This window comes from Hypanus sabinus, chromosome 4 (assembly GCF_030144855.1).
Source record: "Hypanus sabinus isolate sHypSab1 chromosome 4, sHypSab1.hap1, whole genome shotgun sequence".
Lineage (NCBI taxonomy): Eukaryota > Metazoa > Chordata > Chondrichthyes > Myliobatiformes > Dasyatidae > Hypanus > Hypanus sabinus.
This window is the reverse complement of record NC_082709.1, coordinates 182,091,414-182,344,731: the sequence shown is the minus strand read 5'-3', so window position 1 is coordinate 182,344,731 and position 253,318 is coordinate 182,091,414. Positions and strand designations below refer to the sequence as shown.

Genomic DNA, 253,318 nt, shown 5'->3' with positions numbered 1-253,318 from the left:
ATTCAAAAGGCCCTTATGGCAGGTTTGGGCCCAAAATGTTTACAATACTTCTGCCCCCCACCCCCGCTCACAGATGGCCTGTTGAGTTCCTCATGTAGGTTATTTGGTGCTCCAACAGAGGGTGTTGGCTCTCTCAGAAGGTACTTGGAGCCTTGAAGATTGTGTCTGTTATTTACGGACTCAGGAGTGAACCTCATTTAGAATAGTTATTAGCTGTCTCCATCATCACCCTTACCTTCCTCTTCCTATCTCCATCTCCCTTTATTTTTCCATTTGTCTTCCTCCTCCACCTATCACCTATGTGCCTCTGTTCTGAAACTCCACCCCTTCTCCTCCCCTAAGTGACTCATTTTCCCATCATCCTTCACCCCATCTCAGTCCACCTATCACTTACTGCCCCCCCCCCCCTCTCCTCCTTATACTGGCTTCCTTCCCTCTCCTGATGAAGGATTTCTACCTGAAACATTGATAAATCCACTTCCCCTCCAACAGATGCTGATCGACCTACTGAGTTCCTTCAGCAGATTATTTGTTGTTCTGATTCCAGTGCCTGCAGTCTCTTGCGCATCTGTGTTTAGAATTTGTACTGAGTTGTCTCGGAGTTGGCTCCAGCCCTTGGGAAGACTGACTTGGTACCAAGTGGGGAACCCTTGCTCCTCAGTTCCCATGTCAGATTGAAGGCTTGAAGTTCAAGAATAAATCCAATAGATGGCCTAATCCTGTGGGATTGAGTTGAAGTATCCCACTTGACTTTGCCAACCTGGGAGATGGGGAGATGCTGGTGACAGAATGGTGTAGCAGTTAGTGCTGCTGCCTACAGCTCCAGTGACTGAGGTTCAACTGTGATGATCGACGTGAAGTTTGTACCTCCTCCCTGTGGCCACCTGGGTTTGCCCTTCAGAGAATGTAGAACATTCCAGCACAGTACAGGTTCTTTGTCCCATGATGTTGTGCCAAACTTACAACTTACACTAAGGTCAATCTAACCCTTCCCTCCTACATAACTCTCAATTTTTCTATCATCAATGTGCCTATTTAAGAGTTTCTTAAGTGTCCTGAATATATCTGCCTCTACCACCACCCCGATAGGGGGTTTCACACAACCACCATTCTCTGTGCAAAAAAAAAACCCTCTGACATTCCCTCTCATACTTCTGTTCAATCACCTTAAAATTATGCCCTCTGGTATTAGCCATTTCCTGGGAAAAGTCTCTGGCTACCCATAGACATTATAGCACAGAAACAGGCTTTTTGGCCCTTCTTGGCTCTGCCAAACCATTTTTCTGCCTAGTCCCACTGACCTGAACCTGGATATAATTCAATCTATGCCTCTTATCATCCTGTACATCTCAATCAAGTCACTTCTCATCCTCCTTTGCTCCAAAGAGAAAAGTCCTATCTTGCTCAACCTAAAAAAAGCTTGGGTTCACTATTTCCTCTCACATATGAAAGGTGCTGTGAGTAGGTAAACCGGCAACGGGGAGTTGTCCCTGTTGTTAGTTAAGTAACTGGGAAACTAGGGTGGTGGGCTAAGGAGTTAATGGACATGGGAGGCAGCAGAAACAAGTGGGAGAATAGTCTAATAGTTTATGGAAAAGCAGCCCCACAAATTTGAGTTTATTATCTCGGCCATTTGTTGGAAGTTTTTCCAAATTGGGTTAAAATTACTTCCCTCCAGACCCATAGAAGTGGGCTGAATAGGGCTTTTGTTTTCCACGTGGACAATCTGGGTGCATTGAAGCTGTATGCCAGAGCCAGTGAGGTCAAACTATCCACTTCCCACCTTCCTCACTCACCATCCCACATGTTTGCTGTACAAAACGGTCCAAGCTGGGCTGCTTGTGTTTTCTGTCCTGCTTCCTACCGCAGGCTCAGGGTTCGGGATTGGGCAGGTTCCAGACAGTCTTGGGCTGCAAAGCTTTTGAGCAGAGCAGGCTACAGGTTAAGGTGATGGAAGTGGGGATAATGAAATATTCTCCATGCGTCCCATATGATCTCAGTGTCAAGCTACAGGGGGCTTACTTAACAGCAATTAGAGCAACAATATCTGATTGGCTGCCATTAAGAACCCCTCACTTCCACAACTTCCCTGGTCCACTCTTCCACCCACTGTATTTCCCTCATTAAATCTGTTCCAACCTTGCCAAACAATTGCACAGGACTCTGGTCATTCTGACTGACGCCCTGTCTGGATTTAAGGTGCCCTCTCCAGAAAATGATTAACTGTGGCCTCATGGGATACAGGAGCTCTTCAGTTGGAAGAATGTTGTGAATTCAGACAGTTTCCAGATTTCTCTCTGATCTCAGCCGTATCCTTGATGGTTGTGGAACCAAGATAATTGGATGGAGTGGATTCTCACAGTCAAAACCCATAGCCAGGGTGTACTGCCATAATTTTCTCTCAGCTGCCATGTCTCCTCACATGGAATCTTCTTCAAGAATGTTTACCAGTCGGTAAGATAGAAGCAACGATCAATGCAAACTAAACATTAAATTTGAAACCTACTTTCTGTTAAACAACTATGCTACAGAAATATTCTTTGCCATGTCTCCTCCTTTGAAGAGTGAGGGGAAGGCATTTTTAAGTTATTGTAAATAGTTCAAATAGTACAATTCAACGTACTTGAATCTGTTGCACGCTCCAATGCAGTTGTGAAACATAAACGTAGCATTCTCTTGCAAGGGGTTGGTTACTCATCTTTAGGAGGTGGGGGATGTGGACGGGGGAGTCTACCATCTTTCTTCTTCTGCTGAAAATGTGACTTCAGAACTGACAGTGTGTGGTTGACATCTTCCTTAATAAGGAGCAATAAGGCTTAGACACTAAATAAATATGTTGCAGTGTCAGGTATTTACTGATCTTATCTTTGTCAACGGTTTTCATCTTCTATTGTTTGTTTATGTTTACAGGATATGATCATCACTGATAAAACCAGCATTTGTTCTCATAGAGTCATAGAAACATACAACACAGAAACAGGTTCTTCGGCCCCTCTAGACTATGACAAATCATTTAAACAGCCCACTCTCACCAACGCACTGGGAACATGGGCCTCCGGACCCCTAGCAAATCATGTGTGTATCCAAACTTCCCGTAACCGAGTTTACCTGCACTGCTTGTGCTGGCAGCTCATTCCACACTCTCACTACCCTCATGAAGTTTACCCTCATGTTTCTCTTAACCCATGACCTCCAGTTGTAATGCCATCTGACCTCAGTGGGAAAAGCCTGCTTTCATTTAACCTGTCGATACCCCTCATAATTTTGCATATCTCTATTAAATCTCCTCTTAATATTCAATGTTCTTCTGTCTTTCCCTAAATACCCTTAAACTGAAGAGACAATTATAAGACAATAAGAATATATTCAATAATTTGGCCACCACAACCATTTGTGGCAGTGAATTCCACAAATTTACCACCCTATGCTGAAGAAATTCTATCTCATCTCTGTTCTGAAGGGACACACTTGAATTCTTGGGCTCTGCTCTTTAGTCCTAGAACATATAGCTATTGGATTAGCTGAAGAATCTGATTTCCCAAACCAATGGACCAAGTGACCATAAGACATAGGTGCAGAATGCGGCCATTTGGCTTAATGCAAATAATGGGATTAACACTGGCTGGCATGGACAGGATGGACTGAAAGAATCTGTTATTGTGCTGTATGTTTCTGTGAATCAAAAGACATCAGAGCAGAATTAGATCATTTGGCCCATCAAGACTACTGTGCCATTCCATCATGGCTGATTTATTATCCCTGAAAACCCCATTATCCTTCATTTTCCCTATAACTTTTGACGACCTGACTAATCAAGAATCTGTCAACTTCCACTTTAAATATAGCCGATGACTTGGCCCCCACAGATGTCTGTGGTGATGAATTCCACAGAGAGACCACCTGACTAAAGAAATTCCTCTATCTCTATTCTAAAAAGACATGCTTCTATTCTGAGGCTGTACCCCTTGGTTCTAGACTCTCCCACTGTAGGAAACATCCACTCTAGACTTTTTATTATTCAATAGATTTCAATGAGATCCACCCTCAGTCTTCTGAACTCCAATGAGTACAGGCGCAGAGGCATCAAACGCTCCTCATACATTAACACTTTCATTCCTGTGGACCCTCTCCACGGCCATCACATCCTTTCTTAGATAAGGGGCCCAAAACTGCTCACAATACTGAAAGTCCAGTCTGACCAATGCCTTCGAGAGCCTCATTATCTTTGAGGTCCTTGATGCAATAATTAAACTTCACTTCCTGGACTATCAGGGAGCATTAGCTGTCCCAGTGTGACACATTATCCATGTAGTGTGCACCACATTATTGCTGCCAAATCAGTCCACCGATACTATCACAACGGTAGCTTATTTCTTTGAAAGCTGATGGGTTTACAACTGCATTTGAGAGTTGAACCACCTTCCGCAGCCACAGGCCTTGCACTGAAAATGGGGCAGCATGAACAATATAGAGAGATTATGCTTCCTCCTTTAAATAATAAGCTAGACTTTCAGAAATGTACAGGTGTTCAGAGTTATTTAAAAATTTGCATTGTGTCACCAATCAGCTGGCATCAACCCAGCTACAAATTGCACCCTATTATTAGGCAGTATTTCTGTACAATATAATGTCTTAATGCTCTTTGAGATGTCAGAGTTTTAGTATATTGGTTCACTATGATGAGCCACTCTCAGGTTGGAGGAGCAACACCTCGTATTCGGTTAGGTTAGCCTCCAACTGAATACGTGAGCAATGACTTCTCCAGCTTCCTGTATTTTCTCCCCTTCCTCTTCTCCCCTTTTCCATTCCCCATTCTGGTTCCCCTTTTACCCCTTCTCCTCCCCTACCCATCACCTCCTTCTGGTGCCCACCCTCCTTCCCTTTCTCCCATGGTCCTCTGTCATCTCCTGTTGGATTCTTTCTTCAATTCTTTACTTTTTCCACCTGTCACCTCCCAGGTACTCAGATCACCCTCTAACCACCTATCTTCCCCCTCACTCTGGTGTTGCGAATCACCTTCCAGCTTGTAATCCTGCCCTTGCCCCCTCACCTTCTTACTCTGACTGCTTCCCCCTTCTTTTCCAGGCCTGACGAAGGGTCTCGGCCTAAAATATCGAATGTTTATCCTTTTCCACGGATGCTACCTGACCTGCTGAGTTCCTCCAGCATTTTGTGTGTATTACTGTCAGTATAAAACAGGCTGCTGGGAATGAATGTATGTGCTGATACTGGTCAGTTTTATTTTCTTTGCTTATAATAGGATCAGTTAAATAAAAAATATTTTTAAGAAATTTGTCTTTTTTGTCTTCAGATGGATCATGTATTGGGTGATGTTGTCCTTCATAGTTCAAAGTAAATTTTAAATCTAAGTACATCTATGTTACCATATACTATCCTTGAGATTCATTTCCTTGCAGGCTTTTTCTGGAAAATAAAGAAATACAATAGAATCTATGATATACCATACATAACTAAAGACTGACAAACAACCAATGTGCAAATTAAAAAAAATACTGAGTACATGAGTTGTAAAGAGTCCTTTGAAGGTTGTGGAATCAGTTCAGGTTTGTGCGAATGAAGTTACCCACTCCTGTTCAACAGCCTGATGTTTGTAGATAAGAACTGTTCTTCAGCCTGATGGTGTGGGATCTAAGGCTGCTGTACCTCCTGCCTGATGGTAGTAGCAAGAAGCGAGCATGGTCGGAATGTTCGGGGTCTTTAATGATGGAGCACTGTCACTAGAATGTAATATCCTTTAAATGAACTTGACGGTGGAGAAGACTTTGCCTGTGATGGAGGGGTTGTATTCATTTCTTTCTGGTAGTATTTTCTGTTCCTGGGGATATATGGCCAACATCCAAAACTGTGGCTTTGTTTAATGTTACTGAGGAAAAATTTGATTTTAATCCAGTGAAAGTGGGCACCAGCCATTGATTGTACTTGTCTCAGTAGGTGTTGGCAATTGTTGGCCGTTGATGCACCATCAATAACTCACTCTGAGATGTGAAGGTGAGTTGACTGGAAGAAGGAACAAGCAGTGAGTGACCACCATACTACATCCTGGAGACTGAGAGGCCGGGCTCAGGCCTTGATCGCCTGTATACAGGGGTCTGTGGGAGGAGCCACAGGAGCAGTCAGCAGGGGGGACGTGTCCAGACAGGTATACATAGTTCACCACAGCCGTTACTGTTACCAGTGGAAAAAAAAGAAAGAACACAAGAGACAGTAATAGGCCATTCAGCCCTCTAGGCAGCTTCACATTCAATAAGACCACATCTAGTTATTTACCCACGTGGCTCTTTTCTACAATATCCCTGTACGACTACCTTTAAAATCAATCAGTTAAATAAATTCAGCAGCTGAATCTCCACAGAATCAGAATCAGGTTTATTATTACTGACATATATCGTGAGATTGGTTGTTTTGTGGTCAGCAGTACAGTGCAATACCTAAAAAATTGCTATACGTTGCAAGAAAGAAATAACGCAAAACAAATTTGATGGCAGAGGGGAGGAAGAGGTCCCTGAGTCATTGAGTGTGTATCTTCAGGCTCCTGTACCTTCTCTGTGCTGGAAGTAATAAGAGGAGGACACACTTTGGATGGTGAGGGTCCTTAATGATGGATGCCGCGTTCATGAAGCGTTGTCTTTTGAAGATTATGGCGGGCAGGCTAGTTCCCATGATAGAGCCGGCTGAGTTTACACTTATATGGTGTGGTATCGGCCCTACCAACCCATGTGCCAACCAAATACACTCATGGTACCAATTAACCAACCAGCCTCTACATCTTTGGGATGTAGTAGGAAACCAGAGCACCCAGAGGAAACCCACACAGTCATGGAGAACGCACAAACTCTTTACAGACATCAGGGGAATTGAACCTGGATCACTGGTACTGTAATAGTGTTACACCATGCAACTGTGCCGCCCAGCATTTCTTTGTCTTGTGGCCGTCTGAAAGGAGATGAATCTCAAGGTTGTATTAAGTTTACATACTTTGTTAATAAATGAACTTTGAACTTCTTTTAAGGACCTTTCTATCTTCAAGTGAACTGGACAATTTAAGTTAACGTCAAGTTCATTGCCATCTGCACAAGTACATATTTTATGTATATGCACAGTTGCAATGACAAACTTGCTTGCAGTAGCATCACGGGCACATAGTACTAGATAGACAGCAGTGGTTAACTTCACAATGTTTCCTTATCATATTCTATCAACTGTGTCCCTTCCTTACCAGATTCTCCTGAAGTCTCTCTGCATACTCCTCATGGCTATGTGTCATCAGAGAAAATCCTGCTCTCAACCTTTCCTCCTTACTTTTCCTATTTTTGTTCATATTACACTTGGTCTACCATCTTATTTCACAATTTGTATCTGTGATTTCTGCATGCCACACGAGATTTAAATTTGTTCCTCTTCCAAGTGTTTTATTCAGTGTTATGTGTGACTAATTTGGGAATGTTAGTGCAACAATTGCTGAGCATTACATTGTTGTCTCTCTCACATTTATCCATATCCTTATGCTTTGAGGCCTGGAGTTTGGGGTCTTCATCCAGGGTCTTCATTCATCATCATTGGCAAGTCCTGGGAGCAATACTGAAAATTAAAGCCTGAAATTTAGTCGGAGGCCTAGACCCAATGGTCAGAGCCCTGGCTCTGAAAGTCCATGAGTGTGAAAGTTCACTGTGATAGGAGAAGGCCCAATGTCTGCATATCCACGAGTCCACAGGAAGCTGGAGGCCCAAAGGCAACCTGTCCTGGAGTTGGAGGACTGTCTGTGAATGTGAGAGGGAAGAATAGGGCTTGTTTTGTTGCTGCTGTTTATGTTGTTCTGCTGAACATTGTGGGCATGCAATGTTGGCACCAGAATACGTGGTGTCAGTTGTAGGCTGTTGAGACATTTCACTGTGTTGACATTTGTTAACGCAAGCGACACCTTTCACTGTATTTTCGATGTACGCGTGAAAAATGTTGAATCTAAATATTATCCTGCATCTTCCCGCCTTGAGTGAACTTTCATTTATAGTGGATATATGGGGAAATGGTAGAACCATGGGAGGCATAGATAGAGTGGACAGCCAGCAACTTTTCCCCAGGCTGCAAAGGCTAATACCAGAGGACATCCCATCCCATAAAAAGTAATAGATACTGTGCACCCAGTCCATCCCTGCAATTGAGCACATCTGTCGCAGAAAAGCAGCATCCATCATCAGGGACCCCCACCACCCAGGACATGCTCTCTTCTCGCTGCTACCGTAAGGAAGAACATACAAGAGACTGATAACTCACACCACCAAGTTCAGGATCATTTATACCGCTGAAACATCAGGCTCTTGAACCAAAGGGAATAACTTCACTTGTCCCATTACTGAACTGTTCCCGCAAACTATGAACTCACTTTCAAGAACTCTTAAGTTCTCAATATTTATTCAAAATTCAAAGTAAATTCCCTTGCATGCTATCAAGACAATCAAAGTTCAAAGGACATTTATTATCAAAGTGCAAATATTTCACCATATACCACCCTGAGATTCATTGTCTTGTGGGCATACTCAATAAGTTCACAATGGAATAATAGCCATGATAAATCAGTGAAAGGCTGCATTTGCTCATGCATTCAAGCAATGTAAAAAAGACAACAAACTGTTCAATACAAAAAGAAATAATAATAATAAATAAATAAGCAATAAATTAAAAAAAAACATGAGAAGTTGAATCTTGTGGCAATGCTCCGTGTCATTGTGCTCTATTATTGGGAAGGCTTTACCCGTGATGGGCTGCGCCATATTCACCACCTTTTGTAGGATTTTTCATTCAAGGACGTAGGTGTTTCCATACCAGGCTCTCATGCAGCCAGTCAATATATTCTCCACCAGGCACCTATAGAAGTTTGTCCAAATTTTAGATATCATGCCAAATCTTTGCAAACTTTGCAAAAAGTTGCTGCTGTGCTTTCTTCACAATTGGGGTTCCGAAATGATATCACGAAGGAATTTAAATTTGTTACTTTGCCACCTCTGCTCCCATGATGAGTACTGGCTTATGGATATCTGCTTTTGTCTCCCTGAAGTCAATGATCAGCTCCTTGATCTTGCTGACATCGACTAAGGTGGTTGTCGTGGTACCACTTGGCCAGATTTTCCCATCTATATGCTGATTGGTCATATTGCTTATTTATTTATTTATTTATGTATGTATGTATGTATGTATGTATTTATTTATTTATTTCTCTTCTAGTTGCACAGTTTGTTGTCTTTCGCATTGGTTGGGTTTGGTCCTTCATTGATTCCATTTTGGTTCTTGGATTTACTGAGTTTGCCTGCAAAAAATGAATCTCAGCATTATATATGGTGATATATATGTACTTTGATAATAAATTTGCTTCAAACTTTGAACATCTTTCTAATGCAGGGGTTCACATCTATGGACCTCTCATTTAATGGTAGGGGTACATGGCATAAAAAAGGTTGGGAACCCCTGTTTAATGTGAGTGGGGGAAAGTATACGGAAGATGTCAGAGATAGGTATTTTACACACAGAGCTGGGCACCTGGGATGCACTTTCAGGGGTAGTAGTAGACAGGATACTATCAGGACATTTAGAAGTCTCTTAGATGGGCACATGGGTATGAGAAAATGAAGTGTTCTGGGTTGAGTAGGAAGGAAAGGTGTGGAGAAATTTGTTGATGTTGGTGCAACATTGTGGGCTAAACATTGTCATCAGCCGTGATTGGCAGCTCATCTAGGAGAAGGAAAATTCTGATCTCAACCCTCCGCTGCCTTGCAGCTATACCCACTCATGGGGAAGGCTTCAAGAGTAAACCCCAAGGGAAAAATCTGGAGCTGGAGTCCCTAATGCAGTCCTACATTGAGTTCAATGCTGACAGGCAACTCCTGCGACACTGCAGGTACTAAACTGTATCAGTCTCTGCTGTTCCTTCAGGTTCATCAGATGTGTGGAGAGGGGGAGATTGTTATATGGGCAACAGCTTGCCCTCCATATCATACTGCCCAGGATTGTGAATCTAGACAGCTAGGACGCACGTCCATGGTTGACCCTGACTGAAGGAGGCCTCATTCACTCAAATCTATATGATCATAAGACATTAGAGCAGAATTAGGCCATTCAGCCCATTGAGTCTGCCCCACTATTTAATCATGGCTGATCTATATTTCTCTAAACCCCATTCTTCTGCCTTCTCCCTGTAACCCTTCAAGCCCCGACTAATGAAGAATCTATCAACCTCTGCCTTAAATATACCCAATGACCCGGCCTCCACAGCTGCCTGTGGCAATAAATTCCACAGATTCGTCACCCTCTGGCTAAAGAAATTCCTCCTCTCTGTTCTAAATGGATGTCCCTCATTCCTGAGGCTGGTGGTCTCTGATCCTAGACTCCCCCCACTATAGGAAACAGTCCTCTCCGCATCCACTCTGTCTTGGCCTTTCAACATTCAATAGGTTTCAATGTGATCACCTGCCACCCCTCCCCCCATTCTTCTAAATTCTGGCAAGGAGAGGCCCAAAGCTTAGATTTCATGAAAAGCTTTTGTTTCCATGCTACTCAGACAGGACCTTCTACTAGTAAGTGCATTAAGGTTGCACAAAATGTCAAAGAATCGTTGTGTTACAGTCACAGAGAAAGTGCAATACCAGCAGATAAATAAGGTGTAAAGGGCCTGACAAGTTCAATGGAGAGATCAAGAGTTCATCTCTAGGGTGTCCATTCAACAGTCTTATAATAGATAAGTTGGTAAATTGGTTTATTGTCACATGTACTGAGGTACAATGAATATACAGTGATACTCTTCACACAGATCATTTCATAACAACTGTGCATTGAGGTAATACAAGGTAGATCTGCTGAGGGCAGCCTGCACATCAACACACTCCAGCACCAATTTGCTTACAGGATAGAAGCTGTCCTTGAGCTTGATACTATATGTTGTCAAGCATTTGTACCTTGTTCCCAATGGGAGGGAGAAGAAGAGAGAATGTCCATAATGGGCGGGGTCCTTGATTATGTTGGCTGCCTTACCGAGTTAGCTGGAACACGGAACAGTACAGCACAGGAACAGACCCTTCGGCCCACAATGTTGCGCTGAACCAATTAAATTAGTAATCAAATGGCCTACTAAACTGAATCTCTCTAAATCTTTTTATTATTATTAGTAATATGTACAGAATACAAATGATATATTAATAAAGAAATTACAAACATAAAAATTCCATTACACATGAAAAAAAAACATAAACAATAGTTACAATATAAATGAGTTTACCAAGACAATACATACAATATATGTATGAACATGGTAAGTCTAAATATTTCATAATATATGATATAAAAAAAACAGAAAAAAGAAAGAAAAAAATATATATATAATGCAAAACTAGCTAATCTACTAATCTAACAACTAATAACTAATATAGAAGAAAAAGGAAGCAAAAAAAAAGAGAGAAAATAAAAAAGAAAAAAAAGGGGGCTGTTTATAATATCTCACAAGAATAAATATTCATCAATGCCGTCACCTCCGGTCCTCTCAACATACATAAGCTAAAAGCTGGGAAATCAAATGAACTTGGAACAGGGTCATATTACATCATATGAAAACGTTGAATAAATGGTCTCCATATCTTTTCAAATTTAATAGGTCTCAAAAACACCACTTCTAATTTTTTCTAAATTTAAACATAACATAGTTTGAGAGAACCAATTAAATACAGTGGGAGGATTAATTTCCTTCCAATTCAGCAAAATAGATTGCAAAATGCAATCATTCGACGGGCAGAAGAAGATAAATGCAGTGAGTCTAACATTGGTAAACCAAAAATTGCGGTAATAGGATGAGGTTGTAAATCAATATTCAAAACCGCAGAAATAATATCAAAAATATCTTTCCAATATTTTTCCAAAAATGGACAAGACCAAAACGTATGAGTTAAAGACGCAATTTCAGAATGGCATCTATCACAAATAGGACTAATATGAGAGTAAAAATGAGCTAATTTATCCTTGGACATATGGGCCCTATGTACGACCTTAAATTGTATTAATGAATGTTTGGCACATATTGATGATGTATTAACTAATTGAAGAATTCTATCCCAATTCTCACTAGAAATAATAATGTTAAGCTCTCTTTCCCAATCCTTTTTGGTCTTATAAAGGGGCTCTGAACGTATCTTCATAATTATATTATAAAGTTTTGAAATAAGCCCTTTTTGAAAAGGGTCTAATTCAAATAAACTCTCCAAAATATCTGAAGGCACAAAATTTGGAAACGTAGGGAGTACAGAACTTAAAAAATGTCTAATCTGTAAATATCTAAAAAAATGAAATCTAGGCAAGTTATATTTGTTGGATAATTGCTCAAAAGACATAAAACAATTGTCCAAAAATAAATGAGAAAATCTTAGTAATCCTTTAGTTTTCCAAGCCGAATAAGCTTGATCTATAATGGAAGGGAGGAAAAAACAATTAGACACAATAGGACTATTTAAAATGAATTGAGTCAACCCAAAAAATCTCCAAAATTGAAACCACATACGTAAAGTATGTTTAACTATCAGGTTGTCAATTTGTTTCGGCAATTTAGAAAGAGCAAAAGGGAGAGAAGTCCCTAAAATAGAACCCAAAGCATAAGCTGATACAGATTTAATTTCTAAACTCACCCAATGAGGGCCGAAAGATCCACCCCCATCTTTCAACCAGCATAACAAGTATCTAATATTAACTGCCCAATAATAAAATCTGAAATTAGGTAACGCTAACCCGCCTTCCTTTTTTGTCTTCTGTAAATATATTTTACCTAACCTGGGATTTTTATTCTGCCATATATATGAAGAAATTTTTGAATCAACATTAGTAAAAAAAAGATTTCGGAATAAAAATTGGTATCGCTTGAAAAATATATAAAAACTTAGGTAAAATAACCATCTTAATAGCATTAATCCTACCTATTAGGGATAAAGATAATGGTGACCACTTAGTAAACAAACCTTTAATCTGATCAATTAAGGGTAAAAAATTAAATCTAAATAAATCTTTATGGTTTTTTTGTGATTTTGATCCCTAAATAAATAAAAGAATCATTAACTAATTTAAAAGGTAAATTTCCATAAATTGGGACCTGTTTATTCAAAGGAAAAATTCACTTCTATTAAGATTTAACTTATACCCAGAAAACTCACTAAATTGAGCCAGTAGTGATAAAACTGCTGGGATGGATTTCTCCGGGTTAGAAATGAATAGTAATAAATCATCTGCATACAAAGAAAACTTATGAATGTCTGTCCCACGATTAATACCCAAAATATCCTGTGATTGTCTGATGGCAATTGCCAAAGGTTCTAAGGCAATGTTAAATAGTAATGGACTAAGAGGACATCCTTGTCTAGTGCCCTGAAATAGGTGAAAAAAGGGAGATCTTTGATTATTGGTAAACACTGAGGCTACTGGAGTATGATAAATCAATTTAATCCATGATATAAATATCGGACTAAAATTAAACTTCTGCAACACATTAAATAAATAAGGCCATTCAACTCTATCAAATGCTTTCTCCGCATCTAATGAAATCACACACTGAAGTGTCATGTGAGGGAGTATAAACAATATTCAACAATCTCCTAATGTTAAAAAAAGAATAGCGATTTTTAATAAAACCGGTTTGATCATCTGAAATAATTTGGGGTAATACCTTCTCCAATCTAGATGCCAGTAACTTGGAAAAAATCTTGGAGTCTACATTCAATAAAGATATTGGTCTATAGGAAGCACAGTTAGTAGGGTCTTTATCTTTCTTCAATATTAGAGAAATGGAAGCTCTATAAAAAGATTGTGGCAAATTCCCCAATCTAATAGCTTCCTCAAAAACCTTACATAACCAAGGGGAAAGAGTAGCGGAAAAAAATTTAAAAAATTCAACTGTATAACCATCTGGACCCGGTGCTTTCCCAGAATTCATTGAGGAAATAGCCCCTTTAATTTCTACATCCTTAATAGGAGTATCCAATATTGAAAGATCCTCAGATGATAATCTTGGAAAATTTAATTTCCCAAGAAAATCAGACATGGTATTATGATCTTGAGGAAATTCAGATTGATACAGGGAGGTATAGAAGTCTTGAAATGCCTTATTTATCGCATCATGATTAACTGTCAAATTCCCATTCTGCTGACAAATCTTAGTGATTTGACGTTTAACCAAAGCATTCTTCAATTGGCTAGCTAACAGTTTACCAGATTTATCACTATGTATATAAAAATCAGATCTAGTTTTCATTAATTGATTTTCAATCGAGGATGTAAGTAATAAACTATGTTCCATTTGAAGTTCAACCCTTTGTTTGTAAAGCTCCTTACTAGGAGCAATTGAATATTTCTTATCAATCTCTTTAATTTTATCAACCAATAAAAGAGTTTCTGTCTTAGTACGTTTCCTCAAACCAACAGAATAAGAAATAATCTGTCCATGTATATACGCTTTAAAAGTGTCCCAAAGTGTTCCGCAGGAGATATCATCAATAGAATTAGTTGAAAAGAAGAAGTCGATCTGCTCCTCCATAAATTTTATAAGGTCTGAGTCTTGCAATAAGGTAGAGTTAAACTGAATCCTTTTGTCTACACCATGGCCATATCCTTCCGTTTTCTTCATGTTCAAAGTTTAAAGTTCTGAGTAAATTTTATTATCAAAAGTCACAATATACAACCATGAGATTCACTTTCTTGTGAGCATACTCAATAAATCTATAGAATAATAACCATAACAGAACTGTGTCTGTTTAAACATCTCTTATAAGTCCCTGATATTTCAGCATCTATCACCACCCTAGGCACCCAACTCTTTCTATGGAGAAAAACTTGCCCCTCACCTCTCCTTTGAAATTACCCCCGTCACCTCAAATGCATGCCCTCAGATATTAGACATTTCAACACTAGGAAAAATATACTGCCTGCCTAACTCTAACTATGCCTCTGAAAGTCTTATAAACCTCTATCAGATCTCCCCTCAGCCTCTGCCGCTGCAGAGAAGAAAAACCCAAGTTTGTCCAACCAGGAAGTAGAGACGGAATCAATAGAGAGGGGCTCTGGTTTACTTGATGTACCATGGCAGCTGTATTCATCAAATTTGTATGTTCTTCCTGTGACCGTGTGGATACTGTTTGACTCTCCATTTTTCTCTCACATCCCAACTATTCTCAGGTGTTCGTGCAGGCAAATGGAAGGTGAATCAATGGGGAACTGATGGACATGTCAGGGTCAAGGATCAACTTTATTCACCATATATATTTACATTTTATAGGAATTTGGTGTGGTGTGTTGGTCAGGGCATGACATGTATCAAAAACACATTTCAAAATTATATGAATATAAAAATATATAAAGTAAACTTAGAGGTTAAAGTATGGATATGAAATAAAATGTGCATAAGTACATAAATATCAGCATGTATCTATTACATGTATAAATTACCATCATATATAAGCCCTTTAAGAAAAAGGAACTGAAGGAGTACAGAAGATGAGTTGGTCTGCAGGTATAACTGGGATGCAAAAGCCTTAGATCCCCCACCCCCAACAATCTTGCTGGCTAATGTATAGTCTCTGGAAAATAAAACTGAGTACCTCAGATCATGATTGCTGTATCAGGGGACATCAGTGATTGCTCTGTACTTTGCTTCATGGAAACATGGCTCACCCTCACCATCTTGTATTCTCCACAAAGACAGGGCAACAGCCTTTTAAAGGCAGAGGACGTGTTGTATAAATTATGATTAATTCGTCGTGTTCGACAGATGTGGCAGTTCTAGTTCTGTCTCAGTCCTTCTCACCCTACCTGGAACATCTCACGGCTAAGTTATCATCCTTTTTTTTTCACCACTACCATCACCCTGGTAGCGGTGAAACTTCAATTTAGCCCAATGTCAGACTTGCACTGGAGATGCTGAGCACTGTGATCAGCAGTCATATAACAGTGCTCGGCTTCTTGCAAGAGATTTCAACCAGTCCAGCTTGAAGAAATCTCTGAACAACTAGCACCAACATATCAACTGTGGACCTAGAGGAGCCAACATACTTGACCACCATTAGATCACCATCAAAAATGCTTCCAATGCCATTCCCCATCCACATTTAGAACGTCCAATCACCTGGCTGTGCTTCTACTCCCAATGTATTGGTAGAGACTAAAGACTACAGCAACAGTGATGAAAATGAAGAAGGTTTGGTGAAGGGGGATGGAGGAGTGCTTACAGGACTGCTTTGGTAGACTGGACATTAATCTGGGATTCATCTTCGAATCTGAATGAATTGACCACCATGTTACCGACTTCATCAAGAGTTGTGTGGATGCAGACATACTGGACATACCCAAACTGAAAGTCATGGATAAAACAGTAAATTCATAGTCTGCTGAGGGATAGACTGTGGCATTCAAAACTGGAGATCCAGAACTATACAAGAAGTCCAGGTATTTTAAGAGTGAATAAATAATTCAATTCAAAGTTAGAGATGGAATTGGACACACGTCATCGCTGGCTGGGTTTGCAGCCATTACTTCCTACAGAGGGAGATCTAACATCATGATCGGCAGTGATGCTTCACCCAGATGAGCTCAACTCATTTTATACACGCTTTGAAAGGGAGAATAAAACTGCACCTGTCCAAATCCCTGCAGCATCTGGTGACCCTGCGACCTCAGTCTTGGAGGCCGATGTCAGAACATATTTCAAGAAAGATACACACATTGAGCTAGAGGATCTCAGCAGGTCAGGCAGCATCCATGGATGGGAATAAACAGTCGTCTTTTCAGGCTGAGACCCTTCATCAGGACACCTTGAACCTATCTTTAAAGAGGATGAGTGCTCACAAAGAGTCGGGCCTTGCTGGTGTATTGATAGGGTACTGAATTCCTTGCCAACCACCTGGCAGAAGTGTTTAATGTCATTTTCAATCCCTCATTGCTGCAGTCAAAGGTTTCCACCTCTTCAAAAGGGCAACATTCATACCAGTGCCCAAGAAGAGCAGGGTGAGCTGCCTCCAGGAGTATTACAGACTGGCTCTCACATCTAACATGATGAAGTGCTTTAAGAGGTTGGCCATGGTCAGAATCAATTCCTGTCTAAGCAAGGACCTGGACCCACTGTATTTGCCAATTGCCACAAAAGATCTACAGTGGGTGTGATCTCATGGAATCTTTACTTGGTTATGCTTCATCTGAACAACAGTAAAAACTATGTGAGGCTGCAATTCATTGATTATACCTCAGCATTCAACACAATCATACCCTCAGTTCTAATATACCAGCTCCAAAATCTGGGCCTCTCTACCTCCCTCTGCAACAGTATGTGTGGATGCGCAATAGCATCTCCTCCTCACTGACAATCAACACTGGTGCACATCAATTATGTATGCTTTGCCCACTGCTCCGCTCGCTCAAAACCCACAACTGGGTGGCTCGGCACCGCTCAAATGCCTTCTATAAATTTGCCAATGACACAGATATTGTTGGCAGAATTCAGATGATGATGCGGAGGCGTACAGGTGCAAGGTAGATCAACTGACAATCTTGCAGTCAACATCAGTAAGACCAAGGAATTATTTATGGACTTCAGGAACAGGAAGTCGAGGGAACCCACACCGGTCCTTGTCGAGAGATGAGAAGTGGAAGGGATGAAAAGTTTCAAGTTCGTGGTTGTTAACATCTCTGAAGATCTATCCTGGGCTCAACATACTGATACAATTACTAAGAAGGCATGGCATGTCAGTGGTTATATTTCATTAGGAGTTTGAGAAGAATTGGTATGTCAACAAAGACACTCACGGATGTCTAGATGTTCCGTGTAGAGCATTCCAACTGGTTGCATCACCGTCTGGTATGAAGGGGTCACTACACAGGATCGGAAAAAGCTGCAGAAAGGTGTAAACTCAGCCAGCTTCATCATGCTCACTAGCCTCCCCAGTATCCAGGACATCTTCAAAAGGCGATGCCTCAAAAAGACGACATTTATCATGAAGAACCTCTGTCATCTAGTATATGCCCTCTTCTCATCATGGTGGATGTAGGAGGCTGAAGACACACACTGAACATTTTAGGAACGGATTCTTCCCCTCCACCATCAGATTTCAGAATGGGCATTCAACCCATATACACTACCTCACTCTTTTGTCTCTCTTTGGACTACTTATCTAATTATATATATATATTTCTTATTGTAATTTATAGTTTTTATTATTATGCATTGCAACGTACTGCTGCCTCAAAACAGTAAGTTTAGAGCTTATGCCAGTGATACTAAACCTGATTCTGATTCTGTTTCTGTTTCTGAAGCACATATTTTCAATGTAAACAGCATTTTAAAAAGTAGTTTAAAATGTTTATGGTGCAGTGGAGTAATAGATAGATGGGGTGAGATGGATAACAAAAATGGATGATCAGATTAAATGCCTGGGAGAAGAGAATGAGTTACTCTCTTATAAATAAGTGGCCTCTTTACACCAGTACACCTGCTTATTAATACAAACATTTAATCAGCCAATTGCTTGGCAGCAGCTCAATGCATGAAAGCACACAGACATGGTCAAGAGGCTCATCAGAATGGGGAAAGGACTGTGACTGTGGAATGCCAGATGAATGAGTATCTCAGAAACTGCTGATCTCAAGTGATTTTACATTTAACAGAGAATGATGCAAAACACCCCAAGAACAACAGCCAATAGTTCTGTGCATGTAAAATGCCTTGTTAATGAGAGAGCTCAAAGGAGAATGGCCAGTCTGGTTCAAGCTGACAGGAAGGAGGAAGTAACTCAAATAACTAGGGAGTACAACAGTGGTGTGCAAAAGGGCATCTCAAAATTCAAAGTAAAATTGATTATCAGAGTACATACATGTCACCTGATACATCCCTGAGATTTTTTTCCTGTGGGCATATTCAGCAAATCTATAGAACAGTAACTGTAAACGGGATCAATGAGCAAAAGACTGTGCAAATGCAAAAATAAATAAATGGCAATAAATAACGAGTATGAAATTACAAATAAAGAGTCCTTACTGTGAGATCATTGGTTGTGGGAACGCCATAAATAGAATGAGTGTAGTTATCCCCTTTTATTCAAGAGCCTGATGGTTGAAGAGTAGTAACTGTTCCAGAATCTGGTGGTGAGTCCTGAAGCTCTTGTACTTTCTACCTGATGGCAGCAGTGAGAAAAGAGCATGGCCTGGGTGGTGAGGGTCATTGATGATGAATACTGCTTTTCTACGGCAACGTTTCATGTAGATGTGCTCAGTGGTTGGGAGGGCTTTACCCATGATGTACTGGGCCGAATCCACTACCTTTTGTAGGATTTTCTGCTCAAAGGCTTTGGTGTTCCCATACCAGGCTGTAGTGCAGCCAGTCAGCACATTTTCCACCACACATTGATAGAGGTTTGCTAAGTTTTTGATGACATGCCAAATCTCCACAGACTCCTGAGGAAGCAGAAGCGCTGTGGGCTTTCTTTGCAATTATATTTATATATTAGGTCCAGGACAGGTCCTTTGAGATTGTGACACTCAAGAATTTATGTTACTGGCCCTCTCCACCTTTGATCCTGTGATGATCACTGGCTCATGGACCTCTGGTTTCCCTCTCCCTGAAGTCTACAATCAGTTCCTTGGTCTTATTGACATTGAGTGAGAGGTTGTTGTTATTACACCACTCAGCCAAATTTTCATTCTCCCTCCTGTATGCTGATTCCTCACCACCTTTGATACAGCCCACAACAGTGGTGTCATCAGCAAACTGGTATATGGTGTTGGAGCTGTACCTAGCCTCACAGTCACTGGTATAAAGTGAGTAGAGCAGGGGGCTAAGTACACATCCCTGTGGTGCTTCTGTGCTGATGGAGATTGTGGAGGAGACGCTTTTGCCAATCTGAACTGACTGGGTTCTGCAAGTGAGGAAATCCAGGATCCAATTGCACAAAGGGGTATTGAGACCCAGGTCTTGGAGTTTACTGATTAGTTTTGAGAGGAAGATGGTGTTAAATGTTGAGCTGTAATCGATTAAAAAGCATCCTGATGTTAATGCACAACACATCGAATGTTGAAGTGGATGGGCTACAGCAGCAGAAGATCACAAACATAGACTCAATGACCACTTTATTAGATACAGGAGGTGTCTAATATAATATAATAACTGCAAGAAAGAATTAGTTACCACAGAACATGGAAATACAGGCTGAGATAGAGAGTGAGGGCTCAAAACTAGCATCAATCCAATTGCCTTCATGGCCTCCACTTTTGCCATAATAACATGAATAACATCCTAGTTCTGTGAAATTCAGCACTCTTATTCTTAGTACTGGCCATGGACAAGACAAGCTGTGAACTGAATCATCAGGAGACAGGGAGTACGATATGGTTTAGTTTCAGGATGGATGATACTTTCCTGTTATCTTTAATTTGCATCAAAAGGGAGCTGAGGGGCAGTGACATAGCTCATTAATAACCTTTCCTTCATAAAAATGTATGTGGAACCATTCCACAGGCCGCAAGTGTTAGTCACCGTTAGAGAACATGATGCCCCATCGGGAGGAAGTGTTACTCTATGTAATGTAATGGCCATCTGTTTGTTTACCCAGAGCCACTCTTACAGGTGAAAGGTGGACATCTGGTTTAATGAGGCTGCATTGTGCCCATACAAACAGCCTTCCTCCATTACTAAAGAAAAAGATTAAAGATTAGCTTTATTCGTCAAATGTACATTGAAACATACAATGAACTGTGACATTGTTTGCGTCAATAGCCATTACAGTTCAAGGATGAGCTTCTGTTGCCAACGTAACATTCCCACAATTAACCCTAACCCGCTGTCATTGGAATATGGGATGAAATCTTGAGGGTCTTTATCTGTGGTTTAGCCTGCAGGGTAACAGAGTTGCAGAGGAGTCACCCTGGGCAGGTTCCAAGTGTGAGGCCTGATTGGTTTTGGGAATCAGGCCTCATTTAGTCAATCTGTCAAACTGTGGAATGGCATTTGATCAGACTCATATCCTCTCTGCCACTGAGACGGTTAGCTTGTGCCCCTGTCACACTCTTCCTCCACACCCCTGTGCAGCTGAATCCCCGATTCAGAGCCGAATCTAGGTCAGTGTCATACTGGATGAAAACGGACCCTTCAGCCCAATTGACCTATCCCAACCACAGCATCCTCCCTGCTAGTCCCAGTTGCCCCTGTTCAGCCCCTCCCCTCCAAATGCCTCTTGATCGCTGCAATTGTACTTGTCCTAACTTCCTCTGGCAGATCACTGCAGGTACTCTCTGCCTTCTGTGTAAAAAAATGTATCCTCTTAGATCGCTTTTAAATCTCTCTCCCCTTCCCCGTGCCACTGAGTTTTGGACCACACAAACATGTAGAAAAGACGATGACTGTTCACCTTATCAATAACCCTCTTGATTTTATAAACCTCTGTGAGGTAAACCCTCATCCTCCTGCACTCCAAAGAATAAAGAAACTGTGTAGTCAACTTCTCCCGATAACTCAGGCCCTCTCGTCCAGGCAGCATCCTTGTAAATCCATTCTGCACCCGCTCCATTTTATCCACTTCTTTTCTATAACACCTAGCCTGTTTTCAGAAAATCAGGTAATAAGCATGTGTTATGGACAGTCATTTAATATGACAGACTAAATATAAAACTTGTATATTTTCAGTCAAGATGGCCCCTGCGTACAACCTCCTATGATTGACACCTACTTGTGTAGGCCATGAAACCATATATTTCACTTCTTTTAGGTTCTTTATGTCTGCTTTTCATCTTGAATGTGATTCTGTAACTGTTGGAGCCTGTGAGTTACAATTTGGAGATCATTTGGGTGTTTCAGTGCTCTGAAGTCTCTGCAGTACGAGAGATAGAGGCGTTTTGACCGCTGGTGATATTGCTCTTCTATGGAAAGGGGAGCATAGAAGACTGAGGTGAGATTTGGTAGTATACAAAATTATAAGGGGTATAGAGAGGGTAAATGCAAGTGGGCTTTTTCCAATGAGGTTGGGTGGGACAACTAGAGGTCATGGGTTAAGGGTAAAAGGTGACAAATTTAAGGGGAACATGAGGAGACACTACTTCACTGAGAGGGTCATGAGAGCATGGAATAAGCTGCTAGTGCAAATGGTGCATACAAGTTCGATTTCAGCATTTAAGAGAAGTTTGGATAGCTATATGGATGATAGTGGTATGGAGGGCTATGGTCCTGGTGCAAGTTAACATAGAAAAATAGAAAATCTACAGCACATTACTGGCCATTTAGCCCACAATATTGTGCCAACTATGAAATCTACTCTAGAAGTTGCCTAGAATTTCCCTTCCGCACGTCCTTCTGTTTTTTTTGAGCTCCATGAACCTATCTAAGAGGCTCTTAAAAGACCATATTGTATCCACCTCCACCACCATCGTTGGCAGTGCATTCCACACACCCACCATTCTCTGTGTGAGAAACTTACCCCTAGCATCCCCCCTTGTACCAACTTCGCAGCTCCTTAAAACTATGCCTCCTCCTGTTAGCTATTCCAGCCCTGGAAAAAGCCTCAGGCTATCCACAAGATCAATGCCTCTCATCATTTACACCTCTATCAGGTCACCTCTCATCCTCTGTTAATCCAAGGAGAAATGGCCAAGTTGATTCAACCTATTCTCATGAGGCATGCTCCTCAATCCAGGCAACATCCCTGTAAATCTCCTCTGCACACTCTCTATTGTATCCACATCCTTCCTGTAGTGAGGTGACCAGAACAACACAGTACTCCAAGTGGGGTTTAACTAAGGTCTTATATAGCTGTAACATTACTCAGTCCCATAGCTGATAAAAGCCAACACACCATTCACCTTCTTAACCTGCACAGCAGCTTTGAGTGTCCTATGGACGTGGACCACAAGATCTCACTGATTATCCACACTACCAAGAGTCTTACCATTAATATTCTGTCTTTAGATTTGACCTATTGAATTGAACCACTTCACACTTATCTGGGTTGAACTCCATCTGTCACTTCTCAGCCCAGTTCTGCATCCTATTGATATCCCACTGTAACCTCTGACAACCCTCCAGACTATCCACAACACCCCCAACTTTTGTATCATCAGCAAACTTATTAACCCGCCCTTCCACTTCCTCATCCAAGTCATTTATAAAAATTACAAAGAGGAGGGGTCCCAGAACAGATCCCTGTGGAACACCAGCTGGTCACCGGCCTCCATGCAGAGTACAAAACATCCACAACCTCCCTTTGCCTTCTGTGGGCAAATCGATTCTGGATCCACAAAGCAAGGTCTCCTTGGATCCAATGCCTCATTACTTCCTGAAGGAGCCTGGCATGGGGAACCTTATCAAATGCCTTAATGAAACCCATATACACTACAGGTTGATGAGAGTAGGCAGTTTAAATAGCTCAGCAGTAACTAGATGGGCTGAAGAGGCTGTTACTGTGCTGTTCTATGACTGTATGATACCTCCTTTAAATTTATCTCCCCCCACCCCTACCTACACCTTAAAACTATGTCCTCTAGATCTTGGTAGTTGTACTCTGGGAAAAAGACTCTGACTGTTTATTCATAATTTTATAAACATCTGTCTGATCTCCCCTCAGCTTCCACCGCTCCAGGGAAAACAAGCCAAGATTGTCCAACCTCTCCTCTTTCAACCAGACAACATCCTTGAGAACCTCTTCTGCATTATTTCCAAAGCCTCCACATCCATATTGTGATGGAGTAATTAGAATTCCACTCAATGCTCCAAACGCAGCCAAAACAAATTTTGATAAATACACCTCAAATGCTGGAGGAACTCATCAGCTCAGGTAGATCTAGGGAGGGAAATAGACATTCAATGTTTTATGCTGAGACTCTTAAAAAGGACGGGACTCCAGGCTTCTCACATCATTCCTCCTGCCTCATCCACCCTCCTAGTTCCTCACACACTTGGTCTCACATATAACCTGCCAGCTTGTTCTCCTTTGCAGTCTCCACCCACTGCCTTAATCTGGTTTCTGCCCCCTTCCTAGCCATTCCTGATGAACAGGCTCGGCCTGAAACATTGAGTGTTTATTTCCCTCTGTGAATGCCACCTGACCTGCTGGGTTCCGTCAGCATTTTGTGTGTGTTACTGAAGATTTCCAGCATCTGCAGGATGTCCTGTGTTCAAATTTGGATAAAGCTGTACTATAGGAGCCATCCAAAACTGGATGGTCAACTCTACAAGGGTGCTATGGAGAGGAATGGATAGAGATAGATGAAAGTGGAAGATGGTGCCAGTGAACAATGCAACGTCCTGCAGATAGTTGACAAAACTAGTTATTTTCCTTCATCTTCTTTCAAATGTGATTCTGCTACTAAGTCAAGTGCAATTAAAACCTGTGATTTACATTCTGATGGTGCGCTTTTGGGCCAATTGAGCGCTCTGTCACCTTGCTCTGTCTGAAGGAGTTAAGTGAGTTTTTGAGCATAGCGTGCATCCTGGAGACAAGGCACAAGCCCATTTCGCGCCAATGTTGATTAAAGCGTTGAGTAGGATTGAAATGAAGGAGGACGAGAGTGGAATGCGAGCAGGAGCTCAGCGCTGTCTGCTTGCAGTTGACTGGTCTCTCTCTCTCACAAGCTGCTCCCGAAGGAAGATCTTCGCTTTTGACCAGTCTCTCGCTTGATGCTGCTGGAGGATGGGGCTTGGGTCTTGGACAAGGTTTAATCGATGCAATTTGTGGATTGGACTCAGCAGTTCAGGTTAACTGTGTTTTTGGTTACTCCTGTTTTTATTGCTATTTTGTGCAGTTTAGACGGGCAGGATGGCTCTGCAGCCTGCAGTCAACCAACGACACAGTGCTAAATTGAATTGAGCTGATGCAAACTGAGCATTCCTAGGCTCTTTCAATGACTGTCGCTTGATGTCTTATATTCTGGTTTTTTTTCTGCTCATGTTTTGCCATTTGAGCAACATTTTTTTTCTGTGTTGGATGTTTCATGTTTTATTTGAACAGGTTCCACAGTGTTTCTTTGTTTCATGGCTGTCTGTGGGAAGATGAATCTCAGAGTTGTAGACTGCATACACACTTTGATAATAAAAGTACTTTGAATCTTTGAGAAGTGCAGCCAAGGCCATCTATCAGATCAGTGATTGAGTGGCAAACCAGGAATGAGGAACTGCAGGACCTAATCCTCCTCCTATTTCTTGTCCATGTGAGCTGCTCTAATATAACAATAAGGTGCTTTGAACTCGGTGGGTGATATTGTCAAGGTATAATTGTTTGCCAGAATGCTTTGTTACCATGACAACTTTCCGTTAGACAAAGCTGAAGGGAGAGTGAAGCGACACAATTCTGGGGGAAAGAATTGTGAACTGTGAGATAATGAACACATTTCCAAAGGTGAAGGTTTCTACACAAGTGCCTGATAAAAGCAAAACCATTGCCAATGAGATACATCACTTTAATAAGTAGTATAAATTAAATAAATCTAACAGACTCCTAACATTCATTATTTTTCACATGATTCTCCTGAACAGAAGGTACTTAATAAAGTGGCCACTGAGTGTATGTTTATGGTCTTCTGCTGCTGTAGCCCATCCACTGCAAGGTTTGACATGCTGTGCATTAACAGGGCCACGTCTGTGCAGCACTGTTGCGATGCATGGTTCTTTGAGTTACTGTCATCTTCCTCTCAGCTTGAACCAGTCTGGCCATTCTCCCCTGACCTCCCTCATTAACCAGGCAGTTCTGCCCACAAAACTGCAGCTCGCTGGATGCTTTATGGCTTTTTTGCACCATTCTCTGTAAACCCTAGAGACCACTGTGTGTGAAAATCCCAAGAGATCAGCAGTTTCTGAGATACTCAAACTAACGATCATTCCACGGTCAAAGTCACTTAGATCACGTTTCTTCCCCATTCTACTATTTGGTCTGAAGAACAACTGAACCTCTTGACCATGTCTATATGCTTTTAAGCTGTGTGTTGCAGTCCTGCGATTGGCCAATCTTGATATTTGTATTAATGAGCTGGTGCTCAGGTGTAAACACAATACAGATGGTATTAACTGAAAATCCATGCCAATTATCATATAGAAAGGATGGTTCTGGTATTACTCTGCTTGTCTTAGTCATTACTGCTCTTGTTATCAATTAGTCCTACATTTGTTACAGGACATAGAATAGTACATCACAGGAACAGGCCATTCAGCCCACAATGTTCTGCTGAACCAGCTAAAAAGCAAATCAAAAACACCCAAATACTAATTCCTCCTGCTGACACTATGTTCATATTCCTCCATCTTCCTTACATGCATGTGCCTATCCACACATTTCTTATGAGGCTCTAATATATTCACCTCTACCACCATTCCAGGCATCCACGACTCTCTGAGTAAAAAACTTACCCCTCACACCCCTTTTGAATCTTTCTTGCATACCCTCTGATATTGGACATTTCCAGCTTGGGAAACAGATACTCTGTGTCCACTCTATCAATGCCTATCATAATCTTATAAATCTCTATTAGATCTCATTTGTTCGCTACCACAATGGAAAATTTATTCTGTTCACTCTACATAAACTTACTCCCAGACATCTTATAAAGATAAAGATGAAGATTAGTTTATTTGACATATATACATCAAAACCTACCATGAAGTCCTTCACTATTCCATGTTCTTATGTCCCTCTCACACCTTCCCGATAGGCCACTTCTGGAGTATTGCATACAATTCTGGTCGCCCCGTTACAGAAAGGACATCGAGGCTTTGTTGAGGGTGCAGGTTTACTAGGATGCTGCCTGGCTTAGAGAGCATGCGCTATAGCAAGAGATTGCCAAACTAGGCTTGTTTTATCTGGAGTGGCAGGGGCTGAGGGGAGATCTGATAGAGGTGTATACGAATGTGAGAGGTATAGATAGAGTAGCCAGATACAGTTGGCCTTCCTTATTGCGGGGGATTGTTTCTGGGACCCCGCAGATACCAAAATTTGCGGATGCGCAAGTCCCTTATTTAACATGATTCAGCGCAGTGGTGGTCTTTAGGACCCAGCAGAACCTCGGGCTTTATTTAACATGTTTACTTGCGGTTGACGTTAAGACCTGGCGGCAAGCTCTGAGTCTGCAGTGTTTCTGTTCACGAAAATAATCACGATCGCGATTGAAAATAAGGTGGAAGTAATAAAGCGATCAGAAAGAGGTGAAATGCCATCGGTCATTGGAAAAGCGTTAGGCTAAATTGGTCAACGAGCAGAACAATTTAATGGAGAATGTGAAAGGCTCTGCCCCGATGACAGCTACGATTATTACTAAGCAACGCAGTGGTTAAATTTTTGAAATACGTATGTTTCTTAAGTGTCTTATATGCATAGAAAGGTAAAATATGTACTATACACAAAGAAAAACGTTTGACTAACTGACGCTAAATAATACCGGATGTACCTGTTCCGACTTCAAATCTGACTTAAAGATGGACTCAAGAATGGAACTCATTCATAACCCGGGGACTGCCTGTACTTTTTAGTCATTCCTAGATTACTTATAATACCTAATACAATGTAAGTGCTATGTAAGTAGTTGTTATACTGTTTTGTTTAGGGAATAATGACAAGAAAAAATAGTCTGTACATGCCCGATCTGCGGTTGGTTGAATCTGCGCATACAGAATCCACGGATAAGGAGGGCTGACTGTAGTTGAAATATGAAATACCAAAGGGTATGCAGTTAAAATGAGAGGGTGTGATTTGAAAGGAGATGGGAGGAGCAAGATTTTTCTCAGAGAGTGATGGGTGCCTGGAATGTGCTGCCTGGGGCAGTAGTAGAGGCAGATATATTGAGGACATTTTAGAGACATTTAGATAGGCAGATGAATGTGAGGGAAATAGAAGATTATGGATATTGTGTATGAAGAGGGGATTGGTTTAGCTGGCCATTTGAATACTAATTTATTTGGTTTGGGACGACATTGTGGGCCGAAGGCCCTGTTCTTATGCTGTTCTACGCTCCTGCTACTTCGATCAAGCAGCCAAGGACCCCTGCGGGCTGATGAAATACCTTGGCTGAAAAGTCAACTGTATATTTCCCTCCATAGACCCTAATGCCCTAAAGTAAAGCAGTAAGCATTAGAAGAGGTCAGTATCCTCAAAAGCATCAGTTAGCCAGGGCATCAAAGGGTAGGGGGTAAAAGTAGGGAAGTAGGGATGACTTGAAGTATTGGATCAGCCCATGATTGAATGGTGGAGCAGACTCAACGGGCCGAATGGCCTTCTTTGCTCCTATATCTTATGGTCATTGGACCACAAGACGCTACAGATCATAGTAAAATCCTCCAGGAGGATCACCTGGGTCTTCCAACCCTCCCCCCCCCCCCCCCCCATTCACCGGGAGCATTGTAGACAAAGGACCTAAAGCACTTTTGAAGCACCAGAATCTCTTTGACCCACTACTGTCAAGAAGGACGTCAACGAGACTAGGACTGTCAGACTGGGTAACAGCTTCTTCCCTGAGGCTTTGGGACTAATGAATACCCTGTCACCACAGAAATCTCGTCACCAGGACAGCAAGTTGTTTACTGTTTACCTGTGATGTGTACTGCATGTATTTAAATTATATATTATTTATTTATTTGCGATAATAGTTTGTTCTATGTGCTGTGTGTGATATATGTTTTGTTGATGCACTGTCGTCCGGAGAAATGTTGTCTTGTTTGGTTGTATATATGTACAGGAAGATGACAATATATTTAAACTTCAACAGATGGAGAAGGAGTGAAGTGTATCATTGCTTATGATTGTTCAAACACTCCCCTTTTGTACTATGGGACCACCAGATTTGGAGAATGCAAACTGTTTGTTATCATTCACATCAAGCAATTTCTATTTAGTGTGAAAATCAAAATACTGCAAATTCTAGAGGTTAAAAATGTTGAGAAAATACTTAACTAGTCAGGCAGCATCTTTACATTCATTTCAAATCAAGTGTTCTTATCAAGGATCTTTGATGTGAAACCCTGTCTCTGTTTCCCTTTCCACAGATGCTTCCTGACCGACAGAGTATTTCCTCATTGCAGCTGTATTGACAGCAGCGTTGCAGATTTTAAAATAATTCAATATTACAAATTTACATCTTTACTTTTAATAAGATAAATGAAAACGGCCACAGAATGAACCTATAGAACATTAAACAGTGATTTCGGGGTTCACCTCCATAGATCCCACAAAGCTGCCGCTGAAGCTGATAGAGTTGTTAAGAAAGCACACATTGTGTCGGCCTTTGTTAGTTGGGGGATTGAGTTCAAGAACCACTTGGATGCACTGCCATGGTAGCAGAGGTAGGTAGATTAGCAACATTGAAGAGTCTCTTAGATACTCAAATGTGCTGCGATAGAAAATTTGGTGGGAAGGTATAGTTAGATCTTGGAGCAGATTAAAAGGCTATTTTCTAACTGGAGAGAAAATTCAAAAACCTGGGGTGCAAGGGAACTTGGGAGTCCTTGTGCAGGATTCCGTATACGTAAATTTTCAAGTTGAGTCGTGGTGAGAAAGGTAAGAGCAATTTACTTACTTACTTACTTTACTGTCACCAAACAATTGATACTAGAGCGTACAATCATCACACTGATATTTGATTCTGCGCTCCGTGCTCCCTGGAGTACAAATCAATAGTAACTATAATAAAAATTTAAATTATAAATCATAAATTAAAAAAAGAAAAGGGAATGTAAGGTAGTGCAAGTCAGGTCTGGATATTTGGAAGTTACGGTCCAGATCCGGGTCAGGATCTGTTCAGCAATCTTATCACAGTTAGAAAGAAGCTGTTCCCAAATCTGGCCGTACGAATCTCCAAGCTCCTGAACCTTCTCCCGGAGGGAAGAGGGACAAAAAGTGTGTTAGCTGGGTGGGTCTTGTCCTTGATTATCCTGACAGCACTGTGGTGTAAAGTGAGTCCAAGGATGGAAGATTGGTTTGGGTGATGTGCTGGGCTATGTTCACGATCTTCTGCAGCTTCTTCCGGTCTTGGACAGGACAACTTCCACACCAGGTTGTGATGCACCCTAGAAGAATGCTTTCTATGGTGCACCTATAAAAATTAGTGAGGGTTTTAGGGGACAGGACAAATTTAGCATTCATTTCAACAAGACTAGAATATAAAAGCAAGGATGTAATGTTGAGACTTGGTGAGGATCACATGGAATACTATGAGAAATTTGGGACTCTTATCTAAGAAAGGATGTGCTGACATTGGAGAGAGATCAAAGGAGGTTCATGAAAATGATTCCTGTATTGAACAGCTTGTCATTGAGGGGCGTGTGATGGCTCTGGGTCTCTGCTCTCTGGAATTCAGCAGAATGAAGAGAGACTTCATTGAAACCTATTGAATATTGAAAGGCCTGGACAAAGTGGATGTAGAGAGGATGTTTCCAATGGTGGGAGAGTCTAAGATCAGGGAGTACCACCTCAGGATAGTGGGACACCTATTTTGAACAGAGACCGGATGGAATTTCTATAGCCAAAAAGGACTGTTTCTGTGGAATTCATTGCTACAGACACCTGTGGAGGTCAAGTTATTGGGTATATTTAAGGCAGAGGTTGATAGCTTCTTAGTTAGTTAGGGCATGAATGGATACAGGAGATTGGGGCTGAAAGGGAAATAGATCAGCCATGATGAAATGGTGGAGCGGATGGCCGATGGTCTTAAAAGGCCAGTACAACATGCAGTGGGGTGGTCTCGGGTGTCCAGAGAAGGAGTAACACCTGTGACAGATGGGCATGTAATGTCCATTCTGGGGTAGCTCAGTCACCTATGCTTCCCGCTGGACATTCAGCTCTCACCTGTGGCTCCAAGAAGTTGTTTGCATGTGTCAGCTGCTACACCCTAGTAAACCACTTTGGCAGATGGCCTTAATCAGGTAAGAGTAGCCAGTGGTCTTATACCCCGGTGCAATGAGGACATGACTGTCCTAGCATGCAAAGTCAGCAGCAGCGGGCTGGATGAGTGAGATCTACAGTGAGGTCCAACCACCAGGAAGGTGATATTGCAATGCTATAAGGAGAGCGAAGGACATGAAAAGGCACAGAAGGTGTCGTGGTCATCCACGACAACCAAGGAAGACCACAGTTTGTGACAATTGGTCATACCACTGGACCCAGGCAAGAGAGTGGAACTGCCCCAGTACAACAGCTTTTCCACTTTAAAAACTCTCCCGCACAGGTTTTCTGTCATTGTCGGACATGATGGACAATCACAACAACATGCTGTAATGTTCTACGTTTCACAGTACAGCACAGTGTTGGCCCTCGATCTTAATGCCGATGTTTTGATCTGATTATTTTACCTTTTCATTTGCTCGATGATGAACTCCTGATATACCAGTCCACTCCATTGTGGTCCTCATTTGTCCTAGGGAAGGGCATTAGTATCCATGCAGCTTGGCACCGGTGTCGTCGCAGAGCAATGTGTGGTTAAGTGCCTTGCTCGAGAACACAAACACGCAGCCTCAGCTGAGGCTCGAACCAGTGACCTTCAGATAACTAGACAAACGCCTTAACCACTTGGCCACACGCCAACACTATTTATTGAGTATACTTGCAAGGAAATGAGTCTCAGGTTTGTACTGTATATAGTGATATATATGTAGTTTGATAATAAATTTACTTTAAACAACCAACACACCTACGGGCATGCTGGGAGCAGTCTGCAAGTGTTGCCAAACATCGCAACGCCAACATAGCATGCCCACAATGCCCAGCAGAACCATGGAGAGCAGAGTCAACAAAATAACAACAGCAACACAAGCCCTGATTGGTTTCCTTCAGTGTTTACTTTCTTGTAGAAGATTGGGGGGTGGGTGACCTATTAATTTTTTTGTGTGTGGAGGGTGCAATTGGGGCTTGGTACAAGTAAGAGGGTTGGGAATTGTTATCTGTAGGTGTTGATTATTATTGTTTTTTTTTTGCTGCAGGCGAAGGGGTGATATTGGGGTCTGCGAGTTTTGTTTCTTTTCTTTCCGTGACTTTTGTAAGGGGGAGTTGATGAGTTCTTTCATCAACACACATGGTCCTTCTCTATTTAAAGGCTGCCAGAGAACATGAATATCAGAGTTGCATTGTGCATGCATTTGTTGTTCAGTCGAGTCTGACTCTTCATGACCACGGGGTTTTCAAGGCAAGATACGGAAGTAGATTGCCAGGCAGATACTGCTGCTGCCCAGGTTGGGACCCGGCTGGGCTTGAACTCAGGACCATCTGCCTTGAAGTCCAATGCTGGTGCCACTACACCACCAGATGACAAAGTGTGCATGCATACTTTGACAATAAAATTCATTTTTGAACCTTTTTTTGATCCTCCCTCTCACCCAAACACATACACAGCATTTTAATCCCAAGCCAGGCCTCCAGACTCCAGACTGTAACATCCTTCCACTTTCAAGGACTACTGACTGATATAGAGATGATTCTCAAACACCCCCTTCCCCACCCATCCGCCTTCCCCCTCACCGGGCTTCTCCTATCACCTTGTAGCTTGAACCCCTTCCCCTCCCCCCACTTTATTCTGGTTTCTCCCCCTACCTTTACAGTACTGATGAAGGGTCTCGGCCCAAAATGTTGACTCTTTATTCCTCTCCACTGATGCCACCTGACCTGCTGAGTTCCTCTAAAATTTTCTGTGTGAGATTCTCAGTGTAGAAGTGTACTGAACGTCAGGCTGGCCAGCTGACAGCATGTGAACAGATAGCTAATTCACACCCTTTCTGCAGCGAGAAGCATGTAGAGAGACTAAAATGAAATATTTATACTGAGACATGACTCATTTTATAATTAGGAATAAAACTTGGGCAAGGTTTTATTAAAATATTTTAATCTTATTGTCTTCTGTCACTTGACTCTTCCTTCTGTAAAATAAAAGTACATTAAAATCGTGATTAACTACATTGATAAAGGTACACACGATGATAAAATGCACAGAATGAATGACACCCAGGGAACTTTTCCTGGGTTAGAAATGGCTAATATCAAAGGTTATAATTTTAAGGTGATTAGAGGAAAGTATAGGTGGATATCAAAGGTAAGATTTTTCACTCTAGAGAGTGGTGAGTACATAGAACACACTGCCAGGGGTGGTGGTAGAGACAGATGCATTAGGGAGACTCTTAGATAGTAGATGAATGATAGGAAAATGGAGGGATATGTTGGAGGTGGGGGACAGGGCAGAGATATGTTTCTACCAAAGAGGTGTAAGGTGCGCCTTCCCTCTGCTAGCTTTTAGGTTACCCTTGGGAAAGGTGTAGCACCTGATTTTAATAACTTGGGGTCACTTCAAGCCATGGGAGCAGTCGGTGGATGGTCGTACGAGCAGCTGATGTACATCACAAGTCCTGGTTATGTGACTGCTGACACCAGGCAGACAATCTCTGAAGAGTATTGATAATGGCTGGGGTCACCCCTCTTGTAAAGACACTGCCCAGAAGGCAACGGCAAACCACTTCTGCAGAAAAATTTGCCAAGAGCAATCATGGTCATGGATAAGACCAAGATCGCTCACGTCACACGGCATGGCAAATAATGAAGATGATGATAATGATGCAGGAAAGGAGGGGTAGATTGATCTTACAGTAGGTTAAAAGTTTAGCACAACGTTGTGGGCTGAAGGGTTTGTACTATTCTGTAATGTTCTACTTTCTACAAAGTGAGCTCCAAATCTTTTAGTGCACCAATAAATCTTTACTCAGCACAGAAAGAGAAAAGGTGTTTAACTTCATGAAGATTACCAGAACATTTCAGTCCTAAGTGCTCTCTGATTGTAGGGACTGCCACCATAGAACTAATAATCATAGGTCAGCAGATATACTGTTTCTTAGAAGGGCCAATCTCACCTCTGTGACTTCAATATTTTTCGCCTTGCATTGCACGATGCTGTTTGTGCCTTACTCGACAAGCAAATTCAAAATTATTGAAGGCACAGGATCTTATATTTGATCCTGTGTGTATGAGAGTGTGATATCTGTTGAGATGACACAGAGAGGTTCTGAAGAATGTTAGCCAGTACATATCTGTTACCGATATGACAACAATTCACTGTCACTTGGTGAATGGCCACAATTCACAATCAGCTAAAGCAACTGTTCAAGACTGCTGCAGACTTGTACGTGGGTGTAATGGAACACCTCCCTCCCCCACTGCACACTAAGATTCAAGGCAGCAACTGAGTTAATGGTCAGGAGAAAGGGAGATTAAAGAGATTAGTTTTATTTATCACATGTACATCAAAACATACAGTGAAATGCGTCTTTGTGTTAACAGCTAACACAGTTTGAGGAAGTGCCGGGGGCAGCCTGCAAGGATCGTTATGTTTCCAGCATCAAAACAATATGCCCACACCTTACTCACCCTAACCCACACGTGTTTGGAATGTGGGAGGAAATGCGGAAGAAACCTACACAGTCACAGGAAGAACGTACAAACTCCTTACGGGAATTGAACCTGAGCACTGGCTGTCGCACACCTCTTTCCACACTGTGGGTTCGCGGAGAAGGTGTGGAGGAGGATAGAAGGGACAGTGTCGAGGTTCATCCCCAGCAACTGCGTGACAGAGGACTCTCTGATCTATGGGCTGTTCCTGGGGACGCACACGGAGACCAACATCCGGGGCTGCTGGCAGATCATCAACTCGGTGAAAGACGCTCTTTTTGTCGGCCCGAAACTTGATGGTCTACCAGCACACGGAGATGTCCGTGGGGGAATGCTGCCGGCTGGCACATTCTCAGCTGCAGGAGTCCGTGCTGAGGGACGCACTCAAACTTGGTGCAGCCACCACAAGGGCCCGGTGGGGAAGGACCACAGTCTAGGGTTCTTCTCCCGTGGGAGTTGAGGGGTATTGGGGGGTAGGGTGTATACCTCTCAACAAGTGAATGTAAATATGGAAAAACAGAGTGCCCCCTGGGTGGCAAAATGTGTGGAAATTTAAAGGTCGTAATGGAAGAAGTTGTAAAGGATTGAGAGTCATTGAATAGTTTATTGTATATAATTTTATTTTTGAATAAAGTATATTTTGTTTAATAAAAAATAATAGTGTTACACTAACTGATACAGTATTGTGCTGGCTGAGGCAGAGATCCTCAGCCAGGTCAAGGTCATGAATCCCTGGTGGTGTCATTTCTTGACTGAAGGGACATTCTTGCAAAATACTATAGAGAGAAAAGCTCTATGGCAATAAGATTGTGGATATCTCGGGGACGTGGTTCAATGGGAGAGTACCTGCTTTGTATGCATGGAACCCTGAATATAAGAATTAATCTTTTGTTTCAAAAATGGAGAAAGCAGTAAACATGTACTGTGTCTACAATATATATGTACGACACTTATTGAAGCCCTTGTGCTTGTATTGTTGAATAAAGCTGGTCAGTGTCTTCCCCTCTGCCATCAGGTTCCTGAAATGACCTGAAAAGCCCTCATTCCTCCTCAGACGTGCTTCCTCCAACTTTCACTAATGTCGTCGTTGCGCACACAAACTGCTGGAGGAGCTCTGCAGGCCAGGCAGCACCTATGGAAATGAGTAAACATTCTGTGTTTCCGGCCGAGACCTTTCATTGGGACTTAACTTTCGGTGATTGGAGGATATAAGGGAAGAAGTCCGAAGTAGGAATTTTATACAGAGAGTGGTGGGTGACTGGAATGAACTGCCAGGGAGGTATTAGAGTTAGATACGGGTTAAGGACTTTTGAGAGACTGTGCAAAAGTCTTAAGGTTAACTTGTAGGTTGAGTTGGTGGGGAGGAATTTATGCTCTATGTTCTTCGTTAAGAAGCAGGCCAACCCGATCTGAAAGCAGAACTTGTCACTATGGCTGAGATGGGAAATAGAAAAACAGGGAGGTCATAAGAATATTTATAATGTGGTATCTTTTTGGGCATTTAATAAGATCCTGGCTGCTCCCCTCCCTGGCTGTTGTTGGTGCTAACCCTTCCACTCCTGTCAAACATCTAGTGGACTTTGGCTCAGTGAAGATTTTCAGTCTCACAAAGCCCCAGACGTCCTGGTGGCCGAATCCCACTTAAAGGGGCCCTGCAGTTAAAAATCCGAGTTTCCTGACCCGCAACTCCTCCCCTTGGCACTCCCACCCACTCACCTCTTGGCTTCTATCACAGGGCAAAGACAACGCAAGGCTGGCGTACAGTGGCAGCAGTACCTCCATTTGCTCATGGATCCAGTCCAGGTACTCAGTGACCCTCGCATACACCCCGGGTTTGTTCTGGTTCGCGCAGCCCGCTCCCCAGCTCGTGATGCCGACTAATTGCCATCCATTCTCTTCACTGCAGGCGAGAGGTCCTCCACTGTCTCCCTGTGTGAAAATCTCCAAGGTCAAAGGAAAATCCATGGAACGGGAGCACTGTTACAACCGGCAACTGGCTTAAACACATGCAACCTAAAGCAACACAGACAAAGTGCTGGAGGAACTCAGCAAGTCAGGCTGCATCCACAGGAGTCAGGGTAGCACAGGGGTTAACGTAACACTGTTACTGTTCTAGCGACCCAGGTTCAGTTCCACCCTGAACGTAAGGAGTTTGTACTTTCTCCCTGTGCCCATGTGGGTTTCCTCTGGGTGCTCCGTGCCAGTTTTCCCCAACGTTCCAGATGACGCACGGTTTAGGGTTAGTGAGTTGTGGGCATGCTGTTTTGGTGCAAGAAGCACTGGAGCACTTGTGGGCTGCCCCCAGCACATCTTTGGGCAGTACCAGTCATTGATGCAAACAACACATTTCACTCTATGTTTTGATGTTCTGATGTACATGTGACTAATAAAGCTAATCTTTAATGTATGGTTCTGATGTAGATAGATGGGACTAGTCAGAGCAACAGGTTGGTAATGACTAGATGGGCCAAAAGGCCTGTTTTTGTTCTGTAGGGCAAAGGATGTTCTCAGAGCAGTTGGTAAAATTCCATCTTCCCCATAACATCCCAGTTTAATTCTACCTTGCCATCATAGAGATTATCCTCACATCAACCATTCCTGTCTGGTTTAGTGCAGTTTCTTCTCACTACATACAAAAACTATGGTGAACTGTCAGGACGGAAGAAAAGGTTATTGGCTGCAGGACTCGTATGTATCCAGGACAAAGAATCAGGTAGGAAGAAAGCATTGTGGACATGACCCACCCTGCAAACTGCCTTTTTCCAGCTGTCCCTTCAGGAAAGCACTATAGGGCTATCAAAACAAAAAGTTCACACCATTTTAAAAGATTTTCCCCCGGGCAGTTAATCTGATCAACTATTGTAGTTAGCCTCCCCCATCCAACCCACTATATCCATTACCGCTCTGCTCTGTAAACACTTGAAACCACTTTTTATAATGTTGTTTACATTGTAAATGCATGTTGATATTTATGTACAGTACTGTGCAAAGGGTCTAAGGCACACATGCACAATATAGCTTGGGGGCTAAGACTTTTGCACAGTACTGCATTTGTTAACATGGAGCCGAGAATGAGTTTGTAAATCTGGTGGAAAGAATGGACGTTGGAAATGACGAGGGTGGAGTGCCGTGGGAGAGGTGTGGGACAGGTGGCAGAGAACAAGTTCCAGGGACAGGGAGTGGCATGGGTGCAGACACATCCAGCCCTGAGACAACAGGCAAGGTGAATAAAGTTGATGCTTGATCCTTGATGGTTCCATGACTCTATGATCTTTAAACAGATGCCCTGTGCGGGCTGGGACCTTACCTGACAAGTATCAACACCTCCCTGCAGATAGCCGGCACAGATCATCCGGGAGCTTATTCTCTTGTGGTAAATGTTAGGCCAGCTGCAGATGTGATTGGGAATCAGGGGGACCTTGGCCTCTCTTAGACTGAGAGAAATTTCCTCTGCTGGATGACAAACGCACACTGTTATGATAGTTCACATGATGGAACCCAGCATCAGAGCCATTGTTTTAGATTTTAGTCCTAGAGTTGTATCTGATTCTTTGAGTTTGTCAGTAGCAATTGGCTACTCCCATGTCTTGTAAACTAGCACAAGTAACTCCTGAAGAAGTTTTATAAAGCCGCTGCATTTGGACACTGGCCAATGAAAACGGGGTGGGCAGATAGCGTACCAGTTAGCATAAAATTATTAAAGCATCAGTGAACAACAACCTGGGTTTAATTCCCACCGCTGTCTCCCCATGACCACATGGGTTTCCTCCAGATAGCAGGCAATTGAAATGAGCTGGCAGAGGAAGGTGGTAATGGGTACAAATGCAGTGCTTGAAAGATACCTGGACAGGGACAGGGATGTGAAAAGTTTAGAGGGATACGGGACAAACACAGACAAGTCAGACTAGCTCAGGAAAGCAACTTGGTTCTTATAGGCGAATTGGGCCAAAGTGCTTGGTTCCACATTGTATGGCTCTATAACACCTGTGCACACATACAGTCCTGACTACAGCTAAAAGAATGAAAACTTAAGCACACAGATAGTCTTGTACAGTTGCTTAGAGTGTGTCTTCATCTGCTGTCCCTCATTGGATCACTATTGATCTTCCGGATTGACATAGTGAGTGATCCATTTAGATTTCTGTCCTTTTTAAAAGTCTCTTCCCCCTGGTAATTAATCTGATCAACTATTCTATTTAGCCACCCCACCCCCTCTGTCTTTAATCTCAGTCGCTCCACGACATTGCAAACACTTGAAACCGCTATTTATAATGCTGTTTACATTGGTGCATATCTTATTCCATGTCCATACTGTAACATCAAACTTCATTTTTATATATTTATTTTTTACAATTGGTGAATGTTGTTGTTTCTTGATGACCAACAGCAAATTCCTGATACGTGTAAATCCATACGGTGAATAATGCTTATCCTTGATCTTTGATTCTCCAATTGGTTTCAGGAAGATTGGGAATGCACAGAGGTCACTGCAGCAGAAGGCAGCAGCTCTACAGTGTCAGTCACTGAGCACGTGGAGGGGAGGGTAGGACCATGGATGTTGCAGCCTAGCTGTCACACACAAGCCAGGACAGTAAAACATGGACAAGTTGTGTTCCATGTAGCAGACTCCCCCTCTCCACGCCACAGATAAATCAAAAGGAATGGCAGAGACTGAAACAGTTTGGTGTTGCAGAAATTGCCAGTCAACATTGAATTCTGAAGTCAGAGGTGCAAAGGGACTTGGGAGTCCTTGTGCAGGATTCCCAAAAGGTTAACTTGCAGGTTGAGTTGGTGGTGGAGAAGGCGAATGCAATGTTAGCATTCATTTCAAGTGAACTAGAATATGAGAACAAGGATGTGATGTTGAGGCTTTTTAAGGCATTGGTCAGAATGCATTTTGAGCTTTGTAAGCAGCTTTGGATCCCTTTTCAAAGAAAAGACGTGCTAGCATTGGAGTGTCCAGAGGAGTTCCACAAAAATGATTCTGGGAACGAAAGGGTTAACATATGAGGAGTGTTGCTTGGCTCTGTAGCTATATTCGCTGGAGTTTAGAAGAATGATAGGAGATCTCAATGAAACCTATGGAATATTGAAAGGCCTCGATAGAGTGGATGTGGAGAGGATGTTTGGGGAGTCGAGGATCAGAATAGAGGGAGTTAGCCTCAGTAGAGGAACATCCACTTTAAACAGAGATGAGAAGGAATTTCATTTGCCAGAGAGTGGTGGCTCTGTGAAATTCATTGCAATGGGTGGCTGTGGAGGCCAAATCAATGAGTATATTTAAACTGGAATCAGCCATCAAAAGTTATGGCAAGAAGGCAGAAAAATGGGGTTGAGAGGGATAATAAATCAGCCATGATGAAATGGCGGAGCAAACTCGATGGGGTGAATGACCCAATTCTGCTCTTATGGTCTAATTCAATGTCAGACTGCCTCAGGGACTCCAGCTCCAGACTTTTCCTTGGGGGTTACTCCCAAGCCCTCCACTTGAGTGGGTCTAGCTGCAAGAAGTGTAGGTTTGAGATCAGAGATTTCCTTCTCCTAGGTGAGCTGCCAACCACAGCTGACAAGCCCCACGTGCCCAACCCGAGTGGTCTTAAGGTGCCAGTAAGCTGCCTTCACCCCTTCTCCTGTCTGTAGAAATGGTTCCTCCAGCCTTAGTTACTAAGCCACACGTGAAGGCCAGGAGCTGGACTTGGTTGTCAGAGGCTACTGGAGATGCACAACATTAGGAACATTTAATAGGTCGTGGGAACTCATCCCCACTTCCTCCCCATCCCTAACAATGACAACCTTAGCGGAATGATTGTATTGCTATGTTCAGCAGACAGAAACCAGCTGACCTTTCTCCTATGACCCCAAGACCACTGGTTTTGACACATACCCACCTCCATAACTCTCCTTACCTCCTTCATTGGTCAGACCCCAGCCCGAGATCCAGCAGGCTTTGCCATCCGGAAATTCCTGCCCAGAATTTGGGAGACAGATGGGCTGGATCCAATCTGAAACAAGACGTGGAGATCATTTTCCGGGGAGCTGGAGTCTCACAGCACAATGAGACAGCTGGAGAAGAGAGACATTGGATCAGTTGAGGGTAAAATTGCCAATGGTGGAGGCATGGGAATTGGCACTGAAGGATGCCAGAGAGATGCCAGTTCTGAGATGGATGAGGACTTTGCTCGGTGTATTGTATATAGCCTTTACGGGAAAGGTTTGGAGGCTCTGGAGAGGGCTCAGAAGAGGTTCGCCCAGATGGTCCCTGGAGTAGAGGGTGTTAACTATAAGGAGAGACTGGACAAACTCTGGTTGTTCTTCTGGAGCACTGGTGGCTGAGGGAAGCTCTAATAGAACCCAGCACCGAGTCATAGGGTAAAGAGAGTCCTTTTCTCAGGATAGAAATGTTAAATGTTAGAGGGCAGTGATTTAAAGTGGGAGAGGGGTTCAGCCACAGAATAACAGATCGGCACAGACTAGGTGGGCCAAAGGTTTCTGTGCTGTAGTGCTCTTTGACTCTTGGAATGCACAGTGCAATTTTTCTATTTAGAGAGAGAGTGATATATGCTTGGAGCATGTTGTTAAGGTAGTGGTGGAAGTCTTATTCTCTTCCCCCCTCTCCCATCAGCCAGAAGATACAAAAACCCAGGACCACGTACTGCTACACTCAAGGACAACTTCTATGCTGCTGTTATCAAATTCTTGAATGGACCTCTCACTACGAGAGACTCTTGATCTCCCAATCCACCTCTTTGTGACCACTGAATGTTGTTTGCCTGCCCTGCACTCTTTCTCTAACAAGACTGTGTGGTCATTTTAATACTTACTGCCTGTACCTAATAAAGTGACCACTGAGTGTGTGTTTGTGGTCATCTGCTGCTATCGCCCATCCACTTCCGGGTTCAACACAGCCCTTCTGCACACCACTATTGCAAAGCATGGTGAGTGTGTTTCCGTCAATTTCCTGTCAGCTTGAACCAGTCTGGCCACTCTCCTCTGACCTCCCTCATTAACAAGGAGTTTTCACCCACAGAGCTGCCACTCACTGGATGTTTATTTTTGTTTTTCACACCGTTCTCTGTAAGCTCCAAAGATTGTTGTGCATGAAAATAAGATGTTTTTTCCCCATTGAACTGGCTGTTTTTTTTTTGCACCTTTCTCTGTAAAGGCTAGAGACTGTGCTGTGTGAAAATACCGGAAGATCGGTAGCTTCTAAAATACTCAAACCACCGGATCTGGCACCAACAATCATTCCACAGTCAAATCACACTTCATCCCCATTCTGATATTTGGTCTGAACAACAACTGAACCTCTTGATCACGTCTGCTTGCTTTTCTGCATTGAGTTGCTGTCACGTGATTGGTTGATTGGATATTTGGTTAATGATCAGCTGTACACACGCCGCTAATAAAATGAAAACTGAGTGTATATTCTGCATTCTGTTTTACATTTTTACTTCCTTGATTCACCTCTCTATGCAATTACCTGCCTAGACAGTACACAAACATTTTTTTTTCACTTGATCTTGGTATATATGACAATAATAAACCATTACTAATTAACAGCGTTATATTTCATGAAGAGAGTACAGTCAATAACCACTTCTCTCAAATAATACAAAGAATGCTGGAAGTATATGGAGGAATTTAAAGTGGGGGGTTATATGGGAGGCAGGGTTTAAGGGTTGGCACATCATTGTGGGCTGAAGGGCCTGTACTGCACTGTACTATTCTATGTTCTATATGTGAATCATATATAGGCCTCCAACAGTAGCCAAGATGTGGGGCTGAGATTGCAAAGTAAGCTGGAAAAGGCATGTCATAAGGGTAATGTTACAATTGTAATGGGGGACTTCAATATTCAGAAAAACAGGCTGGTGTCAGATGGCAAGGGAGGGAATTTGTTGAATGCCTGCGAGATGGATTGTTAGGTGGCTTTCTGGAGCAGCTTGTGCTTGAGCCTCCTCAAGGAAAAGCTATCTAAGATTGGGTGTTGTGTAATAACCTAGATCTCATTAGGGAGCTTAATGTAAAGGAACCCTTAGGAAGCAGTGATCACAATGTGATTGAATTCATACTGCAATTTGAGAGGGAGAAGCAGAGATCAGATGTATCAATATCACAATGAAATAAAGGGAATTACAGAGGCATGAGAGAGGAGCTTGACCAGGTGGACTGGAGGAGGATACTTGATTCTGGCAAGGTCCCAAAGGACTGGAAAACTGCAAATGTCACTCCACTCTTTAAGAAGGGAGGAAGGCAGAAGAAAGGAAATTATAGGCCAGTTTATCTAACCTCCATGGCTGGGAAAGTGTCAGAGTCTATTATTAAGGATGAGGTTTTGGGGTACTTGGAGACTGATGATAAAATAAGTCAAAGTCAACTTGGTTTCTGTAAAGGGAAATCTTGCCTGACAAATCTGTTAGAGTTTTCCAAGGAAGTAACAAGCAGGGTGAACAAAGGAGAGGCAGTTCATGTCACTTATTTGGATTTTCAGAAGGCATTTGATAAGGTGCCACACATGAGGCTGCTTAACGTGATACAATCCTATGGTGTTGCAGGGAAGATTCTGGCAGAGCCTCAAAATTGAGGAGTGATCTTTTAGAACAGAGAGTAGTGAATCTGTGGAATGCTCTGCCACAGACTTTGGTGGAGGTCAAGCCTGTGGGTATATCTAAGGTGAAAGTTGAGAGTTTCCTGATCAGTCAGGACATGAAAGGAAATGGTGAGAAGGCAGGTGTACAGGGTTGAGTGAGATGTGGGATCAGCCATGCTGGAATAGCGGAGAAGACTCGATGGGTTGAATGGCCTAATCCTGCTTTTACAGACTTATGGTCTAAGTACTCCCCAGTCAGGCAGCATCTGTGGAGGGAGAAGTACATTTACTGTTCAGATAAAATACCTTCAGCCTGTAATGTTGACTCTTGCTTCTTGCTCTGCACATGCTGCTTGACCTATCTCTAATCCTGGCATATTCCTTTTTAATTTTGAATTTCTAGTATCAGCTGTATTTTAGTTTTGTTCCAAAACACTTAAAAACTTGGCTCTGGTTATCAAATCAGTTTTAGAACATGGAACGTTACAGCACAGCACATGCCCTTCTGCCCACAATGCTGTGCCAACTTTCTAACCAACTCTAAAATCTATCTAACCCTTCCCTCCTACATAACAGTCCATTTATCTATCATCCTCCTGCCTATCTAAGAGTTTCTTAAATGCCTCTAATGTATTGGCCACTATCATTTCCATTGACAAAACTCAACACCCTGTGTGTAAAATACCGACCTCTGACATTCACCTGTACTTTCCTCCAATCACCTTAAAATTATCTCCCCTCATATTAGCCATTTCTGTCTTGGGGAGAAAGTCTCTGGCTGTCCACTCGATCTATGTCTCTTATCATTTTGTACACCTTTATCAAGTCATCGCTCATCCTTTTTCACTCCTTGATCCAGACTACCAATGAGAAATATACAGATTGCTAATGCACTCCATGATATAATTGGGTTTTAGGTATAAATTTCAGAAAGAATCCAACAAAGTTACAACTACTTTTCACAAATGGGATAAATTACTGTTCAGTTGCTGGTCCAGACTGCCAAATCCCCAATCCAGATGACCAAATCCCCAAATGAAATGGACAAATCCCTGTTTGAGACTACCAATCCCTGATCCAGGTGGTTAAACCAACGATCCAGAAGAGTAAATCTCTACTCCAGATGGCTAAATCTCTGATGCAGACCTCTAAATCCCTGATCTAGATTACTAATGAGAAAAAAAAATTGCTGGCACACTCCATAACATTCTCATTGGGAAATGTCACTGCCCAAAGTAGCAATTGTTTATTCATAGATGCTGCCTGACTTGCAGAGTTTCCCTGGCACTTTGCACATGTTGTTCCATAACATAATTGTGCTTTGGATATAAATTTAGGAAGGAACCCAGTGAAGCTCAAGGTACTTTCCACGTGTGTAAAATTACCATTAAACGTCAGTGCTGTTTCCAGCTTTATGAGTGCAATGTCGTAATCGTAAGTGTGGCCTTTGTACTTCTTGTGGTGCACGATCCTTTCCACAGCGTATGATGAGCTTTCCGTCAGAGGCTGTTCTATGATGCCCACATATACTTTCCACGAGGAGAGAAATAAAAACCTGAAAGCAACAGGCAGAATTTAAATAAAGCTTTTAAATAAAGTTCAGCAGGGGTTTCTCTTGAATTCAGGGAAAATATCAAGCCCATAGAAGTCAATGTATAAAAACATGCAGGCATGGTTGAGCAGTTCAGTTGTTGTTCAGACCAAACATCAGAATGGGGAAGAAATGTAATTTAAGCAACTTTTACTGTGGGATTATTACTGGTGCCAGATGGGGTGACTTGAGTATTTGAAAAATTAGTGAATTCAATGATTTCAGTCCTGATGCAGGATCTATTATATTCCTTCGTCTTTAGCCCTTTACTTCTTTCAGCTTCTCACTTCATCTACCCTCCACCACCCACACTTCTCCTTCACCTGGTCTCTCCCATCAGTTGTAAGTGTGCACTCCTTCTCCTCCCCCTCCCCCAGAGTTAGGCTTCCAATCCCTTCCTTTCTAGTCCTGATGAGGGGACTAGTCCTGAACTGTTGACTCTTTATTCTCTTCATAGAGGCTGCCTGAACTGCTAAGTTAGATCCTCTAGAATTTTGTACATGTTGCTCTGGATTTCCAGTAACTGCAGAAACTCTTGAGTCACCGGTGCAGGGCCTCGACCTGAATAGATAACTATCCGTTTGATCCAAGAGACTGCTCAGTCCACTGAGTTCCCACAAACTCAGTTAATTTTTGCTGCAGATCCCAGCATCAGTGGTCTCTGTGGGAACCCAATGATTCTGTTGTTCATACATGCATCACCCTTAACATCAGGGAAACCTGCCTCCCATCCATAGACTCAGTCTGCGCTTCTCACTGCCTCAGTAAAGCAGCCAACATAATCAAAGACCCCACCCATAAAACCATGACTATAGGACACAGGAGCAGAATTAGGCCATTCAGCCCTTCAAGCCTGCTCCACCATTCCATCATGGCTGATTTGTTATTCCTCTTAATCCTTTTCTCCTGCCTTTTTCCCCCCACAACCTTTAATATGCTGACTAATCAAAAACCTAACAACCTCCACTTTAAATATACTCAATAACTTGGCCTGCAGGGCAATGAATTCCACAGATTCTCCACCCTCTGTCTAAAGAACTTCCTCCTCATCTCTGTTCTAAATGGATGATCCTCTAGATATGAGACTGTGCTCTCTGGTCCTAGACTCCCCCACTATAGGAAATCTCCTCCCCACATCTACTCTCTAGGCCATTCAATAATTGATAGGTCTTAATGAGATCCCCCTCATAATTCTAAACTTCAGTGGGTACAGGCCTAGAGCCATCAAACACAACTCATGCGTTAACTATTTAATTCCTGGAAAAAAACTACTAGACATTCTCTCTTCTCCATAGGGCATAAGATACAAAAGCTTGAATTCACCTACAAGCAAGCTCAAGGACGGCTTCCAGCTTTTGTTCTAGGACTATTGAACATAACCCTAGTATAATAAGATGGACTCCTGACCTCACAGTCGACCTCGTTAAGGCCTTGCAGAGCACTTTCTCTTAACCCTACCATTTTATTGAGCATTCTGCTACCTCAGTGTACTGATGTGATGATTTCTTTATGCACAGCATACAAAAAAAAAACTATTTAATTGTATCTCAGTGTATGTGGCAATACCGATGACTAGTAGAGTTCTGCAGGGGTTGGAATCGAGACAGCAATGACTGTGGAGCTGTTTGAGTCGATTATTAAAGATGCTGTTCTGGGTTATTTGGAGGCACATGACAAAGTAGGCCAAAGTCACCATGGTTTTGAGGGAAAATCTTGCCTGACACATTGGTTGGAATTCCTTGGGGAATTAACAAGCAGGGTCGACAAAGGAGAATCAGTGGATGTTGTTTATTTGGGTTTTCAGAAGGCATTTTGACACCTGGGGCTGCTCAATAAAATAAGACCCCATGGTATTGCAAGAAAGATATTAGCATGACTGATTAGCAGGAGGCAAAGAGTGGGAGTAAAAGGGGGCCTTTTCTGGTTGGCTGCTGGTGATTAGTGGTGTGCTGCAGGGGTCAGTGTTGGGACCACTTCTTCTAAACGTTATAGGTCAATGATTTGGATGGTGGAATTAATAGCTTTGTGATCAAGCTTGTGGATGATATGAAGGCAAGTAGTGTTGTGGAACCAGGGAGGCTGTACAAGGATTTAGACAGATGAAGAGAATGGACAGATGGAATACAGTGTAGGGAAATGTGTGGCCATGCACTTTGGTAGCAGGAATAAAGGAGTAGATAATTTTATAAATGGAGAGAAAATTCAAAACTCTGAGCTGCAAAGGGACTTTGTGTAGGATTCCCTAAAGGTTAACTTCCAGGTTGAGTCTGTGATGAGGAAGGCAAATGCAATGTTAGCATGAATTTCAAGAGGACTAGAATATAAAAATATCGTGTAATACTGCGGCTTTATGAGCCACTTGGAGTACTATGAGCAGTTCTGGGTCCCTTATCAGATTCAGAATCACTTTATTGCCAGTGTGTGAAACATAGCAGAACTGATTGTGGTTCGGCACCAATTATAAAACAAAGGACAATACCATTACAGGAAGCACAATAGGAACAAACAATTTACAAGACAACAGTACAAACAGCCATGAGCGATCAACAATTAGCAGAATAGTCAAATATGGGATGTCAGCAATCAAATTTAAATATATGTTAACATATGAACAGACTCAATAATTATCAACAGGACAAGGAAAGCAGGAAAGATAGTTTAACAGATATTGTGCAGGGACAGTTACGGTATTACACCTGAATAAATTTTGTTGAGAAGTATGATAGCTACAGGAAAAAAACTTCAGATATTATGTGTAGTCTTGGTGAAGGCAGATTTGTGGAGTCTCCCTGGTGGCAATTTGTTGAATAGGTGACCGCTCGAGTAGGTGGAGTCAGTAGTAATTTTTTTTCAGCCGAGTGTCAGCACATCTAAGATGAGCAGGCATTGGCAATGGTACAGATGAGGTTCACAAGAATGATTCCAGAAGGAATGTTTGGGCCCTGAATGGAAGTGAGAGAGGAGGTGAATGGGCAGGGGCAGCACGTGGGCTGCTTGCAGGGATAAGCACCTGGAGGGAGATTAGTAGGGAGGGGTGAACGGACAAAGGAAGTAAGGAGTCAACCCTGTGGAAAGCAGAGAGGGAGGGAGGTAAAGGTATGTTTGGCAGTCGGATCCCTTTGAGGAAGGTAGAAGTTGCAGAGAATTAGAGGGCTTGTCCTCAAGGAGAGATTGGACATTCTTGGGTTGTCTTCTGAGGGGAGACCTGACAGCTTTGATAAAATTATGGACGCATAGCTAGGGTAGGCCAGGGCTTCCCAACCTTTCAAACACCAGAAAAGAAGCATTTATGCTGAAAGAGGGAAGCTGCAAACATGTATTTCACTCTATGTTTCAGTGTTCATGTGATAAACCCAAATCTGAAGGAGATGTGCTGGGCAACTTTTTTTAAACACACAGAATGATGGGTGAGTGCCAGGAACAGACTGTCGGTGGGGGCAGTGTGAGAGGGAAATACTATGGTGGTGTTTAAGAAGCTTTTAGAATAACGTGTGAAAATGCAGGAAATGGCGGAAGAGATTTAGTTTAATCTGGTATTGTGTTCAGCATAGGCATTGTGGGCTTTTCCTGTTCTGTTCGATGTTCTATGAATGAGCAGAATTGCCAGTCATGACCTCTGCTTTGTACTTTGAAAGATACAGTGAAATGTGTCAGTTGAGTCCTTTGTACTTGCTGTCTCTCACCTTAAATGCCTTCCTTCTTGAATTTGAAATTTCTACCCTTGGGAAAAGACTGACCATCTACCCTATATCCATTTGTCCAAAACTTCATAAATTGCATCAGGGCTCCCCTCAGCTTCTGATATTCCAAATGAAACAGCACAAGTTTGTCCAAACTCTCATTATAATACATAATCTCTAATACAGGCATCAGGAAGATTGAAATAATCCAAGCGTTTGTGGAAGGCGAGCGAGGTTTTGGCACCTTCTATCAGACTCTCTCTCGCTGCTGCCGGAGGAAGGAGTCAGCATGAGGTAGTCTCTCGCTCCTGGCTCCTGAGGGAATGTCCTTGTGTTTGAGTGACCTCTTTCTCCCTCGTTGCGGCCGGTGGATGGTGCCGGAGCAAGATTCAATTACAGATTTAGAGTCTAATTCAGGGTTATAATGTGTTTAGTTTCCAGTTCTGGTTCTTGTCACTCTTTTTTTATTACGGCTTTTGGGTGATTTTTCAATCAAGGTGGCATGAACACTGAGTTGCTGTGAATTGAAATATGACTTTTGATTTTGTGTTTTATATTCTGTGGCTTTTTCTTGCTGTTTATGCAATTTTTTTGCACATGGGTGGCAGGTTTGATGTTTTTCTTTGAACGGGTTGGTTCTTTGTTTCTTCTTGGTTTCATGGCTGTCTGTGCAGAAGACGAATTTCAGGGTCGTATGCTGTGTGCATACTTTGATAATAAATGTACTTTAAATCTTTGAATTCTGGTGAAACTCTCCAAGGCCGTGTAATGGGGATACCAGAACTGCACACAATCCAGGTGTGGTCCAACTGGCGTTTTATATAGCTGCAACTTAACGTTTTGACTTTTATACTCAATACACTAATCATTGAAGGCCCCTGCTCTAAATATCACAAAAGCCACTGGTCCCACGCTCATACACCAGATCACGTCCCTGTCCGTTAGGCTGGATTTGCGAGGCAGAGACTTACTCAACAACACAGTGCGCAGCAGTTGCGATCCACACTGGGGATATGATGGATCCTCCGCACAGGTGTTGCCCGTCCAAGTGGAGGCTTACCTGCCAAGGCCACTGACCGGCCACCGAGACATTCCCACCCACAATCCGAGGTGAGTATCTGGGTCTGGAGCCACACTCTGCACAAGGGAAGACAAAAAATGATTTAGGACAAAGTCTTCCCTTCAATTCTCCTCTTCTCTCCCTTCCTCAGTCCATTTGCTTTGGTTCTCCCCGCTCCCTAGTCTGACATCTATTTCCCCCACATCCCAGTAGACAGCACTTATGTTCCACCATTGTCAAAAGTCTCAACAGCGCCACTCAGAGTCAATAAGTGGTACTGAATCCAGGTTCATTCAATAGAATAAACATTAATATACTTGGACATACAGCACTGAACAGGCCCATCTGGTCCAAAGAGCCGTATGACCCAGCAACCCATCTATTTAATCCTAGCTTAATGTCAGGACAATTTCCAATGACCAATTAACCTATTAACCGGTACGTCTTTGGTAGGAAACCAGAACATCTGGAGGAAACCCATACATTCACGGAGAGGAAGTGCAAACTCCTTACAGGAGATGCCGTGATTGAACTCTGAACTCCAGATAACCCAAACTGTAATAGCGCCATGCTAACTGCTAGGCTACCATTCAAAGCAGTTTGACAAAAAAGATTCTGGGATTAAAAGGCTTGTCATATGTTAGCACTGGGCCTGTACTCACTGGATCTCATTGCAACCTATGGAATGTTGAAAGACCTCAGTAGATTGGATGTAGAGCGGATGTTTCCTATAGTGGGGGAGTCTAAGACCAGAGAACACAGCCTCAGGGATAGAGGGTTGTCCATTTAGAATGGAGATGAAGAGGAATTTCTTTTGCCAGAGAGTGACGAATCTGTGTAATTTGTTGCCACAGGCGGCTGTAGAGGCCAAGTTATTGATTAGTCAGGGCATGAAGGGATGTGAGGAGAAGGCAGAAGATTGGGGCTTAGAGGGAAAGCGGATCAGTCATGATGAAATGGTGAAGCAAACTCAATGAACTAAATGGTCTAATTCTGCCCCTATATCTTATGGATTTATTGTCCTGTACTTTAGGGAATTAAAATCCAGTGTGGCCAACCTCTCCATAAACTCAGGCTCTCTAGCCTAGGCAGCATACCTGTAAATCTCTTTTGCACCCTTTGCAGCTTGACAATGTCTTTCCTATAACAGGGTGACAAATACTGTCCAGAATACTCCAAATGTGGTCTCACAACAATGTCTCTACCCTGACCTCGATGTTGTGACTAATGATGGCCAGCACGCTAAACGCCTCTCACTACCCTGTCTGCTTGCACAGATGCTTCCAGTGATCTGTGAACTTGTACACCATCTGTTCCACAAGGCTTGTCAGTGCCCTGCCACTCACTGTGTAAATCCTACCCCCGTGTGACCAAAATGCATCTCACTCTTACCTGTTAAAATCCAGCTGCCGTGTATCAGCCCGTCTCCCTAACTACCTCGTTATGATCTTGCGCTTTATTGTCACCATCACTGCACTCTTTCAGCAGCTTTCACACTTTAATCTGCATTGTTATTGTTTTACCGTCTTCTACCTCAGTGCACTGTAAGAGCAGTAGTAGGCCTCCGCTAGTCTCGATAGACCATGGATTTGCGCCTTGGAAAGTTTTCCAGAGCGTAAGCCTGGGCAAGGTTTTTTTTTATGGAAGACCGGCAGTTGCCCAAGCTGCAAGTCTCCCCTCTCCATGCAATCGATGTTGTCCAAGAGAAGGGCATTAGGTAAGAACAGTATACTGCACAGGAAAAGCTCTTCACTGGATCTTGGTACATGTGTCAATAATAAACCAAGACCAGTAATAATGGATCTTAATTCTTCTGAATGTTCAGCTGCAAATTCATCTTCCAGTATCACAGGCATGTCTGCCCTACCAACTCCTCTCTACATTTTCAGTGAGCCTAATCTAATCTCTATTTTTCCAGTCTGGTTTGACCATACATTTGACTTTTAGTATATGAACAGTATGCAAGACAATCTTTTCACTTCTATTTCAACACACACAAAATGCTGCAGAAACTCAGCAGGCCAGGCAGCATCTAAGGAAAAAAGTACAGTCGAGGTTTTGAGCCAAAAACCTTCAGCAGGACTCAACCCGAAACGTCAACTGTAGTTTTGTCCATAAACGCTGCCTGGCCTGCAGAGTTCCTCCAGCATTTTGTGTGTGTTGCTCAGATTTCCAGCATCTGCAGACCTTCTCTTGGTTTTCACCTTATCTATCTATTTATTAATTGATTAATTAATGCCCTTCTGGTCCTTAGAGCTGCACCACTCAGCAGCCCCAGTTTAACCCTACTCTCATCACCAGACAATTTACAATGACCAATTAACCTATCAACTGGTATGTCTCTGGACGGAAGGAAACCCAGGCGGTTGTAGGGAAAATATATAAAACTCCTTACAGACAGTGGCGGGAATTGGACTCAGGTTGCTGGTCCTGTAAAGTGTGCTAACCAGTATGCTGCTGTGCCACCCTAACTTGTTAAATGTAACAATAATAAACCAATACCGTCAAAGCTGGTCCCATTTGACAGCACTTGGTCCTTAACCTTCTCAGCCTTTCTAAAGTGAGATGAAATGCTCAGCAGCCTCTAGTCAGGGCAGATCTTACCTCTGTGAAGAAAGCTCACCTGCCCGTGGAAAAACTCAGTCCAAGAAACTGCAGATTCATAATGATAGGTCAATCATACACCAATAATAAATCTATGATAAACCAATCATTAATCAATAATAACTAATAATCATTGATCAAGACATGTCAGAGGGCCATTCATCATGCCCTTGTACTAAGTTGCCATTTTCCTCTTTGAATAATTTATTACCCTTAGGCTCTTGAACAATTGGTGTATCAATGTAAATATATCATAAGGACATACAAAATAATAGTCTCATTGTGTAAATATGATGCAAGCACTATCTGTTGTTTTTGTTGTGGTCTGTCCATTGTTAAGTTGACCCTGTGAGAACTGGGGTTCTCAATGTCACAGTGGTTACATGAAGTAGGACTACACTTCCAGAACTTTATACTGCATTTCCTTCACCATCACTTCTCAACTTCTCTACTGTTTGGTACTATCTACAGGAGGCATTGTCTCAAGAAGGCAGAGATGAACATCAAAGATCCCTACCATCTCTAGGCCACGCCTCTTCTTGCAGCTACCATTGGGCAGAAGATACAAAAGCCCCAGTTCTCTTGCCACCAGGTTCAAGGGCAACTACATCTCTTCAACCACTTGGTTCTTGAACCGGCTGCCAAATCCTGCAAGTATTGCCACGTTTCCAGTGCCAACATAGTATGCCCACAACTTACTAACCCTAAACTATATGCCTTTGCAATGTGGGAGGAGACCAGAGCACTCGGAAGAAACCCACGTGATTACAAAGAGAACATACAAGATCCATACAGACAGCAGGAAAACCTGAAGCCTATTCGCCGATGTTGTAAAGTGTTATGCCACAGTGCTACCGGAGGAAAAGCCACACGGGAAGAACATGCTGACTCCACAAAGACAGCACTGGAAAGCAGAATTAAAATTGAATCACTGGAACAGTGAGGCAGCAGCTCCACTAACTGTGCCACTCTGAGACCCTGTCTCTTGATTTCAGTTATCCATGGCCCACTGGCTATTTAGTGTGGGGTGGGGGCATTTTTCTGTTCAATGTTAAAAGCACCATGTCAATGCAAATCGTTCTTAGTGATAAGACACCCCTTAAAATGAAAATGACTTACCCAAACATTTCAGTGAAGTCACCCTCCCCGAGTTACAGTCACTGCAGGGAGATTAAAAGAACAGAAAATATACTAAGACATCAAGATTAGAAATAACACCACAGTCAAAAATAATTGAGTTTCTCCGAAGTTTCTATTATCCCAAAGGAAATGAACATTGAGGAGTTTTGCAGAAATTCGAGGCTACCTAAGCACGTCCATATCTAAAATAACATTAAGATGAGCTTTATTTATCACATGTGTATCAGAACATTGCAATATACAGTGAAATGCATTGTTTGCGTCAATGACCAACACAGCCAGAGGTTGTGCAGGGGTGGGGGCAACCCATAATATTGCCATGCTTCCGGCACCAACTTACAATTTATTAACCCTATCTCATCTGTCTTTAGAAGGTCCAAAGCACAAAGTAAATTTATTATCAAAGTAGATATACATCACCACATACAACCCTGAGATTTAGTTTCTTGCAGGCATGCTCTACAAATCTGTAGAATAATAACAACAATAGGATCAATGAATGACCACAACAACTTGGGTATTCAACCAGTGTGCAAAAGACAACAAACTATCTCTTTAATTTCTCTTAAGTCTTGAAATAAAACCTGCATTGTCCAGTTCTGCAGACAGCTCGTTCCACCCTCTGAGTGAAGATGATGCCTCTCACGTTCCCCTTAAACATTTCACCTTTCACCCTTAACCTACAATTTGCTGATCCAGTTAACCACAATATCATCCAGACTGTTCAAATAGATGACAAACAAGAATGGGCCCAGCACCAATTCCTGCGACACTCCATTAGTCACAGGTCTCCAGTCAGAGAGCAACCATCTGTACCACAGTCTTGTTTTCTACCATGAAGCCAATGTCTATTCCCATTTACTGCCTCATCCTGAATGTCAAGCAACTGAGCCCTTGTGACAATCCTCCTATGTGGGACATCATTAAAGGCCTTGCTAAAGTCCTTGTGGATACGTCCACTGCCTTTTCTTCTGGTAACCTTCTTGAAAAACTCAATAAGATTGGTTTGACATGATCTAACATGTACATCGACTAACCCTAATCAGTTCCTGATTTGATTGTTTGAGTCCTGATGAAGGATCTCAGCCTGAAACGTCGGCTACACTCTTTTCCATAGATGGTGCCTGGCCTTCTCAGTTCCTCCAGTATTCTGTGTGTGCTGCTCTGGATTTCCAACAGCTGCAGATTTTCTTGTGTTATTTAGAATACCTTCCAATAACGTACCCACCTCTGACTTCAGGCTCCCTGGCCTATAATTTCTCAGTTCATTCTTAGAGCCTTTTGTAAACAAAACAATATTAACTATGATCCAATCCTCCAGCACCTCAGGAGGGAACAGGATATTATGTGTGAGGAAAGATTTGCAAAGCTGTGGAGTGGGACTGATTAAGTTGTTGTGGTAGCTTATTGATATGGAGGCTGTGATCCAAGTGATTTCCTTGTTATACAATTTGAAGCAACTCATACAAATGTTATGAAATAAAGACACACTGCAAATCCAACTGAACGTGAAAATGTACCTGAGGGAGACCACCATTTGGACTCGGATAACACGTCGGCTGAAATTTACTTCCACAAAGTTGTGCCTCAGTGTTTCCTCGATGGATGCGACAGGAAGCTCTGTGGATCTTATGTAGCTGGGAAGACAAAGGGAGAGGGCAGGAAAGTTAACGGCAATTTACTACAGCCCAAACAAACGATCATAGAGTCATAGAGTCAAACTGCATAGAAACAGGCCCCTTGGCCCAAATGGTCAATTCCCATCAAACTCGTTTACTTAGGGCTATGGGCCACAAACAGTAGCTTGCCAGTATCCTCTATCCAGGGCCAATCTTTCATGTTATCCCAGATGTAGCCCATCTCTCCCAGGAATAAGGTCTTTGGAGTTTCTGTTGGAGTTCCTATAGCTCTGGGTTTTTATGGGAAGAGGTTGCCAACCCTCCTCCTTTTGAAGCCAAATTTGGGACCATCCATGGTGGAGTTATTCACATCTCAGCTGGTCCCATCAACCTGCATTTGGCCCATTTCCCTCTAAACCAGGGGTTCCCGACCTTTTTTTTAATGCCATGGATCCCTGCCATTAACTAAGGAGTCCATAGACCTCTGGTTGGCAACTCCTGCTCTAAACGATTCCTGCTCATGTACATTTAAATGTTGTTAGTGTACTTGTCTCAACATTTCCTCTGGGGAGTAAATACTTGATGTTTCAGGCTCAGACCCTTCATCAGCCCCATAGTCCTCTGTTTTTCAATCATCCATCTGCTTATCTAATGTCCCTGATGTATCAGCCTCTACCGCCACACCCTGCAGTGCATTACAGAGTCTTACTATTCTCTGTGTAAAAGACCTACCTCTGAAGCCTTGTGTGAAAGGATGGGTACTACATTCTGATCAAGGGTCTCGGCCCCAAATGTCAACTGTTTACTCCCCTTCATAGATGCTGCTGGACCTGCTGAGTTCCTCCAGCATTTTGTGCATTTTTTTTCGAGATTTCCAGCATCTGCAGAAGCTCTTTTGTTTCTGGGTGTAAGTGGGTGGTTCATCTTTGGAGTGGATTCAGTGATTCCAAGGGCCCAAGTACCTCTCAATGACCCTCTCCAAGATGCTGTCACCTCTCACAAGCTTGGGGCAGAGTTAAAGGCGCTAAGTTTTGAGAAGCAGTATTCACCAATAAATCACCTCCCCTCTAAACAGTGATCCAAATTATTATTATATCAAGGTAGGAGAGAAAGAAAACAGAATGCAGAATAAAGTGTTACAGTCACAAATCAAGTACAGAACAGGCAGAAAAAAATAAAGCATAAACATAAGAAGTTCTGCAGATGCTGGAAATCTTGAGCAACATGCACAAAGTACTGGATGAACACAGCAAGTCAGTCAGCATCTATGGAGGGGAGTAAAGAGTTGACATCTCAACCTGAATCACTGATTCTTTATGTGAGACGTCGTTTCAAGAGTCTGGTATAGCAGGGCGAAAGCTGTAGACTAACCGGGCAGAGGATGGTTAGGGCTGAAAGATGGTTGTGATTTAAGATTACCTGCTGTATCCCAGCTGTTTACAGGCTGCAGTCCCGTGCAGGGAGTTCCATCCCTCCCAGCACACTGTCCTCCACACACCACCTGCATAGATCTGCACCACAGAATTCTTCCCGCTCACTCGCACTGACGTGGGACAAGATTGTTAGACAGAGAGTTTGTTTTTGGCTATAAGTTATTATATACACCAGGATATAATGAAATTCTTTGACTACATGAAGCTCACAGAATAAACATTACATGTACTACTATTAAACTCAGCAACAGACAAAAGACAACATGTTTCAATCGATTTTTTTAATAAAAACGTATCCATTTCTTTTATAAAGAAATAGGAGCAGGAGTGGGCCATTGGGCCTGTCAAGCCTGCTCCGCCATTCAATAAGATCAAGGCTGATCTGGCCATGGACTCATCCCCACCTGCCTTTTCCCCATAATCCTTAATTCCCCTACTATACAAAAATCTCTCCAACCTTGTCTCAAATATATTTAATGAAGTAGCCTTCACTGCTTCATTGGGCAGAGAATTCCACAGATTCACCACTCTCTGGGGAAACAGTTTCTCCTTAGTCTTGCTAGAAACCTTATTAATTCAACTAATACCTTATTAAAAGCATAATAAAATTGTAGTAACCAACATTTTTAACTTGTATATTTTCACGCTATGTGGCGTTTGTCTCCACCTACAGGTGGTAAAGCAATATAACACTCACACGACCTTCTCATTTTGCATTGGCTCAGGACACGTGCTGGGACTGTAAATCTTTTACTTTGCCCTTTATTTATCTTAGGAATTTGCCTTAGTTCTGTACAAATTGTCAGACTCTGCAAAAATCACCATCATTTCTTTGTCTTTGCTTTGGGTTTCTTCTCTCAGTTTCATATGCCCTGACTCTGTTCCTTTCTTTAAACTTCAAATAAACGATCATGAAGCAACAAGTTTTCACTCATTCACGGACTCCTAAAAGAACCTGGGAATTGAAAAATCACCAGGTCCCACAATGTGCAATGGTGAATAGAATGTACTGCAATCTGAAATAATTCAAAAAGAAACGATAAAGTAATAACTTGTGATCACAGATTTAAGATTTTTTTTACACAAAAAGAAACAAGAAGATTGGGTTGGCATGGTAACATAGCAGCATAATGCTATTACAGTGCCAACAGCCCGAGTTTGATCCCCAGCATTGTCTGTAAGGAACTTGCCCATTTTCCCCATGACCACATGGGTTTCCTCTAGGTGCTCTGGTTTCCTCCCACATTCCCAGATGTACTGGTAAATAGGTAATTGGTAACACATGGGTGTATTTGGGTGGTGTGGGCTCATTGGACAGGAAGGGCCTGTTAATGTGCTGTATCTGCAAATATGAAGTTTAAAAAACAGACAGTGGAATGCATTGCCAGAGGTGATAGAGGGAGATACACAAGGGAATTTTTAAGAAACTTTTAGATATTTGTATGGATAGGCACCTGGATGATAGGAAAATGGAGGGCTTTGTAGGAGGGAAAGGGTAGATTGATCTTAGAGTCAGTTCAAAGGTCCATCGGGCCTGCACTGTGTTGTAATGTTCCAGGCTCCATGGTTTGAGTTCTAACTTGGCTCCAGGATCTCCCTGGATGGAAGAACATCTACTTCAGAATCAGATTTAATATCATTGGTATATGTCATGAAATTTGTCAACTTTTTGCCAGCAGTACAATGAAATACATGATAAATAACTATAGAGGAAAAAAACCAGAGTTGCATTAAGTTTATATATATATATAGTCTATTAAATAGTTAACTTAAAATAAGTAGTTCAAAATAACAAATAAAGAAGTAATGAGGTAGAGTTCATGGGTTCAACGTCCATTTAGGAATCGGATGGCAGAGGGGAAGAAGCTGTTCCTGATTCGCTGAGTGTGTGTCTTCAGGCTTCTGTAATTCCTTCCTGACTTCTCTTAAATGTTGACTAATAGTTATTCTATTCCCAATAAAACTACTGAAGACATATTATCTAAAGCACAGATATTTAATGCTGCCATGAAAGGTAGAATTGGATGTATGTGTTTAGTCAATAGTGAAAGGAAGAATTAGGTGCCTGAGAACGTGGCAGCACTATTAGGAACAGGATGTGAAAAGTGGCTGGTTCAGAATTCTGATAGCAATAGCGAAGAAGCTGTTCTTGACTCTGGTTGTCAGGGCTTTCAAGCTCCTGTATCTCCTCCTATAAAGAAGAATTGAGAATAGGGACTGGCCAGGGTGGCAGGAATCCTTGATAATACTGCTTGTCTTCCTGAAACAGTGTACCATGAAGATGGACTGGGTGGAAGGAATGATGTGTCTGTGATAGACGAGGAAGCGTTTACTACACTCTGCGGGTTCCCTCAGTGCAGAGCAGAGTAGTTGCCATACCAACTTGAGATGCCATCCATTGGGATATTTTCTGTAGCGGATTTCAAGAGAATCCTTGTGGATATGTGTAATCTTCTTAGTTGAAGAGAAAGTGTTTATGGTATTTGAACCAGATGTAACACCATCATATCACAGAAAACAGACAACCCATTAACACATAAAGGCTGCTGGTTTTAGTCATGTTAAAATAATAGTTTAAAATACACTCAGTGCCAACTTTATTAGCTACTTCCTGCAGCTAATGAAGTGGCCACTGATTGTATGTTCATGCTTTCGGCTGCTGTAGCCCATCCACTTCAAGGTTTAACTTGTTCTGTGTTCAGAGAAGCTCTTCTGCACACCACTGCTGTAACGTGTAATTATTTGAGTTACTGTACCCTTCCTGTCAGCTTGAAACAGTCTGGCCATTCTCTTCTGACATCTCTCATTAACAAGACATTTTCAACCACAGAACTACTGCTTACAGGATGACTTTTGTTTTTCGCACTCTCTGTCAACTCGAGACACTTATGTGTGAAAATCCCAAAAGATGAGCAATTTCTGAGATACTCAAACCTCCCCATCTGGCACCACCAATCATTTCACAGTCAACGTCACTTAGATCACATTTCTCCCCATTCTGCTGTTTGGTTTGAACAACAGCTGATCCTTTTGACCATGTCTGCATGCTTTTATACATTGCGTGATTAACTGACTAGATATTTGGATTAACAATCAGGTGTACAGGTATACCTAATAAGGTGACTACAGGGAGTAATAAAGTAACCCAAAAGAAAATTGATTGGAAAAATCAAACTGGATAGAAGTGATGCTGTTAATAAGATAGACTTTGTCAAAAGTTTAAAGGGATATACAAGGCAAGTCTTTTTACATAGACAGTTAAGACTATAAAACATAGGAGAAGAATTAGGCCATTTGGCCCATTAAGTCTGTTCTACCATTCCATCAGGGCTGACTTATTATCCTCTCAAGCCCATTCTTCTACTTTTCTCGGTAACTTCTGACACCCTGACTAAACAAGAGCCAGTCAATCTCCTTTTTATATAGACCGGATGACTATGCCTCCAGAGCCATCTGTGGCAATGAATTCCATAGATTCACTACCCTTTGGCTAAAGACTTTGCTCCTCATCATCTCTGTTCTAAATGGACATCCCTCTATACTGAGGCTGTGCCCTCTGGTCCTAGACTACACCCACTTTAAGAAACATCCTTTCCACATCCACTCTATCTAGATATTTGATAGATTTCAATGAGATTCCCCACTCATTATTTTAGACTCCAGCAAGTACAGACCCAGAAACATCAAACTCTGATCATACATCATGTTAACCCTTTCATTCTTGGCAGTCCATCTGGTACAGGAGCCTCAGGACTTGCACCACCAGGTTCAGGATCAGTTACTACCCCTAAAACAGTAAGTTCTTGAACCAAGTGTTCAGTGTGCATCATGATTAACTCAAACTGTGTGGATCAAAGGGTATATGTTGTTCTCTGCCAAGTTCCATGGGAATGATATTCAAATAAATAAACACAACAAAGCTTTCAGAGGTGCTTAAACTAACAAAGCTGAGGTTTGGAAAAAGTTGACATTTCAAGCCGAGACCCTTCATCAGGACGGGAAAGGAAGGGGAAGGAAGCCAGAATAGGAAGGCAGGGGAAGAGGGGAAGGAGTACAAGGTGGCTGGGGATAGGTGAGACCAGGGGAGTGGAGGTAAAGTGAGAACATGGGATGGGATAGGTAAAGGGCTGAGATAGGAACGATACCAGAGGGAGGGGATTGGAAGCTGCAGAGAAAGGAACGGATAAGCAAGGAGTTAGAATGTGGAATGGAAAAAAAAGAGCAGGGGAGGGAGAAGAAAGTCAACAGAAGTTCAAGAAATCAATGTTTATGCCATCAGGTAGAATGCCATCATGCTACCCAGGTGGTATATGGGTTGTTGGTCCTGTAGGGTAATGTAATAGGAAATGTACAGAATTCACAATCACCAACATTGAGTTGGGGTTTCACTTCAAGAGTCTGGTCTGACGTGATGATGTAATTACGTTAAGGACTTTTTGCGCGCTTTGCATTCAGTTTTTTGGTGTTCAATGAATGAGTTGTTATGGCTTTTCTGAAACATAAAATAACTCCGCTGTTTTATTTGTGCAAAGCTACACTCCTCTGTCCCGAGAATAGCCTCATCGCGGCAGTAGAGTTGGCCATGGACCGACATGTTGGAACGGGAAGTAGAAATAAAATTAGTAGTCAGCGGGAAATCACACCTACTGTGGCAGATGGGCATGGGAACAGAATTAGGCCATTCCGCCCAATGAGTTTGTGCCAATATTTGATCATGGCTGACTTATTTTCCACCTAGATGGAAGTACTGTAGCTACTGTCTTCCATCAAGCTGCTGTAAACAGTCTTGTTTCGAAAGATGAATGGTGATCTCACTGAAGTACACAGAATTCATAAGGGTTAAAGAGCCTAGATACATGGGCAGTGCTGTCCAAACCAGGGGTCATGAATCACAGGGTCAAGACCAGTAAAGCAGTAAAACGAAAGAGCATAAGGTGACTAAGATTTCTGCTTTTTACTGTAGTAATTTTATGCACTGTACTGCTGCTGCAGCAAAAACAAACAAATTTCATGGCAAATGTAGGTGATGATAAACCTGATTCTGATATGGGTCTCTATTGTGGACTGAGAGTGGGAAGGGGGCAGGGTGAGGGGAATCATGGTTGGAAAATGGGAAGGGAGAGGGGAGGGAGCAGGAAGCACCAGAGAGACAACCTGTAATGATCAATGAAACATTTGTTTGGAATCAAATGACCTTGCCTGATTCTCAGACCTGAGTGTGTCTGCACTCGCACCACTCTCCTTCTCTATCACCTATCCCATACCCCTCCCGTGATGCTCCACCCTCACCATACCCACCAGATTTACAAACTCACACTCTGTTCCATGTTGTAAATATACAGTACTGTGCAAAAGTCTTAGGCACAATTTTTTATATCTATACATAGTACTGTACTAGTAATTTAATCCAATTAATTTACAAATAGAGCAATTAACTTAAATAAAAGGGAGACTGAGGACAAAATGCAATTTTCATGAACCAACAGTGAAGTAGAATGAACCACCTAAAAGTTTCTGATGAATTTGGTGGCAACTTGTGTATTAATCACACACCATATTTTCTTCCCTAGGAAACTAATTAGGTCAGCACAATGTTGTGGGCTGAAGGGCCTGCTCCAGTGTTGCACTATTCTATGGTCAAAGTGCTGTTTATATGGTTGGCATATAAAAATGAAGTTTTTCACCATACTTCATTAGATGTGACAATGATAAATCTAATTATAAATTTATTAATTTATATTCACTAATAATAGAGAATAGAAATAATAGGTGTGGCACGATGGTGTAGTGTTTAGCACACGTTTCGCAGTACCAGCGACCTGGGTTCAGTTCCCACTGCTGCCTGTAAGGAGTTTGTATGTTCTCCCGGTGATCGCATGGGTTTCCTCCGGGTGCTCTGGTTTCCTTCCATAGTCCGAAGACATACTGGATGGCAGTTTAATTGTCACTGTAAATTTTTCTGTGATTAGGCTGATTTAATTGGGGGTCACTGGGCAGTGCAGCTCGAAGGGCTAGAAGAGCCTGTTCTGTGCTGTATCTCAGTAAAATAAAGAAATAAAGTAAGTATTAAAATAGAACAATGATTTAAGTTTATCTTCGCAATTGTTCTGGCCAGTGGATTTTGTAGCTCATATACTGTATATGTGGCGAACCGATGAGGCAATTTGTGTAATGACCATTTAATGTCATAGAGTCTTAGAAAAATACAGCAGAGAAACAGGCCCTTTGGCCCATCTAGTCCATGCCAAACCATTTAAGCTACATAATCTCATCAACCGGCATCTGGGCCATAGCCCTCAACCACCCTGCCACCCAGGTGTCTATCCAATCTTCTCTTAAACGCTGAAATTGAGCTCGTGTGCACCACTTGCACTGGCAACTTGGTTCTACACTCTCACGACCCTCTGAATGAAGAAGTTTCCCTCATGTTCCCCTTAAATTTCTCACCTTTCACCCTTCACCCATGACCTCTGGTTGTACTCCCACCCAACTTCAGAGGAAAAAGCCTGCATGCCTTCAGCCTGTCTGTACCTCTCATAATTTTGCATACCTGTCTCAAGTCTCCTCTCAATCTTCTACATTTCAAGGAATAAGGTCCTAACCTATTCAATCTTTCCTTATGACTCAGCATTAGACCCAGTCCCAGCACATCTAGTTATACAATAGGTGTGGTGTTTCCCTTATTGAAGAATTGTTATTTTATTTTGGAAGATACCATATGTAAGGAAGTTAATTCACTACTTTACCACATCCCAGCTCGTCTTCCCCTGAAGGACAGTCTTTGACACCGTCACACCGGGCTGAGTACCAGAGACACAGAGAAGATGCCGAGCAGTGGAATTTACCGATGCAGCTGTAGGTGACTGAAAAGATTTTAAATGGTGGGATATTCATTAGAGTGTTTAATTTTCTATGCTCTTACAGAGAAATAACATCTAAAAAATAGCATGAACTAAGATACTGTAAGTGTCAACTTTGCATTCCATCCTCTGAAAGTGAAGAATTGAGTCACATTTGTACATGACAGACAGAGCATCAACCATCAAACATTCACTGCCAACTTCTCACAGCTCCTATCAGTCAGGAGATAGAGAAGCTTGAAGTCACACACCACCAGGTTCAGGAACAGTTCTTCCCTTCAACCCTTTGGTCCTCGAACCAACCAGAAAACCCAATACAGCCACGCTGTGACAACTTATACAAAAGGGGATTTTATCCCTTTCTTGTTCTGATTGTGTCCTTTCTTGTAGAAATGTGAATGCTGCTGATATAATGCTATGTGTCTATGATTCTGCTGTAAGTAAGTTTTTCATTGCAATAATCCAAACATGCACTTGTGTGTATGACAACAAACTCAACAAACTCCCCTAAGTCTGAACATGGAGAAGACCAAGGAAGTCATTGTGTACATCAGGAAGATGCAGGTGAACCATCCCTCTCAGTGGATACGTGGCTCCTCTGTAGAAAGTACACTACGTTCCTGGGAGCTCACATCAAGGATGACCTCGCCTGGTCCCTCAATATCACCTCCCTGAACAAGAAGGCACAACAGTATCTCAACTTTACAGGGAGATTAAGGAAAGCGAAGCTCCCCCACCCCCATATGAACTGCATTTTACAGAAGCACCATTGAGAGCACCCTGACAAGTTGCCTCTGAATCTGGTATGGGTGCAGCCGAGCATCGGACATGACGTCCCTACAAAGGCTGAGAGGATCGCAAGGATCTCCCCAGCAGCAATTGGGGCCATTTATCAAGAGTGCTGTGTACGCAGGGCCTTTAGAATTATCAAGGATCCCACCCATCCATCCAGCATCTTCTCTGACTTTCCACCATCAACCAGGAGGCTCCGATGCATAAAAACAAGAACAGATAGGAGGGGAAACAGTTTCTTCCCTCAGGCCATTAGACTTCTGAACTCCCTGCCACATCGCATTCAAAGTATCATCAGTTAATCTGTTCTGTACCCTACAATATTTAATTTATTCACTTTAGTTAGGTTATTTATGTGTATCTGCAGATTTCATCTTTACTTTCATATGTTGTTATGTGTACTACCGTGCTTTACACCCTGGTTCATTGTCTCATTTGATGGTATACATGTATATAGTTAAATGACAATAAGCTTAACTTGACTTGACCTTTGACGTTTTTGTATGCAGTATTGATGAATGGTCTGATCGGAGATGTCCAAACTTGAGTAGGCAGCTTATAGGCCAAATATATGTTCAAGTTTGATTTAATTAGAGATTTATACTCTGTGTTGACTTTATAAGGTACCTAATAAAGTTGCCACTGAGTTCAAAGTATGTTCAGAGATCAAAACTCAAAGTAACTTTATTCTCAATGCATATATGCCACCATATACTACACCGAGACTCTTGTGGGCACTCACATTAAACGTAATAAAAACAATGAAAGACTATAACCAAAAGGATGAACAAACAACCAATGTGCAAAAACAGAAAGAAAAAAACTAGGTTAAAATAATAATAAATAAATAAGCAATAAATATCATGAAAGTGAGATGACAAGTCTTTAAAACTGAGACCATAGGTTGTGGGTTGTCAGGATGCTCTCAATGGTGCTCATTGGTGGTGGTGGAGGGGCTTTACCCATGATGTTTAGGGCCATATCCACTATTTTGAGGACTTTTTTGTTGAAGAACATTGGAGTTTCCATTTCAGGCTGTGATGCAACCAACTAATCCATGTACTCTCCCCCATACATCAATCGATGATGTCGGTAGTCTCCAGCTGATGTAATCATTCTACTTCAAGGTTCAACGTGTTGTGCTTTCAGATATGCTCTTCTGTTGTAACAAACAATTGCTTGTTTGTGCTACTGGTGCCTTCCTGTCAGTTAGGACCAGTCTGACCATTCTCCTTTGACCTCTCTCATTAACAAAGCACGTTCACCCATAGAACTGCTACTCACCGAATGTTGTTTTCTTGCACTACTCTCTGTAATCCAGACATTGCCGTGCATGTCCCAGGGGATCAGCATTTTCAGAAATACTTAAACCACCCTGTTTCTGGGACCAACAATCATTCCATTGCCAAAGTCACTTAGATCACATTTGATCCCCGTTCTGATGTTTGACCTGAACCTCTTGACCATGTCTGCGTGCTTTTATGCATTGAGTTGCTGCCACATGATTGGCTGATTAGATATTTGCATAAACGAGGTGTACAGATATACCTAATAAAATAACCACTGAGTGTATGGAATAGAGGTTGCTAGGCTTTGTTTTCCATGGTGGGATGAATCGAAAACTAGAGGCCACAGGTTTAAGGTGAGAGGGAGAAGGTTTCAAGGCGATCTAAGAGAAAAGCATGGTGGAAGCAAGAACAATAACTATATTTTAAGAGGTATCCTGGCAGGTACTTGAATGAGGAGAGAATAGATCAGGGGTTCTCAACCCATACCATTAACAGAGGGCTCGGTGGATCCCAGGTTGGGAACCCCTAGTTTAGAAGGATGTGGAATTAATGCAGATGAGTGGGATTAGTATAGATAGGCACGGTGGTTGGAGTTAGCTGTTAAAATGAATGAATTCATTGAAAGTATCAAACATATAAAGTACAACAAATAACTAAATCTGCAGCTGTGGCCTGTAGCCATTGGCATTTACCTCAGCACAGAACTGGCTCTGTGACTATGACCTGTAACCATTTTGTTCCTGGATCACTTTAACCACCTCTGCACTAAACCTGGCTCCGTGGGTGGTATGACCTGCAGCCATCAGCTCCTGGATCATTTTAACTCGCCTCAGCACAGAACTGGCTCCCATGACTATGGCTCAGAGCCATCAGCTCCTGGATCACTTTAACTCGCCTCAGCGCAGAACTGGCTCCATGACTATGGCCTGCAGCCATCAGCTCCTGGATCAGCTTCACTCACGTCAGCTCTGAACTGTCTCCGTGGCTGCGGACTCACTTTCGGGAACTCTGTGGTTAACATTCTGTACGCTATTTGTTTACGTTTTTATCATTTGCACAATTTGCTCTTTTTAATCGCACATTGGGTGCTTGACAGTCTTTGCTGTGTGAGTTTTTTTAATGAGTTCTATTGCATTTCTTTGTGGCTGTCTGCAAGAAGAAGAATCTCGAGGCTGTATACAGTATACTTTGATAATTGATGCATTTTGAACTTTGAAATAATAACTAATATATTTTACAAATCCCATAAATGCCTTGAATGTAAGCCAATGGAGCTTTTCTTGAAACATGAGTGACAGAGAGTGAGTAATACTAGCCAGGATAATACTATATACAACGGCTAGTTGATTAGCTCCTCCAGTGAGATAAACAGATCAAGTTTACCTTTTCATTATAAAGCAACCTAATATCAAGCAAAGGGCTCATTTTGAAATTCAACTAACATATGCTTTGTTCTTCTTCTTTGTAGCATTCCTAATCCTATCTAGTATCTGACTGAACTTGACATTCATGCATCCTAATCACAGACATATTCTGCAGGAAGACCACCACATATCTGCTCAGAATCAGACTCAAGTTTATTATCACTGATGCAGGTCATGAAATTTGCTGTTACACAACAGTAGTGTAGTGCAATACAGTACATTACAAAATACTGTAACGAGAGGGCTATGGATGGTGGTAAATCCAAGTGGAGAGAAAGGTTTAGAATTAACTCAGACTCAGAAATAACAAGACCACACTCATGAAAATGATGGTGAAATCACAAACAGTATTACTAGGAATGGAACTCTTATGATTGAGTACTGAGTGCTCAGCACGAGGCCTTTAAGTACAAACTTTTCATGAAGGAATGTGGCAGTCCAAGTTTTAAAGGGACAGCAACAGCTAAACATACTCCAGGGAACTGGAGCACCAAAACTTGGATGCCTATTGCTGTTCAATTGCAACCACGACAAATACCGTAAGTTACAATAAGAAATATATTAAATATAGATAAATAGGGCAAAAAAGAGTGAAAAGTAAGGTAGCGTTCATTGTCCATTCAGAAATCTGATGACTGAGGGGAAGAAGCTCCTAAAACATTGGGTGTGTGTCTTCGGGCTCCTGTACTTCCTCCTTGAAGATAGTAATGAGGAGAAGACATGTCCTGGAGGTGAGAGTTTTTAGTGATGGCTGCTGCCTTCTTTAGGATGAAGATGGTCTTAGGATGTTGGGAGGCTAGTACCAATAATGGAGCTGACTTTTTCTGATTCAATGCACTAGATCTCATTACAATGATGTAACCAATCAGAATGGTCTCCGCTCATAAATGGGGGTAATGGTCACCCAGCCTCCTGTATTTTACAGGTGGGGTGGGTAACCATTACCCTAGCTTATGAGCAGAGAGCATTCTGAGTGGAAATTAATTTAGCTACTTGTATTTCCCAATACAGTTTAATTTGCAACAACACTAATTATCATCACCTCCAGGTAGTTATAGGAGACAGTTCTACCTTCCCCATCCCATGTCCAACCCTGGTAAGACTGAAAATGTTAAACAGGGATTTGAAACCAACAAAAGGGATAAGGATTTCAAATAGAGTCGAGCACGTATACTTTTTTCCAGGTTGGAGTACAGGGAGTGTACTTACCGCCCACAGTAATGGCTATTATAACTAATACAGAGGTGACTACCACTCCAGCCATAACTACGATCAGGAACTTCTTGGAGGTGAAAATGTGGCACTTTGAAGTGGTTCTGTCATGTTTTCCTAAAAAAAGTTGGAAAAAGATTCCTTCAGAGGTATTGACACAGATCCTTTATTCCACATCAAACTGTTGCACCACATAGTTCCATCGGCCCACATTTGGACCTCATCTGTCTCATACAAGTACCTATCCGAATTTCACTTAAATGATGTAATCAAACTAGCTTCCACCATTTTAGCTGTTTTACTTGATTAGAATGGCTCAAGTACTGGGAGGGCTAGTAGAGACCTATCTCCCCAATGGACAGCAACTCCAGGGTTTCCACCATAACATGGGAGTCTTACAATGAAGCTGGGTGAACCTCCGTATATTTCTAGAATTTGCTTTGACATTGGATTCCACCCATTGGATTCCCAGTGGATTCCACCAATAGAAGGTGAAATGGTCAGCTTCCTAGGCTGTCCCAGCCTAATAATGAGCCTGCATTGGCTTGGCACAGGTGGACTCAGCTGATTATTTGAATGAAGAATAGTTCTGAATCAGAATCAGATTTATTATCACCGACATGTGACATGAAATTTGTTAACTTAGAAGCAGCAGTTCAATGCTGTACACAATATGCAAGAGAGAAAAAAATAAAATAAAATAAGAATAATAATAAGTAAATCGATTACAGTATACGTTTATTGAATAGATTAAACAACGTGCAAAAAACAGAAATAATGTATATTAAAAAAGTGAGGTAGTGATCATGGGTTCAATGTCCACTTAGGAATTGGATGGCAGATTGGAAGAAGCTGTTCCTGAATCGCTGAGTGTGTGCCTTCAGGCTTCTGTACCTCCTACCTGATGGTAACAATGAGAAAAGGGCATGCCCTGGGTGCTGGAGGTCCTTAATAATGAACACTGCCTTTCTGAGACACCACACTCTGCAAATGTCCTGGGTACTTTGTTGGCTAGTACCCAAGATGGAGCTGACTAGATTTGCAACCCTCTGCCGCTTCTTCCGGTCATGTGCAGTAACCACCCCCCCCCCCCCATACCAGGCAGTGATGGAGCCTATCAGAATGCTCTCCATGGAATAACTATAGAAGTTTTTGAGTGTATTTGTTGACATGCCAAATCCCTGCAAAATCCTAATGAAATATAGCCACTGCCTTGCCTTCTTTATAGTTGTTTAACAAACTGGTTATTTTTAGTCAATGCACGTCCTCAGCTATTTTAAATTTTCAGTGACTTTTCCCATGACTACAAGAAACTGCAGAGAGTTGTTGACACAATTCAACACATCATGGTAATCATTCTCCCCTCCATGGACTCCGGTTACACTTCTCGCTGGCTCAGTAAAGCAGTCAGCCATATTCAAAGATCCCACCCAGCATGGACACTCTCTCTTCTTCCATTCCCATTAGGCAGAAGATACAAAAGCCTTATCACCAGGCTCAAGGACATCCTCAACCTTCTGTTAATAAACTACTGAATGGCTCAATATTTGAATTGACAAAAACGATGCATTTTATTGTCTGTTGCGATGTTTTATTTTAATGTACATATGGCAATAAAGCTAAAGTTTTAAAAGCTTTAAAACCCATTTCATGATTGATCTAGCCATTCCCTCCTACACTGCCTAACGCTCCAATTTTCTTTCATCCACATGTCTGTGTATTAGTAATGCTAGGACCCAAGACAGACTCAGAGCAGACCACCGAGATGGTGAGTAGTTGAAAACTCAGGGAGGTCTCTAGTAAGACTGAAGTGCTGGGCCCAAAGGCTCTCCACTATCTCCCTCTCCAACATCCTCATGACTAATGTGTAGTCATTAGAAAACACAACTGACAACCTCAGAGCAAGTTTGCTTTATCAGAGAGACATGAAGAACTGTGGTGTTCTTTTATTTCCACAAAGACACGGCTCATTCCCAATGCTACTAACATAGTGCTCTAGCATGAGGGCTTCATGATTCACCACATGGACTAGACAACAAAGTTACATAAGGGATGACCAGAGGTAACACAAGCCAATCTGCAGATGCTGTGAATAAAAACACAATATGCTGGCAGAACTCAGTAGGCCAAACAGCATCTATGGGAGGAGGTAGTGACGACATTTTGGGCCAAAACCCTTCATCAGGAGGTGGCTGCTTTATGATAAACATACACAAAATGCCAGAGGAACTCATCAAGTCTGGCAGCATCAATGGAGGGGAATAACCAGTCCATGCTCTGGATTGAACTCTTCATCAGAACTTCAAAGGAAGTGCGGAGAAGCCAGAATAAGAAAGTGGGAGTAGAGGGAAAGAAGTACCTGCTAGCAGTTGTTAGGTGAGACCAGATGAGGGGCAGGTGGGTGGGTGAGTGAAGGAGAGGATGAAATAGGAAGGTGGGAAGTGATGGTAGAAGTTGTAAAGAGTTGGAGTAGAGGGAATTCATTAAGAGAGGTCAGTGGGAGGGACGTAGAGAAACAGATGGAGGTGGTGGAGGGATCATGAATGTGAGGGAGCAGAAGGAAAGGAATAAGAAGCTGGGAGATGATACATGGAAAAGGTAAAGGGCTGAAGAAGAAGGAACCAAATAGGAGAGGAGAGTGGACCATGGGAGAAAGGGAAGGAGGAGAAGCACCAGAGGTGATGGGCAGGTGAGGAAAAATAGAAGAGGTAAGTTAGAATGGGGAATGGAAATAGAGAGAAGGTGGGGGGAAGGGGAGAATTTATCAGAACTCATCGTGGTGCTTGGACTTGGCAGTTTTGACCCATCCTCCTTCTCCAAGCTGGAATATTAGACAGCGGAAATCAAAATTCAAAGTAAATTTATTATCAAAGTACATATATGTCATCATATACTACTTTGAGATTAATTTTCTTGTGGACATTCACAGTAAATCCAAGAAACACAATAGAATCAATAAAAAGCCATACCCAACAAGATGGATAACCAACCAGTGTGCAAAAGAAAACAAACAGTGCAAGTACAAAAAATAAGAAAAAGGAAATAACAGCAATATTAATAAATAAGCAATAAACATCAAGAACATGAGATGAAGAGTCCTTGAAAGTGAGAGTCCAGGGGTTGTGAGATTAGCTCAGTAATGGGTTGAGTGAAGTTACACCCTCCGGTTCAGGAGCCTGATGGCTGAGGGGTAATAACTGTTCCTGAACCTGACGGTGTGGGTCCTGAGGTTCCTGAACTTTTTGTCTGATGGTAGCTGTGAAAAGAGAGCATGGCCTGGGTGTGGATTGATGGCAAGTTTCAACCAATCCCCTTGCTGAAGGAATTCTCCATCATCATCCTGACTATAGTCTATTTCTTACCCTGGGCAGACAATGAGCTAGCACTTGAACCAAATGCTGCGATCAATAAGAATGAAGGAGTGAACCCCGGCACGTGTCACTTGGAGGTGCGAGATATTATTGAACCTAGCTTGAAGAGATCTCTGCCCGATGGCCAAAGCTCTGAGACTACAATGGAAGTCAGATGTCCAATGTCTATGAGCGTGCCGGAGGCTCAGGGTGACCTGTCTTGTCGTTGGATATCTGTTTATCTGAGTGGGTGGGTAGTGGGCAAAAGGGGCTTGTTCTGTAGTTGTAGTTCCTTCCATTGTTGTTGCTGCCTGTGTTGTTCAGCTGGACGTTGTGGACATGTTACGTTGGTCCGGACTGTGTGGTAACACTTGTACGCACATCCTTAGGTTGTGTTGGTTGTTAATGCAAATGACATATTTCCCCGTGTGTTTTAATATGCATGTGATAAACAAATAAAATCAGAGCTACATCACTTGCAGTACCAGAGGACCCAACACACTTCACCACTACCATATCACCATCAAGAAAACACACTGCTCCGTCTCTCATCCACTTTAGTAAATCCCAGCCTAGCTGTGTCCTATGTCCTATTTCCTATTTGCTCACCCCAACTCCTCCTCATCTGGTTCTGGTTCAATTTGTCCATCACCTCTCTGTTAAATCTGCCTCCAGTAAAGGTGGCCTTTTGTGTATCTGCTCAATTCCCTCCACCAATTATCTCCACCCTCGGCACCCGTCCCCTCTCCAGCATCGAGCTTGCCTCTCTCTCACCAGCTGCTGTCTCCCAGTTTCACCTGCCTCTCTCCCCTACCTCGATCCATCTGCCCGGCATCCTTCATCACTTACTCCACCAGTTATATCTATGCCCTATCTTACCACTCTCCACCCCACTTTATACTGGCTCTCTCACTTCTCCACTTAGTCCCGATACAGCATTTTGACTTGCAAGAGTGATAGTTCCTCCTTCCAGTGCTCAACCGGCTGGTTTCCTCCAGCAGATTGTTTGTTGTTCCAGATTCCAACTGCTGCCGTCTTTTGTGTCTCCATTCGCTGTGACAGTCTGTGTTCTCATAAGGTGATAAGACAAAAGAGCAGAATGAGGCCATTCGACCCATTGAGCCTGCTACACCTGCCTGAATTTTTCCCCTTTAAACACCATTCCCCTGCCTTTCCCCCACAAACTTTGACGCCCTGCTAATAAAGAATTTATCTACCAGCACCTTAAACGTATCAAAGATCAGGCTTCTACAGCACTGGATTCCACAGATTCACCATCCTTTGGCTAAAGGAATTCTTCCTCACCTCAGTTCTAAAGGGATATCCTTGTATTCTGATGCTGTGGCCTCTGGTCCTAGACTCCCCCACTATAGGAAATATTCTCTCCACATCCACCCTATTTAGGCCTTTCAATTTTTGATTGGTTTCAACAAGAACCCCCCTCATTCTTCTATACTCCAGGGAGTACAAAAGCTCCTCATACATTAGTCCCTTCATTCCCAGAATCATTCTCGGGAGAGAGTTTCCCTTCTGAGAACACACCATACGTTTAGTTCGGACCTCAAACAGCAGAGCAGTAAACAGAGAAATGCAATTACCTGCCTCAACAGGCAACACTTTTGCTTCAAGGATGTTGGGGACCCTCCGTGTGGAGCTGGACAGTTCGATGGTGGGCAGTTCATCTTCCGTCACTGACACGATTTCAATTCTTGCACCATCATCTGCTTTCTTTTTTGGCTCAGCCTGTGCCTGACAGAAAAAATAATGATTGATATTGCCACAGCAGTACTGCCAACAGGGAGTGGGAATGTAGTGACCTGTACTGGGAGCATATCGGCAATGTTGACCAGTGATCCTGAGACACCGTTTCATATCCACTGTGGATGTCAGAAGTTCAAACTTAAGTAGCTAAATCTCATTGAAACCTGTTGAATATTGAAAGGACAGAAAGTGATAGAGTTGACATGGAGAGGATGTTTCTTATAGTGCGGAAGTCTAGGACAAAAGGGCACAAACTCAGGGTAGAAGGACATCCCTTAGAAAGGAGATCAAGCGGAATGTATTTAGCCAGAGGCTGGTGAATCAGTGGAATTTATTGCCACAGATAGCTACAGAGGCCAAGTCATTAAGTATATTTAAAGCAGAGGTTGAAGGTTCTTAATAAGTAAGGATTTCAAAGTTTACAGGGTTGTTTGATGGTCCGTTTGGACATGATGGTCCAAAAGGCCTGTTATGGGGTTGGGAGGGATAATAACTCAGCCATGATGGAATGGTGGAATAGACTCAATAGGGCGAATGGCCTAATTCTGCTCCTATGTCTTATGGTGGGTGGCAGGGTGGAGATGCATCTCTACCGAAGGAGGAGAATGGTGCTGCTTCCCTCCACTAGCCTACTGGTCACCATTCGCAAGGTTTAACACCTGCTTAGCTCCCTTCCCGATCAGGGTCACATGAAGTCATGGGAGCAGGTGGTGCATATCACGAGTCCTGGTTACGTGACCACTGATGCCAGGCAGGCATATTGATAATGGCTGGGGTCTCATGTCTAGTAAAGGTACTACCCTGAAGAAGACAATGACAAACCACTTCTGTAGAAAAATTTACAAGAACAATCATGCTCATGGATAGACCATGATCGCCCAAGTCATACGACACAGCACGTAATGATGATAATAATGATTATGTGTTATGTTCCTGTGGTCTAAGGAAATTCAGAATAGATGTTTACTGAAGGTATTATCGTTAATGGAATCAGAAAGAACATCAAACAATCTATATGATCTCAGCAGATTGAGCAACATTTGTGGAAGCAAATGAATTGTTGAAATTTGCATCAGAACTTATGTTTTGCTACCATTAAAGACCCTTACCATCTCGGACATACCCGCTCTGCATTACTTTGCTTTGCCTGGGGGCTTCATCGTCTGGTATGGAGCTGCCACTGCACAGAATCGGAAAAAGCTGCGGGGTTTGTAAACTCCAGCCAGCTCTACCATGGGCTCCAGCCTCCCCTCCATCAAGGACATCTTCAAAATGCAATGTTTCAAGAGGAGGACATCCATCATGAAGGACTGCCATCACTCAGGGCATCCCTCCTTTTCATTGTTACCATCAGGAAGGAGGTAGAGGAGTCTGAGAATGCACACTCAATGTTTCAGCAACAGCTTCTTCCCCTCTGCCATCAGATTTCCAAACAATTCATGAACCCATGAAAACACACTATCTCACTCTATTTTTGTACTACTTGCTTATTTTTAGAAATCTTTTATTGTAATTTATAGTAGTTTTTTTTTATTGTACAGCTGCCCCAAAGCAATAATCTTCACAACGCATGTCTATGATATTAAACCTGACACTGCTACCACTGGGAAGGAACTACAGGAGGCTCAGATTTTCAAGAACAGCTTCTTTCCCTCCACTATCAGATTTCTGAATGGTTCATGAAACCATAAACCCTATCCCACTATTTATCTTTAGCAATATTTGGTTATTTTGTAACTTATAGTAATGTTTAATGTTTATACTCTACTGCCGCTAGAATGTAACAAATTTCCTGATAGTAAACCTGATTCCCATTCTTATTAATGGAAGAGAGGGGGAAACGGCATCTACTTATGACTTTGGCCTGTCAAGTGGCCTCTCATCTAGGATTTAACATTTCACAAGTCTTCAGTGAGTACTGTGCTTGAAGGTCAAGATCAAGACCATAAGACCATAAAACATTGGAGTAGAATTCAGCCATTCAGCCCATTGATAGGTAGAGTTGACGTGAATAGGCTGTTTCCATTGAGAGTAGGGGAGATTCAAACGAGAGGACATGATTTGAGAGTTAGGGGACAGAAGTTTAAGGGAAACATGAGGGGGTATTTCTTTACTCAGAGAGTGATAGCTGTGTGGAATGAGCTTCCTGTAGAAGTAGTAGAGGCCAGTTCAGTTGCGTCATTTAAGGTAAAATTGGATAGGTATATGGACAGGAAAGGAGTGGAGGGTTATGGGCTGAGTGCGGGTAGGTGGGACTAGGTGAGATTAAGAGTTCGGCACGGACTAGGAGGGCCGAGATGGCCTGTTTCCGTGCTGTGATTGTTATATGGTTATTGAGTCTGCTCCATCATTCTATCCCACTCAACCCCATACACCTGCCTTCTCCCCGTATCCTTTGATGCCCTGACTGATCAGGAAATGATCAACTTCTGCTTTAACTATGCACACTGACTTGTCCTCCACCACATTCTGTGACAGAGCATTTCACAGCTTCACTACTCTCTGGCTAAAAAAAAATCCTCCTTAAATCTGTTCTAAATGGTTGCCCCTCAATTTTGTTTCCCTTATTTCTGGATAGCCCCACCATAGGAAACATCTTCTCCACAATAACCTTATCTAGTCCTTTCAATATTTGGTAGGTTTCAATGAGATCCCCCTGCATTCTTCTAAATTCCAGCGAGTACAGATCCAAAGCTGCCAAACGCTCCTCACATGTTAACCCCTTCATTCCTGAAGACATCCTCATGAACCTCCTCTGGACTCTCTCCAATGACAGCACATCTTTTCAGAGATAGGGGGCCCAAAACTGTTGACAATACTCCAAGTACAGCCTGATTAATATCTTATAAAGCTTCAGTATCAGCTCCTTGCTTTTATTTTCTATTCCCCTTGAAATAAATGCCAACATTGCATTCTCCTTCTTTACCACAGACTCAACCTCTGAATTAACCTTCTGAAAGTCTTGCACAAGGACTCCCAATTCCCTTTGCAACTCAGCCGTTTAATTTTTCACCTCATTTAGATAATAGTCTGCACTATTGTTCCTTCTACCAAAATGCATTATTATATATTTCCCAAAACCGTATTCCATCTGCCACTTTTTTGCCCATTCTTCCAACTTGTCTAAGTCCTACTGCAATCTCATTGCTTCCTCATCACTACCTACCCATCCACCTATCTTCGTATCATCCACAAACTTTGATGTTCATGCCAACATGATGGAGGCTACCCAGAAGGAATATGAGGTGTTGCTCCTCCAACCTGAGTGTGGCCTCATAATGACAGTCAAGGAGGCCACGGACTGACATGTGGGAATGGGAATAGGAAGTAGAATTGAAATGGGTGGCCACCAGGAGATCTCACTTTTTCTGGAGCATGGAGTGAAGGTGCTTGGAAAAGTGGTCTCCCAGTCTAATCTCACCGATATACAGGAGGCCACACCAGGAACACCAGATACAGTATATAAACCCAATACACTCACATGTGATGTGTCACCTCACTTGGAAGGACTATTTGGGGTCTTGAATGGTAGTGAGGAAGAAGGTGTAGGGGCCGGTGTGGTACTTGTTCGGCTTGTGAGGATAAGTACCAGGAGTGAGATCAGTGAGGAGAGACGAATGGATAAGTGAGTTGCATTGGGAGCGATCCCTGCAGAAAGCAGTAAGTGGGGTGGGGAAGAGTAAGAAGAAAGATGTACTTGGTGGTGGAATTCCGTTGGAGGTGGTGGAGATTCTGGAGAATTGGACGTGGAGGCTAGTAGGATGGCAGGAGGATGGGGTGAGGGCAGATGTGCATGAAATGGAAGAAATGTTTGGTGAGAGCAGCATTGTTTGTAGAGGAAGGAAAGCCCCTTTCTTTGAAGAAAGGGAGTCTCATTAATTCTGGAATCAAAAGCTTCATCCTGAGAGCAGATGTGACGGAGACGGAAGAATTGAGAGAAGGTGATGACATTTTTTACTAGTGACAGGTGTCTTCAGAAATAGAGACAGAGAAATTGAGAAAGGGGAGGGCGGTGTTGGAAATGGACCAGTTAAATTTGAGGGCAGGGTAGAAGTCAGAGGCAAGGTTGATTTCCAGCATATGCAGATTTTCTCTTGATTGTGACAATATTCTGCATCAAATTCCCAAAAGATACACTCTATTCCAATTTCTGTTAAGGATGTGGCTCAAAGTCTTCTGCGATTCCCACATTGGGTTTATCAGCCACCTCAGAAGGCACAAGGACAGCAAATCGCCCTTAATCACAAAGGATTGCCTCAGGCAAAGGTACTCTGGTGAGTTTCTCAGTTCATATTGGCGACTGGGTTTCCCCACAGTAATACTACAACTATGCTTTAGAAATTCTTTAACAATTAGAAAGCACAAGGAATTCTTGGTTTTCAGTGCATAGAAACACCTTTCTTCATCCTTGCAGCAGTCTGAATTAAAAATCATGAAGAATTTGACCAATCTAAAAGCACACACATGGCACAAAACGTTTTCAAAAGAAGCTCCTTTTTATAGTCCTAATCACAAAATGTTCCCTCACCTCTGTGGAAGACATTTCTTAATGAACAGGTTCAGGATCAATGCATGACTTTATCCAGCAGGGAATCGTAAGGACAGCTACAATCGCCTGGTAGTCTCTGTGACAGGAGCTATGACAGTCAAGAGCCGGCAGACGATCGGGTTCATTCAGTGCGTATCGGGTTTCTCCCCTGCTGAACAGGTGGCTATAGAAACCAGGCAATCGCCACAGGACTCCTCGCTAGGAGAAGAATCATGTGGTAAGCCAACACCACTTTGCAGTTGGCACATGAATATAACGGAAGGTGCAGACTGAAATGCTTTGTCATTGTGTCAATGGGTCACGATACACACTTATACTGCTTCCAATCAGTGGAAACTTTTCTGGAAATGCCAAGTCAATTCGAGTTTATTGTACAGTGAAAAATCTGCTTGCAGTTGCAGTGCAGGTATGTGGGTGCATACAACACACAGAGAATATAAAGTTGTACAAAGCAGTGAAAAAAAAGACTGTGGAAGACATTGGTGCAAAAAGACACAGAGGCATCTGCTCATCTACATGGCCCAGTTGAGGCTAGATGCAGAAGAAGAAGGAATCTAATAGGAGAGGGTAATGGACTATGGAAGAAAAGGAAGGAGGAGAGGAATCAAAAGGAGGGGACGGGCAGGTGAGGCGAAGGACTGGCAGCTCAATATTCCAGGATACAGATGCTACAGGCGTACCAGAGGTGCGGGTAAGAGAGGAGGGTAAATTGTCTTCATTATAGAGGATATTACTGGGGATCATCCAGTGAAGGTACTTGTATAGGAATGGGAAGAGGATGGTCACTCTGGATTGTACTGTAGGCCCCCCCCCCCCCCCATGAGCTATTGGGAATCAGAGGAGCAGGTATGTAGAATGATTGCAACTACTTGTAAACATAATAGGATAGTATTAGTGAGAGATTTAAAATTCTATAATACTGCTTTGGTGGAGCGGACAGAGTGGAATATGTGAACTGTACTTTCTTTATAAACATATTAAGCATAGAGATAGGTTCCCAACCTTTTTTATGCTATGGAGCCTTACCATTAACCGAAGGGTCCGTGCATCCCAGGTTGGGAACCCCTGAGATAGGGAGGTTAGTTTCATTTGTCACGTGTATATCGAAACATACAGTGAGAGGCACCATTTTTGTGTCAATGACCAACACTGTCTGAGCATGTGCTGAGGGCAGCTCGCATCTGGTACCAGCAGAGCATTCCTGCAACTTACTAACTCTAACTTATACGTCTTTGGAATGTCGGAGGAAATAGGAACACTCAGCAGGAACCCACATATATTGGGGGAACTACCATAGGGGGAGTTACTAATATTCTGTATGTGCTTGTAATGCACACTAGACCTCAAAAGCTGTGGTGGCTCCAGCTAGCGTATGGGGGGAGGGAATTATCAGATGATACTGGTGGGGCGGGGGCTCTGAATTACAAACACAGCATGCATTTTGTATGCATATTCTGAGATGTTGCTCCTCAGAGACCATGTTAGGGATCTGGAGCTGCAGCTTGATGACCTACTGCTTGTTAGGGAAAGTGAAGAGGTGATAGACAGGAGCTACAGGGAGGTAGTCATCCCTAGGCTACAGGGGTCAGAAAACTGGGTGACTGTCAGGAGAGGGAAGGGAAATGCCCAGATAGTGGAAAGCACCCCTGTGGCTGCCCCCCTCAGCAACAAGTATATCGTTTTGGATGCTGTTGAGGGGGATGACCTGACAGGGGACGGCCAAGGTGACCGGGTCTCTGGCACTGAGCCTGGCGCTGTTGTGCAGGAGGGAAGGAGGGAGAAGAGGAATGCTGTAGTCATAGGGGATTCCATAGTCAGGGGAACAGACAGGAGATTCTGTGAGCCTGATAGAGATACCCGCATGGTGTGTTGCCTCCCAGGTGCCAGGTTACGGGATGTCTCGGATCGGGTCCAGAATATTCTGAAAGGAGAGAGCGAGCAGCCAGCTGTCTTGCTACATGTTGGTACCAATGACATAGAGAGGAAAAGGGAGGAGGTCCTGAAGAGAGATTTCCGGGAGTTAGGAAGGAAGCTGAGAAGCAGGACCTCCAGGGTGGTAATCTCAGGATTGCTACCTGTGCCACATGCTAGCAAGGGTAGGAATAGTGGGATCAGGCAGACGGATGTGTGGCTGAGAGACTGGTGCAGGGAGCAGAGATTCAGATTCTTGGATCATTGAGATCTCTTCTGGGGAAGTATGACCTGTTCAGAAAGGATGGGTTACACCTGAACCCGAAGGGGACCAGTATCCTGGTGGGAAGGTTTAATAGAGCTGTTAAGGAGGGTTTAAACTAATTTGGCAGGGGGGTGGGAACTGGAATGATAGATCAGAAGAGGGGGAAAACAGAAATAAATCTAAGATAATGAGCAGTAAAGATGTCAGGAAGGACAGGCAGATGATGGGGCAAATTTGCAACCATTGGAGTGACTTGCAGTGCAATCAAAGCAAAAAGTACCAAATACTGGTCTTAAGGTGTTACACTGAAATGCACGCAGCATAAGGAATAAGATGGATGATCTTTTCGTACAGTTACAGATTGGCAGGTATGATGTTGTGGCTAAAGGATGCATGTCTCTGGGAGCTGAACGTCCAAGGATACACAGTGTATCAGAAGGATAGGCAGGTAGGCAGAGGGGGTGGCGTGGCTTTATTGATAAGAAATGATATTAAATCATTAGAAAGAAGTTACATAGGATTGGAAGGTGCAGAATCTTTATGGGTTGAGCTAAGAAATCGCAGGGGTAAAAGGACCCTGATGGCAGTTATCTACAGGCCTCCTAACAGCTGCAGTGAGGTGGACTACAAATTACAACAGGAAATAGAGAAGGCTTGCCAGAAGGGCAGTGTTATGATAATTGTAGGGGATTTTAACATGCGAGTGGATTGGGAAAATCAGGTCGGCACTGGATCTCAAGAGAGAGAATTTGTAGAACGTCTACGAGATGGCTTTCTAGAACAGCTTGTTGTTGAGCCCACTAGGGGATCGGCTGTACTGGATTGGGTATTGTGTAATGAACCAGTGGTTCATTAGCCACTTTCGGATCACTTGAGTCCCTGTACTATATCACTTCTCTGGCTCTTGTTACTTTGAATTCCTCCTCCAGGGATTTGAAGGGTTTCAAAATATATGTTAGAGAATAATATTATTTGACCTTCTAACTCGAATTGGAGTTCACCTTGTGTTATGGTGCCAAAACCAGACAGTAGTATTAGGTTTTGTACGGACTACAGGAAGGTGAATGCTGTGACGAAAACAGATGCATATCCAATTCCTAGAGTAGATGATTGTGTAGATAAAGTTGGAAAAGCAAAATTCCTTACAAAGATTGATTTATTGAAAGGGTATTGGTGTGTTCCATTAACGGATAGAGGTAGAGAGATTTCTGCATTTGTAACTCCATCTGGATTATATGAACATAGTGTTCTTCCATTTGGGATGAAGAATGTTCCAGGTACTTTGCAGCACATGATTAACTCTGTGATTCAGGGATTAAAGATACAGATGCTTATATTGACGATTTGGTGACAGGAAATGATACTTGGGAAGCACACATTACTGCAGTGGAGGAATTATTTGAAAGGCTTTCAAAAGCTAACTTAACTATTAACTTAGCTAACAGTGAATTTGGACATGTCACTGTGACTTACCTTGGTTATGTTGTGGGTCAAGGTAAGGTAGCTCCTGTTCAGGCAAAAGTTCAAGTAATTTTAGAGATCCCCACTCCAACTGGAAAAAAGACTCTCAGAAGATTCCTGGGAATGGTAGGATACTACCGATAATTTTGTAAGAATTTTGCTAATGTTGCCCTTCCATTAACTAACCTCTTGAAGAAGAATGAGAAGTTTGTGTGGGCAGTGGCTTGTCAAGAAGCATTTGAAAAATTGAAAACTATGATTAGTCAACAACCTGTGCTCTGGGCACCTGACTTTGAAAAACCTTTTTCATTACTGTAGATGCTAGTGATGAGGCTGCAGGAGCAGTATTATTGCAAAGGAATGAGGGCAATGAGGTTGATCATCCAGTAGCTTACTTTTCTAAGAAATCTAATAAGCATCAAAGAAACTATTCCGCAATAGAAAAGCAATTATTATCTCTTGTTATGGTCTTAGAACATTTTGATGTGTGTGTTGGTACAACTCAAAAGCCGCTCATCGTCTACACCAACCATAATCCCTTAGTGTTTCTGAGTAAGATGAAAAACAAAAATAGAAGGTTATTAAATTGGAGTTTAATGTTACAGGAGTACAATATTTTGATAACTCATATTAAAGGTAAAGATAATGTGATTGCTGATTTGTTTGACAAACCTTATTGAATTTTTTGAATAACTTACGAGGAATGTTGATGAGGGTAAGGCAGTGGATGTAGTCTATATAGCCTTTGACAAAGTTCCACATGGAAGGTTAGTTAAGAAGGTTCAGTCGTTAGGTATTAATGATGGAGTAATAAAATGGATTCAACAGTGGCTAGATGGGAGATGCCAGAGAGTAGTGGTGGATAATTGTTTATCGGGATGGAGGCCGGTGACTAGCGGGGTGCTTCAGGGATCTGTTTTGGGCCCAATGTTGTTTGTAATATACATAAATGATCTGGATGATGGGGTGGTAAATTGGATTAGTAAGTATGCCGATGATACTAAGGTAGGAGGTATTGTGGATAATGAGGTGGGTTTTCAAAGCTTGCAGGGAGATTTATGCCAGTTAGAAGAATGGGCTGAACGTTGGCAGATGGAGTTTAATGCTGAGAAGTGTGAGGTTCTACATTTTGGCAGGAATAATCCAAATAGAACATACAGGGTAAATGGTAGGGCATTGAGGAATGCAGAGGAACAGAGAGATCTAGGAATAACAGTGCATAGTTCCCTGAAGGTGGAGTCTCATGTAGATAGGGTGGTGAAGAAGGTTTTGGAACGCTGACTATAAATCAAAGCATTGAGTACAGAAGTTGGGATGTAATGTTAAAATTGTACAAGGCATTGGTAAGGCCAAATTTAGAATATTGTGTGCAGTTCTGGTCACCGAATTATAGGAAAGATATCAATAAATTAGAGAGAGTGCAGAGACGATTTACTAGGATGTTACCTGGGTTTCAGCACTTAAGTTACAGAGAAAGGTTGAACAAGTTAGGTCCCTATTCATTGGAGCATAGAAGGTTGAGGGGAGATTTGATGGAGGTATTTAAAATTTTGAGAGGGATAGATAGAGTTGATGTGAATAGGCTGTTTCCATTGAGAGTAGGGGAGATTCAAACAAAAGGACATGATTTGAGAGTTAGGGGGCAGAAGTTTAAGGGAAACACGAGGGGGTATTTCTTTACTCAGAGAGTGATAGCTGTGTGGAATGAGCTTCCTGTAGAAGTAGTAGAGGCCAGTTCAGTTGTGTCATTTAAGGTAAAATTGGATAGGTGTATGGACAGGAAAGGAATGGAGGGTTATGGGCTGAGTGTGGGTAGGTGGGACTAGGTGAGAGTAAGAGTTTGGCACAGACTAGGAGGGCCGAGATGGCCTGTTACCGTGCTGTGATTGTTATATGGTTATATGGTTATATGATTGTTTATCTCGATGTTGAATGTATAATGTAATTTTTTTTATGGAGTGATATTTTAACATTTGTAACACTCCTGCGTAATAATTTGGAAGGTGATGTATGATAATACTATGTATACTGTGTATGTTGTAAATTTTATACATTTGTATTATTTTCTTTTTGTGAATAATTAATTGTTAAAATTTTGTTCTTGACAGATCAAAAAATTTTTTTGTAGGGAGGTGTCACGTACCTGTGGGTATCTTGGGCCTGTCACATGACCATGATGTAATTGAGGCTATGCTGGGCATGATGTAATGGTCTTGTGATGGTGGAGTGACGTAATTTTCCAGCCAGTGAGAGGTCATGTGATAGTTTTTTTTCAACAGGGTATAAAAGGAGAACTGCTCCCTGTGATGCAGGGTGGTTTGTGGTTGAATTTGCCAGTGACTCCGTTCTGCTGTGTATTCGATGTTATGATGCAGTTTTGTTCTAAAGTGGAGCGTTACTTCCTGCCTTAAGTCTCAAAGGTTATTGCCGGCAATTTTGCTACAATATTGCCAGTTCAGTCCAGTGGAGAGTGAAGGTTTATTGAAGTTTGGGAAGCTGGAAGAATTGAGGAAAGTTGGTGTTGTCGGCCGTAAAGCAGGGTTGACCTTATTTAATCTTCGTACAAGGAGTTAGTAATCTGTGTCCATGATAACTCCTGCATTTCTGAAAGCAGAAAGAGTTGGATGCAGGGTTTCTCCAAGGGAAGGTCAGTGCCTTTAAACCATTTTATTTCCTTCGTCGTAAATCCTTTGAGCAAGGTATACGTCGGTTGGGATCAGCAGTAACGCCAGGAAAGAGAATTTATTACCTCAAGGAAAGTCTCTCCTAAGCGACTGTGTAAAACATTTGGACTTTCACGGTACTACTTCTAAGAACTGTTATCGCATTATCGCTTTAAGAACTGTTAGAACTGCCGGATCGCAGCTGATTTCCGGTTAAGTTAGTCGTTTATAAAAACACAAAATACTGGCAGAATTCAGCAGGCCAGACAGCATTTATGGGAGGAGGTAGTGATGACGTTTCGGGTCGAAACCCTTCATCAGGAGGGTTAAGTCACTAAGTTAGTCGTTTGTTTGGGTTTTTGCCCACCAGTGAGTGTGTGCATTTGTCTCTACTTGTCTATTTTGCCCATGCGTTTGGTGTGTGTGTGTGAGGATCAGAATAACAAATAGCGCGTGGGACCCTTGGATGCTACGTGTGTGAACACACATAATATGATTTTTGTATCCCCACCCTCTCCTCTGATCAACTGTGATACTGTCCATTCCTGGAAACTTTGTTTTTTTAATATTTACTCATAGCAAGTTAGCATAGTTAAAAAAAAGACGTTAATGTTTCTACACATCAACAGACAGATCTGAACTCCACACTTCACCCCTACAGTCCAAAGTGCTTCCAGTCTGTGCTGAACCAGGAGAGGCTTTGCAATGTCAGAACTTAAGATTTATCTCTACTACACCGGTGGAACTATCGGCATGGGATCTTCTGAGAGTGGTGAGGATTGCATCGAAATCTCCAAAATAGGGGAACTCAGGGCCTATGATTTGAGCTCGCAGCAGAAGACGACCAGTTTACTTTTAATTAACACTCATTCAGGAGTGTTTCTGCTCAAAGCAGAATCACTTTTGAGTTAAACATTTACTACTAAATAATTTTTAAGCTTTCCACTGAGGTGCTGTTTCTATTTTATTAGAATGTCATACTCCTTATTGTTCAGCACTAGAATATACATTTCGGTCTATCACGTTTATGCCACCGTTTTTGCCCATCTACACACATCCTATTTGTTCACACTAGTACTATATCTTCCTGTGCCCTGCCTTTTTAAGTGTATTAATTTTGTGGAAATATTTAACTTTGTAGACTGGCTGCCACAGTAGTGTACAGTTAGTGCAATGCTGTTAGAGCTAGGGGTGGCATATTTCAGTTTTTGCACTGTCTATATGTTCTCTGAATGACCACGTGGGTTTCCTCTGGGCATTCCGGTTTCCTCCCTCAGTCTAAAGATGTACCAGTTAGTTGGTTAATTGGTCATTATAAATTGTACTGAGGTTAGGCTGGTGTTAAATTGGTGGTTTGCTAGGCGACTCAGCTTTTTGGGCCAGAAGGGCCTGGTCTGTGCTGTATCTCTCAATAAAATAAAATGTTCCTTCTGTAACAGAGGGATAATATTGTAAAGTCTGTCATCTTTTGCTGAACAGGAGATACTGATTATAAGGCAGTACTTTAAATCTAATCAAACACCTCAGCTCAGCTACCTGGTTGCCATACTTTATAATTCTGATTCCGATTCCTGTTCCAACATGTTGGTTCACAGCCTCCTCTTGTGCCAAAATGAGGACACCCTCAGGGTGGAGGCGCAACACCTTATATTCTTTTTGGGTAGCCTCCAATCAGATGGCATGAATATTGATTTCTACTTAGGTTAAAAACAAATTTCCTTCTCCCTCCCCTTTTCTCGATTGCCCACTCTGGCCTCTTGCCTCTTCTCACTTGCCTATCACCTCCTCCTTTCCTTTCTCCTATGGTCCACTCTCCTCTCCTATCAGATTCCTTCCTCCCAAGCCCTACAACCCCCCCCCCCCCACCTTTTAATTTTGGCGTCTTCACCCTGCCTGATTAAATATTTGCATCAACGAGCAGGTGTACAGGTGTACCTAATAAAGTGGTCATGGTCTATTTTTGAGAATTTTTCTTGAATTCACATATAGTCTTTCAATAATTTGGTATAATACATTCATATTGCAGATGACAATGGATCTCATTTAAATGTAGTGGCTGTCTCTTAAATGTTTTAAATGAATGTCTCTTAATTGTAGTAACTGCATCTGGTTCCAGGAGCTCCTCTGGTAGGATGTTCAAAAATGCATCAACCCCTTCTTTTCATGCTAAAGTTAAGCCCCCTTATTTACAATGCCCTTACCAGGGGGAAAATATTGTGAACATCCAACTTATCAATGACTTGGATAATGTTTTACTTTTCAGTCAAGTCACCTCTGAGCCCCCTACACTCCAGGGAAAGAAACCCAGCTGATTCAGCATGATTTTGAGTGTGGGTTGCCTCCAACCTAATGAACATCAATTTCTCTAACTTCTTATCATTTCTCCTCCCACCTCCCTTTTACCGCTCCTCATTCAGGGTCCCCTCTAACTCCTTCTCCTCATCAGCCCATCACCTCTCAGCTTCTTGCTACTTTCCCTCCTCCCCCACCCACCTAACTTCCCCTCACCTGCCAACTTGTACTCTTCCCACCCCCCCCCCCCAGCATTTTACTTGAGGTAAAATGCTTCACTGGTCCCGATGAAGGGTTTCGGCCCAAAACATTGACTGTACTCTTTTCCATAGATGCTGTCTGGCCAGCTGAGTTCCTCCAGCATTTTGTGTTGTGTTGCTCTGGATTTTCCAGCATCTGCAGAATCTCTTGTGTGTATAATTTGTGTTGCAATTGAACTCCAATCAATTATCATAGGTAATCAGCAAATCTTCAGAAGCAGAACTTCTTGTGTTTGGGTCTGTGCTTTTTGGCTGATATTACGAACTACCAAATACTTACCACTAGGATGTTTGACCTTTTCCAGTTCAGGTGCAAATTGTCCCTTCTGTACGTATCCCACTTTCCCTGGAAGAGAGCCCAAGATCCACAAATCTTATGCACTCCTTCCTACACCAACTTCTGAGGTACCTATTAAACCATTAAACCATATAATCTTCCTAGTTCATGGCATGGGTAGCAATCCTGAGATTACAACCCTGGAGGTCCTGCTCTTTAACTTGGCACCTAACTCCCTGTGCAGAACCCCATCACTTGTCCTACCTATGTCATTGGTACCTACATGGACCACAGCTTATAACCATATAACAATTACAGCACGGAAACATCTCATCCCTTCTAGTCCATGCCAAATGCTTACTCTCACCTAGTCCCACTGGCCCGCACTGAGCCCATAACCCTCCATTCCTTTCCTATCCATATAACTATCCAATTTTACTTTAAATGACAATACCAAACCTGCCTCTACCACTTCTACTGGAAGCTTGTTCCACATAGCTACCACTCTGAGTAAAGAAATTCCCACTCGTGTTACCCTTAAACTTTTGCCCCCAACTCTCAACTCATGTCCTCTTGTTTGAATCTCCACTACTCTCAATGGAAAAAGCCTATCAACGTCAACTCTATCTATCCCCCTCATAATTTTAAATACCTCTATCAAGTCCCCCCTCAACCTTCTATGCTCCAAAGAATAAAGACCTAACTTGTTCAACCTTTCCCTGTAACTTGGGTGCTAAAACACAGGTAAAATTCTAGTAAATCTTCTCTTTACTGTCTCTATTTTGTTGATAACTTTCCTATAATTTGGTGACCAGAACTGTACACAATACTCCAAATTGGGCCTTACCAATGCCTTGTACAATTTTAAAATTACATCCCAACTCCTATACTCAATGGTCTGATTTATAAAGGCCAACATACCAAAAGTTTTCTTCACCACCCCAACCACATGAGATTCCACCTTCAGGGAACTATGCACAATTATTCCTAGATCACTCTGTTCTACTGCATTCTTCAATGCCCTACCATTTACCATGTATGTCCTATTTGGACTATTCCTACCAAAATGTAGCACCTCACACTTATCAGCATTAAACTCTATCTGCCATCATTCAGCCCATTCTTCTAACTGGCCTAATTCTTGCTGCAAACATTGAAAACCTACTTCCTTATCCACAACGCCACCTACCTTAGTATCATCTGCATACTTACTAATCCAATTTACCACCCCATCATCCAGATCATTAATGTATATGACAAACAACATTGGACCTACTACAGATCCCTGAGGCACACCACTAGTCATCGGCCTCCAACCTGACAAACAGTTATCCACCAGTACTCTCTGGCATCTCCCAACCAGCCATTGTTGAATCCATTTTACTACTTCAATATTAATACCTAACGATTGAACCTTCCTAACTAACTTTCCGTGCGGAACCTTGTCAAAGGCCTTACTGAAGTCCATATAGACAACATCCACTGCTTTACCCTCATCAACTTTACTTGTAATCTCTTCAAAAGATTCAATAAGATTCATCAAACATGACCTTCCATGCACAAATCCATGTTGACTGTTCCTAATCAGACATTTGTCTATCCAGATAATTATATATACCGTCTCTAAGAATACTTTCCATTAACTTACCCACCACTGACCTCAAACTGACAGGCCTATAATTGCTAGGTTTACTGTTAGAACCCTTTTTTAAACAATGGATCCACATGAGTAATACGCCAATCCTCCGGCACCATCCCCGTTTCTAATGACATTTGAAATATTTCTGTCAGAGCCCCTGCTATTTCTACACTAACCTCTCTCAAGGTCCTAGGGAATATGCTGTCCAGACCTGCAGATTTATCCACTTTTATATTCCTTAAAAGCGCCAGTACTTCCTCCTCTTTAATCATCATAGTTTCCATAACTTCCCTACTTGTTTCCCTTACCTTACACAATTCAATATCCTTCTCCTTAGTGAATTCCGAAAAAAAGAAATTGCTCCCCATCTATTTCGGCTCCACACATAGCTGTCCACTCTGATTCTCTAAGGGACCAGTTTTATCCCTCGCTATCCTTTTGCTATTTATAAACTGTAGAAACCCTTTGGATCTATTTTCACCTTACTTGCCAACACAACCTCGTATCTTTTAGCTTTTCTAATTTATTTCTTAAGATTCTTCTTACATTCTTTATATTCCTCGAGCACCTCATTTACTCCATGCTGCCTATATTTATAGCTGATATCTCTATTTTCCTAACCCAAGTTTCCAATATCCCTTGAAAATAATGGCTCTCTCAAACTTTTAACCTTTCCTTTCAACCTAACAGGAACATAAAGATTCTGTACCCTCAAAATTTCACTTTTAAATGATCTCCATTTCTCTATTACATCCTTCCCATAAAACAAATTGTCCCAATCCACTCCTTCTAAATCCTTTCACATCTCCTCAAAGGTAGCCTTTCTCCAATCAAAAATCTCAACCCTGGGTCCAGTACTATCCTTTTCCATAATTAGATTGAAACTAATGGCATTGTGATCACTGGACCCGAAGTGCTCCCCAACACATACCTCTGTCACCTGACCTATTTCATTCCCTAACTGAAGATCCAACACTGCCCATTCTCTAGTTGGTATCTTTATGTATTGCTGCAAAAAACTATTCTGCACATGTTTTACAAACTCCAAACCATCTATTCCTTTTATAGTATCGGCTTCCCAGTCTATGTGTGGAAAATTAAAATCTCCCACAATCACAACCTTGTGCTTACTACAAATATCTGCTATCTCCTTACAAATTTGTTGCTCCAATTCTCGCTCCCCATTAGGTGGTCTATAATACACCCCTATAAATGTTACTACACCTTTCCCATTCCTCAATTCCACCCAAATAGCCTCTCTAGATGAGCTCTCTAATCTATTCTGCCAGAGCACCGCTGTAATATTTTCTCTGACAAGCAACACAACACCTTCCCCTCTTGTCCATCCAATTCTATCACACCTGAAGCAACGAAATCCAGGAATATTTAGTTGCCAATCACACCCCTCTTGCAACCACGTTTCACTAATAGCTACAACATCATATTTCCAGGTGTCAATCCATGCTCTAAGTTCATCCACCTTTCTCACAATGCTCCTAGCATTAAAATAAGCATTTAAGAAATTCTCCACCTCTTCCTCTCTGTTTATCTCTAACAGTATAAAGAACTTTACTGTCTTCTTTTTCTTCCTTCTCCCATACATCTGTTCCTACACTCTGGTTCCCCTCCCCCCTCATCTAGTTTAAATTCACTGGAGCCTCTCTAGCAAACCTACCTGCAAGAATATTTGTCCCCCTCCAGTTCAGATGCAAACTGAAGTAAACACAAAGTGCACTGCTGATGCTGTGGTCAAATCAAGACGTACAAACAAGCTGGATGAACTCAGCAGGTCGGGCACCATCCGTTGAAAGGAGCAGTCAATGTTTCAGGTTGAGACCCTTCGTCAGGACTAAAGAAGGAGGGGCAGGGGCCCTATAAGGAAGGTAGAGGGAGGGTGGAAAACCAATCAGAGGAAAGATCAAGGGGTGGGCGAGGGGAAGCAGGGAGGGGATAGGCAGGAGAGGTGAAGAAAGAATCTAAAGGGAAAGCACTATGGGTAGTAGTAGAAGGCAGAGTCATGAGAGGTGATAGGCAGCTAGAAGTGGAGACAGAGTGAAGGTGGGATGGGGAAGGGAGAGGGAGGGAATTACCAGAAGTTGGAGAATTCGATGTTCATACCAAGGGGCTGGAGACTACCCAGACGGTAGATGAGATGTTATTCCTCCAACCAAAGTTTGGCCTCATCATGGCAGTAGAGGAGGCCATGTATGGACATATAACAACACTTCACTTGTGAGCCTGTTGGGGTAATCTGTTGCATTCAGTGCTCTCGGTGCTGCCTCCTCTACATCGGTGAGACCTGACGCAGATTGGGGGACCGCTTCGTCGAGCACCTCCGCTCCATCTGCCACAACAGACAGGATCACCCGGTTGCCACCCACTTCAGCTCTCCTTCACATTCCCATTCGGAAATGTCCATGCATGGCCTCCTCTACTGCCATGTTGAGGCCAAACTCCGTGAGTTGACTGCTCCTTTCAACGGATGCTGCCCGACCTGCTGAGTTCATCCAGCTTTTTTGTACATACAGATGTAAACCATCCCACTGGAACAGGTCCCACCTTCCCTGGAAAACTGCCCAATTATCTATAAATCTGAAGCCCTCCCTCCAGCACCACATGTTGATCTGCACTATCTTACTATTTCTAAACCCACCTGCAAATGCACTGGTAGCAATCCTGAGATTGCTATCCTGGAGGTCCTGCCCTTTAACTTTGCATCTTGCTCCCTAAACTCAACTTTCAGGACCTCCTCACTCTTCCTGCCCATGTCATTGATCCTTACATGGACCACGACATCCGGCTGCTCACCCTCCCTCTTGAGAATACTGAGAACTCAATCCGAGATATCGCGGACCCTGGCACCAGGGAGGCAGCAGACCATCCAGGATTCTCAGTCTCTTCCACAGAACCTCCTATCTGTCCCCCTAACTATCGAATCCCCTATGACGACTGCTCTCCTCTTTTCCCTCCTTCCTTTCTGAGCTGAGGGTCCAGTCTCGGTGCCAGAGACGCAACCACTGCAAATTGTCTCTTGTAGGTCCTCCCCACCAACGGTATCCAAAACGGTATACTTACTGTTGATGGGAACGGCCACAGGGGTGCTCTGCTCTTCCTGTCTATTCCCCTTCCCTCTCCTGACAGTCACCCAACTACCTGTCTCCTGACTCCTAGGGGTGACTGTCTCCCTGTAACTCCTGTCTGTTTCTGCCTCACAAATGATCCGAAGTTCATCCAGCTCCAGCTCCAGTTCCCTAACACGGTTTGTCAGGAGCTGCAGCTGGATGCACCTTTTACAGGTGTAGTCATCAGGGACAACATTGCTCGCCCTGACTTCCCACATACTGCAAACGGAGCACTCAACTGCCCTAACTGCTGCCTCCATTACCTACTCCTAATCTAATTAGATTAACTAAAAGAGCTTACCCAGCCTTACCTCACCTGGGGTGAAGCTCGTACTCAGCCCCTGCTCACTTTTAAAATTCTCCTGCTGCCTCACGGGCCGACTTTCATACGCTTGTGCAGTCATGCCCCATTCAAACCTCCCCTCTGCGTGTTCTCACTGAAGCCTGGTTGAGCCAAAGCCAACCCACTCTGCCTCAGTCTGACGATGGCTGCTACAATGACCACAAACTTCTTGCTGTTCACCCTCCCATTTCAGAATGCTGAGGACTCGATCTGAGATATCCTGGACCCTGGCACTCGGGAGGCAATGTAACATCTGGGAACCTAGTTCTTGCCCACAGTACCGTCCTGTCCATTCCCCTAACTAATGAATTCCCTATCACCACAGCATGCTTCTTCTTCCCACTTCCTGCCTGAGTCTCAGAGGCAGAGAGTGCCAGAAAGCTAACCACTGTGACTTTTCTGTTAGATAATCTTTCCCAACAGTATCCAAAATGCTATACTTGTTTTTGTTGGGGGATGGCAACAGGGGTGTTCTGCACTAGCTACTTAACCCCTTTCCCCTTCCTGACTGTCATCCTCTTTCCTGTGTCCTGCACCTTGGGTGTAACTACCTCTCTGTATGTCCTAAATATCATCCCATCAGTCTCCATAGTGGTCTGGAGTTCATCCAGCTCCAGCTCCAAATTCACAGTGCTGTTTGTTAGAAGCTGCAGCTGGATGCACTTCTTGCAGTTGCAGGATCGGGAATACTGGCGGCTTCCCTGCCTTCCCGTATCTTGCAAGAGGAAGATTTCACTAACCTGCCTGGCATTCCTACTGTCCTAGCTGAGCAACTATGAAGAAGAGATGGAAAAACTTGAGCTTTTCTTTGCTTTCTCTGCCTAAAGCTTCTCTTTGCAGAAGCCTCAAAAAACTAAAGCCTCAAGATCACCATTCTGACTATGTCCTCTCAGATGATGGCCACTGCACTTGCCCCTGCCTTCCTTTAATTTGCTCTTACTAATCAATCGCAACTAACAATACTAACTAATCATGCCAATTTTGGCTGCTTGTCAACGCTCTATTACACCGTGGCGACCCGCTGTTGCCTTTTATCCGTGGGCAGTCATTCAAATTGAAGTCCCCTCCTCTCCAGACTTCCAACATCCCGATTGGCCACTGGTCAAAGGTCTATTACATGGCCATGGCCACTGTTGCCTTTAATCCTCGGGCAGTCAACCTGATTGAATTCCCGTCCTCTCTAAACTTCCAACATCCTGATTGGCCTCTGGTCAAAGTTCCATTTGTGGAACATTTTCAAAGAATTCCAACACATTCCTCAGGCAAGATTTTCACTTGAGGAAACCATGCTGTCTGCAGCCTATTTTATCATGTGCCTCCAAGTACTTTGAGATCTCATCCTTCATAATCAGCTCCAGCATTTTCCTAACTACTGAGGTCAAACTAACTGGCCTATGGTTTCCTTTCTTCTGCCTCTGTTCCTTTTTGAAGAGTGAAGTAACATTTGCAACTTTCCAATGTTAAGGAACCATTCCAGAATCTAGTGATTCTTGAAAGATCATTACTAATGTATCCACAATCTCTTCAGCCACCCCATACAGAACCATGGGATGTTTACCATCTGGTCCAGGTGACCTGCCTACCTTCAGACCTTTCAGTTTCCCAAGACCCTTTTCTCTGGTTATGGTAACTTCACACTCTTCATGACCCCAATACCTGGAACTTCCACCATACTGCTCGTGTCTTCCACAGTGAAGACTGATGCAAAATACTTGTTCAATTCATCTGCCATTTCCTTGTCCCCCATTATTACCTCTCCAGCATCATTTTTAGTGGTCCAATATCCAATCTCACCTCTCTTTAACACTTTATGAATTTGAAGAAACTTTTGGTGTCATCTTTAATATTATTGGCTAACTTACTTTCATATTCTATCTCTACCTTCTTAGTGACTTTTTTTACTTGCCTTCTGTTATTTTTTTAAAAGTTTCCCAATCCTCTCACTCTCATGAATTTTTGCTCTATTATATGCCCTCCCTTTGACTTTTATGTTGGCTTTGAATTGCCTTGTTAGCCAAAGCTGTGTCTTCTTTCCTTTAAAATACTTCCTTCTCTTTAGGATGTATATATCCCGTGCCTCTGAACCACTTCCAGAAATTCCAGCCAGTGCCACTCTGCTGTCATCCCTGCCAGTGTTCTTTTCCAATTAATTCTGACCAACTCCTCTCTCATGCCTCTGTAATTCCATCTACTGTACTACTGATATTACTGACTTCTCCTTCAGCTTCTCCTTCTCAGACTTCAGGGTGAATTCAATCATATTATGATCATTTTCCCTCAAGGGTTCTTTTATTTTAAGCTCTCTAATCAATTCAGTGAAATAAAGTAAAATATGTAAAATAAAGAGTGATGAAGGAGTAAACGTGAATGTGTACTGAATCCAGTTATCGCTGAGGGCAGTGGGAGTGGTTGATATCTGAAATGCACAGCTAGAAGAGACGGCAGAATCATATTTAATTACCATTTAAGAGAAAGTTAAAAAGGAACTTTAATCACTAAAGCACAACAGTATATGGTATTAGTATGGGCAAACAGTTTAGTGTCAACGTGGCCAAACTGTTCAGAATGGGCACTGAGTGCACAGGGGCTCTTCAGTGTTCATTCCAAAGACGTACAGGTGTATTGTTTAACTGGTTACTTGGGTGTATTTGGGGGGAAAAGGGTTCGCTAGCCTGGAGGGGGCTGTTACGCACTGTATCTCTAAATAAATATGATTAACACTGTAACTCTTCACTTTTGGGTTAGTTTCCCAAGGCCTTAAATTTCCTGATGTATCAATGTTCAAAGAAAAATTTATTCTCTGTATACGTACATGTCACCACATACAAACCTGAAATTCTTTCTCCTGTAGGTGTTCTCAGCAAATCTATAGAATGGTAAATGTAAACAGGATCAATGAAAGACCAAGAACATAGAAGACAACAAACTGTGCAAATAGAAACCAAAATGGCAATAATTAACAAAAGCATGAAATAACAAAATAAAGAGTCCTTAAAGTGAGATCATTGGTTGTGGAAACATCTCAATTGATGAGTGTAATTATGCTCCTTTGTTCAAGACCCTGATGGTTGAGGGGTAGTAACAGTTCTTGAAGCTGGTTGTGTGAGTCCTGAGGCACTTGCATCTTCTAACTGATGGCAGCAGCGAGAAAAGAGCATGGCCTGGGTGGTGAGGTTCTTTGAGGATAGATGCTGCTTTTCTACGACAGTGCTTTAAGTAGATGTGCTCGATGCTTGGGAGGTCTTTACCTGTGAAGCACTGGGCCAAATCCACTACTTTCTGCAGGATTTTCTGCTCAAAGGCATTAGTGATCCTATACCAGGCGTTAATGTAGCCAGTTAGCACACTTTCCATCACACACTATAGAAGTTTGCCAAGGTTTTTGATGACGTACCGAATCTCCACAGACTCCTAAGGAAGTAGAGGCTTTCTTCGCAATTACATTTATATGATGGGTCCAGGACAGGTCCTCTGAGATAGTGACAATCAGGAATTTAAAGTTGCTGACCCTGTCCACCTCCAATCCCTGACAAGGAATGGTTCATAGACCTCTGGTTTTCCCTCTCCTGAAGTCTACTATTGGCTCATTGGTCTTGCTGACATTGGGAAAGGTTGTTGTTATGACACTACTCAGCTAAATTTTCAATCTCCCTCCTGTAAGCTGATTTATCAGCACAACAAATGGTCCACAACAGCGGTGTTATCAGCAAACTTGTATATGGTGTTGGAGCTGTACTTAGACACAGTCATAGGTTTAAAGTGAGTGGAGCAGGGGATAATCACAGTCTTATGGTGCACCTGTGCTGAAGGAGATTGTGGAGAAGATGCTTTTTACCAAACTGAACTGACTGGGATCAAAATTTTTGGATGTGCAAAATAAAACTTGCATGCAGTTGATTTTGTTCAGATTCACTATTAACATCCCCCATGTCAAAATTGGTCTTGATGAAAGGTCTTGGATTGAAAAGTTGACTGTTTATTTCATCTCCATAGATACTCCCTGACCTGTTGAGTTCCTCCAGCATTTTGTGTCTGTTGCTCTGGATTTCCAGCATCTGTAGAACCTCTTTTGTTATTGGTTGCATTCTTTCTTCTTTCAGAAAGTCCTGCCAAATTGGAAGCATTTATTAAACAGCTTAAACTCTATCCTCAGCTACATACAAAGTCTGATGACAAAGGTTGGATTTATCTCCCGTGAGTCGTCTTCATATTTCATCTGGGTTTTTAATGGTGACTGAGTTTCGGATTGCAAACTAACATCCATATCTTGTGAATAACTGCAATGCAGGGGTTTCCAAACTTTTTTTTTAATGCTATTTATCCCTACAATTAACCAAGGGGTCCATGGACCCCAGGTTGGGAGCTCCTGATCGAGTGTATGTATAAACTTGCGTATTGAAAGAGGCATCTAGTATTCCCAGGTTATTTACCTCTACTGGCCTTGAGACCAAAAGATATACGGGGGAATGGGTCCATTTGGGTCCAAATCTGCTCTGTCATTCCATCATGACTTATCTATTATCTCCTTCAACTCCATACTTCTGCCTTCTTCCCATAACCTTTGAAATCCTGATTAATCAAGAACCTATCAACCTCTGCTTTAAATATTCCAAATAACTTGGCATCCAGGCTAAAGAAATTAATCCTCATCTCTGTTCTAAATGGATACCCTTGTATTCTGAGTCTGTGCCCTCTGGTCCAGAGTCTCCCAGGGAACTACATCTGCATGAAGTGCATCCAGCTGCAGCTCCTTGAAGACCGTATTAGGGATCTGGAGCAGGAGTTGTATGAACTTTGGCGTGTTAGGGGACAGTGAGGAGATAATCAGTCAGAGTTAGAGAAGTAGTTACCCCTAAGTTGCAGGAAGTGAATAGCTGGGTGATTGTCAGGAGAAATGGAAACGTGAATAAACAGTTAGCACCTCTGTGGCCATTCCTCTCAATAATAAATATACCACTTTGGATAGTATTGTGTGGGATGACGTCCCAGGGGAATGCCACAGAGGCAAGGTGCCATATATGAGGCTGCTTACAGAGTTAAGAGCCCATGGCATTACAGGAAAGTTATTGGCATGTTTAGAGCATTGGCTGATTGATAGGAGGGTGTGATTGGGAATAAAAGGATCTTTTTCTGGTTGGCTGCCAGTGACTAAGTAGAAGGATGAGGGGGGATCTTATTAAAACCTTTCAAATGTTGAAAGGCCTAAATAGAGTAGATGTGGAAAGGATGTTTCCCATAGTGGGGGAGTTTCAGATAAGAGGGAACAGGTCCAGGCGTCCATTTAATACAGAGAGGCAGAGAAATTTCTTTCACCAGAGGGAGGTGAATTTGTGGAATTTATTACCACGGGCAGCTGTGGAGGCCAGGCCATTGGGCAAATTTAAGGCAGAGGTTTAAAGATTCTTGATTGGATAGGCATCAAAGGTTACGGGGAGATGACTGGGGAGTGGGGCTGAGGAGGGGAGAAAAAAGATCAGCCATAAATAAATGGTGGAGCAGGCTCTGTGTCACATGTCCTAATTCTACTCCTTTGTCTTATGCCCTTATGGAGTCCTCTACTATAGGAAACTTCCTCTCCACATCCACTCTATCTGGATCCTTAAATATTTGATATGGTTCAATGAGATTCCCCTCTCCTACACTCCAAAGAGAACAGGCCCAGAACCATCAATTGCACTTCATTTGCTAACCCTTTCATTCCTGGGATAACTCTCATGAATCTCCACTGGACCCTCTCCAATGCCTGCACATCCTTTCTTAGATAAGGAGTGTTTATGCAGAAATCAGCTTTGTCGTTGTATCTATTTTCATATCCAAGAATGTGGGTCAGGATGTAAAGTTCAGACCTGCTTTTCCCTTAGAAGTATTTTTTAGTTAGTTTAGACATTCTCTTTTCTTCCCCTTCCCTTTGGGTAAAAAGATTCTAAAACCTGAAAGCACATACCATGAGGCTGGAGGACATTCAATCCCGCTGCTATAAGACTATTGATCCATTCCTTAGTACAGTAAGATAGACTCTTGACCTCACAGTCTACCCTGTTATGGCCTTGCATCTTACTGTCTTCCTGCACTGCACTTTCTCTGTTACTGCCACACTTTATTTTGCAATCTTATTTTTTTTATTTGTTTACCGAGATACAGTGTGGAACAGACCTTTCCAGCCCTTCAAGCCACACCGCCCGGCAACCCCCCGATCTTTAATCTTAGTCTAATCGTGGGACAATTTACAATGACCAATTAACCTCTAAATAGTACAGCTTTGGACTGTGGGAGGAAACCAGGAATATCTGGGAATATGGCTCTGAATTTCCAGCTCCTAATACAGGTGTGTGTACATATCATAGATTGACAGTATTCACTTCTTCCACCCATGATGCCTCCGAACTGCAGTCTATCTGTCATGGTCCCAATCTTTAATTCCCTATCTTGCTCCTAATTTTCTTTGATTTTGCCATGGTCCGGGTTGTTGATTTCCCAAATTGTTTCCAATTCTCTTTAATGATGGCATACCTAGTTTCCATCAAAGACTCAGTATAAAAACCCCTACATCACAAGCACTAGTCACTAGTTTGTTGGTCTATTCCCATGTGATAACTGTTTCTCGACTGCTTAGAACCATTAGCACTAAGTTCCGCTCCAGTTTCAAGATATTCCATGAAAACCCTGTCTCCGTGTCAAGACTCCATAGCAGAGCTCCATGTCCAGCTTCCTCCTGTTTGCTGTTCAATGCTCATGTCTGCGCCAGCATCCCCAACTCAATCTCCGTGCCTGTGTCCTGCAATTGGGTTCTCCTCAGTTGCTCCATTCAATACTATTGTGAAATCTTAACTGGTTGCCTGGAGTATGTGGAAAAAACTTGGGTTTACACAACATCATATATGGGCATTTGCTCCCATTGAAGGTGATGATTACATCTTCTACTCTCACCCAGTTGATCAAAAGATCCCCAAACCTCAAAGGTTGCAGGAATGGTATAAGAAAGCGCAGGGTGAAGCGTTTGCTAAGCAAATCCTTCTGTTACTGCTTTCCCTTATGCTACCTCGATGCACTGTTTTATTGACATGATCTGTATGGTGGCATGTATAACAATATTTTTCACTTTACCTCAATACATATGGCAGTAATGCGTATATGCTGGATAATGACTGAACCGTACTGAGAAACAAACATTAATTTAAAAATGAACTTCTAAGTTCAAATTGAATTTATTATCAAAGTATGCTTATGTCATTTTCATTTTCCTGCCACATTGACAGTAGAATAAGGAGAGAGAATCAATGAGAAACCACACACAAGGATGGACAATGTGCAGAAGAAGACAAACTGCATATACAAAGGGCTGGCATGGTAGTGTAGTGGTTAGCACAATGCTTTATGGTACAGGCAACCCAGGTTCAATTTCTACCGCTGTCTATATGGAGTTTGTACATTCTCCCCCGACTGTGTGTGTTTCCTCTGGGTGCTGTGGTTTCCTCCCACATTCCAAAGACATACCAGTTGGCAGGTTCATTGGTCATTGTAAATTGTTCTGTGATTAGACTCAGATGAAATCATGAGATTGCCGGGTGGTGAGGGGGCCTATCCAGCATTGCATCTCAATAAATAAGTACATGCAGGTGATGATTATAATAAGTTAGGTGGCGAGGTGGAGATACGTCTCTACCATAGGAAGGTTAAGGCACCCCATTCCTCTGTTACCCTGCAGGTCACCCTTGGGCAAGATGTGCCAAGGGAGCAGCTGGTGCATATCATAAGTCCTGGTTATGCATTCACTGACACCAGGCGGACAATATCTGAAGAGTATTGATGATAGCTGAGGTTACATATCTTGTGAAGAAGGCAATGGTAAACCACATTTGTAGAAAACGCCAGGAACAATCATGGTCAGGTAGACCATGATCACCCATGTCATATGACATGGCACATGACAATGAATAATAACTATTATTGACAGTAAATAATGAACATGATTATTAGAGCCCTCGAAAGTGAGTCCATAGGTTGTGGAATCTCATCCTGTTACATTTAACATTGACTCCCTCTTTGCTGTGTATCTGACTATTTCTCCCTAAACAGGTCAGGTTCAGCAAGAGGATTCCCTGAGCCTCAACGAGCCTTGAAGTACATGATTGATGGCACAAAGGATCCAATTGAATCCTGCAACATGAAACCTCAAGACTGGCAGGATTTGGCTAGAACGATATACGTATGGGAATTCTTAAAATCTTCAACTTGATGTGTGCAATGGATTTGACGTGATTATTCAATGCATGGCATTATTGTTTGGTTATGAAGAAGAAAGAGGGGATGGACAGTATTGGATTAGCTTCTCTGGTGTTTTAGAGGCTGCAGTATGACCTGATCAAAGTTTATAGAACTATGAGAGCTATAGATACTTCAGAGGCATTTTAGAGACTCATGGGTGAGAATCTATGCTTTTCAAAGACCTTTCTTGTCTGCTGACTGCACATTAACATATTTTAACCCTTTCCTTGCCACAACTACCACATCTCTGAAGGTATAAGTTAAATCATAGTGTTATTGAAAAGATATAGAAGTTCTTTGGCTAGTACCCATCACTCTTGGACCTTTGCTTTAGTTGGACATTATAATAGTGATTCCACTCCAGGAGCATCTCAATTGTTTTATAACACTTGAGAAGGTTGAATTTATTGTCAAGTCAACTAGTATGTGTAGGAAAAACTTAATTGCAGCATCACAGGCACATGACATTAGAGAGACAGTGTTCACAAGAATAGCTTAAATTAAACATCAATTATACACAATTTTTCCAAGAAGGAACATAATTTGGACAATAAAATAAAGTCCAGTGTAGTGCAAGGTGTTCATAGAGATGCTGTGACATCCTTCCCTAGAATCAGAATTGGGTTTATTATCACTGACACGTGTCATGAAATTTGTTGTTTTGCAGCAGCAGTACAGTACACAACATAACAATTGCTATAAGTTACAAAATATTTACATCAGAGGGCAAATAAGGATGAATAATGAGATGGTGTTTATGAACCATTCAGAAACCTGATGGCAGAGGTAGGAGGAGGAGCTGTTGTCAGGCTCCTGCTCCTCCTCGTGCGAGAGCCCCGAGGTTCCTGAACCTCCTTCCTGATGGGCAACAGTGAGAAGAGAGCATGACCTGGATGGTGGGAATCCTTGCTGCCTTCCTGCAATAGATCCTGTTTAGCTTCTGCTCAATTGTGGGAAGGGCTTTACCAGTGATGGGCAATAAACTTGACTTCAACTTTGAGCAGTTGACAATCCATTGAATGTGTAACCTGTTTCATCCATTTGCAGGATTGCTATGATGATTATGATGGCTTTGTTATCCTCCATGGAACGGACACCATGGCATTCACGTCCTCTGCGTTATCCTTCTTGCTTCAAGGATTGAAGAAGCCAGTTATTGTTACAGGATCTAAGGTGCAGCGTGAACACCTCCATTGATACGGTTCTTTGTCTGTCTTTGTATATAACATGCGTATATAATGGGCAGATGGAACAGTATATGGACTGAATCTCCTCTTGGAGATCAACACACTTCACTCAGGAGTTTGGATCCCGAGACACTTTCATTCAACTTTACTAAATTGGATGATCTTGGATTGTTCTCCAAGAACAAGAGATATGCAGGGCAATTTGATGGAGGTATTTCAAATAGAATAGACAGAGAATCTTTTCCTGTTTGAGGTGACATGGTAGTGTAGTGAATGGACATAGTCAGAGTGGTGATCTTCAGGCTTTAGCTCTTTGAGGTTTCACTCAATGTTTTTTTTCTTTCTCTTCTTTATATCTGCTCAGCCAGGACAGTAGGAATGACAGACGGCATAATGCAATGCTCCTCATGCAGGATGTGGGAAGTGCATCCAGCTGCAGCTTCTAACAAACCATGTTACGGAGCTGGAGCTGGAACCGGATGAACTCCAGATCATTTGGAAACCTGAAAGGTGATAGATAGGACATACAGAGAGGTAGTGACACCCAAAGTGTAGGATGTGGGAAAGTGTTTGACAGTCAGGGAGGGGAAAGGGGTTAAGGAGCCACTTTCAGGGTACCCCTGTGGCCATCCTCCTCAACAAGAGGTAAATCATTTTGGTTACAGTTGGGGGGGGGGAGAGGTGCAGAAATAATTGAACCGAGGAAAGTCACAGTGATCGGGTCTCTGGCACTGAATCTGCCTCTGTGACACACAGGAAAGGGGACAAAGAGGCACGCTGTGGTGATAGGAGATTCATTAGTCAGGGGAACAGGCAGCAGGATCTGTGGGCAAGAACAAGATTCCTAGATGGTATGTTGCCTCCCAGGTGCCAGGGTCTGGGATACCAATAGGTTCAATGGGTTCACTTAATGTCAGAAATTTATACAATATATGTCCTGAAATTATTCTTCTTCACAAACATCCATGAAAAAAGAGGAGTGAATGAATGACAGTTAAACATTAGAATCTCAAAGCACCCCCTAGCTCTCCCTCCCCCACATTAAGCAGCAGCAAAGTGACAAACACCTCCTCACTCAGCAGCAAAAAAGCATCAGCACCTCCCACCGAGCACCCAAGCATGCAACAAAGCATCAGTAAAGGCACAGACTTGCTGTATCCCAAAGACTACTCGTTTACCCAGTATTTGACATGCCACAGGCTCTCTCTCTCCCTAACAGGGGAAAAAGAAATGTCTCCACTTCACAGAGAGAGGGGAGATATAACAAAGCAATTCACTGATTTATGGTTTTAAAGGCCTGCTGCGTCACTTTTTCCAAGCTCTGTGTCCAAAGAACTCGGGTCTCTGGTCAGGCAGCCAGCTCACTGCTTTCAATCGTTCATCTCCCACGATGCATCAGGCAGCGGTGACACCGGCCTTAATTCCGCCCACCTCCAGAGTCACGAAAATCTGACACAGTAAAGATACTCCAGTCTTCCAGGCCGCATCCTCGGCATATCAAAAAAAAAGACCGGTCCTGAGGCCCCGAGAGCGGGTCCCATTTCCGCAAAGAACCGAAGTCAGCGTGTAACTCCAGGTCAGGGTCTTCAAAAGAACCTGAAATGGGGAAAAAAAAGAGACGTCAAAGACAGAAATGGAGAAATAGATCAAGTCCACAGAATTTTTAAGTGGGAGGGTAAGCAGCCAGAAGTTGTGGTCTATTTAGGTACCAATGGCATGGGTGGGATGAGTGATGAGGTTCTGCACGGGGAGATCAGGAAGTTGGATTCTAAGTTAAAGGGCAGGACCTCCAGGATTGTGATCTCAGGATTGCTACTCATGCCATGTGCTAGTGAGGCCAGAACTAGGAAGATTACACAGTTTAACATGTGGCTAAGGAGTTGGTGTAGGAGGGAGGGCAGAAGATTTTTGAATCATTGGTCTCTCTTTTGGGGAAGGTGGGACCTGTACAGAAGGGACAGTTCGCACCTGAACTGGAAGGGGCTAATATCCTAATGGGAAGGTTTGTTAATGTTGCACGGTGGAGTTTAAACTAGAGTTGCAAGGAGATGGAAACCAGAGTGCCAGAACAGTTAGTGGAGAGGTTATAGAGGCAGATGTTGATAAAACCTCAGACAGAGCAGAGAATAAAAAGGTTGAGCATCAAAAGGGTGGAGTCAGGACTGAAGGTGTTGTATCTGAATGTGCACTGTATACAGAACAAGGTAGATGTATTTGCAACATCACAGATGTTGTAGGCTAAAAGGTTATAGCTGGGAGCATAATGTCCAAGGATACACACTGTACCAAAAGGACAGGTGGGAAGGCAAAGGGGGTAGCATTGCTTTGTTCGTTTAAAATAAATAAATAAATAAATAAAATGAAATCATTAGAACTAGGTGACACAGGTTGGGAGGTGTTGAATCATTATGGTTAGAACTAAGGAACTCCAAGGGTAAAAAGACCCTGATGGGAGTTGTATTCGTACTCATTCGTAAGGCCAGTGATGTTGTGGGGGTGGAACTGGACTCTCTGACGGTGGTGTCTAAAAAAAGGATGCTGTCCAAGTTGATTGCCATCTTGGACAATGACTCCCATCCACTCCATAATGTACTGGTTGGGCACAGGGGTACATTCAGCCAGAGACTCATTCCACCGAGATGCAACGCTGAGCGTCATAGGAAGTCATTCCTACCTGTGGCCATCAAACTTTACAACTTCTCCCTCGGAGTGTCAGACACCCTGAGACAATAGGCTGGTCCTGGACTTATTTCCACTTGGCATGATTAACTTATTATTATTTAATTATTTATAGTTTTATATTGCTATATTTCTTCACTATTCTTGGTTGGTGTGACTGTAACAAAACCCAATTTCCCTCGGGATCAATAAAGTATGTCTGTCTGTCTGTATACACACTTCAAAGCAGTAGTAAAGATGTTGCCTACAAATTGCAATGGGAAATAGAAAATGTATGCCAACAGGACAATGTTACAATAGTCAAAAGGGACTTCAATATGCAGGTAGTTTGGGAAAATCAGATTGGTGCTGGATTACAGGAGGGGGATTTCTAGAGTGCCTATGAGATGGCTTTTTAGAGCAGTTTGTGGTTGAACCCACTGGGGGATCAGTTATTCTGGACTGGGCGTTGTGCAATGAACCAGAACTGATGAGAGAGCTTGATGTAAAAGAACCCTTAGAGGTATGTGATCATAATGTGATTGAATTCACCCTGAAATTTGAGAAGAAGCTGAAGTCATGTATATTAGTATTACAGTGAAGTAAAGCAAATTACAGAGGCATGAGAGAGGAGTTGGCCAGAATTGATCAGAAAAGAACACTGGCATGGATGACAGCAGAGCAGCAATGGCTGGAATTTCTGGATGTGATTTGGAAGGCGCAGGATATATACATCCCAAAGACAAGAAGTATTCTAAAGGAAAGATGACACAACCATGGCAACAAGAGAAGGCATATAATAGAGCAAAAATTAATGGAAAGTTAGAGGATTGGGACACATTTAAAAGCCAGCAGAAAGTAACTAAAAAAAAGCCATTAAGAAGGTAAAAATGGAACATGAAAGTAAACTAGTCAGTAATATTAAAGAGGATACCAAAAGTTCCTTCAGATTCATAAAGTTTAAAAGAGGTGAGAGAAGGATATGGGGAAAAGTCAGGAGATTGGGGCTGAGAGGAAAATTGGATCGGCCATGATGAGATGGCAGAGCAAACTCGATGGGCCAAGTGGCCTCTATATCTTGTGGACTAATCACAGGACGGGCTGCAATGATACATCTTTGGACTGCGGGAGGAAACCGGAGCATCTGGAGGAAACCCCTGCGGTCACAGGGAGAATCTACTGTTACGTATTCAGGCAACAATAAATATATGAGATCGGCAAGGGTTTCTTATAACAAACAACACATTTATTAAACACCGAAAACAAACCCCCCAAAAGTAAACAAACACTACCGTAACCGGAAACAGCTGCTGAGCGGCTGTTCATACAGTTCGTAAAGTGGTATTGCCAAAAACAGTTCTTTAAAGTGGTATTGCCAGAAGTTCAATATGCTCACAGTCCATTTAAAAGGAGAGACTTTATAGGACGATTTAGGTTCTCTTTCACGTCACTTGCTTCGATCCCCGACGTCGAACTTCCCACGAAGAATTCACGAAACAGAACGGCTTAAAGGCACTGACCTTTCCTTCTCCACTACCTTCAATCCTTTCTAGGTAAACCCAGGGATTAACACGAAGATAGTCAACGAAATCCTTCCAAATAAGGATCAAACAAAGGTCGCCCCCGTTTCACCGTAGAAAGCGATTCTCCTCGATCTTTAACTTCCAACTTTGAATCTTCACTCTCCTCTAATTGCGAAATAACAGAATCATAAAGAACCTGCTGGCAATGACCTTTTAAACTTTAGACATTAAATAAAAACTTCATCCTTCAACTAAACTGCGTCATCACTTAAAACACGCAGTGGCATGAAGTCAACCTGGCAAATCCAGCCACGAACTGCCCCTCCTCACAGGGTGGGGTCTACCTTTTATAACCTGTAAAAAAAACCTGTCACATGATCTCTACTGGCGGGAAAATGACGTCATTCCAACATCACAAGACCATCACCTCAAGTCCAGTACAGCTTCAACCCCAGTCACATGGCAAGGGCTCCACTGTCATGTGTCACGAGTACGTAACACTACAAACTCCTTACAGACAGCGGTGGGAATTGAACCTGGGTCGTCTGTACTGTAGAGCAATGTGCTAGCCACTACACTGCCTTGCTGCACCAATTTAATCAACAACTCTCACAGAATTTCAAACAACTCAGTGGCAATGGCATATGTGGACGTGAACTTCCCTCCATTGAGGACACTTAGAGCTGCAAGTGCAGAAAGAAGGCCTGAAAGATCATCGCGGGACACGTCACCCCAACCATAAACTGTTTCAGCTGCGTCCGTCTTGCAAACGGCACCACAGCATTAAAGTCAGGACCAACAGGCTATAGGAAAGCTGCTTTCTACAAGCCATTAGACTTTTAAATTCATAACACAAATATTTTTACTCCCTCATGTTGAGGGATAGATATAAGATTTAAATAAATTCTAAATTCCAAAAAGTTCTTCATGCAAACTGTGGTGCATATTCAGAATGAGCTGCCAGAAATAGTTGGGCACATAAGCAACACTTAAAATGAATCTAGATATGGACACGGGTAGAAAGGGTTCAGAGAGCTCTGGACCAAATGTGGGTAGATGGGACTAGCTCGCTGGGTGAGTCAGCTTGGATGAGTTGGGCCAAAGGGCTTGTTTCCATTTCTATGATTCTATATGGCAACTTAGGAAGGTCAAGTTATTTTGAATATCCATGGGTTAGTTGAGAATCTTCAACTTTGTTTATTAAGGTGCTCCTTGTTTAAAACAGCTGGTTCCATTATTGAGTGGTTTCTCGACTGTTGAGGATCTTCAATCCTGTTTGTCATGCCTGCGTCACGCAAAGCTACTTCTGCCCCAAGCAATTATTGGAAAGCAGTTTAATATTTCAAGAAAAAAATAAGGAAACCAATGTTCAATTGCAAATTTAATTTGTATATGTTTAATTTATGAAACAGATACCACTCTTCCACTCCAGAAGTGATGCAGTTGACCACATCCTCGGATCTCTGTTGATTGCAGGCTACCTGTCCCATGTTGCCAGTATCCAGCAGGTAAGGTGGTTAGAGAAGAGTCTTGCACTCTAACCTCTTACATCATCACACCTGGTGTTTGTTTGTTTGTTTATTTCTTTGTTGATTGATTGAGATACAATGCTTAGTTGGCCTTTTCGGCACTTCAAACTGCCTGCCCAGTAACCCCTGATTTAACCCTGGCCTAACCATGGGGCAAATTACAATGACAAATTAACTTACCAACCAGTAGTGGGAGGAAACCAGAGCACCCGGAGGAAACCCACACAGTCACAGGGTAAACTTACAAACTCCTTACAGGTATTGGTGAAAATTGAACCCTGGTTTCTAGTGTTGGAAAGCATTGTGCTAACCACTACACTACCATGTCACCCTAAAAAATATTGAGAGGCTGGGGTTCTTCTTGTTTATGCTATCTGAATCTCCCTTTTGTTCTTCAGTGAACAGTCCTAGGTTCTCCATTTTTATCAACTTGAAGGAAGAGTTCTCAGGAACCAAACCTTGTGCTTGATGGTTTTTGTCTGCAACAATAACATCCCTTGATTGCAATGTTCAACTGTGAAGAATCCTGACAGATAATGGGCAAAAAAACAGGGAGCACAGGGTGGAGAGGGGACATCACGAAGAACTTCTTAGGCAGTCTGAAACAAACTGCCTGAAAGAGCAGTGGAAAGCAGATGTAATAGAGTCATAGGAAAGTACAGTGCAGAAACAGGCCTTTCAGCCCATCTAGTCTATGGCAAAACCATTTAACCTGCTTTCTCCCATGAACCTGCATCAGAACAATATCAGTCCTTACCCCTACCGTCCTTGTACCTATTCAAATTTCACTTGTATGTTAAAATCGAGTTTGCATGCACTTGTGCCAGCAGCTCATTCCATACTCTTACAACCCTCTGAGTGAAGAAGTTTCCCCACACATTCCCCTGAAACTTTTCACCTTTCACCCTTAACCCATGACCTGCAAGTATAGTCCCACCCAATCTCAGTGAAAAAAGCCTGCTTGCATTTACCCTATCTATACCCCTTATAATTTTGTATACCTGTATCAAATCTCCTCTCAATGTTCTACATCCTAACCTATTCAATGGAAACTTTTAAAAGGGATTTGAATTGAACCAGTATCCAATTTGGAAAAATTTGCAGGGACACTGAGGAGAGAAATAATAGTCAACACTTTCAAGGAACTAACAGAGTATATGGACAGAATGATCTTTTCCTTCACCCATTGCCTATTTTCCTCTCCTATCAGGTTCCTTCTTCAGCCCTGTTCACCTATTGCATCCTGGCTTCTCACTTCATCCCCCTTCCCCCACCCACCTATATTCCCCTCACTTGGCTTTACCTACCTACTTCTAGTTTGTACCCCTTCCCCTCCCTCTACCTTCCAATTCTGGCTTCTTCTCCCCTTCCTTTCCAGTCATGATGAAGGGTCTCAGCCTGAAACATCAACAGTTTATTCCTTTCTATAGAGCTGCCTGACCTGCTGAATTCCTTCAGCATTTTGTATGTTTTACTCCAATTAGAATGGCACCTCCTGGGCTCTATAATTCTGTGGTTAATCATTAACAATGTTTGTCTTTGTTTAGTACACAGTTCAGCAGAAGAATAGGCCGTTTGTCCCATCGTGTCAATCTGATTTAATGTCTGGTTAGATTTCACTTTGTGTTGTGTTCAGTTCAGTTTGTATTATTATGGGAAAGATGAGGGAGCAGAGGAGGTTTACTAGGACGGTACAAGGATTAGAAAGCATGTCTTATGAGGATAGACTGAGCAAGCTAGGGCTTTTCTCTTTGGAGTGAAGGAAGGTGAGAGGTAACTTGACAGAGGTATTACCATTATCATCATTATATGGGGTGTCGCGTGACTTAGGCGATCATGGTTTATTCGTGACCATGATTGTTCTTGGCAAATTTTCCTACAGAAGTGGTTTCTCATTGTCTTCTTCTGGGCAGTGTCTTTATAAGATGGTTGATCCCAGACATTATCAATACTCTTCAGAAATTTTCTGCCTGGCGTTAGTGGTCGCATGCACTTCCTTTGGTACAGATGTAGCTCCATCCCACCACCCAAGATAGAGTCTAAAGTGATAAGAGACATGATGAACTGGGCAGCCAGAATCCTTTTCTCAGGGTGGAAATGGGTATTAGATGGGACCATAACATTAAGCTGATTGGAGAGAAGTTTAGGGGAAGTTGTCCAAAGTAGGATTTTTTTACACAGAGTAGTGAGTGCGGGGAACGCACTGCTGGGGGAACTGATACAGGCAGATACATTACAAATATTTAAAAGCCTCTTGGGCAAATGAGTGATAGAAGAATTGAGGGCTATGTCTGAGGGATGGGTTAGAATGATCTTGGAGTAGCTTAAAAGTTTGGCACAACATTATGGAATGAAGGGCCTGTACTGTGCCGTAACATTCTGTGCTCTCATCCCATCTGCTTTATTCTGTTAAATAGTGAGGCTGTTTGGCCTGTCAGATCCATACTGGCTTGCAGTGGAACAATTCTATCAGCTCCATTCCCCCTCTGAATTCCCTGTGGCCCTGTGCTGTCTCAAGTGTCCATTAACTCCCCTTTGATCCCTTTGCCAGTTGCCTATGCTACAGAAGAATCTAAAGCAGCTAATTAAACTACAGCACACCCAAAAATGATTGAATACTGATGCATGGAGTGGTGAGGCAACAGCTCCAACCGTGGTGGTCCTTGTACAGTGAAGAGCATGCTAAATGATTGCATCACCATCTGCACAGCATCGGAAAAAAGCTGAAGGAAATTACAACCTCTGACAGCTCCATCATGGGCATCCCCAGCATCGAAGACATCTTCATAAGGTGATGCCTCTATCATTAAGGACCCCCATCACTCTGGACTTTTTTCTTATTAATGCTACCAGAGAAGAGAAGCAGAAACTTGAAGACACACACTCAACGTTTTAGAATCTGCTTCTTCCCCTCCTCCATCATATTTCTGGAAGGACAATGAGCCCATGAACACAACTCCAGAATTTTGTTTTCGCTTTCTCTGCTCTAATTTCATTTCCTGTTTATGTCAAAAATGTCAAGTGCCAGTTAATGTGCTGCTATTACAGTTCAGGGCATTCCAGAATAAGGCGTTCAATTCTAGCGCTAACTGTAAGGAGCTTGTATGACTTCTCCATGAACCATGTGGGCTTCCTCCCAAAAGGTCTACAGCAGATGCAATCTCACTGGCTCTCCACTCACCTGGACAGTAGTAATATCAATGTTGGACTGCTGTTTATTGACTTCAGCACGGAATTCAACATGATCATAGCCTCAGTTATAATCAACAAGCTTCAAAACTTGCGATCACAAGCAAGATTAATTTTGCAGACGCTGGAAATCCAAGCAACACACACAGAACGCTGGAGGAACTCAGCAGGTCAGGTAAAGTCTGCGGAAAAAAGTACAGTCGATGTTGAGGGCTGAAATGTTGACTGTACTTTTTTCCATGGATGCTGCCAGGCCTGCATATTTCCTCCAGCATTTGGTGTGTGTTGTTCAAAACTTGGGCCTCTCTACCTACCTCTGCAACTAGATCCTTGACTTTCTCACTGGGAGACCACATGTCCTCCTTGCTGACAATCAACATTGGCATATCTCAAGAATGTGTGCTTAGCCCACTGCTCTATGCTCTCCATCCACAACTGTGTGGCTAGGCACAGCTCAAATGCCATCCATGAATTTGCTAATGCCACATCTGTAGTTGGCAGAACTTCAGGAGCAAGATAGGCCAGCTGGTTGAGTGGTGTTGCAACAACCTTGCACCTAACATCAGTAAGACCAAGAAACTGATTATAGACTTCAGGAAGGGGAAGTCAAGGGGACACACCAGTCCTCATTGTGGGACTAGCAGGGACTTCTACAGATGCACCATCATCGAGGACATTTTTAATCGAGGACATTGGATGGAAAATGGAGTTCAGGAGGAATTCCTCAGTCAGTGAGTGGTGAATCTGTGGAATTCTTTGCCACAGGCAGCTGTGGAGGTCAAGTCTTTATGTATATTTAAGGCAGAGGTGGAGAGATTCTTTACCAGTCAGGACATGAAGGGATATGGGGAGAAGGCAAGAGACTAGGGTGAGAGGGAAAATGATGAAATGGTAGGAACAGACTTGATGGGCCAAATTACCTAATTCTGCTCCTATAGCTTATGGTCATATGTCCATACTGGTTACGTGACCACTAATGCTAGCAAAGAATCTCTGAAGGGTATTAATAATGGCTGGGCCACCTATCTTGTATATGCACAGTCCAGAAGATGGAAGTAGCAAACCACTACTGTACTGTAGAAGTACTTGCCAGGAACAGTCATGGTGAAGACCATGATCACTCACATCATACAACATGGCACTTAACGATGATGATTTTAATTTATCTTTTTCAGATATACCTATTATTGTAATTTATAATTTTTTAAATGTATTTTACTATAATGCTGATGTAAGATAACAAATTTCACAACCTATCCCAATGATATTGCACCTGATTCTGGTTCTGATTCTGCACTGTATCTTTAAAAAAAAATAAGTAATCTTGATTGGTGAAGGTTCTTGAAATTAGTTTGCAAGTACTTTCTGGTAAGATTGTGTGGTAAGAGAAAATGATTGCCTTATATGTGATGGTTTCCTGTTACACTTCGGCTTGCAGGTTTGTGTGTTTTTCAACTCTAAGCTCTTCCAGGGAAACCGTGTGGTTCAGCAGAGTTGTGAAGATATGGATGCTTTTGGCTCACCCAGTAATCTCCCTCTGTTGGAACTGAATGTGCAGGTTAAAGGTAAGTCACGTGAGTAGGGACCCAACCTTTCCTGGGCCAGTGATGTAAAACACGAGGGATTGTGCAGTTTATGGAAATCCAGAGGAACACACACAAATTGCTGAAGGATCTGTGGAGAGGAATAAAAAGTCGAGGCCCTTCAACACACACAAAATACTGAGGTCCTCCAGCTTCTGGAGGCAACTCTGTAATATCTGATCATCAACTCTAGCTCCAGCTCATTCATCGACGTCCTTCACAGGCTAAGGACATCTCTGGCAAGGTCAGAATTTATTTCCCACTATTACTTGTCTGTAAGCTGCTCACACTGTTATAGAAAGATGTACTTAAACTACAAGGTGTGCAGAAAAAATTGACAAAGATGTTGCCAAGACAAGAGGGCCTGAGGTATAGGGAGGGGTTGTCCATGCTACGTCTTTATTCCTTGGAACAGGAGAATGCGGAGAAACCTTATATAAATGTTTAAAATTATGGGAGACAGACAGATAAACAGACATACTTTATTGATCCCGAGGGAAATTGGGTTTCGTTACAGCCGCACCAACTAAGAATAGTGTAGAAATATAGCAATATAAAACCACAAATAATTAAATAATAATAAGTTAATCATGCCAAGTGGAACTAAGTCCAGGACCAGCCTATTGGCTCAGGGTGTCTGACACTCCGAGGGAGGAGTTGTAAAGTTTGATGGCCACAGGTAGGAATGACTTCCTATGACGCTCAGTGTTACATCTTGGTGTAATGAGTCTCTGGCTGAATGTACTTTTGTGCCTAACCTGTACATTGTGGAGTGGATGGGAGACATTGTCCAAGATGGCATGCAACTTGGATAGCATCCTCTTTTCAGACACCACCGTCGGAGAGCCCAGTTCCACCCCCACAACATCACTGATCAGCTGGATGGTGGCAGTCTTTTTCCCCAAAGTAGGGGAGTCCAAAACTAGAGGGCAAAGGTTTAGGGTGGGAGGGGAAGAATTAAAAGGATCTTGAAGAGTAAGTTTTTCACACAGAGGGTGGTGAGTAAGTGGAGCGAGCTGCCAGAGGAAGTGGTTGAGGCAGGTACAATGGTACCAGTTAAGCCATATATGTCAAACTCAAGGCCCGCGGGCCAAATCCGGCCCGCGGTGGAATTATCTTTGGCCCACGAGATAATATCTAATTACTATTAAAGCTGGCCCCAGTAATCGAAGCGCCTATGGCGTATGATATGGCTAATGCTGAGTTTATTCAGGTACCAGGTTTTCAGGGTTATTAGTGTTTATTTGGCAGTCTTGCTCGGCAGTCTTCTTCATAAGAAACGGAATTTGTAAAGTGAAACACTTTGTAGTTATAGCAGAGACTGAGACACATGAGAGCAGGCTGAAAAAACGGAGGCAACGAAAGCTGCGTTCGCACGCATCCGACTGATCCGGCCCGCATGAAGCTGCATTTTGCTCAATCCGGCCCGTGACCTAAAATGAGTTTGACACCCCTGAATTAAGTCATACTTTGATAGGTGCATGGAGTGGAAGGGGTTCAGAGAGATCAGAACAATGAGTCCTGATGAGATTTTTTGGCGGGGGGGGGACACTGCATAGGATAAAAACAAGCTGCAGAAAGTTGTAAGTTCAGTCAACTCTATCATGGCCACCAGTCCCCCAGCACCCAGGACATCTTCAAGGAGTGATCCCTCAAAAAGGTGGCATGCATAATTGCGGACCCCCATCTCCCAGGACTTCCCCTCTTCTCAATGGGGAGGAGGCACTGAGGACTTAAGACACACACTCAATGATTCAGAAACAGCTTCTTCTGCTCTACCATCAGATTTCTGAATTGATATTGAACCCAAGTGCAGAACCTTACTACTTTTTTCTCATTTTGCACTACTTATTTGATTTAAATTTTTAAATATATATCTATATATTTGCTATAACTTACAATCTTTACTATTATCTATTGTAATTCACCACAGTTGCGTAACAACAAATGTCACAACACATGCCATTGATTTTAAACCTGATTCTGATGAAGAGTCTTAAACCAAAGCAACAATTGTTTATTCCTCTCCAGCTTGATCAATTGGGTTCCTCCAGCATTTTATACATGTTACTAGGGGTTAGGGCAGAGGTTCCCAACCTTTTTTATAACATGGACTAATACCATTAAGCAAGGGGTCCATGGCCCCGGGGTTGAAAACCTTTCTGTTAGAGGGATGTGTTGAATACATGAAATTGGGACTAGCTGTGTGGGCCCTGTGTTGGCATGGACTGTTTGGGATGAAGGGCCTGTATCTATATATTTGCTATAACTTACAATCTTTACTATTATCTATTGTAATTCACCACAGTTGCGTAACAACAAATGTCACAACACATGCCATTGATTTTAAACCTGATTCTGATGAAGAGTCTTAAACCAAAGCAACAATTGTTTATTCCTCTCCAGCTTGATCAATTGGGTTCCTCCAGCATTTTATACATGTTACTAGGGGTTAGGGCAGAGGTTCCCAACCTTTTTTATAACATGGACTAATACCATTAAGCAAGGGGTCCATGGCCCCGGGGTTGAAAACCTTTCTGTTAGAGGGATGTGTTGAATACATGAAATTGGGACTAGCTGTGTGGGCCCTGTGTTGGCATGGACTGTTTGGGATGAAGGGCCTGTATCTATGCTATATTGCTGTATGACTTCATAACACTTTGGCTTGCTTGACCTTTTCAGAGGGCAGTTGAAATTTGACTGTACTGTTATGGGTCTGGAGTTATGTGCACTCAGTGGCCACTTTATTAGGTACACCTGCACACCTGCTCATTAATGCAAATATCTAATCGGCAATTATGTTCCAGCAACTCAGTGCATAAAAGTCAAGGTGTCCAGTTGTTGTTCCCTCAGAATGAAGGAACAACACCTTGGTTTTCATCCTGGTAGCCTCCAACCTGATGGCATGAATATCAATTTCTCCAGTAAAATAAATTTTCCTCCTCTCTTCTTCTATTCCCCATCCTAGCCTCTTACCTCTTCTCTACCTGCCTATAACCTCACCCTGGTGCCTCTTTCTTACCTTTTTCCTATGGATCACTCAATCAGATTCCTTCAATTCTAGTCATTTACCTTTCACCTGGTTTCACCTATCACCTTTTAGCTATCTCCTTCCCCTCCTCCCCACCTTTTTATTCGGGCATTCTCCCCCTACCTTTCCAGTCCTGAGAAAGGGACTCAGCCCAAAATATTGGCTGGTTGGTTATTTCCATAGATCCTGCTTGACTTGCTGAGTTCCTCCATCATGTTGTGCGTGTTACTCTAGATCTCCAGCATCTGCAGAATTCCTTGCCCTTGAGATCTACCTTTCTCTAGATTGGAGTGTATGTCTTGTGAGGATAGGTTGAGTGAGGTAGGGCTTTTATCTTCTCAGCGAAGGAGGATGGGAGGTGGCATAATGGATGGGTATAGAATGATAAGAGGAATAGAAAGAGTGGACAGCCAAAGGCTTTTTCTTAGGATGGAAGTGGATAATGTGACAAGGCATGATTTTAAGGTGATGTGAGGGAAGTGGGGGGCCTGTCAAAGGCAAGTATTTTTTACACGGAATAGTGAGTGTGTGGAATGGTGGTACAGGGGGATCCATTGGGGACAGTTAAGAGAGTTTCTGGTACATGCAGGATGGAAATTTGAAGGGCTATGTGGGAGGGAAGGGTTAGGTTGATATTGGAGAAGGTTGAAAGTTTGGAGCATCATTGTGCAGCCTCTACTGTACTGTTCTATGTTCACATACACTCATTCCTAGAAACAGCAGATCTGGTTTCCTCTTTCTTCTTCCTAATCCATCTTAAGTGCATTTTGATGCCATTTATTACCATTCTGTGATGTGCAGTTAACCTATTGAGTGGTTTTTGTGCATTTTCCAACTTGCAGCCAAGATCGGCTTTTTAGACGTCTTAAAGAACTAAACATCCAAGAATGATCTGTAATTAACATTTCTCTTCTTTTTATTTCTCCAAATGCATACTTTAGTAAACAGCGATACAAAGAAGGCAAATGAGGGTGACTTGCAGATTTTCACTTTGAATCGCACACCAGACATTGGAATTCTTCAGCTCTTTCCTGGAATTGATGAAAGATATGTAAGTGTACCTCAGTGATTTCCAGCACATATGCCGTAAGAGCAGCAAATGGTAGAAACATTCAGCAGTTCATGCAGCATCTATGGAGAGACATTTTCCCAGACTGGTAATGCCACTCTTCCCCTTTAATCCATCCCGCCCTATTGAGTTAATGCAGCGGAAAGCTGGAACATTGAGCTGCCAGTCCTGCCTCTACTACAACCAAGTCTCACTAATGGCTACAATGTCATAATTCCACATGCTGACCCATCCCCTCTCATCCACCTTTCCTACAATACTCCTTGCATTGAAATATACACAACTCAGAACATTATTCCCACCATGATCAATCTTTCAATCCCTGATTTTGTATGTAGGCTTAAAAACATCTTTCCCCACAACCACTCCACTATCTGCTCTGACAGCTTGCTGCACATTCCCCTGCAACGCTAGTTTAAACTCCTCACCTTGCGGAACCAGCAAACCTTCCCACAAGGATATTAGTCCCTCTCCAGTTCAGGTGCAAACTGTCTCTACTGTACAGGTTCCTCTTTCACTGGAAGAGAGCCCAGCGATCAAGCCCCCTCTCCTGTATCATCTCCTCAGCCAGCGGTTGAGCTGCATGATCTACCTATTTCTGGCCTCACTAGCATGTGGCACAGATAGCAATCCTGAAATCACAGCACTGGAGGTCCTGTCCTTTAATGTTAACACCTAACTCCCTGAACTCACCATACAGGAACTTGTCACCATTCCTACCCATGTCATTGGTACCACTGGCTGCTTACTTAAAAAAGCTGTGGACTTAATCCAAGATGTCCCTGACCCTGGCACCCAGGAGGCAACATACAGTACAGCACAAAATTTTTAGGCACATATATAGCTAAGGAGTCTAAGACTTTTGTGTTGTATTGTAGTAATTGTGTGTATTACACTGTACTAATGCAAAGAAAAACAAACCTTATGTCATACGTGAGTGATGATAAACCTGTTCCAGATATAAGCCTTTACCGTGGACTGAGAGTGGGAAAGGGGCAAGGAGAGAGGAGGGAATAGAAAACACCAGAGAGACATTCTAGAATGATTAATTAACCAAATGTTTGGAATCAAATGATCTTGCCTGGCGTCTGAAGGCTAGGTGTGTCTATACCTGCACCACCCCCCTCACCTTGGTACTCCTCTGCCACCTGTCCCACATACTTCCCACAGCATTCCATCCTTATCATATACACTGTAATACCATCAAGGACTGTATGTCCCTAACAACAAACCATGGGTCACCAGTGGATGAGAAGAGCCTTTAGATCAGGAGAGAGGGAGGAATTGGAACGTGCAGAGGGAGCTAAAGGAGAAGATCAAGGTGGCTAAAGAAAATACAGGAGAGAGCTGGAGAACAAGCTTGGGCAGAGTAGCGCATTGAGAGGCATGAAGAACATTGGAATGCAGCTGTGAATGGGTTAATGAGTTAAACCATTTCTTCAATTGGTTTGACAATTGCCCTCCTGTTCACATTCCCCCCAGCACACCATTCTAAGTGCTGAGGCACTCAATGGTCCCTCAGCACCAATGCCTCCCCTCCTCCCTTCTCCCCCTTCCAGTTCAACAAGTGGATAAACAACACAGGATACCACCTTGCCTTGCACCTACCGTTCACACCTCCACATACCAACTGCTATCGTCCTGATCTCCACCTCCCTCAGTCCTCACCTTCCACCATCTCACCAGTCATCATGGAATTACCATCGCTACTGAGCAGGTGACAGGGGCTCTGGGGAAACTCAGACATGGCAAGGCATCGGGACCAGTTGGTGTGAACCCCAAGTTCCTGAAGGAGTGTGCTGAGCAGCTGTGTGGAGTTCTCCAGCGCATTTTCAATCTGAGTCTCAGCCTGGAAAGGGTCCTGACTGTGTGGAAAACATCATGGGTCCCAGTACCCAAGAAAGGCCGATCGAAAGTCTGGGATGACTACCGTCCAGTGGCCTTGACTTAACACATCATGAAGTCCCTGCAGAGGTTGGTCCTAGCTCACCTCTGACCCCTGCCCGGATGAGCCTTCAATCCCTGGCAATTCACCTACCAGGAGCACATTGGAGTCATCTACCTGCTGAGCAGAGCCTACTGTCATTTTGATAAGCAGCAGAGCACTGTGAGGATCATATTTTTATGATTTCTCAAGTGCCTTCAATACCACACAGTCCTCACTGCTGGAGGACGACAACCGTTCAATGCAGGCTGGCACTTCCATTGCATCCTGGGTAGTGGACTACCTGACTGGCAGACCACAGTATGTGCAGCTTCAGAGCTGTGTGTCAGACATGGCTATAAGCAGCACTGAGGCCCCACAGGGGACTGTATTGTCTCCCTTCCTGTTTACCCTGTATACCTCGGACTTTAGATACAACACTGAGTCATGGCCTCTGCAGAAGTTCTCTGATGACTCGGCAATAGCTGGGTGTATAAAGTGAGGACAGGAGGATGAACACAGGGCCCTGGTGGAGGACTTTGTCAAACGGTTCAAGCTGAATCATCTGCAGCTCAACATCAGTAAGACAAAGGAGATGGCGATGGACTTTAGGAAGACTAAGCCTGCGCTGCTCCCTGTTACTGGTGATGGTGAGGATGTGGATGTGGTGAGGACCTACAAGTAGCTGGGGGTGCACCCGGATGACAGACTTGAGGGGAGCACCAACACAGAGGCTGTGTACAAGAAGGGCCACAGTCGCCTCTACTTCCTGAGGAGTCTGAGCTCCTTTGGAGCATGCAGCCTCTCCTTCACATGTTCCACCAGTCTGTTGTTGCCGGTACAATCTTCTATGTGCTCGGGCAATGGCATCAACACAGGTGATGCCAACAGGGTGAATAAGCAGTCGGAAGGCTAGCTCTGTCATAGGAGTCAAACTGAACGTACCCAAGGCTGTGGTAGAACAAAGGACCCTCCTGAAAACCCTGGTGATTCTGGATAATGTTTCTCACCCTCTGCCATTTTGGCTGAACGGAGGAGCACTTTTAGTAATAGACTAAGACAACTGTGCTACTCCAAAGAGTGCTATGTGAGGTGATTCTTACCTTTGGCCATTAGGCTCTATAATGAGTCAACCTGATGACCCTCCTGTTAGACTGTTATTCACCTTGGCTCACCAGAGCTCTGCTTAAACTGTTTTATCTTTAAGGTAACTTATTTTCTATTCCTCTTGTTTCTCTTCTAATATTTGTATATCTGTGCACTTGTAATGCTACTGTGACACTGTAATTTCCTTTGGAATCAATAAAGTGTTTACCTATTGATCTATTCCCAACATTCTTTGGTCCCGCTGGATTTACAGACTCGCTCGCCACTCCACATTGACAAATACAGTACTTCGCAAAGGTCTTGGGCACCCTAGCTGCATATACCTCCCTAAGGATTTTTCACAGTACTGTATCATAAGGGAATCTTGTTCTTGTCCAAAGAACCTCTTTTCTGTTTCCCAGACTAACAAATCCCCTTTCACTACAGCTCACCTCTGCTCTCCCCTTCCTTTCAGGGCCACCAAGCCAGACTTGGTGCCAGAGGCCTGACCATTGTTGCTTTCCTCGACTAGGCCATCAGCATCTTCCCTGCCCCCGATGGTATCCAAAGTGGAATAACCATTTCTGAGGGGAATGGCCACTGGGATACTCTGCACTAGCTGCCTAACCCCTTTCTTTCTCCCTCCTGATGGTCACCTGTGCCCTGCACCTTTGGTGTAACTACAGTACCTCTTGGTAAGTTGCGTTGATTGCCCCCTTAGCCTCTAGAATAATCGAGAGTTCATCCAATTCAAGCTCCAACTCTTTAACGTGGAATGTTAGAAGCTGCAGCTGGATGTACTTCTCCCAGTTGTAGGGACACTGGATGTCTCACATCCCACAAGAGGAGCATTCACCTATCCTGCAAGGCTTCCCCACTGCTCTAACTGTGCAATAAGAAAGAAATATTAAATGAAAAGAATCTGCCTACAGTTTTTGTCTCTCCTCTAATTTGCAAATAATAACAATAAAAATTATGAATATTTTATATACTGTATTTATATACATTGAATATAATTATAAATCACAATTACATGTCACGTAATTATATATTATATTTTCACAATATATAAAATGGCAAAGAATAGATGCCTGCGGAACATCACATCACTTGTCACTGGTTATATCACAGTCTCGAATGACAGTCTGAATACACAGGATGGTAAGAAGCTGTGCAGGATAGTGGACTCTGACCATCACATCACAAGTACATCTCTCTCCACGTGGAAACGCTAAGAACACCAGAGTGGCTTCAAGTTTCATTTAAGAGTTTTAACATAATATCATGGGGAGTCTGCAGCAGTCTCCACCTCCGCCAGAACTCTGATTTTTAGATTATACAGAACTCATATTTATACAGCAAGACAAACAACTTCACATAACATCCCACAGTCAGAACATGATCAGTGGCTTAAAAGACATGTTAATTGTCTCTCAGCACGAGTGCAGCAGTCCTTTTTGTTCCTGTTATCAGGGCTCATAATTTACCCCCAGACACATCCTCCATCCTGGTTCCAGGGGCCTGGTATCTTATTAATTGGAGTTTCTGGTACTGCGCTTGACATCCAAGGTTATTCTCGACATACATCAGCAGTCTAAAGCCCAGCTGCTCCAGAATGGTCAAATATCCCGTCATACTCTAGTCTTAACCATTTCTGCCACAAGTAGTATCTACAGAAGGCAAGAATTATTATCATAGATCTCCACTACCTGGGCCATGCCACCTTTTTGCAGCTACCATTAGCAGGAGATAGAGAACTCCCACATTTATAGCTTCAAGAACAGCTACTTCCCTTCAACCATTTGGTTCTTGAACTGGCAAGACTCTAATCATTACAGTTTAGAAACAGCATGACCATTACGTGCTAAAGCGTTTTTTAGTTCTTGTTGTGTCTTTTTCTTTTAAAAATTGTCTTCAAGTGAAATTTATATTTTTCTTGTGACTGCTACTTATCTGATGCCATGTCCCTGTGATGCTGCTGTTAAGTTTCCCATTGCACCCATGCATATACGTACTTGTGCATATGCCAGTAAACTCAGCTTTTGTATTGCGTTCATCAAATGGATGTTAGCACTATACCACTTGTATAACCACACAAGGTCATAAACAGTATGTTGGTGGCACTAAAGGGTTAATATCCAGTTTCAAGTTGATTATTGGCGTACGTCAAATTGTATAAGGACTGCACCAGAGACCACGATGTGTACATCACAATTTCCCCTCTGCCTAATTGTCAGTGTGGTTTAACCGCACCCTGCACCCGCCACAGTCCATGCTGTATGAGGCTATTAATGCCCTGTCATTATCTTGCATTGATCATTTCTGGGGGACAGTCTCCTGGGGCTGTTGGAGAGAGAGACTGCCACTGGATTGAGAGCTGGTCGCCTATATGTCTGGGGAAAGTCTTTCAGAGAGTGAGCGGAAAATATTACGAGGGAAGTAAAGAATGCATTCAACTTCTGCTCCTGTGAAGTGATTCACTTTGAAAGTAGAATTTAAAGGCAGAACACTAGGTCAATAGCAGGATTTTTAGCAGTGTGGGGGAACAGAGGGATCTTGGGTTCATGTCCACAGATCTGTCAAAATTGTTACCAAAGTTGATGGGGTTGGTAAGAAGGCTTATGGGGCATCAGTCTTCAGTTGTCAGGGGATTCATTTCAAGAGCCATGAGCTAATGTTGCAGCTCTGATTAGATCATACTTGTGTGATACCCTGCTTTAAGACCATGCTTTATTGTATTAATAAAGTTATGCTGTACACTTTTTTATTTTCTGCAGACCTTTTCAAAATGTAATATGTACCTTTTATTACATTATACAATTGAATATTTAATGTTTTTTGCTGTTTAAAATGATAATTCAGTTCATTAAGTTAGGATATTGTAATAACAGCCAATAGGATTTGTTTTGTTAAAATTTTATCTAATGAAATGCGCCAGAATATTCTGGAGGGCTTGGGGGAAGCCATTTTTGGGGGGAGAGTGCAGGAGTTTTGGAGGAAAAAGGAGAAAGGAAATGGGGAACAAACATAGCACAAGAACATGAACTCACTTGGAAGGGTAGATACTGCTGTTGGAAAATCCTTGTGCAGACAGTGGTCTCATGGAGAAATTTTTAATTAGCTAGTTATCACACGACAAATGGGATTGATTACGCAACAATGAACTCCCATGGTTATGTGCACACTATAGGCTAATATATGTGTAATGGGCCTTTTATTTTGTTTGTTATAGTTTAAGATATTTTGTCACTATATGTATTGTTGAGTTGTGTTGTTGTTAGCTTGTATTTACAGTAATAGTTAACTCATTACAAGCCTATGGTGAGAGGATTGCATTTGGAGTGTTGTTCAGTTCTGATTGCCAAGTTGCAGGAAGGGTGTGGAAGCTTTAGAGAGGGTGCAGAGGAGATTTACCAGGAGGCTGCCTGGATTAGAAAACATATCTTGTGTGGAAAGACTGAGCGAGTTGGGGCTTTTCTCTTTGAAGTGAAGGAGGATGAGAAATTGATAGATGTACAAGAAGCATAGATTGTGTAGAATTTTCCCCCAGGGCATAAATAGTTTATACCAGAGGGCATAATTTTAAGATGACTGGAGGGGAAATATAGGGGTAAATCAGTGGTAAGGTTTTTGAAAACCGTGTGGTGGGTGTATGGAACACACTGTCAGGGGGTAATGGTAAAGGCAGATTCATCAGGAGCATTTAAGAAACTTTTACATGGATGATAGAAAAATAGAGGGCTATATAGGAGGGAAGGGTTATATTCTTGGTTCGTCAGGGCATGTAGAGATATGAGAAGAAGGCAGGAGATTGGGGCTGAGAGAGAAAGTGGATTGGCCATGATGAAATGGCAGAGCAGACTCAATGGGCTGAATGGCCTAATTCTGCTCTTCTGTATATCTTATGGTCTTGTATTGATCTTGGAGTAGGTTAAAGGACCAGCACAACTTCGTGGGCCAAATGGCTTCCATGTGCTATGGTGTTTTATATTTTAGTATTTACCAGATCCAATAAACTCTCCTAACTCAAGGTGAATCACTAAGGAAATCACAGGCAGTGGGTGACACACTACTGTGTATTACTGTGATTGTAAGCATGTCAAAATTTCAGTTCATTGTCATTTGCACTTTTTTATTCAAATTGTGCTCTTTTGTATAAAAATGTTTATAACTTGAATCTATGTACAAGTGTGAGGAAAACTTACTTGTAGCAGCATCACAGGCATTGCATAAGCAACAGTTGTTGTGGCTAACACTCTAGATTGTTGGACTACCTTCTCTAAAGCAACATGGGAGCACCTCTATTAGAGGAAATATGGTAGTTCTCAAAGGTGACTTCCCAACAACCTCTCAAAGTTGATTTGGGATGGACAATAAATGGTGGCCTTGCCTGCGATGGCTTCATCCTAACTGGAGCAGCTTGAAGCAAAAGAAAAACAAAGTAAACCATCTGAACATAAACAGAACCAATTCTAGCTTCGCTTTCAGTGTTAATGTTCTGAAAAATTCCTGGTCAGGGCCCAGTAACATCCATATTCCCTACTGATGACAGCATCAATGGCACGGTTATCCCTTCAGCCATCAGGTTCCTGAACCAGCATGGATAACTTCACTCTCCTCCACACTTGAGCTGATTCTACAGCCTATAGACTCGCTTACAAGGACTCTATAACTTATTTCTCAATATCATTTATTATTATTTGATTTTTTTGTATTTGCAGAGTTTGTTTTTCCATACATTGTTGTCAGTCTCTGTAGAATGTCATTGATTCCCTTGTATTTCTCTGTTTCTACTGTGAATGTCATGGTGACATTTACCTGAGATAATAAATTTACTTTGAACGTTGATGTGAGGAAGCTTGTATAAACAGGCCGTCCTGCAGTGGTGAGCTCATCTTTTTTTGCTGAAACAGGTTGCAAGATCCTTGGAAGGAGCAGAAGCGGTGATCCTACTAACCTACGGCCTTGGTAACGTTCCTGACGACGACTGGTTCTTCAAACTACTGCGCAAAGCCGTGACCTCTGGGGCGTTGATTGTTTGCAGCACCCAGTGCTATCGGGGTGCTGTGTGTAAAGTTGCCCAGGTTAGTCCTGAGGTTCGCCAAGTTCATCGGGCGTATGAGGTGAGAGGCATAGATAGAACGAGTGCTTCCCAGGTCACAAGTGGCTCAAACGAGCACATTGCAGCTGGCGTGGAGAAGTGCTCCACTGCCCGTTCATGACCTTGGTGGGATGTCCTTTCAGACTTCTGTGCCTTCTGCCCAGTGCAAGAGGGGGGAAGAGAAAATGTCTGGGCTGAGTGGAGTCTTTGATGATGTAGGCTGCTTTATCAAACCAGCAAGATGGGTGGCACAGTAGTGTAGCGGTTTACGGTACCAGTGACACGGGTTCAATACCTGCTGCTGCCTGTAAGGACTTTGTATGTTGTTTCTGTGACCATGTGGGTTTCCTCCGGGTGCTCCGTTTTCCTCCCACAGTCCAAAGATCTGCTGGGTGGCAGGTTAATTGGTTATTTTTGAATTGTCCTGTGATTAGACTAGGGTTAAAATTGGGATTGCTGGGCAGCACAGCTTGAAGGGCCGGAAGGGTCTATTCCACACAGTATCTCAGTAAATAAGCAAATAAACATATAAAGTGTCGACAGAGTTCATGAAGGGTTAGGTTGGTTTCTGTGATGGACTGGGCTGTATCATGGCAACTTCACCAGAAAGACTACAGCGGTTCAAGGAGGTTGCTGCACACCACCTTCTCTGGGGTAATTAGTGATGGGAAAAAAACACTGGGCTTGAGGCACAGCTCGATCTCTAGGCTTTTTGAGGAGCCCGATGTGCGCTGGGCTTCCCAGCCCAGTTCTTCCAGCTTTTCACAGGAGCACCTTCGAGAGGGTCCCGTCTGGCCGCATCATTGTGTGGGATGGAAGCTGCAAGGCATCGAACTGCAAGACCCTGTAGAGGACAGTAAGAAACACTGAGAAAATCACTGGGGTCTCCCCAGCCCCCAAGGAGGGACATTTAGCATAAGCATTGTATATGAAGGGCCCGAGGCATTGTTACCACCCATTCCACAGTCTCTTTGACCCACCACTATCACTAAAGAGGTACTGAAGTATCAGGACAAGAACTGTCAGACTGGGGAACAGTTTCTTCCCTCAAGGTGTGAGACTAATGAATCCCCTGTCACCACCGAGGCTTTGTCACTAGGACGGTGAGCTGTTTACTGTTTATCTGTGCAGTGTGCTTCACATGCATTTTGAATTATATTTTATTAACTTATATGTGGTAATATTTTGATTGGTGTGCTGTGTGTGACATATGTTTTGTTGGTGCATAGTTTGAAAGTTTGAAGTTAATAACTCATCTCCTTTTACCTTAGGCCACAAACTTATCAATCACCCCTGATGAGTTATAACTTCAAACTTTCTGCATAATCACTCAAAGAGTTGAACTGCAAGTGCACGTAACGAGAGCTGTATAACTCATCTTCTACCTTAGGCCACAAACTTATCAATCATCCATACTCTGGACACTTTCTGGCAGTCCAAGATCCATATGCTCCACGACCGCTGGACTAAGTGTGTAAATGTAGGAGGGGACTATGTTGAAAAGTAAATGTGCTAAGTTTTCTAAGACTGACTGCTTCTAGCTTAGGCCACAAACTTATCAATCACCCCTCAAATGCTCAGTCAGATGACAATAAACTTGAACTTGAGGCCCATAATCCCAAAATTACATTCAAAAAGCTACAAATTACAAAACGTTGCATCCCAAAATTTACAATTAAATAAACCTCAGAACAGCTATCCATTGAGGAGTATAGAAAGGGTAAACGCAGGCTTTTTCCGCTACTCTTTCCGCTGGGTGAGCCTACAACTGTAAGTCATGGGTGAAGGGTGATAGGTGAAAAGTTTAAGGGGACCATGAGGGAGAACCTCTTCACTCAGAGGTTTTGAGAGTGTGGAATGAGCTGCCAGAACAAATGGTACATGCAAGCTTCATTTCAACATTTAAGAGAAGTTTGGATAGGTACATGGATGGTAGGGGTAGTGCGGCCTATGGTTCTGGTAAAGTTTGATGGGAGAGGACAGTTTAAGTGGTCTCAGCATAGACTAGATGGGCTGAAGGGCCTGTTTCTGTGCTGTACTTTTCTATGACTCTGACTTTAACTATCTTCATTAACACTCTCAGCCTGAGGTGGTTTGCAATATCTTCACTTAGTCTCCCATCTCCCTTGACATATCCTGCTCTGTAATAAGACTTTTAAATAGTTTCCTAGTCAAATAAGATGGACTCTTGACCTTGCAATCTACCACATTATGACCCTGCACCTTTTTGTTTACCTGCACTGCACTTTCACTGTAGTTGTCATATTTATTGTGCCTTGTTACTGCTTTACCTATTTCTACACAATGCACTGTCTTGAATGGACCTCTTGTACAATAAGATAGACTCTTGGGCTAGCCACTACTTCATTATGATCTTGCACTTTACTGTTTGCCTGCTCTGCACTCTGTCAGTAGTTTTTAACACTCTTATCAGCACTGTTATCGTTTTGCCTTATACTGGCTCCATGCACTGTGTAATGATTCGATCTGTATGAACAGTAGGTTACACAGGCGTTTCACTGTATACATGTGATGATAATAAACTAATATCAATAGTGTCTGCATGAAACATCGAGTATTTACTCTTTTCCATAGATGCTGCCTGGTCTGCTGATTTCCTCTAGCATTTTGTGTGTGGTGCTTTGAACTTCCAGCAGCTGCAGGTTTGATGGTGTTTGTGATAGCAAATATAATTTGATCTGTATGAACAGTATACAAGAGAAGTTTTTCACTGTTTCTTGGTATATGTGAAAATAATAAACCAATTCCAGTACCAATTTTACATTCACCCAGAAGCTGGTCGCAGCCGGAGTCATCCCCGGACATGACTTAACAATGGAAGCAGCCATTGCCAAGCTGGTGTGGGTCCTGAATCAATCAGAGGACAGTGGACGGAGACGAGAGGTTTGTGCATGGCCTTGTTATCCTTGGTATCGTGCATATAGCTTCTTCTGAGGTACAGCTGCTACATGAGGTCAATAAACAGTGGCTAAAGCTAAAGGAATGATCATTGTGTACAGCTTGAAGGTGGGAAGGGAGAACAGTTTAAAAGAGACGTGTACCTGGAACGGGTTATCAGTGGTGGAAACAGATACTACAGTGGCATTATGATGTTTTTAGTCAGCAGATGAATACTCAGAATAGAGGGATACGGATCATGTGCAGACAGATCGAATTAGGTTTTCTAACATAATGATCACCCGAAGGCCTCGTCCTGTGCTGACCTCTTTTAAGTTCTATCTATATTCCAGCCACCAGAATAGTTCTATTGTAAATAGTTTCAGCTCAGTTCCAAAGCTTCATCCTTTGTCATAGAGACATAGAACACTACAGCACCAAAGGGCCTTTCAGTTAATCTAGTCTGTGCAAAGCCACTTTATTAGGTACAAAGTGGCCACAGAGTGTATTTCTGTGTGTTTGTGGTCGTCATCTGCTGTAGCCCGTCCACTTCAAGATTCAATGCATTGTGCATTCAGAGATGCTCTTCTGCACACCACTGTTGTAACGTTTGGTTAATGGCGTTACTGTCACCTTCCTGTCAGCTTGAACTAGTTTTGCCATTCTCTTCTGATCTCTCTCCATAATTGGATGTTTTATTTTTGTTTATCACAACAGCTTCTGTAAGCTCTAGAGATTGCTGTATGTGAAAATCCCAGGAGATCAACAGTCTCAGATACTCAGACCATTCTGACTGACACCAACAATCATTCCACGATCAAATTCACTTAAATCGCATTTTTTCCCTATTCTGATGTTTGGTCTGAATAAAAGCTGAACCTCTTGACCATGCCTGCATGCTCTTGTACATTGAGTTGCTGTCACAGGATTGGCTGATTAGATATTTGCATTGACGAGCAGGTGTACAGGTGTAACTAATAAAGTGGCCACTGAATGTTCCATGGTATGTAATTGTGTGATGGAGCAAAGAAAATTTAATCAGCATCGGGTTTAATGTCACTGGCGGGTGTCGCGAAATTTGTTAACTTTGTGGCAGCTGTACAATGCAATACATATTAAATATAGAAAAAATAAATAGTTGAATTACAGTAAGTATATATGTATATTAAGTAGTTAAATTAAAAATAGTAGCGAAAAGGCAGAAATAAAAACTAGTGAGGTAGTGTCCATAGGTTCATTGTCCATTTGATGTCAAAGCTCTCGAGGAGATGTTAGGTCAAAGTTCAGCACCTTTACTAGGAAAAGGAAGTGCAGGGTGGAAGTGGCGACATTTGCAGAGGTGTATTTCCCAGAGTTCAGAGCCCAGGCCTGCCTCCAGTTAGTGGAGGCGTTAAATCAGGGGTCTGAGCTGGATGAGACAAATAACACTGAGGGTATTTGTTGAAGGGAAAGTGGCGCGTGTGCGTCCACTTACTGCTGTTTGTTTTGCAGCTGATGGAGCAGAACATCTGTGGGGAAATGACAGTCTGTCCGTAGGTCTGGAAACTGCTACAGGGTAATCATTCTGACCAGAACCAGAAGGCAACTCTTTGTACTCCACCGGCCAACGAACGTTTTCGGAAGTGTTGCTTTCTCAGAGTTTTTGTTTGTTTATTATAGACCACTTGAAGCTCAACACAAATATAATTTCAGACTACTTGTATCACATGGGAATTCATGGAAAAAAGAAATTAATTATTGATTATATTGCATAATGGTGCTGATGCTTTGCAATAGTTCAACTAAGCTAAAAACGTTTTTGTTAATGATTTTTGTTTGTACTCATTCTCTGGGGCTTCTTGCTTAAATGTCCAACAATAATCAGCCACCAAAGATGGATTCCTGATACCATTTCTCCATGACCGCAAAGTCCTGGTGAAACCTTTCACCGTGCACCTCGCTGACAGCACCAAGATTTTCAGGGAAGCAGTCTAAAAGGGAATGCAAAAAATGAATCTTTCCTGACATGTTGTACTTCATGGTTGTTCTGTATACTTGAAGCATGCTGTCAACCAGATGTACATAACTTGATGCTCCACAGTTGCCAAAATAATTTGGGACAACATCCTTTAAATGCTTTCCATGCAATTTTTCTCTGGACCCTCTCGAAGTTCTTCGAATTGCCTGTCATTGATGACCTGTTTGATTCATGGGCCAGCAAAAATGCCTTCCTTACTCTTGGCATCAGTTATTCTAACTTGAATTATAAATTGAAATAACAAATAAAGGGCGATTTCAAAACAATGTTGCATGATGGGAAAATAGCATGGTGATTTTCACGATCAGCAGCAAAAAATCCATAAGATACAACCAAAGGTATTCAGAAAGTAAAATCTTTGTTGTCCAGTGGTTTTCCCTGCCTCTTTTCCCTCTGAAGGCCTTGATCTGGCCAAGGAGACTGTAGGTGTGCTGTGCTTCTGATCTTAGCAGGGATCACAGTGATCTTTCCTCCCCAGTGCATAAACAATTCTGACTTTCTCCTCCCTCCCTCTCTTATACTTCTTAAGTAGAGATAACCCTCAAAGTTTTGAAGCGATTGGACCTACATTTCACGTGACTGGATTAAACTTAAATACATTCACTGTAAGTAAATACAAATTGGTGGATGAACTTAGCAGGTCAGGCAGCATCTGTGGAAGGAAATCGACATTTCAGATACAGATGAAGGGTCTCAAACTGAAAAGCTGATTGACCAGCAGCTCACTGCTTTGTTCCAGATTCCAGCATCTGCAGTCTCTTCAAAGTTCAAAATAAATTTATTGACTCAGTATGTAGATCATATACAACCTTGAGATCCATCTTCTTGCAGGCAATTACAAAACAAAGAAAAGCAATAGAACCCATGAAAAACCACACTCACATGCACACACACACTCACTCACACATGCATACACGCACACACACACACACTCACACACACCTTGTGCCTTTTACCAAAAAAATCAGTAACTCAACAGTAAGACTTTTTGGATCAAAACTAAAGAAGCTCGGCATTGCTAATCTTGGTTGGAAAGAGCTAGTTGGGCCAAAGAGCCTGCTTCCATTCTGTATATCTCTGTTACTACAGTTCAAAGTAGATTTTATTATCAACGAACATGTATGTCACCATACACAGCCACAAGATTAATTTTCTTGTGGGCATCCTCGAAAAATCAATAGAATATTAAACATAATCATGAATCAATGAAAGAAGCCCAAACTGGGGCATTCAACCAGAGTGCAGAAGACAACAAACTGCAACCACAAAAAGTAATAATAATAAATAATAAATAAATAACTATCAAGAACATAAGATGGGGAGTCCTTGAAATTGAGTCCTTTGGTCGTGGCAACGTTTCAGTGATGGGCCAGGTGAAACTGATTGAAGTTATCTCCTTTGGTTCAGGAGCCTGATGGTTGGAGGTAACAGCTGTTCCTGAACCTGGTGGTGTGAGTCCTGAGGCTCTTGTAACTTCCTCCTGTTGACAGCAGTGAGAAGAGAGCATGTCCTGGGTGGTGGGGGTTCCCAATAATGGATGCTGCAACAGCATTTCATGTAGGCGTGCTCAATACTTGCGGCAGCTTTCTCGTGATGGACTGGGACACTTTGCTGAACAGTTAACTGCCGGCTAACTATTACTTGGATTGCACTACTTGTATGTATAACCTATATTTTCATTTATATTTGTGATTATTATTGTTATGAGCAGAGAGACAACATCTGCCGGAAGTAAATTCCTTGTATGTGCACAGGTACTTGGCGATTAAAGTCTGATTCTGATTCTGACATACCCACTGCTTTGAATATACGATGGGCACTCAGGGAGCGTTATGATTGACTTTATCACTGATTTTCCAAAAATGAGAAAATCCTAACTAAATAAAAACACTGACAAGAGTAAGTTGTGAGTCCTGGATATGATCGGAGGTTAGGAGATCCTGAACTTTCTTATCCAAGGATTTCTGCAAGAAATATCCCATCCCAGGGACTCTCCACCCACCCTTTTAACTCTTTTAACATCAATGTAAACATTTGTGCAAATGCTGATATTCTTATTTGGGACTTCTGCAAATATTGGCAAGAATATGCCGCTTCTATTTTTGCCAGAGTGAAACATGTCTCTAATTGGTTTACAAGATTATGAGAGGCATAGATAAATGAGATAGACCATAATTTTTTTCCCCAGGGTTGACAAGTCTATTACCAGAGAACATACATTTAAGGTGATAGGGGGTAATTTCAAAGGAGATGTGAGGGGCAAGTTTTTTTACAGAGAGTGTTGGGCGGCTGGAATGTGCTGCCAAGAGTGGTGGTAGAGGCAGAAGCATTAGGGACTGTTAGATAGCCCCATACATGTGAGGAAAATGGAAGTATGGAGGCAGAAGAGATCAGTTGGTCATTTGATTACTAATTTAATTGGATCAGCACAAGGGCTGAAAGGCCTGTTCCTGTGCTGTACCGTTTCATGTGTGGGACCAGGCTGCGCAGAATACACAGGTCATGCTACTAGACATGGTCCCCCCCCCGGATCACCACTCGTGGTCCCCAGCTGAGAGGTTCATCTGAGGCCCAACAGGCTCTGTGCAGCTGCCGGTTCTCGGGTAGCATATCACTAAATCCCCTCCCTGAGGTGGCTGTCAAAGGTCTTTAGAATCATATTCATAGTGTCATTCAGCACAGAACCTGACTCCTCATTCCAACTTGTCAATGATGACCAAAATCCCCATCTGAGATATCCTGTGTTTGACAAATACAAGAACATAAGAAATAGGATTGGGAATCGTCCATTTTGCCTGTCGAGCTGGCTCCACATGGTCAATAAGACCATGGCTGATTTGGTGATGGACTCAGCTCCACTGACCTCCCTCTAAACCTTTCCCATTTATGTTTTTCAACTATATTTAAATGCCTCAGATAGGCAGAAATATTTAAAATATTCTAGTTGATTGATAAATAGAGTTAAATGGTGCCACAATGCAGTACAGGAACTCCTCTCCCTCAGCCCGTCTAGTGCTTGCCGAACTGTTAGTCTGCCTCCTCCCATCGCCCCACACCTGGACAATTGCCCTCCATACCCTTTCCGTCCATGTGCTTGTCTCTTAACCGCTGCTAACAAACACACATCCCCCACTCCTGCTGGCAGCTCGCTCCATACTGCATAGACAGAAGCAGAATTAGACCAATGGGACAATCACATCTGCTCCGCCATTCTATCGTGGCTGAACTATTACCTCTCTCAACCCCATTCTCCTGACTTCTCCCTGTAACCTTTGATGCCCTGACTAATCAAGAATCTATCAACTTCCACTCACACCTCCCTCTGAGTGAAGAAGTCACCCCCCTCTGATTCCCCTTAAATATTTCACCTTTCATCCTTAATCTATGACCTCTAATTCTAGTTTTGCCAAACCTTAGTGGAAAAAGCCTGCATGCATTAACCCTATCTATATCTCTTACGATTATGTATACATGCTAAAAACATATTAAAAATAATACATATTAACATACAATACTATGCAAAAGCTTTAGGCACATTGATATAGCTAGGGCACCTAAGATTTTTGTACAGTATTGTAGTAATCTTGTGTAGTAGTAGTAGGCCTCGGTTAGTCTCAATAGACCACGGAGTTGCGCCTTGGAAAGTTTCCAGGGTGCAAGCCTGGGCAAGGTTTTTTTTGTGGAAGACGGGCAGTTGCCCAAGCTGCAAGTCTCCCCTCTCCACGCCACTGATGTTGTCTAAGGGAAGGGCATTAGGACCCATACAGCTTGGCACTGGCGTCGTGGCAGAGCAATGTGTGTCAAGGACATATACGCAAGCCTCAGCCAAGACTCGAACTAGCAAACTTCAGATAACTAGACGAACACCTTAACCACTTGGCCACGCACCAACACAATTCACAATCTTATGTATTGCACCGTAATGATGCAAAAAAACCCAAATTTCATGACATATGTGAGTGATGATAAACCTGATACTGTTTTGGGTCTCTTGCGGAATGAGTAGGAAAGGGGCAAGGAGAAGGGAATCATGGTTGGGAAAAGGGGAAGGGAGGGGTAGGGAATAGGAAGCACCAGAGAGACATTCTATAATGATCAATAAACAAATTGTTTTGTATCACATGACCTTACCTTTTGCCTCAGAGCTGGGTATGTCTGCATCAGTGTCTACCCCCCCCCCCACCCTGGCAGTCCTGTCCCAAACCCCTCTATCAACCATTTCCAACATCCTTTGCTCCCGCCAGATTTACAAACTCACTCTCTGCTCCACATTGACAATTACAGTATCATGCACAAGCCTTAGGCACCCCAGCAATATATATGTGCCTAAGACTTTTACACAGTACTGTAAAGCACAATATGATGCTGAGTGGTAATCTAACAAAGGTTGTACAATTATGAGGAACATAGATAAGATTGATGGTCTCAGTTTCTTTCCCCCAGGGTAGGGAAGGTCAGAAAGTCTAAAAGGCAGAGGTTTATGGTGAGGGTTAAGAGGGAATCTGAGGGCTACATTTTTCCACACCATTAAAGGTAGGTACAATAGTTAAATAAATAGTGCAAAAATAAAAATAAAAATGTAGTGAGATAGTGTTCATGGGTTCAATGTCTATTTACAAATTGGATGGCAGAGGGGAAGAAGTTACTCCTGAATTGTTGAGTGTGTGCTTGTGGTCTCCTGTAATGAGATTACTTTTCCCAAAGATATTTCTTTTTCTCACTGGTGACTGTTCAGACACTTTACTGAAGGTAGTACATCTCTGGCCTGAAGCCACAGGTTAAATGAAGTACAGATTTGCAAGGGTTTTCCCCGCACTGACCAAAGGAAATGATCATTGGCATGTGCAGAGTAATGTTTAAAAGTTGCAGTTACTACATTGGGCCACGAGATGGCAGGAAGGCTCCATGCCTGATCTGTCCATTGAACACACTGAGTACATTCCTTCTCCTGCTGTGAATGAGAGTTAGTAATAAATTGGTTCATGGATTATTTTTCCAAAAAGGCCTTTAATTCATAAAAAAAATGACTATTCAAGATAAGGAGCATTTGCTAGCTCAGGGCCTGTACTCACTAGAGTTTTGAAAAATGGGGAAGGGAAAATCTCATTGAAACCTATTGAATATTGAAAGGCCTAGATAGTGTGGATGTGGAGAATATGTTTCCTACAGTGGAGAAATCTGGGACCAGAGGACACAGCCTCAGAATTGAAGGATGTCCCTTTAAACAGAGGTGAAGAAAAATTTCTTTAGCCGTCGTGTTGCACTCAGCTCAATAATAAGTAAATGTTTTGTGAGGCTGATCAAGGACTACATCTGCAGTTTGCTGCCACCGACACTGGACCTCCTACAATTTGCCTACCCACACAACCGATTGGCATATGATACAGTAGCCAGAGCTCTACACACCATCCTTACACACCTAGAAAAGAGCGATGCTAACGTGAGAATGCTGTCTCGGACTACAGATCAGCATTCAACACCATAATCACCTCCAGGCTCAACAAGAAGCTCAGAGACCTCGGCCTTCACTCTGTCTTGCCCAGCTGGGTCCTGGACTTCCTGTCAGATCACTAAAGGTGGTAAGAGTGGACTCCCTCACCTCTGCCCTTCTGCAGAGAGTGGTGCGGACAACCCAGCACATCTGTAGATGTGAACTTCCCACTATTCAGGACATTTACAGCATTAGATGTGTACAAAGGGCCCAAAGGTTCATTGGGGACCCAAGTCACCCCAACCACAAACTGTTCCAGCTGCTACCATCAGGGAATTGGTACCACAGCATAAAAGCCAGAACCAACAGGCTCTGGGACAGCTTCTTCCACCAGGCTGTCTGACTGATTAACTCACACTGACACAATTGTAGTTCTATGTTTTGTTGACTGTTCCATTGTATATCTTACCGCACCTGCTATTTATTACAAATTACTATGATTTGCACATTCAGATGGAGATGTAACATAAAGATTTTTACTCCTCATGTATGTGAAGGATGTAAGAAAGACAGTCAATTCAATTTAGGAAGTTTCCTTAATTGATACATAGAAGTCCTAATGAGAGAGCATGTGATAGGGATTGAGACAGGGCAGGTGACAGAAGTTTACGTGGGGAAACATTTTGCAGCCTGTTGGATAACAGGTTGGGGAACTTTGGTTTTGAGAGATATTTAGATCGTGGTTAAGAAACAAAGAGGAAGTATCTAGCAGGGTTGGAACAAATGAGGTACTTGAGGACACTTGAGAAAAAATTCAGGAGGTGAAAGGAAGGCATGAGGTGAAGGAGAATCTTAAGGGCTTCTACAGATATACTAAGAGCAAAAGGATTGCAAGGGACAAAATTGGTCCTCTGGAAAATCAGAGTAGAGCCAAAAGAGATGGGGAGGATTTTCAATTTTTGCATCTGTAGTTAAACCATAAGAGCATAAGATATAGGAGCAGAATTAGGCCATTTGGCCCATCGAGTCTGCTCCACCATTTCATCACGGCTAATCCAATTTTTTTCCTCAGTCCCAATCTCCTGCCTTCTCCCTGTATCCCTTCATGCCATGACCAGCCAAGAACCTATCAACCTCTGCCTTAAACATACATTAAGACTTGGCCTCCACAGCTGCCTGTGGCAACAAATTCCACAGATTCACCACTCTTTAGTATAGTGGTCGCCAACCAGTCGATCTTTGAGCCTTTCCCAGTAGATCCTGAAAAAAAAAGTAAAATAACTACACAAGTACATTATGCCTGATAAACCTTTCGATGCAAAAGCAGATTTTACCCCTAGAGTGCACACATGAGTCGTTTTTAACCCACATTGAGTTGCTTTCCCTGGTTACTGTGTTTCTCTTTTTTCCGCTGCCCAGCCTCATGCGTCACATGTGTGCTGACATCATGTGACTGTGGCCACTGTCCGTCAAATTCCCATGGAGCGTGGGAGGGGTTCGTTTATTCTAAACATAAACAAACAAACGGGCAAACTGTCCAATGGTGAAAGAAAACAACACGAGTGGGTAAAAATGACTCATTTATGCATTCATGACTTAACTAAAATTTGATCAACTTTCATCGGTTTTGACTCAGTTATCCTGCTATTTATATTACGTCAGTTATGCAAAAGTTTGATCAGTTGTACTGCTCTCTCTTCCTTTTGAATTTTTTGCCTTTGATAGAGTGAATTCATGTTTAGCATTTCAGATAGTGCGCTAGTAATTAGCATTAATTTTAGTTTTTAATGAAAAGTTAGCGCCTCTCTCTCCCTCTTTTTATTTAGCTGTTGCATTTTGTTCCGCATAGCTTGTGCTGCATCAAAGTGACCAATTAGATTCGATAAGAGTACAGACTATCACAAACATCAATAAATGGCACTCGCTGGTCATATCCTGCAAGGTAGCTTGCTAGCACGGCGGAGGCTCCACGAAAGGAGGCGGAAGTTAAGGAGCTGAAATCGGGAATGAAGGCCCAGCAATCATTTTTCACAAAACATGCTGCTCAAAATAAGGCTGCTGTTGAAGCGTCATTTCATGTAAGTCACCTTTTGGCTAAACACAAGAAGTCTTTTACAGATGGCGATTTATTCAAGGAAGCAATGGCCATTACCACACAGACTATTTTTAAAAGCAAAAACCACATCAAAACTGCAATATGTAATCTACAGCTTGGCCCTGATACAGTGACAAGGAGGGTGGAGTCACTGTCAGAGGACATTGATCGACAAGTGTTAAAGGACTTGTCACTCTGTGAATACTTCCCACTACGGTTTGTTGAATCCATGGATGTAATGCAAACAGCTCAGCTTGTTGTATTTGTCAGAATAGCTTTCCAGGATTTTACAACAAAGGAGGACTTCCTCACTCTTTTGCACTTAAAGCAGAGAACGAGAGGTGAGGATAGTTACAATGAGTTTAAAAATGTCTGTGAAAATGACATCTCCGTTCATAAACTGTTAGCGATTACTACTGATGGGACCCCAGCAATGTGCAGTGTGCGCGTTGGTTTGTATAGCACTGTGTCGTAATGACCCTGTTTCTCCCAACTTACTGGATTATCACTCTGTGATTCATCAGCAGGCCTCGGCTGTGGAGGTCGTGGACTCTGCTCACACTGGTGGTCAAACTGATAAAACTTGATTCGAGCAAAAGCGCTTCAGCACCACTTATTCAAGGCGTTATTGAACGAGCTCGATGCTGCTTACGGAGACATAATTCTTCATGCTGATGTTCGGTGGTTGAGTCGCTGCAAAGTGCTGCAACGATTTGTTGACTTGCTGCCTGAGGTAAAGACTTTTCTGTTGACAAGAAACAAGGAGCACGAGGAATTGTCAGATGATGGGTGGCTACTGGATTTAGGGTTTCTGACAGACTTAACAGCTAAATTAAACGCACTTAACAACGAGCTCGTGGGAAAAGACCGACACCTGCCCCACATGATAAGGGCAGTAAATGCGTTTAAGGCCAAGCTCGGTGTTTGGATTTCAAATTTAAAGAACAGGAGGCTGACACACTTCCCCAACTTGAGAAGGTGTTACAGGCCATCAAGGAAAAAATGCTTTTCGCCCTGAGCAGTACTGTGCTTACCTAGACAAACTGGCAACAGAGTTTGATCGGCGTTTTGGGGAGTTAAATGACATGAAAGCTATTGCTGCATTTATTTCACACCCATTTCTGCCGATTGATATAGAACAGATAGCAGCCAAATTCCAGCAAGTACTTGGTGTGCTAAGTGATATTGAAATGGAAATAATTGATTTGCAAAGTGACTTCAAGCTTAAAGCAAGATCAAGGGATGGTGACTTCTGGGGGCTTGTCAGCAGGGACGAGTTTCCTCATCTCACTACATGTGCACTAAAAGTCAGTGCCTATTTCGGATCAACTTATCTGTGTGAAATTGCATTTTCACAGTTGAAAATTATTAAATCTAAGTACAGGAGCTGCCTTACTGACAGACACCTCACAGACTGTCTCAGACTGGCTGTCTGTAGTTATGAGCCAAATTTCAGGGAACTAGCAGAAAGTATTCAGCCCCAGTCATCACACTGAGTGCAACAGTCAATTTTTATTCATTTATTTTTTGTGTTGAAATAAAATTAAATAATGAAATTTAGAATTAAAGGTATGAAGTATTGTAATATTCTTAAAGGAAGACAGCTATGGCCTGTTTGATATGTTAGTTACAGTGTTTTCTTGGTTGAATTAATTTGAAGGCTTGACAAAAGCATTTTATGTAATTCAGATACAATTAACCCAAATAAAAGGCCTCAAGTTGGAAGCGCAATGTGAGCTGTTTTTTCTCTAAATGATTTAGTAGTCAATCATGCCTTTCACTAAGGCCGAGGTAGGGGATCTTGGGCTTAAAAAGGTTGGCGACCACTGCTTTACCAGACAGACACAGTCTATAGAAGTGAGGCAAAGCAACAGCGAGGTCATGGACCGATACAGATTACAGAGAAAATGTTGGGTGTCTTGAGGCAAATCAGGGTGGACAAATCCCCAGGGCCTGACCCTGCGGGAGGCAAGTGCAGAAATTGCAGGGGTCCGCGCAGACTTATTGAAATCATCCTTAGCGATGGGAAACGTACCGGAGGATTAGAGGATAGCTAATGTTCTTCCACTGTTAAAGAAAGCTCTAAAAATAAACTAGGAAATTAAAGATTAATGAGTCTAACATCAGTAGTGGGAAAGTTATTGGAAGGTGTCCTGAGAGACCACATTAAGCGTATTTAGAAATACTGGGATAGATTAGGGATAGTCAGCATGGCTTTGTGTGTGGTAGGTCGTGCCAAATCAATCTTATAGAGTGTTTTGAGGAAGTTACCAAGAGAGTTGACAAAGGCAAGGCAGTGGATGTTGGTGACATGGACTTTAGCAAGGCCTTTGACAAGGTTCTGCATGGGAGAAGTAAATTGGATTGGACATTGGCTTTGCAGGAGAAGCCAGAGAGTGGTAGTCGATGGTTGCTTCTCTGAGCAGAGGCCTGTGACCGGTGCTGGCTCCATTGTTTGCCATCAATCTGGATGATAATGTGGGTATAAAGTTTTATTTAACTGTAGCATGACTCCTTGTGTTTACGCTCAGCAGCTCCACCAATGAACCATATACCTTCTTTACCACTGCATAGTGCTGTTCAGTGAACAATCAACCTGGACCCCGATCACTCTGTAGCTCAAAGGTATGAAGTGAACTTCACGGTATTCCTCAGCATGTACTTCTACACCCTGGAATGTGCCTCAGCCTAAAACATCGACTTTATTCCTCTCCACAGTTGCTGCCTGATCTGCTGAGTTCCTCTACTATTTTTTTATGTGTTACTCTGGATTTCCAGCATCTGCAAATCTCTTGTGTGCAGAATAAGATGTTACAGTTACTGAGAAAGTGCAGTGCAGGTGAACAATAAGGTGCAAGATCATGATGAAGTACTGTAGGTTGTAAGGTGAAGAGATGGTCTCATTGTACTAGGGAATCATCTAATACTCCTACATCAATAAGTTAAAAGAAGTCCGTGATCCTGGTGGTGTGTGTTTTCAGGCTTATCTACTCAATGGAAGGGGGGAGAAAAGAGAGATTGTTTGGGGTATGTGGGGTCATTGATTATGTTGGCCGCTTCACAAGGGCAGCGAGAAGTCCATAGTCCATAGGTCCACAGCGGGAATGCTGGTTTCTGTGATGTGTTGAGTTCTGTCTGAGGGTTTTTGCTATCATTTGCAGAGTAGATGTCATACCAAGCTATGGTGCATCCAGATAGGACACTTTCTGTGGTGGCCAGTGCTATCATGTTTGCTGTTGCGTCCTGGGGCAGCAGGCTGAGGGTAGCAGACACCAACAGAATCAACAAACTCATTCATAAGGCCAGTGATGTTGTGGGGTGGAACTGGACTCTCCGACGGTGGTGTCTGAAAAGAGGATGCTGTCCAAGTTGCATGCCATCTTGGACAATGTCTCCCATTCACTCCATAATGTACTGGTTAGGCACGGGAGTACATTCAGCCAGAGACTCATTCCACCGAGATGTAACACTGAGCGTCATAGGAAGTCATTCCTGCCTGTGGCCATCAAACTTTACAACTCCTCCCTCGGAGTGTCAGACACCCTGAGCCAATAGGCTGGTCCTGGACTTATTTCCACTTGGTATGATTAACTTATTGTTGTTTGATTATTTATGGTTTTATATTGCTATATTTCTTCACTACTCTTGGTGTGGCTGTAATGAAACCCAATTTCCCGCGGGATCAATAACGTATGTCTGTCTGTCTAGCTATGGTGCATCAATAAAAATTCATCAGTCAGATCGGATTCAATCAGGTTCAAGTCCATGTTCGTGCAAGAGGCAGTTGTAGTGTTCTGTGTCTGAGATAGAGTAAGGGTTGTGCCAACCGGTGCATGAACCCGGTGGCTGTAGCTTTCTCTGAGCCTGGTGGTGTGGGTCTTCAGGCTTGTGTACCTTCTGCCCAAGGGTAGATGTGGATAGATGTCCTGGATGGCAGTGGTCCATAATGAAGTATGTCTTCTTTTTGTGCCATCGCCTTTTGAAGATGTCCCTGGAGGCGGGGAGTCTAGTCCCTGTGATGGAGCTGTGGAGTTTACAATCCTCTGCAGTTTTTTCTGATCCTGTGCAGTGGCCCCTCCATACCAGACAGTGAATCAACTGGTTAGAATTCTCTCTGCATTACATCTGTAGAAATTCAGGCAAGTCATTGGTGAAATACCAAATCTCCTGCAATTCCTAATAAAGTATAGCCGCTGTCCCGCCTTCTTCGCAACTGCATTGGCCCAGGATAGATCTTCACAGATGTTGACACTGCTGTCCCTTTTCACTGGAAACCTGTTGACGAGGACTTGAGTTCCCCTTCCAGAAGTCTACGATCCCTGGACCTACTGACCTTGACATAGATGGGCCAAGCTGCATCCACTGCTCTCTGCCGCATCTTTCTCTAGTTGAAATTGCCAAAGAAAACCATGATGCAACTTGCCAGGGTTTTGGCCGTGTATCTGTGGAAGCTTGTTGGGAGTATTTGGTGACATGCCAAATTATCTGAAGCTTCGAGGGAAGCAGAGGTGGTAATTTACACTCCAGGTTAACTCCTGTACCTAATAAAGTGGGTTTCTGCTGCTGCAGCCCGTCCACTTCAAGGTTTGAGTGTTGTATATTCAGAACGCTCTTCCGCACACCACTGTTGTAACATGTGGCTATTTGAGTTACTGTCAGCTTGAACCAGTCTGGCCATTCTCCCCTGACCTCTCACATTAACGTTTTCGCCCACAGAACTGCTGTTCACTGGATTTTTTCTTTTGCGTTTTTCACACCATCCCTGTAAACTCTAGAGACTGTTGTGTGTGAAAATCCCAGGAGATCAGCAGTTTCTGAGATACTCAAACCGCTCTGTCTGGCACCAACAATCATCCCATAGTCAAAGTCACTTAGATTACAATTCTTCCCCATTCTTATATTCGGTCCGAGTAACAACATAACCTCTTGACTATGCCTGCATGTTTCATGCTTTGAGTTGCTACCACATGATTGGCTGAGTAGATATTTGCATTAATGAGCAGGTGTTCAGCTGCAATAAATAATTTAAATGACCAGTGAGTGTATATATAATTAATGTTCAGTGTTTTGTCTGTATCTATGTGCCTGTGAGGCTGCTGAAGCAAGTTTTTTTATTATACCCACAACCAATGAACTCAATTTCAAAGATTCTTCATCTCATGCTCTCAATATTTATTGTTTATTTACTTATATTATTGTTACTGCTTTTTTGAATTTGCAGAGTTTACTGTTTTCTGTACTCTGGTTGAAAGCCCTACCTAGTTTGACAGTTGTTCATTGATTCTGTTATGGTTTTTATTCTATAAATTTACTGAGTATGCCCACAAGAAAATGAATCTCAGATTTGTAGTTGGTGACGTACCTGCACCTTGACTTTGAACTTTACCTGCACCTCCCTGTACTGGTGCTACTTAACAATAAACTCCACCTGACTTGCCTTGCTGAGAATTTGGTAACTGGGTGACGCTTTACGCTGGGACCAAATCCTGTCCGACTGTAAAATCCTCCAAGCAGAGAGTAAGTTGTTTAGTATCTACTTCTGGGATGGAATCACGATGACGAATAAAGTTAGGTCTGGGTCAAGCGACTGTGTATTTGCGCTGTAAATAAATAGTCTGGAATAATGGCATGAGAGGAGCAAACAGGAAAGAGAAGAGGGCTGCTGCACAAGTGATTGTGACAGGGATAAGTGCTCCATAAGTCATTCATCAGCAGGATGGGCAGTAACGGGGCACATGCTTTTCAACACAGAAAAAATATATTCTCAACATAAACAAGGGAAGTAAACAGTGGTTTAACCAACTGGTAAAAGTTCAGATTTATTTATCACATGTACATTGAAACATACAGTAAAATGCGTTGGTACATTAACAACCAACACACCCAAGGATGTGCTGAGTTCGCTGTTCTGTCTAAGCTATATGCGTGCGTGTAACCAAAACGATCCTGTGTACATAGCCTCTGTTGCCACACAGCTGGGATAAAGAAAAAACGAGAAAGAGTTTATGAGACATGAAAGATTTTCTTTTGTTGTGTTGTATTCCACTATACTTTTCAATTAATAGTTAAAATCAAAATTATATGATTTTTCAATTTTCACTCTAAATGTTCATAGTATGCATATTTACAATAAAAAGTGCTGTCCAGTTTTCAGGCCATGTAAAACTTCCCTGCTCGGACCAATGGTTGGTCCACACAGTTGTAAAAAAGTTTAGGGGGAACATTTCTGGGGGCAGCTTGCAGGTGTCGCCATACGTTCCGATGCCAACAGAGCATGTTCAAAGTGCTCAGCAGAATAAGACAGATCACAGCAAAACAGAACATACGAAGTGTCAAAGCAAGAACAGTGAAACAAACCCTGCAGCCTCAATTAAATCGGAACCACGACCACAACTTGGCACCACCTTGAGCAGAAGATTAAACCTCACGGCGGTGTCACTGTTGAGTTTGTACATTTTCTCTGTGACTGTAGATTTCTCAGAGTGTTCCTGATTTCTTCTGTAAACTCTCCACGTATGAGAGGTGTTTGATGGTTTGATGGGGTGGGTAGGATCTCATTGAAGCTTATCAAATACTGAAAGGCCTTGGCAGAGGGAATGTGGGGAAGATGTTTCCTATAGTGATGGAGTCTAGGACCAGCAGTCACGGCCTCAGAATAGAAGGACATCTCTTTTGAACAGAGAAAAGAAGGGATTTCTTTCGCTAGAGGGCGGAGAATCTGTGAAACACATTGCCATATGTTTAAAGTGTAAGTTCAGAGGTTCTTCGTTAGTTGGGGCGTCAAAAGTTATGGGGAGAAGGGGCTTTGAGTGGGATGATAATTCAGCCATGATGGAATGGTGGAGGAGACTGGATGGGCTGTATGGCCTAATTCTGGTCCAATGTCTTATCGTCTTATGATCACATCCCAAAGGAGTATGTATCAGTGGATTAATTGGCCATTGTCGATTGCTTGTAAAATGTTTGAGTAGTAGAATCTGGGAGTGTTGATGGGAATGTCGGGATGAGAGCAGGATTAGTATAAGTGGGCATTCAGCTGTCAGCATGGAGTTTTGGCCAAAGGATCTGTTTCCATGTCATACCACCCTGCAACGTCTCATCTGGGAAAGGTTTTCAACAGAATAGGTGAACACTAACGACCTTGGTGAGTGTATGAAAGGTAGTGAATCTTAGGTCCCAAAAGATCTAGATCTAGACACAGGCCAATAAAGCTGACAGGTCCCTCATGTTGATACTGTGCTAGCCAATGGCCAGAGTGAGATTCTTCCTCAAAATCTGCTTTGGAGCGGTCACTGACCTGAGACCTTACATCCGACCACTGGAGGGCAGCAGAGTACCACACAAGGCAATATTCATTTGCTTCGAGCTGCTGGGCAGAGCCTTCCCAGCAAGCCGCACTGCTCAGCGACCCAGCTACTTAAGCCTGGCCTATTCACAGGACAGTTTACGGTCCGTCTTTGGAATGTGGGAGGAAGCCCTTGCATTCATGGCTAAGATGTACAATCTCTGGCGTCGGAACTGAACTCCAAGCCCGAGCTGGAGTAGTGTCGAGCTAACCACTATGCTACCAATGCCCAGTCTCTAAGATGGTAAGATACCGGGGCAGAATGACGCCAATCAGCCCATTGAGCCTGCTCCACCGTTTGATCACGACTGAATATTTTCAACTGCACTTTCCTAGGGAGGAGGTACAGGATCCTGAAGAGCCACAGTCAAACGTTCAGGAAGGTTCTTCCCCTCTACCACTGTGTTTTGAATGATCCATGAAACCAGGAGCATTACTTCACTAATCCTCTTTTGCACTATTTATTTACTGTATCTTGTAGTAACATGTTACACCTGCACTGTACTGCTGCCACAGAACGCCAAATGTCATGACTTATGTCATTGATAATAACCCAATTCTGATTCTGAATCTCTCCTTTAAATCCACTCAATGACTTGCCTCCTCAGCCCTCTGTGATTATTAATTCCACAGATACACCACCCTCTGGCTGAAGATGTTCCTGCTCACCACAGATCAGTAAACGCCACCGTTTCAGAAGCTCAGAGCATTAGCAGAATTTGTGTTTTCGGGTGAGAAGGCAGATGACTTTTCACCCAGGGAGCATAGCGCATTCAGCAGGCTTTTCAGCTTGCTCTGGAAGAGATGGTCAGGGGGAAATCCCATTAAACAGGTCCCTGCAGGAAGTTGTGGAAAGTTCAGCCCATCAAGAACACCAGCCTCCCCAAACTTCTCACTGCCTCAGTAAAACAGCTAACATAATCAAAAACCTCTACCCTGACCAGACTTACCCTCTTCTACCCCATCCTTTCAGATAGAAGATACAAAAGCCTGAAAGTGCATGCCACTAGGCTGAATGACAGCTTCTATCCCATTGTTATGAGTTTCTAGTACAATAAGACAGACTCCTGACCTCATGATCTGTCTCATTATGGCCTTGCACCTCGTTGTCTCCCTGCATTGCACTTTCTCTGTAACTGTTGTTGTAACTGTGACAAAGTCACGGGACAGACACTGAAACTAGTGGATATAGAAGTGTTTTATTCAGCAATAGCAAGCAAGGGCATCATACTGAGAAGCTCTAGGAGGAAGAGGCCTCCTAACCCAATACTACATGACATTTTATATGCTAAAGATCAAAGTTAACAGCAGGGCAATTCTACAGGTAAAAAGCATCTACAATACTTCCTTGAACCTTGAACTTTGACATATAGTTTTCATGCACCTCCTTCTTCGCACCCACACACCCGACACTGAAAACGAATGTAAATCTCCACTGACTCTAGGCTGCGTTTGTGCATATGCAGGCATTTGAGGTCTAATTGTTCTGAGCTGTGTTTTAAATCAAATCTACAATCCACATTCAAATCTGAAGATTTGTTGCTGGTGAAGTTAATATTTGCTACATAACCTAACTCCAGAATACGCCCTAACACTGCCATAGGCATAGAAAAATACAACACACAAGCAGGCCCTTCAGCCCATCTAGTACATGTTGAACCCATTTAATCTGCCTACTCCCATCGACCTGCACCAGATTGCAACCATCCATAACCCTACCATTCATGTACCGATCCAAACTTTCCTTAAACATTGAAATAGAGCTTGCATCCAGACCCTCACAACCCTCTGAGTGAAGAAATTTCTCCTCATGTTCCTCTTAAATTTTTCACCTTTCACCCTGTTTGCATTTATCCTATCTATATCCCTCATAATGTTGTATACCTCTATCACATCTCCTCTCAATCTTGTGTGATCCAAAATAAAGTTCTTAACTATTCAATCTTTCTATCTAATTCAGCCCATCCAGTCCTGCGACATCCTTGTAAGCTTTCTCTGTAGTCTCTCAGTATTTATTGTAGGTAGTGATCAAACCTGCACACAGTATTCCGGATTTGGCCTCACCAATGTCTCACACAACTTTAACATAACATCCCAACTCCTGTACTCAATATTTTGTTTATGGAGGCCAAAGAGGCAAAGGTTTTCCTTACAACCTTCACACGCTCTAGACCACCTGGACAACACAATCACCCATGTCAGGATGCTGTTCATCGACTATAGCTCAGCATTAAATACAATCATTTTCACAACCCTGATTGACAAGTTGCTGAACCTGGGCCTCTGTACCTCCCTCTGCAATTGAATCCTTGACTTCCTAACCAGAAGACCACAGTCTGTGTGGATTGGTGATAACATATCCTCCTCGCTGATGATCAACACTGGGGCATCTCAGGGGTGTGTGCTTAGCCCACTGCTCTGCTCTCTGTATATACATGACTGTATGGCTAGGCATAGCTCAAATACCATCTATAAGTTTGCTGACAATCAGCCATTGTTGGTGGTATCTCAGGTGGTGAGGAGAGGGCGTACAGGAGTGAGATATGCCAACTAGTGGAGTGGTGCCACAGCAAAAACCTGGCACTCAACATCAGTAACATGAATGAGCTGATTGTGGACTTCAGGAAGGGTAAGATGAAGGAACACATACCAATCCTCACAGAGGGATCAGAAGTGGAGAGAGTGAGCAGCTTCAAGTTCCTGGGTGTCAAGATCTCTGAGAATCTAACCTGGTCCTAACAAATCAATGCAGTTATAAAGAAGGCAAGACAACAGATATACTTCAATAGGAGTTTGAAGAGATTTGGTATGTCAACAAATACACTCAAAAACTGCTATAGATGTACCATGGAGAGCATTCTGACAGGCTGCATCAGGGGGCGGCTACTGCACAGAACTGAAAGAAACTGCAGAGGGCTGTAAATTTAGTTGGCTCAGTCTTGGCTACTAGCCTACAAAGTACCCAGGACATCTACAAGGAGTGATGTCTCAGAAAGGCAATGTCCATTATTAAGGACCCCCAGCAACCAGGGCATGCCCTTTGCTCACTGTTATAATCAGGTAGGAGGTACAGAAGCCTGAAGGCACACACTCAGTGATTCAGGAACAGCTTCTCCCCCTCTGCCATCCGATTCCTAAATGGACATTGAACCCTTGGACACTACCTCACTTTTTCAATATATAGTGTTACCGGTTTTTGCACAATTTTTAATCTATTCAATTTATGCACCAGTGATTTATTATTATTATTATTATTATTATTGTTGTTGTTGTTGTTGTTGTTTTATTTTGTATTTTTTCTTCTATATTGTGTATTGTATTGTACTACCACTGCTAAGTTAATTTCACATCACATGCCAGTGATAATAAACCTGATTCTGATGACCTGTGCCCCAACATTCAATGAATTATGGTTCTGTGTTCCCAGATCCTTTGGTTCTACCACACTTCCTCAGGGCCCAGTCATTCACTGTGTAAGACCTACCTTGGTTGGTGCAAAACTTCACACATGTCTGTATTAAATTCCATCTGCTATTTCCCAGCCGCTTCAGATCCCGCTGCAAGCTCTGATAGTCTTCCTTGCTGTCTACTACACACACAATCATGGCGTCTTCCACAAACTTGCTGTTCCAGTTAGCCACGTTATCATCCAGATCATTGATACAGATGCCAAACAGTGCACATAACACTGATTCCTGTGGCACACACTAGACATAGGTCTGCAGTCAGAGAGGCAGCTATCCACTACCACTCCTTGGCTTCTCCCACAAAGTCGATGTCTAATGCAGTTTACTACCTCATCCTGAATGTCGAGCGACTGAATATTTGACCAACCTCCAAAACAGGACCTTGTCAAATGCCTTGCTGAAGTCTATGTAGACAACATCCACTGCCTTACCTTCGCCAACTTTCCTGGTAACATCCTCAAAAAACTCAATAAAATTGGTTAAACACGAGCTGACTATCCTTAATCATTTATATCTACAATAACTTTCCCATAACTGATGCCAGGCTCACCAGCCTATAGTTTCCTGGTTTATTTTTAGATCCTTTCTTGTACAGTGGAACAACATTGGCTATCCTCCGATCCTCTGGTACCTCACCTGCCACTATGGATGATTGAAGTATGTCAGACCCTGGGGATTTGTCCACCCTGATTTGCCTCGAGACAGCGAACACCTCATCCTCTGTGATCTGTCTGCGTCCAAGACCTTGCTATTGCTTTTCTTCACTTCTGTAGACTCTATGTTCATCTTCCAAGTAAATACAGAGGAATCCCCCCCCCCCCCATCTCTTTTGGCTCCACACATAGACTACCATTCTGTAGCAACAAATTTCACAGATTCACCACTCTCTGGCTAAAGAAATACCTCCTCATTACCATTCTAAATGGACATCACCCAATTCTGAGTCTGTGTTCTCTGGTCCTAGACTCTCCCATCGTAGGAAAAATCCTCTCTATATCCACTCCATCAAGGCTTTTCAACATTTGAGAAGCTTCAGTGAGAATCCCCTCATTCTTCTGAGTCCAGTGAGTTCAGGCCCAGAGCCATCTGTTAATCCTCACATGGTAGCCCTTTCATTCCCAGAATCACTCTTGTGAACTACCTCTGAACTCTCTCCAATGACAGCATATCGTTTCTCAGACAAGGGGCCCAAAACTGCTCACAATACTCCAAGTGAGGCCTCACCAGTGCTTTACGAAGCTTCAAAATAACATCTTTGTCCTCTTGAAATGACTGCCAACGTCACATTTGCCTCCTCGTCCCAGACTCCACTTGCAAATTAACCCACACAAGGACTCCAAAGTCCCTTTGCTGGATTTTAGAATTTTCTCTCCACTTAGAAAACAGTTTGCACTTTTATTTCTTCTACAATCAAAATCAGAATCAGAATCAGGTTTACTATCACCGGCATGTAACGTGAAATTTGTTAATTTAGCAGCAACAGTTCAATGCAATGCATAATATAGAAAAATATAAAATAAATGAAATAAAATAATAATAAATTTCAATACATATGTATATTGAATAGATTAAAAAATGTGCAAAAACCATTTGGGAACCGGATGGCAGAGGGAAAGAAGCTGTTCCTGGATCACTGAATGTGTGCCTTCAGGCTTCTGTACCTCCTACCTGATGGTAACAGCGAGAAAGGGGCATGCCCTGGGTGCTGGAGGTCCTTAATAATGGACGCTGCCTTACTGAGACACCGCTCTTTAAAGATGTCCTGGGTACTTTGTAGGTTATTTTCCAAGATGGAGCCGACTAAATTTACAATCTTCTGCAGCTTCTTTCGGTCCTGTGCAGTAGCCCCTCCATACCAGACAGTGATGCAGCCTGTCAGAATGCTCTCCACAGTACAGCTATAGAAGTTTTTGAGTGTATTTGTTGACATGCCAAATCTCTTCAAACTCCTGGTGCGGGTCTTTCATAATGGATACTGCTTTCTTATGGGAGCACTCCTTATAGATGTGGGGAGGGCTTTGCCTGTGACGGACTGGGCTATGTCCATCACTTTTTGTAGGCTCTCCATTCATTTGCATTAAAATATCTATACTAGCCTGTGATGCAATCAGTCAGGACACTCCTACTGTGCATCTATAGAACTTCGTCAAAGTTTCAGATGACATGCGAAATCTGCTCAAATTTCTAAGACTGTAGAGGAACTCCAGTTCTTTCTTTGAAACAGCACTCATGTGCTGAACCCTGGGCAGATCTTCTGATATGTAAAATTAAGGACAGATGTTTCCATGTAAGTTCCTTTAGTGAATATTGCTGCATCTCACCAGGAAATGGATGGTGTCCAGGCGGCCTGCACCGAAATCAACCGCCAACCTACGTTAATCTAAAGGAGATTTTTTTCTTTCTTTTTCTCTTTTCGGTCAGTGTGAGCTGAGCTTGGAATGGTATGAACAGCCAGATGGTTGTTGCTTTGCTGTAGAGTGGGTTTCACCCTCAGTGCCAGTGATGCACAGATGAGTGCGCAGAACACATGTTGTTGAATCATCAAGTGTCACTGCCAACAGTACTGTGGTGCGAGCAGAAGGAACAATGACACATTGTTTGGGATCTTGCTCCAGAATAATTTTCATCTGCATTCTGGCTCCCTGCTCCCTTCCCAGGAAAGTTCCCTAAGTCATAGGATCAGAATTAGGCAATTCAGTCCACTGAGTCTTCTCTGCTATTCCTTCATGATTGATTTATTATCCCTTTCAACCCCATTCTCCCTGCCTTCTCCCTGTAACCTTGATGTTCTTACTAATCAAGTACCTTTGAACCTGTGCTCTAATTTTTCCCAATGACTTAGCTTCCACAGCCATCTGTGGCAATGAAATCCACAGATTCACAGCCCTTTGGCTGAAGAGTTTCCTCCTCATCTCCTCATCTCTGTTCTATACCAAGGCTGCGGCCTTTGGTCCGAGACTTCCCTCATTATAGGAAATATTATCTCCATGTCCACCCTATCTTATTTCCTCTTCATCCTGTTAGTGATGGTTAACAGCTCTCCCAGTGCTGATAGAGGTAACATTATGTAACGTGAAAGCTATGGATGGTGGTGAATCGAAGTTCAGCAGATGCACTCAGATTCAGACTTTGGATAAATAAGGCAGCACAAACAAAATCCAAAGCTGATGTCACAAACAGTAGTACTTGAAATGGAACTCCTCTGATTGAGCACAGAATGCTCAGCACGAGACCTTTAAGTACCGTACAGACTTCCCATGAGGTATGTGGTGGGCAATAATTGGCAGACTGAGTCTTAAAGGAACAATGGCAGCCTACCGTACTCGAGGGAATTGGAGTGTCTGTTGCTGCTCTGTTGGAACCATGACACATTATTCTGTGCTTCTTTGGGGAGGAATTAAGGAACTGAGCAATACTTCAATCTGGGTAGACACTAGTTGGAGTGTGAAGTCTATTTATATTTATTTTCCACCTGTTCTACTGTATTTCTTTACACCTGCTCTGTTGCAGTAACCTGCAAAATTCCTTTTTATCAAGAAAGCAATCATAGGCTTATAGAGTCAAGCAACATTTCAGCCCAACTGATCCATGTCGACTGAGATTCCCACCTAAGCTAGTCCCATTTGCTCTCTTTGACCCATATCCCTCTAAACCAGGGGTTTCCAACCTTTTTTATTCCACAGACCTCTACCATTAAGCAAGAGGTCCATGAACCCCAGGTTGGGAATCCTTTCTCTAAATCTTTCCTATCCATGTATCTGTCTGATTGTCTTTTAAATGTTGTTAATGTACCTTGTCAATCACATTCTCAGCAGCTCATTCCATGTATGGTCCACTCTTTGTGAGGAAAGGTTATGCCTCAAGTTCCTGTTAAATCTCTCTCATCCCACCCAAAACATACAGTAGGTCACCTAGTTCCTTAACCCTGTGAACAAGACTGTATGTGTTTACCCTGTTATTCCATTCATGATGTTATTTACCTCTTGAATATATTTAATGACTTTGCCTCCTCTACCTCCTCTTCTTAGCTAATGCCCTCTAATCTGGGCAGCATCCTGGTACATCTCTTCCACACCATTTTCAAAGTCTCTACATCTTTTCTATCATGGGGCGACTGGTAAAGAATGCAATATTCCAAAAGTGACCTAACCAGTGCTTTACAAAGCTGCAACATAAAGTGTGCAGTCAGCATGCATATTCACTCGTGTAATGCTGTTACATCATCAGCGATCTGCGATCGGGTTTAATTCCCATCGCAGTCTGTAAGGAGTTTATGGCTTCTCCCCTTGACCGTGTGGGTTTCCTCCTGGCGCTCCAGTCTCCTGCCACAGTGCAAAGACGGAGTAAGTAAGTTGTGAACGTGGCGACACTTGCAGGCAGCCCCCAACACATATTTGGACTGTGTTGGTTGTTGATGTAAACAAAGCATTTCACTGTGTGCTTCAATGTACATGTAACAAATAAAGCCAATATCTTAGTCTTAAGCACAAGAGATTTTGCAGATGCTGGAAATCCAGAGCAACACATGTAAAAATTACTGGAGAAACTCAACGGATCAGGGAGTACCTATGGAGCAAAATTATCTCATGGGATTCAGGTGGGGTTAAGGCAAATTAGTGGGAGATGGTCAGCATGGGCTTGATGGGCTGAAGGGCCTGTTTCTGTGCTGTGTCTATATGGTTCTAAGAAATTAGGTTTGATTGAGGAAGCAAGACTTGCTACAATCTACAGTATATTGTCTCTGTACTCCCAAAGAAAAACGGACTACCAAGGCAGGGCGGGACGAGAAGGCTAACGCATGCCAAGATTTACAGGATGTCGTGGGTAATTTCGAAATCTCACAGATGGCATTCGGCACATTAAGGGAAGAGAACCACACAACCTTATGAAATAAGACACGGGTCCCAAAGGGACTTCTTCCTGATGACAAAGGGCAGGGTTGGTGCGGCCAGAATGTTTTAGTACAGCTCTGGATATTTTGGATGAGCTGAACATTCACTTGTGGCTTTTCGGAAGCAAATTAAAGAAATCTGCACATTATTTTCTGTGATGTTTCACTGCAATCATCTGGACTTCATCATAATTTATTAATTTGCTGATATCAAGAGTAGCTCTCCCTTCAGTTTTTTATGACACCATTTCCAATGTCTTTGGCATCTGTGAACAATTTTTATGCAACAAGTTCTCTGAAGTAGTTGTTAAAAGGGAAAGTTGCATTTATTGGCATCTACGTTAGAGTTATAGTCATAGAAAAGTACAGGACAGAAGCAGGACTTTCGCCCCATCAAGTCCATGCCAAGCCATTTAAACTGCTTACTCCCATTGACGTGTACTGGGACCAAGCCCTCCATATCCCTTCCATCCTTGTACTTAGCCAAATTTCTCTTAAACCTTGAAAATCGAGCTCCTATGAACCACTTGCATTGGCAGCTTGCTCCACACTCTCACCACTCTCTGAGCGAGGAAATTTCCTCTCAGGCTCTCCTTAGACCTTTCACCTTTCAACTTTAATCCATGACCTCTTGTAGTCCCACTCAAACTCAGTGGAGAAAGCACTGCTGTTTACATGTGACAATGAACTTGACTTTAACTTTAAAATAAAAATGCATGCATATGGAGTTCTTTGTTTGACCGCCTGTAAAATGCCAGCAATGTATGTGAGACTGTCCTGGCGTGACCCTTCACACACGTGCACCTTCCAGCAGTGAGTAACATGAGAACAGTTGACAATCAGAGTATTGGATGGTCTCTCTCTCTCTCTCTGTGTCTCTCCCCTCCCCCCCCCCCCGCCTCCAAGTGACGGTGGCCAAGTGTAGAAGTTACTTTAGCCAGCTACACTGGTCATTACACTGAGTATGTCTTTTCTCTGCGTGGCATGCATTTACCCAACAGAACTTGAAAAATAATCATATCTATTTGGTATAAGCTTGTAATTTAAGACGGTAATATAAGGTTGGTGAATTAAAGTTGCAGATAACATCATTAGATAATGACGTGCAGCCAGTAAAAGAAACTTAGCTCTAAAAGAGACTTGTCCATGTATAAAATATTATTTCTTACTTAACCCATGACCCCACCAACTATAGCTCACCAGAGTCCTCCGTCCTCGGCCAGTCTTTCAAGTTGCCCTCAGGTGCAGCCCATCTTCTTGGTGTATCCTCCCTCTCCCAGGGATAAGGTCTTTGGAGCTTCTCTTGATGTTTCTGTAGCTCTGTGTTTTTCTGGGATGGGTTACTAGGCTCATGCCCAACACTCTTTCTTTTGCATCCAGGCTTGGGACCATGCGTGGCGGAATTATGAAATATTCCTGGATTCTAATATGTAAGAATCATAGGAAAAAATAAGGAATAGTAGCAATATTGATTCAAGGGAACATTACAGTACCTGAGAGAGAAGATGCTTAGAGCAATGGAATGGAAGAGAGAAGACTGGTCCAACTTTGTAGACACTACAGCCAAGAAAGTTCACCAGCACCTCCGGTTTGTAGATCTTGGTGCTTTAGTGACCCTGAGGTACGGAAGTTAGGAATGAGGCATAGAATTTGTTCCCTACAGATGTTTTATTGAGTATTACAAGAGCAGAGAATGGACAAAGGGAAGTATAGAAGAACAAAGAAGTCCTGGAACCTGAGCGACAGAGTGGAGATGCGTCTCTACCAAAGGACGTGTGAGATACTCCTTCCTTCCACTTCGGCAAGGTGTAGTGGCTGCTTACCCCCGATCAGGGTAACATGAAGCCCTGGGAGCAGCTGGTGGATGGCCGTATGAGCAGCCAGTGCATATCACAAGTCCTGGTTATGCAACCACTGACACCAGGCAGCCAATCTCTGAACAGTATTGAGAACCGAAGAGGTCACCCGTCTTTGTAAGGACACTTCCCAGAAGAAGACAATGGCAAACCACTTCTGTAGAAAAACTTGCCGAGAACAATTACAGTCATGGAAAGACGATGATCACCCATGCCATACGGCACAACACATAACAAACAAAGAGGTAAGAGCATACCAATGTTAACAATTAACCAATAAAATAGCCAAATTCAAGAATCATGACACCTACTACAGAGAAACTAAGAAACTTCTGGAAAAATACAGAAGCAACTGTAATACTGAAAAGAAAAGTACAAGACTAATAACAATTCTATACCCTAATCCAACAGCTTCCTTAGAAGACTAAAGGAATTCCCCATATCCCCATGATCCTCACCAACTTTATCTGGATACATCGCATATACTCATACATCCAAATATATCACAGTTTGGTTATGGCAACTGCTTCGACCAAGGCCGCAAGAAATTGCAGAGAGTTGTGAACACAGCCCAGTCCATCACGCAAGACAGCCTCTCCTCCATTGACTGAGTCATTCAAGCTGACAAGACTAAACCAATTACCAATTACCATCAGCTTTCCAATTTTATAATAGTAAATAATAAAACCATTAATTACCAGTTACCAGACTGCTGTTGCTGATATCTGGGTGCTGTTTGTTGTAGTTGGTGTGGTCCAATGAGAAGAAGAACACAGAGTTCAAAGTTCAAAGTAAATTTATTAACAAAGTGTGGCGACCCACTTCCTAGCGCACTCGAACCGGCTCACAAATAGCCAGCGTGCCATCACAAAGGCCAGGTCCGCAACAAAGGGAAAAAGCCTGCGGGGGTTTGTGAGTACGTGTCCCTTACAGCATCCGCGCCCGGGGAGGGCGGGATGAGGGAGGCTTTAAAGCAAGGCTGTGAAGTTCGAATAAAATCATCTTTAATTGCAGTTTACCGACACCGTGTCGTTATTTTAGTGCTGCGTGTAGCACACCGCTACAATTGGTGACCCCCGACGGTCCAAATGATTTTTGGACCGGAGGTGACCGACGCCGCATCTGTTCATGCGGTTTCATTGAAACTGCCAAGCTTCTGGACGCTGCGACCTCACCTCTGGTTCCAGCAAGCAGAAGCCCAATTCCCCGTTTGGCAGATAACCTCAGAGGACACACGTTACTACTACGTGGTGAGCTCCCTCAACCAGGACACAGCGGCCCAGGTCGCGGAGTTCATACAGTCGCCCCCGGCAGACGGCAAGTACACAGAATTCAAAGCCCTGCTCCTAAGGACTTGCGGACTCTCACGGCGTGAGCGGGCTGCCTGCTTACTGCACCTGGATGGCTTGGGAGACAGACCTCCATCGGCTTTAATGAATGAGGTGCTGTCTCTGGCCGGCGGACACAAACCCTGCCTCATGTTTGAGCAGGCATTCCTGGAGCAGCTGCCCGAGGACATACACCTGCTGCTGTCCAATGCGGATTTCAGTGACCCCCAGAAGGTGGCAACCCGGGCGGACTTGCTGTGGAACGCCAAGAAGGTGAGTGGGGCGTCCATCGCCCAGATCACCAGGCCATGCTCCCAGCAGCAAACCAGACCAGGCCCAGTCACAGAGCCCGCTAACCCCAGAGGCAGGGGTGGGAAGCCCAACGAACATTGGTGTTTCTACCACCAGCGGTGGGGCGCAGAAGCCTGCCGTTGTCGCCCGCCTTGCCTGTTCCCAGGAAACGCCAGGGCCAGCCCCCGCTGATGGCTACGGCGGCTGGCCATCGGGATAACCTCCTGTATGTGTGGGACAAGAGGTTGGGACGCCGTTTTTTTGGTCGACACCGGTGCCGAGATCAGCGTCTTACCTCCGACGAGTTACGACACCCGCAACAGGGCACCGGGTCCCCCCGAAGGGCCGTGAATGGTAGCACGGTAAGGACCTACGGCACCCGTATGGTGCAGCTACAGTTCGGCTCCAGCCAGTTCACGTGGGACATCGCACTGGCCGCCGTAGCCCAACCGCTTCTGGGTGCGGATTTTTTGCGGGCTCACAGCCTGCTGGTCGACCTGCCGAGGCAGAGGCTGGTCCACACCGAGACCTTTCAGACGTTCTCCCTGGGAGAAGCCCAGTTGCCAGCCCCACACCCCGACTCCAACACGCTGTCTGACAATGACTTCACCAGAGTCCTGGCAGATTTCCCGTCGGTTCTGGCACCGCAGTTCACGGCAGCCATGCCCCGACACGGCGTACAGCACCACATTCCGACCCAGGGACCACCCCTCTATGCCCGCGCTCGGCGGCTTCCCCCGGACAAGCTCTGACTGGCGAAGGAGGAATTCAAGAGGATGGAGGAATTGGGGATCATCCGGCGGTCCGACAGCCCATGGGCCTCCCCCCTGCACATGGTGCCCAAAGCGACAGGGGGCTGGAGATCAGGCTGAACAAGGCTGCACATTCAGGACTTTGCAGCAAACCTGCATGGCGCACGGATCTTCTCCAAGGTAGACCTCGTCCGAGGATACCATCAACTCCCGAAGCATCCGGACAACGTCCCCAAAACGGCTCTCATCACCCTGTTCGGCCTTTTCGAGTTCCTCCGCATGCCGTTCGACCTGAAGAATGCCGCACAGATGTTCCAGCGGTTAATGGACGCAGTGGGACGCAACCTGGACTTCGCATTCATCTATTTGGACGACATCCTCATAGCCAGCAGCAGTCGTCAGGAGCATCTGTCCCACCTCCGTCAACTCTGCGCCCGACTGAGTGAGTACGGTCTAACAATCAACCCGGCCAAATTCCAGTTCAGGCTTGACACCATTGACTTCCTGGGTCACAGGATTACTAAAGGTGGGGCAACCCCTCTGCCCGCTAAGGTAGATGCGGTCCGCCATTTCCCCCGACCCACCACGATCAAAGGCCTTCAGGAGTTCATAGGCACGGTCAATTTCTACCACTGCTTCCTCCCTTCAGCTGCCTGGATCATGCGCCCCCTGTTCGCCCTGCTGTTGGGTCCGAGCAAGGACATTACCTGGGACGAGGAGTCCGCCGCCGCTTTCGTTCAAACAAAGGAAGCTTTGGCGAACACCGCAATGCTAGTACATCCCAGAATGGACGCCCCTACCGCCCTCACAGTGGACGCATCTAACACGGCAGTCGGTGGGGTGCTGGAACAACTCATCGCAGGTCGCTGACAACCCCTGGCGTTTTTCAGCAAACTCCTGTGGTCACCCGAGCTCAAATAAAGTGCTTTTGACTGGGAACTGTTGGCACTAAATCTGGCAATCCGGCATTTCAGGTACTTCTTAGAAGTTCGGCCCTTCACCGCGTTCATGGACCACAAGCCGCTTACCTTTGCGTTTACGAAAGCGTCCGACCCCTGGTCGTCCCGCCAGCAGCGCCATCTGTCCTACATCTCTGAATACACGATGGATGTCCGGCACGTCTCGGGTAAGGACAATGTCGTGGCGGACGCGCTCTCTCGCCCTAACATTCATGCCCTTACCCAAGGGGCAGACTTTGAGGCGCTGGCAGAGGCGCAGCAGGCAGACGAGGAGATCCCGAGTTACAGAACCGCAGTCTCCAGTCTCTAGGACCTCCCCGTAGGCCCAGGTGAGAGGACCCTACTCTGTGATGCCACCACCGGCCAGCCCCGTCCCGTTGTCCTGACAAACTGGCGATGCCGTGTTTTTGACTCCATTCATAACTTAGCGCACCCCTCCATCAGGACAACTGTCCAGATAGCAGCCAACAGGTTTGTTTGGCACAGACTCCGCAAGCAGGTCAGTGAATGGGCCAGAACGTGCATGCACTGCCAGACGGCCAAGGTGCAGCAGCACACCAAAGCTCTGCTGTAGCAGTTCTACCCCACCCACCGGCATTTCGACCACATTCATGTGGATATCATGGGCCCCCTGCCAGTGTCGTGGGCCGGTTCACAAGATGGCCAGAGGCGATCCCGCTCAAGGACACCACCTCCGAATCTTGCGCCCGGGCACTGATCGCCACCTGGGTGTCCTGCTTTGGTGTACCGGCCCACATTACCTCCGACAGAGGCGCCCAGTTCACCTCCAACCTGTTAGCCATGGCCAGCCTTTTGGGGACTCAGCTGCACCACACCACTGCCTACCACCCACAGTCAAACGGCCTGGTGGAGTGTTTCCCCCGTCACCTGAAGTTGGCTCTCATGGCCCGCCTGAGAGGGGCTGAATGGGTGGGCAAGCTTCCCTGGGTCCTACTCGGCATCCGCACGGCGCCCAAAGACGATCTGCACGCCTCGTCGGCCGAGTTGGTGTACGGCGCACCCCTGGTCATCCCCGGGGAGTTCATACCAGCCCCGAGGGGGCAAGAGGAAGAACCCGCAGCAGTCCTGGGCAGACTACGCGAGAGGCTCGGTGTCCTGGCCCCCATACCCACTTCACAGCACGGGCGGCACCCGACCTGCGTACCCAAAGACCTGCAGAACTGTAAGTTTGTGTTTGTACGACGGGGCGGGCATTGGCCACCGCTGCAACAGCCCTACGAGGGGCCATTTACGGTGCTCAGGAACAATGGGTCCATGTTCGTGCTGGATGTTGGGGGGAAAGAGGAGGTTTTCACGGTGGACTGACTCAAACCGGCCCATGTGGACCTGGCGCAACCGGTCGAGTTCCTGGCACTGCGGCGCAGAGGCCGACCTCCCAAACAGGGTCCGGCCCAGACTGTGAACATTGGGGGGTGTATCGCCAGTTCTGGGGGGGGAGGCTTTAAAGCAAGACTGAAGTTCGAAAAAAATCATCTTTAATTGCAGTTTACTGACTCCGTGTCATTATTTTAGCGCTGCGTGTAGCACACCGCTACAAAAGCATATATATGTCACAATACATCGTGCATTCAGAGATGCTCTTCTACACACCACCATTGTAACGTGTGGTTATCTGATTTACTGACGCCTTCCTGCCAACTTGAACCGGTCTGGCCATTCTCCTTTGACCTCTCTCATTAACAAGGAGTTTTCACGCACAGAACTGTCACTCACTGAATGCTTTTACGTTTCTCACACCGGTAACTGTGAACTCTCGAGATGGTTAGCGTGGAAATCCCAGGAGAGCTTCAGTTTCTGAGATAGTCAAACCGCACATCTGAATGCACAACGTGCCAAGCCTTGAAGTGGATGGGCGACAGCAGCAGAAGACCACAACTGGTCCCACCGACTATACCTGAATAGAAGTGGTTAAGGCAGGGGTATGTAACTTCTGGAGATTGAGTGCTAAGCGGAATAGTCACAGAAGAAGAGCAAAGGCCAACATAGAGAAGTCCGAATGAGGTTGAATGGGAGGGACAGCTTGGGCTACCTGGTGACCTCCTCCAGCCCCTATTTGCTTGTGATCTTTCAACTCTGTTTTGTGAAGTTAATCCCACATGTGGGCATACCTTGTCATCAGATCCTCAGAATCACAGAGCACGGCAGCACAAAAACCAGTTCTTTGGCCCAGTTAGTCTGTGTAGGCCTGGTTTTCTGACTAATGCTGTTGACCTGCACTGAGACCGTAACCCGCCACACCCCTTCCATTCACGTGCCTATGCAGACCTCTTATAAATGTTACAGTTGAACCTGCATGCATCACTTCTGCTGGCAGCTCGTTCACACTCATGCCACACTCTAAGTGAAGCTGCTCATAGAGTCACTGAGTGATGAAGCATGAAAACAGCCCCTTTAACCCAACTGGTTCACGGAGACCACAGCATCCGTCCGGCTGATCCCTGTTCTCCACCTTAACCCACCAAGACCCTCCCCTCCATGTACTGATCCAAATACCTCTCAAATGTTGCAACTGTACCAGTCTCGAGCACTTCCTCTGGCAGCTCAGTCCAGGTTCTTGTTACCCTCTTATGTTTAATTCTCAAATTCCCCTTAAAAATTTCACATTTCCCCCTAAACCTATGACCTCTAATTTTAGTCTCACCGAAACTGAGGGGAAGAAGCCTTCAAGTAATCACCTTATCTGTACCCCTCATAGATTGATGCACCATCAATAACTCTGAGACGTGGTATACGTAGTTCACCACATAGATTTGGAATCATCAATTCCCTCATGATTTTGTACTCTTGTGTAAGATACCATGTCACCCTCCTGCGCACAAGTCTTAACCTATTCAACCTATCCCGATAACCCAGGTCTTCAAGATCCAGCAGCATAGAGCACTACAGCGTAGGAAAAGGTCCATCAGCCAAAACAGTCCATTCCATACTATTAACCTGACAAGTCCCTACACCCGGGTCATAGCCTTCTGTACCCCTACCATCATGTACCTGTCCAAATTTCTCTGAAATGTTGAAAGCAAACCTGCATCCGCCAGTTCCACTGGCAGCTTGTTCCACACTCTCACCACCCTCTGAGTGAAGAACTTGTCCCTCAGCCACACATACAAAATGCTTGGAGAAATCAGCAGGTCTGGCGGCATCCATGGAGATGAATAAGTAGTCGACGTTTCAGGCAGAGGCACTTCTTCAGGACTGGAAAGGAAGGCAGCAGAATAAAAAGTTGGGGAAAAAGGAAGGAGGACGGCTAGAAGTTCCCTCGATGTTTCTCTTAAACATTTCACCTTTCATCCTTAACCCTTGACCTCTAGTTCTGTATCATGTGTAAATTGTACTCTGTCAAGCTTATCGTTGCCTCTGGAGCCACTGAAGACTGTTTGTTGTAATTCAGCATCCTAGCCATGACTGTATCTTACACCGCTTACATAAACCTCAGGCTAACCTTGAACTGTGCCTAATCATCCCTTGAGGTATATTGCACCATATGAGATATCCATACATTTCACATCTCGGGCACTGCAACATGATATCAAAAAGGCAAATGAAAGCAGGGCATGTTGAGGGCCAAATTCTGTTCCAGCACTTAAGTGAATTTTAAAAGCAAATAAAGTTCAAAGCTTTGAGTTTGGCTGTTTCTTTTTTTTCCCCTTAAATAATACCTTTTTTTTAAAGGTTGATGAGGATGTCAGGCCCATTAATGGAAAACTTGGCGACACAAGCACTGGCTTCAAGCAGAGCTGAGAATAATGTGAGCTCTCCCACTCCATCCTGTAGTCGTTCAAACACTTTAGCTTCAGTGATCGAAGGCCACACCCTGAACAAAATTACAACAACCTATCTGCAGGGCAACAGGCAACCTAGCTCCGCAGCGCCCCCTTTTGATATGGTGCAGTGTTGCCTCACTGCATCAGAGACCTTGGTTCAATCCTGGCCTTGGGGACCATCTGGGTGGAGTTGGGAGATCAACAGCAGCTAGCATGATGCTTTACAGCACTATTTTCCCAGGTTCAATTCTGGACATAGTCGTAAACGTGTTGTATGTTCTCCCTGTGACTGCATGGGAGAAAGTGAAACAGGAGCGGGAACAGCGTGGATGTGATAGACAGTTCAAGAGAAGAGATGGGGGGAGGGTCGGACTGGGGAATGAAAGAAGAGAGAAAGGGGACTGGGAAAAATTTCCTCTGGGTGCTCTGGTTTCCCCCCACTTTCCAAAAGGTGAACAGTTTAGTAGCTTAATTGATTAATGGTGCACCAGAGGGAGGTGATTGGCAGGTGAAAGATCAGAATCAATTCTGGTCATTTTTTCCAGTCCCCCTTCCCTCTTCTTTCATTCACCACTCCATGCCTTTATCTCCTCTCTTCAATTATTGCCTCCACCCTGTTTCCCCTCCTCTTTCCCTTTCTCCCATGATCCACTCTCCTGTCCTATCAGATCCCTTCTTCTTCAGCTCTTTACCTTTTACGCCTATCAATTCCCAGCTTCTCAATTCAACCCCCTCACCTGGTTCACCTATCACATTCTAGCTTATATCCCTTGTCCTCCCTCCACCTTCTTATTCTGTCTTCTTCCCTCTTCCTTTCCAGTCCTGATGAAAAGTCTTGGCCTGAAACATTGTCTGTTTCATGCTTAAGTTCAAGTTCAAGGTTATTGTCATTCAACCATGCACATATACACCACCAAACAAACAATGTTCCTATGTGCAACACAGTACATATAACACACACACACACCTCTTAAAATAATATTACAACAAATAAATTAACAAATACTAAAGTGCATTTACAACACAAGTTATAGAATAAACAGCATATGCTTCTGCAACACACACAAAATGCTGGAGGAACTCAGCAGCCCAGGCAGCTCTATGGTCTTGATAGTCCTGATGAAGGGTCTTGGCCTGAAACGTCAGCTGTTTGATCTTTTCCATTGATGCTGCCTGATCTGCTGAGTTCCTCCAGCATTTTGTGTGTGTTGCTTGGATTTCCGGCATCTGCAGATTTCCTCCTGTTCTTGAGTATTTGCTACTGGCACTTCATAAGTTTTGAGACCAGGGAGTACAGTAATCTCATAGCCTGGGGGAAGAAGCTGTTCCCCATCCTAACAGCCTTGGTCCTGATGCTGTAGTACCTCCTGCCTGATGGTAAGAGGACAAAGAGATTGTTGGATGGATAGGAGGGACCATTGACAATGCTAAGGGCCCTGCATATGCAGTGGTCCTGATAGATATCCCAGTTGGGAGTTTATACCTCTCCATAGGTGCTGCCTGGCATGTTGAGTTTCTCCAGCATTTTGTGTGTATAGCAAGGGAACCTGTTGTGGTGGGTGTTTCCCTAAGCTTGCTATCCATGGCTTTCTGCCTGGTGGAAGTTACAGTTTGGGAGGAGTTTTGGCAAGTGAATGGACATAGATTGATTTGAGGCACAAAGTCAGAATCAGAATCAGGTTTATTATCACCGGCATGTGAAGTGAAATTTGTTAACTTAGCAACAGCAGTTCAATGCAAAACATAATCTAGCGGAGATAAAGTAATAACTAATATAAAAATAATAATAATATTAAATAAACAGGTAAATCAATTATGTAAATTGAATAGATTAAAAAACATGCAAAAACAGAAATACTGTACTGTATATTAAAAAAAAGTGAGATAGTGTCCAAACATTCAATGTCTATTTAGGAATCAGATGGCAGAGGGGAAGAAGCCGTTCCTGAATCGCTGAGAGTGTGCCTTCAGGCTTCTGTATCTTCTACCTGATGGTAACAGTGAGAAAAGGGCATGCCCTCAGTGCTGGAGGTCCTCAATAATGGATGCTGCTTTTCTGAGACACCGCTCCCTAAAGATGTCCTGGGTACTTTATAGGCTAGCACCCAAGATGGAGCTGACTAGATTTACAAACTTCTGCAGCTTCTTTCGGTCCTGTACAGTAGCCCCTCCCACCAGACAGTGATGCAGCCTGTCAGAATGCTCTTCATGGTATAACGATAGAAGTTTTTGAGTGTATTTGTTGACATGCCAAATCTCTTCAAACTCCTAATGAAGTATAGCTACTGGCTTGCCTTCCTTATGACTACATCAATAAGTTGGGACCAGGTTAGATCCTCAGAGATCTTGACAGCCAGGAACTTGAAACTGAAAAGTAATGAAGTAATGATTTGTGTGGAAGGGACGCTAAGCTGTCTCCCAGCAGTAGTAAACCAACTTACCAACTACCATTACTGAAAACAAAATATCCAGTCTTAAGTTACAGACAGTTTGGACCTGCCTCTAAATTGCTTCATTTTTGCTACAAGAATATTATTCCTACAATAGTTCTGAATGCTTCTGATTCATTTGTTCATTATGTACCATCTCGTGTAATGTGGGCAATCGCGGTCTTTTCCATGATTGTTCTTGGCAAATATTTCTACAGAAGTGGCTTGCCGTCACCTTCTTCTGGGCAGTGTCTTTACAAGGTGGGTGACCCAGCCATTATCAATACTCTTCAGAGATTGTCTGCCTGCCTAGCTAATGGCATCCATGGTACTTAAGCAAGACTGGTGACGTGCACCAGTGACTCATACGACCATACACCACCTGCTCCCAAGGCTTCACATGATCCTGATTGGGGGGGGGGGGGGGCGTGACCTGCAGGCTAGCAGAGGGAAGAAATGCCTTACACCTCCTTTGGTAGAGATGTATCTCCACTCCGCACCCAAAATCCCTGACTAGGATATGAGTAAAGTACTTGAAATTCCATAACAGCTTCGGGAGGCACACAGCCATTATAATTGTAGGGAACACAGCATCCACTTTGTGAAACTCCCATGAACAATAACTGGCACTGGGATTGGTTTATTATTGTCATATGTACCAGGGGACAGAGAAACGCTTGTGTGCAATATTAAGCTAGAATAAGGTAAAACAATTGCAGAATAAAGTGTAAAAGCCTCCAAAAGGGTGCAGTACAAAATCATAATGCAATAGCTTATAAGGTAAAGAGTTAATCTTACTCTCCAAGAGGTCTGGTCAAGAGTCTGATAACAGTGGGACAGAATCTGTGTCTGGTCACCTTCAAGGGAAAACATGCTTCCAGTGCCAACAGCTTCCTAAGCCAGACCCGCAAGCCTTCAGAATGTGGGCATAAATTGAAGCACCGGGAGGCAGCCCACGGGTTTGTGGTGAGGACCGTACCAATGCCTGACAAACGGCATCAGTAATTGAACCTGGGTCACTGGTGCTGTAAAGCACTGTGCGAACTGCTACGCTGCAATGCGGCTTTGATGTTTGAGAGGGAGAGGGATTTGACTGTGCTGTGTCCAGCTTCAAGGAGAGAGAGTTCCTGCCGGATGTGGCAAACTAGAGTCCACGTCAGGGCCACCAAACACAAAAACAATTACTTTCTCCAAGCAGTAAGGTGGACCACACCTCCAGCCACTCACCCACTCCTCCCACACTACTTTATCGTTTCCTGTCAGAGTCACCCTACATGCAGACTCTACTGTGCCCAGTGCCACTTTATGGACATACAATCAATCTATGTGCATAATCTATCTTATATTTATATATAGCTTTTTTTATTATTGTGTTATTTATCTTTATTATGCCATTTTGTGCTGCAACAGATCAGGAGTAACAATTTTTTTTGTTTTCCTTTACACGTGTATTGGAAATGAGATTAAACAATCTTCTTAATGTTAGGGGTGCCACATTAGCGTAGCAGTTAGCGTTGTTGCTTTTACCACTTGGAGCATTCCAGAATTCGGAGTTCAATTCCAATGCTGTCAGTAGGGAGTTTATACATTCTCCCCGTGGCCACATGTCTCCAAAGACACAGTAGTTAGTAGGTTAACTGGTCATTGTAAATTATCCTGCGATTAGGCTAGGCCGGGTTATGTAAATAGGTAGGTTGCTGACTGGCGCAGCTTGTTGGGCCACAAGGGCCTGTTCCACGCTGTATCTCTAAATAAAAAATAAAATAATCTTGAATTTTGAGCAGAATTTGAAGAAAATCAACGATCTATTGCTGCTTAATGGAAAGGAATAAATCTCAGTTACACCCAAAAGGTTCCTCATAGCAGCGTGGGGAGGTGTAAGAACTGCAGAAGAAAGTGCAGGCTCTGAGCCAAGTTATTTCCTTTCTCCAGCCCACGAGGAATTTAACAATTACCGTGACATTGCTGCTATGAGGCGAGGATACTGTGGTCGCTGTTATTAGTCAGATGATTTGTGGGGAGATGTGGAGGTGTAACACTGGAAGCTCTCTATGCCCCTGAGCCCATGTTCAGGAAATCAGATTTACAGCATGGAGCTGTTCGGATTTCCTTTGGAAGTATCGGTGTGTTCAATTGTCAGATATCCAGCAGTCATTCAGAGGATCACACTGTGTGTGTGTGTGTGTGTGTGTGTCTCAATATGCATGAATATGTGTCTGTATTAATGTGCGTTTGTGTTTGTGATCACGTTTGTGAGTCTGTGTGTATGTCTGTGTCTGTCATAGAGTCATAAAGCACAGAAACAGGCCCTTCAGCCCATTTAGTCCATGCCAAACTGTTATTCTACCTTGTCTCATCAGCACACACGGACCATCGTTCTCTATATTCCTCCCAAACGTATACCTTTTCAAACTACCCTTAAATGTTCCAATTGAACCCATGACCACCACTTCCGCCTGTGGCTCATTCTACACTTGTTTCCCCCGATTCCCCTTAGACGTGTATGCATGTATGATTGTATCAATGAGTGCGTGTGTGTGTGTCCTTGAAAAGAACGCATTACCAAAAATTGAAATTCTTGTAAATTCCAAAAAGTCTTTGTTAATCCCAATATCTTTATACCCTACTCTGCCTCTAGAATCAGCAGTTCGGGCTTGATCCTGGCCTCAGGTGCAGCCTATGTGGTTCTCCCTTTGACTGAATCGACCTCCTCCAGATGGTCTAGTTTCCACCCACGTTCCAAAATCGCACGGATTGATTGGTGAAATGGATGCTGGAAATTGTCCCAAGTATATAGGTGAGTGGTAGAATCTGGAAAGAATCGATGGGAATGTGTGGAGAAAGAAAATATGTTGGTAAGGGATTAGCTGAAAGTTCAAAGTAAATTTATTATCCAAGTACATATATGCCACCTTATAAAACCCTGAGATCCATTTTCTTGCAAGCAATCACAGTAAATACAAGAAACACGATTGACTCAATGAAAGGTTGTATCCAAAAATATGCAAGGAAAAACTAACAAACTATGCAAATACAATAATAATAATATAACTAAGCAATATATACTGAGAATGGGAGATGAAGAGCCCTCAAAAGTGAATCCATAGGTTGTGGGAACAGTTCAGTGATGGAACGAGTGAAGTTAAGTGAAGTTATCCCTTTTGGTTCAAAAGCCTGACAGTTAAGGAGTAATAACTGTTCCTGAACCTGGTAGCATTGGTCCTGAGGCTGCTAAACCTTCTTCCTCATAGCAACAGTGAGAAGAGAGCATGTCCTGGATGGTGAGGTCCTTAACAATGGATGCTGCTTTCCTACAACAGCGCTCCTTCCAGATGTGCTCAATGGCTGGGAGGGCTTTATCCATGATGGACTGGGCTGCGTCCACTGCTTTTTGTTGGCATTGATGTACAAGGGGATTGGTATTTCCATATAAGGGCATGACACAACCAGTCAATATACTCTCCACCATACATCGATAGAAGTTTGTTTAAGTTTCAGGTGGCATGCTGAACCTTCAAAAACTTCTAAGAAAGTAGAGGCACTGCCATGCTTTCTTCATAATGGCACTTACATGCTGGACCCAGGACAGATCCCCTGGAATGATAACACCGAGGAATTTAAAGCTGCTCATCCTCTCCACCTCTGATCCCCTGATGAGAACCAGCTCACAGCCTTCTGGTCTCCATTCCAGAAGTCAATAAACACCATCTTGGTTTTGTTGATAATGAGGGAGATGTTGTTCTGGAACCATTCAGCCAGATTTTCAATCTCCTTCTTATATCTTGATTTGTTACCACCTTTATTTTGGCCAGCAAAAAGGGCGAAGTCAGCAAATTCAAATATGGCATTGGAGCTGTCTGTGCTTAGCCTCAGTCATTTGTATAAAGCAAGTACACAGCTGTGTGATGTATCTGTACTGATGGAGATTGTGAAGGAGATGTTGCCAGTCCGAAATGACGGGGGTCTGCAAGTGAGGAAATCAAGGACCTAGTTACACAGCTATATTGAGACCTAGGTCTTGAATCTTATTGATTAGTTTTGAGCTAATGAGAGCACTGAATACTGATCTGAAGTTAATGAAGAGCATCCTGATGTATGAAGCTTTGTCATCCAGAGGTTGTAACATTGAATGAAGAGCCAATGAAATGGTATCTGCTGTTGATCTGTTGTGACGATAGGCAAATTGGAGTGGATCCAAGTCACTTCTCAGGCAGGAGTTGATATATTTTATCACCAATGTCTCAAAGCATATCATCAGAATAAATAGAAGTGCTACTGGGTGATCATCATTGAGGCAGGCTGCCATGTTCTTCTTGGCCACTGGTATGATTGAAGGCTGACTGTAGCAGGGGTGTACTTCATACTGCCAAAGTGAGTGGTTAAAGACACTAGTGAACACTCCAGCTCGTTGATCAGTACAGATCTTTAATACGTGGCCAGGTACTCTGTCCAGGTTAGATGTTTTCCATTGGTTCACCCTCTGTAGAATGCTCTCACATCAGCCTCAGAGACTGAAGTCACAGGGTCATTGGGGGCTGTGGAAGTTCATGATGGCTCCTCCATCTTTTGATGCCCAAAGCAAAGCAAAGCCTTGTTGTCAACAATATTACTTTAGTTTCACTTTGATAGCATTCAATCCTTTCCACAGCTGTGGAGCATCCTTCAGTGATTCAACTTTGGTCCAGATATCCACTTTACATGTGGGATGGTTTTCAGGAGATCATACCTGGACCACTTGGTTGCCAGACCTGAATGCCACTGATTTGGCCCTCAGCAGTTTGTGAACCTTATGATTCATCTGGGGCCTCTGCTTGAAAAACACTCTGAATGATTTTGTGGGGACTCGCTTGTCTATGATTGCTTTAATAAAGTCCATGATACCTGTGGTGTATTCGTTCAGTCCTTGAACACAGCTCAGTCTACCAACTTGAAGCAATCCCATAGCCACTCCTCAATCTCCCACAACCACCTCTTTTTTGTCCTTATCTCTGGAATCATGCTCTTTACCCTTTGCCTGCATGCAGGTAGGAGAAAGACAGCTACATGATCAAATTTCCTAAAAAATGGTCCAGCCATGGAATGGCAGGCATTCTTTATCTTAGTGTAACAGTGGTCAAATGTGTTGGGACCTTGGTGCTGCAGGTAATATGTTGATGATAATTGAGGAAGAGATTTCTTCAGACAAGTCTAATTGAAGACCTTGACAATGATTTAAAAGACATTAGGGAAGGTTATTTCTTGTATGTTAATCACAGCACTCTATACATAGAGTGCTTTCTTAACATCTGCCCTTGGGGGTATGTAAACTCTGGTAAGGCGCACAGAGAAGAATTCTCTTGGTTAGTAGAATGGTCAGCACTTAGTCATCAGATGTTTCAGGTCAGAGAAACAAGAGTGTGATAAGACTGCTGCCTCCCAGCACTGCAAATGATAAACACAAGAGATTCCACAGATGCTGGAAACCCAGAGCAACACACACCAAGTGACAGAGGAATTCAGCACGTCAGGTAGCATCTATGGAGATGAATAAACCGACAATATTTCAGGCAGAGAACCTTCTTCAGGACTGGAAAGGAAGAGAGAAGATGCCGGAATAAAAAGTGAGAGAAGGGGAAGTATAAGGTGCTTTATGGTTGACATGTATTCAGTCGACTGAAGGGCCTGTAAGCTCTGACTATCTATGATATTAAAATTTATAAGGGTGTTCAAACAAAAGTTACATGCATAAATTAATTCAAATCAATGCTAATTCTATTTAGCTGTTACTTCTCTGTTGGAGTTTAGAAGAAAAAAGAGGGAGCTCATTGAAGCCTACCAAATTTTAAAAGGCCTAGATGCAGTGGATGTGGGGAGAATATTTCCTATAGTGGGGGAATCTAGGACCAGAGGGCACAAGCTCAGAATACAAGGACATCCCTTTAGAACAAAGATAATGAGGGATTTCTTTAACCAGAGAGTGATGAATCTCTGGAATTTATTGCCACGGATGGCTGTGGAAGCCACCTTATTGAATATTTCAAAGTGGAAATTGATAGATTAATAAGGAGGTCAAAGGTTATGGGCAGAAGGCATGAGAATTAGTTGAGAGGAATAACAAATCAGCTACAATGAAATGGTTGAGCAGACTCAATGGGCCAAATGGCCTAATTGGCTCCTATGTCTTATGATCATATCCTCCTGAAGAACAATTTGACTGGAATTGGATCATCCAAACTGAGAACAATTTAGTGGAAAGGTTTCTATAAATGTCGGGAAATCTGCGGATGTTCTGGAACATGGAGTCTGCTCCAATGGCCACCAGAGATTAGCTGTGCGGAAGTTCAGGAGTTTGGCACGGAAGGTAGACTCTCTATGGGAAATATTAAAGTCTGTTTCCTTTAATTGAATACACCTCAGAAGTTAAAACGTGAAATGAAACAAATGGCATCATTGTCAGGCTGTGACAACCACCCATGTCATCTATGAAGCATAATAGAGGTGTGTGTCTGGAGACAGGCTAACCTTTGAGAATATGTTTTGTTACTTATACATCTGTCAAGATTTTTAAGATTCTATATCTAAGATTGGTTGATATCATTTCTAATACACAAGTGTAAAGGAGAATGAAATAATTATTACTCTGGATCCAATGTGGCATAAAATAACACAATAAGATAAAGAACACAATAATAAAAAGCACAATAAATATTAATACATAAAATAGCTTATGTACATAGATTGATTGTATGCCCATAAAGCAACACTAGGCACAGGACGGTCTGTACATAATGTGCCTCTGACAGGAAATGATTTAGTCATGGTGGATGGGGGTGCAGAGGGGTAATAGAGTCACTGTGGAAGGAACCTTTAAAGAAGGAAATCCTAGCAGACTGTGGTGGTCTAATCCTAGAAGGACAGGTTGACACATGCTTGCTTCCTGCTCTGTGGTAGGGGTATTTTCAAAACCACCAGCAGTCATTTCCCCCTCAGTGGTGGGCGGATGGATGTGTGGCCCTGAGATTGCCACACAGATGGTTAAAGTGTGTGGTGCCGTGCGTTGGAAAAGGGATGCAGGAAGTCACAGCCGGGAATTGAGAGAGGATGGCAAAGTTGTCCTGGATTACTAATTGGGAGTGTCAAATATCTCACCGGGGATTCAAATTGTGCGTAGATCTTTCTTTCATTCAAATCTACAGGAAATCCTGAACAATCAAGTTTGCAAGTTGGAATGAATATTTCAGCTCTTGGTTTATTTTTTGTAAATTTTTAAGTTTGTTACAGTTTTCTACACTATTTTCTCTATAACACTGACTGAATCAACTGCACTAGCTCCATCAAGATTCAAGACTCAAGAATGTCATTGGCATTCTTTAGTACACAAGACTAAAAGAGAACAAAGTTATTGTTAATCTGAATCTCATGCAGCACAAAAAAACACAATAAGCATAATTTAAAAAAAACATTTTAAATAAAGTACCCAAAGGAATGCCAGTCAGTCATAGGGGGGGGATGTGCAAACTCCTTACAGATAGTGCAGAGTTGAAGCTGGGTCACTTCTTAAGCCCTATAGGGGCACAAGCTGCCAACAGTTTTGCGAATTGTCACCTGGCATGGCCTCTCTTCTTGGTATCTTTCCTCCCATAGGGATAGGGTCTTTAGAGTTTCTGTTGGCATTTCTGTAGCTCTGGGTTTTTACAGGATGAGGTTGCTATCCGCAAGGCTAACCCTCCTCCTTTTGTTGCCGAGCTTGGACTATCCATGACAGAATTTACTGAGGTCGTTGGTGTGGTAATTATATTGCGAAGGTACATGCTACAATGCTGGTTAGGCCAATGCTTATAGAAAATTTTCTTTTCCATCTTAGATTGTCCCTTCAGTGCAGAGACATGTTAACCATATAACAATTACAGCATGGAAACAGGCCATCTCGGCCCTTCTAGTCCATGCCGAACACTTACTCTCACCTAGTCTCACTGACCCGCACTCAGCCCATAACCCTCCATTCCTTTCCTGTCCATATACCTATCCAATTTTGCTTTAAATGACAATACCGACCCTGCCTCTACCACTTCTACTGGAAGCTCGTTCCACACAGCTACCACTCTCTGAGTAAAGAAATTCCCCCCTCATGTTACCATTAAACTTTTGCCCCCTAAGTCTCAACTCATGTCCTTTTGTTTGAATCTCCCCTTCTCTCAATGGAAAAAGCCTATCCATGTCAACTCTATCTATCCCCCTCATAATTTTAAATACCTCTATCAAGTCCCCCCTCTACCTTCTACGCTCCAAAGAATAAAGACCTAACTTGTTCAACCTTTCCCTGTAACTTAGGTGCTGAAACCCAGGTAACATTCTGGTAAATCTTCTCTGTACTCTCTCTATTTTGTTGATATCTTTCCTATAATTCGGTGACCAGAACTGTACACAATACTCAAAATTCGGCCTTACCTATGCCTTGTACAATTTTAACATTACATCCCAACTCCTATACTCAATGCTTTGATTTATAAAGGCCAACATACCAAAAGCTTTCTTCACCACCCTATCCACATGAGATTCCACCTTCAGGGAACTATTCACCATTATTCCCAGATCACTCTGTTCTACTGCATTCTTCAATGCCCTACCATTTACCATGTATGTCCTATTTGGATTATTCCTACCAAAATGTAGCACCTCACACTTCTCAGCATTAAACTCCATCTGCCATCGTTCAGCCCACTCTTCTAACTGGCCTAAATCTCTCTGCAAACTTTGAAAACCTACTTCATTTGGGGTAAATCAGAGGGACGCTATGAATCTGGAATAAAAGGCAAAGTTAGGAGGTCAAAGTTAATGTCAAGTTTATTGTCAAAGTTCAAAGCAAATTTATTATTAAAGTACATATACAGTATATCACCATATACAACCCTGAAATTTATTTAGTTGCAGCCATTCTCAATAAAGCCTATCATAATATAATTTTAAAGATGCACCAACTAGACATACAACGAGTGTGCAAAAGGCAACAAACTGTGAAAATTCAAACAGAAAGAAATAACAACAAAGTTTGACTTAAGAGTAGGGGGGCATTATATGCTGCACATTGCTGTGGGAGTAATTCAGAACAGGTATATTTAGAAATATTGCACGTAGTCTGCAGAACGTCACTATGGTTCACCGCTGCTATTGTGCATAAGTACATGTAAAAACTCAGTTGCAGTTAAAAAAACTTACTGCAGCAGCATCAATTAGCTTCAGATAGGTAGCATTCACAAGAAAGACACAAGAGATTCTTCAGGTGATGGAAATCCAGAGTGAAAATTATGTTTAATTTATGAATTTGATTAAGAAGTCAATGTTTTGAGCTGCAACTCTTCATTAGGACTGGAAAGGAAGGAGGCAGAAGCCAGAATGAGAAGATGAGGGGAGGTGAAGCTGGCAGGTGATAGGTGAGATCAGGTGGGAGATGGGGAAGGTGGGTGTGTGGGGGGGAAGAGCTGGGAGTAAGAAGCTGGGAGGTGATTGGTAGAAGGGGTAAAGGGCTAGAGAAGGAGAAATCTGATAGTACAGGAGAGTAGACCATGGCAGAAAGGGAAGGAGGAGGGGCACCAAAAGGAGGTGATGGGCAGGTGTGGAGAGGGAAGGCACAAGAGGAGCCAGAATGGAGGATGGATAAAGAGATTACTGGAAATTAGAGAGATCAGTATGCCCTTAAACATGCTGGTACGTGTCATGATGTGTGCTGGCAATATCAGAACCCAAGTGCAGAGGAAAGACAGACTGATGTAGACACGGTGACAAGAGTTTATTCATAATAATTCTGAAAGAACATCTGTGGCTTGGCTGAACGACACCACAAGAAGTAACCTTCTCTAAACTAGGACCTTATGCTTCATGTTAATCAGGCATCCACTTAAATAATGCAAGTAACATGGAACCCCTGAGCCTATCAAATTAATTTAGCATGTTTAAACAGAAAGCACTAGGAGATCCTGTTACACAAAACGAAAGAACACAAAGAACTCTAAATGATCAACAACTCTCGTTAAACAGCAATTAACTAGTTCAGGTGCTCAGGCTCCAGCACTCTGCACAGGATCAAAGAGCGCATTACAATGTGCCCTTAAGCTTTTCTATCTTCTACCCAATGGAAGGGGGCTGAGAAGAGAGCATGAGTGTAACGTGCATTATTATTATGACATTAGGCTTTTCCTTCCACTAAACTCACTTAACCTGTGAAATCTTTCTATGCAAGTAACATGCACTCCTAGCAAAGTGATCAGAATACACTAGACAGTGCAGTAAGTGCAGATGTGACTGAAGAAGTTTATGGGATATCCGGGGGTGGGAGCGGGGACACGGTAAGTACAATCTTGAGGGTGTTTGCTTTGGTCAATACTTTACAGCAAACCCCTGTGTAATTCTTGTTCCTTCATTGCTGAATCTGCAGTGGAAGCCTTCATGATACAATAATACGAATGAAAACCTCGGCACAACTCTGACGCAGAAATGGAAAATCCTCTCACCCGCAGCTCTAACAACTCCTGCCATCATGAGAGAGAAAAACAAAATCCCACAATTAATTTTCCAACCTGATAAAGGGATTTTTTAGCTTCAAAGGACCAAAATGAAAACTTGTTAGGATTGTTCCTTTTGCAAGCCTAATATTAACAAGGTTAATTTTGACAGAATGTTTCTACCCCATTGATTTCCATTTGGATTTAATTCCTGGTTCTGGTCGAAGGTGGCTTTCATTAGGAGTGGCACATGGTGCAAATTAAAAAAAGCTTGTGAGCTTTGCTCAGACAGGCCACATCTCATGAATAACCGGATGAGGCAGCACTGCTAACGTCTATTTGCTCATGCTTTCAGAACTTCCATGGTGTTTAATGTAGAAACGGGAACATTTCCCACACTGGAGTGGTTTCTGTGTTTTCTGTGATGGTTTGGCTGGGCGAAGTGTATAATAAGACCATCAGATTTCAGATCGGTCGTCAAGAAAAAAATCCCAAGCTGCAGTCACAGACTGTGATGTAACCAAGGTATCAAACCCATAAACTACACAGTGCATATTATATTTTCCTTCTCTTTCAAAATTAATAAGACCATGAGACATAGGAGCAGAACTAGGCCATTCAGCCCTTTCAGTTTTCTCCTCCATTCCATTATGGCTGACTTATTATCCCTCTCAACCTAATTCTCCTGCCTTCTTCCCGTTATCTTTCTAATTAAGGTGAGTGATTGCAGTCTTTTTCCCCAGGACAGGGGAATCCAAACTTAGGAGGTATAGGTTTAGATTGTGAGGCAACAAATTTAAAGGAGGTAACTCGTTCATGCTAATAGTGGTGAATATATGGAATGAGCTGCTAGAAGCAGTGGCTGAGGCACATACAGCTGTGTCATTTAAGAAGCACTTGGTTGGGTACATGGAGGAGTGGGGCTCTGTGGAATATGGGCTGCGTGAAAGAAATAGGACAGCTCTGTGGCTGGCATGGATTTGTTGGGCCAAATGGCCTGTATCCATGCTGCTTGATACTCTGACTCTGTGAAGGACTACCACAACCCCACAGGTGCAGGTAATGTCTGCATCTCGTTCCCCAGATTATTGTCACATTACGCTGTTTCTGGCATCTCCACTGAGATTAGTGCGGGTGCAAATTGGAAGAGACCATAGAGGTAGAGGTGTGCAAGAGATAAAGAGATATAGATAGAGTGGATCTTCAGAGACTTTTGCCCAGGGCATCAATGGTTAATACAGGAGGGTTAATACGGAAGCTGCACTGCAGCAGACCGGAAGGCTCGACAATGGACAGTTAAAACTGCCTCATGCGTTACCGGCATCAAGGACATTTATACAGAAGGGTGCCAGAAAAAGGCCACTAACATCATGTAGGATCTCACCCACCCTGCTCATGACGGTTTGTCCCACTCCCATCAGGGAGGAGGCCTCGTAGCATCTACGCCAGGACCTCCAGACTCAGAAACAATTACTTTACCCAAACAGTCAGGCTGATCAACACCTCCACCCACTAATCCAATCCACCACACACCCTCACCACCCTTACTTAATAATTTCCTGTCAGAGTCACCTTATGTATAGCCACTCTTGTACCTAGTGTCGTTTTATGGACATAAAATCAATCTATGTATATAAACTAATCTTATGTGTTAATATTTATTGTTTTTTTATTTTTTTGTGCTCTTTATTTTACTCATTTTTTGTGCTGCATCAGATAGAGAGTAGTAATTATTTTGTCTCCCTTTACACTCGTGTACTGGAAATGAATTTTAACAATATTGAATTATCTTGAATTGAATTCTCATAATTTTAAGATGATTGGAGTAATATATAGGTGGCTGTCAGAGGTAGGTTTTCAACAGGGAGTGGTGAATATGTGGAATGTGCTGCCGAGGTGGAGGTAGAGATGGATACATTAAAGACTTTTAGTAAACTCTTAGATAGGCACATGGACAATAGAAAAATAGAGGGTTATGTAAGAGGGAAGGGTTAGACGGATCTTAAAGTAAATTGTAAGGTCGGCACAATACTGTGGGCTGAAGGACCTGTATTGTGTTCTAATGTTCTGTATTGTATGTTCTATCACATAGCTGAAGTGTGAACATGGTAATTCCGTGCAAGCAAGCATTGAACCTGGGCCACTGGATCTGTGAGGCAGCAGTGTTACCCGATGCACCACTGCACTGTTCCAATTTGGAAATAAGGTAACTTCCAGGACATTGGCTGATAGGATTATTAGACCATAAGATCTAAGAGCTCAGATAAGCCATTTTACCCATTGAGACTGCTCTATCATACCATCATGGCTGACTTATTATCCCTCTTAACCCCATTCTCCTGCCTTCACCCCATAAGTATTGACACCCTGACTAATCAAGAACCTATCAACCGGTGCTTTAAACCTAACAACTTGGCCTGTACAACCATCTGTGGCAAATACTTTCACAGATTTGCTACCCACTGACTAAAGAAATTTTTCTTCATCTCTGTTCTAAATGGGCATCCCCCTGTTCTGAGTCTGTGTCCTCTGGTCCGAGGCACCTCACTATAGGAAACATGATCTCCACGTCCACTCTGTCCAATCCTTTCAACATTGAATAGATTTCAATGAGATCCCCCCCCCCCCCATTCTTCTAAACCCCAGCGAGTACAGGCCAGGAGCCATCAAATGCTCCTCATATGTTAACCCTTTCATTCCTGGGATCATTCTCATGAGCATCCTCTTGATATTATTGTTGTAGGGGAAAGAATTGTGAGTGCTAATATTTAGAAAATAGTGCTGTGGACTGTTGCTAATGTGGTAACAGAGAGCCACCAGACAAAACCAGAAACATGGAATGAAGTAGCCACAACACACAAGTTTCAGGAACTTCACTAATTATAATGTGCACTTATCTTGTAATAGAGCATTGGATTTGCTGTTGAATCTGTGGATAATCATTTTATTCTGTAATCAGTACCTGGTCTGTTACTTAGATAAGTCTTCCTGTAGCCACCATTCTGTTAGAAAAATGTAGTTCTACTAGTAATCTCATCGGATTACTAGTAATCCGGATTAGGAGCAGCATCTCCAACACCATCACACTGAGCACGTGGTCTCCCCAGGGCTGTGTGCTCACTCCACTGCTGTTCACTCTGCTGACCCACGACTGTGCTGCAACACACAGCTCGAACCATATCATCAAGTTTGCCGATGACACAACCATGGTGGGTCTCATCAGCAAGAACAACGAGCCATCTTACAGAGAGGAGGTGCAGCGGCTAACGGACTGGTACAGAGCCAACAACCTGTCTCTTAATGTGAACAAAACAAAAGAGATGGTTGTTGACTTCAGGAGGGCACGGAGTGACCACTCCCCGCTGAACATCGATGGCTCCTCGGTAGAGATCGTTAAGAGCACCAAATTTCTTGGTGTTCACCTGGCGAAGAATCTCATATGGTCCCTCAACACCAGCTCCATAGCAAAGAAAGCCCAGCAGCATCTCTACTTTTTGCGAAGGCTGAGGGAAGTCTATCTCCCACCCCCCATCTTCATCACATTCTACAGGGGTTGTATTGAGAGCATCCTGAGCAACTGCATCACTGCCTGATTCGGAAATTGCATCATCTTGGATCGCAAGACCCTGCAGCGGATAGTGATGTCAGCTGAGAAGATCATCGGGGTCTCTCTTCCTGCCATTACACTACACGCTGCACTACACTACCCGAAGCCTGGACTGACACCTTGCCCTACTGTCCTGTTTATTATTTATTGTAATGCCTGCACTGTTTTTGTGCACTTTATGCAGTCCAGTGTAGGTCTGTAGTCTAGTGGAGCTTTCTTTGTGTTATTTTTATTACGTAGTTCAGTCTAGTTTTTTGTACTGTGTCATGTAACACCATGGTCCTGAAAAACGTTGTCTCATTTTTACTATGCACTATACCAGCAGTTATGGTCGAAATGACAATAAAAGTTGACTTGACTTGACTTGGCTTGAATTGATATTGTGAAAGCTCTACCAAATTCTGCTCAGGTACTGGCGATCAGCGTTGGCTGGTTTCATCGTGCGTAGCAGATTTTAATAAATTGCCTGCTATGTCAAACACCAACTCCATTTGACCTTTCCGTTTGCTCCTACAATAATCCATAGAGAGAACCCCTTTTCTACTGCCATCTCCACACCTTCTTTGCTTTCACATCATTGTCCTCCAATCATGCAACAATAATTCCAACCCATCGTTACCATCAATCACCACTGTCCCCAAACTGACACATCCACCAACAGTATGTGGCCTTGAAACTCTGATACTGTTAAACATCGCAAGAAAGAATCCATGAATAAAAGTCCATAAGACCAAAAGATAAAGGTGTGGAATTAGGCCATTCAGCCCTTTGAGTCTGCTCCACTGTTTCTTATTCCTTACATCCCCACTTTCCCCGTAATCTTTGACACAATACTAGTAATAAACCTATCCAACTCTGCTTTAAATATACCCAATGACTTGGCCTCCATAGCTGCCTGTGGCAATAAATTCTACAGTTTCACCATCCTCCGGATAAAGAAATTTCTCTCAATTTCTGCTGAAGAGGAATAATCCATTGTTTGGACGATTTAAGCACCAGGCCAGATTGAAGGTGTTAGGTATGGAATAAAAACGAGCAGGGCTCAGGCCAGAGAGCATATCAAAGAGGTGGGGCCCAGGTCGAAGAATGAGAAATGACACAAGGCTTGGTCAATTTATGTGCCGGGCCATATTGAAAATATCAGGGTGTCGGGGACAGAGACAAGGGACAGGCTGGCGCTGAGCTCGCTGCTCCATGGGGTTTACTCGTCTCTGCGCTGAACTGAGGCTGTGGCCTGCAACTAATGGCATTCCGGATCAGCTGCAGTAATGACTGGCTTTAGCCATGGACACCCTCATGAATTTCAGTTCTGAATGCTATTTGCTTACTTCTATTGTTTGCACAATTTGTTTTTTTCTTCTGCACATGGGATGTATGACAGACTACTTTTTAATGGTTTCTATTGCATCTCTTTGTTTGGGGCTGCCTGTAAGGAGGCAAATCTTAAGGTTGTATATAGTATACGTACTTTGATAATAAACGTACTTTGAACATTGATCTTTGATGCACATTGTATCTCCATTAAATGATATGGCAGCTTCGGTGAAGATCTGTCCTGGGATGAGCACATAAGTATCAATGCTGAGTAGGCATGACAGCACCACTACTTCCTTAAAAATTTGCGCAGATTTGGCATGTCCCCTAAAACTTTAACAAACTTCTATAGAAGCACAGCGGAAAGTACCCTAACTGGTTTCATCATGTCCTGGTATAGAGACACCAATACCCAGAATTTTAAAAAAGGCTGCAGAAAAAGATAGATTACAATCCATTCCATCAAAGGGAATCCCTCCCTACCACCAAGCACATTTTCAAGGAGTGTTGCCACAAGAAAGCAGCATCATCAAGGTACCCCTCCATCTAGGTCATGCTCTCTTCTCAATACTTGGGCAGAAACCTTAGAAGCCACGCCACCATGTTCAGGAACACTTATTACTCTACAACCGTCAGGCTCCTGAATCAGCGTGAACAATTTCACTCACCTCAACAGTGAACTGATTCCACAAAATACAGACTCACTTTTAAGGACTCTACAAGTCATGTTTTCAATATTATTTATTAATTCATTTTTATTTGCATGATATGCCTTCTTTTGAACATTGGTTATTTTTGTCAGCCTTTATTTATGTGTAGATTTTCATAAATTCTCTTCTATTTCTTTATTTTTCTGTAAGTACCTGCAAGAAAATGAATCTTAAAGTAGTATATGGTAATGTATACATACTTTGATAATAAATTTACCTTAGGATCATATTTAATATCATTGGTATATGTGGTACAGCAGTACATAGTAATAAAACAATAAATTATCATGAGAATTATAAATAAAAAAGTAAATTAATTTAAATAAGTAGTTCAAAAAGAGAGGGGAGATTACTGTGGATGGGTTTATTGTCCATTCAGAAACCTGATGGCAGAGGGGTAGATTTTGACTCTGAAACATTGAGTGTGTGCCTGCTCCCTGATGGTAGCAATGAGAAGAGGGCACGTCCTGGGTGATGAGGGCAGTAGTGATTGATGCCGCCTTTTTGAGGCATCACCTTTTGAAGGTGTTTTGAATGCTGGGGAAGTCGGTGCCCATGATGGGGCTGACTGAATTTACAACTTTCTTCAGCTTTTTCTGATCCTTTGCAGTGTCCCCCTCCATAATAGATAGTGATAGAACCAGTTAGAATGCTTTTCATGGTTTATCTGTAGAAACTTGCAAGTGTCTTCGGTGAAACCCTAAATAACTCCTAATGATATCCAGCCACGGTTGTGCCTTCTTTGTGATTGCATCAATATGTCAGGCCCAGGACAGATCGTCAGATGTGGACACTCAGGAACTTTGACTTTGGCTTTGAATTTGAGAGTCTTAAAGATATCCACCAGGCTAATTCCTGGTCTGACAAGTGGCTAAAGAAGACTGGGGCTGATAGGAGAGGACAGTGGACAATGGAATGAAGGGAACGATGTACGGATGAGAACAGGAGGATCAAGAGAAAGGGGGAGGGGAAGAGGGATATTTGGGATACAAAAAAAATGGGAGACGGAGAAGAGTGGTTACCAGAAGTTAGAAAAACTGATGTACATGGCATCAGGTTGGAGACAACCAGGGCGGAATATCGGTACTCCTCCTATGTGTCAAGAATCAACTTCAGCATGACAATTCTGAATTAGGAATCAGGATCAGATTTATTATGATTCTTGTGCCCGTAAAATGAGTACAACCCCTTGGGAGCTTTCATGTTTTATTATTTTACAGCATTGAATCACAGTGGATTTAATTTGGCTTTGACACTCATCAACAGAAAAAGACGCTCGTGTCAAAGTGAAAACAGATCTCTACAAAGTGATCTAAATGAATTACAAACATAAGACACAAAATAATTGATTACGTTAAGTATTCTCCCCCTTTAATATGACACACCAAGTCATTACTGGTGCAGCCAACTGGTTTCAGAAATCACATAATTCGTTAAATGGAGCAAACACGAGGAAACCTGCAGATGCAGGAAATTCAAACAACACACACAAAATGCTGGTGGAATGCAGCAGGCCAGGCAGTATCTATAGGAGAAGCACTGTCGAGGTTTCGGGCCAAGACCCTTCGTCAGGACTAACTGAAAGGAGAGATACTAAGAGATTTGAAAGTAGTGGGGGTAGGGGGAAATGCGAAATGATAGGATAAGACTGGAGGGGGTGGGATGAAGCTAAGAGCTGGAAAGGTGATTGACGAAAGTGATATAGAGCCGAAGAAGGGAAAGGATCATGGGACGGGATGCTTTGGGAGAAAGAAAGGGGGAGGAGGGGAGCACCAGAGGGGGATGGAGAACAGGCAGGGTGATGGGCAGAGAGAGAGGTAAAAACAAACAACTATATATGTCAGGGATGGGGTATGAAGGGGAGGAAGGGCATTAGCGGAAGTTAGAGAAGTCAATGTTCATGCCATCAGGTTGGAGGCTACCCAGTCAGTATATAAGGTGTTGTTCCTCCAACGTGAGTGTGGATTCATTTTGACAATAGAGGAGGCAATGGATAGACATATCAGAATGGGAATGGGACGTGGAATTAAAATGTGTGGCCACTGGGAGATCCTACTTTCTCTGGCGGACCGAGCGTAGGTGTTCAATGAAACGGTCTCCCAGACTGCGTCGGGTCTCACCAATATATAAAAGGCCACACGGGGAGCACCGGACGCAGTATACCATACCAGCCGACTCACAGGTGAAGTGTCGCCTCACCTGGAATGGCTGTCTGGGGCTATGTCTATGTCTATCCATGGCCTCCTCTACTGTCAAAATGAATCCACATTCAGGTTGGAGGAACAACACCTTATATACTGGCTGGGTAGCCTCTAACCTGATGGCATGAACATTGACTTCTCTAACTTCCGCTTATGCCCTTCCTCCCCTTCTTACCCCATCCCTGACATATATAGTTGTTTGTTTTTTCCTCTCTCTCTGCCCATCACCCTGCCTGTTCTCCATCCCCCTCTGGTGCTCCCCTTCTCCCCCTTTCTTTCTCCCAAAGCCTCCCGTCCCTTGATCCTTTCCCTTCTTCGGCTCTGTATCACTTTCGTCAATCACCTTTCCAGCTCTTAGCTTCATCCCACCCCTCCAGTCTTATCCTATCATTTTGCATTTCCCCCTACCCCCACTACTTTCAAATCTCTTAGTATCTCTCCTTTCAGTTAGTCCTGACGAAGGGTCTCAGCCCAAAACGTCGACAGTGCTTTTCCTTATAGATGCTGCCTGGCCTGCTGCATTCCACCAACATTTTGTGTGTGTTATTAGTTAAATGGAGATCTGTTTTTGGTGCTTCAACTGATTGTAGTAAAAGTCACCTTTCTCTGGAAGGTCCAACTGCTGGTGAGTCAGTATCCTAACGAAAGTTACCCCATGAAGACAAAAGAACACTCCAAGCAGTTCTGCAGAAAGAAAGGGGGCAAAAGTTTAAGGGTAACATGAGGGGGCATTTCTTTACTCAGTGAGTGGTAGCTGTGTGGAATGAGCTTCCAGTAGAAGTGGTAGAGGCAGGTTCAGTATTGTCATTTAAAGTAAAATTGGATAGGTATATGGACAGGAAAGGAATGGAGGGTTATGGGCTGAGTGTGGGCCAGTGGGACAAGGTGAGTGTAAGCATCGGCACGGACTAGAAGGGCCAAGATGGCCTGTTTCCGTGCTGTAATTGTCATATGGTTATATATGGTTATATGGTTGTTGAAAAACACAAGTCAGGAGATGGATAAAAGAAAATTTCCAAGTTACTGATTATCCCTTGGTACTCAGTTAAGTCAATCATCAAGAAATGGAAAGAATATAGCACAGTTGTAAGTCTGCCTAGAGTAGGCCGCCTTCAAAAACTGAGTGATTGTGCAAGAGGGGAACTAGTGAGGGAGGCCACCAAGAAACCTATGACAACTCTGGAGGAGTTTCAAGCTTCAGTGGCTGAGGTGGGAGAGACTGCACATACAACAACTGTTACCCCAGTGTCTCACCAGCTGCAGCTTTATGGGGGCAGTGGCAAAGAGAAAGCCATTGTTGAAAAAAATTCACATAAAATCTCAGCTATAAAGTTTGTGGGAGAGTCTGAAGTCAACTGCTGAAAGGAGGTTCTATGGTCCGAAGAAACCAAAATTCAGCTTTTAGGTCCATCAGACTAAATGCTATGTTTGGCGTAACCAAACACTGCACATCTTCAAAAACACAACATCCCTACCGTGAAACATGGTGCTTGTTGCATCATGTTGTGGGGATGCTTCAGTGCAGCAGTCCTTGAAAGGTTTGTGAAGGTAGAAGGTAAAAAGAATGCAACAAAATACAGGGAAGTCCTGGAGGAAAACCTGAAGCAGTCTGCAAGAGAAATACGGCCTGGGTGAAGATTTGTTTTCGTGCAAGACAATGATCCCAAGCAGAAAGCCAAAGCTACACAAGAATGGCTTAAAAACAACTAAGTTAATGTCCTGAAGTGGCCAAGTCAGAGTCCAGAGCTTAATCCAATTGAGTATTTGTGGCTGGAGTTGAAAAGGGCTGTTTACTCACGATCACCATGCAATCTGTCAGAGCTTGAGCAGTTTTGCAAAGAAGAATGGGGAAAATTTCAGGGTCCAGATGTGCAAAGCTGTTTGAGACCTATTTACATCCACACAGACTCAAGGCTGTAATTGCTGCCAAAGGCGCATCTACTAAATACTGACTTGAAGGGGGTGAATACTTATGCAATCAATTATTTTGTGCTTTATATTTGAAATTAATTTAGATCACTTTGTACAGATCTGTTTTCGCTTTGACATGAAAGTCTTTTTTTGTTGATCAGTGTCAAAAATAGCCAAATTAAATCCATTGTGATTCAATGTTGTAAAACTATAAAACATGAATACTTTCAAGGGGGCTGTATGTTTTTATTAGCACTTTATATGGCATGAAATTTGTTACCTTGTAGAGTGCAAGTTCATAAAATTACCAAAAATTATAGAATTTATAGAACTATAGAATAGTGCAGAAGAATTGAATAATGAGGTGGTGTTCATGCATTCTCAGACCGTTCAGAAACCTGGTGGTGGAGGAGAAGAAGCTCTATTGTAATTTCAACTCTGGGTCTTCAGGTTCCAGGCCTTCTGGTCTGTTCCTTTCCCTGATGGTAGTAACAAGGAGGTGGCATCTTCCTGTTGGTGAGAGTTCTTCGTGATGGAAACTGGCTTCTTGAGGTAGTGTCTCTTGAAGATGTTCTCAGTGGTGGGAAGGTTTGGCTTATAATGTAGTCTACAACCCTCTGCAGCCTCTGGTAATTCTGAGCCACCATGCTAGGGGTGAAGCAATTTTGCCGTAAAGGATACAGACACATCAAAGTGGGAATGGGATATGTGAGATCCTAGACGGAATAATAGATGGTGAGAAGGTGCTCGGCAAAGTAATTTCCTAATTATGTCAGATCTCACCAATGTAAAGGAGGCTGTGGTAGGAATAACAGATGTAATAAATGATTTACAGGTGGAGTACTTCCTCTACCGGTAGGACTGTTCCGAACTCTGAATGGTGGTGAGGGACAAAGTGTAAGGGCAGATGTAATGCTGAGCACAGTTGCTAAGTGGAGGCTGTTCAGTAGGGAGGGATGAGGAAGAATGGAAGTCATGGAGGGAGTGAACGCAGTGAAAAGCTGAGGGGAGAGGAATTGTGCCTGATGGTGGAATCCCACTGGAGATGGAAGAAGATACAGAAAGTGCTATGTTGGATAAATAGATTAGTGGGTGGTAGGCAAGAACAAGGGAAACCCTGTCCCTGCTATCAGTGTGTGTGTGGGTGTCGGGGGGGTGGTGCAGGGGTGTGGATATGGTAAAGGCAGAAATAGAGGAGATATGTGTGAAGGCTTCATCAAAATCAGTGTGGGGGGAGGGGGCGGGTGCCACATTTCCCAAAAGATGGAGGATATCTCAGATGTCCTGAAGTGGAAAGCCTCATCATGACTTGGGATCTCAGGAACTTGCAAGCCTGTCCACCTTGACAAGGTGATGGTCCGCATGTGTGCTGATGAAAGGCAATAAAGCAGTCTTTGCAGGGAGGCAGAGGGATGGGCAGCAGAGTTCCAGAACAGACAGTGGCGAGGTGTGGAGACCTCAGACTAAGTCAGGAATCAAAAGGCTGAGCATGCTGGAACTAAGGTTCTGAGCTGTGTATATTTCAAAGCTAGAAGTATCATAGGAAAGGCAAATGATCTCAGGGCAGGGGTCAACACATAGAATTATGATATTGTAACCATCAGTGAGACTTAATTTTAGGAGAGGCAGGACTGGCAGCTCAATATCACCAAGTTCTGTGGTTTTAGATGTGATACAGCAGGAAGGATTGAAGAGGATGGCAGTGTTACTAGTCAGGGAAAATGTCATGGCAGTGCTCAGTCAGGACAGACTAAAGAAATCATCTATTGAGACTTAATGGGTGGAACTGAGAAATAGAAAGATATGACTATATTAATGGGCTGTGTTATAGTCCACTGGGATTTAGAGGAACAAATTTGTGGAGAGATTGCAGATTGGCAAGAAACGTAAGATTGTGATAGAGTCATAGAAGAGTACAACACAGAAACAGGCCCTTCTGCCTATCAAGTTTGTGCCGAACCATTTAAACTGCTTATTCCCATTAATGTGCACCAGGAGTACAGCCCTCCATAGCCCTATCATCCATGTACCCATCCAAATTTCTGTTAAACATCGAAATAAAGCTACCATATCAATACCCCTCATAATTTTGTATACCTCAGTCAAATCTCCCCTCAATCTTATATATTCCAAGGTATAAAGTCCTAAGCTACTCAATTTTTCATTTTAACTCAGGCCTTCAGTCCTGGCAACATCCTTTCAAATTTCCTCTGTACTCTTTCAAACTTATTTACACCTTTCTTATAGATAGGTGAATAATAAAGCACTCAATACTCCAACTTAGGCAGTTTATACAAATAAATCATAAAATCCCATCTCCTGTGCTTAATACTTTGATTTATGAAGGCAAACGTACCAAAATGACCCTATCTACCTTCAATTATTTATGAACCTGTACTCCCAGATCCTTTTGATAAAAAGTGATTTGAATTTTCCAAAGGATTCCCATACTGTGAAAGGACTAGATAAGATAGAGCTTGTCAAATGTGCTCAGGGAAGTTTCTGTAATCAGTACATAGAAGTCCCAACAAGACAGTATGCGATACTTGAACTCTTATTAAGGAATGTTACAGGGCAGGTGACAGAGGTTGGAGAAGGCAAATATTTTGTATCTAGTGATCATAATAGCATTAGTTTCAAGGTAATTATAGAAAAGTATAAATCTGGTCCTCCGGCTACATTCTAAATTGGAGAAAAGCCAATTTTGATGGTGTCAGAAAGAATCTGCCAAGTGTGGATTGCGACAGGCTGTTTCCTGGAAAAAGTGTACTTGGTAAGCAGGAGGCATTCAAAAGTGAAATTTTGACAATACAGATCTTGTAAGTGTCTGTCATAATAAAAGGCAAGGATAACAGGTTTGGGGAACTTTGGATTTCAAGAAATATTGAGGCCCTAGTTATGAAATAAAGGAGGTGCTTCGCAGGTATAGGCAAGTAGGAACAAATGAGTTATTTGAGGAGTATAAGAAACGTAAGAGAATCCTTAAGACAGAAGTCAGGAAGGTTAAAAGAAGGCATGAAATTATTTAGTTTATTTATTTAAAAATAGGAGCAGGAGTAGGCCATCTGGCCCATCAAGCCTGCTTCACCATCCAATAAGGTCATGGCTGATCTGTCCGTGGATTCAACTCCACCTACCTGCCTTTTCCCCATAACTCTTAATTCCCCTACTATGCAAAAATCTATCCAGACTTGTTTTAAATATATTTACTGAGGTAGCCTACACTGCTTCATTAGGCAGAGAATTCCACAGATTCACCATTCTCTGGAAAAAGCGGTTCCTCCTCATCTCCATCCTAAATCTACTCACCTGAATCTTGAGGCATTGTCTCATAGTTCTAGTCTCACCTACCAGTGGAAACAACTTTCCTGCCTCTATCTTATCTATCCCTTTCATGATTTTATATGTTACGATAAGATCTCCTCTCATTCTTCTGAATCCAGCGAGTATAGTCCCAGGCGACTCAATCTCTCCTCATTATCTAACCCCATCAGCTCTGGAATCATCCTGGTGAACTCCTCTTAACTAGATCTCTTGCATTCAGGAGATAGGCAGAGAGTCTATAGAAATGAGGGAAAGCAGCAGCAAGGTCATGGAATCTTTGAAGATCACCGAGGAGGAGGTGTTTGCTGACTTGAAGTAAACTCGGGTGGACAAATCACCAGGGCCTGATAGGCTGTTTACTCAGACCATACGGGAGGCAAGTGCAGAAATTTCCGCAGCCCTAGCAGAGATGTTTAAATCATCTTTAGTGATAAGAGAAGCTCCAGATCATTGGAGAATAGCTAATGGTGTTCTGCTGTTTAAGAAAGGCTCTAAGAATAAAGCAGAAAATTATAGGCCTGTGAGCCTGACTTCAGTAGTGAGAAAGTTATAGGAAGGTGTTCTAAGGGAACTATTTGGATAGACAGGGACCGATTAGGGATAGTCAGCATGGCATTATGTGTAGCAGCTCATGCCAAACCAATCTTAAAGAATTTTTCAAGGAAGTTACCAGGAAAGATATACATAATATTGAAAGAGCACAGATAAAATTTACAAGAATCTTGCCAGGACTGGAGGACCTGAGTTATATGGAAAGATTGAATAGGTTTGAACTTTATTTCCTCAAACTTAGAAGATTGAGGGTGATTTGATACAAATTATGAGGGGTATAGGTAGGGTAAGTGCAAGCTAGCTTTTTCCACTAAGGTTGGGTGAGACTACAACCACAGGCCATAGGCTTAAGGGTGAAAGGTGAAACACTTAAGGGCATCAAGATAGGAAACTTCTTCACTCAGTGGGTGGAACGAGCTACCAGAGCAAGTGAAGGATGTAAGCTTGATTTCAACGTTTAAAAGAAGTTTGAGTGGGCACATTGGTGGGAGGATTATGGAGGGCTTTCATCTGGATGCAGGTTAACAGGGCTAGGCAGTTTAAATGGTACAGCCCATAATAGATGGGCTGAAGTGCCTGTTTCTGTGCTGTAGATTTTTTTTGACTCTATGACCCTAATCTTGAATTGTGAATCTTGAATTGTGGGTGGCAATGCCAACATTGTCAACAGTGTGGGGCCAAAGCAAGTCTATACTCTGATATGCAGCCCGCACTTGAAGTGAGATCATTGATAGAATCAAAGAAGCTGTGAAGAATTAAATGCAATGCAGCTCTCTTGATATCCTGACAAGTTAATCTGATTCGATTAGGGAAACAGAGAGCGTGTTTATGCTCTGGGAACTTGAAGCCTGCCACATGTTCAGGCTGGTGGTCATTGTGAAATCCTGCCGGGAATTTATAATGCCTTCGCCTAGATGCTGAAAAAACTTGGTGAAAAAGAAGAGGCTCTGATAACTGAATTGCATCACTTTGTTTATATTTTCAATGTTATGCAATGGGACATTGTTTTATTTAGGAGTAAGCTACAATAAAAATTACTTTCAGGTCACTTTGTGAAACATAGGGTATTCACAGGGTATTAACTGGTGTGAGTCAGGGGATTAGAACAGATTATAGAATCATACAACACAGAACCTGGCCCCAATCTGTCACAGACCACCTGTCCACGAGGCTCCCCATGTTAAACAATGTCATGTACAGACATTCTCATTAAGAGAATCCACCCTAACATCCCATTTATGTGGATCCCAGATCAACTTCTACAGCCACCTGGGGACTTACCAAGAGACCAGCTCTTAGGAGAACATCTTGCTCCATTTGAGTAACTGCACTGTATGACTACAGCACAGAACCAGGTCCTCTGGCGCAACTGGTTCAAGCAAACCAATATTACCATGCCATCCACATTAGGTTCATTTAAGATGTTGTGTAGGTAGAAGGAATTAAGTTAGTTAGGCATTTAATTACCAGTTCAGCACAACACCAAAGGAACTGTGTTGTTTTATGTTCTGTGGCAAGTCCTGCAGTGACCAGAAGACTGAAGCCAGTGACCTTTTCTGCTGACCTAACAGTTTGCTGTTGATTTTGTATATTGTGAGAGGATATTGCACCCTTTCAGACAGTAATGGCTGATGTGAGGATGTTCTCTGTGATGCCAGTGTGGAATTGCACCAATGTGTTCTGGGGAAGATGGGGTTTTACCAACTGCCACAAGAAGTACATCCTCTGTCAAGCCTTTTTGTTAATGAAGGAGATATGGTTTTCCCACATGGGGTCCTTTGAAATCTTGATTGCCCAGGAACATAAATGTTGAAAGGATGCTAACTGTAGAGATGTTGATAATGTGTGGAGATGGTCCATCTTCCGCAGAAAACTCTGTAGCGCCAGTCTGAACGGATACACTGAATACCCTCTAACATTACCAAGTGGAATAATGAAGTAGTGTTCAGCAGGCTAGGCAGCATCTAAGAAAAAAAAGTACAATCAACATTTCGGGCCGAAACCCTTCAGCAGGACTGGAGAGAAAAAAAAAGGCTGTGAAGTAGATTTAAAAGGTGGGGGGAGGGGAGAGAAAAACACAAGATGAAAGGTGAAACCTGGAGGAGGAGGGATGAAGTAAGGAGCTGGGAAGTTGATTGGTGAAAGAGACAGAAGGCCATGGAAGGAAGAAAAAGGGGAAGGAGCACCAGAGGGAGGCGATGGGTGGGCAAGGGATGGGAAATGGTGAAGGGGGGGGGGCTGAAATGTCAACTCTACTCTTTTCCATAGACGCTGCCTGGCCTGCTGAGTTCCTCCAAGCATTTTGTGTGTGTTGCTTGATTTCCAGCATCTGCAGGTTTTCTCTTGTTAATGAGTTAGTATCCATGGGTTCATGGAGCATTCAGAAATCTAATGATGGGGAGGAAGCAGCTGACCCTAAAACGTTGAGTGTGGGCCTTCAGGCTCGGTACCTCTTCTCTGATGGTGGTGATGAAAAGAGGGCGGGTCCAGGGTCTTTAGTGGTGGATGCTGCTTTCTTGAGACACAGCATGTCTCAATGATGTCCTCAAAGTGGGGGGAGATTGTGCCCATGAAGGAGGAGGCTGAGTCTGCAAACCTCTTGTGATCTTGTGTATTGGAGCCTCCATGTAAAGCAGTGATGCAGCCTATCAGAAAGCTCTCTAATGTACAGTACATGCATAAGTTTTAGGCACATGTAGTTCTATATTTACTTATAATGTACTGCATTGAACTGTTAACAGATTTCCTGACATATGCCAATGATATAAAGCATGATTCTGATTCTGATATTTAGTATATAGCTAGGATGCCTAAACATGTTGCACAGTACTGTATTTGTCAATGTGGAGCAGAGAATGGCTCTCTAAATCTGACTGGAGCAAAGGATGTTCAGAAGGGCAAGGGTGGAGCACCATGGGAGGGGTGTGGGACAGGTAGCAGAGAAGGAGAGCTGGGGTGAGGGTCAATACAAGTACAGACACACCCAGCCCTGAGACCCCAGGCGAGGTCTTTTGATTCCAAACAATTGGTTTATTGCTCATTACATAATTTCTTGATGCAGGCTCTAACTTCATTCAGCACTCCTGCAATGTGGTAAAGAGAGCAGAGGTTTACATGGATGGTTGGATGTGTCTGCTGCACTTCCTGTTGTGATCAGATTTATCATCAGAATTTAACTCTTGGAGCACATGAAACTTGCCGAAGGGTTAAAAGGCTCAGTTTCTTTAAATTGACCATGAAGAGCATTCTAACTGGTTGCATCACCATCTAATATGGTGATGCCACTGCACGGGATTGGAAAAACCTGCCAAAAGTTGTAAACTCAACTGGCTCCAATATGTGCTCTAGCCTCTCCAGCATTGAGGACAACTTCAAAGGGTGATGCCTCAGTAAAGCAACATCCAACACTAAGGACTCCCATCACCCAGGACATGGCCTCTTCTCCTTGCTACTATCAGGTACAGGAGCCTGAAGACAAACACTCAACAGTTCAGGAATAGCTTCTTCCCATCACCCATCAGATTTATGAATGGACAGTGGACCCATGTCACACTGATTTTTCATACCTCACTATTTTTCTCCTCTTTTTGTACCACATATTTATTTTTATATATACTTCTTACTGTAATTTATAGTTTTTATTGCTATGTATTACTGCCGTAAAACAACAAAATTCATGACATATGTTGGTGATAATAAACCTGGTTCTGAACCAATGAAATATCTTTGGAAATTGCTAAATTGAATTGGTGAGTTGGTTTGGTATTACTGTGTGTCAAGGTACAGTGAAAAACGCGTCCTGCAGACTGTTCAGTCAGACCAATTCATAACATCAGTGCATTGAGGGAGTACAAGGGAGAACAGTTACACAATACAGAATGAAGTGTTACAGTCCCAGAGAAGGTACAGTGCAGGTGGACAATAAGGGGCAAAACTATAATGAGGTAGATTGTGAGGTCAAGAATCCATCTTATCGGAATAGGGAACCATTGAATTGTCTTATATGAGCTAGTTAGAAACTATCATTGGACATCTGGATTGCTGCCTGTGCCACACACCAGTGAGGGTAGAAGCACGATGATTTGGCAGATTGATGTGTGGCTAAGAAGCTGGTGCTGGGGGCAGGGTTTCAGGCTCTTGGATCATTGGGATCTCTTCTGGGGGAGGTATGACCTGTTCAAAAATGACCGGTTGCACCTGAACCCATGGGGACCAATATTCTTGTGGGCAGGTTTGTTAGAGCTGTTGGGGAGGGTTTAAACTGATTTTGCAGGGGGTTAGGAACCGGAGTGATGGGACTCAGGATAGGATGGATGGTAAAAAAGCAAGGATAGTGTGCAGTCAGACCGTCAGGAAAGGCAGGCAGATGATAGGACATAATTATAGCCAGCAGGGTGAGCGTCAGTGCATTAGTGATTTTATTTTGTGTGCGCCATATTCTGCCAGAGCCTCAGCGACCACTTTTTTTCTCAAGTGGTTGTCTTGGAGGAAAAATTCAGTGAGTGGTCCCCCGCATGCTTCTCACAGCACAGTGTTTTTTTTTCATGAGGTCTAAGTTGCGAGCTTGACACTCAAGCCGGCATGAATGGGAAGCGTGTCCGGGAGCGGCCCAACTGGATTCAAACTTGGGAACCTTTGCTCTGTAGGCCGGCACTGATGTCACTGCGCCACCAGCCAGTCATACAGAATCAAAAAGAGTAGCAAATACAGACCTCAAAGTGTTATATCTCAATGCACGGAGTATAGGAAATAAGGTGGGTAATCTTGTTGCACTATTCAAGAATCGTGGCTGAAGGATGGTTGTAGTTGGGAGCTACATGTCTAAGGTTGCATGTTGTATCAGAGGGATAGGAAGGTAGGCAGAGGAGGTGGCAGGCTCTGCTGGTAAAGAGTCAGCAGAAAGATGTCACATAGGATCGGAAGATGTTGAACCCTTGTGGGTTGAGTTAAGAAACTGCAAGGACCCTAATGACAGTTATATACAGGCCTCCCAACATTAGTTGGGATGTGGACCACAAAAGGTTACAAAAGGAAGTAGAAAAGGCATGTCCAAAGGGCAATGTAATGATAGTAATGGAAGATTTCAACATGCAAGTCAATTGGGAAAATCAGGTTGGAAATGGATTTCAAAAGAGTGAGTTTGTTGAATGCCTGTGAGATGGCTTTTTAGAGCAGTTTGTTGTCGAGCTTACCAGGGGATCAGTTATACTGGACTGGGTGTTATGCCATGAGCCGGAGGAGATTAGGAAGCTTAAAGTAAAAGAGTTCATAGAAGGCAGTGATTACGATATGATTGAGTTCAACTTGGAATTTGATAGGGAGAAAGTGAAGTCTGACGTAGCAGAGTTTCAGTGGAGTAGAGGAAATTAGACTGGTATGAGAGAGGAGATGGCCAAAGTAAACTGGGAGGAGATGCTGGCAGTGATGACAGCACAGAAGCAATGGCATGAGTTTCTGGGAAAAATGAGGAAAGAGTAGGATAGATGTAGTCCAAAAATGAAGAAATACTCAAATGGCAAATTATTACAACATGGCTGATAAGGGAAGTCAAAGCTAATGTAAAAACAAAAAAGAGGGCATACAACAAAGCAAAAAATAGTGGGAAAGCAGAGGATTGGGAAGCTTTTAGAACCCTACAGAGAGCAACTAAAAGAATCATTCAGAGGGAAAAGATAAAATATGAAAACAATGTAGCAAGCGATATCAAACTGGGTAGTAAAAGCTTTTTCAAGGATGTAAAAAATAAAAGACAGATGAGCGTGGAGATAGGACTATTAGAAAATGAGGCCAGAGAAATAATAAAAGTGGCCAAGGTTTGGCAAATAAACTAAGTGAGTATTTTGCATTAATCTTCACTGTGGAAGACACTAGCAGTGTGCCAGATGTTGAAGGGTGTGAGGGAAGAGAAGTGATTACATTTACTATTACAAAGGAGAAGGTGCTCAAAGAGCTAAAAGACCTAAAGGTACATAAGTCACAAGGATGAGATGAACTGCACCCTAGGATTCTGAAAGAGGTATTGGTAGAAATTGTGGAGGCAGCAGTAATGATCTTTCAAAATTCATTGGACTCTGGCATGGTGCCAGAGGACTGGAAAATTAAAAATGTCATTCCAGTATTTAAGAAAGGAGAAAGGCAGCAGAAAGGAAATTATAGACCAGTTAGCCTGAAGATGTTGGAGTGAATTGATAAGGATGAGCTTATGGGGTACTTGGTGACTCAGGACAAGATAGGACAAAGTCAGCATGGTTTCCTTAAGGGAAAATCTTGCCTAGCAGATATATTGAAATTCTTTGAGGAATTTACACATAGGATAGATTAAGGGGATGCAGTGGATGTTGTATATTTGGACTTTCAGAAAGCCTTTGACGAGGTGCCACACATGAGGCTGTTTACCAAGATAAGAGTCCATGGTATTACAGGAGAGGTACTGGCATGATTAGAGCACTGGCTGATATATTGGAGGCAGCAAATGGGAATAAAAGGATCTTTTTCTGCCAGTGACTAATGGTTTTCTGTAGGGGTCAATCTTGTGCCTACTTCTTTTTATGCAGGGTATCAATGATTTAGATAACGAAATAGGTGGCTTTGTTGCCAAGTTTGCAGATGAAACAAAAATTGGTGGAGAAGCAGGTAGTGCTGAGGAAACAGGCTGCAGGACTTAGATAGATTAGGAGAATGGGCAAGAGATTGGCAAATGAAATACAATGTTGGAAAATGCATATCCGTGGACTTTGGTAGTAGAAATAAATGTGCAGACTGTTTTCTAAATGGGGAGAAATTCCAAAAATTTGAGTTGCAAAGGGACTTGGGACCCTGTGTGCAGAACACCCATAAGGTTAATTTGCAGGTAGAGTCAGTGGTGAGGGAAGCAAATACAATGTCAGCATTCATTTCAAGAGGTCTAGAATACAAAAGCAGGGATGTGATGTTAACATTTTATAAGGCACTGGTGAGGCCTCACCTTGAGTATTGTGAACAGTTTTGGGATACTCATCTAGGAAAAGATCTGCTGGCATTGGAGAGGGTTCAGAGGAGGTTCACAAGGATGATGCTGGGAATGAAAGGGTTATCATATGAGGAAAGTTTGATGGCTCTGGTCTGTACTCACTGGAATTTAGAGTGATGAGGGGGGAATCTCATTGAAGCCTTTCAAATGGTTAAATGCTTATGTTACGAATGAGAAGCAAACCTGAAGGGCAGAAGGGTACAGAATCGCCAATGCCTGCCCCCCCCCCCCCACCCTTTTTGAGAATCGCAACATCGTTATTATTTCGGGTCTGATACCCAGGAAATGAGAGAGATACATAGCATGTCAGGAAATGAGAGAGATACACACACACAGAATACACAACAAGGTGGAATGTCTCCTAACAGAAGCGGAACGGAACCACTGGTTACTGCTACTGTGTCTTGGAGAAGGAATTGTGTACTGAGTACTGTACTATTCATTGAAACCCCTCAGGGACGACCAGAGTGGTCTGGTTGAGGGATTGCATCATCCCAACCTGATTGACATCCGAGACCCTGTGAGTGAGGATAAAAGTAGGGTCTGGGGAAACACCCCTCAGACGCACCAGGAGAAACGCTAGAAATCCAGTGACAGCGTTTTATAGCGAAAGCCGGTGAGAGCTCGTGTGCGTCCTCCCTTGCCTGGGTGGTGGATTCATCATGGAAGAACAGTTTAGGTAAAGGAGAGGCCATACTTGAACGTCCACAACAATGAGACACCGACGGATCGAAATCATAAAGGAAGGTTGGCAAAAACAATAGCAGTAACTGTTCCCATTCTTCTATCTTTCTCTCTCTCCAACAATTGCAACACAGCGACAAACAAACACTGGAGCCTATGTGAACTGAAACGAACTTTATATTTCCATCAGACAATTCATTATCCCCTAGACAACGATAGAGCTTATTTCTTATTGATGATTATTATACCCGCACTTTCACGTTTCGTATTGATGACGTATATTATCTGTATATTTGCATTGATATTATTTTTGTGTATTTTTACTAATAAATACTGTTAAAAATAGTATCATCAGACTTCAACGGCTCCTCCTATCTTTGCTGGTAAGACACTCAGTTACGGGGTTCATAACAACTTGGGACCTCGTCTTGGGATTTGATACCAAATTGAAGGGCCAGTGAATCGGGCTTTTAAGTCCAAACTTGGATCTGGTTGCGTGGATAGCCAGATGGGAACCAGCAAAGATGGACGTAGACGAATTTACACAAAACCCGACTTTGAAGGCGCTAGAGGGGGCCACAAAGTTGGACTTGGTAAATATTGCGAAAGGACTAAATCTCGCAGAGATGAGGTCATCAATGAAAAAGTGGGAGAGGCAGAGGGCCATAACTCAGTATTATATTGAGAAGAATGTGTTTTCAGCTGAGGTATTGGAAAATATCCCTGAAAAGGTACCAGTTATTGGGACGGCTCAGTTAGAGTTGGAAAACTTAAGTTTGGAACATGAAATTAAGTTAAAACAGCTGGAAGCAGCTGAAAAGGAGAAGGAAAGAGCTGAAAAGCAGAGAGAGTATGAGGAGAAGGAGAAACAGAGGCAACATGAGCGGGACATGGAGAAGTTAAGGCAAGAGCGAAGAGCTCAAGGGTCAGACCGAGAGGAGCGGTTTAACGTTAGTCGGGAGTTTAGGTTAGTACCTCTGTTCAAGGAGGCGGATGTTGATAGTTATTTCTTGCATTTTGAAAAGGTGGCAGTGAATCAGAAGTGGCCCAGAGATCAGTGGGTGACATTGTTACAAAGCGTGTTAAAAGGGAAGGCACAACAGGCATATGTGGCGTTGTCTGTGGAGGAGGAGGAGTATGAGGATTACGAGGAAGTAAAACAGGCCATTCTTCAGGCCTACGAATTGGTATCTGAGACCTATAGACAAAAGTTCAGAAATTTAAAGAAAGTGTGGAGTCAGACATATGCAGAGTTTGCCTATGAGAAGGGTGTGCTCTTGGATCGTTGGAGTGCGGCAGAAAGGGTGGAAGAGGATTTTCGGCATTTCAGGGAGTTGATTCTGATTGAGGAATTTAAAGGTTGTGTTTCGGATGATATCCAGATGTATTTGAATGAGAAGCCGAATAAGTCCATATCCGAATTTGCCAGGTTCGCAGATGAATATGTCCTAACCCACAAGACAAAGTTTTCCTCGAATAAGAGTTACCAGAAAGACTGTAGGAATGGTAGAGAAAGCCCGCCGGCTGAGGTAGAAATTCAGCTGGGAGCTAGTGGTAAAAATAAGGAGGAAGAAAGGTAAGATGGCAGGAGGGTTCCTGGCTTGACCTGTTTTAATTGTGGAAAGGTGGGTCATATTGCATCTAAGTGCTTTGCTCCGAGGAAGGAAACAGGAAAAGGGAAAGCAGCAGTCCCTACAGGGTGTATTGTGTTGATCAGTAAATCAACAAGAAAGCCCTAGGTAGATTGAATACAAGAGGGGCGTGAGAAATTTATTTCAGAAGGGACCGTGTCTGTGAAAGAGGGAGAAACACCAGTTCCATTGCAGATCTGGAGAGATACTGGAGCTGAGCAGTCATTGATTCTCAGTAAGGTACTAAATTTTGGTTCTGAGACGGGAGAGGTAGCTTTGAGAGTCATAGGAAAAGGGACAGAAGCTGTGCCTTTGCGTAGGATCATTATAAATTGTGAGCTGGTATCTGGACCAGTTGAAATAGGGGTGCGATCAGAATTTCCGAGAACTGACGTGGACGTCCTTCTGGGTAACGATTTAGCTGGTGGTGAGGTTTGGTCAGTAATGAAGCTGACGAGCCAGCCTGTAAGTGTTGAGGACCCGCCCCTAGATTCCAAGATCTATCCCGCATATGCAATCACTCACAGTATGTCAAGAAAGGCAGCTGAGAAAGGGACCAGTTTAACTGAGTCCTGTGTGGATTTGGCTGAGACATTTTTACCGACCCTGTACCAAGAGGGGTTGGGGGATGGTAAAACGGAGAGCAGGGAGGTGAAAGAGAGTAAAGGAGAGGAGATAAACCTACCCTTAGCCAGGAGAAAATTTATAGAGGCACGGAGTAAAAATGAGAAACAGATAAGGCTGTTAGGAGGTCCAGGGTTGGACATGGATGATCTGTCTTGCTTGACAGAACTACTTGAAGAAGTTGAAAATTCTAAATGTGTTCCTGATAATGAAATGAGGGCAGTCCTAGATGAAAAGGATGCTGTTATGTTGAAGAAGTCTGCTGGGATAGCAGATGAGGTTGTTTCAGCCCGTAGGGTCGAGTTTACTTCGGAAGGGAGTTGCCCAGAGAGTAACTGGGATGATCAGGGGAACTTAGAATTTGAAAAGGGGATGGGTATTGAAAGCCTGGAAGAGGCAGAAGTCCCGTTTGAGTGTGTTCAAGATGTGGATGCACGTGGTACTGAACCTAGTAATGAAATTCAGGAAAAGTCTGAGGTATCTGATTCAGTTAAAAAGGAATGCAGTCCTTGTGGGTCAGATGGACTTGGTTCAGTGAAGAAAGGGTTAACCTTGGTACTAGTGGGAAGTGAGAATTCCCAGTTGTTTGTGTTCGAAGGTGTGTTAAAAGTTAGTGAGGAGATAAAAGGTGGTGATGTGGATATTATTATTGAAGGGAGAGGGAAGAGTGTAGTTCCTAAAGTGAATGAAGAAAATTTAAAGTCTGGATTGGAGTCAGAAGCAGTAACCAGGCTGAATGAACAATGGCTTGTTACCAAGATGCCTGCGAATCAATTACAGGTTGATTTGGAATGTAAAGGTGCTAATGTTATTCAAGGGTGTGCTGTGAAGAGGCAGAATTTGAAATGTTGTTTGGACAAAGAGGGACCGATTGCAGATATTAAACTGAAAACTAATAGAATGAAGGGTCCTGAAGGTAAAACTAATGACTTGCTTAAAAATAAAGAATTGTGTGGAAGTTCAGAAGATGGGCTAAGTTTGGAAAACATTGTTGATAAAATAACTCCTATGAAAGGAGCATGCGAAAGCTTATTTCACACTGGTAAGCAAGCTGACCATGTGGGAGCTAAGTGGAAAACAGGCGAAGGTAAAAAAAAATGCCACTTTAAATAGCAGGATCTGGTTTTAAGGGATTTCGACAAAGCATGTAAGTAATAAAGTCAACACCATGGAAGATTGACTGTTAAGTTTAAAAGTAAAATAAAGATTAGTATTTGCATAAACTTTTGTAATGTACTACAGAATAATCACACATGTATTGGTTAACCTTTTGTAACATATACGTAAGCTAAGATCACAACTCTTCTGTTTTGTTTTGCTGAAGAAAAGGATTAAAAAGTGAATGGGTATTGAATTGGAGTCTGATGTTACAGGAATTTTATTAGGTACAAGATATTAAGATATTAAAGGAAGTGACAATGTAATCGCTAAATGTTTAAATGCTGAATTGAATGTATAACTGTATTACTCTGTAGTGAAAAAAAACTCTTTTGTATTGTGTTAGATTCTGAAATTCTGCAAGACTCTGTAGTAGTTAATTTTTCCCTGTGGTAAAAATCCTTAGAAGGATGGGGGTGTTACGAATGAGGAGCAAACCTGATGAGCAGAAGGATACAGAAACGCCAATGCCCACCTCACCCCCTTTTTGAGAATCGCAAGATGGTTATTATTTTGGGTCTGATACCTAGGAAATGAGAGAGATACACAGCATGTCAGGAAATGGGAGAGAGACACACACACAGAATACACAACAAGGTGGAATGTCTCCTAACAGAAGTGGAACGGAACCACTGATTACTGCTATTGTCTCTTGGAGAAGGAATTGTGTAGTGAGTACTGTACTATTCATTGAAACCCCTCAGGGACAACCAGAGTGGTCTGGTTGAGGGATTGCATCATCCCAACCTGATTGACATCTGAGACCCCGTGAGTGAGGATAAAAGTAGGGTCTGGGGAAACACCCCTCAGATGCACCAGGAGATCCAGTGACAGCATTTTATAGCGAAAGCCGGTGAAAGCTCGTGTGATTCTTCCCTTGCCTGGGTGGCGGGCTCATCACGGAAGAACGGTTTAACTAAAGGAGAGGTCAATACTTGAACGGCCACAACAATGAGACACCGACGGATCGAAATCATAAAGGAAGGTTGGCAAAAACAATAGCAGTAACTGTTCCCATTCTTCTATCTCTCTCTCTCTCTCTCCAACAATTGCAACACAACGACAAACAAACACTGGAGCCTGTGTGAACTGAAACAAACTTTATACTTCCATTGGACAGTTCATTGTCCCCTAGACAACGATAGAGCTTATTTCTTATTGATGATTATTATACCCGCACTTCTAGGTTTAGTATTGACGACATATATTATCTGTATATTTGCATTGATATTATTATTGTGTATTTTTAATAATAAATACTGTTAAAATAGTATCATCAGACTCCAACGGACGCCTCTATCTTTGCTGGTAAGACACCCAGTTACGGGGTTCGTAACACCTAGAATGAGTAGATGTGGAAAGGATGTTTCCCATGGTGGGGCAGTCTAGGACAGGAGAGCACAGCATCAGGATAGAGGGGAGTCCATTTCAAACAGAGATGAGGAGAAATTTCTTTAGCCAGTGGGTGGTGAATTTGTGGAATTTATTACCACAGCCAGCTATTCAGGCCAGGTCATCGCGTGTATTTAAGTCAGAGCTTGATAGGTTCTTGGTTGGACACAACATCAAGGTTACAGGGAGAAGCCCGGGGAGTGGGGCTTAGGAGGGGTGAAAAGCTTGCTATGCCTGAATGGCAGAGCAGAGTTGATAGCCTAATTCTGCTCCTATGTCTTATGGTCTTATGGATATCAAACTTTTCAGAATTGGACAATTCATATTGCCTTGGTAGGGTATCATAGTGGTGCAACAAAAGATAAAGTTTCATCAGATTGTAGATTATAAAATAAGGAGCATTCAGGACAATCTTTGGCAATTTGTAAGGTAATTACTAATTGGTTTATTGTCACATATACTACAATAAGCTAAAAAACATACAGATCATTCCATACATGAGTACATCAACAGCAATCATCAAGCAACCATCTGCTCAAATTCCTTTCACATCCTCCCTTAATTTGACCTCCCTATACAAAGCTTTGTATTTCCTGTCACCCACAACAGAGTTAATCTGACAACAGGCAGCATGTATGGGAAGAAACCAGAGCACTTGAGGGGCACACGTATAGTCCAAAGAACATAAAGATAAGGATTAGCTTTATTTGTCACATGTACATCCAAATAGATGGATAGGATCAGCAACTTTCAATTCCTCAGTGTTATCTTTTCGGACGATCTGTCCTAGGTCCAGTGCCATTATGATGGAAGCACGGCAGCATCTCTACTTCCTTAGATGTTAGTGAAGGTTCAGCAAGACATCTAAAACTTTGACAAAGTTCTGACTGGTTGCATCATGGACTAGTATGGAAACACCAATGCCCTTGAAGAGGAAATGCTACAAAAAGTAGTGAATACAGGCTAATCCATCATCGGTAAATCCCTTCCTACCATTAAGCTCATCTACATGCTCACAAGAAAGTAGCATCCATTGTCAGGTACCCTTAACATCCTGACCTTGGCTTTTTCTCACTGCTGCCATCAGAAAGGAGATACAGGAGTCTCAAGACCCACACCATCAGATTTAGAAACAGTATTATCCCTTAACCATCAGGCCCTTAAACTAGAGGGGATAACTTCACTCAACTTCAACTCGCCCCATCACTGAACTGGTCCCGTAACCTATCGACTCATCTTCATAGACTATTCACCTCATGTTCTCGGTATTTATTGTGCATTTATGTATTTATTTATTATCAACATTATCATTTTCTGTCTTTTTGTTTTTGCACAATGATTGTCCTTTTGGGTATGGGCTTTCAATGATTCTAATGTGTTTCTAGTATTTACTATGAATACTTGCAAGAAAATTAATCTCAAGTTTGTAATATATGTACTCTGATAATAAATTTAATTTGACTTTTGAACTTACTTTTAACTTTAAAGCACCAAAGCATACAGTGATATATATTGTCTATGTCTCAGGCACACCTCCTGAGATGTGCTGGGAGCAGCCTGCAAATGTTGCCATGGTTCCAGTATCAACATGCCCACAACTCACTAACTAATTTGTAAGACTTGAATGTGGGAGAAAACCGGAGGACCTGGATGAAAACCATGAGATCATGAGGAGAACGCGCAGTCTCCTTACAGACAGCAGCAGGAGTTGAACCCCATCACTGATTCCCACTGTTGTACAGCAATTGTGTTAACAGCCCCACTACTGAGCCTTCCCCTTTCGGTCATATGTGCTCTATAAGAGACCATAAGGTATAGGAGCAGAATGAGGCCATTTGGCCCATCACATTTCATCATACCCATGACTATTAGGCTTTGATGTTAAAATTTAGCATTAATTTATCAAATTTAAGTTCATGTTTATTCTCATTCTACTGCCAAACGAAACAACGTTCTTCCAGACCAAGGTGCACAACACAGTACATACAGCTCACAAACACAGCACATAAAGTAATATTACTGCAAATAAAGTAATAAATAATAAAATGTATTTTAAAGATTAGTAATGTCTGCCTGATACTGCTACCTTGCAGAGGTATTAGTTCAATATTTAGTCATGCTTGTCGGCAGTGGATTGAGGGGTTAAACAGGCCATGTGAACAATTAGATTAACAATGTTGTTCTAAAGCAAAGAAAAATTCTTCACAGTCAGTCAACTACATTGTTTTCTCTTTGGTGAATGGACAGTGTGGTGACTTCATACACTGACCTCTCTGCCGTGGGACCCGGGCATAAATCCAGCTTCAGCTGACAAAAGCATTCCTTTCGATCTCTCTGAGTTCAGCCTGAAGGGAAATGGCATTTGACCTTTATGAACTTTCCTCATTTTGCAACCAGAGCTGCGCCAAGAGGTGGGAATGCACCAGTATTGCTACTTCAAAAGTGTGGAATGTCACAAACAATTTACTGTTGTGAGAAACATGATTAGAAAGCACTTTAGGGGGACAATCCTTAAATCCAGTAACACTGCAGAGAGTCATAGAGCATAACACAGAAACAGATCCTTCAGCCCATCTAGTTGTGCCAAACTGTTATTCTGCCAAGCCCAACTGACCCATACCTGGACCATATCCCTCCATAGCCCTCCCATCCATGTACTTATCCAAATTTCTCTTAAATGTTACAATCAAACCTGCATCTACTGTTTCTGTTCATACTCACACCAACCTCTGAATGACAAAGTTCACCCTCAGATTTCCCTTAAATATTTCAACATTCACCCTTAGCCTATAATATCTAGTTCTAGTCTCACTCAATCTTAAATTTACCCTTTATATACCCATCATAATTTTGTACAAACTCATTCGTAAGGCCAGTGATGTTGTAGGGGTGGAACTGGACTCTCTGACGGTGGTGTCTGAAAAGAGGTTGCTGTCCAACTTGCATGCCATTTTGGACAATGTCTCCCATCCACTCCATAATGTACTGGTTAGGCACAGGAGTACATTCAGCCAGAGACTCATTCCACTGAGATGCAACACAGAGCGTCATAGGAAGTCATTCCTGCTTGTGGCCATCAAACTTTACAACTCCTCCCTTGGAGTGTCAGACATCCTGAGCCAACAGGCTGGTCCTGGACTAATTTCCACTTGGCATTATTAACTTATTACTATTTAATTATTTATGGTTTTTTATTGCTATATTTCTACACTATTCTTGGTTGGTGTGACTGTAACGAAACCCAGTTTCCCTCGGGATCAATAAAGTATGTCTGTCTGTCTGTCTGTATAACACTATCAAATCTCCATTGTTGTCCTACACTCTTGGGAAAAATCTATTCAACCTTTTCCATCAAATTGGGGCATCAAGTTCTGGCAACATCCTTGCAAATTTGCACTTTACACTTTCAGTCTTCTTGACATCTTTCCTGAAGGTTACTGACCAAAACTGCACACAAAGCTCCAAGTTTGACCTCACCAACATCTTATACAAATTCAACATAACATTCCAACTCCTGTACTCAATACTCAATTTATCAAGGCCAATGAGACAAAAAGCTTTCTTTACAAGCCTATCTACCATTCAAAAAATTCTCTCTCCAACTTAGTGGCACCCCTGTGTTTGTACTTAGCTGGTGTGAAGACAAATTGTTTCTATCTCTGCTATATGTCCTTTGGCTCACGGGAATGGGATATTCTCAAACTGCCCTGGAAGTACCAAACTCTCAGTGTGGTTCTGAAGCTCCAACACTGACCAACAGTGAACAACGCTGGACAGAACAGTAGACTGTCAATAGTTTGGGCTGAGACCCTTCATTGTGACTGGACTGCAGTCCTGCCAAAGAACCTCAGCCAGAAATGTCATCTCTGTTTTCCCCTCCATTGATGCTGCCTAACCTGCTGAGTTATTCCAACATGTTCTATGTGTTGCTCTGGAATGAGAATCCGAATTAGAATCAGATTTATTATCATTGGCATATGTCGTGAAATTTGTTAACTGTGCTGCAGCAGTACAATACAATACACGATAAGACAGCACAGTGTTAATATATGTGTGTGTGTATGTATAATAGTTAATTTAAATAAGTAGTGCAAAACAGAAACAAATAAGTAATGAGGTCGTGTTCATAGGCTCTGTGCTCATTCAGAAATCAGAATTGCTGAGTGTATGCCTTCAGGCTTCTGCACCTCCTTCCTGGTGGTAGCAATAAGAAGAAGGTATGTCCTAGGTGGTGGGAGTCCTTAATGATGGATGCCTCTTTTTTGAGACACCGCTCCTTGAAGATATCCTGGATACTATGGAGGTTGGTGCTCATGATGGAGCTGACTAATATTTCAACTCTCTGAAGCTTACATTGATCCTGTGCAGTAGCCCCTGCCCCATGCCAGATCGTGATGTGGCCAGTCAGAATGCTCTCCATGGTACATCTGCAGAAATTTCCAAGTGACACACCAAATCTTCCCAAATGTCTAATGAAGTAATGCTGCTGTCTTCCCTTCTTTGTAGCTGATCAATATGTTGGGTAGCTAATCAATATGTTGGGTCCTTGTAGCTAATCAATATGTTGGGTCTTTGTAGCTAATCAATATGTTGGGTCTTTGTAACTAATCAATATGTTGGGTCCTTGTTAGGTCTTCAGAGATATTAACATCTAGGAACTTGAGACTGCTTCACTCTCTCCACTTCTGATCGCTCTGTGAGTACCAGGGTATGTTCCCTCGTTTTACCCTTTCAGAAGACCACAATCAGTTCTTTACAGAATCTGCAGAAACTCTTGTGTTTATCTTCTCTACTTGTCTCAGTTGCCTGTGGTCAGCCCTTAAATCCTTCCCCAAATATCTCATTGTTGAATCCAGACTGCACCTGGAGTGAATACTTCCACCCCCCCCCCCCCAAGTCTGTAAGGGTTTCCACAATGTGCTCTGGTTTCCTCCCAAATCCCAAAGATGTTGGTAGGTGAATTGACCATAGTAAGCAGGTGACTTCTGAATCGTGAAACATAGAAAATTGAAGAGTACAGCATAGGATTAGGCCCTTCCAATTAATTTAGTAATCAAATGGCTAACTTATCTCTTCAGTCTGTACAATGTCCATATCCTTCCATTTTCCTCACTTTCATGTGTATATCTAAACGTCTTTTAAAAGTCCCTAATGTATCTGCTTGTTCCATCATTCCAAGCACTCTCCACTCTGTGTATAAAGGCTTTATGATTCACATTTATATATCACATGTGCATACAGTGAAATTTTATTTTTATGTTGTTGAGATATAGAGCACAATAGGCCCTTCTGGTCCTTTGAGCTGTGCCACCCAGCAATCCCTTGATTTAATCCTAGCCTAATCACCAGGGCAATTTACAATGACCATTTAACCAACCAACTGGCATGTGTTTGGACTGTGGGAGGAAACCAGAACACCCAGAGGAAACCCCCATGGTCATGGGGAGAACAATGCAAACTCCTTAGAGGCACTGGTGGGAATTGAGCCCGGGCCACCTGTATTGTAAAGTGTTGTGCTTACCACTACACTACCATGCTGCTAACCACCAACCAAGGCTGTGCAGGAGCAGCCTGTAGGTGGCGCCACATATTCTGGCGCCAACATAGCAAAAGGATCAGCGAGAGTTTGATGAGACCGTGGAAACAATGAAAGTGGGATGATTGTAGGACTGGAGCAGGGATTCCCAACCTTTTATAAGTTATTGACCCTTACCATTAACCGAAGGGTTTGTGGCCCTTAGGTTGGGATCCCCTGCAATAGAACAAGCGGGTTCATGATGACCAGGGTGAATTTGGTGGGTTGAAGGGCCTTTTTCCTTGCTGTATAACTCTATGATGGAAGAGTACAATAACGAGCTAAGCTTAATGATGTCGTCATTTGCCTGCCAAGTTTAAGAAACATTACGTTTGATTAAGGGATCGGAAATGCCAACTTAATTTTTAGCACACTTGATTCAGTTTAGTAAATTTCCCATGCTAGATGCTTGTAACGGAACAATGTGTTGCGTGCCCATGGGAAGTGATCTCACCCTTGCCTCTTCTTGGCCTTGGTCTCAAGTGTCACATGCAGCTCTCAACAATGACACTGCCTTGAGAACAGTCTGTCACTGCTAGGAAATGATGCACGAACTAGCTGCAACCAGCCTGGTCACACTGATTTCTGTTTGTGTCAGGTCCTCTTGTTACCTGAGTCCCAGAGATTTCAGGAAAAAGTCATATGCATACATTCTGTTGATGGTATAATAATTGTTAGATTACAACAGACTGGATTATTCAGTTCTGTAGTGACCTGCTGTCGATTTATACTTGCGTAACACATGTCCTGTGCAAAACCAAAATGAAACCTAGTAGCTTGTTTTGCAGCTCAAGTCGTGCCAAATTCTTTCTACATGTTTTATTGCTTGTGGTGTGGAAGCATATACAAGCAGCTTGGCAACAGAGTATAATGCTGCAACTGGAGAAATCAGTGGTTCTTCCTTCATCAGGACTCAGTTAATGTCTGCCGGAGTGACTGATAGGATTTATATTTCAACCAGTTGCTTTGTGATTAAAGGTTGGTATTTGTGTCACATTTTTTTCAAACTCCGGATGCCCTGAAGTCATTGATGTTACCTTGTTGAAATGCGGGAAGAATGGCAGCAACCTCAATTTGTCAGGAGTCTTCACTCTGCCCACCAGAGAGGATTTCTCAGGGCCAACCTCTTTAATTCCATTCACCACTCCTATTCCACCATGTCAGTTCATGGCCTCCTTTACTGCTACAATGGGACCACTCTCAGATTGGAGGAACAACACATCATATTCCACCTAGGCAGCCTCTAACCTGATGGTATGAACATCGATTTCTCCAACTTCAGGTAGTTTCTCACCCCTTCTTCCTTCTTCTCTTTTTCTATTCCCCATTCTAGTTACCCTCTTCCCCTTTCCTTCTTTTACCTCCATCCAGCTTCTCTTCTCCTTCACTTTCTCCCATGGTCCACTCTGCTTTCCTATCAGACTCCTTCTTCTTCAGCCCTATACCGCTTCTGCCTACCACATCCCCCCCCCCCAGCTTCTCACTTGATCGCCCACCCACTTTCCCCCTCTTCTGGTCCCACCCGCCAGCTTGTACTTTTTCTCCTCTTTCCACCTCTTACTCTGGCTCATTCCCCTATCTTTTCCAACTCCAATGAAGGGTTCAACCTGAAATTCAAGTTGTTTATTCCCCTCCATAGATGTTGCTTGTTGAGTTTCTTCTGCTTTTTGTATGCGTTGCAACAGCTTTATATTCCTGAGCATTAATGTATCAGATGACCTCTCCTGGGCTCAGTACATAGATGCACCATTTAAACTGCCTTGACTGGTTGCATCTTTCTCTGGTCCAACAATTCAAATGCACTGGAACATACTGTAAGAAGCTGCAGGGAGTAGTGGACTCTGCCCAAAACATCATGGGCACATCCCTCCCAAAAGATCGATAGAATCTGCAGGGAGCACTGCCTCAAGAAGGCAAGGTCCATCAAAGATCCCCACCATCCAGGTCATGCCATCTTCTTACAGCTGCCATTGAGCAGGAGATACAGAAACCTGAAGTCCAACACCACTAGATTCAGGAACAGCTATTCGCTTTCAACCATTTGTTTCTTGGACCAACTGGCAAAACTTTAATCACTACAGTTTACATCCACAGCTCTACAATTTCTTGCAGTCACATCCAGAGCAGTTGCCATACCAAGTCATTACCCATTCAGAAAGGATGCTTTCTGTGGTGCATTGATAAAAATTGGTAAAGGTTGATAAGGTCATACCAGTTTTATTTAGCCTCCTGAGAAAGTGGAGACTTTGGCGAGTTTTCTAGCATCCTGAATCACATTGTGGCAAGAGAGCATTTTCTGCTGAGATCCTCCTGATGAAGTGTCTCATCCTGAACCAGTGATTCTTCATTTCTTTCCATAGATGCAGCCTGACCTGCAGAGTTCCTCCAGCATTTTGTGTGTGTTACTCCAGATTTCTAGTCTCTTGCTGTTCCATGGTGTCCGTGTTCTCCAGAGGATTCATATGATATATTTTTTATTTATTCAGATTCAATAAAAAACTTACTTGAATGGACAACTTATGCAGTAACAGAAACCAATTATGTATATATAGTTAAATTAAATACTGTTAGGAAGGCAAAAAAAAGCAGTGAGGTAGTGTTCATGAGTTCATTGTTCATTCCAAAATCAGAAGACTGAGGGGAAGAAGCTGTTCCTGAATCATTGAATGTGTGTCTTCTGGTTTCTGTACCTCCACCCTGATGGTAGCAATGAGAGGAGGGTATGTCGTGGTTATGCAGAAAGTTTCAAGTTAATAACTCATTGGGGTGATTGATAAGGTTGTGGCCTAGGGTAGAAAGAGATGAGTTATTAACTTCAAACTTTCTGCATAATCACTCAAAGAGTTGACCTGCATGTGTTTGTAATGAGAGCTGTATAACTCATCTCCTTCTACCTTAGGCCACGAACTTATCAATCACCCAAGCTGTGGCCACTTTCTGGAGGTCCAAGATCTGTATGCTCCACGACCGCTGGACTAAGTGTGTAAATGTAGGAGGGAACTATGTTGAAAGATAAACATGCTAGGTTTTATAAAATTGACTCCTTCTACCTTAGGCAACAAACTTATCAATCACCCCTCATAGGAAAGAGCTTGCTTCATAGGTCAAAGAGTCTGCTCACGTATTGTACTTTTCTTATGTCCTGAGTTCCAAGAAGAGAAATAATTTCCCAAGAATAGCAAAACAAACTGAAACAATAGCTGCTGGAATGATCTGCTTACTACTTTCAGTCAGTTTAATTTCATTAGAAATACCAGGACGAAACATTTCCTATCAGCATATTATATCGACATACATTCCATGGATTCTGAACTACAAAATAACTCAGACTTTTGCCCTTCAGCGCTCAGTCCCTTCTCACAAAAACTCCAAATTAATCACATTCACAGCCCAAACAAACACAGTCTATGCTTAGCGGCCACTTTACAAGGCACCTTCTGTACCTAGTATAGTGGCCCCAGTATGCATGTTCGCGGTCTTCTGCTGCTGTAGCCCATCTGCTTTAAGGTTCAATGTGTTGTGTGTTCAGAGATGCTCTTCTGCACATCATTGTTGTAATGTGTGGTTACTTGAGTTACTGTCGCCTTCCTGTCAACTTGAACCAGTCTGACCATTCTCTTCTGACCTCTCTCATTAACAAGGCATTTACACCAACAGAACTGTCATTCACTGGATGTACTTTTGGTTTTTGCACCATTCTCTGTGCACTCTAGAGATTATGTCTGTGAAAACCCCAGGAGATCTGCAGTTTCTGAGATACTCAAACCACCCTATCTGGCACCAGAATGGTCAGTGTCACTTCGATCATATTTCTTCCCCATTCTGAAGTTTGCTCTGAATATCAACTGAGCCTCTTGACCATGACTGCATGCTTTTTATGAATTGAGTTGCTGCCACACAATAGACGGAATAGATATTTGAATTAATAAGCAGTCGTACAGATGTACCTGATAAAGTGGCCACTGAATGTGTAATGGAAACAAACTGTAATACATAACCTGGTCTAAAATGCAGATCCTTTTTTCTTCACAACTGAAAGACCAGTTGGTATATTTACATGCAAACACATAATATTCTGTAAATGCTGGAACTCTTGAGCAACTCTCATAGAATGCTGTCTGTCCGTGGTTTCTTCTGCTGCACTGATGTGGCGGAATTCAGGTTGGAGGAACAACTCCTCATATACCTCTGGGTAGCCTCCAACCTGATGCATGGACATCAATTTCTCTGACTTTCCCTTCCTTTCCCTTTGCTCTTTCTGCAGCTCCCATTGTGGTTCCCCTCTCATTCCTTCTCTTCTCACTTGCCCACTACCTCCCTTTGGTACCCCTCCTCCTTCCCTTTCTTCCAGGTCCACTGTCCACTTCTATCAGATCTCTTCTTCTTCAGCCATTTACCTCTTTTACCTATTCTCTCTCAGCATCTTAATTCATCCCCTTCCCCCAACCACTTGCTGTATGTCCCCCTCATCCTGCCCCACCTATCACCTGCCAGCTTGGACTCCTTCTCTTCCCCCAAAGTTCTTATTCTGACCAGCTTCCTTTCCTTTCCAGTCCTGATGATGTGGCTCAACCTAAAATTCCTTTCCTATCCATAGGTGCTGCCTGACATGCAGAATTCCGCCAGCATTTTGTGTGTGCTGTTCAAGATTTCCAGCAACTGTAAAAACTATTGTGTTTAGATCAGGGGTTCCCAAATTTTTTATGCCATGGACCCCTACCATTAACCAAGGGGTCCAGGGCCCCTACGTGGGAACCCCTGGTTTAGATTGATTACTATGAAAGGTAGCACAATAACAATGAGACTCAATAACAATGAGTTGGAGTACAGCAGAGAAATAGAGAGTCTAGTGGCCTGGCATCATGACAAAAGCCTCTCCCTCAATGTCAGCAAAACAAAAGAGTTGGCAGGAGGTACATACACTCCTGTTTACATCAATAGTGTTGAGGTTCAGAGGGTAGAGAATTTCAGATTCCTAGGAGTGACATCACCTGTCCTGGTCCAACCACATTGATGTCATGTTCAAGAAAACTAACCAGCGCCTGTACTTCCTTAGGAGGCTAGGAAAATGTGACTTGTCCCTGTTAACCTTAATCGATTTTAATGCAGTAGATAACCCATGAAAAGCATAACGCCGGTTATACCACGGCTTGGAATGACAACTGCTCTGCCCAAGACTACAAGAAACTGCAGAGAGTTGTGAACACCGTTCAGTAGGTCAAGGAAACCAGACCAACTTCCATGGACTATGTGTATGCTTCTTGTAGCCGACAGAGTCAAAGACCTCATCCACCCAATATTTGCTCTCCTCTTCCTCTTCCCGTGGCAGTAGATATAAAAGTCTAAACGTGCATGCCATTAGGCTCATGGACAGCTTATATCCTACTGTTATAAGCTTATTAAAGAGTGTTCTTGTACTGGGAAATGGACTCTTGACCTTACAATCAAGCTTGTTGTGATCTTGCATCTTATTTTCTGTCTGCACTGCACTTTGTCTAGAACTGTAATTCTATTTTCTTCATTGTGTTATTGTTTCCCTTCCAGTTAACTAATAATTTAATTTAGAAATATCCACTATGTTAGTAAGAATTCCTTAATTTCAGTGAAACAGGAATGACCACTGGCCATCATGTTTTGAAATATTATTTCCTTCTTTATCAGCTAATCAATTACATCCAGACATTAGTTTTGATTTCCAGAACATCTGATGGTCTCCTGCTTAACTTAAGTGTAACTTTCAAATCCCAAGGTTCATTCTAAAATGTTGATCATGGGAGTCAATACGTCATACTTGGGCTTTTTTCCTTGGAGCGATGGAGGATGAGAGGTGACCTGATAGAGGTGTATAAGGTGATAGGAGGCATTGATCGTGTGGATAGTCAGAGGCTTTTCCCCAGGGCTAAAATGGCTAGCACTAGAGGGCACAGTTTTAAGATGCTTGGAAGCAGGTACAGAGGAAATGTTAGGGGTAAGTTTTCTACGCAGAGAGAGGTGTGCTTGGAATGGGCTGACGTCGATAGTGGTGGAGGCAGATACGATAGGGTCTTTTAAGAGACTCCTGGACAGGTATATGGAGCTCAGAAAAATAGAGGGCTATGGGTAACCCTAGGTAATTTCTAAGATAAGGACATGTTTGGCACAGCTTTGTGGGCCAAAGGGCCTACATTGTGCTGTGGATTTTCAATGTTTCTATACTTATTTATCCTGCTAATTACTATGATAAATCACTATAAGTTTCTGTAACTGAGCTGTCTTTAAGTACCAGTTGGGGTACCAGGAAGTTGATGAAACTTCAGCTTAATGTAATCAGATTATTCCAGGCAATGTACAAGGGGTGATTGATATGTTTGTGGCCTATGGTAGAAGGAGTTGAGTTATTAACTTCAAACTTTCTGCATAATTACTCAGAGTTGACCTGCATGTGCTTGTAACAAGAGCTGCATAACTCATCGCTTTCTGCCTCAGGCCATGAATTTATCAATCACCCGTGCTGTGGCCACTTTCTGGAGGTCCAAGATCTGTATGCTCCACAATCGCTGGACTAAGAGTTTAAATGTAGGAGGGGACTATGTTGAAAGATAAATGTGCTAGTTTTTTCTAAAATTTACCTTAGGCCACAAACTTATCAATCACCCCTCTTATTTGTTATGATCTTCTGCCGAGGTGAAATGAGTTTACTGTAAGGCAACTGGGGTTCTTATAGCTGACCACAGCACACAAACACACATATCCATATAATGGCAAGATCCCCATTCACAAGTAAAACCAGATGGACTAAATTGGAGCACTTGAGAACAGCACATTCCATTAACCACTTGATGACGTCTACACATCCATGGCGGTAATAGTATAGCCCAGTTATTAATGCAAGTGCACTTCCGAAAGAAATTATTAAATACCTTTCTTAATCGAAAAGTCTGGAATATATTGAAATAACAACAGCTTTAATTAACATTTTTTAATTTTAATCCAACTTTTAATGCATGTCTGTTCATGGTTTGGGACAAATTCTTGGGCAATACTTGGTTTTGAAAGAAAATGAATCTTGACATGATCGTCACTATGAGGGACTTGTTGGGAAACTAATACCATTTCCAGTACAAATACTATACAAGCATTAGGAGTTTCCAAGTGAGATTCACCATAAGCCCAAAACTAGGTGGAGAGCAGGACACAAGCACACTACCCTGAGGAACTCTTGCAGAGGTATTCTGTGGTCGAGATGACTCAACTCCAACTACGCAATCATCTTTCTTTTGTTGCCCTCCGATTTATCAAGGAACCCTCTTATCTGTCTCAAAATCTTTTTGACCTTATGCCATCAGGCAAAAGATACCACAATTTTAGAACAAGAGCTGTTAGGCTGGGTAACAGCTTCTTCTCCCAGGCCATGAGATTTTTGAGCACTCTGCTATCACCCAGTACACATTATTTATGACAGCACTAGTAGCAATATACTGTTGTATATTTTTAAATACGTATATGTCATATATGCACTTTATGTCAACTTGTACATCGACAGATTTTAAAACTATTTGTTAGTATCGTTGATAATTTTATTTTATGTGTTGTTAGCAATGTATTGAGTTTTGCACCTTGATCCCAGAGGCATGTTGATTCATTTAGTTGTATACAGTACTGTATAAAAATTTTAGGCACACATATATATACCTAGGGAGCCCAAGACCTTTGCACAGTACTGTAGTAATTTTATATATTGCACTGTACTGCCATCACAATAAAAAACAAGTTTTGCGACATATGTGAATGATTCTGATATGGGTCCCTATTGTGTACTGAGAGTGGGAAGCCGGCAGGGAGAGTGAAGTGAGCAGGAAGCACCAGAGAGACATTCTACAGTGATCAACAAGCCAATTATTTGGAATCAAATGACCTTGCCTGGTGTCTCAGGCAACCTCCCCCCCACCCCCCACCGTCCCTAGCACTCCTTCTCTGCCACCTCTCCCACACTGCTCCACCCTTGCCATTCCCAGCATCCTTTGCTCCTGGCAGATTTACAAATTTACTCCCACAATGTATGTGTAGGCCTCTGTTAGCCTCTATAGACCATGGATTTGTGACTTGGAAATTTTCCAGGGCGCAAGCCTGGGCAAGGTTTTTTTTTAATGGAAGACCGGCAGTTGCCCAAACTGCAAGTCTCCCTTCTCCACACCACCAATGTTATTTAAGGGAAGGGCATTAGGACCCATACAGCTAGGCACCAGTGTCATCGCAGAGCAACGTGTGGACACACACGCAGCCTCAGCCAAGGCTCAAACTAGTGACCTTCAGATCATTAGGCGGATGCCTTAACCACTTGGCCACGCGCCAACACATTCCCACAATACGGTACTATTGAATGACAAGAACTTGAACTCAAAGTTGTTCATGGTGTCTGTTCTAAGCAACAGAAGGTATTTGCTCTTGATTGCCATGGACTACTGTTTAACCAAGGCTTCTTGATCAAATCAAACTTCTGTGTCAAGGCCAGTTTTACTCACTTCCATCACTGCTGATTGAGAATAGACGGATGGGCAGTAATTGGTCAGGTTGGATTTGAGTTAATATGAAATTGGACTACTGTTACCAGTAATGTCAGGGTAACTCCATGTAACTGGTCCAAATTTAAGTTCAAGTATATTGCAATAATAATCTAGTGTATAAATGGCATGAAAATTACTCTTTGCAACAACAACACAGTATGCTACAAACATGACATGAACATAAATTAACATAAATTATACATAACTTATAATTTTATGGCAGCAGTGCAGTGCAAGACATGAAAATATTGCAATAAAATAAATAAATAGAATAGATAGATAAATACATAAATGAATACATAATAATGCAAAAGAGGAATGGTGAGGTAGTCTTCATGGGTTCATGGACATCTGAGAAATCTGAGAGCAGAGGGGAAGAAACTGTTTCAAAAACACTGAGTGTGTGTGTCTGCAAGCTCCTGTACCTCCATCCTGATGGTAGTAATGAGAAGAGGGCATGTCCTGGGTGGTGAGGGTCCTTAGTGATCCATGCTGCCTTTCTGAGGGAATTCCTCTTGAAGATATCCTCAATGCTGGGAAGGCCCATGATGGAACTGCAGGTTTTGTTTCAATCCTGTGTATTGGAGCCCAATACCAGATGGTGATACAAGTCAGAAAGCTCTGTATGTTACACCTGTATACATTTGCAATCTTTGTTGACATACTTAATCTCCTCAAACCCCTAATGTAGTATAGCCACTGGTGTGTCTTCCTTGCACAGCCTAATTATCAAGATGCTTGTTGAGATAAGGTGTACAAGGTGTCAGTTAGTCCTGACGAAGGGTCTTGGCCAGAAAAGTCAACAGCGCTTCTCCCTATAGATGCTGCCTGGCCTGCTGAGTTCCACTGAGTATTGCGGTAGTTCTGGTTCCCATATCAAAGAAGATGCGCTGACATTGGAATGGGTGCAGAGGAGGTTTAGCAGAATGATTCTGGGAATAAAAAGACTAATGTATGAGGAGAATTTGATAGCTCTAGGACTGTACTCACTGGAGTTTAGAAGAATGAGGGGAATCTCATTGTTGGCTATTGTATACTGAAAGGCTCAGATAGAGCGGACATGGAGATCACGTTTCCTATAGTGGGGGAGTCTAAAAGTAGAGGACACAGCCTCAAAATACAATGACATCTTTTTAGAACAGCATTGAGGGGAAATTTCCTTAGTTAGAGTGTGCTGAATCTGTGGAATTCATTGCCATACATGGCTGTGAAGGTCAAGTCACTGGGTATATTTAAAGTGGATGTTGATCATTAAGGGGTCAAAGATTGTGAGAGGCCAGGAGAATGGATTTGAAGGGGAAAATCAATCAAGGATATAACAGCACAGTACAGGCTCTTCACCTCACCACGTTGTGCTGACATTTTAACCTACTCTAAGATCAATCTAACCCTTTCTTGTTTCACAGCCAAATGGCCTATTTCTGCGCTTCTGTTTGATGGTCTTATGGAAGGGAAGCTGTTGCTGAAGTTTGGAGCCTCTAGTCAGTGTTAGGGAGTACTCTGGACTTTCATGAATCTAGCAGATATTAATTCTTATTGTAAATGTAAATAAGTTCAGGAAGCTTGCAATTAGTCTTCAGTTTTTACTGTAAATAGTGAACATAAAATCTCAGATGTGGATTGCAAAATGGTGACCATGAGTTGTTTGCATGTGCATCAGAAAAATTTTAAGACAATGGGACTGTTTTAATTGGCCGGCAGCAATCAGATAAACATGGGCTAACTTATTTACAACATTATGACTTGAGTTCAAGCTGGCAGACAAGATGGATGTTGGTCACTTAGCATATCAAACATGATCACAGGTATAGACAATCAATAGTTTTGTGTGCTTATCATATTTGTGTACTTAGTGACAGCCCTGACTACATTAATTTTGGGTGCCTGGGATTTCTATCCCCAGAAGCTTTTAGAATATTTGTGTGACTTACTTTGTGATGAAGTTGTTTTGAATATCCAGATTCATCTGTCACTGTTGATGCAACACTGTCTCAAAGTCTTAGGCACATATGTTTAGCTCGGGTGCTTAAGACTTTTGCACAGTACTGTAGTAATTTTATGCATTGCACTGTACTGCTGCAAAAAAACTAACTTCATGACATATATGAGTGATGATAAACTTAATTCTGATATGGGTCTCTATTGTGGACTGAGAGTGGGAAGGTGGCAGGGAAAGGAGTACCATGTTTGGGAAAAGGAGAAGAGAGAGGGGAGGAAGCAGGAAGCACTACAGTGACATTCTGTAATGATCAATAAACCAATTGTTTGGAATCAAATGACCTTGTCTCAGGGCTGGATGTGTCTGCACTCATGCCAAATCCCTACCCATGGCACACTTTCCCTGCCATCTGTCCCACACCCCTCCTGTGGCACTCCACCCTTGCCATTCCAAAATGCTTCGCTCTGTGCTCCACATTGATGAATAGAGTATTGTGCAAAAGTCTTGAGCATTCCTGCTATGTATATATGTACCTACGATGTTTGCACAGTACTGTATGTAATCCAATGGAAGCATTGTCAACCTAAAATATTGCAGAAAATAATGTCATTTTAACTATTGAAATTGTATTGAATCAGCTGCTGTTACCTTTGATCTTAAGGATATAAAAATGTGATGTACCTTTGGGTTTGTGAGCCTCTACTGAGAGTGTCTCCAGAATGATATCAGCTCATTATGATGAATAAAGACTTCTATATCAGCAGTTTCAGTGTCTCTCCTGTAACTTCAATCACAGTCACACCAGCCAACATAACACCTAGTACATTTTGCTTCCAACTTGGCTGATGCATGATTCTGTTCAGTATTACTCAAGGGCTGCATGGTGCTCTAAAGCTGGAGACTGGGGTCTGAGATCTGGAACTGGGGAAGAGTCTCCCTCCTCCCTTTCTTCATCCCTACCCCCATCCCGTAACTTCCGCTGCTCCAGCAATGTGGTCAAGGTTAAGTGTTGGGGTGTTAAAGGTTTCAGGGTGAGGAAATAACACACTTGATGGAGGTCCGCCATGGGGTTTTCATGCCTACTTAAACTGGAATCTATTCATGTGATGCATTCCAGACTCAGGAACCAGCTGAGTTCCATCTACCTGAGCATAAGCCACTATTGAACTCAATAGAAAAGCTCTGTAAAATCGTTCTGAAGCCTTTGGGATGTCAGCATTGTTTTCTTAAGGGGAAATCTTGCCTAACTAAGTAGTTGAAATTGTTTGTAGAATTAACAAGCAGGAAAGACAAACAAGAGTCAGTGGATGTTGTTAACTTGGATTTTCAGAAGGCTTTGAACAAGGCACTGCATTTTTAACATTAACTATTTATTCATTGATTTATTGATATACAATATGGAATAAGCACTTTCAGCCTTTCAGCCCTTCGAACCACGCTGCCCAGCAACCCCAGATTTAGCCCCAGACTAATCATGGGACAGTTTACAATGACCAATTAGCTTATCAACGTGTACGTCTTTGGACTGTGGAAGGAAATTGGAGCACCTGGAGGAAACCCATGCATCATGGGAAGAATGTACAAACTCCTTACAGACAGCAGCAGGAATTGAACCCAGGTCACCTGTACTGTAAAACATTGTGCTATCCACTACTCTACCATGCTAAGGCTGCTAAACAAGATAAAAGCCCTTGAATAGTAAGGGTGTCAAAGGTGACAGGAAATGGGGTTGAGAGGGATAATAAATCAACCATGATGGAATGATGGAGAGGATTTGATTGGCCAAATGGCCTAATTCTGCTCCTATGTTTTATGGTTCAAAGAAGAGTAGCAAATTATTACTTTACATGATGTTTCTGGCTGCTGAATAACTGGCAACAGATCATAATGGAAAAATAAATATTAACTTACTGTAGACTTCTCCTTTCCCACTACCTCCCCACACCCTAACCACATGTGGTTGCTCTGTGAAAATTCAGCTGGCATTGGCATAATATCTGTTTGACCATCAGTCTGCTGTACTGACTTTCTTTCCAGCCCAACCCTGACTTTTTAACGTGCATGAGACTCTTGATAAAGGTTCAGATTTGCAAGATCACACAAACACAAGCTGATCTTATTCTGACAAGAAATAAATCTTGGCCAAGGATGTTTTGCAACTCTGATATGAATCGTATCATGAGGTGCACAACATTCACCTGAAAAGATACCTAGTTTTTTTATAAAGTCCTACTGGAAGCTCATATTTGATAGCTCAGCAACTTGAACGCAGGATATTTGAAACACAAACAGTAAGTTCTGGAAATAGTCGATGTGATAAATTCCAGTGGAGCTCAAAGTAAGCACCTTACCTTCCAATTGGACACAATGCGGTCCTCAAGACCCAACACAGAGTTCAATTGGAGATGGTGAACATTTCTGGCATTTTTATTCCAGATCGCCTGAATTCCTTTCATATTCCTCCCATAATTTTAGATAAATTTTCTGAACTTGCACTTTTGTGAGACTTTTGCTACCCTGTACATGAGTAATTCTTTCATTAATCTCTTCTGTCCCACAACCTGAAACTATTAAGGAACTTCCTTTATGTTCTCTTCTTCGCTCCCACTTTATTTTCTTCTGCTTCATTTACCAGCATAGGGCTTTTCTCCTTGGAGAGAAAGAAGATTAGAAGTGGCTTGATATAAGTGTAGAACAGGGACTCCCAACTCTTTTTGTGCCATAGACCCCCAAGTTGAGAACCCCTGGAGGCATAGATCAAGTGGACACCCAAAGATTATTTTTTTGCCAGGCTGGAAAATGGCTAACACAAGGAGGCATAAATTCTAGTTGTTTAGAGGAAACTATAAGAGGGATGTCAACTGTAGGGTTTTTTTTTTCCACAGAGCGGTGGGTGCAAGGGACATGCTGCCAGTTGTTGTGATAGAGGCAGATACATTAGGAACACTTGAGAGGCTCTTAGATGGGCACATGGATGATAGAAAAGTGAAGGGCTAAGTGGGACAAAATAGTTAAATCAATCTTAGAATCCGGTTAAAAGATCAACACAACATAAACACAAGAAAGTCTGTAGATGTTGGGAAATCCAAAACAACATGCATAAAATGCTAAAGGAACACAGGCACCATTTACAGAAAAGAGTAAATAGACGACATATCAGAACAAGACGCTTCTTCAGGACTGAGCGAGAAGGGGGAAGATGCAAGAATAAAAAAAGTGGGAGGACGGAAAGGAGACTAATAGGACAGAGATAAGTGAAGCCAGTTGGGTGGGAAATGTAATGGGCTAGAGAAGAAGTAATCTGATAGGACAGGAGAATGGACCATGGGAGAAAGGGAAGGAGGAGGGGATCGAGGGGAAGTAATAGGCAGGTGTGAAGAGGTAAAAGGCCAGATTGGGGAATAGAGGAAGTATACAACTTAACTGGTTTAGATAAATTGTGTCAAAGAGCCTGTTTCTGAACATAGAACTTAGAACATAAAACAGTACTGCACAATACAGACCTTTGACCCATGATGTTGTGTTGATAAAGAATAAGATTTCTCTTCCTCTACCATTTAATTTAAAATATGTTTATTTATTACCGTTCACAGTTTTGATAAAAGGTTGGAGAGTTGAATTGCTGACAGGTTTTCTCTCTTTTTGCCAGTCTGACCAGCTGAATATTTCCTGCAATAACACACACAACATGCTGAAGGAACTCAGTAAGTCAACCTGTATCTATGGAAACAACAGATACAGTAGATGATCCTAATAGATTTGCAGGTGAAGGGTAGCTTTACCCAAAAGCTGTCTGGGGCCCAGAATGAAGATGAGGGAGAAGGTGAATGGGCAGGTGTAGCACTTCTTCCACTTTCTGGGATCCATGTCAGGAGAGAGATTAGAGAGAAAAGATGAATGGACAAGGGAATCACAGAGGGAGCATCCCTGTGGAAAGTGAAGAGTTGGAGTGGGGGGGGGGGGGGGTGCTGGTTGAGCTGAAGATGTGTTTTGTGGTAGGATTTCTTTGAAGATTGCGTAAGTTGTTGAGAATGATTTATTGGAAGGAGAAGTACATTTGAATTGAATTGACTTAATTACTTACATCCTTCATATACCTTTTCCCAGATGATAGCAGCTGGAACTGTTTGTGGTTGGGGGGACTCTTGTCCCCAATGATCTTACAGGCCCTTTTTACACACCTGTCTTTGTGAATGTCCTGAATCATGGGAAGTTCACAACTACAGATGCACTGGGCTGTCCGCACCACTGTCTGCAGAATGCTGCTATTAAGGGAAATCGAGTTCCGATACCAGGCAGTGATGCAGACAGTCAGGATGCTCTCAATTGTGCCCCTATAGGAAGTTCTTAGGATTTGAGGGCTCATACCAAACTTGCTCAACCGTCCGAGGTGAACGAGGGGCTTTTGTGCCCTTTTCACCACACAGCTGGTGCGTACAGACCACGTGAGGTCATCAGTGATGTGATTGCTGAGGAACTTAAAGCTCGGGTGGTAAGTGTGGTGGTAGATAAGGACAGGAGGAACTCTACACCTGGTAGGGTGGTGGGAAGATGGGATGAGGGCAGGTGTCCAAGAAATGGAGGAGATTCAAGTGAGGGCAGCACCAATGGTGGAGGAAGGGAAACCCTGTTTTTGAACGAGGAGGACATGTCTGAAAAGGAAAGCCTCATCCTGGGAACAGATGCAGCAGTGATAAAGGAACGGAGAAAAAGGAATAGCATTTTTACAGGTGACAGGGTAGGAAATAAGTTTGGTCAAGATATCTGTGATAGTTGATAAGTCTATAAAAGTTATGAGTAAGCAGTGTGTTACTGGAGTTGGAGACAGAGAGATTGAGAATGGGGAGAGAAGTGTCAGAAATGAACCAAGTGAATTTAAAAGAAGGGTAGAAGTTGGAGGCAAAGTTGATGAAATTAACAAGTTTCGCACAGGTGTGTGAAGCAGCTCCAAAGTAGTTGTCAATGTAGCGCAGAAAGAGCTCGGAATCACTACCAGAAAAGGCTTGGAAAAGGACTGTTCAACATCATCTTCAAAAAGGCAAGCACAGCTGGGGCCCATGCGTGTGCCCATGGCTACACCTTGGGTTTTCTATGGAATCAGCTGTTTTTAGCCTTACCAGATTTCAACCCTCTATCCCTCACAACAATCACAGACACAATATAGTCTTCATCCCATGTGCAACTGTGATCTCTTCGTGATAAACAAACACTTGAAAAAAACTGATAAAAAGTTTTAACCGAATTAAACCATATGGAAAATTAACCTTATACAACTTCCGTGAATCTACTTGAATGTTAAAATGCATCAGTGAGTATAAAAACAGTTTTCTGAAGGAGCTTTCACATCTGTTTCTGCAGTTCTCATCTCTCAATTAAGCTTTCTCAATCTCATTTTCTGGCGCCGTAACTCCCTCCCCCACAGTCTCTCACACTCTTGCACTTTCCATATGTTTTCTCTCTCTCTGCCTTCCAGAGATACACAGATCTTCACTGCTTCATAAACAGGCACTGAACAGCCTTACACTAAGGTTCATCACTCAACAATAATAGGCACCATTTTGCACTCTTCAAGGGCACAGTACACACTCTGCGGAAAGCTTGGCTTTATTTGTCACATGTATATTGAAACTTCGAAACATATGGTAAAATACACCACTTGCTTCAATGGAAATGTGCTGGGGGCAGCCCGCAAGTGTCAACAATCCTTCAGCACAACATAGCATGCCCACAACTTACTAACCCTAACACGGACATCCTTGGAACATGGGAGGGAAAGGAGCACACAGTCTTAAACACCTAACTCCATTAATACCTTTTGCCTACCAAAGATCCACATCTCTCTGTAGCAACTACTTGAAAACTAACTAACAGTTGTTGAGAGACGATGTGTGAGGGAGTATCACACTGTATGACACTCTTCCAACTAACTGAATTCCGAGTCAAAAAAGTACATTTAATCCTTTATTACAAACCAACAGCAAAATCATTCAACTCTTCTGCAATTCATGTGAAACTAAAATGAGCAGGATGAGTGCAATTGGGTCAAGTTCAAAGACAAGCAGTTAACAAAAAATATGCACTCCCTGCTCATCCCTTCTCAATGTTACCAAGCCGTTGAACAAATACAATATAGACAGACAATAACTAGATATGTGGCTCCTAGACGCTCCATTCTCTGCACATCCTTGTACCTATCAAGGGCCTCTTGAAGAGAAGGATCAACTTTATTCACCATATATATTTATATGTATTAGGAATTTGCTGTGATGTGTTGGTCAGGATACGATATGCAACAGAAAAACAATATACCACAAATACAAAAAAAAATAAAGGTACAGAATAAAATGTGCATAAATACATAAGAACCATCATGTATCTCAAACACTTTTATGGTGCTTGCTTCCACCAGCACCTCTGGCAACACTTTCTGTGTAGTCTTCAAAACCCAATTACACCCATGTTACCAATCAACCTACTAACCTGCATGTCTTTGGAATCTGGGAGGAAACCAGATCACCTAGAGAATGTAGAAATGCCTTATAGACAGCAGCAGGAATTGAACCTGGATCACTGTGCTGTAAAGTGTAACGCTAACTGCTGTGCTACGATGTCGCCCTGTGTTAAACTCCTCTGGCATAGGTTTAGTAACCTTAGCCATTGCACATTTGATCCCTCACAGCCTTCCACTCTTTCATGATAGTCTCATATAATCTCAGCTAGTTTCTAACTATTTGCAGTGGGAAGCCATATTTAACCATCTGTGACAAAATTACACAGCATTTCCAACACTACAGCAGTGAACACACATCACAAAAAACCTAATTAGCTTTAAAGCATCTTATGCTATATTCTAGATTTTCTTGCAACCTAGAAGGAGACCATTTTGTCCTATAAAATCTGTGATAGTTCACACAGCAATCTCATTCCTTGCAACTTCTCCCTGCATTCCCATGAATTCCAAGGTCCAGCAGTTAAATTGGAAGTCCAGAAGTCAAGGGCAGCTGACCATAACCAAGTCTGCAAAATACTGTGAGTCCTCTGGGGAAGTCAAGGCCTAATTTTTGCAGGCCCAAGTCCGAGTCTGAGTCTGCTGGAGGCTGAAGACTGAAGAAGCCAGGTGATTCCGCGATTAAACATAGAAAACCTACAGCACAATACAGGCCCCTTGGCCCACAAAGTTGCGCGCGCGCACACACACACACACACACACACACACACACACACACACACACACACACACACACACGATCAGGATTCAATTATTGGTTTTAACCCAAGATTGGCCATGCAAGGTCTTTATTCCCTGGAGCCTTGGATACCGAGTGGTGACCATACAGAAATAGGAAAGATGGATACAATCAGATTTTTCTCCAGGGTAGAAGAGTCCAGAACTAGGGGACTTAGGTTGAGGGTGAGATGGGAACGATTTAAAAAGCGCACAAGGGCCAACATTCTCACACAGAAGTTGCTGGGTATATAGAATGAGCTACTGGATGAAGCAGTGGAGGAGATACTGTAGAACTTGGATAAGCACATGAGGCAGTTGGATTTAGGACAAATGCAGAAAAAAGCAACTAGTTGGATAGGATTATGATTGGTATAGATTCAAAGGGTTGGAAGACCTGTATCTGTGCTGTATTTCTCAATGGCTTTATGATTCTATCCAGTCAGAATGAAACAAATTTATAACACATAGCATTGTTGTATTCTTAGGCCGCTGGAAAAGAAAATACATTGCTGAAGTTACTGGGTAGTAGCCAGAGATCTGGAAGTTTTTAAAGAACTTTTTAAAGATATACATTTAGCATGATAACTGGGCCTTCTGGCCCACCGAGCCTGTGCTGCCCAATTACACCCATCCGACCAATTAACCTAGTAATCATTAAGTCTTTGGAGTGCGGGAAGAAACTGAAGTGTAACGGGGAGAACATACAAACTCCTTACAGACAGCAGCAGAAATTGAAGCCGGATTGCAGGCACTGTGAGCTGCTTCGCTAATCACTATGCTACTATGCCACCTTTTCTGCTAAGGATTTTAAAAGTCACATAATTAAATAAATCTGCAATGAAAAAATAAACTCATTTCTAGAAACCACAAAACAACAAGATTGCCATAAAATTCACCTCATTCACCAAAGCCCTTGACTTCAGATCCACCAAGTGGCTGATTATTTGCCATCTCCTTGGTTCCTGATGCGTACTGCGCCAGCTGTAAATTCGGGGTTCAATGTGGAACAGTAGGAATTAAGCCTGTGTTACTGACACTGTCAGACTTGGGCAGCAAAGAAGTGTAACCGGTTAGCAGAATGCTTTTACAGTTCGGGCCACCAGAGCTTTGAGTTCAATTTCGACATTATCTGAAAGGAGTCTATATGTCTCCCCTGTGGATTGTGTGTGTTTTCTTCAGGAGCTCCAGTTTTGTCCCACAGTCCAAAGACGTACTATTTGGTAGGTTAACTAGTCATTGGTAAATGCCCCGTGCTAAGGTTGGGATTAAATTGGGGGTTGCTGGACGCTGCGGCTTAAAGGGCCAGAAGGGCTTATCTGTGTTGTACCTCATTCAATAAATAAATCAATAAATATGCACAAGCAAACTGCTGGAGGAACGCCGCAGGTCAGGCAGCATCTGTGGAGGTAAAAGAATAGTCAGCATTTGAGGTTGAGACCCTGCATCAGTCCTGACCACCCACACCCCCCAGGTCCCCAACAGCTACCTGACCCTCTGAGTTCTTCCTCCTTCTTTTTCTTAAGCATGTCACCCCTACTGGGGCACAGGCTGCTGACAACAGCTTCCCAGACTCCTCTGTCTTGGGTCAGTTTCTCAGCCTTTCAAAGTGTAGCCCATCAAAAGAATCTTCCTCTCCCCAGGATGACGACTCCAGCTCTTCTGCTGGCGTTTCTGTGGCACTGGGTTTTTACAGGATGGGGGTAGCAAAGCCCTATGGCCAACCCTTCTCCTTTCAGAGCAGGGCATGGAGCTGTCCAAAGTGGAGCTACCGAGCTCCTCTAGCAATCTGCTTGTTTGCTTCAGGTCCCAGCGCCTGAGGTCCCTCATTCTTCCTGGAAAATTTCTGCAGATGAAACTGAGCACAGCAGGCTTTACACTCAGGTGCTGAGGAGATGTTTTGCTGTGAAGGTAGAGGGTAGAATAAGGGAATCTATGGTAAAACAAGGGGTCATGCATTTAAGCATGGGGGTGGCACAATAATGTAGTTATTAGCTTGACCCTATAACAGTGTCAGTAACACAGGTTTAAATCCTACTATTCTGCATTGAACCCTGAACTTATAGCTGGTGTGTTAAGCATTGCACCAATTACCGTGCTACTGCCCTGCCTTCTCTGCACTAACATGATGGCCCTCCACACTCTCATGCCACCCCCCATAGTTTGGCTGATATCCCTCTAAATCTTCCCTAATCCTTCTGTTCTTTGTAAGAAATTTGTATGTTCTCCTCGTGACCGCATGGGTTTTCTCTGGGTGTTCTGGTTTCCTCTCACAGTCCAAAGACATATGGGTCAGTAGGTTAATTGGTCCCACGGATGTATTTGGGCAGTGAAGGCTCATTGGGCCGGCAGGGCCTGTTACAATTCTGTATCTCTAAATAAATCAATACAAGTATTCACCCCAGTCGTGGATACAAGCTTTTTAAGCCCAAACCCATCCAGGCCAAATATGGTATCCACTGTTCCGTCGCACTTTCTTGTGTTTGGTACATATTTGGAGAGAGCAGAGGAGCATCAGACATGCAGAAGCCCTAGCTAAGTTGGGGGCAGGCTGTTCCCTGCAGCGCAGTCCTTACTATTCACCCAGTGGAAGACATGCTGGATTATGTTCATTGTTTGTTGCACTGGTGAATGATAAGGAACTTCTGCGGGCTGGTTCTTGCAGAAACGTGGCTCCAGGACAACATTCCATGCACCATAAATCTACAGGCCGTGGTACTCAGAGACTTGGGATATATTATTTTTTGTAACTGTTGTGATTTTCTGCTATCGTAATTATATGTTGCTGTATGTGCCTTTTGCTGTATTTTGCACCTTAGCCCCAGAGGAACGCTGTTTCATTTGAGTTTTCATGTGTATGGTTGAATGACAATTAACTGTGAGATTGAGATTGAACATATTCCTCTAAACCCCTCCTACCCACATACTTATCCAAACATCTTTTAAGTCTTTTAACTCCTTAGCAATCAAGGTGGAATTCAAACTGGCGTCTCCAATTCCAGTCAACATTCCAGGAGGGAGGAATTAACATTCCAGCAGGGAGGAATTACTCTCTCAGTGGGTTATGAATCTCTACAGTTCTTTTCCCAAGGGAGATGTGGAGACTAAGTTAATGGGATGAAATATTCTTGCCATTTGTTGATAGTCTGGAAGAGAATCACTGGCAAACTGCTCTTAAACATTTGTAGCTGTACTTGAGTACAAACAGGTTTTGGAGCAACCTTCCTCCAAAACACTCACACCTTTGTTCCCCATTGCAAGAACACTGTATGAAATTGGTGACTGCTGACAAAATGTTGCATCTGTGGAAATGAAAGGGGGCAATAGGCCTACTCCATCTCAAAATGGGGAGGAACATTATGCCCCTAACATCTGGGGTCTGACTTCCAGAAGTAAGGAATGTCTGTGGGGCAGATACCAAATCATCTGATCTCCTGCTCCACCATTAGGCTCAACTCAGGAACCAACTCCGATTGTACTAAGAAACCATTTAATAGTCTAATAACAGTTGGGTAGAAACTGACCTTGAGCCTTGTATTGCATGCTTTCAGGCTCTTGAATCTCCTGATGAATGGAAGGGGGAGAGTGAGAACGTTCAGGGTGGGCGGGGTCTTTGCACGTGTTGGCTGCTTTACGGAGGCAATGAGAAGTACAGACAAAGTTTTGACAAGGCAATGCCTTTGACAAAGTTCCACATGGAAGGTTAGTTAAGAAGGTTCAGTTAGGTATTAATGCTGGAGTAATAAAATGGATTCAACAGTGGCTAGATGGGAGATGCCAGACAGTAGTGGTGGATAATTGTTTATCGGGATGGAGGCCGGTGACTAGCAGAGTGCCTCAGGGATCTGTTTTGGGCCCAATGTTGTTTGTAATATACATAAATGATCTGGATGATGGGGTGGTAAATTGGATTAGTAAGTATGCCAATGATACTAAGGTAGCAGGTGTTGTGGATAATGAGGTGGGTTTTCAAAGCTTGCAGGGAGATTTATGCTGGTTAGAAGAATGGGCTGAACGTTGGCAGATGGAGTTTAATGCGGAGAAGCGTGAGGTTCTACATTTTGGCAGGAATAATCCAAATAGAACATACACGGTAAATGGTAGGGCATTGAGGAATGCAGAGGAACAGAGAGATCTAGGAATGACAGTGCATAGTTCCCTGAAGGTGGAGTCTCATGTAGATAGGGTGGTGAAGAAGGCTTTTGGAACGCTGGCTTTTATAAATCAAAGCATTGAGTACAGAAGATGGGATGTAATGTTAAAATTGTACAAGGCATTGGTAAGGCCAAATTTGGAATATTGTGTGCAGTTCTGGTCACCGAATTATAGGAAAGATATCAATAAATTAGAGAGAGTGCAGAGACGATTTACTAGGATGTTACCTGGGTTTCAGCACTTAAGTTACAGAGAAAAGTTGAACAAGTTAGGTCTCTATTCATTGGAGTGTAGAAGGTTGAGGGGGGATTTGATCGAGGTATTTAAAATTTTGAGAGGGATAGATAGAGTTGACGTGAATAGGCTGTTTCCATTGAGAGTAGGGGAGATTCAAACGAGAGGACATGATTTGAGAGTTAGGGGCCAGAAGTTTAAGGGAAACATGAGGGGGTATTTCTTTACTCAGAGAGTGATAGCTGTGTGGAATGAGCTTCCTGTAGAAGTAGTAGAGGCCAGTTCAATTGTGTCATTTAAGGTAAAATTGGATAGGTATATGGACAGGAAAGGAGTGGAGGGTTATGGGCTGAGTGCGGGTAGGTGGGACTAGGTGAGATTAAGAGTTCGGCATGGACTAGGAGGGCCGAGATGGCCTGTTTCCATGCTGTGATTGTTACATGGTTATATATGGTTATAAGTTCACAGAGGGGATTTCTGTGATGCTCGGAGCCATGTGCATGAATCGCTGCTTCCATTCTGGTTTCAGCTACAGAGAAAAATTCACTATATTCAGTCTAACAAGCCTTTTCAGCACCATTTCCTCTGGGGGAAACTAAATCAGCCAATCCTGTCCCAATTAAGATGCATATTGTCCCAAACAAACAAAGGGAATCCTGGCTATTTTCTCAATTATTTGTTGTTCTTTAAGAGTTGCCCCAATTAAGCAGATGTCCTGATTAACAGATAACCAAAAAAAAACAAGATCCATTTTACCTCCCTAAACTAGTCTCAGCTGCCTGTATTTTTTTAAGATTAGCTTTGTCAAAGCATCACAACAGATAGTGAAATGCAAAATTTGCATCAAAGACGTGTTGGGGTCAGCCTGCTAGTGTTGCAATGCTTCCAGCACCAGTGTAGCATGCCCACAACTTGCTAAGCCAAACCAGGAGGGTTTTCGAATGTGGGTGAAAACTGGAAAACCTGGATGGGGCCCACACAGTCGTGGGGAGAACTCTTTACAGACAACAGAGGTAGCTGAACCCCAACCTAGTGCTAACATTGCGTCACTTGCACTACTGTGTCACCCATGCTACTATACTGCACCACTTACCCCCAACCCAAGGTTTGGCCCATACCCCTCTGAACCTTTCCTATTCCCGAAATTGAACAAGGAATTTGTGTGTTCCCCCTGTGATGCGTGGGTTTCCTCCCACATTCCCAAGGTGTACAAGTTTGTAGGTTAATCGCATAACTGAGCAGCACGAGGTTGTTGAGCAAGAAGATAGGTATCTGTCCTGATGTCTTTAAATGTTCTTATTGGACCCATGTCAACACTTCACCATGAATTCCTCCAATAAATGATTTAGTGTAATATTGAACATTGGACATGTAACACAGACAGAGGTATTCATTCTACTGTGAATTGCCTTTTGTAAACAACCCATTTAGACCCCATTCCCTGCCTTTGAATCAACCTTCCCTTACCTGGATGGGCGCATAGAGGGTTGGGGTTTGGACAAAGATAGCCTGAACAAAGGAAATTGGGACGAGCTAGGTGGGCATCAAAGTCAACAGCCAAAGTAAATTTATTATTAAAGTATGTTTTTGTCACCATATTCTACCTCAGATTCATTTTCTTGTGGGCATTCACAGAAAAATAAAGAAATCCAATACAATTTATGTAAAACCATATGTAAAAGAAAGCAGTCAAACAGCCAATGGGCAAAAGACTAATTGCGTAATAAATAAATAAATAAATAAAACTAAGAACGTGAGTTGGAGAGTCCTTGTCAATGAGTCTGTGGGTTGTATAAAACAGTTCAGATTTGAGGTGAAGGAATCTATCCAAGCCAGTTCAGAAACCTGATGGTTGGAGGATGATAACTGTTCCTGAACCCAGAGGTGTGAGACCTAAGGGTTCTGTATCTCCTTCCCAATGGTGGTAGGGAGAAGAAAGAGTGGTCTGACTGGTGGAGTGGCATGGATTCTTTGGGCTGAGTGGCTGGTATCTTAACTGTGTTGCTCTGTGACTCTGACACTGCATACATCCTAGCTTTACAAGTTACTCTTGAATACTTTGCAGTACCTCTTTCAGGAAGGGCCTCCACATCACAACATCCCATTGCACAAGTCAATTGTTCCTTTTATCTTCCTTAGGATATTTCTCTGTTATCAGAAATATTTGTCCATTCTGGAGAAACAGCCTTTTACTTCCTGCTCTTATCTACTGTGGGATTGTCATTTCCATCAGTTGTCTTGGATCACGTTTTTGATCATTGGGCTTTCTTCCAGGAAAGGCTGCACTTGTACAGAAGGGACTGTTGCACCTGAACGGGGGGCGGGTGGGGCTAATATCCTTGCAGGAAGGTTTGCTTGTGCTGTACTGGGCAGGCGTGGGGTTAAACTAGAGTTGCAGGAGGATAGGAACCAGAGTGCCAGGGCAGATAGTGAAGTGACACATACAAAATGCTGGAAGAGCTCAGCAGATCCATGGAAATGAATGAGCTGTTGACATTTTGGACTGGAAAGGAAGGGGAAAGATGTCAGAATAAGGTAGGTGGGAGGGAAAGGAGGCTAACGAGTGATAGGTGAAGCCAAGTGGGTGGGAAAGGTAAAGGACAGGGAAAAAGATTGTGGGAAAGATGTTGTTGAGTCTACGTACAAAGAATTGAAGGGTTGTGCATGCTGATAATAATACTCTAGGTTGCGTTTATGAGCGTCTATGAACACTGAGCATCACAGGAGGTCATTCCTGCTTGTGGCCATCAAACTTTACAACTCCTCCCTCGGAGTGCCAGACACTCTAAGCCAATAGGCTGGTCCTGGACTTACTTCCACTTGGAATAATTAACTTATTATTATTTAATTATTTGTGGTTTTATATTGCTATATTTCTACACTATCCTTAGTTGGTGAGACTGTAACGAAACCCAATTTCCCTCGGGATCAATAAAGTCTGTCTGTCTGTCAATGAAAGAGGTATTGTAGGAAAGGTATTGTAGGATAAGCTTCGAGTATGGATCAGCATGTGAAATTACATAAACAGCATTGTCTTTCTGGAAAATCTGTAGAGAAGAACAATTCGAATCTTAGGCTCATCTCCACTGTTTGTATTCAGTGGTGTTCAACTCAGAGTAATCAGAAGTGGTGTTGGACTTCACAGCAATACCCTGGAACCCTCTGCCGCTGATGTTTGCATGTTGGGATTGATCCTCCCTAATGTTGTGGCCAGGTGTGTGGTGATGCATGTTACATGCGGTGAAATGACTTGGCCCTAATGAAAACAGTGCTGCCACAGGAAGAATGATACGTAAAGTTCTGACCCCCTAACCCATTCCACCCCATTCAGCAACGAGGGCTCCTCCTTCCCCCAAACCCATTCTTTGCCCCACTAATGCAAAACCGATTACAGAGAATAAGCAGTTTAGCAGTTGTCCTGAAGGAAGGAGAGGAAATGCTTTTTAGATTGGCTTCCAGGTAATTTGCTTCACTGAGCATATGAGATGGCTATTTGCAGTACTTTGGACTCCAGGAGAGGAGCCATGCTTTCTGTGGTTGTTACTGAGTGCCTGACCCCTCTCTCTGCTAAAATCATTTCTTCAGCTCAAGTTTCTAGGAATTCATTTTGTTATGATTTCCAGTGCAGGAGTTATATTTCATAGAATTATAAATTTATGGAGTACTATGTTAGAGGAAGGGGCCATTCAGCCCATTGTCTTTAGAAGAGGGTGTTGTAGGTGACAGAATAATGAGGGCTTATAGCAAATAGTGATGTGGATTGTGTTAATGTGGCAATAGGAAACCTCAGAAAAGGTGGAGACATGAAGTACAGCAGGGATAACACCATATCTAGGGTAGCGCAGCAGTGCAGTGGTTAGCACAGCACCTTATAGTACCAGCGACCGGTGTTTGGTTTCCGTTGCTGCCTGTAAGGAGCTTGTACAGTCTTCCCAACACAGTCACTGGTAATTGGCATTGTAATTTTCCCTGTGATTAGGCTATGGTTAAATCAGGGTGATTTCTGGGTGACACAGCTTGAAAGACCTATTCTGTGCTCGATCTCCTTTCACGTATCATGGCAGCTTGCAGGATAAAGATTATTTTTCAAGGAAGTCTTACCTTTTAATGAGAACGTGGGTTTCACCTTGTGGTCCAGGATTTAGTTTTTAATTAGTTGAGAGTTGAAAGTCAAGTTTATTCTCGTGGGCATGCATACACAGAGCATAAAACTATGAAAAGCAGCAGCACAATATGTTAACAAATATGACAAGCATAATTTCATATAAATTAATATTAATTATGCATATTACACAACCAAATGAACACAATGATACTAGTGCAAGTTGAGAGAATGAAGAAGTATAGTCCAGGGTAGTGTTAAGGATTTTCAGGTCTTTTTAAGAAAATAATGGCAGAGGGAAAGAGGCTGTCATTGAACCTTGATGTGAGTGTCTTCATACCCCTGCTCCTCTTGCCCGAAAACAGCGGCAAGAAAAGGGCATGGTCCAGATGGTGGGTGACCCTGATGATGGCATAGTATCAGACATATTGTGAGTTATTATGGGCGACCTAAGTGGGTTAAGCGGTATCTGTGAGGAAAAGGATTTACTGACTATATAGTACTGTGCATAAGACGTAGGCAGATATATATAGGATGCCCAAGACTTTTGCACAGTACTGTACTCATCAACGTGAGGCAGAGAGCAAGTATGTAAATATGGTGGGTGTAAAGGATGTCGGGAATGGTGATGGCAGAGTGTCACATGAGGGGTATGAGACAGGTGGCAGAGAAGGAGTGCCAGGGCAGAGGTTTGCGCAGGTGCAGCTACACCCAGCCCTAAGATACAAAGCAAGGTAGCTTGATTCCAGACAATCAGTTTATTGATCATTACAGAACTTCACTTTGGTGCTTTTCACTCCCTCCCCTCCCCCTTCCCCTTTTCCCAATCAAGATACCCCTCTCCCTGGCCCCTTCCCACTCCTAGACCACATTAGAGACCCATACAAGAATGAGGTTTATCATCACTCACATATGCCATGAAATTTGTCTTTTTGCAGCAGCAGTACAGTGCAATACATAAAATTACTATAAATGACAATTAGACCATGAGATACAGGAGCAGGATTAGGCCATTTCAGTCTACTCTGCAATTTCACAATGGCTGATCCATTTTACCCCAATCTTCTGCCTTCTCCCCGTATTCCTTCAAGCCCTGACTAGTCAAAAATCTATCAAACTTTGTCTTAAATGCAGCCAACGACTTCACCTCCACAGCTGCCTGTGGCAATGAATTCCACAACTTTGGAATCCCAACACATTCTGGCTAAAGAAATTCCTCCTCATCATTCTAAGAGGACACCCCTCTACTCTGAGGCTGTGTCCTCTGATTTTAGACTCCTCCACCAGCAGAAATATATCTCCACATCCAATCTATCAGGGATTTTCAACCTTCAATATGTTTCAATGAGATCACCCTACATTCTTCTGAATGAGACACGTACATTCAAATACTGTTCATAGAGTTCAGTTCAGCATTCAACACAATCATCCCTCAGAAACTGATTGGAAAGCTGAGCCTACTGGGCCTGAACACCTCCCCCTGCAACTGGATCCTAGACTTCCTGACCTGGAGACCTCAGTCAGTCCGGATCGGGAGCAGCATCTCCAACACCATCACACTGAGCACGGGGACTCTCCAGGCCTGTGTGCTCAGTCCACTGCTGTTCACTCTGCTGACCCACGACCGTGCTGCAACACACAGCACGAACCACATCATCAAGTTCGCCGATGACACGACCATGGTGGGTCTCATCAACAAGAACGATGGGTCAGCTTACAGAGAGGAGGTGCAGCAGCTAACAGACTGGTGCAGAGCCAACAATCTGTCTCTGAATGTGAGCAAAACAAGAGATGGTTGTTGACTTCAGGAGGGCACGGAGCGACCACTCCCCGCTGAACCTCGACGGCTCCTCGGTAGAGATCGTTAAGGGCACCAAATTCCTTGGTGTTCACCTGGCGGAGAATCTCACCTGGTCCCTCAACACCAGCTCCATAGCAAAGAAAGCCCAGCAGCATCTCTACTTTCTGCGAAGGCTGAGGAAAGTCCATCTCCCACCCCATCCTCATCACATTCTACAGGGGTTGTATTGAGAGGATCCTGAGCAGCTGCATCACTGCCTGGTTCAGAAATTGCACCATCTTAGATCGCAAGACCCTGCAGCGGATAGTGATGTCAGCTGAGAAGATTATCGGGGTCTCTCTCCCTACCATTACAGACATTTACACTACACGCTGCATCCGCAAGGCAAACAGCATTATGAAGGACCCCACGTATCCCTCATACAAACTCTTCTCCCTCCTGTCATCTGGGAAAAGGCACCGAAGCATTCGGGCTCTCACGACCCGTCTATGTAACAGCTTCTTCCCCCAAGCTAACAGACTCCTCAATACCCAGAGCCTGGACTGACACCAACTTACTGCCCTCTACTGTGCCTATTGTCTTGCTTATTATTTATTGTAATGCCTTTGTGCACTTTGTGCACTTTATGCAGTCCTAGGTAGGTCTGTAGTTTAGTGTAGCTTCTTTCTGTGTTGTTTTCACGTAGTTCAGAGCAGTTTTTGTACTGTGTCATGTAGCACCATGGTCCTGAAAAACATTGTCTCGTTTTTACTGTGTACTGTACCAGCAGTTACGGTCGAAATGACAATAAAAAGTGACTTGACTTGAATTCCAGTAAGCACTGGTCCAGAGCCATCAAATGCTCTTCATATGACAAGCCTTTCAATCCTTGAATCATTTTCGTGAATCTCCCTTGAAACCTCCCCAATGTCCATGCATCCTTTCTAAGATCAGGAGCCCAAAACTGCTCACAATACTCCAAGTGAGGCCTCACCAGTGCTTTATAAAGCCTCAACATTATATCCTTGCTTTTACATTCTAGTCCTCTTGAAATGATTGCTAACAATGCATTCATCCTAAGTGAATCCTCATCACAAACTCAACCTGCAAATTAAACTTTAGGGAATCCTGGACAATGGCTCTCAAGTACCTTTGCATCTCAGATTTTTAAATTTTCTCTCCAGTTAGAAAATAGACTGCCTTTTTATTTCTTCTATCAAAGTACATGACCATACACTTTCTGAAACGGTATTCCATCTGCCAATTCTTTGCCCATTTTATAAATCTATCCAAGTCCTTCTGTAACCTCTCTACTTCCTTAAATCTACCTGTGCCTTTGTATCATCCACAAAATTTGCCAAAAAGCCGTCAGTTCTGTCATCCAAGTCATTTAACGTAAAAAGAAGCAGTCCCAACGCAGACTGCTGTGGAACATAGCTATTCACCGGCCAACCCCGTATTCCCACACTTTGCCTCCTGCTGATCAGCAACTGCTATATCCATGTTAGTATCTTTCCTGTAATACCAGGGGCTCTTAATTTGTTAAGCAGCCTCATGTGTGGCACTTTGTAAAAGGCCTTTAGATAATCCAGACACACAAGAACCACCAGTTCTGTTTTGTCTATCCTGCTTGATATTTCTTCAAAGAATAAAAAAGATTTGTCAAGGAAAAATTTTCCCTTGAGGAAACTATGCTGAGTATAGCCTATTTTATCATGTGCCTCCAAGTATCTCTAAACCACATCCTTAACACTTGACTCCAATATCTTCCCAACCACTGAGGTCAGACTAACTGGCCTATTGTTTCCTTTCTTCTGCCTTCTTGAAGAGTTACATTTGCAATTTTACATTCCTCCAAAACCATGTCAGAACCTAGTAATTCTTGAAAGATGATTACTCTTGCCTCCATAATCTCTTCAGAAACCTCTTTCAGAGCCCAAAGGTATCGAACATCTGGTCCAGGTGATTTATCTACCTTCAGACCCTTCAGATTCCCAAGAACTTTCTCTGTAGCCATGGCAACTTCTGCCCCGACACTCTCAAGCTTGTGGCATTCTGCTGGTGTCTTCCATAGTGAAGAATGATGCAAAATTCTTTTTATAGACTGGGAAAAATACCCACACGCAGGACAACAAATATTTTTGGGTCTTTAATTCCTTTATCTGTTCTAGATGTTTTTATGCAGCAAAAGTGTATCAATATAAAAACAAGGTGAATTTTAAAAGAACACAGTTCTGCTGTTACAATCTCTGCTTAATTTTGGTCCACACCCTTGTTATTTAAGCAGCATGAAATTAAACAAATTCTAAAAAAAAACAATACAAACAATATTAGAATCCCACCAAAACTGTACCTTATAGGCATCAAAAAATGAATAAATACATCTCATTTTAACTAAGAGATATACTCACTTCGGCACACATGTGCTTAACTTCCAAACACATACAGGCTAGACTTTGAAGTGAGTTTTTCTCGCTCACGCTAGTGAACAGAGATTAACACATTCACATTACTCTGTTACATTCACATTTGGTCATGAAACAATAAAGAAAGATAAAAATAAGCTTCCACAAAAACTTTTAGAATATGTTGCCTTGGAGTTTAAATTATTAAAAAGATTAACCTACTGGGCCAACAAATAAATTCACGCAACCATGCTATCCAACACCAATATCTTACTCGCAAAAATCTGAAGCATCCTTGAGTAGAACATGTCAAATTACCAATATTTTAGATTTACAAACAATAGTAAACAAACTTATATGGATATTGTCAGATATTACCTACCTTTCCTCACTAAACCTGGGAAAAGCACTCAAACATCATTCTCTTTAGAACATGGTAACTCTTCGTTCTACTGCACCCATGCAAAATGATGTCACCGCTTTCCCTTTAAGACACAGACAGCCATTTTAGCATTATCAGGGTGAATACATAAGTGCACTTTAACAATAAAAAATTATATTCAACGGTCACCTGGTTACTTACGTACTTAGTTCTTCCACCATTTCATTGTCTCCGATGACCATCTCTCTAGAATCATTTTTCAGCGGTCTGATATCTGCTCTCACCTCTCTTTTACACTCTATCTGAAGAAATATTTGGTATTCTCTTTAATATTATTGGCTTATTTTTATATTCCATCTTTACCTTCTTAATAACTTTTTAGTTGCCTTCTGTTGGTTTTTAAAAGCTTCCCATCCTCTAACTTCCCACTCATTTTTGCTCTATTATAGTCATAGTATTCGTGGGTTCACAGTCTATTCAGAAATCTGCTGGCAGAGAGGGAAAAGGTGTTTCTAAAATATTTCTCTGTGTTGTCAGGCTCCTGTACCAGCTCCCTGATGGTAGTTTTGAGAAGAGGCATGTTTCTGCTGATGGGGCGCTCTATGACGGATGCCATCTTCTTGAGGCATCATCTTTCGAGGGTGTCCTTGATGCTGAGGAAGATGGTGCCCATGATAGATCTGGCAGAGTTTACAATCTTCTGCAGCTGTTTCAAATCCTGCACATTGGCCTCTCCACACCAGCCGATGATGCAACCAGTCGAAATGCTCTCCGCAGTAGATTTGTACACATTTTCTGGAGCCTTGGTTGACAAAATAAATCTCACTCATGCCAGTGAGGTAAATGTTAACAGTGATTTTAATGAATGGTGAAGCAGTTCTAGGGAGGTACAAGTCCTAATCCTACTTCATATTTCCATGATTACACGTGTCTGGATGTTGGAATCTGGAGCGACAAATAATATGTCGGAGAAACTCAGTGGGCAAAGCAACACCTGTGGGGGAAAGGAATTGTTTATACTGACAATATATCTTCCACCACAGTGCTGCTCGACTGCAAGAATCTGTGGACAGAGCTTAGCATGTTATAGAAATTAACACCCCTCGAAGGACTCTGCCTATGCTTCTTGTCTTATTAAAGCAGTCAACATAATCAAGGGCCCCACCCACCTCAGACATTTTCTCTTCTCCCCTCTCCCATTGTACAGAAAATACAAAAGGCTGAAAGCACATTCCACCAAGTTCAAGGACAGTTTCTATCCCACTGCGATCATACACTTGACCGGACATCTTGTGCGATACGATGGACCCTTGAATCAGCCCCGAGCACTTTATTATTTATTTGCACCGCACTTTCCCTGCAGCTTTTACATCCATATTGTTACCGTTTTACCCTGATGCACTGTGTGATGATCTGATCATTATCAGGAAAGAAACACGGATGGTAGTTGGCTTCCCAGGTGCCAGGGTCTGGGATTTTTCTGATTGTGTCCACGATATCCTGAAGTAGGAGGAAGAACAGCCAGAAGTCGTGGTACATATTGGTACCAATGACATAGGTAGGAAAAGAGAGGAGGTCCTGAAAACAGAAGACTGTCACGAGGTGGGGACAAGGGTGCTGGGAGAGGACCCACACGCAGGACACAAACACGTCTTTCTTAGGTACAATAAAATAGTGTTTATTACTTGCTACACAGAAGATCAGGAATTCAAGGACAAAGAGAAATGCGAACCTTGGACTAGGGGACTAGGGACTTGGATCGTCGCAGACCTGGGACTTGGGGACAGGGTGGAGCATGGACGGACTTGGACAGGTGGAGCATGGACAGCCGCGGACCTGGGACTTGGGGACAGGGTGGAGCATGGACGGACTTGGACAGGTGGAGCATGGACAGCCGCGGACCTGGGACTTGGACAGGGGGAGCATGGACGGACTTGGACAGGTGGAGCATGGACAGCCGCGGACCTGGGACAGGGGGAGCATGGACGGACTTGGACAGGGGGAGCATGGACAGCCGCGGACCTGGGACTTGGACAGGGGGAGCATGGACGGACTTGGACAGGTGGAGCATGGACAGCCGCGGACCTGGGACTTGGACAGGGGGAGCATGGACGGACTTGGACAGGTGGAGCATGGACAGCCTCGGACCTGGGACTTGGGGACAGGGTGGAGCATGGACGGACTTGGACAGGTGGAGCATGGACAGCTGCGGACCTGGGACTTGGACAGGGGGAGCATGGACGGACTTGGACAGGTGGAGCATTTTTCAGCCGCGGACCTGGGACTTGGACAGGGGGAGCATGGACAGCCTCGGACCTGGGACTTGGACAGGGGGAGCATGGACGGACTTGGACAGGTGGAGCATGGACAGCCGCGGACCTGGGACTTGGACAGGGGGAGCATGGACAGCCTCGGACCTGGGACTTGGGGACAGGGTGGAGCATGGACAGCCGCGGACCTGGGACTTGGGGACAGGGTGGAGCATGGACGGACTTGGACAGGTGGAGCATGGACAGCCGCGGACCTGGGACTTGGACAGGGGGAGCATGGACAGCCGCAGACCTGGGACGGGGACGGGGGGAGCATGGACAGCCGCAGACGTGGGACTTGGGGACAGGGGGAGCATGGACAGCCGCGGACCTGGGACTTGGGGACGGGGGGAGCATGGACAGCCGCGGACCTGGGACTTGGGGACGGGGGGAGCATGGACAGCTGCGGACCTGGGACTTGGACCCTGGGGACTGGGACCTTGATTCACCGCTGCCAGACACTTGGATACCGTGGATCGCTGCAGCCAGAAACGTGGACACCAAAACACAGGACAAGGAATCTTGAACCAGGGCTCCTCCTTCAGATCAGGCACCGAGCGGGGACTCTTCGAAGGGTAGACACGGACAAGGGGCACGAATGTTGAGTCAGGACTCCTCCTTCAACCCACCCCGGTAGATTGACCTTGCCCGGACCCACTCTGGTGACGGAAGGTGAATTGCTGGTACTCCGATGCGGGCTGGATCACTCTGGCGACGGAAGGTGAATTGCTGGTACTCCGATGCGGGCTGGGTCACTCTGGTGACGGAAGGTGAATTGCTGGTACTCCGATGCGGGCTGGGTCACTCTGGAGATGGAAGGTGAGTTGCTGGTACTCCGATGTAGGCTGGGTCACTCTGGAGATGGAAGGTGAGTTGCTGGTACTCCGATGCGGGCTGGGTCACTCTGGTGACGGAAGGTGAATTGCTGGTACTCCGATGCGGGCTGGATCACTCTGGCGACGGAAGGTGAATTGCTGGTACTCCGATGTAGGCTGGGTCACTCTGGTGACGGAAGGTGAGTTGCTGGTATTCCGATGCGGGCTGGGTCACTCTGGTGACGGAAGGTGAGTTGCTGGTACTCCGATGTGGGCTGGATCACTCTGGTGACGGAAGGTGAGTTGCTGGTATTCCGATGTGGGCTGGATCACTCTGGTGACGGAAGGTGAATTGCTGGTACTCCGATGCGGGCTGGATCACTCTGGTGACGGAAGGTGAGTTGCTGGTACTCCGATGTAGGCTGGGTCACTCTGGTGACGGAAGGTGAGTTGCTGGTACTCCGATGTGGGCTGGGTCACTCTGGTGACGGAAGGTGAGTTGCTGGTATTCCGATGTGGGCTGGATCACTCTGGTGACGGAAGGTGAATTGCTGGTACTCCGATGCGGGCTGGATCACTCTGGCTTGTCGTGGCAGTGGCGACTTGCAAAGACTTCTTAACACTCTCGCCCCGAACACTAAAGCCAGCGGCTTATAAGCTGCCGGTTCGGGTCGAGGGTAGATCACCTTGATTGCCAAGCTCAAGGGACGCGTGAAACGGAATTAAAAGGGAACAAGGCGTCAATGGTCCGGATCGCAACCTAACTAAATTTAAAGCGGAACCGATCCGGACCATGACAACTACAGGGAGTTAGGAAGGAATTTGAGAAGCAGGACATCAAAGGTAGTAATTTCGGGATTACCACCTGTGCTACGTGACAGCGAGTATAGGAATAGAGTGAGGTGGAGGATAAATACATAGCTGAGGGATTGGAACAGAGGACAGGGATTCAGATTTCTGGGTCATTGGGATCTCTTTTGAGGTAGGCGTGACCTGTACAAAAAGTGCAAATTGGGGATTGCATGGCAGCACTGCTCCAGGGGCTGGAAGGTTCTATTCTATGTTGTATCTCGATTAATAAATAACCAAACAGTTTGCAAGATGTTATTCACTGTATATTGGTACATGTGACACTAATAAACCAATACTAATGCAGTTATGTTTCCAACCATAGTTGACTACTTGAGGCAAAGACAGCGTCTGAGGTGCAGATGTCTCCTTCTAATATCGATAGTGACTGCACCATTTGCCAGGATAGGTTTCTGGGCATTTATGTTGTGGTTGTGTTCTGTTTTGGATATTCCTGGCCAGTTCAAAAATTCCACAATTCACCATGTTGTTTGTCCTTCTTGGCTCCATAGTTGGATTGCCATATACAACTCGGTGCCTTCCCGAAGCAGATTTCCAGGAAGATCTCTCTTGGGGTTAAATATTGCCCAATCCCATTTTTACCATTCCAAAGTTTAATGACCAAAAGCACAAGAGATTCTGCAGATTCTAGAAATCCAGGGCAGCACACACAAATTGCTGGAGGAACTCAGAATGTCAGGACCTGATGAAGGATTTCTGCCCGAAATGTCAACTGTTTATTCATTTTTTATAGATGTTGCCTAATCTGCCAAGTTCCCACAGTATTCTGTGCGTGTTGTTCAAAATTCAGTGTAAGTTTATTATTAATGTACGTGTATGTAACCATATAACACCTTTGGATTAATTTTCTTGCAGGCATTGATGAAAAAGACTGACAAGCAATAAATACAGAAAAGAAGACAAATTGTGCATTTTAAAAAAAAGAAATAAATAATACTGAGAGCATGAGTTATAGAGTTCTTGAATGTGAGTCCATAAGTCAGAAACAGAGTCAAGAGTCTTGTATATCATCACTGGCATGTGTCACAAAATTTGTTAACATAGCAGCAGCAGTACAAAGCAATGCATGATTATATTGAAAGAAAAATAAGTAAATCACTTAGAGTAGGTATATACATGTACATTAAACAGTTAGATTAAAAATAATGCAAGGCAAAAATAACATATAAAAAGTGAGATAGTGCTTATGGGTTCAATGTCCATTTAGGAATCGGATGGCAGAGGGGAAGAAGCTGTTCCTGAATCACTGAGAGTGGGCCTTCATGCTTCTGTACCTCCTTCTTGATGGTAACAATGAGAAGAGGGCATGTCATGAGTGGTGGGGGTCCTAAATAATGGAAGCTCCCGTTCTAAGGCACTGATCCTTGCAGAAATCTTGGATACTACAGAGGCTAGTACCCAAGATGGAGCTGAGTAATTTTATTCCTTTCTGTAGTTTCTTTTGGTCTTGTGCAGTAGTACCCACCCCCCCAAGCTGGACAGTGATGCAGTCTGTCAGAATGCTCTCCATGGTACATTTATAGAAGTTTGAGTATCTTAGGAGACAAACTAAAATACTTGAAATTTGTGGAATTAGATCAGGGTTGAGGTGAATGAAGTTATCCACGCTGGCGCAGGAGCCTGATAGTTGTCGGGCATTAATTTCCCTGATCCTGGTGGTGTGGGGCTTAACACTCCTGTATCTCCAGCCTGATGGCAGTATGCCAGGCCTACTCCACATTTTTTTTTTGGCTAGATTCTCTTTTGTACCAGCCCACCAACGACCAAGTCAGCACTTAAGCCTGAGTTTAGTCTGGCGTGTGTAGACATTTTTACCAGATAAGCTCACTATGGCATCAGTGGAGGTTTCTGATAGAGTTCTGATGCTTGAGTCATCAATGGTTGGAGACAAGATGTGTGGACTGTTATTGAGTGAACAATCAGATCACTACCGAAAGACAAGAATACTCTGTTTGAAGAGAGAATTAAAAAAAAACAGGGAGTGAGTCTGGAATACCACTGACGCCAGGGTTTTGTAGGTTTGGCATTGAAGCTTGGGCCCTGGAACTCATCCTAGAAGTTTGGCAACCTGAGCGGTTTTACTGAACAAACTTTAGAAAGAGTCAAAGATCTGGGGCAATGCATACAAAATGCTGGAGAAAATCGGCAGGTCAGGCAGCATGTATGAAAATGAATAAATAGTCGATGTTTCAGGCCAAGGACGGGAAAAGAAGGGGGAATATCCCAGAGTAAAAAGGTGGAAGAAGGGACGGACAGCCTAAAAGATGATAGGTGCAGCCAGGTGTGTGGGGGGAGGGGGATGAAGTAAAAAGCTGTGTGGTTTTAAATGGAAAAGGCAAAGGGCTGGAGAAGAAGGAATCTGATAGGTGAGAAGAATGGACCATATGAGAGAGGGAAGGAGGACAGGCAAGAGTGGGAGGCGATTAGCGGGTGAGGGGAAGAGGTAAAAGTCTACAGTAGGGAATAGAAAAATAGGGAAGGAGAAAGGAAGAAATACAGGAAGTTTGAGAAATCAGTGTTCATGCCTCAGGTTGGAAGCTGTCTAAATGGAATATGAAATGTTGCTCTTCTGTCTCAATGTGGCAGAAGAGGAAGCCATGGACTGCATGTTGTAATGAAAGTGGGGATAGGAATTAAAATAGTCAGCCACTGGGAAATTCCACTTCTTGTGGACTGAGTGGCAGTGCTCAGATCTAAAAGATACTAAAAGATATTGTAGGAGCATTGGAGGGGGAAAATGATCCCACTCAGAGGGCACAGATGGTTCTGTAAGTATAGATGCAGCATTTGTGAGGACAAATAAACTGTCGACATTTTAGACTGAAACCCTTTATCAGGACTGGAAGAGAAGGGGGAGGGAGCTGGAATAAGAAGTAGGGAAAGGGGGAGGGATACAAGAGAGAAGCTGTTAGGAATGCATTGCAACAAATACAAAATGCTCGAGGAACTCAGCAGGTCAGGCAGCATCTATGAAGAGAAATAGAACCATAAAACATTACAGCACAGAAACAGGCCTTTTGGCCCTTCTTGGCTGTGCCGAACCATTTTTCTGACTAGTCCCACTGACCTGCACCTGGACCACATCCCTCCATACACCTCTCATCCATGTACCTGTCCAAATTTTTCTTAAATGTTAAAAGTGAGCCTGGGTTTACCACTTCAGCTGGCAGCTCATTCAGCATCTGGTGGAAATCCACACAGTCAGAGGGATTCAGGCTGAGACCTTTCATCAGGACTCTGATGCAGACTTAGTTGTAATAGTTCAGAGAAGTTTGGACAGGTACGTGGTTGGGAGGCGTTTGGAAGAATATGGTCCGGTTTCAAGGAAATGGGACTAGGCATAGACTTGAAAGGCTGCTGGGCCTGTTTCTATGTTGTAATTCTCTATGACTCTAAGTCAGGGGTTCCCAAACTGGGGTCCACAGACTCCTTGCTTAATGGCATTGGTCAATGGCATGAAAGAGTTTGGGAAACCCCGCTCTAAGTAAAACAGCTGGTAGAATATTGTCTTACAGCTTGAAAGTTCAAAATGCTTTTGCTATCAAAGTATGTATTATACAACATACCACCGTGAGATTAATTTTCTAACAGGCAGCCACAAAACAAAGAAACACAATAGAATTCTACAAAAAAATAACCACATTGCTAAGACCATCAAACATCCAGAGTCCGAATAAAAGAATAAGTTATGTGAGCAAATACCACAAAGGACATGAACCACAAATTATACGCAGTAAGTGTCCATAGCCACAGAGCCAGTTCAACACTGGGACGAGTGCAGCTGTTATGTCAGTCCAGTGCTGAGGTGAGTAAACCCTCACGAAGTAGTGAGTTTGGTCTTTCTTGGCACTTCAATCTTTTTAATCTGGCTCTACACTTAAATATACTAAACATTGGTTCATTTTTTTTTACTTTCCCACCACTTCAAACTGGCCCGAAGTTTCAATCCTGCCCAAAGACTCAACCCCGCTGCTGACTGGGTGGAATTTGCATGTCCTCCCTGTGACCACGTTGGTTTTGTCTGGGTGGTCCAGCTCCCTGGGCTGTGCAGATTGGTAGGTAATATTGGCCAGTGGATAGTGCCCCTCGTGTCCCTACTGCTCCTGGTGCAGTTGGAGGGGAACCATTCTTCACCCCACCACTGACACACTGTGGCAGCAACTCATACCATCTACAAGGTGCACTACAGCAACTCACCACGACCACTGAGGCAGCTCATTCCAAGCCCTCCACCTTTACTAGCTGGAATGACAAGGACAACAAAACCATGTGGAACATTGCCAACGCACACCATCCCAACTTGGCCCTCCATGGCAAACACCATTCTGACTTAGAAGAATATTGATATATCTTTATATGGCTGGGTCAAAACCCTGGAACTCTCTCTCTGATAGCGTTGTGGATATACCCACACCTCAGGACTGCATTGGTTACAGGAGGCAGCTCAGTATCACCCTCAGAAGGTCAAATAAATGCAAAGCCCACATCCCTTCACATCGCCTCATCAGCCACCCTGCCAGTCTCCCTTGGAATATTATGGTTTTCAGCGAGATCTCTGCTCCTTCATCTATACTTTAATCTATCCAAACGTTTCAAATGAAATATCTGCAATTTCACGCACCTATCCAAGAGGCTCTTAAATACCTCTAACATATGTTGCTCCAGCGCTACCCTGGTAGTGCATTTCATGCACTCACTATTCAGTGCAAAAATTAAATCAGAACCTGACCAGCTTTAATATCACAGGCATAAATTTGTTGTTTTTTGGCCATAGTACATTGCTATACATGTTAGTAAAATCTCTAAGTTACAATGAAACATTTACATAAAAATAAATTAAGTAAGTAGTACAAAAAGAGAGGAAGAAAAAACAGTGAAGTATTGTTCATGGGTTCAATATCCATTCAGAAATCAGATGGTAGAGGGGATAAAGCTGTTTCTGAAAAACTGATTGTGTGTTTTCAGGCTTCTGTACCTCCTTCCTGTCGGAGGCATTGAGAAGAGGGTGTATCCTGGATGGTGGGGCTTTGTAATGATGGCTGCTGCCTTCTTGAAGGTGTCCTTGATGCTGGAATGGCCAGTGTCCGTGAAGGAGCTGGTTGTAGCTTTCTGCAGCTTTTTCCATTCCTGTGTAGTGGCCCCCTGCATACCAGATGGTGATGCAACCAGTTAGAATGCTCTCCACGATACATTTCTAAAGTCTCCTTAAACTCCTGAATGAAACAGCCACCATTGTGCCTTCTTTGTAATTGTATCAATATAATGGACACAGGATACATCTTCAAAGATGTTGAAGCCCAGGAACTTGAAACTACTTACCCTTTCCACTGTCAATCCCTCGATAAGGGCGGGTGTGTGTTCCATCAACTCTCCCTTCCTGAAGCCCATAATCAAGTCCTTGGTCTTACAAACATTGAATCCAAGGTTGTTGTTGCAACACTATTCAAGCAACAGATCTATCACAGCCCTGTGTGCCATCATCTGAAATTCTACCAACAATAGTTTTGTCAGCAAATTTATAGATGGCATTTGGGCTGTTGCTAGCCACATGGTTGTAGATGTAGACAGAGTAAAGCGGTGGGTTAAGCACACATCCTTGAGGTGCATCAGTGCTGATGTCTGCGAGTAGGAGATGCTGGTTTTGAACAGCACAGATTGTGGTCTCCTGGTGATCCAGTTGAAAAGGGAGACACAGAGCCCCAGGTTCAAGGTTTAAGGTGCATTTATTTTTAAAGTATGTATGCAGTATACAAATCTAAGATTCATCTTCTCCGGACAGCCACAAACGAAAGAAAACCTTGGAAACTGTTCAATGAAAAACATCGAACCCCATGCACCAAAAACCCAAAATTGCATAAACAGCGACAGAAATATCAACACCCTTCCATGTTCAAAACACAAATTATGCAAATGACAACAAAAACACCAACCTCCCTCCCCCATGTGCAAAAACAGCCGCAAGAAAGAATGGGCAGAAACCACAGAATACAAAAACATAAAACTGAAGGTATCTGTTTGAACTTGACTCCAATCCATAAGTTACAGGTGCAGAACTTTGGTACCATAAGACCATGAGAACATAATGCCTGATCCTGGATCCCACTCAACCCCATACAACTGTTTTCTTGCCATATCCTTTGATGCCCTGACCAGTCAGGAAACTATCAACTTCTGCCTTAAATAAACCCTGGGACCTGGCCCCCACTGCAGACTATGGCAGAACATTCCACAGAATCACTACTCTCTGCCTAAATAAATTCCTTCTTACCTCTGTTCTAAAAAGTCACCCCTCAATTTTGTGTCTGTGCCCTTTTGTTCCCAATGCTTCCTCCATAGGAAACATCCTCTCCACATCTACCTTATCTAGTCCTTTCAACATTCGGTAGGTTTTAATGAGATCCCCCCACATTCTTCTAAATTCCAGTGAGTACAGGCCCAAAGCTGCCAAACACTCCTCATGCGTTAACCCCTTCATTCCTGGAATCATCCTCTTGAACCTGCTCTGGACTCTCTCCAATGACAACACATTCTTTCTGAGATGAGGGGTCCAAAATTATTGACAATACTCCAAGCGTAGCCTGATTTAGCATTATTTCGTTGTAGCATTATTTCGTTGTGGCAAGTGTAGCATTATTTCACTGTTTTTATATTCTACTCACCTTGAAATAAATGCCAACATTGTATATGCCTTCTTTACCACAGACTTAACCTGTAAATTCAACTTTAGGGAGTCTTGCACGGCATCCCTCAGCATCTCTGATGTTTAAACCTTCTGTTCATTTAGATAACAGTCTGCTCTACTGTTCCTTTTACCAAAATGGATTATCATACATTTCAAAACACTCTATTCCATCTGCCATTTTTGCCCATTCTTCCAATTTGTCTAAGTCCTGCTGAAATTGCATTGCTTCCTCAGCACCACCTACTCCTCCACTTATCTTCATATCATCCACAAACTTTGCTACAAAGCCATCAATTCCTCTAACTAAATCATTGACAAACAACGTGAAAAGTAATGGTTCCAATATTCACCCCTGGGGAACACCACTAGTCGCTGGCAGCCAACCAGAAAAGGTCCCTTTTATTCCCACTTACTACCTCCTGCCTGTCAGCCATTCCTCTATCCATACCAGTATCTTTCCTGTAAAGCCATGGGATTTTATTTTGCTAAGCAGCCTCATGTGTGGCACCTTATCAAATACCTTCTGAAAATCCAAGTAAATGACATCCACTGCCTCTCTTTTGTCCACCCTGCTTGTTACTTTCACAAAGAACTCTAACAGATTTGTCAGGCAAATTTACAGAAAACACTTTGACTTACTTTATCTTTAGTCTCCAAGTATCCCAAAACCTCATCCTTAATAATAGACTCCAACACCTATCAAATCACTGAGGTTAGGTTAACCGGCCTATAATTTCCTTTCTTCTGCCTTCCATTTTTAAAAAGTGGAGTGACATTTACAATCCAGTCCTCCAGGATCATGCGATTCTTGAAGGATCATAACCAATACATTCATTATCTCTTCAGCAACCTCTCTCAAGACTCTGGGATGCAGTCCATCTGGCCCGGGTGACTTATCCACCTTAAGACCTTTGAGTTTGCCTGGCACTTTTTTCATTGTAATAGCAATGGGATTCACTCCTGCACCCTGACACTCTCAGTCCTCTGGTACACTGCTAGTGTCTTCCACAGTGAAGACAGATACAAAGTACCCATTAAGTTCATCTGACATTTCTTGTTCTCCCATTACTACCTCACTAACATCATTTTCCCATGGTTCAATATCAACCCTTGCTCCCCTTTACTCTTTATATAACTGACAAATTTTCAGTATCCTGCTTTATATTATTGGTTACTCTGCCCCCATATTCCATCTTTTCCATTCTTATAGATTTTTATTTGGCTTTAGTACGATTTTGAAAGCTTCCCAATCATCCAACTTCCCACTCAATTTTGCTACCTTATATGCCCTTTTCCTTGGCTTTTATGCAGTCCTTAACTTCCCTTGTCAGTCACGATTGCCTACCCCTGCCATTTGAGAACTTTTTCCTCTGTTGGTCATATGTATCCTGTGCCTTGTGAACTATTCCCAGAAACTTCAGCCACCTTTGCTCTGCCATCAATCCTGCCACCCTCCAACAGCATCGACGGAGACAGAGATCACTCAAAAACATGGGCCTTCCCGTGGGAGCAGCAGGTGAGAGACCGTCACACTCAGAACTTCCCTCTGGTGACAGCAAGAAGCATAATTATTAGAACTGTAGGTTTGATTATGTTGCACGCTGAGCTGTGGTCAATAAATTGCAGCCTGATGTAGGTGACCCAAGGCCAAGTGGAGAGCCAATGAGAGTACATCTGCTGTAGACCTATTGTGGCAATTGGAAAATTGCAACACATTCAGGTTCTTGATTAGGCAGGAGTTGGTCCTAGCCTTGAGCATCCTCTCAAAGTGGATGTGAGTGCCAATGGGTGGTAGTCATTGAGGCATCTCACCCTGATCTTCTTGGGCACTGGCATGGTTGTTTCCTTTTGAACCTTCAACTGCAGAGATTGAAGCTGTACCTGAATCTCCCACTACTTGGTTTGCACAGATTTTCAGAGCCCTACGAAGTACACCATCAGGATCTGATGCCTTGCGAGGGTTCACCCTCTTGAAAGATATTCTGATGTTGGTTCTCTGTGCCACGTGTGTCTCCTTTGAGCCCTCTGTTGGATTGGAGCATAGAAGTGTTTTTTTTTTATCATTTATCTTTCCTCCGTTTCCTTGTATTTATTTTAGATTATCACCAATATACATTTGTTCAGTGAATTGCCCAGCAATCAAGGTATAGTTCCTTCTGTATTTCTCTAGAAACTTGCTGGTTTTTAGTAGGAGGTGTCACATCACCAAAATATGGCTATTTTATAGGTTAAATTTTATCATTAGAAACTTTGCTTTCTAGTCTGAATATAAGACAATCTCAACTGCATTTTCCTTTCTTAACCTTTCTTTTCTCTTCACTCTCGTGTTTGTTTTTAGTTCTTGCAACAGAAATAAAATGGTGGTAAGCAACAAGTTTTATGTCTCTTTCTTGACTTCCAAAGTACCTTTGGATCACAAATGCATTTGAATCCAGCACCTCCCCCTCTCTCACTTTGAACACATGCACACTAGTATTGGACATTTCAAACCAGAGATTGAAGTAGTCTTCTCTGTCTACGTCTCTCATAATTTTGTTTACTGCTCTCAGGTTACCTCTCAGACTTGGTAAGACCATAAGATATAGAAACAGAATTAGGCCTTTTGGCCTATCAAGTCTGCTTCACCATTTCATCATGGCTGATCCAATTTTCCTCTCAGCCACAATTTCCTGCCTTTTTCCCATATCCCTTCATGCCCTGACCAATCTAGAATCTATCAACTGCTGCTTCCACAGCTGCCTGTGGCAAAAGAATTACACAGATTCACTATCCTCCGGCTAAAGAAATTCCTTCTCATTTCTGTTCTAAAAGGATGTTCCTCTATTCTGAAGCTGTGTCCTCTGGTCTTTGATTCTCCCACTATAGGAAACATTCTCTCCACATCTACTCCATCAAGGCCTTTCACCATTCAATAGATCTCAATGAGGTCACCTCTCATTCTTCTGAATTATAGTGTTGACTTCGAGGTGCAGCACTGAGCTTCATAGGAAGTCATTCCTGCCTGTGGCCATCAAACTTTACAACTCCTCCCTCGGAGTGTGACACTCTGAGCCAATAGGCTGGTCCTGGACTTATTTCCACTTGGAATAATTTACATCATTATTTAATTATTTATGGTTTTATATTGCTATATTTCTACACTATTCTTGGTTGGTGCGACTGTAACAAAACCTTACTTTCCTCGGGATCAATAATGTATGTTTGTCTGAATACAGACCCAGAGCTATCAGACACTCTTCATATGATAAGGCATTCAGTACTGGTATTAGCATAAATCTGATTTCTGAAGTCAGATCATCCATTAATTGGGAAGCCCCTGGAATTTCAAAGAATCACAACACTCTAAGAGAAAGAAAACTTTTCTTCAAAGCAAGGTTTAAAGTTCATCTACTCTATTAATGTATACAATCTTGAGATTTGTCTTCTTGCAGGGAGTCTGAAAACAAAGAAACAAAATAGGACCTATTAACACACACACACACACACACACACACACACACACACACACACACACACACACACACACACACACACACACACACAAACATCTTGTGAAGAAAAGAACAAATCCTGCAAACAATAACAAAAATTAAAAACAGTAAAGAGAACATTAACTGCAGAGTCCAGCGAGTCCAGTATTTGATTCCACACCACAGCCTCCAACTGAAAACTTATTCCTGGCAGCTAAGCTTTTAATGTGCTCAACAGACAATCCCAAATACCAAATGAGCTCCAAGCTTGTATAGTATCCTTTTGTATAGTACTTTATCAAGTGTATTTTGTGTTCTCTTTTACCCTCCTCTAATATGTAGTGTGGAGATATGTTTCCACTAAAGGAGGTTTGAGATGCTCCTTCCCTCCACTATCCTGCAGGTCACCCTTAGGCGAGGTATAGCACCTGCTTAGCCCCCTGATCAGGCCATGTGAAGCCATGGGAGCAGGTGGTGAATGGTCATACGAGCAACTGGTGCATATCACAAGTCCTGGTTGTGTGACCACTGACACCAGGCAGACGATCTCTGAAGAGTGTTGATAATGGCTGGGGTCACCGGCCTTCTAATGTCACTGCCCAGAAGAAGGCAATGCTGTAGAAAATGTGTCAAGAGCAATCATAGTCATGAGTCTATACCACGATTACCCGCATCATATAAAACAGCACATAATGGTGATGATGATGATGGTGGTGAAGCAGATTTCCCTTTCCATAAGCTGTATTAACTGTGCTGAATGGTATTTAGGGCAGCTACAGTTGCATAGTAGTTAGCCCAAAACTTTACAGAACCAGTTCTCTCCGTGACTTTGTGGGTTTCCTCCTACCTTTCAAAGACATTCAGGTCAGTAAAGATTAGTATATTGTGGACATGCTAAGTTGACATCGGAATAATGCACCCAACACATCCTCTGACTGTTGATGCGAATGACGCATCTTACTGTTTCAATATACATGTGACAAATAAAACTATTCAATATTTCAATTTTTGTTCAATGCTACTGTTTAAGATTTTGGCTTTTTGCCAAAGACAGAAGCTGATTGATCTATTGTTTCCTGTTTCTGCTCCTCGGTGCAGATTTCTTCCTCTTGTCTGCACTCCTTGCCTCTCAGGAGGATATAAAACATCTATTTCCATTTCTTGAACAACTGTTTGTGAAAACCTTTGGGTGGCCTCTCATCTTTCATTGAATAAATTAAACAGATTAGACAATCTATTGGTGGAAGCTTTCCACTTTCTCGAAAGTCAAGCTGAAATATTATCCATACTGTGTGCAGTTCTGGCCACCTACCTACAGGAAAGATGTCAATAAGAGTGCAGAGAAAATGTACACAGATGTTGCTGGGACATGCAGACCAGAGTTATAGGGAAAGGTTGAATTAAATTATGAGGGATACAGATAGGGCAAATGCTTGCAGACTTTTCCCCTTCAGGCTAGAGGTGACTAGAACTTGAGGTCATGGTTAAGGGTGAAAGGTGAAATAATTAAGGGGAAGAAAAGGGGGAACTTCATTCCCCCTTTGAGAATGTGGAACGAGCTGCTAGTGGAAGTGGTAGTTACAAATTTAATGGTATCATTTATGCAAGGTTTTAATAGGCACATAGATGATATAAAAATGGGGGGCTATGTAAGGAAGGAAGAGTTAAGATTGATTTGAACAACATACGCAAAATGCTGGAGGAACTCAGCAGGCCAGGGAGCATCTATGGAAAAGTGTATAGTCAACCTTTTGGGCCGAGACCCTTCAGCAGGACCTGCATCTGCAGATTTTCTCTTGTTTGTGATTAGATTGATCTTAGAGTAGGTTATAAGGTCAATACCCAATTTTCTATACAATGATGTAATTGCATTATCAGATGCAGAATTAGTTTGTAATGCCTTTTGCCAAATTCCTTTAATGGCAAATCCATTTCATTCCAGTGCAGCCATTGGAAACTCAGGACTTCTCCTGGAATGCGTTCAGACTCTGGAATGGTGGAGAATGGGTATATGAGAGCATTTAACAGTTGGGTGAATATAACTTTGAAAGATTGGGGAACAAGGGATTTTGGAGAAGTGATCCAGAAGGGAAAGAGGTCCTGGTTCAGATCAGACATGTAACTGAACTCCAGAGGGTAGCCCCTCTTTGGAGTCACAAGAGAGACTGCATGCTGGAATATGCATCCAAGATGCTGGAGGAGTCATCAGGGTAGGTAGGTAGGAGGGAAATATGCAGTCGACATTTTGGGTCAAGACCCTTCATCTAAACAGGGGTTCCCAACCTGGGGTCCATGGACCCCTCGTTTAATGCAAGTGGTCCATGGCATAAAAATGGTTGGAAATCTCTTAGATACTGGCTCGCTTCCTTTCTAGTTTTCCTGCATACTTGCATTCAACTGAATATGCAAATGATTCTAGCACATTTATACATAGAACATAGAACATTTCAACACAGTAGATTTTGTACATCAGTCCTGGACCACTTATATAAATGTAATTCCAAAGAAAGCATGGTAGCACCCCTACTTTTTACACAACACGCTGCATCCGCAAAGGAAACAGCATTATGAAGGACCCCATGCACCTCTCATACAATCTCTTCTCCCTCCTGCTGTCTGGTAAAAGGCTCCAAAGCATTCGGGCTCTCACGACCAGACTATGTAACAGTTCCTTCCCCCAAGCTATCAGACTCCTCAATACCCGAAGCCTGGACTGACACCTTGCCCTATTGTCCTGTTTATTATTTATTGTAATGTCTGCACTGTTTTTGTGCACTTTATGCAGTCCAGTGTAGGGCTGTAGTCTAGTGTAGCTTTCTCTGTGTTGTTTTTTACGTAGTTCAGTCTAGTTTTTTGTACTGTGTCATGTAACACCATGGTCCTGAAAAACATTGTCTCATTTTTACTATGTACTGTACCAGCAGTTATGGTCGAAATGACAATAAAAGTTGGCTTGACTTGACT

At 43.0% G+C, this 253,318-nt stretch overlaps 2 protein-coding genes across 26 annotated transcripts; one reads left to right on the top strand and one right to left on the bottom strand.

Moving 5' to 3' along the window:
* Positions 1-32,828: 32,828 nt before the first annotated feature.
* LOC132392410 (transmembrane protease serine 3-like) lies at positions 32,829-77,487 on the bottom strand. Of its 5 annotated transcripts, none has more exons than XM_059966233.1 (12): positions 72,643-72,995; positions 67,692-67,811; positions 62,864-62,980; positions 56,104-56,227; positions 54,586-54,702; positions 53,045-53,085; positions 49,233-49,398; positions 44,376-44,545; positions 40,307-40,402; positions 37,708-37,853; positions 36,177-36,329; positions 32,829-32,884 (listed from the first exon to the last, which is right to left on the bottom strand). In XM_059966233.1, the coding sequence occupies exons 1-12, from the start codon at positions 72,914-72,916 to the stop codon at positions 32,855-32,857; spliced, it is 1,554 nt and encodes a 517-aa protein (XP_059822216.1). In that variant the 5' UTR covers positions 72,917-72,995; the 3' UTR covers positions 32,829-32,854. The 5 variants fall into 5 exon arrangements, with proteins under 5 accessions (XP_059822216.1, XP_059822215.1, XP_059822217.1 ...); XM_059966232.1 differs by lacking the exon at positions 32,829-32,884 and adding an exon at positions 34,503-35,532; XM_059966234.1 differs by lacking the exon at positions 32,829-32,884 and adding an exon at positions 77,334-77,487 and having other exon boundaries at positions 35,961-36,329; positions 72,643-72,793.
* Positions 77,488-83,297: 5,810 nt separating this feature from the next.
* LOC132393550 (L-asparaginase 1-like) lies at positions 83,298-199,672 on the top strand. 21 transcript variants are annotated; one of them, XR_009511934.1, is made up of 14 exons: positions 83,420-83,638; positions 84,284-84,426; positions 95,688-95,781; positions 99,664-99,793; positions 100,900-101,025; positions 106,633-106,728; positions 111,377-111,503; positions 115,494-115,603; positions 123,545-123,754; positions 126,526-126,636; positions 136,698-136,906; positions 165,912-166,070; positions 175,844-175,957; positions 198,883-199,672. XR_009511934.1 is itself a non-coding variant. In XM_059968939.1 (11 exons), the coding sequence occupies exons 2-11, from the start codon at positions 84,360-84,362 to the stop codon at positions 136,758-136,760; spliced, it is 1,134 nt and encodes a 377-aa protein (XP_059824922.1). In that variant the 5' UTR covers positions 83,298-83,411; positions 84,284-84,359; the 3' UTR covers positions 136,761-138,763. The 21 variants fall into 21 exon arrangements, 20 of the variants coding, with proteins under 20 accessions (XP_059824922.1, XP_059824926.1, XP_059824941.1 ...); XM_059968939.1 differs by lacking the exons at positions 83,420-83,638; positions 165,912-166,070; positions 175,844-175,957; positions 198,883-199,672 and adding an exon at positions 83,298-83,411 and having other exon boundaries at positions 136,698-138,763; XM_059968943.1 differs by lacking the exons at positions 83,420-83,638; positions 165,912-166,070; positions 175,844-175,957; positions 198,883-199,672 and adding an exon at positions 83,311-83,411 and having other exon boundaries at positions 84,316-84,426; positions 136,698-138,763.
* The last annotated feature ends 53,646 nt before the right edge of the window (positions 199,673-253,318 follow it).

Excerpts from the sequence above, each read along its gene's own strand:
- LOC132393550 (XM_059968941.1), top strand. The coding sequence starts at position 84,360 with ATGTCAGAACTTAAGATTTATCTCTACTACACCGGTGGAACTATCGGC. Across the intron at positions 95,782-99,663 it reads AAAGGTTGGATTTATCTCCC|GTCAGGTTCAGCAAGAGGAT; the intron begins GTGAGTCGTCTT and ends CTCCCTAAACAG. Across the intron at positions 111,504-115,493 it reads ACTGAATGTGCAGGTTAAAG|TAAACAGCGATACAAAGAAG; the intron begins GTAAGTCACGTG and ends TGCATACTTTAG.
- LOC132392410 (XM_059966229.1), bottom strand. The coding sequence starts at position 72,916 with ATGAAACGGTGTCTCAGGATCACTGGTCAACATTGCCGATATGCTCCC. Across the intron at positions 62,981-67,691 it reads AATAGCCATTACTGTGGGCG|TCACCTACAGCTGCATCGGT; the intron begins GTAAGTACACTC and ends AAATCTTTTCAG. Across the intron at positions 37,854-40,306 it reads GGGTCTGACCAATGAAGGAG|CAGAGGAAATTTCTCTCAGT; the intron begins GTAAGGAGAGTT and ends TTTGTCATCCAG.